At 43.1% G+C, this 288,358-nt stretch overlaps 1 protein-coding gene across 2 annotated transcripts; it reads right to left on the bottom strand.

Annotated features, from left to right (window-relative positions):
- Window positions 1-46,163: 46,163 nt before the first annotated feature.
- Window positions 46,164-271,508, bottom strand: CAP2 (cyclase associated actin cytoskeleton regulatory protein 2). 2 transcript variants are annotated; one of them, XM_077492238.1, is made up of 13 exons: window positions 271,168-271,508; window positions 223,743-223,875; window positions 206,581-206,681; window positions 180,050-180,127; window positions 99,754-99,897; window positions 98,199-98,284; window positions 82,348-82,453; window positions 62,415-62,604; window positions 59,178-59,344; window positions 56,316-56,439; window positions 55,848-55,930; window positions 53,796-53,936; window positions 46,164-46,823 (listed from the first exon to the last, which is right to left on the bottom strand). In XM_077492238.1, exons 2-13 carry the CDS (start codon window positions 223,864-223,866, stop codon window positions 46,740-46,742), a joined length of 1,428 nt encoding a protein of 475 aa, XP_077348364.1. In that variant the 5' UTR covers window positions 223,867-223,875; window positions 271,168-271,508; the 3' UTR covers window positions 46,164-46,739. The 2 variants fall into 2 exon arrangements, with proteins under 2 accessions (XP_077348364.1, XP_077348365.1); XM_077492239.1 differs by lacking the exons at window positions 180,050-180,127; window positions 206,581-206,681; window positions 223,743-223,875; window positions 271,168-271,508 and adding an exon at window positions 140,354-140,421.
- Window positions 271,509-288,358: the final 16,850 nt, after the last annotated feature.

Below are 288,358 nucleotides of genomic sequence, written 5' to 3'. Positions count from 1 at the left end.
TTCTCTCGGATTTATATTTACGTTTAAGATTTCTGACTTGCTTGGGTTGATTTTAAAGTTAGATAATTCTCCGTATTCCTGTAAAGCCTTTAACAAGTTTGGCATGGAGATTCGTGGGCTGGATACATAAAACAGAATATCATCCGCGAATGCGGCTGTCTTATGTATTTCCCCCTCTATCTCAACCCCCTTTATATCTGGGTTTCTCCTTATCGTCTCCGGGAGTGGCTCCAATGCCAGAACGAACAACAGGGGGGACAGCGGACACCCCTGTCTAGTCCCATTGTTCATTCTGAAGGCTGTTGATAGTACCCCATTAACTCTTACCACTGCCTTGGGGCTGTTATATAGTGCCTTTATCCACTTCAAAATTTTGGGACCAAACCCCATTCCCCTTAGGGTACCCATCATGAATCCCCAGTCTACTCGGTCAAAAGCTTTCTCAGCATCTATTGATAGGAGTAGACTGGGGATTCTACTCTCCTTCATCCTCTGAAGCAGTAATAATGACCTTACTCCATTATCTTTTCCTTCTCGCCCCTCAATGAATCCCACCTGATCTGCATGGACTAAGCTAGGCATTAACTTCTTTATTCTAGCGGACAATATTTTTGCGAACAATTTAATGTCCGTATTGAGTAGTGAGATCGGTCTATAGTTTGAGCATATTGTATTCTCTTTTCCCTCTTTCAATATCGTGGAGATTGTCGCAGTGGAGGCCTCCTCGCTCAGTCCATATTTTGTACCTAGTCCATTATAATATGCACATAAAATTGGGGCTAGTATGTCTCCAAACTTTTTTAGATATTCTATTGTATAGCCATCAGGCCCTGGACTCTTTCCTCCTTTGGTCTCTTTTATTGCCTGTATTACTTCTTGGACTGAGATTGGATTCTCCAATTCCTGCGCCAATTCCCCCGGTATTTTAGGGATATTTGCTTGAAATATATAGTCTTTGATTTTTCCCCTTCTCTTCATCTCTTGCTTTTCTGTCTCTTTTTTTCTCACGGAATATAACTGCCCATAATATTCTCTAAAAACTTCTGCTATTTCCTTAGTTTTATAGACCGACTCTCCCTCTTTATTTAATATTTTCTCTATATAATTCTTCGATCTTTTTTTCCTCAATATCTTTGCTAAGATCTTACTATTTTTAATGCCGCTATAATATCTCTCTTTATTAATCCTATTATATATCGTCCTCATTTCCTGTTCCATTAATTCCCCGAGTTCCTCTCTTTTCATAGCCAGTTTATGTAATAGGTCCACTACCTGTCCACTTTCCCTGCCATTTGCCTTTTTATGTTCTTGCTCTAATCCATGGATTTCCTCCCTCAACTCTCTACTCTTTTTAATACCTTCTCTCTTCCTATTTGTACCTAGTGAAATATATATCCCTCTTATATAAGCTTTATGTGTCTCCCAAATAATATTTTCCATATTCTCTTCATTTAAATTAGTGGTAAAAAAAAACTCCAATTCCTTTCTAATTATTTCCTCTCCCTTCTCGTCCAACAGTTCCCTATTCAATTTCCAGGAAAAAGGAGATTTCTGAAATCCTGGGATTTTGATCTTCAGGCATATTGGAGAATGATCAGACAATGTTCTAATTCCTATATCTGTGGATATCACCTCGTCCAGAACCCTATGTTCCACTAACCAGTAGTCGATCCTTGTGTACGTCCCGTGTACCGGGGAATAGAACGAGTAGTCTCGTATCCTTGGGTGCATAGTTCTCCACACATCCATAAGCTGGTACTGATATAGCCTGTGTTTTATTAATCTCCTCTGCTCCTTCCCAATCCCCTGCACACGGGACGAACTATCCATTTGCGGATTCATACAAAAGTTCATATCTCCAGCTATAATTACTCTTCCTCTTTTAAAATCCCATAATTTCTCCAATATTCCTTTCAGAAAAACCGTTGGACTTCTATTTGGGCAGTATATGTTAGCGAGGGTATAGTCTACTCCCCATAGTTTCCCCTTCAGAAAGAGGAATCTACCCTCCGGGTCGACTAATCTTTCTTCTATTTTATAGTATACCTCCCGTCCTATACCGATAGCTACCCCTTTTGAGTTCCTTGAGTAAGAATCTCCATAAAACCACACCGGGAACCTAGGGGAGTATATTCTAATCTTGCTTTCGTATGATTGATGGGTTTCCTGTAAGAACACTATACCCGCTTCATATTGTTCTATTTCTTTCAGAATTTTAAACCGCTTTGCTGATTCATTTAGCCCCCTAACGTTATATGACAAACAATTAACTATAGACATAGCTTTTAGTCAGGCTGGTTTCTCCTCTTTTCTCACTTAACGAGGTTCTCTGCTGTCGGGTCTTCTTTCTCCCCCCACCCCTCCCACCCCCCCTCCCAACCTCCTCCCAACCCTCCCAGACCCCTCTTTGGTCCTTGTACCTATATCCAGAATATATCCCCATCCTGGAATATGTACCTCACCCCTTGGGGTGAAGCTCCAAGCCCGGCATTCCGTGTCCCTCCACTCCCCCCCGGCCTTGAAGGCCCGGTAGACATAGGGGGGGAGAGGAGGGAGCAGATAGTCCAGGGAGGCTCTTCCCGTTTTCACCCATACCCACATTAACTTTTATTTACTTTACCTCTCCCATCTCGTTTCTTTTGTAATAAATTACACCAGCCCCCCCTCCCCCCCTCTCCCCCTACCCCCCCCCCCCCCCCTTACATTAAGCTCTCTGCCCTATTCCCTCTTCAATTAGTCTTTCTTCTCTTTCCGATCGCTTAGGTATACTAATGGTTGGAATCTGTAACTCTGTACAAAAGTCCTGTACTTCTTCCGGAAATTTCAATCTAACCGTCTTTCCGTCCCTATGTACTATCAATGCTGCAGGAAACCCCCAACTATATTTAATATTAGCTTGTCTTAAATGTTCTAGTAATGGTTTTAATTGTCTTCTTCTGGATAATGTTTCACTTGACAAATCCGCAAATACTTGCAAAGTTGTTTGCTCGTATTGCAACGGGTGTCTCTCTCTGAGGTTCCTCCATATTTTCTCCTTATCTGTATACCGATGGAATTTAACAATGACATCTCGTGGGGTCTCCTCCTTCATTCCTAGAGGCTTTCTAATTCTATGTACTCTATCGATCTTTAACTCCTCGTCCTCTTCTCGTCCTAGTAGGGGGTTAAATATTTTCCTTATTTTTTCTTCCAGTTTCTCTCCATTTTGCTCTGGGAGGGCTCTTATCCTTAGATTTTGGCGTCTATTTTGATTTTCCTGTGCTTCCATTTTATAGAAGGTATTTCTTTGGTTTATTTGCAGTGCTTTCACTTGCGATTTTAATTCTGCGATTTCTTGTGTTTGTTTCTCAGTTCTCTCCTCAGCCTCTTCTACTCTCCGCAGCAAATGGCCCAGATCCATCCGGACATTTGTAATCTCACTCTTAATTAAACTTTCCATCCTTTCAAACATTGCCATCATCTCGATCTTCGTGGGCATTTGAGCTATACTTCGCTGTTCTTCCCCGTCCCCCTCGTAAGTTTCCATCTCTCTCTCTGTTTGTGTTTCTTCTCTTGTTTTATCTCCTTGGGCTCCTTTTAACTTAGCCATTTCCTTTTTTGCGTTTTTGGTTGGCAAGGATGTTTTTTTTTCTACATCTGGGCTTTTTTGGTTACCCTCTTTAGTTGTCAAGTATTTTTGTATTGAACTAGCGGTTACACTAGTATTTAAACTCTCCCTCGGGGTTTTAGATTCTGTTGTTTTATGTGATCTTCCCCTCATCATGTATCTTGTTCACTTGTCTTGTTTGACAAAATAGTTGTCCTGTATAGAGGGGAGTACCTCTCGGTTCCAATCTTTGCTTTTATTGGATTTGAATGGAGGGGCAAGGGGAGAGAAGAATATCCTGCCGTTTCACCTCTCAGGCACCCTAGTTTAGATGGAATACTTCTCTTCACTTTTGCTTTAAGAATGGAGAATTCTGCGACTTGATGGATTTTTTTTTTTACTTTTTTTTTTTTTTTTTATTAGGGCACCTGTAAAGATCCTGTAAAGGAACAATAAAAAAAAAAAAACGTACCCTTCGTCCCTTTTTTCCGATCTCTATATAGCGTAAGAGGGGCGGGAGCACACGTAGAGAGAGAGGAAAAAAAAAAGAAAACGCATAAGGAACAAAAAAAAAGGGGGAATGTCCTTATACTTTTGCAGCTCTATTTCTACTTGATCCAATTGTCTAATCAGCTGCTATCCACCACATAATGGAAAGTTACTCTCCAGAAAATATCGCTCCAAGCTTATCGCATAGTTAAATCGCAGAGTTCATCATTTAATTTGCAGCTTAGTTCATAACATAGTTCATAACCTTTTCAGTCAGTACTAAGCTGTATCAATACTTAGTCCTTAAGTGAGCTTAAAACTCAGTACTAGTTTCAACTATCAGTTTAGTAGTTTCCAGTACTTCCAGCATTTAATCAGTTGAGCCACTCCTAGGGTTATTAGGCAATCATTGACATTTAAACAAGTCCTCTCATTGGTACGTTCTTACAAACATTTCAATTCCGTAGCTCTCATAGATTCATAGGTTTCAAAAAGAATCATTGCTCCATCAAGACCTCTCTTATGTCTCCAGTCAGTTAAATTTTAGCCAGTCCCAGCTGCTGCATCTCTCCCTCAGTTAGTCATCAAATCTCTTTAGCTTCCACAGCAAACACAGTTCAAACACAGTTCACGATGCAACAGCGCTGGATAACCTAGGGGCTCTGGAGGGTAGTATGCAGAGCATAATATACAGAGGACACAAAGGCAGAGATAAGAGGGGGGGCGTATGGAGGAGACAGAGGGGAGGCCAGCAACCAACAGTCACTCGTGGGGTCTCAGGATCAGGTGTTTTCTCTTGCAGCCATTTTTTTGATTGAACCAGGGATATCTCTCACTTACCCCTGTTCAGTTTCCTGCATCCTTTACTGCTGTCCACCCCGATCTATCAGTCGCTCCTCCTTGGTCTCCTGATCCAATATCATGGGGAATAGGCATCTGCGGGGTCACCATGTGCTGTCCTCTAACACGGTGTTCTATCCCACTTCACCAGCATCTGCATCAGACTTGCTGCCATGGATCTCCTGCCTCCCCTTCCGTCCTCACAGACACCGCCTCGGGCTCCTCCCCCAGCTTTCCCACATCACATCCTCCCCCCTGATCAGTGTGTATCAGAGAACTTCTTATCCCTCTATAACCACTTTCAGACCGGACCATTTTGCTGGTAAATGACCAGAGGTCTTTTTACACTTTGGCACTGCGCTGCTTTAACTGGTAATTGCGCGGTCATGCAATGTTGTACCCAAACAAAATTTGCGTCCTTTTCTTCCCACAAATAGAGCTTTCTTTTGATGGTATTTGATTGCCTCTGCGATTTTTATTTTTTGCGATATAAACGTAAAAAGACCGCAAATTTTGAAAAAAAATGATATTTTCTACTTTTTGTTATTAGAAAAATCCAATAAACTCAATTTTAGTCATACATTTAGGCCAAAATGTATTCAGCCACATGTCTTTGGTAAAAAAAAAGTCAATAATTGTATATTTATTGGTTTGCGCAAAAGTTGTCACATCTACAAACTAAGGTACGTTTTCTGGAATTTACGCAGCTTTTAGTTTACGACTGCCTATCTCATTTCTTGAGGTGCTAAAATGGCAGGGCAGTACAAAACCCCCCCAAATGACCCCATTTTGGAAAGTAGACCCCCTAAGGAAATTGATAAGAGGCATGTTGAGCCCATTGAATATTTTATTTTTTTGCCTCAAGCGATTGAATAATGACAAAAAAAAATTTTTTTTTTTTTTTTACACAAAGTTGTCACTAAATGATATATTGCTCACACATGCTATGGGCATATGTGAAATGACACCGCAAAATAAATTCTGCTGCTTCTCCTGAGTACGGGGATACCACATATGTGGGACTTTTTGGGAGCCTAGCCGCGTACGGGGCCCCGAAAACCAAGCACCGCCTTCAGGCTTTCTAAGGGCGTAAATTTTTGAGTTCACTTCTCACTACCTATTACAGTTTTGAAGGCCATAAAATGCCAAGATGGCACAAAACCCCCACAAATGACCCCATTTTAGAAAGTAGACACCCCAAGCTATTTGCTGAGAGGCATGTTGAGTTCATGGAATATTTTATATTTTGCCACAAGTTGCGGGAAAATTACAAACTTTTTTTTTTTTTTTTTTTTTTTAACAAAGTTGTCACTAAATGATATATTGCTCATGCATGCCATGGGCATATGTGAAATGACACCCCAAAATAAATTCTGCTGCTTCTCCTGAGTACGGGAATACCACATATGTGGGACTTTTTGGGAGCCTAGCCGCGTACGGGGCCCCGAAAACCAAGCACCGCCTTCAGGCTTTCTAAGGGCGTAAATTTTTGAGTTCACTTCTCACTACCTATTACAGTTTTGAAGGCCATAAAATGCCAAGATGGCACAAAACCCCCACAAATGACCCCATTTTAGAAAGTAGACACCCCAAGCTATTTGCTGAGAGGCATGTTGAGTCCATGGAATATTTTATATTTTGCCACAAGTTGCGGGAAAATTACAAACTTTTTTTTTTTTTTTTTTTTTTTTCCACAAAGTTGTCACTAAATGATATATTGCTCACGCATGCCATGGGCATATGTGAAATGACACCCCAAAATAAATTCTGCTGCTTCTCCTGAGTACGGGGATACCACATATGTGGGACTTTTTGGGAGCCTAGCCGCGTACGGGGCCCCGAAAACCAAGCACCGCCTTCAGGCTTTCTAAGGGCGTTACAGTTTTGAAGGCCATAAAATGCCAAGATGGCACAAACCCCCCCCAAATGACCCCATTTTGGAAAGTAGACACCCCTAAATTTAGGGGTACACTAGTGAGACTAGGTAATAAATGGCGGGTGCCCTGAAACTATAAAAAAATAACTAACCAACCAGCGTCACCTGTAACAGTTATATGGTGATCACTGGTGAAAGGGTTAACTAGGGGGCAATCAGGGGGCTTTATGCGGTAGTATATGGGGGTCCCTGGCGCTATAAAAAGCTGCAGCGAACCTAAATACCTACCTGCCTAACTAGCATCACCTGTGACACTAATACAGCGATCAGAAAAACGATCGCTTATTAGGCTGGGTTCACACTGGAGCGATGCGGGAACGCCACGAATGCGCGGCGGGTTCCCGCATCGCATGCCTCCCAGCGGCAGTTCACACTGCCCTATGCGAACTGCTGGGAGTGTCAGTGAAATGTTACTGACACCCCCAGATCAGTTCGCATATCGCAGTGCGATCTGCAAACTCGGATCGCATGGTGTGAACACCCATGCGATCCGATTCTGCTGCGGGCCAAAAAAAGGGTCCCGTGCGAATTTGCGGCGGGTGCGGCGGGTGCGGCGAATGGCTGAACTCGAATCGCACAGAGATCGGATGTGATTTGCACTGCAGTGCGGTGCGAATCACATCCGTTCTCATAAACCGCTGCAATGTGAACCCAGCCTTAGTGACACTGGCGACGGGGGGTGATCACGGGGTTAAACCTTTATTGGGGGGGTTAGGGGGGTACCTTAGAACTAAAGGGGGCTAACCCTAACTGCCCTAACAGTTATTAGTCACAAATGACACCCGCCGGGTGATCAGGGGGTTAAACCTTTATTAGGTAATAAATGGCGGGTGCCCTGAAACTATAAAAAAATAACTAACCAACCAGCGTCACCTGTAACAGTTATATGGTGATCACTGGTGAAAGGGTTAACTAGGGGGCAATCAGGGGGCTTTATGCGGTAGTATATGGGGGTCCCTGGCGCTATAAAAAGCTGCGGCGAACCTAAATACCTACCTGCCTAACTAGCGTCACCTGTGACACTAATACGGCGATCAGAAAAATGATCGCTTATTAGGCTGGGTTCACACTGGAGCGATGCGGAAACGCCGCGAATCCGCGGCGGGTTCCCGCATCGCATGCCTCCCGGCGGCAGTTCACACTGCCCTATGCGAACTGCTGGGAGTGTCAGTGAAATGTTACTGACACCCCCAGATCAGTTCGCATATCGCAGTGCGATCTGCAAACTCGGATCGCATGGTGTGAACACCCATGCGATCCGATTCTGCTGCGGGCCAAAAAAAGGGTCCCGTGCGAATTTGCGGCGGGTGCGGCGGGTGTGGCGGGTGCGGCGGGTGCGGCGAATGGCTGAACTCGAATCGCACAGAGATCGGATGTGATTTGCACTGCAGTGCGGTGCGAATCACATTCGTTCTCATAAACCGCTGCAATGTGAACCCAGCCTTAGTGACACTGGCGACGGGGGGTGATCACGGGGTTAAACCTTTATTGGGGGGGTTAGGGGGGTACATTAGAACTAAAGGGGGCTAACCCTAACTGCCCTAACAGTTATTACAGTCACAAATGACACCAATGCAAAAAAAAAAAAAAAAAAAAAATGACATTGGTGTCACTGTGACTGGGGGGCAGGGGTAATTGGGGGGGTGATCGGGGGGTAAAGGGGGGGTGTGAGTGTGCCTGGCATGTTCTACTGTGTGTGTAGAGTGTTGGTGCAACTCACCGATCCGCTCTCCTCCGTGTCGGAACGAAAAATACCGACACGGAGGAGAGAATACATCACTTCCTCTCCTGTGTTTACATTACAGGAGAGGAAGTGATGTCACCGGGGATTTCTATTCGTCGGGAGCGATCGCGAGGGGGTGGCCATGAATGAATGGCCGCCCCCTCGTCCCGGATCGCTCCCGGACGAAAACCGACCGCCGCAGGCACCGGGCGGGGGCCCGATCGGGCCCCGACCCGCGGGAGGCAAGGGACGTACATGTATGTCCTTATGCCTGCCCGTGCCATTCTACCGACGTACATCGGCGTGCGGCGGTCGGCAACTGGATAAAAGGTGTTATGAAGGGCCTCATAAGATCCCAAATGTGCCACCTCCAGGACTACTGACGCACTCGTATCGTTCGAGAACAGCCAATTGTAGGCATGAGTAAGAATTGCTGCCAAGTAGTAGACATGTGCAGAGTAAAATATTTCGTTTCGGAATTTCGTTTTCGTCCGAAAACTTAATTTATTTAGTTACTCCCGAAATTCGTTTTTATTTATTTCGTTTTTCGTTCAAAAATTGCATTTGTCCGAAAATCCACATGAATTACGGTCGAATCTGTCTTTAAGTTAGATGGGGAGTACTATGAATAGATCTGGCGCTATACCTATATATGAAAATATATGTTGCCAAAAACTTAATAGTGTGCTAAAAAGTGTTATATCAAACTGGTGTGTAAGTGCCAATGTGCAATAAATAATTCTAGTATTGAAATAAAAATATAAATATATGAACTATAAACGAAAAAGTATGTGTATAGAATATTTGTCGCGTTGGTAAGTATTTGCCAGCGTGCTGGCTATAAAATGTAAGATTAGCTTGGGTGCAATGGAAAACCTGAAATAGTGATCACTTCTTAAACTCTAGAACATGTAAATACCTTAAACTTGTGAACTGCTTAATATATTAGTGATCAATTGGATAAGAATTATACAAATAAAATATGAACCGCAAAAAAATATAACCCAGTAATTGGATTTAGAGTGCACAGATGTGACAATAAGGTCTATGCATGCAGTAATAAAATGTACAAAAAATATATGATAAATATCAGTACATCAAGTGAAACATGCCAAATATTGGGACTGAAAAAATAAAAATAAAAATTGTTTTTCAAAAATAAAAATGAAAATAAAAATAAATATAAATAAAAAAAAAAAAAAATAAAAAAAAAATAAAAATAAAAATAAAAATAAATATAAAATAAAAAATAAATAAAAAAAATTAAATATTTGTCCCGGAAAAAATCTAAAAGATAAAAGATAAAAAGTAGACAAGCAAGAAGTCTCTAGTGCAGTGCAATTAGTGGGGGATTTCCCGTGGGTGAAGGAAGGGATGTGATGGATCCAAACTATTCTTCATGCATTGTGGACACTTCTAGGTTGTACTCTCACCAGAAAAATAACCCCGTCCGGGGTGGATCAGCCTCCACAGTATGAGCTACTGTGTCGCTCTCTGGCTTGCTTCAAAATGGGCTGCTGAGGATCCCTCGTTATTTCCAGGTGGAGTGTGCCACAGTATATATATATTAAAAGAGAGGACCATCCATAGTGTGATACCGTATAAATCAATTTATTTAAGAAGATACTTAAAACTACTCACACTTTTGGTAGGAGTAATAGCATGAATGGATACAGTATAAAGGATGCAATGTGAAAGGTATGGAAGCTGCTGGGAGCGTTCCGTTCGGCTTCCCCGCCGTCTGTAATGGAGCTGGGAGCGTTCCGTTCGGCTTCCCCGCCGTCTGTAATGGAAGTGTGTATTCGATAGGCCACGCCCTACGCGTTTCGTCACTGGGACGTCATCCGGAGCCGAATCTGTCTTTAAGGCTTATGGTGTCTGTCAAATGTATAAAGAAGATTCGACGGAGCTAGTATATAGCATACTTTAGAACCCCTGTTAAAGTCTATGGGACTCCAACATTCAAAATCTAAAGTGCTAATTTTAAAGACTAATTTGAAAGTTACTGTCCTAAAAAGTGTTTGGGGACCCGGGTCCTGCCCCAGGGAACATGTATCAATGCAAAAAAAAGTTTTAAAAACGGCCGTTTTTTCAGGAGCAGTGATTTTAACCACTTGCCGACCGCCGCACGCCGATGTACGTCGGCAGAATGGCACGGGCAGGCATAAGGGCTTACATGTACGTCCCTTGCCTCCCGCGGGTCGGGGGCCCGATCGGGCCCCCACCCGGTGCCTGCGGCGGTCGGTATTCGTTCGGGAGCGATCCCGGACGAGGGGACGGCCATTCATTCATGGCCACCCCCTCGCGATCGCTCCCGGCGAATGAAATTGTCCGGTGACATCACTTCCTCTCCTGTAATGTAAACACAGGAGAGGAAGTGATGTATTCTCTCCTCCGTGTCGGTAGTTTTCGTTCCGGCACCGAGCAGAGAGCATCGGTGAGTTGCACAAGCACTACACTACACAGTAGAACATGCCAGGCACACTCACACCCCCCCTTTACCCCCCGATCACCCCCCAATTACCCCTGCCCCCCCAGTCACAGTGACACCAATTGCTTTTTTTTTTTTTTTTTTGCATTGGTGTCATTTGTGACTGTAATAACTGTTAGGGCAGTTAGGGTTAGCCCCCTTTAGTTCTAATGTGCCCCCTAACCCCCCCAATAAAGGTTTAACCCCGTGATCACCCCCCGTCGCCAGTGTCACTAAGGCAGGGTTCACATTGCAGCGGTTTATGAGAACGAATTTGATTCGCACTGCACTGCAGTGCAAATCACATCCGATCTCTGTGCGATTCGAGTTCAGCCATTCGCCGCACCTGCCACACCCGCCACACCCGCCGCAAATTCGCACGGGACCCTTTTTTTGGCCCGCAGCAGAATCGGATCGCATGGGTGTTCACACCATGCGATCCGAGATTGCAGATCGCACTGCGATATGCGAACTGATCTGGGGGTGTCAGTAACATTTCACTGACACTCCCAGCAGTTCGCATAGGGCAGTGTGAACTGCCGCCGGGAGGCATGCGATGCGGGAACCCGCCGCGGATTCGTGGCGTTTCCGCATCGCTCCAGTGTGAACCCAGCCTAATAAGCGATCGTTTTTCTGATCGCTGTATTAGTGTCACAGGTGACGCTAGTTAGGCAGGTAGGTATTTAGGTTCGCCGCAGCTTTTTATAGCGCCAGGGACCCCCATATACTACCGCATAAAGCCCCCTGATTGCCCCCTAGTTAACCCTTTCACCAGTGATCACCATATAACTGTTACAGGTGACGCTGATTGGTTAGTTATTTTTTTTATAGTTTCAGGGCACCCGCCATTTATTACCTAGTCTCACTAGTGTACCCCTAAATTTAGGGGTGTCTACTTTCCAAAATGGGGTCATTTGGGGGGGGTTTGTGCCATCTTGGCATTTTATGGCCTTCAAAACTGTAACGCCCTTAGAAAGCCTGAAGGCGGTGCTTGGTTTTCGGGGCCCCGTACGCGGCTAGGCTCCCAAAAAGTCCCACATATGTGGTATCCCCGTACTCAGGAGAAGCAGCAGAATTTATTTTGGGGTGTCATTTCACATATGCCCATGGCATGCGTGAGCAATATATCATTTAGTGACAACTTTGTGAAAAAAAAAAAAAAAAAAAAAGTTTGTAATTTTCCCGCAACTTGTGGCAAAATATAAAATATTCCATGGACTCAACATGCCTCTCAGCAAATAGCTTGGGGTGTCTACTTTCTAAAATGGGGTCATTTGTGGGGGTTTTGTGCCATCTTGGCATTTTATGGCCTTCAAAACTGTAATAGGTAGTGAGGAGTGAAGTCAAATATTTACGCCCTTAGAAAACCTGAAGGCGGTTCTTGGCTTTCGGGGCCCCGTACGCGGCTAGGCTCCCAAAAAGTCCCACATATGTGGTATCCCCGTACTCAGGAGAAGCAGCAGAATTTATTTTGGGGTGTCATTTCACATATGCCCATAGCATGTGTGAGCAATATATCATTTAGTGACAACTTTGTGAAAAAAAAATAAAAAAAAATTAAAGTTTGTAATTTTCCCGCAACTTGTGGCAAAATATAAAATATTCCATGGACTCAAAATGCCTCTCAGCAAATAGCTTGGGGTGTCTACTTTCTAAAATGGGGTCATTTGTGGGGGTTTTGTGCCATCTTGGCATTTTATGGCCTTCAAAACTGTAATAGGTAGTGAGGCGTGAAATCAAAAATTTACGCCCTTAGAAAGCCTGAAGGCGGTGCTTGGTTTTCGGGGCCCCGTACGCGGCTAGGCTCCCAAAAAGTCCCACATATGTGGTATCCCCATACTCAGGAGAAGCAGCAGAATTTATTTTGGGGTGTCATTTCACATATGCCCATAGCATGTGTGAGCAATATATAATTTAGTGACAACTTTGTGTAAAAAAAAAAAAAAAATTTTTTTTTGTCATTATTCAATCGCTTGAGGCAAAAAAATAAAATATTCAATGGGCTCAACATGCCACTTATCAATTTCCTCAGGGTGTCTACTTTCCAAAATGGGGTCATTTGGGGGGGTTTTGTACTGCCCTGCCATTTTAGCACCTCAAGAAATGAGATAGGCAGTCGTAAACTAAAAGCTGCGTAAATTCCAGAAAACGTACCTTAGTTTGTAGATGTGACAACTTTTGCGCAAACCAATAAATATACAATTATTGACTTTTTTTTTACCAAAGACATGTGGCTGAATACATTTTGGCCTAAATGTATGACTAAAATTGAGTTTATTGGATTTTTCTAATAACAAAAAGTAGAAAATATCATTTTTTTTCAAAATTTGCGGTCTTTTTACGTTTATATCGCAAAAAATAAAAATCGCAGAGGCAATCAAATACCATCAAAAGAAAGCTCTATTTGTGGGAAGAAAAGGACGCAAATTTTGTTTGGGTACAACATTGCATGACCGCGCAATTACCAGTTAAAGCAGCGCAGTCCCAAATTGTAAAAAGACCTCTGGTCATTTACCAGCAAAATGGTCCGGTCTGAAGGTGGTTAATAATGATTAAAGTGAAACAATAAAAGTGTAATATTCCTTTAAATTTCGTAGGGGGGGGGGGGGGTGTCTATAGTATGCCAATGAAGGGGCTCCTGTTTCTGGTGCTTAGAACTGTCCCTGCACAAAGTGTCATTTATGCAGGAAAAAAAGTCCTTTAAAATCACTCGCAGCTATTATGAATTGTCGGCTCCCGTAATACAGAGAACACTCATTGAAAGTCATTGATAAAAAAATAAATAAATAAATAAATAAAAAAGCGTGGGGGTCCCCCAAATTCAATTACCAGGCCCTTCAGGTCTGGTATGGATATTAAGGGGAACCCTGCCTCAAATTTAAGAAAAAATTTGACGTGGGGTTCCCCCTAAATATCCATAACCAGACCCTTCAGGTCTGGTATGGATATTAAGGGGAACCCCGCATCAAATAAAAAAAAAATTGACGTGGGGGTCCCCCTAAAAATCCATACCAGACCCTTTATCCGAGCACGCAACCTGGCAGGCCGCAGGAAAAGAGGGGGGGACGAGAGAGCGCCCCCCCTCCCTCCTGAACCGTACCAGGCCACATGCCCTCAACATTGGGAGGATGCTTTGGGGGTCTGTGACCCCTCAAAGCACCTTGTCCCCATGTTGATGAGGACAAGGGCCTCATCCCCACAACCGTGGCCGGTGGTTGTGGAGGTCTGCGGGCGGGGGGCTTATCAGAATCTGGAAGCCCCCTTTAACAAGGGAACCCCCAGATCCTGCCCCCCCCGTTTGAAATGGTAAGGGGGTACAAAAGTACCCCTACCATTTCACAAACAAAGTGTAAAAAATAGTTAAATAAGACACACACACTTTTGAAAAATATCTTTATTAAAAATAAAAAAAAGATTCCAGCGGTGGTAATCCACTCTTGCTATCAAGCGACGGACGGTCATCTCTCCAGCGATGGCTCATCTCATCCAGCGCAGCGAATACATCCTTCTTCTGTCTCCGCTGTGGAGACACTGCAAGGATTCCGGCGGCCTGACGTTTCTTATATACGGAGGGCGGGGCCACCCGTCACCTGACCCCGCCCCCTCTGACGCAAGGGGAAACCCGGGGTTTCCCGTGACGTATGGGTGACCCCGCCCCCACTGATGTAAGGGAAACCTGCCTGTGTTACATCAGAGGGGTGCGGGGTCACCAATACATCACAGGGAACCCCGGGTTTCCCCTTGCGTCAGAGGGGGGCGGGGTCAGGTGACGGGTGGCCCCGCCCTCCGTATATAAGAAACGTCAGGCCGCCGGAATCCTTGCAGTGTCTCCTCTGCGGAGACAGAAGAAGGATGTATTCGCTGCGCTGGATGAGATGAGCCATCGCTGGAGAGATGACCGTCCGTCGCTGGATAGCAAGAGTGGATTACCACCGCTGGAATCTTTTTTTTATTTTTTTTATTTTTAATAAAGATATTTTTCAAAAGTGTGTTTGTCTTATTTAACTATTTTTTACACTTTCTTTGTGAAATGGTAGGGGTACTTTTGTACCCCCTTACCATTTCAAACAGGGGGGGCCGGGATCTGGGGGTCCCCTTGTTAAAGGGGGCTTCCAGATTCTGATAAGCCCCCCGCCCGCAGACCTCCACAACCACCGGCCACGGTTGTGGGGATGAGGCCCTTGTCCTCATCAACATGGGGACAAGGTGCTTTGAGGGGTCACAGACCCCCAAAGCATCCTCCCAATGTTGAGGGCATGTGGCCTGGTACGGTTCAGGAGGGAGGGGAGGGCCGCTCTCTCGTCCCCCCCTCTTTTCCTGCGGCCTGCCAGGTTGCGTGCTCGGATAAAGGGTCTGGTATGGATTTTTAGGGGGACCCCCACGTCAATTTTTTTAAAAATTTGACGTGGGGTTCCCCTTAATATCCATACCAGACCTGAAGGGTCTGGTTATGGATATTTAGGGGGAACCCCACGTCAAATTTTTTCTTAAATTTGAGGCAGGGTTCCCCTTAATATCCATACCAGGCCTGAAGGGCCTGGTAATTGAATTTGGGGGACCCCCACGCTTTTTTATTTATTTATTTATTTATTTTTTTATCAATGACTTTCAATGGGTGTTCTCTGTATTACGGGAGCCGACAATTCATAATAGCTGCGAGTGATTTTAAAGGACTTTTTTTCCTGCATAAATGACACTTTGTGCAGGGACAGTTCTAAGCACCAGAAACATGAGCCCCTTCACAGGCATACTATAGACAACCCCCCCCCCCCTACGAAATTTAAAGGAATATTACACTTTTATTGTTTCACTTTAATCATTATTAAAATCACTGCTCCCGAAAAAACGTCCGTTTTTAAAACTTTTTTTTGCATTGATCCATGTCCCCTGGGGCAGGACCCAGGTCCCCAAACACTTTTTAGGACAGTAACTTGCAGAATCTTTTCTCTCTGTCAAATCTTTTTTCTCTGTCGAATATTTTCTCTATATAATCTTGGACTAATAGAGGTAAGGTTAGGCACATTCGACCACAGGTTCTATAGACAGATTGTTATTGTCAGAGTCATGTCGAATCTCCTATTCTATATCGAACTGTTGTAACAATGAAAACGAAAATAAAGCATTTATTTATGTCGGATCTTTCGTTTTTCGGATTTTGTGCTTCGTTATCGTTTGTCAAAACGAAAACGAAAATAGCTGAAATTCCGACGAAAATGCATTCGGACGAAAATGAATGCACATGTCTACCAAGTAGTACGTGTGGAGGTCAGGGCAGGCAAGTCCCCCCTGTGTCCAAGGCCTGTGTAGGATTTTATTGCTAAATATGGCTGGATATGATTGTCACAGGAAGGAAGCTAATTGTTGTAAAAGGGTTTTAGGCATCCAGACTGGGGAGTGCCTTAAAATATACAATAGAACTGGAAGTACTGTAGTTTCATCTTAATTAAAAATAACTTTTCATATAAGGGTTAGTGGGAGATTTGACCAGGCCTTTAACTTAGATTTACACCACTGTAGCACTGGGGACAAATTAAGTTTACTGAAATCCTGAGTGTTGGGAGAGATATTGATCCCTAAGTATTTAATGCTACTTGGCCATTGCAGAGGTAAATTAGGATTACTCAGCTGCTTCACCCCTGGATCTATGGGACAAATGAGTGACTTGCTCCAGTTGGCATGGGTTTTATGCCATTCCCTGGGTAGTCCATCCGGACCTGGGGATTTGTTGTTAGGTAAGAAGTAGATTGCATTGTCTATCTCCTGGCACGTTAAAGGCTTATCTAGTGTGTCCACCTCAGAAAGAGAGGGCAAGGCAATCCCCCCCCAATTCCTCAAGTGTGGCTGCAACCGGGGTAGGGTTCGGAACATCATATAATTTGCTATAGAAAAGATGAAATTCCCTTAGTATACCCTCAGGGTCTGTAGTTTGACCACCCATGGAAGTCTGGATCCTAGGGATTACTGTTTGGAGTGAGGGTTCTGCCACCAGGTTGGCCAGTAGTTTACCATTCTTGTGCCCTGAAAGGGTTCACACCATTGCGAATTGGATACGGGATCCTCCCATCCATTTTACAATAGGAGGAGGTTTTGACCGGCTCTCTATGGAGCCGGTTCACATATCTCTGCAGCAGGTCGGGTGCGTTGTGCGTCTTTTGGTTCATTTTAGGTCCGAATTCTGCTCAAAATTCTAGCTGAAATCGGACCTGAAACCGTGAACCAGCACGCACCAGACCCCTGCTCTTAGCCGCATGAGGCTCATATGTGAACCGAGCCTTAAGGGAAACCCTGCAATAAAAAAAGTTTGCAATGGAGGGAACAGCTTACATCAAATCAACCTCGAAATAAACATGATTGCTTAGTGGAACCAGGCAAATTTACCTTCAGTCAATTATTCAATTATTATTATTAAATATAATGGCGTGCTGTGCAAAAAGTAAGTATATCTTTGCATAAAAATTTGGTATTACCCCCCTTAGCAGAAATCATTAAATTAGGCATTTTGTACAACTGCCCAACGGTGAAAATCTTGAACACTTCTCTGTGCAAAATTTCTTTGAAAACCCCAATTATGACATTTCCAATGGGAATCAAATAAGAGTTTTGGCTGGGGCAGACCATAGTATTTTTTATTCCCAGGTGAATTTGCTGGTGTGTTTTAAATCATTATCATGGTATTATCATTATTAATATTATTATTATTATAATTATAATAATACAGAACTTATATAGCGCCCACAGTTTGCACAGCATTTTACAATATTAAGGCAGATAGTACAGTTACAATACAATTCAATACATGAGGAATCACAGGGCCCTGTTAAAGACTCTGAAGAGATGACCTCACATTCTCATCGAGCACACTTTGATTGGAGTTTCCGACGCACAATGTTTGAGAGCTGGATCTAAAATTTTCCGACAACAAAATCCGATAGCATAAATTCTGATCGTGTGTAGACAATTCCGACGGACAAAGTGCCATGCATGCTCAAAATAAATCAAGAGACGAAAGCTATTGGCTACTGGCCCATTTATAGTCCTGACGTACGTGTTTGACGTCACCTCGTTCAGAACAATCGGATTTTCCGACAACTTTATGCGACCGTGTGTATGCAACACAAGTTTCGGACAAAATCCATCGGAAAAAATCTGATGCATTTTGTAGTCGGAATGTACGACCGTGTGTACAGGGCATTACTGTGACCACACAACTTTATATTTGGCTGATCAGTACATTATTCCAGAAGGTCAGGTATTTGTCTATTTGTCCAATGACAAATGTCATCTTGTTCTGATGTTCTTTTTGTGCAGCAAAGGCTTTTCCTTAATACACCTCTTAGCCCCTGTACACACGGTCAGACATTCTGCCAAATCCCTTGGATTTTGTCCGACGGATTTTGTCCGACGGATTTTGTCTGACGGATTGTGTCCGAAACTGTTGCATACACACGGTCGGACCAAGTTATCGGATTTTGCGGTTGCCAAGAACGCGGTGATGTAAGCCGTGTATGGCGGGACTAGAAAAGGGAAGTTCAGCACTACGTCCGGCACCCTTTGGGCTCCTTCTGCTGATCTCGTGTTAGTAGAAGTTTTGGGAGAGACGATTCGCGCTTTTAAGATTTGTGATTCAGATCGCTACTGCTCTTTGGTTTGTGCTTGTCTTTGCGTATCTGATAATCAGTGCGTGCAGTCATTAAGTATTTGTTGATCATTGTGGACTATATCTTGGTATAGTACGCTTTGAAAGGCATTTTTTATTGTCTGCTTGCTTCTGCTATTCAGGTCGTTCTTTCAGGCCTTGCTGTTTATCGGTGCTTTCTGGTGTCCGTTCTGACGAGCCGACTGTTTTCAAACCATGTTTCGTCTACGTACTCGTCGTAGAGTTTGTGCTGTGCAGGGGCTTCGTGTTGGGGTTCTTACTTTGACACAAGCCCGGTCCATGAACAGGGAGGGGAGGCGTTTGTGGACCAAGAATTGGTTGCGCCAGCTTGACCAGTTCTCGCACATGCCTTTGCTCCGTGAGATCCGCGAGAATAATCCTGATGACCGATCCCGTTGTTCACCGTCTGCTGGCTTTGCTGACCCCTTATATCAGCAGGCAGAATACCTGCATGCGGCAAGCCATCACTCCGGAGCAGAGGCTCATCGCCACGTTGCGCTACTTGGCGACTGGGAGAAGCCTTCAGGACCTCAAGTTCTCTACAGGCATCTCCCCCCAGGCTCTGGGGATCATTATTCCAGAGACCTGTTCTGCCATCATTCAGGTCCTGCAGAAGGACTATATGAAGCTAAGTTTTATCCTTAAACATCACATTCTATGTATTTCATGATTGCTAATGTCTTGCATTTCTTTCCTCATTCCCTAATTATCATCATTGCAATATGCTCTAATTCATATGCTCTGCCCCTTTGTCCTCATGCAGATTTGCCTCACTAACTTCCCCACCATGCTCTTCTTGGCCCATAAAACTATAGTCTAGTCACTTACCAATGTTTTTTGTCAGCTCCATAGTATTGCTTTCCCCTAAACACCCCCTAAAATGTCTACAAATGTGATGTGTGTGCTTCAATTCATGCAGAGTGAAATTTTTGAAATTTTTGGGGTTGTGCCAAACTCATTAGTAACCCCCCTCCCCCCAACTGCTAGCTCAGCTGATAGCAATCCTCTATCTGATGACTTTACCAAACCCAATACACACTATACCTACTTTTTTGATGATCACATTTATGGACGAGTTCACCTAAGCATGTAGTGCAAGGGCCTGCCTCAATACTTTCAAATGCTATTTTTTATTTATTTTTAACATATTAGTTATCTTGATATGTAATAGCAGAATGTCAAAATGTGCTTCCATTTTGTTTTCATTTTGTTATTATGACACTTCTTACCTGTCCCGTGGGCTGCCAATAGTGTAAGTAAGGAGGGGCTTCACAAAGTATCACAGATTATTTAGGCATTCAGCTCTCAATCAAGTGGAGAGGGTTACCTGTCCTAAACATCCCGCCTCATTTTTTAGCAAGGGCCCATCAGATGGGGGGGGGGATGGGGAGGTGATGACTCTCATAAGGGGACCTTATACTTTAGGCTTTAAATACTCAGTTCCCAAAATGTTATACTAATTTTGACCAAAAATGTGGGTGTCTAATCTGCTTGCAATGTTGATTTGTCAAATTACTAATTTTTGTTCTTGTTTGACTACACAGTGTCCTTCAACGCCACAGGAATGGCAGACTGTGGCCTCCCACTTTGCCAGTTTTTTTAAAGTTGTGCCTTTTTCACCAACAGTGCAAACCCAAGTTCAGAGCGAGATGAGGGGATAGTCTCTTCTTAAAATAATCTTGTTATGTTGTGGGTCTGCTACACACACACCTTGTTTTTGTAACTGATGTATGTAGTGCATTACTGACCAAAATCGTGCTCATTTTCAGCACCATGGCAGGAAAATGGCATGATTGTCCAAATTTACACCTCACTGTGTGTGCTTTTTACTAAAGGCACATCCACTATGCACTACAAGTGCACTGCAAAAGTACACCTGAAACTGCACTTGGAGAGCAAAATTGAGTTACCTTTATTAAATCACACTCCTTCTCAGCACAAACTAAAATTTTACTACAGATACATTTTTGACGCAATGAAAAAGGAAGCCACACATTGTTGATAATTCAACTTTTTAATACAAGCACATTCACATGTGCGTTTCAAAAAGGTTTTTACAACAAACCAAGAAATTGCGTGTATCCAAAACAGAGTTTAATCAGAATTTTGTTTACTTGTTGTTTTTGTGTAAACAGGCATGTATCAAACCGTAAAATACAGAACACAGGAACTTGCAAAGTTCAAGTTTGAAAAGTGAAGACAATATCAGACATGAGTATGTACAAACTGGGCTGATATTGCCTTCATCACATGGGGTGTGACCCCTGAAAAATCCAAATTTGGAAGATGCACACAGTGTGTCAACATGTGCTATCTCCCATCATGGGAGATCAATGTACATGCTTTGGGACTGCAACCCCTTCATCTCAGACACTTTCCACAAAACACGTACATTGATCCCCCATGATGGGAGATAGCGCATGTTGACACACTCTGTGCATCTTCCAAATTTGTAATTTCGATAAATACAACATTTTGTTTTTAAAATAGCAAAAATAAAACCCTATCTAGTTTTTGGTGTTTCACACTCTCCCCAAAACATCAATGATGTTCTTCATTTTATTTTTAACATCATTGATGTTTTGCTGTATATTTTCCAAATCCCGATTGCACCCCATTATCTCCCCAATCAGGATCTGGGCACTTTCACTGGTAAAACGGGAATCTTCTTCCACATCACCTACAAAACAAAGCAAGAAAACACACCATGTAATAAAAATATGGTGACATACATTGCTGAGCTTACCGGAAGCTGTGTTCTCCAACACTCACCTGTTGTGGTGACAATTTGCCCAACCTCCACGATCTCTTCTTCCTCCTCCTCCTCCTCCTGCTCCTGCTCCTCTGTTTGTGCTTTTGGAAGTTGGCCTTCTTTGGGAGGGGTATGGTCCCTGGTGTCCTCATACTTGCCGAGTCTTCTCTCCCCTATGAGAATGTAAACAAAGAATAATTAGCACACAGAGGGCAGAAATAGGAATCTGAAACATTGCTTGGAAGTGTTGTACAATTGTGTTTTTTGGCCGAGTTCCAAGGTGAGAACATTATTGGGGACACTTTGTTAAGCTGGAATACTTCCCTGCAGAACGATGTTTCTTACGAACGAATGAAACCATGAACTTGAACTTGAAAGTGGCCATTTTAAAATGCACAACATGAAATCAAAGCACATGGAGCAGTATGCAAGCAAAAATAATCATATGAACACACGACAACTACTTACTTTTTTTAAGAACACGCTTGATCCTTAGGTACTGCTCGTGCTCCCTCAGTTTCAGGTCTGACCAGCGTTTTCTCAGTTGATCCTTGGATCGGCGTACCCCAAAATTCTTATGAAGACTCTTTACAACTTTAGACATGATCTTGGCCTTTCTGATATTTGGGTTTGGGTAAGGTCCATACTTCCCATCATAGTCGGTCCTGTTCAATATGTCGACCATCTCCAACATCTCTCCAAATACATAATTGAGGCCTTAAATCTTGTCTTCCTGGATCGGGACGTTTCAGGCTCCGGGCTTTCCTCACCCTCCTCCTCGTTAGTGGAACTATTATTAGTGCGCACCTGCGTTCTCTCCGCCATGTGCTCTCCCCACTGCGCCGGAAGCGAAGGGGCGGGGAATAGTATAGAAAGAACGTCAGGGGCGGGTGTAGTTTCACGCATGCGCACTGTATATAGAACGCAACACGCGTGTATCATCCGTACGATCTGGGAAGAGAGTGAGGCACGGACGCGACGAACGTGCAAACGAAGGTAAAATTTTTAACGTGGTGCTTCACTAGACTAGACTGCTTCTATATAGGCTGATGTTGGGACAAGATTAGGAGGGTTTTTAATGGCATTATTAGTATTTGAGGGTTTGTCTTGTGTTGTGTCTTGCAGACAATATGGATCCATTCCAAAATCAAAATTTTATGGGGCTATTCCTAGAACTCTACAAGGAGATCCCTTGCCTGTGGCAGTTCCACAACGAGTTTTATGCCGTCATAACAAAGGGGAACGCAGCACTGGAGAAACTGCTTTCTTTGGTGCGGATCATGGTCCCCACGGCAGACATGGCCTATCTGAATAGGAAAATTGGGGCCATGAGGATTACATATTTCAGGGAGAGAAAGAAGCACCTGGAGTCCTTGACAGCAGGAGATACAGATGCTGTTTATTACCCCAGGATGGTTTACTTTGAGAGGCTGCATTTTCTGGTAGACCAGGGGGTACCCAGGCCACCACTCAGGCCACCACTCTCCAGTCTTCCTTCAAGGCATCCTTCACCCCCAGCTGAGGCTTCCAACGTCCAACCTGGGCCTTCCAGGCAGCAACATGTGGTGGGGCCCAGCTTGAGACAGGTATTGCATTGTTGAACATATTTCTTGTGTTACATTGAATGATGTTAAATAGATGTTCTTATTGATCAGTAAGTTGTGATTTATCAAAGTGGTTTACATCTCAAGAGACAGTAGTGACCAAAAATGATTGGGACGGGAAAGAAAAATGATGGGCTCAGAATGATAGTCTGTTCTATTTGGTAACATTCAATTATCAAAAGCCAGGAGCACAAAATGGTGTGATTGATGATCAAAAAACTAAAACTATGTCCCCTTTTCATACACAGGAAGACCTCAGTCGGGGGGAGGCTGTGGCAAGTGGCAGCCAGGAGGTCGACCAATGCCCTCCTTCTCCTCCTCCTGCCCCAACTACAGGAGCACAGCCACAGCCTCGAAGGATGCCTGGTGGGAAGTGCCCAAGGAAGATGAGTGAGTGATGGCCTGGGTTCAGTCTGGTCTGCCAGAAGATGCAGCCTCTTGAAGATCCACATCCTGGGGACATAAATGGCATCTGAATTTCCTGTTCTCTAGGACTTCGGGACCAGACTTCTCTCCCTGAGATATGTACTCCTCAGGCCACCAATTTTTGATATTCTAATTTGTTCATGTCTGCCCTGGGGGCCAAAGGCTGCACCAAAGTAACAAGTTTCTCTAGCGCTGCGTTCCTCTTTTTTAGTTTATTGCGACCAAAATAAATTTTTTTTTGATTGATAAAATACTTGTGTGTGTGTTTTCCTTCCAAAAGGCCAGTTTATTTGTGAGCAGGCAGGTACATTTCCAAAAAAATAAGTGAAATGAATAACAAGGGGTACCAACACTAAACAACCTCCTGTAGATTAAAAAATAAAAAATAAATATCAAAAATACAATAATGTTGTGGTAAGTTTACACACACAAAACATCCCAAAAAAAGGAGAAATGAGCAAACTGTCTTTAACCACTTCAGATCCGCGCTATTGCCAAATGACGGCATTAGCGCGGACCTACATTTCCTGGACGACGTCTATTGACGTCGTCCCGGTTACGAGCGGCCTGCGCGCCCTGTGATCGGCGAGTCCGTGAGACTCGCCTGATCACCGATCCGTGTAAGGGGTCGATCCCGACCCCTTATCACGTGATCAGCTGTCAGCCAATGACAGCTGATCATGTGATAGAACGGAGCCGGTAATCGGCTATTATTCCTCCTCGCGCTGACAGCGCGAGGAGAGAAAAAAAAAGCCGATCACCGGCGGCCGTGGTCGGGACATCAGTCCCGATCACGGCCATCAATACAAGGGACCACCTGCCACCTGCCTGTGCCCACCTGTCTCCCGCAGTGCCATCCTGAAGTAAAATAAAAGCAAAAGTAAGTGCCCCCCGTCAGTGCCCCCCGTCAGTGCCCATAGTGCCCACAGTGCCACCCACAGTGCCACCCACAGTGCCACCCCACAGTGCCACCCACAGTGCCACCCACAGTGCCACCCAATCTGCCTCAAAGGTGCTGCACCCCAGTGCCGCCCATCAGTGCCCAGCAGTGCCGCCCATCAGTGCCCAGCAGTGCCGCCCATCAGTGCCCAGCAGTGCCACCTATCAGAGCCACCTATCAGTGCCACCTATCAGTGCCCATCAGTCCCATCTATCTGTGGTACCTATCAGTGCCCATCCGTGCCACTTATCCGTGCCACCCATCCGTGCCATCTTATCTGTGCCCATCTTTGCCCATCAGTGCCGCCTTATCTGTGCCCATCGGTGCCGCCTTATCTGTGCCTATTAGTGCCGCCTTAACTATGCCTATCAGTGCCCACCGGTGCAGCCTATCAGTGCCCACCAATGCAGCCCATCAGTGCCCACCAATGCAGCCCATCAGTGCCCACCAATGCAGCCTATCAGTGCCGCCTAATCAGCGCACTTCAATGAAGGAGAAAAATGACCCGTTTGCAAAATTTTATAACAAACTATTAAAACATGATTTTTTTTTTTTTTTTTTTGCATCTTTTTTTGTTTGTTTAGCAAAAAATAAAACTCCGAGCTGTAACTAAATACCACCAAAAGAAAGCTCTATTTGTGGGAAAAAAATGATAAAAATTTCATTTGGGTACAGTGTTGTATGACCGCGTAATTGTCACTCAAAGTGCATCAGCGCTGAAAGCTGAAAATTGGTCTGGGACTGAGGGGGGTTTAAGTGCCCACTAAGCAAGTGGTTAAAGGAGATTTTTAGGGAATCCAAAAAAAAAAAGAATCCAAAAAAGAATAAACAAAATCTAAAATTGTGTAGATGTGACGCAAACTAAAATTGTATTGCTGAAATGGTTAAAAAAGAGTAATGAAATACGTTCGTGAGAAGTGTGTGTGACTATGAGCATCAAAAGAAGTTCGACCTTGCAGCATTGTAAAGAACAAGAGAATGCGCTTCATGAAAGAATTTTTAACATTGCAGCGTGACGAATGTGCTATATCGCTTACGAGCAGTAGTTTTACCTGAACGAGCGCTTCCGTGTCGGAATTTGAATGTGAGCATGCATGGCACTTTGTCCGTCGGAGTAGGCTACACATGATGTCCGATCGGACCAGTTTGTCGGAAAATATTTCCAGCAAGTTGGAAAACTTGGTCCGACGGATATTCCGACGGAAACAGTCCGATGCATACCACACACAGTCGGAATATCCGACAAAACGGTCCGATAGGACACATTCCGACGGATTCTCCGACCGTGTGTACAAGGGCTTATACAGGTTGAGTTGGTGCAACCACTTTCAGATTATAGATACATTCACTTTGACTCCCAACTAAGCAAGGGTTACCAAAAACATCCCACAATGAAATTTTTGGGCTCTTGCCGACTTGTTTTAGCATCAAACTGTCAGCTGTTTTGATTTGATTTTGCTGGGCTTGCCAGACCTATACAAATTAGCAGTCATTTGAAATTTATGACATTTGTAGTTTATTTTCTGTTCAGTGGAATGATTGATTTCAAATCATTTGGCAGTCATTTTATATCTCTTGCCAGACTAAGCAAAATCCACAGATTTCTTTCTGAGAGCCTTAAGCCGCGTACACACGGGCGGATTGTATGGCCTACTTAGTCCGTCATACAATCCGACGGACAGTCCGTCCTACTTTCGAATGAATGGACTTGACCACACACGGATGCACAAACAGTCCTTCGAAAGCTTGCGCGATGACGTGTACAGCACGTACGACGGGACTAGAAATAGGAAGTCGAATACACAGCAATGCAACCTTTCGCCGTGTAAATCCTTTCTGAGCATGCGCCATTCTTAGTCCGTCGAACTAGCCTACTGACGAGCGGATTGTCCGCTGAAACCAAAGTATGACGGACAGTATTTCGAAAAATCCGAAATACTTAGTACGCCAGACTGCACGCTGAAAAAGTCCGCTGAAGCCCACACACGAGCGGACTGTCCGCTGAAATGTGTTTCGACGGACTAAGTAGGCCATACAGTCCGCCCGTGTGTACGCAGCTTTACAGAGCTCTAGTGATCTTGTAGGAAGACCACACATATGTCAATAGCAATGGAAACACCAGACCCTAGATGTCAGAGGTTTAAGTAGGACAAGTTCCACCTGCATACTTTCTAAGAAGGTTCTAAACATTCGCACCTAATCTGGAACACGAGATTCTAACTTCATACATGTGAAGTCTTGGTACTTATTAGCTTGTACTTTTATGTGTCATTTATTTAGATATATTACCTTCATCTATAGACACTGTTTGCCTATTAAAGTGGTTGTAAACCTTTACAACACACTTTGACCTACAGGTAAGCCTAGATTAAGGCTTACCTGTAGGTCCAAGAAATATCTCCTAAACCTACACCGTTTTGGAGATATTTGCCGAAAGACAGGCAGCCAGGCAGACAGGTAGACAGCGGCGCGCAGGCGCACTGAGCGCGCCGCGGTCAACGGCGATATGCCGTGAGTGGCGGCTCCTGTGCGCATGAGTGACGTCATTGCGGCTTCACCGATTGACAGCGGCGGAGCAGCGAGACCCCCCGAGAAGATGGATGCGCCGGACTACAGGGGACAGCGGTGACTTCGCTGGCTCCTGTGTCAGGTAAGTGACACATAATGGACTACTTTGAGATGCATAGCAGTCCATTATGCTTTACCTTTGCAGGGAATGAAAGAAGAAGTAAACTCATCAGGGTTTACTTCCTCTTTAAAGCGAAGCTCCAGCCCCCCCATGGAAAAATTCAAAGTCAGCAGCTACACATACTGTAGCTGCTGGCTTTTAATATTAGGACACTTACCTGTCCTGGAATCCAGCGATATTGGCACCCCAACTGATGTTTCCATTGGGTCTCGGATGCTGCCGCCGCCGCCCTGGTTTGTAAGGGAAACAGGCTTCACTGCCGATTCCCTACTGCGCATGTGTGAAGCGCTCTGCGCTTTCTGAATGGCCTGGCGGCAGGGAAGGAGGAGGGGGGCCGAACTTCTGACGCACCTTGCCGCCTCGAGGTCTGACGGAAGTGGTCGAAGAGTACCTGTCAAAAACAGGTACCCGCCCCCCCCCTTAAATGGGCCAAATGTTGCACCGGAGCGGAGGAGGCGACGGACTGTTATGCCCTGTACACACAGTCGGAAATTCAGACGGAAAAGTTCCGATCGGATTATATTGTCGGAAAATCCGATTGTGTGTGGGCTCTTTCTGACTTTTTCCATCCGAAATTCCGACGGAAAAAATTGGAGAGCAAGATCTCAAATTTTCGGACAAAAAAATACGATCTGACTTTTTCTAATCGTTTGTAGAGAATTCTGATCGGACAAAGTGCCACGCATGCTCAGATCAAATTATGAGACCAAAGCTATTGGCTACCAGTCCTGTCGTAACGAACGAACGTCATCATGTTCTGAACGATCGGATTTTCCGACAACTTTGTCCGACCGTGTGTATGCAACACCAGTTTAGGACAAAATCCGTCGGAAAAAATCTGATGGATTTTGTGGTTGGAATGTCCGACCGTGTGTACAAGGCATTACTGTACTAATGACATCAGGGGCAATCAAAGGGTTAAATGTGTTCCCTAGGAGTGATTGCCAACTGTGGGGGAGGTTCTTCGACTGGGGAATGTAAAGATCCATGCTTAGCAGGAACACAGGATCAGCACATTCCCCTCTCACAGAACAGCAGTCTGCCTTATTTACATTCTGCCTTTCTCATGAATGATCGGTGGGTACTGGCAGGCATCTCGTCCGCTGGACTCGCTAACCTGGAAGTGTCAGATTACGTAGTACGATATACTGCGGCCGCCCTGCCACAGTATACCTAAGGTGTGCGGTCGCTAACCCGTTAAGGCAGTTATAAACCCAAAGCCAAAAATGGAATATATTGCAGCTAACCAATCCTTACAAACTGTGTCTGCGTTCAGTTTATTTTCTAGGCTCTTTTTTCCTTTATTTCACCTGTTGATCCTGCCAGTAACACACTTCCTGTATTAAGGTGTCTGCATTCTGGATGAAGTAGTGAAGCAGACGCCTTTAGACAAATCACAGCTGAACTCCAGCTAACACTTTATAAGCATTTATAGTTCTTCTCCTTTTGGAATAAAGGCTTTGCTTTTATTTCCCCTCCACTCTCACATAAATAGAATTTTGATTGGTGGGGGTATAATACTAGAACATTTTAATAATATCCCAGCATTTGAGTATGAAAGGGCTATTTGAGGGCCACTTGAAGCCTATGGGCTCTCAGCTGCCTTTGAACACGTTTAAAAACTTGATGACGAACTTGCATGGGGGGCTCTGTTTAGCGCGGGTCTCGCAGCCAGGCGGTGGACTCGTTCAACCACAAATGTGGCTAAGAATGCCTCTCTCCAATAAGTGGTGATCAGCAAGGTCTCCAGGAAAGTTGGTGGGTCTGAGCCCTCGACTCTTTCCTGTAAACCCACAAAGTGGAGGTTACATCTTCTGAGCCTGTTGTCCATGTTATCTTGTTTGTGTAAGAGGGAGTTAAGCTGATGTTGTAGCCTTTCGGTAGTCCTCTACATGGCCAAGGTGGCACTCGGTCTCTGAGACCTGCTCCCGCAACTTCTGGAAGTCCTGTTGTATAAGGAAGATATCTATATGCCCCTGTTGAAGACCTATGCTGTCGAAATGCGTCGGGATTGCATTTGGCACCCCACATTGCTTTTTTAATATTTTTTGTGATCACATGTCATAATTTTGTTACAGTTTTTATGACTTTTTAAAAAATAAACCCAATGGTTATCATCTGATCTGCACCATTTGGAGCCTTTTTCTTTTCCTTTTTTTCCCATTTGCGGACCATCCTCTGCATTTGGGGTTGGCACCCCAACGCGACTAATTGGAGCCTGTCGCCTTGCAGCTCCAGGCCCTACCCCACTGCCTTTGAATAAGGATGTGCAACCCATGGGCAATAACTGCAAGTAGAAACACAGAAACATTTGGTGGGGTCTATAGTAATATGCAGTAGTGAGAAAGACTCCGTCCCTCCCTCTGCATATCACTACTTATTAATGGGCTTGGGGGTGAAAAATACAGAATTTACTGGGTACATGAACATCGGGGTAAAAAATACAGAATTTACTGGGTACATGGACATCTGCATGCTCATGTAAACCCCCAACACAAACATCCCAATAATATTAATAGTGATTTCTCCATGCTCTAGTACATTTCCTTTTATTAAATTATAGAGAAACAAGGTGCACCCTCATATAACTAGTTATTTGTAAAGAATATAAATCAGCATGCATGCTTGACCATTAACTCTTAATATTAGCAATAGAAACAAAGCACCTTATCCACTTATGCCCCGGACCATTTGGCTGGCCAAAGAGCAGAGCACTTTTTGCAATTTGGCACTGTGTCGTTTAACTGACAATTGCGCGGTCGTGCGCCATGGCTCCCAAACAAAATTGACATCCTTTTCTCCCACAAATAGAGCTTTCTTTTGGTGGTATTTGATCACCTCTGTGGTTTTTATTTTTTGTGCGATAAACAAAAAAATAGCGACAATTTTGAAAAAAAATCATTATTTTTTACTTTTATATCGAAAAAAAAAAGTAATCCTTAGTTTTGGCCAATACGTATTCTTCTATATATTTTTGGTAAATTCCAATACGCGTTTATTGATTGGTTTGCGCAAAAGGTATAGCATTTACAAAATAGGGGATAGATTTATGGCATTTTTATTAATTTTTGTTAGTAATGGCAGCGATCAGCAATTTTTATCAGGACTACGACATTATGGCGGACAGATCGGACACTTTTGATGCGATTTTGGGACCATTCACATTTATACAGCGATCAGTGCAATTAAAAATGCATTGATTACTGTGTAAATGTGACTGGCAGTGAAGGGGTTAACCACTAGGTGGCGCTGTAGGGGTTAAGTGTGTCCTAGGGAGTGATTCTAACTGTGGGGGGGGGGGGGAACGGGGAGATGCTTGTTTACATTAGCATCTCTCCATTCCTCCTCACCTCGAGACGATCACGGGTATCCCTGCGGACATCGAATCCACGGGACCTGCGATCAAGTTCACGAAGCTCCCGGCGGGCGCGCAAGCCGCCTCTTGAGGGGGCAACATACAGATACGTGATTCTGCCTGTACATGCCCTTCTGTCGACGTATATCGTCATGAGGTGGTCGGGAAGCGGTTAAATGTAGATAGGACAGAGAAAAAACTATTTATCAATAGTACAACATAAGAGTAAAAAAAAAAAAAAAAAAAAAGATATATTTTATTTAAACAAAGTGAAACATTATCGACAGTCCAGCTGTGGTAAAACTACAAATCCCATCATGCTTCTGCCTCTAGGAGTCATGCCTGTAATTGTCAGGGTCTTGCAATGTCTCCTGGGACTTATAGTTTCAAAACAGCTGGAGGGCCGAGGTTGCCTACCCCTGTTGTAAAGGAAAGGTGTGTATAATTATCTAATCTAAGGGCGCTAGAGTCGGGTCATGTGATCTCTCCAGCAGCTGGCTGCAGGGAAGAGGAAAGAGCAGGGACATCGGCTGCAGATCCTGGTAGGTGACATCACCCATAGACTTAAAATGGGGCATTGGTTGTCTGCTGTTCCTTCTCTAACGCTGAAAGCAGTGCTGGGAGCCAATCACGTGACAGGATGAGTTTGAGCTGCTGACTTGGCCCTCAAATTCACCAGATCTAAATTCATCATGCATCTGTGGGATGTGCTGGAAAAACAAGTCCGATTCATAAAAGCCCCACTTTGCAACTTACAGGACTTAAAGAATCTGTTGCTGACAGTGTGGTGCCAAATACCACAGCATACCTGCAGAGGTTTATTGGCATCCATACTGTGACAGGTCAGGGCTTCTTGGCAGCAAAAGGGATTATTTTAGCGCCAAAAGGGGCACCTACTCAATATTAGGTGGGTCATCATACAGATATGGCTGATCAATGTATGTACAGATCAAGTTCACACTCACACTGGTCTGAACGATAGGCACTGTGGATTGGATACAGATCTGCTAACTATCATAAACTCTCCAATTTGTACAGCAATTTTCAAGAAGTTTCCATTATGCTTTTTATCTATATTGCATACACTTGCACACTTGGTTGCTGCACAACTCAATGCTACGGTGTTTAAATTGACCTTTGTTCACCTTGTATGTGGATTTTTGGATAGAATAAGGAACTCTCTTGATTACAGTTATATGGGCCTGCCTAGTCATTGGGACATATTTTAAAATATTTTAAAACATGTGTTATCTTTTATTTGCTGCTATAATGTGTCAAACTGTAACTTTTTTCTTTCTATATTGTAGTATAAGGGCTCTAGCACACTATTGCCCTGGCCTCATGCACATGGACGTATGAAAACATGCTCCAAATATGCTGCCAGTAGTTGGCAGAAAAATGTCTCTTATGCTGTGTTTTTATGTGTACATCCCCGCATACGCACATTTTTCTATGCGCATTGCGTTTAGATGTGTACGAGTTTAAACAGATTTTATTGGCTAGAAAACTCCCCTCTGAGCATAGATTTGGGGCATTTTTTATCCCATTAAATTCTGCTCTTAAATACACCTATAAGAGCCCTTTCACACTGGGGCATTGGGGGCATCGGCGGGAAAAAAGCTGCTATTTTTAGCTTTAATCAACTTCTAACTTCAGCTTGTTCAATTAAGCTTTAGCCATAAAAGTTGGAAGCTGATTGGTTTCTATGCACAGCTGCACAAGATTGCACGCTTCAGTTTTAGTAAATAACCCCCAACGTGCACATTAGATAACCTAGAGCAGTGGTTCTCAACCTATGGGTCGAATGATGATTTGCCAGGGGTCACCGAATCCTGGGCTGTTCCCGAAGCCTCCACCACTCTCGGATGCCCAGCTGGGCTTTTCCTGGAGCCCGCAGCTGCCCACTCAGCCTCTTCGCAGACATCCATTCAGTTCACGCCATGGCTGGGGGGGCAGAAACTAGAGGTCAGCTGACTGGTGAGGAATGTGAAGTGGGAGGGACTGGAGGAGACCCTGATTTCAGCATAGGTGTCACTGCTGCAAGATACCACAGAGCTGGAGACACAGTGAACCCAGAGACACATTGGGTAACACTACCTGTGATTATAGTTGCCATTAAAAGTCCCCACTACAGTTTTCAGATCAGTGGATGACCTTGATCAAAGTTGGCTGATCAGAACTCCACCCAGCACTGCCACTCATCCCACCCACCACTAGCACTTATTCCATTCCCCCCACCCCCACCCCCCACCAAGGAGTAAGAAAAGGAATAAAAATAGAGAATACATGGAAGGGAGAGTTTAAAAAACTGATAATTTGTTATCCTACAAATCTCATTTTCCCATTAAGGGGACTATGTTTTTATTATTTTTATTCTGCAGTCCTGACTACCGTATTTTTCAATGTATAACACTCACTTTTTTCCCCTTAAAATCAGGGGAAATTTGTGGGTGCATGTTATACGCCAACCCCCCGCCGATTGCAAGCTCTTTTGCCTTTTCTGCCGGTCTCGGCAGCTTGCGGCTATTTTCGGCCGTTCTCGGCGGCTTTTGGAAGCCGCTGAGAACGGCCGAAAGCTACCTAGAACAGCCAAAAATAGCCGAGAATGGCCGAGTGCGGCCGAAAATAGCCGAGAGCTACCGAGCGCCGCCGTGATACACAGGACATCCACTCTGTATCTCCACTGTGCCATTTTTAAATGGAAAGCCTGCAAAAGAAACTGACAAGGCTGCAAATGACTGACAAGGCTGCAATGGAAGGCTGCAAATGACATGGAAGGCTGCAAATGACATGCAAGTTCAATAGCCAATAGCTGCCCTTGCGTCGTATTTGGTCCATCGGACTAGCACACAGATGAACAGTTTTCCCTATTTTAGTCCATCGGAATTGAGTCTGTCGGGATAGATTTGAAACATGTTCTATTTATAGGTCCGTCAAATTTTTTTTTTGAAAAAAGATCGGACTAGCCTACACAAAATCACACACGACCGGATTGTCCGACGGACTGATTCCATCGGACCTAGTCTGCCGGAAAGTCCAGTCATGTGTACACGCATGACAGGTTACTGCAGCAGGAACAGCACAGGACACCCACTGATTATTATTAAGTACTTAAAAGAGAAGTTCAGGATTTAAAAAACAAACAATACTCACCCAGGTGGATACAGCATTGATCTGATGCTGCATCTGTCCCCCCGTAGGCTCTGCAGTGATATTCAATTGATCATACACTGCTGATCGCTCAGTTCTCCCCCTCCGCTCTGAGCAGAGAGCTTTGACTGTCAGTCAGTGGCTCTCTGCTCTCCCCTCCATTGCTCACTGGAGCACTGGGCTGTTGAGGGGGCAAGAAGGGCAGTCTCAGAAGCTTAGCAGATCACTGAGGGGCTGAGCCAGATGCCGGTCCAGGCATTTGGGTGGTTCCTGACCACATGGTCGGGATCTTTTTAGAGCCTGGACTGGCTGAGTGACTCAGCCACCAGCGGGCTTTAGCCCACTGTCGGCTGAATACAGGTGCAGAACAAACGGCTCTCCTGTGATCCATAGGCTATGTATGGCCAAAAAAGACTCTGGCCATATTTCTACTTTATGTTTAACGGTAAAAAATTATCAGTGTGTACCCAGCTTAACATGTTCATATGGCAGTGTAACAATGGTTTTTAGACAAAGGACCCAAAAAGCAAGAGGCCAAACATGGGGGCCTAGTGTAAATTTTGTAGTGTACCCGGTGGTCTGGTAGGGGTCGGGGGGGGGGGGGCAGTCCCCCCTCTTCATCTTGAACCACTGAGTGTTTCAGAGAACATCTGCACTTTTCATACAAAATGCATGTTAGCAACAGACAGTAAATGCTCTTCCATATTGTAAATATAAATGTGAATGAAATGTAGATATTATGCTCAGCTCTGCTCCAGTGAACAATGAATAATAAAGTGCCTACGTTAATATAGTCAATATCATAGAATTGATTAACCATATAAAGTGCTTAGTGCAAATATAGTGCAAACATATAACGTGCAATCATTTAAAGTCCATCCATATAACCATATGATGTGCTGAACTTGTGCAACTAAACACACCTTGTATTAGGGATGGAATTTCGCCTTCCACCAATGACTAGGACTGCTAGATGTATTCTGTGTATAGGTGAGGATGTCCCCTTTCTTCCTCTGATGAGTTGTCAGGTATCTCTTATATCCAGATGGAAATATCACTTTCCAAACTCTCCCGGTGAGCGGATTTTCATATAATAGACATGTGGCAATGAACAGAAAAGGATATATAGTATAATACTGTTAAATGTATTTGTTAAAAGCCAAAATCATTACACTTACATCAAACATTTAAAACCATGCAAAAAAACGGCTCCTTGGCATGCAAACAACAGTCACTAAGTCTCCTCCATTTTATGCGTTTTATGCGTTTCGCCCCTCCAACTGGACACTTTATTATTCATTGTTCATTGGAGCAGTGCTGAGTATAATATCCACATTTCATTCACTTTGTTTTTTTTTTTACCTTGCACTACATCAGCAGCATAAAATACACATTTGTTTTTGTTTCATTTTATTTAATTTATTTTTGTAATTGTCTCCATAGCGCAGGTATTTCTATAGTAAATATAAATGTGCATTTTAACAGCAGAAAACTTTCCAGAATGGCAAATGAAGTGTTTATATTCTTAGGTTCTTACACTGGCCACTTATTTCTGCCCCTTCATGCAACTTGCTTAACCTGTTGCCAATGGGGTAATCAATAACAAGATTATGTCTATGAACAGACATAAAATGGACAACTGTGATTGATACACTCTAGGTGGTTTCTGAATGGCCAGGGCAGACTTTGACTAGGTGGCATCAAAGCAAGCTTTCTTAGCGCACAAGGGCCTTCTTCTGTCGGCCATTGGCTGTGCTATATGCATGCCATCCTTTACAGAGTCGTTTTTAATAGCTTCCGCTCGGCCAAAGAGTTGAATTCAAAATACAGGCATACCCCACTTTTAAGCACACAATGGGGTTTATTTACTAAAGCTAGAAAGTGCAAAATTAGACTCACTTCTGCATAGAAACCAATGAGCTTCCAGGTTTTATTACCAAAGCTTAATTGAACAAGCTGCGGTTAGAAGCTTGTTGGTTTCTATGCAGAAATTAGCCTGTTTTTGCACTTTCCATCTTTAGTAAATAAACCCCATTGTGTACTTAAAAGTGGGGTATGCCTGTACTAACAACTACTATATAAGTCCTGTATAATAATAATAATATTATTAATAGTAGCCGCACACATTTTCTAAAGGATTGTTTGATATTCTGATCCCTTCTATATTCTGAACACAGCTAAAAAAATAAAAAAAAAAAATAAAATAAAAACAGTATGGTCGTTTGCTTAGTTCCAAATTAGTTGAGAACAATAGGAAAAGAAACATATGGACGAAATCAAAAATGTTTAATGGAACTGCAGCATGTATTCTATATTTTTTTCTATTTAGTTTTTGATGATATGCATTAAATTAAAATTCTGACTAAATACTGCAATTTCAATAATAATGATCACAAATCAAATGTGAAAAATAAATCAAAACTCAACAGTTCCAAGCATTAAATCTAATAAAAAAATCAATCCATAACTGATGTGCGTGACCAACAAATGCCCATTGTTTCACCATAAACCAGCAAATGAAAAACAGATGAGCCTGGTATAATAGTTCCATATCTGATCACATGTGTATAGGACTAGTATTTTACTGGCTTGGCTGGTAAAAATTGGACTGATTGCCAATATTATTGATAGGAAAAAAGACCATGATGCTTGTATTTTTCCACAGAAAATATGGCATCCCTACTGGTATTATGCCATATTAATTTTGTTGGCATGTATTCTTTTTTTATAAAAATCAAGTAATTAATACAACTACAAGTATAAAAATAACACGCCAACATACCCCTGTTGATAAAAAGTCAGCTTTTTATTTTAATGGTAACAAACATATTTATTTTGAAAGAAACCATTTTAACAATTTATGAAAAGATTGTTAAAAGTCAAAAAAGATGACTATTGCATCACATCACTAACAAGGCCAAGTTTGCTTTCATATAAAGCAGAAGTGACATAACTATCATTTACAAACCCTTTTTCCCCCCAGAGTGCTTTACATGTGCGTCTTTATTCAGCATTAGATGGAATGGTTTACATTACTTGTACATGAGCACAACACATAATCTAGATTCCGGGCAAAACTCAATTTTTATTAGCATGCCAAATGATTCTATATCCCTAAAATTGAAATCAGTATCTTAACCATAACAGAAAATATGTAGAATTGATCTATTATTCTTTGTAACCACATACAGTTCTTGGGAGCTGCCCCACTGCACTGTAGGTGCCTACAGACATTAAAGATGGTTCCCCAATGTGCCTAAAGCAAATATCTGCAGAAAGGTCTTTCATTAGAAATACCACAGGTGGCCAAGACGTGCATATACATTTAGCTGCTGTCTAATGTCTGTAGGCAGCTTAAAGGGTCAGTTCACTCAAAACTGAAGTGTGATTTCGGGCCGAAACACACCTTTGTGATCTATTCTGATGCAGTAATGCACATATCAATGTTTGTGCCATTGTAATGCACACTACGTGTGCTAGCGCATGCTGTGCCATTCATAGTGAATATGTTCAATGGCACGCCAACCCATTAAGACAACACAGCTCCAATACATGTGTTGCAGCCACAAACCATTGTAATGCGCTACCTTGTGTTGTGGTGCATTGCATCAAAATAAAATGCTGAATTATGTTTTTTGGTCCATTCCTGTACATTGGCAGCCCATTTAAAATAAAGGGGCTGTTATAACACAAGGCATATCAATGTGTGGCACAATGTGTGTTAACATCATGCACAGAAATAGAATTGTGAATAGGCCCTTATCGATGGAACCTGCCATGCTTAGTCACCCACAAATGTCTTGTACGGTCTCTAACCCCAATTCAGTTTCCCAACTCTGCTCCCAACTACTATGGAATTTCAGATGTTTCCACTCTCATATTTGTGTTTTCCCACTCCATGCTGTAAAATAAAGAATCCAGGAATGAGAGTGGAATAATTACATAAGTGCGACCAAACGTGGCAATGCAAGAACTTATGCCGCGTACACACGACCGGACTTTTCGAGGGACTAGGCCTGATGGTCTTTCCAACAGACTTTCGGCGGAGTTCCGACAGACTTTCCGAATGAACGGACTTGGCCACACACAATCACACCAAAGTCTGACAGATTTGAACGTGATGACGTATGACCGGACTAGAATAAGGAAGTTCATAGCCAATAGCTGCTTTAGCGTCGGTTTTTGTCCGTCGGACAAGCATACATATGAACGGATTTCTCTGAGTTCCGGTGGGAAAATTTAAAACATGTTCTATTTCTAAAGTCTGCCGGATTTTTGGCAAGCAAAGGTCCGATGGAGCCCACACACAATCAAATTGTCCGACAGATTCGTTCCGTCGGACCTTTGCTGTCAAAAAGTCCGGATGTGTGTACGTGGCATTAGATTTCACAAGCAGAGAATCTGAAATAAAATGTTAGCTTAACATTCCATCACCTATCATACCTATCAGTCTTATGTGCACAGACCCTTTGGGCCCATATACACTTGTATGCTGCACCAACACTCACTACAATGTATGTTACCACACATTTATGCAATGCACCTGCTCTATGTGTGGTGCCATTCATTAAGAATGGCACCCCAACACACAATATAGTATGTACAATGCACCACGCAGCACATCACAACACAACACACATACCGTGCATTGTGATGCCCTGTGTTGCAAAAAAGAGGTCATGTTTTTGATCCACGGTGGCGTGCAATGTGCGTTAATGCCCCTGTAACTTGGCCCTTTAACATATTTTTAAAGTTCTTCAGATGTCTAGCTATATGTTTGTGATTAGCATGGTACTAATTTTACTCTAATGATACTAACTTTACTGATTTATGTGTATCAATCCCTAACTTCAGATTTTGCCATTCAAGATATGAGGCCAGAAAGAGGCATCACAGAGCCAGAATACACAAGTAACACAAGGGAAATTTAACATTTTCTACCATGTAACTGTTTACACCAATGATATCACAGCACATATTACTTCACACACTTTTTCACTTACTTTGTCAAATTCACATTGCTGTTCACACAAAAATAATTGCTATATACCAGTATTTACTGACTGGTGAAAATTGCACTTAAAGTGGAGTTCCAGTCATAAAAAAAAAATTACATTATTCAGCTTTCAGCTGCATTTAATACAAATAACAACCTTTGGAATTATTTTTTTTTTTTTACTCACCTTTTCAGGTCTGTTGCTAGGGGGTCCCTTGTAATATTCTTCTTCCTCTCCAAGGCGCCTGACGTCATTTCCTTTGGTGCCCGTGCTCGCTAGTGCTCCTGGGAGATGTCTGTCATCATTCCTCAGGAGTCACTGGGCAGCGCCAAGCGCCACAATGGGGGTGGGCACTTCTGACGACGCCGACCATTGTGATGGCAATGTCAAAAGTGTACGGCGCTGCGCCATACATACTGCGCATGCGTGAGAACGGGAAGTGCATGCTGGTCACTCAGCTGCACCCGAGTCCAGAAGATAGTGCTTGTGGGCATGTGAAGCCAAGATGGTAATATACAAGAACAAGGAATAAAAGAGATCTTTCTAAATTTAATCAGCAATCGAGCACTGTTTAAACAGAGACACGTGAGTGCTATTAACAACTTTTTAAATATTAACATATTCATCCTAAAAAAATTTTTTTTTCACAGTTGGAACTCCGCTTTAAGATACAAATTTAGCCTGGACATGCCAGCTAGTCTGTAAAGGTATTATCTCATGTAACGATAAGTTTAATGTGAAATGTGTTTTCTGTACACTGAAAGCACTAGAGCTGCATTAAAGAATGCACCCCTGTACTTTTACATATGGACCTCACAATGTATAAACATTCATGAAGCTCTGAAAGCTGAAGATAGGTCTAGATGCTTCCAGAGTGAGTGCTGTGTCCATGAATGTATATAATGGGTGTCACGTCATTTTGTGTTCTGTAGATTTTCACCACTTAGTAAATCTCACTTACATAAGCTAGCCATATGTGGGAAAAATTTTTTTGCTGATTTTTATGACTATCCGAAACGTCTACTGTTTATCTTCTCAACTTTTTTTTTTATACAAGCACGTAGTAAGGATTGTTTCTGAGAAAAAAAGGAACAAAATACTGAACATTTGGGGCCTGGTTTACTATAGTGTGAAGTGAGAGGAGCAATAAACTAAACCTGTATAGATAACTTTAGACAGATATAAAAGACACAAAATTGAATTGTTAATTTAACAGTGTAAGTATCTGAATGTGACTTGCTCAGCCTTTTGCAATTGCCTATTCAGCAAAGTTCTGAGTGGGAAAAAAAAAGCTGCACTAGTAGAAAGTAATAATTTCATGTGAAGACAAGAATCAAGTTGATAAAAATAAAAGGGTGAAATACTCTCTTTCACTGTCTTATCACAGGCTGAGATGTGTCCATGGTGTCCTGGGCTCATATGAAGTAGGTTAAATGATGCTGGCCATCAATAAATCCTTTGAGCAGATGTATTTATTGTTTTCAATTAACCAATACATCATTGATATTGAAAAAGGAATTTCCTTGACGTTTGAGGGTACAGAGAGGTTTAGAGCAACAGTTAAGCTCAAGTGAGAAATACCCTTTGGTTAGCCTGAAGTTGGTGACAGTAATTAGTTGTACCATTTTATCATATTACCAATAGGGAACTTGAGAAAAGGGGTTTACTGGAATTCTTACATCCCAGCTTCTGAAAAAACATTTTTAGCCTGGGAGTTCAATAGTGTATAGGGGTCAGACCTTTTGTCACGTTTTAATTGCTGTTTGTTCACCCTTGTGGTGGTTTGCCCTCACTTTCTATTTGACAAGATTCAGAACAGCAAATAAGGAAAAATCTTTGCAGTTGGGACACAGTCAGCAATAAAACATTACTGTGTCCCCACTGAGAAAAATATTCCCATTTCCCATCCAATTGACAAGTTCAAACAGAAAAAAAAGTGAGGGGTGACACAAATGGCATCAAAACCTTGTATGGAGTTCTAACCCTTCCCTGTTCTACCAAACATGTTTTATAGCTGTCTTTGTCTTTATTGGGGAGCTTTCTCCTCACTTTCTGTTCTGTCTGACACCAATCAAATAGACAGGAAGTGAGAGGACAGGCTTCTTACAGCCAATCATATGCCAAAGAAGCTCTATTTTTTGTTGTTCCTACATATGACTGGGTGTTTGTGCTCACTACACTTCACACTATAGTAGATCAAGCTTTTCGTCTTAGAATGCTGGAGAAGACCTATGGCTGCAGGTCTATATTTATTTAAATAGAAAATGAGGATTATTTAACAAAGTAGAATAAAGCAATTTCTAGTAAAACAGGAATAAAAAAGATGATTGTGATGGATGACTACACTTTGTTTGCTATATTAAAAAACAAAACAAAAAACATTGTGATGTGAGATAGGATCCCTAAAGGGCTTATTTAAAAAAAAAAAAAGTAGCAAAAGTGATAACATATAGGAACCAGAGTAAAGCATACATTAGTCTGATTGTACTAAAAATCTAATTCCTTAATAGTAGCTATGGTTTACAGTTTATCAATGCTTTTTCAACATTTTATTAACTAAGCTGCAATGCCTTACAAGCAAATAAAAAATGAGCATTTTAGTGCCCCACCACTGCTGAAAGGTCCAGATACAATCTTATCCCAGTAAGGGTCAGGGAGACAATAAAAAGGATAGACAGCATGTTTCAGGAGTCCACAAACACCCCCTCATCTGGGCTTGAGACAGAAAACAATGTATATGGACTAGATGTTAACGGTACTGGAATAATGTTATGTCTGGACCTTTTAGCAGTGGTGTAAGGCTTCAGTTAACATTTTGGTCACCTTAAACTACAAGCCAAGAGCATGGTGGAGATCCTTTGAGGTGTAGAAGCCACCTGCCCAGAAACTAGATAACTTCCTTCAACATTATTACATTAGGATTGTATAGAAATACCAATAAGATAACCTTACAGTTCCAGCACTACAAAAGAAGACACATATGTATTTACTTTGGTCTGTTTGGTGTTGACAGTGTCAAACTTATGTTTATGCTGCAGAAATCTATTGATCTCAACAGCAAGCATGGGTCGAGGTTAACATACTGAAAACTTCTGTGAATCTGTTCTGGTTACATCTGTAGTACTGAGCATATTTATGGTGGTATGCCCCTAAACATAATCAGACTATTTATAAGGCTAGGTTTACACCTGTGTGGCCATGCTGGCCGTGGTTTGTGGGGGTACGAGAGCCCATTCATTTAAATGGGCTTCTGTGCTCCGCAACACTCAGTAAAGAAGTCCCTGCACTATTTATGTAACTGCAGCCCACACGGGAACCGCTGTTCCCAGTACGGGTGCGATTTCCAGTGTGGGTGGTATGCCATTAGGATTAAGGGCACTTTCCCACAGGTCCCGCATTTCTCTGTGTGGGTGGTTGTGACTGCCGGTATTTGTGCGGGTCCCTCAATGGCACCACCCGCACAGATGTGAACCTAGTGTAATGCATGTAATATACAGGTTTCATTGGGAGGAACTGGCATCAGCTCTACCAGATGAAATGTAAAAAGATAGCTTTTATATGTGGTAGTAGTCCTACACTAGGACTACAATGAGATTCCACTATTAGTTTTACTAGAATATCTGACTTGATGACTATCTGACACAGTAAAGGAATTTTTAATGTTCAACTATTCAAAGCATATCTAAACACTTATTTTTATCACAAAATTTGAAGTTCATAGTCTTTAATTCACAAATCCAAAATTATAACTCTATTATTTTTATTGGACTATTGAAAGCACTGGTTGACCTCCACCTTACATTCCTACAAAGTATTAAGCAACTGCTGGAGATGTACATTTTATACAGTACAGGAATAACAGCCAAAGAACAAAATCTGTAATGCAGATAATCTGCATTTGAATACTTCTTATGGTTGCTATAATGCATAGAACGTATAGGATGCAAGTAAGGAGGCCTGATATGAGAATTTGCTGTAATTCCTTAGCAAACATTATGATTTTATATTGTCTTTTGGCTTGATGAAGGGCTTTTGCTCCAAACTGTTCGTAATATATGTATAGCATGTCTATAGTGTCACCCAGGATTTCCACCCATGCAGGTTGAGGGTGTCTGGGTTGTGTGTCTCATTAGGTGAAACCTGGTCTTTCAATTTTCTCCAGGATTGGTACCAGAACATATAGAGATAAACAGAACATGTCTGAACCTGTATCTAGTGTTCCTCTGCTCCCCAGTTTAAACATAACTATATTCTACATACAAAGGAAAGAGAGGTTTATACTCATATACTCGTTATACTGGTATATAATAACATAATATAAGCTCATTTAGTTAGAAATGTTAATAGCGTGCATCCAACAATTACCGGTATATTTTCCCAAACGGGTGTGCTTTATTTCAGAATGGTGTCTTTTTATTGCATATTGAGGCAGGAAACAATACATAAAAGCCACAGTGTATGATGGCAACTGTGACATGTATTTACTGCACACAAACTAATTACCCTGTACAGAACCTCATTAGATTGTCAATAATAAAAAGAACAACAGGATTTACATAGCTGTTATAACCAGCATTAAAGTATGATTTAAATCCACAATATGGGAACAGCACTACAAAGGTCTAAATGTGGCACAATTATGTAGATGTATGGTGAGATGGAGGCCCTGATATGAGCTTCAAGTCAGATCATGCACTAATCTCCATGCCTGCAACTCTGCATTGAGAATGAATGACCCACAAAATGTTTGAGTACACTTAGCAAAAGTTAACCGATTAGCACCATGTTCACCACAGGAATTAATTCTTGAATTATTACACCAGTATACCACTACCTACCTGCTTGTGAATTCAGCTGCAAAGTAGCACATAAGGAAATCCCAAGTCCTAACCCTAGTGTGTTTCTACTCTATCACCAGAATGCTCATTAAAATGAAAAAAATCTTCCCATAATATTATATGTGCATTTACCATATGTATGTTTTTTACCTGTAAAAGCCTTCCTTGTGTAGACTTCCAAAAGCCCTGTGGCAGCTGCTGGGCATTGCTATCTTAGATGGGATGCCAGCAGCCCCAGTAGATTCAGAGCTGTCATTAACGTTACACTCCATAGTATTCCCCTTTGTTCCTTACCCCTGTAGCTAAATAAAGGGAACTTGAGAGAGTAGCAGAGATTAATTAAACACCTCCAGTAGAGGAGAGGACTATGCCATGCAAGAAGAGAGAGGAGGGCTGTGCCAGGGTACTGACTCGACTGGAGTGGTCAACTTTTCTAGCAAGTTCAAAGGTACATTGAAAGTAAATGAAAAAAATAATTAATGGAAATAAAAATAAAACGGAAAATATACATTTAAAAGACTTGATTTTTCTGTGCTCCTACTGGCATTTTTTTACACTGGTGACAGGGTCTATTTAAACTTCTCTCTAATGAATGCTTCTTTCCATTCTTCATATATGTTCTTCCCAGTTTCTGCTAAATTGGTCATACTGATTTGGCTAATTGAGCCAAACTTGCAAAAAACACAATATATAAGTGTTTCTATAACTGCATTCACAGGCTGCCATTGTATAACTGTATTATCCAACTATGGACACCCCATGGTTAAAATAATTATGCAAAGAATAAGCCATTCCAGACCTCAAGTGAATTGTATATGGACACCTTTAAATATAGAGGTCATTGTTCTACAAGTAGAGTGACTTAACTTTCCAATACATAGTGCAAAGACAACATGAAGTGAAGTGAGCAAGCTGTCTATAACTGTTCTGTAGTGACTTATGTGCATTCTAAAATATAACTTCCTAACGCAGTGTAATTAACAATAAACTATAAAATAGCTGGAAGCAAACCAATAATATTTTCATTATTTTTATAATGCTATATTTTTTTCTTAGTCGTAAAATATCTGGGAAAAATGTGTATATTCAATTAACTGCTTCGGAATATATTCCACACTTTATTTCCTTTTTATGGTGTGATAAATGTGAAAGTATGCATACAATAGAATATATAAGATATACTGTATGTGGCACAGTTATGATTGTTACGGTACACTTTGCACCAATATAAATGGCTAGTGCTTGTTGTTTGCAACAGGAAAACTATCAAGTACGCTCAAGAATTTAGTTGGTTTGATTTGATTTACTTCTAGAACGTCAAGCCTTTAATATAATATATTCAGAGGACAAAGAAAATGTTCCAAAAATGTTACTTGTGACTACTGATACATAAGTGTTAGAACTGTAGCGCTGTGTTACAAACAGCAGGGGATATTTCAAATTTTAAGATAAATAAGTGTATATGCACGAAGTCCTAGTAATATTCTGACTTCGAAAAATCAGACTACTGAACCAACTTTACAAGCAGTATGCAGTCTGTACATGTTATTCAAAGGAGAGGTGTGTAAAATGTTATCCTCCTCCCAGGGAAAGAAAAATGTAATTCAAATTTCCCTTTGATGGGCACAACTATATGCAATTTCATATGCATGATCATGAAATATTGCAGTCCTACACAATTAGGACTTGTTCCCACCAGAGGTACTAGAAAAGCATGTTAACATGAGTGCTCTGCCGTGTTGTTTCAAATGGGTTCGTTTTTTTTAAGGAACCCATACAAATAAAGGTAATTTGAACAATAAAGGTCAATGCACAAAATTTCCGGATACAGGATATTTTTAAGTGCACTGAACTGTACTTTTGAAGGCCACTACTGATGAAAAACATTTTTTTCTTTAATGTCAATGCATTTTTGATGAGCTGGAAACGATAGCAAAATGTATGACGACACATCTTGTGATAATTAGGTTCTTGTCATGCATGTAATACCATATAGTGCCCGTCGCCATTTTCATTCTTAACTGTAGCTGTGCTCTGAAAGTCTGAAGAAAGCATTGGTTTGCTGCCTGACAATCCTCAACTCCACATATTTGATTGTATTTATGTACTTATGAATGTTCTTATTTGTTTAGTATGTAGATGAATAGGTAATTGCTGCTTGTGCAGTGTTTAAAGTGTCTGTAAACTTCAGTCATGGAATCTGAGCAAAGCACATATATCTGTAGTGTTTACTTATCTCTCTCCAAAGTTCAAAGTGTTATTTCTCTCTGGTACTCCATTCCTCTGTTATCAGCATTAATCACTTCTCAGAGGTTTTCCTGACACATGAGATACATTTGTGTTGGGCGGAGGGGGGAAAACGCAAAACAGAGCTTGTCTATTCACAACACTGCTCTTCTGCTGTGTGGAGGAGGGTGTTCGCCTTTCCTCCAATCAGCTCTCACACACTGTATCTGCAACCTTTCCACCCCCTCCTCTGTGCTCCTGACCGATGGAGAACGATTTTAACACTTTTATGCCCTTTTGAAGGGACGTAGGGAAGAGAAGACTGCAGATAAAAAAGTAAAACCTATGTAGGATGATTTGTTTTATCTGTGTATCATCTGAGGCTGTTCACTTCACTGGGTATATGTGAGGGTTTACAACCGCTTTAAGTCCATATTCACAAATTAAATCAAACACATTTTTTTTTAAATGTAAAAAATATTACCTTGTAAAAGCAAAATCATTTTAATGCCAGGCACACACAAAAGAAGTGTTTTTTGTGATATTATCCAATACTCCAATGGTGATAGTGCATTTTAAAGAGACGGTTGATTATTTAGGCAGACTATTATACAAGTACCTATCTATGGTAGTCTGATCAGCATACATACACAATTTTGGGATACATTAAATCTCGGTCATAATAGAAATGCATTTCTATCTATTTTCAACAAAAATAGGAAACTAGAACTGCAAATGAAACAAATTTGATAATGAAAGAATTAATTAAACAGCTGATTGCAGCTTGCTCTGGAAGAATGTCTTTACATATTAAGGATGACATTTAAACTGCTAGTGCTAATCAGCCTGCTCAGTATTATTAATACATTTATTTACTTTCTCGGCAAGTTCACTATAAATTGCTTCCAGGAAGATTAGATGGAAATGCTCATTAGATTAATATATGATTTTTTTTTTTTATGTATACTGCACACTAAGGCTGCATGCAGCATGCCCCGATTTAAATGCAGCTTTAAAAACATCTACTGGGTTGGATGCATTTACAAAATGAGAGTATTAAATTAGCCCATCATCTCTGCAGGTTCAGTGACCAACTTTGAGCCATCCCATGATGTCTTGAACTGTTCAGGAACAGGAAATTCTCTCTGCAGGGAGACAAAACCAACAGAAAAGATTATGTAAACTTTGGGATACAATACATAAACCAGAGAGAATGAGATTCAAATTGCATGAATGACTAGGCCTTTAGAAATCAGACAAGCCTGGATTATAAACTTCTGCCCATTGAAACTCCCAGGAAGTTGTTGTTACAGAACAGAGATAAAAATCATGGTGAGTTCACACACAGTAAAGCTGCCTCTGGCTTTTTTAGTGGGAGCTTTCTTGTTGAAATTGCTACATATAAAGCATACTAAACTTTTTAAAATTATATTTTTAATTTATAATACATGCACCAAAGAATTTCTGAAAAAGTTTGGCTTAGGTACATTTAATATTAACATTTTAGTTTACATGCTAACATTTCCTGAATATGACAATTTGAGAAAGGGAGAAACCCAAACATCCATTGAAGTCTATGAGGGCTGAACCTTGATGCCAGGTTATGCCCATTTTCAAGGCTAATAGGTAATCAATAGGCTATTGTCAAATAAAGGGCATGAAGGGCTGGGCACTGCCATAAATTGAAAATTAAATTGTCAAAAATACTGAGCAGCAGGGAGAGGGTCCTTTTAATTTGACTTTGAGGGTGATATTATATCACATTACAGAATAGTACTATCTTCACTGATACCATCAGCGACACTGTGTTCTGGTATCACATATTTTGGATGTGTAATTGATTGTTTTAACTGTTACAGTGCATTTAGCTTTTCTTAAAAGCAGCAGCAGCACCCCAATCTGATTAATTTAACTTACTATTTCTTAATTTAAGTATTAAGCCTGAATTAACTGGTCGAGGTAGCAGCCACAACAGATTCTAAAGCTATAGGAAAGCTTACTCTTAAAGAAAATAAAGCTAAAGCTCTTAAAATGGAGCTCCACCCAAAAGGGGAAGCTCCGCTTGTTCTCACCCCCCCACTGCCACATTTTTCTTGGGGGTGGGGGGGGGGAGCGGGTAGCTGGTTTTGACAGGTACCTGCTCCCACTTCCCGGTAAGATCGGTGATCTGTGATCTACGTGCATTTCCTACCCCTCGTAGAGGTCTACAATTAAGCCCAATATGAGTGAAACATTTCAGAGGGGCGTGACCGATGGGCTGGGATCTGAGCTGAAGCTTGTCTTTAATTTACCTTACACTGGAGTTAAATACAGTACCTGCATGCAGGATTTACCCTGAGGCAATTATGAGAAGTTTGGCATCTGAGGTATTGCTGCAGAAACCTTTTGTGACATCTTTACAGTGCTGAAGCTCTCGAAATGGCCACAAATGTTGAGGTTCAACACAGGACTTACCCTACAGCAAACATTAGAAATTTTTCAGCTGAGTTCCAGCTGTGGAAACAATATATGGCACCTTTGCAGCACCAAGGTGCCAGAAGAGGCTGCAAATTTTGGAGCAATGAAGGGCTTTTGGCTTACTACAGCAAACAATAGAAATTTGGCTGCTGAAGGGCAGCGGCAGAAACAATGTGTGGCATCTTTACAGTTCCAGAGCAGAGAGTTTAAGTAAAAAGTTACTTGGCAAAACTTGATTAACAGTTGACTTGCGACATATGTAGATTTGAGAGAGATGCCGACATGTTTCGGACCATTCGTCCTTTTTCCTAGGCATACAATATATCTTGTACATACATAGTCTAGGATATAACTATAGTCACATTAGTACAATTGTGTCAAAGACAATAAGTGCATAGCTCGACAACAGCCATAGTAATAATATTGAGAGATACTGTATATCTCTCAATATTGTTACTATGGCTGTTGTTGAGCTATGCACTTATTGTCTTTGACACAATTGTACTAATGTGACTTTACTTATATCCTAGACTATGTATGTACGAGATATATTGTATGCCTAGGATTAAGGACGGATAGTCCGAAACATGCCGGCATCACTCTCAATTCTACATATGTCGCAAGTGAACTGTTAATCAAGTTTTGCCAAGTAACTTTTTATTTGCACATGTTTAAAAACGTACTATTAATAAATTACTTTGTTACACTCCATTTACGGACTGGTCTGTCTCATTCAAACATCCCCAGGGGTATCGGCTGTGCTGCTAGCACTAGGCCATTCTGTTTTTAGCATTGTCACATTGGGATGTGATTGACCAGCCCTATGCTGACCGTCACTCTGCACGATATTTATTTGTCGTGTGAGAGTAACTGCATCAGCCCTGAACCCGTCGTAGTCAGAAATAATGTGATTCAGGTGCTGCATGTAAGTGTTGCCTGCAGCCAAGCCTGACAGCTGTGGTTTAAAAAAAACAACAACACTGAGTTAGCCACCAACATCACTGTCCTTCCTTTCAGAGATTATAGGATCTAAGGTATGTTCATCGTCAGAGGGGTTCTGCCACCATCATAGGTGTAGGAATCTTATGCTGCATCTCCTGAAAGTGGCACATTTTTTACCTCCCTCTAGGATAGTGGCAGTAGACTGGCCATTTTATTCTTCTATCATGAATCTAGTAGAGTGGTCATCCAATAGTGTTCCCCTCTTTGATGACTGAGGCCTTTGCACAGGCATTTTGAGCAAAAAGATCCCTGCAAAAAAAGACTGCTTGCAGCAGAGGTCCCAAATCCTTGGGGTCACTGAGGACAACACTGTCTTAAACAATCTCAACCAACCCATGTGCAACTCCATGGGTTTGGAAAAGGTGAAACTTCTCTTTATTTGTGCCCTATTGCCTCCTCTTCACTGCCAGCACCCCAACCTTCCTCCTTGTATTCTTCCTCTTCCTCCTGTTGTCTTTGCCTCACAGGAATGTAGGCAAAGGATCTCCTACTCCTGCTGCTGTGCCTCCAGTTCCCATTCTGTTAGGCCAAAGAATGTGTGCTCCAGGAAGAACATGAGAGAGAATGAATCACTAATCTTTGCCTTGTTGTGGCTCACCATTTTGGTTGCCTCTTCAAAAGATGCCAAAACGCTGCATGTGTCCTGAATGATGAGTCGTTCAAGTTGTGACAACCCAAGCTCCTCAAAGCCTGTCCTCCTACCTTAATCATACAGGTATTCATTGCCTCTGCATCATGGGCAATGTCAGGGCCGCTGTTAGAAATCATGGGGCCCCGTACAGCCTACCCGACGGGGCCCCCTTTAACCCCACCCTCGACCCCACCCCAGGCTCCTCACCTGACCCAACCTCTGCAGATTTGTCACCGTTTACATATGCACACGTGTTCATTATTGTGCATGAGTACAGGGGGACAGAGGCAGTTTAATAATGTTTTCAATTTTATTTTATTACAAAAAAATGTACACTGCATCTTTAATTTCCTTTTGTATCTCTTTAATTGCTATCAGAAGGGATGAACAACATACCTTCTGATAGCATAGGGCAGTGACAGGTCATCTTTCTGGAGAGATCTGGGGTCTATTAGACCCCAAATCTCTCCTCTGGCCTCCAAAGTAGTTGATCAAACAAAGATCGATTTGATCAGATGTTTGTTTAAGCCAGTAATGGCTTGCTTATGAGACCATGTAAGTAGGAAGCACATCATCATCTCCTCTCACTGTGTCCCAGGAACTGGATGTTGCTGCCCACATCCTTAATGGGACCCCTGATTGCACAGGAGAGCAACGGTGGTGAAAACCCCTTCCACTGCCTGCAAAAGTAATCCAGGGGCTTCTTAGCCACTAGGATTACTTTTACTTTGTGCAGATTTGTTGGGGCTAAAAAATAATATCTTGATCATTGCTGCAGCCATGACCAAGATATCACCCTTCCAATCCAGCAATGTATCAGTACATTGCTGGACAGGAAGTGGTTAAAGGGGGGTGATTGGGAGGCACATGCTTACTGCCCCCCCCCCCCCCAAGGAAAGTGTAAAGTAGCATCTCACAGCTCTTATGATTATCAGAATTACAGAGGTAGCACAGTCAGCATGTGCTCTGTCATGGATCTGTCAGTGTCACATGGCTTTTGGGTGCTGACTTTGTTAACTGATGGCTGTACTGTGTGTTACAAACTTTAACCCTGCAATAGCATACAGCAATAACAAAGTAAGCACCAAACAGCAATATGACACATGGACAGATCCATGACAGAGCACATGCTGACTGTGCTGCCTGCGTGAGGATCATAATGCTGATAATCATGACCTGCTATGCTGTGTGACAGTGTGTAAGCCTACGTGAGACAGTGAGGATTCTATCTGCTGTTCTCCACTCACTCTGCAGTGCAGGTTCAGCCACGCTTTCCTCCAGGTTCTTGCTCCCTCTCATCCACTGAGCCGCCTGTCGCCTCACCTCAGTCTCGGCAGTCGGCATGGGAGGCGGAGCTAAGTGGAGCCTCGTATCATCACTCCGCCAGGGAAGGCAGTGGGCAGTGGCAGCCGGGTCTATTTAACTAAAAATGGCTTGGAGGTCAGCTACCTCTCAGCCTGGACTGTTTTAGTGTCTTATAGGACGTGTTCATGGGTCCATGACTAAGCTGTATTGCTTAACTGCAGCAAAAGAGATATAATGTCACAGATCTGGCTGTGCTGTCTGGTAGGGTGCCAGGTCACAATACTAGATGAACAGAACCTAGAAATCCTTTGATAGTTAACCAATTGAAGACCAAACTTTTTCTGGCACTTTTTGTGTACAAGTTTAAATCAGTATTTTTTGCTACAATATATATATATTTTAGCAGAGACAGTGATACCTCACATGTGTGGTACAAACACAGTTTACATATGCGTTCATGAGGGGGGCCGTCCCCTACCACCACTTCAGAAAACGATCCATGAGAAAGCCAGTTGCAAAAAAAAGATACCTGGGTTATGGCTGATTGCTTCAGCCACAACCCTGGTAAACCACTTGCAAACCGCAATGTACATATACATATCCACAAGTGCACAAGTCATTTTAAAATAGTTCAAATTTTTTTTTAAATGTGTATTTACTGTAGCTCTTCATCTGAAGTATATCCTTTGTGTTTATAGGCTAAAATTATGTTGCCTGCCATTATACAATTTATGTGTCACAAATGCATATATGAAGTGAAGGTTAATGGTTTTATATTTCATAGCAAAGGCTATAGTCCATAGTAAATGTGTTCTATTTGATGGTTCTGTCAACTGGTATCTTATAGATAAACAATGAAAACTACAAGCTCACACCTGGGTTTCATTATTCAGTTTTGATATCTGATTGTTTGGTATGGGATAATGTACTTAGCACATCAGCATTCCTCTTTGCTGTATAGAGGAATCTGTAAAATACAGTGGTGTGAAAAAGTGTTTGCCCCCTTCCTCATTTCCTGTTCCTTTGCATGTTTGTCACACTTAAGTGTTTCGGAACATCAAACCAATTTAAACAATAGTCAAGGACAACACAAGTAAACACAAAATGCAATTTGTAAATGAAGGTGTTTATTATTAAAGGTGAAAAAAAATCCAAACCATCATGGCCCTGTGTGAAAAAGTGATTGCCCCCCTTGTTAAAACATACTATAACTGTGGTTGTCCACACCTGAGTTCAATTTCTCTAGCCACACCCAGGCCTGATTATTGCCACACCTGTTCACAATCAAGGCATCACTTAAATAGGAGCTGCTTGACACAGTAAGGTCCACCAGAAGATCCTTAAAAGCTACACATCATGCCGAGACCCAAAGAAATTCAGGAACAATTGAGAAAGAAAGTAATTGAGATCTATCAGTCTGGAAAGGGTTATAAAGCCATTTCCAAAGCTTTGGGAATCCAGCGAACCACAGTGAGAGCCATTATCCACAAATGGCGAAGACATGGAACAGTGGTGAACCTTCCCAGGAGTGGCCGGCCGCCCAAAATTACCCCAAGAGCACAGCGACGACTCATCCAAGAGGTCACAAAAGACCCCACAACAACGTCCAAGGAACTGAAGGCCTCACTTGCCTCAGTTAAGGTCAGCGTTCATGCCTCCACCATCAGGAAAAGACTGGGCAAAAATGGCCTGCATGGCAGAGTTCCAAGGAGAAAACCACTGCTGAGCAAAAAGAACATGAAAGCTCGTCTCAATTTCTCCACAACACATCTTGATGATCCCCAAGACTTTTGGGACAACATTCTGTGGACCGATGAGACAAAAGTGGAACTCTTTGGAAGGTGTGTGTCCAAGTATATCTGGCGTAGAAGGAACACTGCATTTCATAAAAAGAACATTATACCAACAGTAAAATATGGTGGTGGTAGTGTGATGGTCTGGGGCTGTTTTGCTGCTTCAGGACCTGGAAGACTTGCCGTGATAAAAGGAACTATGAATTCTGCTGTCTACCAAGAGATCCTGAAGGAGAATGTCCGACCATCTGTTCGTGTACTCAAGCTGAAACGAACTTGGGTTCTGCAGCAGGACAATGATCCTAAACACACCAGCAAGTCCACCACCGAATGGCTGAAGAAAAACAAAATGAAGACTTTGGAGTGGCCTAGCCAAAGTCCTGACCTGAATCCTATTGAGATGTTGTGGTATGACCTTAAAAAGGCCGTTCATGCTCGAAAACCCTCTAATGTAACTGAATTAGGACAATTCTGCAAAGATGAGTGGGCCAAAATTCCTCCAGGACGCTGTAAAAGCCTCATTGCACGTTATCGCAAACGCTTGGTTGCAGTTGTTGCTGCTAAGGGTGGCCCAACCAGTTATTAGGTTTAGAGGGCAATCACTTTTTCACACAGGGCCATGATGGTTTGGATTTTTTTTCACCTTTAATAATAAACACCTTCATTTACAAATTGCATTTTGTGTTTACTTGTGTTGTCCTTGACTATTGTTTAAATTGGTTTGATGTTCCGAAACACTTAAGTGTGACAAACATGCAAAGGAACAGGAAATGAGGAAGGGGGCAAACACTTTTTCACACCACTGTACATGGCTCTGGTATCAAATTAAAGACTATACAACAATATTTCATTTCTGATGGGATATTGGTAGTGATACAACACAAACAGACAAAATTAGTGATATTAGTAAAAATAGAGTTTTCTCTTACATAATCTCCATGGTCCGGGACAAGAATGTTCATTTCCGATGATTTGGCACTTACAATCTCACAATTTATTGAACTTTCACTCAGGTAAACATGACAGCCATCTGTCTTGTTAATTGAAATTGTTGGCACTTTCCCTATGACCTGTGCAAAAGAGAAAGGTTAGCCATATATACTATGATTTGCCTCGCAAGAGCCACCAAAACACATTCCATTTTAGAAAATGTAGCTATATATTAAAAACAGAACTATCTGTGGTGATGAGCCCAGTCCTACGCAGATTTTATTACACCATGGTAGCCTTATACAGCCTTGATAAATGCAAAATAGATTATGAACAGTGTACATACAGTTAGGACGGCCATGCACAGAGCTTGATTACCCCATCAACATAGACAGTGTTGATGCAGGAATCCCTCCTGCCGGGCTAATGTCCTCTCCCGGAGGTGGGGTGAGGGAAGTTGTTCCCTTCGGGAGAAGACAGTGCTTTAGCAGCTGCTAGCGATAATTACAAGAGAGTCCGCCAGGCTAGTTGTACCCAAGTTGATCGATCGATCAACTTAATATATTCAGCCTATCCATTAACGGAATCTGCTGAACCTACCGAGATTGGAACCATGTATGTCCGGCCTAAGTAAAGTTTCAGTATAGTTACAATGCACAATTCAGACATACTGTATACTTGTTCCCTGTCTCCTTTGATTGAGTAAACAATAAGGTACTACACAGGCATCCCTGCACCCAAGTGTTCACCTCGATATAAAAGTCAATTTACAATTATAGTACAGGCTTTTTCATGTATCCTGTCTCCCATGCTGGCAGACAATTAAAGGCATCCTCTGTATTGCCCTACCTTGTAGGAATACGGAAGAGAAGCTAAATAATTACTTTTGGTCTTATTGCACTTGTGTGGCAGTTTCTGTTCTTTTTTTTTTTTACTGTAAACTTGATTTAAAGTGGAAAGTTAGCACACAGAACTCAACTTTAGACAATTTGATTATATTCCTTGGAAAACAATATTTTCAATTACGACAATATTCTAACTGAATAGCATCTGCAAAACCCAGAATGCAATCATAGTGTAAACTAAGAAACCCCTATAGTATACATGATTCCACTATACAGCCTTATTTAAAAAAATAAAATAAAATAGCAAATTGTGTAAGATATAGTGGTTGCATTCATTTTCTTTTTTTCACACTTTTCCCCTTTATTTTTACCATGCAATAACGTACTCCCTGTACTTTTTGTTTACATTCACTTCTCCGCTGTATCTATGTCCGGATCTGTTTTTGCTCAGCAGGGGAACCGTCCGCTGATCCCCTGCTGAGCTAAGTGGAGTGGGCAGATCACAGATCTTTGCCTGCTCTGCTTATGCATAGCGGACACGGACACAGCCTGCTCTGCTCTATGGGCATCTGGGTGTAAACGGACCAGCTGTCCGTTTAAACCTGGCTGCTCTCAATACCGTCTAGCTGGAGGGGAACGGATCCCCTTTTGTTTTTTTGTTTTTGTTGGATCGACTCGGACCTGGAGGTATCTGGGTGTAAATGGACACAAGTCTGTTTATATCCAACACTCCATAGAGGAGAATATAGGGTCCAATCAAGTCCAGCTGAAAAACGGACAGGCAGAGCCAATCGGATCTTACGTGTGAAAGGGGCCTATGGATCTATGGAAGGAATCATGGCTGCCACACAGGCTGAACAAACATGTCTGCCTTTATTAATTTCCATTTTAAAGTGGACTGATTGAATACGTCGTTTTGAAAAGAGAGATACCATTGTTTAAATAGTATTTTTAGCTCTCTGGAAGTGACGAAGGACATAGCATTTTTGGAAAGATCACCAGATAACTTTTGTACTTACTAAAAATGTTCTTTGCCTGAAAATAGGAAATGAATGCAACCACATTTTTGTTTTTAGTTTTAGATACACTTTAAAATGACACGACAAACAATGCATTTTTGTACTTAGCTGTATTTTTTTTTCTTAAATTTGATTCTGTGCCACTTGCCTACAGCTACGTCTAATTTGGTTAGTTAAAATTCCTTACCTGTATCTGCACATCTTTAGAGTTAATGACTTCTACAATGCCGACAACATCATCAAACACTAGGCCAAGTTTTGTGCAATTATCTGTAAATAGTACAGAAAGTAAAACTAAAATGTTCACTTGACACTAAATAGGAAATCATTGTATTTAAAATGTATTTATGAACAATGTAAAACAAATAAAAGTGTAGAAACATCATTAAAGCAGGATTAATCCCACTGATTTAACTGTTTAATAACAGAAAACTAAAGTTGGAAAGGTTCAATAAAAGTTATTATTATAACTTTTTGAAAACTTTAACTTTTACTTTAGTAAAACCTAGTAAGTATACAAAAAAAGAAGGAGATACGAACATCTGGAGTAGTATGTTAAGAACTGGTCAATTGTAATTTCAGAGCACTAATATGAAGTATCAAAATAACGGATTAACAAACGTAACTTATTTTCACTATGATTGCGTTCTCTTACCTATTATTATGGAATTGATTTTTCCTTTTATTTGTAATGTTGCTTTCTTGCACTTGTAAATGTAAACCACTTGTTTCAACTCGGTGTCAGAAATAACTAAGTTGTTCACTCCTTCTTGGTACTCCTAAAATTAGAATGAAATCATGGATAAGATCACAGCTAAACAGAAATGGTTGTAAGTAGTCTCTAATCTAAGACAAAAAAAAAAAAATAGAAAAAAACTTTACCAAATAAGGACTCGCATCATCTGCACCTGTAGCACTTAATGCTAAGAGATTAGGGTCATTACCTAATAACCCCATACTGCATCACACACTAAGCAATCAGACACATGCTTGACTTGTCTCAGAAACAATATGATAGCACTAATGCTTACTCTAATGCAGGCTTTCAGTGAGTTATCTTTTCCCTTAGCCTTTGTACACACGGTCGGAGAATCCGTCGGAATGTGTCCTATCGGACCGTGTCGTCGGATAATCCGACTGTGTGTGGTATGCATCGGACTGATCCTGTCGGAATATCCGTCGGACCCAATTTTCCAACATGTTGGAAATATTTCCCGACCAACTGGTTCGATCGGACATACTCCGATCATGTGTAAAGAATTTTGATCGGATCAAGTGTCACGCATGCTCAGATCAAATTCCTACATCAAAGCTATTGGCTACTAGCCTGAACGTAGTCCCATCGTAATGAAATTACGTCATCACGTTCTGAATGATCGGATTTTTCGACAACTTAGTCCGACCGTGTGTATGCAACAGTTTCGGACAAGATCCGACAGACAAAATCCGACGGATTTGGTTGTCAAAATCTCCAACCGTGTGTACAGGGGCTTAATCAGTTAACTCCAACATGTCATTCATTCCTTGGGAGGATGCTTTGTTTAAAATTATTACTTTTAATACTTTTCAATTTTAGTTGTAAATTTCTAATAGGAGCTGGTTATCATTTTATGCTGAATTGTAACAAACCAAATTAGTTTAAAAAAAATGCTTTACTATCTACCACACACCGAATACCAGATACCCAGAGATCCCCCATGGACTAATAGGTCTAAGGACTCTTTCAGACTGGTGGCAATACTTATTGCCTTTTGAGAAGCAATCCATGGTGGACTGCATTACAGAGGGCAGTATAGCATCAGCTGGCAGGAGTTCAGAAGGCACTGCGAGGCTGTTCCACATTGCAATCCAAAGCATTTGGCTCGTGGTTGCAGAGCTGTCCCATTTATCTCAATGGGCAAGTCTGAAAGGCAGTGCCATCTGTCAAATTCTTTAGCCTAAGTTAAAATAGCCAAATTGCCATGGTCACGGAAAGTGTACATCCCTGTTAGCAGGGCCATCTTTAATATTGATTAGACCCTGGGAAAAAAATTTCTTGGGCCCCCCCCCCATGCAATAACTAGCAAGTAGACTTAAAATCAGTTTACTGTATCAGATCAGGCAGAAATTATGATTGGTTGCCAGCAGTTACAGCATATCATTACTGCTTACTGACTGGTTGCTAGAGATTACAGACCAGATTACGGCTCACTGATTAGTTGCTAGAGATTATAGCACATCATCTCCTCACTGCAGGGGAGCATGATATACATATGAATGCTGCCTTTATTTGCATATCAATGCTGCCGGCGCAACTATTTACTTAGTAATGCCGCCGCTATTTATATATGAATGCTGGTTATTTACATGTAAACACAGGGTCTGCAGGTGAGTCATATGTACACAACAATAGGGCAGAGCTGAGCAGCATTAGTACCAGCACTTCACACTGAGATATCGGGACACAGCACAGGACTAAAACTTCAAGGGACAAGGGAGTTTAAACCAGGATAGTTAGCAAGTATGAAGCAGCTGCTTTGGGCCCCACCACAATGACAGGGCTCAAGGCAGCTGCCCCTTTTGATCTGCCTTAAAGATGGCCCTGCGTGTTAGGCTGTAAGGTTAGCATTCTGGTGGGTGACTAGGGGGAGATAAAACCTCAGTTCAGCCACCTTTTTTTAACATCCCCTAGCCACCAGTGTCAAAGAGCCCTCTCTGAGAATGTCTGACGTGTTTAGGGATCCTGTAAACTTCCCACTCATAGGGGTTGATTTACTGAAGGCATATAGACTGTTTACTTTGCAATGCAAGTTGTATTTTGCAAGGAAATTGGTCTCAGAGCTTAGTGAATGTTTGCAATGAATACCCAATCACATACAAGGAAAATAACAGCACAGCACTTTTGCTTAAACATGATTGGATGCAGGAAGTCAGCAGAGCTTCACCTCATTCACTAAGCTCTGGGGCAAATTGTCTTACAAAGTGTAGCTTTCCTTGCAAAGTGAATGTCCTGTTTGCATTTAGTAAATCAACTCCATAGCGTTTTGCAGTGTAGGTCCAACCTGGGATGTAACTCTTCCCTAAGTACAATCTATTTGCATCTGTCTTACACACCTCATACTGCATCAAAGACCCCAATCTGAGCTTTGCTGACTGCAGAGCTATAGGTCTGATTCAGTACCTCTACAATGAAATCCCACAAGGAACAAGGGTTACACTGTGCAGGGGCTTGCAGGGGACAGGTTTTTCAACTCTGGTTGCTTTAGAAAAAAATGTAACCGCAACACATTGAACACCTTTTGTTTTGATGAACCTGGAATGATTTCACTGATTTAATTTAAGAGTTCAGTTTGACTTTTCTAATAATTCTAATAGGACTAAATATGCTAGGCCACTAAATTTGCTTTTCATCTTCTTCTGTTTACTTTCTGTCCTATTCTTGGTATTGCATATCACCCTTTATTTATAAATGTTCAATAAATGCTTACATCTAGATGAAATAGTATTCAGGTTTTTGGAAACAGAAATAGTGACTTACCACTCTCCATTTCTTTCCCTCCAGCTCTAGCAAAGGAGGATAAGACTGGGGTGGTGCCTTCGGAGAGCCAGGGTTGGTACGATTTGTGGGGGATAGGGCCGGTACCCCTTGCCCACGTAGTTTAGGGTTCTTGTGGGTCTTCTTGTCATCAGAAACATGTTTAAGCCCTGAAAAATTTTACCAGAGTGCATAACTGATATGTACTGCATATGCTTTTACATGCATGTTTTGTGTTAGTAAGATTACATAGATAAAAATGAATCTAGCACAGTGACTGGACCTGTAACCCCTAGAGCAGGCATGTCCAATGTCCAGTCCGCGTTCCGGTTTAGTACGGACCCCCCTGGTAGTTTGAATATATATATCGGCGCTGCCTCTGGGGGGACGGGGAGGGGGTGGGACGAGTGCCGTCAGATTACATACAGGAGAAACTCCTGTTTACTCAGCAGCCTCTGTAATAGGAAGTCCCATCTCCTGGGCGGACATTGGACGACTGTTCTGTCAATCATAGGAGGAAGGACTTTCTATTAAAGAGGCCATCAAGTAAACAGCAGATTCTCCTGTATGTAATCTGCCAGCGCTCGTCTCGCCCCCCACCCCCCCGTCCCCTCCGAGGCTGCAGATGGGCATTGATCAGTCTGCATTCATGGCAATGGTAAGGCTGCATTCATTGCAATGGTGAGGCTGCATTAATGGCAATGGTGAGGTTGCAATCATGGCAATGGTGGGGATGCATTCATGGCACTTGTGAGGCTGCATTGAGGGCACTTGTGAGGCTGCATTGAGGGCACTTGTGAGGCTGCATTCATGGCAATGGTGAGGCTGCATTCATGGCAATGGTGAGGCTGCATTGAGGGCACTTGTGAGGCTGCATTCACAGCTCTTATGAGGCTGCATTCATGGCAATGGTGAAGCTGCATTAATGCCAATGGTGAGGCAGCTTTGATTGCAATGGTAAGGCGGCAATGATTGCAATGGTAAGGCTGCATTCATTGCAATGATGAGGCTGAATTGATTGCAATGGTAAGGCTGCATTCATGGCAATGGTGAGGCTTCATTCATGGCAGTGGTGAGGCTGAAGATGGACACTGATTAGGCTGCATTGATGGGCACTGACCCTTAATTTGCTTCACAGTTCCTTATTTAAAATTTTATTTTTTTCCTGAAACTTCCCTCTTAAAGTGAAGGTGCGTGTTATACTCTGATAAATACGGTATATCCAAATAAAATGCCAAAGCTCATCCTTAGTCCTGAGCGGTGCTCAGGGATTAGTTGAGGGCCACCAAACATATATATTTTTCAAAATAACAAGCTCATCTCTTCACCACACACAGCCACAAAGGCAAGATAATTCTTGGTGGGCAGTGTATTAGTGCTTGCACGAACACACTTGGACAGAACTTTAATGGTTCAAAGAATGTCAGGCAAAATGGTCGGCGCTCATGCATGTTCACTTTATCAAATCCGGGCCTCTTTGAAAAAAGTTTGGACACCCCTGCCCTAGAGGTATCATGGAAAACTAGCCTTTGCAAATGTTAGTTATTAAAATATAATGTAAGTGTACCTGAAGTTTTTTTCATGAATGACACATTTACTTGCATGTTGTCCCATAATATCACAATCAAATTTACATGTAGAGACAGCAACACTATGCAAATAGTGTTTTTTTGTATGCCAAACAGTGAATACAGTATGCTTTTTAAACACATTTTAAGATAAACCACTCCATGAACTTATTACCTGAAGAGAAGGGGGACAGGGGGAGGCAAGGTGTAAAACCCCAGCCTCTGAGCAGCTGTTATTTCATGTGTCATACTTCTTGGTCTAAGATCAAATGTAGTATCTGTTCTTATCAGTGTCCAGTAGGCACGCTATGCCGTCATTCTGGCTTGATCGGGAGCTGAAGTGGCTGGTTATGTAGTAGTAGTCCCCGCTGAAGTGATGGGGGCTCTGAAGGCTAGTACGCTGGAAAAGAGACAGGGTCACCCACAGGCTGTTGGGTCATGGGAGTAATTCCCCCAGGAAAACTGGATGGGCTCATCCCTCCTGATTTGAATGGTTCTACCTTGTCTGGCCATGGGCTGGGAAGGCAGAGAGTCTGTGGTGTCTGTGCCCCCTGATAGGGGTGCTCTTAGTAACACTTGAGTGTGGGACCCCACAGTGTAAAAAGGCACATGGTCAAGGTCACCAAAACTTTTTCTGCACTGCGCCTTTTAGGGCTAGGCCTTTTGGCTGAAGTCCAGGGCAATTTTTGTTAGCAGGCTTCAGGGCCTAGTCAGTGCACTATTGCACAGCCACCTATTTATTTATTTATTTTTTTCCCCCACTGTTTGTCACTCTTTCACTTTTGTGTGTGTTTTTTTCTCACTAAGATGGAGGGTATGAGTTCTCTGGCTTGCCCTGACATCTAGGGGAGGATGTGCTTTAGTGCTTAGTCCACCCTTTTTAGGGTGTGTTTCATTTGTACGTTTTTTTTTTCACTTTTCTGTTTTAGTTTTTTGTCACCACTGCAGATTTTAAAAAAAATGTGTACAATAATGTTATGCCTTTTTCTATTGATTTTAGTTGTTGTGAATTGTATAGGACCTATATCTTTTTTTTTTATGCAGGATTATATGTTTGTTCTGGTTTTGTTTCAGAACTACCCCCACAAAGCAAGGTGTGAAGCACTGTGATGGGGCACACAAGATCTATATAAAAATAATATATATATATATATATATATATATATAAAAAAATATATATATATATATATATATATATATATATAATTATATAATTATATTATTATAATATTAATTTTTTAATTAAAAACCTTACCTTAAATTCTTTGGACTGGTTTTTGGAGGCCCAGAAAGTTGTCTGCCCAGGGGTCAGTGCTGGCTTTCAGTGCCCCTATTCATAATATGTTATAGGATACTTCAAGCGGGAAAACACAAAACTTCTAAATTACTTGACACAATATTTAGAAATTTAGGAAGTTTGCTTAAAAATCAACCCAGAGTTGTGATTCAGCAACATAAATAATGATTTCTCTTTGTTGCCTACATAATAGACTTCTTCCAGTCGGCATATTTAAATATAGTCTCAGGTAGCGAAAAGATCTATATCCTAAAAATTGATATTCCTATGCACTAATTTTCCTGCTTAGTTTAGCACAAAACAACATGTTATTTATGTCTTAAGAAGCCAATATTTGTCTGCCACCTACACACATGCTCTTATCTCTTTGTTTACCTTTTGTAATGGCTTCTCCTTGGTTGAGTTGGTCAAAGAGTGCAGATCGATCCTGGGACATGTCATCTTTGGGTTTATTAAAAATATCAATACTCGGAGGAGGCCCTGGAGGTGGTGGTGGAGGTGGTGGTGGAGGGTGACTTGATCCTGATGTTGCATTATTGTTCTGAGGTTCTCCTTTTAAGGATAGCTGTAAAAAAAATTATATTACTAAACATATGTTAAATTATGCCTTATTGTACAGTATATATCACATTTTGCAACCAGTCACGTGGTGTTCTCATTAGAATAAAAATTAAATCCATGTGAAATGTGAACATGCTACATTATATGCTTTAATTTTACTTTTAGGTTTATCTGAAAGTGGCCACCACTACTTATGATAAATACAGCTTTGCCTAAATATATATATATATATATATATATGTATATAAATTTAAAATATGCACCCATTCTAGGCACAGGAATCAGCATGATAAAAAAATGGTATAGGGTTGCTTGGGGGTGGGGAATAGACAAGGAACAGCAAAGAAGGTACAGAACAGAGAGGAACTGAGATACAGCACAGTGTATAATATACAGTGCATATAAAAGGGTAGAGAATATGATGACAAAGTCTAAAGCAGTGGTAGTAAATGTAGAGGGACTAGGGTTGGCTATATGACAGGGCAGGTTTTAATTTAGGAGAGCTTTTTTTCCCTTATGCATTGTTACATTGCAATGCACCCAGGAGACATTATTAAAGTGGAGGTCCACCCAAAAGGGGAAGCTCCGCTTGTCATCGCCCCCCCCCCCCCTCCGCTGACACATTTGGCACCTTTTCAGGGGAGGGGGGAGCAGGTACCTGTTTTTGACAGGTACCTGTCCTCACTTCCGGGAAACCTCCCCACGACAAAGTCTCTCAGAAGTTCAGGCCCCCTCCTCCTTCCTCCACTGCCGGGCCATTCACACAGCGCAGAGCACTTTGCGCATGTGTAGTAGGCAACCGGCTGTAAAGCCGCAAGGCTTCACTGCTGGTTTCCCTTACAAGGAATAGTGGCGGCAGCACCCGAGGCTGGGGTGCCAAAATCGCAGGATCACTGGACAGGTAAGTGTCCTAATATTAAAAGTCAGCAGCTACAGTATTTGTAGCTGCTAACTTTTATTTTTTTGGTTGGGGAGGGAGCTGGACCTCCTCTTCAGGTTCAACTCACAGGAAAGAGACAAGGACAACAAGTATTTTCTGTACCTGCTGAAACATTTTTTGCCCTTGAAAAGAAATCTGATGCGGCCACCACATCTACAGACTGGCAAACTGCAATATACTGTATTAGATGTTAACTCTTTGGTTTAGATATGCCTTTATTGGGATTTGCACACTAATGCCCTGTACACACGGTCGGACTTTCCGACGGTGCAATTGGACTGTGTTGTCAGAAATTCCGATCGTGTGTGAGCTCCTTCAGACTTTTCCGTCGGAATTTCCGACAAAGTTTGAGATCTGGTTTTAAAATTTTCCCTCAACAAAATCCGATCGTTTAAATTCCGATTGTGTGTAGACAATTCCGACGCACATTTTTTCCTTCAGTGGGGTGCTGGGGTGTTCTGGATCAAGCCAGTGGACAGCTGATCCAGCCTCCCATGCACCCCTGTGCCAACATTACTTCTAATACTGATCTATTTCTTGCTTTTATTGGAAAGCAATTGATCACTACTGTAGTGATCTGTAGCTGCAGGAAGTGGTAGGGCAGTGCTGGTTCTGTCCTGTCACAGAAGCTGAAGCTGATTGATTCCCCTCCTGTGCTTAGTGCTGGACTGAATTAGGAAGTGTCAACTGACAGTTTTAGCATTAAGTGTGCTAGAGCTGCTGGTACTCAGCATGCTGCCCATTATGCACTCAACCGGAATTGAGGTCTGGGGCACGGTGGACCTCATGTTGAGCACTGGTGAGTTGCATGTGGCCTGTGGACCACGTATCGGGCACCAAGGGTCTAAAGAGTATAGTGTACAGCAGTTTTTCTCAAGTTATTGTAGGCAATCCATAATGAAAACTAGTGCTTACTGAGTATGACCTGGTATGAGTTAACTTACATTAAAAGGATTATTATACAGTGCATGGTAATGACACAGCAAAGGGTTAATAAGCAATGACTCCAATCCCTTGTACACACGATCGGAGATTCCGACGACCAAATCCGTCGGATTTTGTCCGACGGATTTTGTCCGAAACTGTTGTATACACACGGTCGGACAAAGTTGTCGGAAAATCCAACGTGATGACGTTATTTTGTTACAACGGGACTATGTTCACGCTAGTAGCCAATAGCTTTGGTGTAGGAATTTGATCTGAGCATGCGTGGCACTTTGTCCGATCGGAATTCTCTACAAATGATCGGAGTATGTCCGATCGGAGCATTTTGTCGGAAAATATTTCCGGCAAGTTGGAAAAGTTGGTCCGGCGGATATTCCGACGGAAACAGTCCGATGCAGACCACACACAGTCGGAATATCCGACAAAATGCTCCGATCGGACACATTCCGACGGAATCTCCGACCATGTGTACAAGGGCTAAGTTGTGTAATAGAGGGTTAATGTAAAATCAATGGGTATTGCATAGTTAAGGATTAATTGTATATTAAATGGAAGGGCCAAATAAATGGTCAATGGTACAGTTCAGTTTGAGAGTGTGCATCAAAAAGGTAATGTGCAATGGGGGTTGAACAGGAAAGCCTCATACACACGATTGGATTTTCCGACGGGAAATGTGTGATAACAGGCTGTCGGTGGAAAATCCGACTGTTTGTATGCTCCATTGGACAACTATTGTCGGATTTTCCATGGACAAATGTTGGAAAGCAGGTTTTAAAATTTTCCACGGGCAACTCTGGATTTTCCGAGTGTGTGTACACAAATCTGTCGGACAAAAGTCGAAAGTACAAACACGCATGCTCAGAAGCAAGGATGATCCAGAAGCGGTCGGTCTTGTAAACTAGCGTATGTAATGGAGAATTAACATTCGTGATGTGGCAAATTATGAGATATTGAAATGCAGCGCACATTCTCTCCTTTAATGGGATAATAATGAAGCTGCTTTGCTGGTGATACTGATGGATTTCTTGCAAACAAATTTTCAAAGGCTTTTTTTTCTAGTGATAATCAAGAAAAATATTTAAATTTTTTTTTATTTTTGGGCAAGTTACTACAACACCGTTATCCCGTAATTTTTAAGATCAAAGATACAACTATGTTGGTGTCCCTTGTCAATTTTACTTGGTATTTTTTTAAATGTAACTGCCTACTCCCAAACTGTCATTTGAAGTAAAACACATAGCTAAGTATTAGTCTCCATGATTCTTTTTATTGTGCATTAAAAAAAGAAAACAAATAAAATTAGACATGGTATCTGCCAATAGAACTTAACAAAAAAGTGCATTCTATGCATCCAAAAACCTAAAAAAAATACCAAATCAAATCATTATTCAACCAAAAAAATAATGTCAAAGCAATAACTCCAAGGCCAATAATAGAGAACGCATTATCTCCTCCGATTCCACAACATGTCTGGTCGACGAACGGCCGTTCAGAAACGAAATGAAAAGCACGAAATGAAAAGCGCAAAATGAAAAGCGCGAATTAACACTCACCAAACTTCTATCAACACGAAATTAGCAGAAGGAGCCCAAAAGGTGGTGCTAAAGAGCTGAAAATACATGTAATACATCACTACATTTGTGATTGTTGGCCAACAATTGTGTGCCGTGTGTATGCAAGCCAAGTTTGGGCCAACGCCCTTCGGACAAAAGTCCACGGTTTTGTTGGCCAACAATCCGATCGTGTGTATGAGGCTTAAAGGTTTATTGTTTACTGGATGTAAAGTGCACAGTAAAGGGTTAATGTATGGAAAGTGTTAATCAAAAACTGCATTGCACAGTAATATGAAAATGCACAGTAACAGGTTAATTACAATGAAGTACTGCAGGTCTGAATATGGTGTGAGAGCTAATCTGTGCTGTTGTATGGTGTGTGAGCTAGACAAGAGACATGCTGTTGTGTGGTTTATGTACTGGTTTTAGTGTGTGGTTTTAGGGTGCACTTCTCCACATATCACAGGTGTAAAGTGACACTACGATTGTAAAATAATTGGCTCTGGGTATCAAATACAAGGTATGCCATATTCTTATTTTTTTTTAATAAGTAGAAAGTTTTATTAAGAAATACTTAGGTACAAGCACAAAAGCAGCATACATATCTCATCAAGTTCCAGTATGTTTCAAACAAGGTACAATCCAATCATTGTCTCAGCAAATCATGGCAGTTGTTACAATAACAAAATAATTTGACACTATGGTAGTAAACAGAATTTAGATAGAAGCTGAAGACATAGAAATAAAATCAGCATCACAACTATTAATCGAATAAGATGGACCATTAAAGAGCTTTCTACTGATAGGGCCAGCGTATTTAATTAAAGTGGGAAGGAGCAAGGGGAAAAGGGGGGGGGGGGAGAAGGAAAGGAGCAAAAATCTTGCTCACCTAGTTATTCGACTACAAATTATATTTTAGTGTGGAAAGGGAGGATTATTATCCAAGCCCCGGGAGTCTATCTAAAGACTGTATTTTGTCAAACTTTTTAGGACAAGAGGTAAGACAGAGTTAATAGTATCCCAGGAGGATATAATAGGTGGGATAAAGACAGAGAAGTCTCTCCCTGCGTGCATACAAAGTATAACACATAAACAATTTAACAACTTGTCCCAAGGTGGAATTGTCAAAAACATTTTATATTGTTAAGACATTTTTAAGAAAGAAACTTTTTAGCAGGGGTTCCCTGAGACCTCCAATTGATTTTTAGGGTTTCTCCAGGATAAGGTTGAGAAAAGTTGTTCTACATGTAAGTATCTTCAGATTACTTTTGTACACATTTACTAATAGAATATAATAGATACACCAATCAGCCAAAATGGTATGACCTCTGACAGGTTAAGTGGATGTAGCATCCTGAAGTTTAGGCAGGGTTGCTACTCACAAAAAACTTATCCTGGTTGATTGCTAGAGGTCTATTGATTTCTCCCTAAGTTTGGCCTTGTTGCACTTTTCTCTTCTACCACTAGGTGGCCGGATACTTAGTGGTACTAACTACAAGAAGGGCAATGCAGGGTCAGGTTATGGGTATATGGAGTATCTCAGCCAATGGGCAGGCGTTTTCTTAGAATCCCTTGGCCTGCTGGGAAAGCCTATATATTCGGGTGGAGTCAGGTGATCTGTGTTCTGTGCCACCTGGACTGCTATCTGGGTGGATGTGTGTCGTATTGTCTGGGCTGCTAGGCCAGAGATTGGGCCTATCCCAGGCACATCTGGCTGCTAGGCTGTCTGAGGGCCTATTCAAAAGCAAGAGAGCAGTGCAGGGTTGGGATTGCGGCTTGCAGTCCAACCAAAAGTGAAGGTTCTGTCGGCCGGAGAACCTGTCATGGTCGGAGGTAGAGGGGAAGCTGTCAGCAGTAGGGGACTATCCGCCTTATTACCAAGGACCACAGTGAGTAACTGAAGCAAGTACCGGAGCAGTATTCCCATCAACCAGGGACGGTGAAGAATCGGGAGACTTCAGTGGGAATCAAGCCAGGGGAGGTGACGCTTGCAGAACAGCCTTGTGTATCAAGGTAGGGACCGAGTAGGCCAGTGTGGGTGAAGCTTGAGAGGTATCTAGAGTGCCAAGCTTGGGACCCAGCAAAGAAGCGGGGATGATGCTTGAGGAAGATGCCACCATGAAGATTGAAGGAGCTCAAGGGTTCAGTGACAGTGATTCATTGGGTCTAGTGAGAGACCAGGAGTGGCGTTTTGCCGTGTTCACGTTTTTTTTCTTTAAATAGCCAAAAATGAAAAAGCCCTGTAAACGAAACACGGCTAAACCTGAGTTACCACGTTTAGCGCTTGAAATGATTCTAAACTCAGCGTCTGAACTAATTTTTTTGCTTTCCAAAAAAGGCCTCTAAACTCAACTGCCTAGAAACAATTATAAACAACCCTGTGTACATGTACTGATAAGATAACATAGAGGAGAGTTCAGGAGCATTTGAAAAAAAATGCCCAACTGCTCCTCAACATCCGTTTAGCAGCAGCAGTGTACATGAGGCCTTAAGCCTTGTGTTTGGAACTGTTAACGACTGTTGCCCTAGGAGACAGCATTCCTGGACATGCAGATGTGGTGTCTTGCTGGGGCCTTTCCCTGCATGGCTGTCCTCCTACTGAAGTCTCGGCATCTCCCAATCAATCTTGCAACTACCTAAGGGTGTCCTGACCCTAACTCTCCCCCAAAAAAAGAATGTTAAGAGAAATAAACTTTCTTTTGCATTTTGTGTCTGGCACCCAATAACTTTATCCACCTTGCACCCACCATGCCTCACAACTCACCATATACAGAAGGATGTTAACTATCTCTGGCCCTTCCTTTTGTTAAAAAAATTAATAAAATCTATCTCTGGCCCTGTAGGTTCTCATCAGACCAAAGGAGGCCTGGGACCTTGCTACATGAATAACATTGATTATTTCATTACAGTGGCATCTGAAAGTTGGTGGGATATATTAGGCAGCAAATAAATAGATTGCGGTTTATTTACTAAAACTGGAGCGTGCAAAATCTGTGGCAGCTCTGCATAGAAATCAATCAGCTTCTAGTTTTTTTTTGCCAAAGCTTAATTGAACAAGCTGAAGATATAAGCTGATTGTCTTCCAAGTACAGCTATACCAGATTCTGATTGAAACAGTTTTAATAAATCTCCCCCATTGTCCCTGAAGTTGTTGTGTTGAAAGCAGTTTTAATAAATCTCCCCCAGTGTCCCTGAAGTTGTTGTGTTGAAAGCAGTTTTAATAAATCTCCCCCATTGTCCCTGAAGTTGTTGTGTTGAAAGCAGTTTTAATAAATCTCCCCCATTGTCCCTGAAGTTGTTGTGTTGAAAGCAGTTTTAATAAATCTCCCCCATTGTCCCTGAAGTTGTTGTGTTGAAAGCAGTTTTAATAAATCTCCCCCATTGTCCCTGAAGTTGTGTTGAAAGCAGTTTTAATAAATCTCCCCCATTGTCCCTGAAGTTGCTGTTTTGAAAAGCAGAAAAATTGGACATCGCAGTTTGTTATGTATGGGACTGCACCCTGCCACTCTACAAAAACAGTTCAAGAATGGTTTAAGGAACACAACAAGTTTGAGGTGTTGACCTCCCAATTCTCCAGATTTCACTCCAAACGAGCATCTGTGGGATGTGCCTGAAAAAGCAAGTCCAAGCCCAGGAGACCCCACCTCACAGTTTACAGGACTTAAAAGATGTGCCACTGATGGATTTGTGCCAGATACCACAGCAAACCTTCAGAGATCTAGTGGCATCCATGCCTCAATGGGTTAGAGCTGTCTTGGTGGCAAAAGGGGAACCCTACTCAATATTAGTATAGCTGTATAGTGTGTATTACACATGTGCTAATGATATGTGTTACAGGGAGGTTGTCACTGTCAGAATACATTTGACACAAATACTATAGAGCCCGGCATATGTGCTTAGGTAACAAATGCTTTGCTAATCTCTGCAAGGACACATGGCGAGGGGTAGACATCCCTACATATCAGATGTCATCTCTGGAGAACAGGTGGATTGTCACACAGAGACTGATCTTTTGTGAAGGTGTTCCTTGTGTAAATGTAGATGCTTCTTCTATTCAGGGCACTCTTATAGCCACCTGTCCCATGTGCTTTCATGTATAGAATTTACAAGACGAAGCAGCTGATGTTCAGGCACTTTGGATGTCACTGAAAGGGGAGAGCTGCTTCTTATGTATCTCAGCAAACACGTCTGTTTATTTGGGTCTCAGGCTGTGTGGCTTTGTTTAAATGCATATTAACAGGATACCTGCTCACCCCTACATGTATATCTGCCAGAGCCAGCCATGTGATCTCATAATTCCACAGCAGAAGTACTGTACATTTTTGGACAGTGTGACTTGTGCCTAATGCCGATGCATGGTGCCAACATCCCAGTATGTAATACAATAGAAAGAAAATCAGTGGGATGTAGGGGCCTTTAATGGCACCACAGAATACAAAGAACAAAATAGATAAAATGAACCAAGCTTTATTGAGTGATGAATCAACACCCTCTGTTAATCTCTTTAACCACTTCAGCCCTGGAAGATTTGGCTGCTCAATGACCGGGCCATTTTTTGCGATACGGCACTGCGTCACGTTAACTGACAATTGCGTGGTCGTGCAACGCTGTACCCAAACAAAATTGTCTTTTTTTCCCCACAAATAGAGCTTACTTTTGGTGCTATTTGTTCACCTATGTGGCTTTTATTTTTTGCGCTATAAACAAAAGAAGAGCGAAAATTTTGAAAAAACAAACACACTATCTTTTACTTTTTGCTATAATATATATCCCACATTTTTTTTATGTATTCTTCTAGATATTTTTGGTTAAAAAAAAAATCTCAATAAGCTTATATTGATTGGTTTGCACATAAGTTATAGATTCTACAAAATGGGGGATAGATTTATGGCATTTTAATTATTTTTTTACTAGTAATGGCGGCGATCTTGCGACTTTTATCAGGACTGCGATATGACGGCAGACAAATTGGACACTTTTGACACATTTTTGGGACCATTGACAATTATACAGCGATCAGTGCTATAAAAATGCACCGATTACTGTATAAATGTCACTGGCAAGGAAGGGGTTAACACTAGGGTACGATCAAGGGGTTAACGGAGTTCCCTAGGTGTGTTCTAACTGTAGGGGGATGGGACTGTCTAGTAGGAGAGAGAGAGATCGGTGTTCATACTTGGGTGTTCATACTTTTTATGTACACATGATCTATCTCTACTCCCCTGAAAGAACCGTGATCTGTGTGTTTACTTGCTCTATCACGAGTGATCACAGGTGCCCGGCGGTCATCACGCCCGCCGGGCACTCGGCAGATACGGCAGGCCCCTAGTGGCCAAAAGGCGAAGCGACGTAAGGTAACATCATTTCACCTAGTCAGGCCATTCTGCAGCAGTTAAACTGCAACAGCTGGTCGGCAAGCGGTTAAAGCCACTGTGTTTACATACTATTACTTGTATTGTTGCTGTATTGTCTCCCTTTATATTGTAAAACACTGTGCAAACTGTTGGCGCTATACAAAATCATGTATTGTAATAATAATAACATACAAACAATTTAATGTCAAAACACATTTGTCAAGATATCCTTAACATACCATATACGTAGTGTGCCCAAATGCCTGACATGTTTTGAGAGGGCCCTCGAGGAAGATCAAGACCTGAAATGCATCACTGCATGGACTAGCACTTTGCTGTACTGTGCTGAGCTATGCTGTACATTTTATACTCTCTGCTGTATATTAGATAATTACATACTAAGGACCGCTATACACTGTATGCTTATTCTTTACATGACACTATCTGAACTACATTCTGAATGCTGTGCTTTACATTACATTCTCCAGAGCACTTTACTTTGTATACTGTGCTGCATTTTACGTAGTAGGAAGGGACCACTTCATTCAGCACTTTGTGACACATTGGGGTTGATTCATTGCCCTCTGATTCCTCCTGTATTGAATTGTATTGTAACTGTACTGTCTGCCCTCACGTTGTAAAGCGCCACGCAAGCTGTTGGTGCTACATACTGGCATACCCCACTTTTAAGTACACAGTGGGGTTTATTTACTAAAGCTGGAAAGTGCAAAATCAGGCTCACTTCTGCATAGAAACCAATACACACACAGGTGGACTCAATTTACCAGTTAGGTGACCTTTGAAAGCAATTGGTTCCACTAGATTTTAGTTAGGGTTATCAGAGTTAGGCTGGGTTCACATTGCAGCGATGCGGGAATGCCGTGAATCCGCTGCGGGTTCCCGCATCGCATACCTCCCGGCGGCAGTTCACACTGCCCTATGCGAACTGCTGGGAGTGTCAGTGAAACATTAATGACACCCCCAGATCAGTTTGCATATCGCAGTGCGATCTGCAAACTCGGACAGGAATCGGATCACATGGTGTGAACACCCATGCGATCCGATTCTGCTGCAGACCAAAAAAAGGGTCCTGTGCGAGTTTGGGGAAGGGTGCGATGCGAATTCAGCCATACTATCTGTATGGCTGAACTCGCATCGCACAGAGATCGGATGTGATTTGCACTGCAGTGCGGTGCGAATCACATCCGATCTCGTCACCGCAGCAGTGTGAACCCAGCCTAAAAGGGGCTGAATACAAATACATGCCACACTTTTCAGATATTTATTTGTCAAAAAAATTGAAAACCATTTATTATTTTTCTTCCACTTCACAATTATGTGCTACTTTGTGTTGGTCTATCACATAAAATTCCAATAAAATACATTTGCATTTTTGGTTATAACATGACAAAATTTGCAAAATATAACGGGTGTGAATATTTTTTTAAGGCACTGTAAATCCTGTATAATAATAATAATTTACTAAAAGAAAAGTAAGAGTGCAAAATCTGGTGCAGCTATGCAGCCAATTAGCTTCTAAATTCAGCTTGTTCAAATAAGCTTTGACAATAAAACCTGGAAGCTGGTTTCTATGCACAGCTGCACCAGATTTTGTACTCTCCAGTTTTAGTAAATCAACCCCATAATATGGACCACATTCGTTTAAAAACGTGTAAACTTTAAATGAAATAAAACTGGCCCATGACAATCATAGTTTTATTTTATAAAGAACAAAGAGCAGCACCAATCTGAGTGTAGCAATTTAACCACTTGCCGCCCGCCATTTGTCAAATGACAGCTGCAAAGTGGTTTCAAAATCCTGACTGGGCGTCATAGGACATCCTCAGGATTTTGAGCCGCTGTGTACCCCCAGGGGCACGCATCACGCGATCGTTGTTGCGGGGTGCCAGTCTGACAACCCGCAACTACGATCTCGGAGACTCTTTGGCGCTGCTCTTTGTTCTTTATGTTTGTATACCCAGAGTGACTTCGGCTCTTCAGTGTGCTGCCTCTCCAGTGTTACCTCCAGATCTTCATGAATTCCTGAGGTTACCACTCAGGAAACATGGACTTTGTCTTGGACTACCTCCAATTAAATAAATTTTATTAATTTTCCAAATTGTTTCTGACCACAACCAGTAATACCATTCCCAATCCATTTCCTCCTTTCCCCACCAATAATTTGAATATTGTTTTTTATTGTCGTTAACGCTGACACAATTCCAAAACAATTTCACTATTGTGTATGGCTATATGTTGTCCCTTCTCTAGAGATGTCCCTGCTCACGCTTTGGAGTAGTTGTTCATAGTTTTATTTTAATATCTGCTAAAATTGGGCTTCTTTCTTAGCCCCTGTACACACGGTCGGAGATTTTGCCAACCAAATCCGTCAGATTTTGCCCGTCGGATTTAGTCTGACGGATTGTGTCCGAAACTGTTGCATACACACGGTCGGGCCAAGTTGGCGAAAAATCCAATCTTTCAGAATGTGATGACGTAATTTCGTTACGATGGGACTACATTCAGGCTAGTAGCCAATAGCTTTGATGTAGGAATTTGATCTGAGCATGCGTGGCACTTGGTCCGATGAAAATGCTCTACACATGATCAGATTAGGTCCGTCCGGCCCAGTTGGTCGGGAAATATTTCCAACATGTTGGAAAATTGGGTCGGACGGAGATTCGGACGGAATCAGTCCGATGCATACCACACACAGTCGGATTATCTGACGACACGATCCGATAAGACTCATTCCGACAGATTCTCCGACCGTGTGTACAAGGGCTTAGGCTAAATTCAAACAGGTGTTTGCCTTTAATGCACCAATAGTATTAATGCGTATTTCAGATACGTTGCACACATGTTCATCCTAATTATTCTGTAAACTTTGAAACTGTATCCTAAACACGTGATGGGTGCGGTTACAGCGTGTATAAATTGCACTACAATAGAAGCCAGTGGAGGTGGTTGCAAAGCTTCGATGCCTGCCAAACTCTACAGGCAATGTAATTGTTGCCTCACAGTGGCGTGAAACAATTCGAACGCATGCATGTTTACAGCTCTATCTGCTCCCCATATGAGGAGTGTTTCCAGATAGGCAGGGTTGGGGAGCAGGCAAAATGCGGTCAAACCGCGGCTTTTTGCTACCTGCGTGGACAAGGCCTTACTCCGATTCCTAAGGCTTGGATAGGAAAAGGGAAAGAGAGGTAGCAGTTGTTACTACTAACTTGGTACATACAGGTCTGGCTTTTACACTTTCAAGATTTGTTTTCTCTTCCCTTTTGATTGCACCAATATGAACATCATAATGATTTTTTTTTTTTTACCAAATACCTATGAACATTGGGTGCAATTACCAATAAGGGAAGTGGTGATGCCATGGTTCACCCTTGACCCAGATGAACCTATGATGTGTATTCTTTTTTTTTTTACAGGGGTTTTAACAGTTCAGAAAAAAACAAAAAACTTATGTATTCTGTTACCAAGCCCTATATCGCTTGATAAGTCTTCAACATTTGCCTTTTATGTGGCACGTGCTTAGAGGCATTCAATGGCAGCAGTTGTTCAGTGGATTATGAAGGCACTGTAAGTGTTTTCAGATTACTAGTTTGATGGGCAATGCATCCAGCATTAAAAAGTCCTTCTTGTTAGGCTGTGAAACAGCTGTTGTTGGGTCTCTTCCTCTATGTACACAGCAGCCCCCCTAGTGCCACAAGCCACAATTCAAAAACACCGCTGCCAATTGCCTTTTGACAGGTGCTACTGCAATGAAAGGAACAGTTGCTTTATACAGCTGCTGGTGTCTTAGAAAGGTCAGCTATGGTAACAAATTGTAACTGTTCATCCAGAGTAGATTTTCCATCATTGCTTTGTAAATCTTTCCAGGTTGGGGATGAGCACACACTGAAACCTTAAATAACTCTCATGCAGCATATTTTTCTTGAAGCATTTGAAAAATCAGTGTATAACTAAACTGTCTAAAAATATAACTCAGTAACAGACCTCATTGGAATGTTCTAAAGAGGCTCTGTCATCAGGAGAAACTTCTTTTGAACCCTTTTGTAAATTAAGCAACACTAGTGCATAATAGTGTTCCTACATTCTCCGAAATCTGCTTACAAGCAAAGTACATTTCTTAAAGCTCAAATGGAACTTTCGATTTATGGGCCTGTCCACCCCAAAACGCGGTGCGGAAAATCCGAGTTCTGTGTGCATCCCCAGCACCATGTTCACAATGCACTGCACTTGTGATCTGCAGCGGGTGTCCATGCAATGCTAATAACACCCCAAACGCAGATCGCAAACGCAGTGCATTTGGCTACACTGGATCGCATGGTACAGAAGTACCTTTTGATCTGACTGTTGAGCATTTTGTAGTGCAGTGCACTGCAGTATGATTTCAGCCAATTCAAATTAATCGGGTGAAAACTCAATGCACTCAACTTGCACAGGAATCACACAGGAACATGAGCGTGTTCATTTGCGATTCCTGGTGTGAACCAGCCCTACATCAGCTAAATACATTTCAGGTGCATCAAACCAAAAGGTACGCAAAGTGGTACAGTTTTTTCTTTAGAAAGCAGCAAAACCTGTTTAGAAAAGTCTGTCTCCTGCCAGCATGCTGTAGAGAAGGACCCTTGCTCTCTGTGTCTAAGCAGTGGTCTCTCTGCTGAGGTCTGACACATCCTCTGCTGAGTCAGAGCTGGAGCTTTCCATACAACAGGGAGCCTGTACCTTGTTGATCGGTGCGTTCCATTTACGACCCAGCAGGGGGCGCCAGCCCTCTACTGAAAGATCACAGCTTCCACACAAGAAACAAAATCTTTTTCTACAGTATGCTGGGAGGGAACAGGCATTTTTAATCAGGCTTTAGCTGCTTTCTAAAGGATACAAACTGTAAGGCCCCTTTCACATGGACCACCCGATTGTGTCCACCTGTCTGTTTTTCAGGCGGACCCCATCGGACCCTACATTCTCCTTTATGGACATTTGGCTATAAATGGACTTGTGTCTATTTACACCCAGCTACCTCTGATCCAAACTGGAAAAAATAAATGAAAGGGGAATTATTTTCCCTCTATCTGGCCGGATTTGATCAGAGGGCAGTTGGGTGTAAAGAGACAGCCGGTCCATTTAAATCCGACTGCCTATAGAGCAAAGCAGGCTATATCCGTGTCTGCTCTACATAAGCATCGTGGACACGGACCTGTCATCTGACAGCTCCTTTCAGCTCAGCAGGGGATAAGCAGATAGATCCCCTGCAGAGCAGAACCAGATCTGGGCGGTGTGTGAAAGGGACCTAAGGCTTTGCATACATTTTGATGCAACTACAATGTATTTAGCCGATTTAAAGTGGAGTTCCACCCAAAAGTGGAACCTCCACTTAACTGCTTCCTCTCCCACTCCGGTGCCACATTTGGCACCTTTTAGGGAGAGGGGGGAATGGGTAACTGTTTTTGACAGGTACCCTTTCCCCACCCTTGGGAGTTTGGCCCCCTCCTTCTTCCTCCGCTGCTGTACTGGTTAGAAAATGCAGCACAGTGCTTAAAAGCATGCACAAAAAGCTGAAAATTTCACAGCCGGTTTCCCTTGTAAAGAATGGCTGCGGCAGCACCCGACAGCCGATCCTGAAAATCTGTTTCGGGTGCCGACATCGTGGGCTCCCTGGGCAGGTAAGTGTCCATATATTAAAAGTCAGCAGCTACAGTATTTGTAGCTGCTGACTTTAATTTTTTTTTCCCCAGGCAGAACACCACTTTAAATTAAAAGTTAATTTGGGTTTTTAGAATCTAACACTTTCATGGAGTATGTTGGATACTTCTATCTTTTAGGCTTTGCTTCTGCCCCCCCAAACCCTCCCTTCTTTCATCTGATATGTCGTCAGCCTTGCGAAGAACCCTTCAATGAAGATGCCAGCAGGAGTGCAAGTGCAAGTTATATACATGCTCTTTCACATGGTAGGGCTTCAAAAGCGAGCCATTATTTTCAGTTTGTAAACAAATCCTGTCTTGTGACCTTCAGTGATCACATCTTGTCAGCATTACAATGGGAAACCACAGAGTGCCGGCTCCTGACAGCTAGTAATATGCAATGTTAAACCGCAGACTGACAGCTCCAAGGGCGCTACAGATCTGCTGCCGCCAGAAACAAGATGGAAGCAGCGAGGAGCAGACAGTGTTATTTTCCCACCCAAAGCATAGGACACTTTTTGGGGTCAATCTAAGACTAAAAACAACAAGTATGTTGAGGCAGCCATTTGTTTACCTCTTTCTCAAAATGCTGGTTGTCGTGCTTATCCAGTGGTTTTAATATCAATCACTGGGATGCAATAAGTATGCAGATTAGGAGTCCTGACTTTCTAATGAATTAGCTTACCGCATGCTTGTTCCAGGGCTGCGAGGCACAGTATGGAAGCCAGAGAGAGTCAACAAACATTTTTTAGAAGGAGGTTGGTAATGGCAATTTTCATATTTCTTACAAGTTTCCTTTAATTTAGGTATGTTAGTGAAGTGTATTTTGCTGTCTTTGCACATTTCCAGAACTATTAAACTACTTTTAAAGTATTGTTTTATTATTTTAATGTGGATCCTTTGGACTTTGTGCACAATGTGTTTCTGAGGACAAGTTATTTCTGCTTGGCGGCTTTCCCTGTTGAATCAATGCTTTTTAAAAAGCTGACATAAAAATAGCACACTGATGTTCTGAAGCTTACACAGAGAGCTGTATTAAGAAAGTAGACACGTAGGACCATTACTAAGCATTAGCACATGTGATAGTCAAAGGCGTACTTGCGCAAGAGCTGTTTTCCCAGCCAAAGTGAAGAGAACATGACCCATACTGTTTTCAATGCCACCACACATTACCTGTTTACATGTAAATTTTGTTTGCCCATTTCTTAAATGGATAAGTGTAATTACAATTTATTAAGATTGTTTTATGCAGCTCTATATGACTCTTTATACACTTTAGTACCAGTCCATACATCTTCATTATCAGACCATTTTTGGCTTATGCCCCTTACACACGGATTTTCCGATGGAAAATGTTAGATGGGAACTTGTGTGTAGGCTCCATCGCACATTTTCCATCAGAATTTCCGTCACACAAAATTTGAGATCTGGATCTCAAATTTTCCGACAACAAAATCCGTTGTCGGAAATTCCGATCGTGTATACACAATTCCGACGCACAAAGTTCCACGCACTCATCAAGCAGAAGACGTTCTCAATTTCCAACCAACTTTGTGTGATCATATGTATGCAATACAAGTTTGAGCCAACATCCGTCGGAAAAAATCCATGAATTTTGTTGTGGGACTGTCCGATCAATGTCTGATCGTTTGTACGGGGTATAACAGTTATTCCAATCATGCAACACTACTCAAAAGGGGTGGACAGATAAAACTGTGGAGGTAGTTAATAGCCATTGTTTTTTTTTACTATAAAACAACAGGGAAAAAAAATAGTTTAATTTACTTTATGGTAAAAGTTACAAATGAACATACCAGGAGAATACAAACACTCCTAAAAGCTCCTTTTTGGAAAGTATACTCTACAGCCAAGGTGATCTTACTTGTTACCACAATTTTTTGGAAATGAAAAAACATTGGTATTGAGGTGGTTAAAACATGGTGCTTGGTTGCACTAGATACAGTACATCATTACAATGAACAGGTAACACACAGACAAAGAAAGAGGTGAAGACTAGTTTAAAGTGATTCTATAGGTAAAACTAAAAAAAAATAAAAAAATAACAAACATGTCATACTTACCTGCTCTGTGCAATAGTCGGCGCTCCTGGTTGCTTCCCCCCCACCAAGTGCCCCATAACATGTTTTTTTTTCTTATTTTGAATATGTTGTTGCTACTGTGAAATGATTTTGCATGTTGTGTGGAGTTTGATCCGAGTTCAATTGGTGAATCAGATTTTTTCTGGCAGTGGATCTGGATCAAACTCTTCACATAAGGTTGGAGTGTATGTACCGTGTACTGCAGCTGGGTTTTCCTGTGATACCAGCTGAGTACTTTAGAGCAGTATATAGGTGATTGTGGTGACTAGTTTCAATAGGTAATGAATAAGCACTAACATTTGCACGAAACGCATCTACCTCTTTGTCCCCTGCACCATCTGTTAACCACCTGTCATATGAAGTTTCAATAAAGAGGATCTTTGGGAGTGTCCCTATAGCAGGCCGCTTGCTATGGTGACAATAGTGCATGCTTGCTCCCGAGCCCTGCTCTGTGTGTTCATAAGACACACAGAGTGTGACTCGGCCCCACCACCCCCTCCCTCATCCCTGACTGTGATTGACAGCAGCAGAAGCCAATGACTCCCAATGCTGTGTCTGAGCCAATGAGGAGAGAGAGAGCCTCTGCTCTCATTCACTTAGCTTGATTGAGATCGGGCTCAGGGAAGTATAAGGAAGGGAGGGCTGGGGGGAATCTGCTTGCTGAAGGTTTTTACCTTAATGAGTAAAAAACCTTCTGCCTTTAGAAGCACTTTAATGTGCAGGTCAGAGGCCACCTACAGTGTGAAGATGAAGGGAGGTTAATGTGCAGATATATGCAGGATAAGGGAGGTGATGGTATTAATATACATGTCAGAGAAAGGATGCAGATGAGATGTACTGCTCACACTCAGAGGAGCAGGGGTTGTGTTGACAAAACAATCCCACAATCAGTTAAATCCTTCTCCTTTAATCTGCTGTTGCCTCTGTTTTTTTCTGATAATTAATGATTTATTTAAATAATATTTCCTCCATCCTTCACTGTGATAGAATGGGACGGGCTCTCAAATGTAAAAAGTACAGTGTTTACGTTTGTGATCGATGTGATTGGTCATCACAGCGATAACAGGGTCATTTGAATTGGCTCAGTACTCTATGATCTGAGCGGGCTGATAAGGACTCGGATCACAGTTATTCACAGGCGCACTGGCCACGTATGTCTCATTTCTGCAGTGCTGTTTATAAACATCAGAAATACATGTCCACCCCTCCTCCATTCTAAAATGTATGGTGGTGGTGAAGTGATTGAAATCAGAGTCCAAATAAATGCAGCTAGATATTCATTAATAAGTCATCAAATGTATTTTTTAGTGCAACTATTATCACCTTTCTTGTAACCTCCTATGCAGTAGCCAGGGAAGCAGAGAAGAGGAATACTAAAAGATGTCACCTAAGTGGTAGGTCTTAGTATTCTGGGGCTGCAGACATCCCAAACAAGAATTTAGCATCCAGCGTTAGTCTCAGGACTTTTGAACATCTACACAAAATAGGCTTTTACGGGCAAACAAGTGCGAAAAAATATTTTAAATACATATATAACATTATGGGAAGCTTTTTGCTAAAAGAAATGGCCTGGCAACATGGTCTGTTTAACAATCCCCTAAAATCAAGACTTGTAATGAAAGAAATCTAAGGTTGCCTTTGCTGTCCTCTCATTTTGAAAATGCTGGATGTTGTTCCAATGGCTTTTGTGCTTTCAAAAGCCCAGAAAAAAAGTGAATTGATAAAAGCAATAAAAATGTTTACAAATGGGAAACGTAATCATTGATATATCAACAGGTAGAAGCAGCATGTGATTTATTCTAATGAAGGGGCTATGTTGCCCTGAAATGAATAGGTGTAGACATTTACTGTACATCTTCAAGCTGTCAGTGTTGACCTTTTTTGGTAAATCCAACTGGATGTTTTCTTACTGTTAGTGCATCCCCCTTAGAGTTATCCAACTTCCCTTGGTCGATAACTTAGTGGTGAAGGGTTGCTTTTCCGTTAAGGGTTGGAGGAATTATGTGGTACATCTGACTGTTCCTGACCTATAATTTTGCCATTTGTAAGTGCAATTTATTGATTTGTATTGTTTATTAAAAAGCTGAATTCTGTTCAATTCAACATTCTTTTCCCTTTCCTCTGATGTGTTTTATTGGTTACATATTCATAAGTAATATGTAACCAATAAAACACATCAGAGGAAAGGGAAAAGAGTCTGCAGGCATGAGCAGCATAATGAAATAAGTAAATAAATAAATAAATACAATTCTGCATGTTATTTGACATAACAAGCAATTCCTTTGTGTAATTATGAAGCCACAATCACATTTAAAATGAAAAACAGGGCATACACAAAAATTTAATTCTGATTTTCCTTTCTCTCTGTTAACCTTCTAAAATTGGTATGCTTGCCTTGGACCTTAGTTGGACACCTTGCATCAGACTTCCCCTCATATACCGGTAATGCCGCATACACACGACTGGACTTTTCAACGGACTAGGTTTCAGATTAATTCTGTCAGATATTACGAATGTGTATGTGCTCCAGCGGATTTTTTTTCCCAAAAGCCCGATGGACCTAGAAATAAAACATGTTTCAAATCTTTCCGAAGGACTCAAGTCTGGTCGAAAACTCAGTTCGTGTGTATGCTAGTCCGACGGATGAAAACCGGCGCTAGGGCAGCTATTGGCTACTGGCTATAAACTTCCTTATTCTAGTCCGGTCGTACATCATCACATTCGAAACCCCCGGACTTTGGTGTGCTTGTGTGTGGCCAAGTCAATTCGTTCAGAAAGTCAGTCGGAACTCCGACGAAAGTCCGTCGGGAAGACCGTTGGACCTAGTCCGTCGAAAAGTCCGGTTATGTGTATGTGGCATAGCTGCTTCCAGAAGCTTGAGGGTCTCCAACCCAAAGCAAGGTTGGCGTTCACACAACCCATCCAGGGAGGCCCCTAAACCTTTGTGCACTGATGGCATAGTTGAACTTGCTACCTGTTAACAAGTAGCTTTAACAACTGCTCTAAATTTTGAATGTATTTTGAATGTGTGAAGGCTATTTCATATGAATTATATGTTCTGTTAAGCTGACATTTTATTGTGTATGTCACATACCACTAACTAAAAAATTGAAAAAAAGAAAAGTTAATTCTGTGTAGTTTACAAATAAATTGGGTATGTACTTACTGCATGGCCCCATGAAGTCCCTGTTGTATGATGTTCCTTAATGTATGCTTGCAGCTGATTCCAAATATTCAGGTAAGATTTTACCCAATCAACATGGCGCACGTCACTTAAACAAAGCAAAAGATCAAATGTTACTCTCCAGGAGCAAATCAAGAGAAAACATTAAACAAAGATATGAAAAATAACCAGGGTGTGCGAGAATTGGACAAACCAACACACTTCATTGTCGTGTTGTACACTTCTAATATACAGCTCTGGGGAAGTTATTTACAATACAGGGGAGGAATAGTTCACACTCAGAAACGTTCTCAACAATTCTCTTTGCCAGCAGGCTAAGTTTTCTTCTGCCAGAAGATTAATTACTCACGATATTTTTCTGAGCTGTGTGCGGTCTCCCAGGATTAACATTAAAGTGGTTGTTAATAACTGCATTAGATAAAGTGTTTGTTTGTTTTCTGAAAATGAAATGCTTGTCAATGTTTCTTTTCTATCAAAAAATATTACTAAGAATACCCTAAAATTTGTACTGAACTTCCATGTTGGCTTCTTAAAATGTCCTTGTACCATTTAAAAAAAGTTTACCTAATGTTGAACCAAGTCTATTTCAAATGTCTATTCAAATCGTATAAACAGATAGGATCCTCCCAATGGATGACTGAAAGCTGTGGCAGATTATATTTTTGGTGGTTTGTGTGGTCACCCGGGGCCCAAATATTCCAGGCAGCACATGCCTGACTGCCCATGGTTTATTGACACAAGCAAGCAAAGATTCTTGCAGAGCTTTGGAAAAGTCCTCAGGGTTTAAAAAGATGCTGGAATACCTGTAGACCATGTAGACCCTCTCCCCTGCTTATTCCGCATAGATTCTAGAGTGGACGACCCTACGTATCCTACCTAAATGGCAAAATAATTAAAATATCTGATCTGATGCACCAAGTGGTGTGTTTCATCCCTACATAAACATATGTTATGTGCTCAATTGTAAGTATTGGGACCTTCAGGTGGCCCTTGAGGTTTAATAATACCATTACTTAACAATGGTGATATACCTTAAACCGGCTGATGTCTCCTGACATTTGGCCAGTGTGTGCCAGGCATTAGGATTCATTTTTCAATTTAATTATGTATTGATACTTGGAATATTTTAATAATGTACTAAATTGTATGTTATGAAACTACTATAAATCAGCTTTATATTATCTGGTCTGTTTTTTATGTAATGAGAATTGTACTTATATATTAATAAATTGGTAATCATGTATATGAGTGTATTGAGTGGCTGTCTGTGTGTTGCGCCACATATAAAGTCCCAGAGCAAACCAATGTTTTTATACCTAAATGGCAGGAACAGGTGCTCTAGCTCATTCACAATCTGCACATGCACAGTGCACTCTCTCCCCTTCTACTGCAGTAGTGACTGAGCTCAGTGTTACGCAACAGATGAATTCCTACAGTTACACCTTGGAAACTGAAGATCTTTTTAATAACGTTTGGACTGCTTTTTAACATACTGGAGCAGTTGGAGTGCATAGGTATTGTTTTTGTTTTAAAAGTGATATAAAGTTGAACCAACCATTTAAAGTATAGAAAAATATCTGTTGATCTACCAATATTGCACTGAAAGTGTTACTAAACCTACATCATAAACGACTATCAATAAATGCTGTATTACATGCTTTTCCTACTCAGTCACTATGAGATTCATTTTCTGCAAAAAACCTGGTTGATCCCTATCTCCACCTTCTATTCATGTTCCCAATTCAGCTAGGGCTTTTGCAGCTTTTAGTGAGTTTCTATGCTGAACAGTTCACATCCCTATTACATCTCAGCAGCCCATGTGACTATAGAGTCACACATGCGGGTATATACAGGGTGGAAATCACAGCCCACTCCCTCCCTCCTACTCCATGCCCACTAACCAGGTAAAGACAACAGGGTGGGATATCACATGTAGATAGATGGAGGCTTCACCTCCCTGTTATTCTAAGACACAGGCTGGAGGGGTGTGAAATCCACCCACACCATGTTATTGCCAAAAAGCTCCTCCTGCTTATGCTTCCCTGCAGACAGGCTGGGAAAGATGTGGGTCATCATGTGGCAGCTGTTTATTGATTAGGAAAAAGGTACTTAGATGTTTTTTTTAACTAAAATAATCACAGTACCATTGTCCATATATAGAAATAGAAGGGGCAATGTAAATTAAAGAGTGTGTGTTTAGTAACACTTTAAGCCCTGCTGTGAGCTGTTAACCCACAGCACTTATGTGGATTGAGTAGTGTCAGCCCTGCCCATGGTCTGTTGCTAAACTGCTCAACTATTCCCACTCTCATTTCTCTATATCATAAAAAAATAGCCCTTCTATAATCCAAGATAATAACTAGAAGGGATCTTTAGGATAACACAAGAAGTGTGCAGAGGACACATGACAGCTCCACATTTCTGGTCAACATTTTTTTTTGCACTTTTCAAACAGGTTTGGCAAAATGCTGTATATTAAATTTGAACTCCAGGAAACCTAAAAGTCCTCTCTTGCAGTGGGGCTGCACCTACACTGCAAGGGATAACTGTTCATTTATGTGTTGAGTAAAGGTTAACCACTTCAGCCCCGGAATATTTTCCCCCCTTCCTGTCCAGAGCACTTTTTGCGATTCGTCACTGCGTTGCTATAACTGACAATTGTGCAGTCATGCCACGTGGCTTCCAAACAAAATTGACGTACTTTTTTCCCACACATAGAGCTTTCTTTTGGTGGTATTTGATCACCCCTGCAGTTTTTATTTTTTGCGCTATAAACAAAAAAATTTTGAAAAAAACACATTATTTTTTACATTTTGCTATAATAAATATCCCCCAAATATATATAAAAAAATGTCTTTCCTTAGTTTAGGCTGATACGTATTCTTCTACATATTTTTGGTAAAAAAAAAATCGCAATAAGCGTGTATTGATTGGTTTGTGCAAAAGTTATAGCGTTAACAAAATAGGGGATAGTTTTATGGCATTTTTATTAATAATTTTTTTTTACTAGTAATGGCAGCGATCTGCGATTTTTAACATGACTGCGACATTATGGTGGACACATCGGACATTTTTAACACATTTTTGGGACCACTATAATTTATACAGCAATCAGTGCTATACAAATGCACTGATTCCTGTGTAAATGACACTAGCCGTGAAGGGGTTAACCACTAGGGGGCAGGGTAAGGGTTAAGTGTGTCCTGGGGCATGTTTCTAACTGTGGCGGGGCGTGGCTACATGTGACATGCCACTGATCTCTGCTCCCAATCACAGGGAGCAGAGATCAGTGACACTGTTGCTAGGCAGAATGGGGAGATGCTTGTTTACATTAGCATCTTCCCGTTCTTCCTCCCTGTGAGATGATCGCGGGTATCCCCACGGCGATCGAGTCCACAGGACCCGACCCACGGTAATCCCGGCCGGCACGCACGCAATGGTACGATGGCAAATTTAAAGGGAAGTACCTGTACGCCCATTTGGCTGTCTGTGCCATTCTGCCAAAGTACATTGGCGTGCGCCGGTCGGGAACCAGTTAAGACGGCCAAACATGAATCAAAATTTGTCAGATTCAGAAGGAACCTGTCAAATTTGCGATCCATGTTTGGGTACCCTCGTTGTACAGAAGTTAATGTATCAATCAATTTTTTTGTCCCAAACGATCAGTACCCCAGTATAGCTGGCAACACTGATCATTGTGTTCCTCGCCATCAGAAATGGCCCTTTTTTTTTAACCTTCTCATTCAACCCGCTGGTTGAATGAAAAAAAAAAATGTACATCTTTGTACTGCTAGACTGGTCCCTGCATCCTATTCTCCCCTAGACTCTGGTGGTCTAAGGTTCCCTGACACCATTAACCCCCCTCGCGGTATTCCCGAGTCTGGCTCGGGGTGGAGATTTTGTACCAAATGCGGTAACCCGAGCCAGACTCGGGACCACATCGCTGATGCAGGGAGATGTTACTTACCTTCTCCCCTGGATCCAGCGATGTCCCCCTGCTGTGTGAGCGAGCCGTGCTCCGCTCGATCTATCACTGAACCGATCTCCGTTCCCTGCGAGCGTTGCGACGCACGGGGACGGAGAACGGCGCCAAATTCAAAAAGTAAAACGCACACATTACATACAGTATAATGTAATCTTATAGATTACATTGCTGTATGTAATTATTTCACATATCCTTTGTCCCTAGTGTTCTGCCCAGTGTCCTGCATGCAGTTTTATCTTATAAAAACTGTTCTTTATGCCTGGAAACTGGAGATTGTCCATAGCAACCAAAACTGTCCCTTTACATCAAAAATGGTTTTAGACCAGCTAGAAAACAGAGATAATAAATTATAATCACTTGCAGAATTGAGTGACAGATTTAAGTGAGTTATTCCTAAGAATTACAGGACTACAATATAAAACACCAAATTTTCATGCAAAATAATTGTACCGCTTTCAGCACCTAAAATCTGAAGTAATCGTACCGCCAGGGAGGTTAAGACTAATGCAGGGGATGTGAGGGCACTGAGAAACAGTCCACTGCTGGGACATAGGGAAGCTTTGTCTGCCGGAGAAGCAGAGGATCTGGTAAGTAAAAATGCTTTTTTCTGACGCCTTCATGGCAGCACACACACTGGGTTGTGACTCCGGCCCCACAACCTGACAGGATTGGATTAACTATAAATTTGAAGGGTAGACCCCCTGCTGCATTCTCTTTTTTATCCTCACCTGACAGGTTGGACGGATGGAGTTTTCCTGTTACAGATGAATAAGCCTCTACCACATTCGCCCCAGCAGGTTCAAGCCTCTCCTGTTTGGAAGTCCCTCCCGTACAGTCTCTAAAGGAGCTTCTATGGAGGGAACCCCCATTCTGGTGGTCTCAGGGGGCTACTGGATTTCTGGCATTACCAAAGCTTTAAAGAAGCTTTTTTACCTTTGCAGTGGACTCCCTTTCTTCTTTTGCCTATTAATTCCTCTTATTTAAATATTAATATCCATCTTTTATGTCCATAGTAAGTGGTGGTTTATATTCCCTTTTTTTCTCTACCTTTGGGATTGCTGTCTCTTGTAGTCCCCCGTCATGGCTGCCGTTTGTTGCTCCTTCAGTGGTGTTTTCTCTATGCTGTAATTCCAGCCTAGATGGCGCCGTTTGGCCGCACTGAGCACGTGCAGTGCCAGTTTCTTCCTCTATGTTTTTTAATGTGTGTTCCCTTATCCAAAATGGCGCCGGAACACTCAGGACGCTTCTGCGCATGCGCGGAGCATCAATTAGCCGCCGCAATGGCGCTATTTTCAAATACAGAGCTGTATTTCTCTGTGATTCTGCTGTGCACTCTGCAAGGTTGCTGCCTCTGCATGTAGATCACTCTGCAGTCTCAAGGTAAGTCCCTGTGGGACTCCTATATTATTATTATTATATTGTTTCTTGCAGATAAACTTTGTTATGAATAATAAAAAATTTAATAATTAATAAATAAATAAGTAATGTATAAATAAATAAATAATATATATATATATATATGTATATATATGTACACATTATTTCTCTCTATTTCTCAGACTGTCCTTCCCCCCTTTTTTTCTATGGAGTCCACTGCCCACGCAGACCACCATCAGCAAGTTAGGTAAGAGGCTTTACCGGACAAGGTGAGTATTGAAGGGGAGAAAAAAAGAGTGTCAGACGTTAAATGCTGCATTTTCTTGGCAGCCTGTCTAGATCAAGAGCCGCAAGTTCCAGGCATGGGAGAAGATCTAGCCATACGTCAAGCAGGAGGTCCCGCAGGAGCCGCTCAGGATCTCCTTCACGGCACCGAAGGCACAGCCACTCATGACATAGCTACTCACGCCACAGTCGATCAAGTCGCAGGAGATCTCCTTCCTCAAACTGTCAAAGCCGCCACAACCGACCTGCAGCAAAACGCTTGCTGGGTATGCGCGCTCCGGCACTGCCAGATAAACTTGCCTGTCGCTCTTGCTTCAATGATGCTACTAAAGAGAAAGAGGCAGATGCAAGAATTGCTACAGACCTCATAAGAGAATCAGTGCGGGAGTCCATACTGGAAACAACAACACCAGCATTCGATAGAGCTGCTCCCAGTACGTCTTCAGCAGACCCCCATCTCACTTAGGCATCAGAATCTTCCTCTGAAGATGAGGGTCAGGAGATGTCAGTGGGCTTTGATTTTTCCCTGGTGGAACCCTTTGAAAAGGCCGTTAAAGAAGCAATCGGCTGGCAAGATGATGCGGCGGAACCTCAGAAAATACGGAAATATTTTCCAAACCTAAAAAGAGATCCGGTATCCTTCCCATTTATAGAGGAGCTGGAGGATCTCATTAAAGACGAGTGGGAGAGGTCTGACAAAAGATCTAGTCTTACAAACAGATTAGCCAAGATGTACCCTTTTAAAGAGTCAAAAGTGAAGCCTTTGATTAATGCTCCCATCGTCGATTCCTTATTAATGCATCTCGCCCGCAACGTCACACTACCAATCGAAGATGCAGTTTCCTTTCGGGATGTACTTGACCGAAAGATGGACCTAGAATTGAAGAAGGCATATTCCATGGCTGGGGGAGCCTGTAGACCAGCAATTACCACAGCAGCAGTGGCCAGAGCCATCTCAGGATGGGCATCTAAAATAGAAAAAGACCTACAGGATGACATTGAAATGGGAAAGATTATTTCCTCTCTGCAAGAAGTCAATCTAACAGGGGACTTTGTAGCAGAGGCATCAGTAGATTATAAGATCTTCAGCCAAGCTATGCTGGCCTCTGTAACAGCGAGAAGAGCGCTATGGCTCAAACCGTGGATGGCCGATACAGCATCCAAAATAAATTGGTGCAGAATTTCATATAATGGCGCAAATCTGTTCGGTGCCAAGTTAGACTCTGCTATATCCATGGTAACAGGAGGGAAGTCAGGCCTGATCCCCTCCGATAGGAGACCGAAGACGCAGAAGGGAACGGTTTACAGACTTAATCTTCTGGACAAATAGAGAGAGTCCAGGTCCTACTGTCCTGGTAGGGAATTTAGAAGGGACTGGAAAAATACAAAACCTTATTTTCTAAGGATACAGAAATCTAAGGCCACCCCGGCAGGGAAACAGAAGGAACTTCACCAAGATCTGGTCAGACCATATAAAGGATTTATGGACACAATCCGATTTGGACACAGGTGGGAATTCAAAAACAGACTCCCACCAAATCATTTCCAGACAACCAGAGTACCATCCTCAGTACCCCAAAGGATTCTGCTAGTAAAGTAGGTAGCAGAATTGAAACAAAAGGGAGAGATCCTGGAGGTCCCATCATGCCAAAAGGGAAGAAGGTTCTACTCTCCCTTGTTTCTGGTAGAAAAGACAGGGGATTTGTGTCCTGTATTAGACCTCAAGATGCTCAACAAGGATATCAAAGTTGAGGCTTTCAAAATGGAAAACCTTCAATCCATACTTCTAGCAATAAATCTGGGTGATTGGATGCTTTCAATAGATTTATCCGACGCTTATCTGCATATAACAATTCATCCGGCCTTTCAAAAGTTTCTCCGATTCGCCATAAACCAACATCATTTCCAATTCCAGTGCCTCCTGTTCAGCATCACTTCGGCACCCAGGACGTTTACGATAGTATTGTTACCGTTGGTGGCTTTCCTCAGAGAAAAGGGATCACGCGTCCACCATTATCTGGACGACATCCTACTTTTAGCAAAGGCTCAAGAGACGTTGATTCATCACCGGGAGATCCTCCTTACGACCCTCCAGAAGTTTGGGTGGATAATCAATTGGGAAAAGAGCTGTCTGCGACCCACACTAAATATGATATTTTTAGGGGCAGATCTGAACACCAAAACAAACAAGATACAGCTCCCACAAGAGAAGATCCGGCCTCTGATACAGAAAATGCAGAAGCTGCTATCAACGAATCACTTACCAGCCAGAGCCTGTCTGAGTGTACTAGGGTCCATGTCCGCAACCATACCCATGGTATGAAAACCTTACAGAACTCATTCCTCAGGCAGTGGGATGGAGTCTCAATGCGTCAGACCATCTTCATCTCCAGATCGGTGAGGCAATCGATATGGTGGTGGACGCGCCCAAGCAATCTCGGGAAATACAAACCGATAGTCCCTCCAGACCCGGAAGAAGTCCCTTCGGATGCCTACCAGAGCGGTTGGGGGGCCCACTATCAAGACCAGGCAACCCAGGGCCAGTGGTATTTTCAGGCTCAAGGTTTGGTCTCGAACATTTTAGAGCTCAGGGAAGCCTTTTATGTCTTAAGGGCATTCGCACCATTTCTGACGGACAAGAATGTGCTCATTCGAATGGACAACCAAGTAGCAGTATCTTATGTTCGGAAGCAAGGGGGTACCAGGAGTGCCACCTTGATGGAAGAAGTTCGGCCCATCTTGGAATGGGCTCAGATACATCTAACAAGTTTAAAAGCAGTGTATGTCCCAGCGGCACAGAACATATTAGCCGACTGCCTGAGTCGAGAAACGCTATCCAACAACGAGTGGTCGTTGAACCCTCGGACTTTCTCCCTCCTTACGGAAATCTGGGGAACGCCGGAAGTAGATTTAGCAGCCACTCCGACGAATACCAAGTGCCACAGATTCCTGTCAAGAGGTTAATTCCCATCGGAGAAGGGAGTGGACTGTCTAGTTCACCCATGGAACTTCAAGTTGGGGTATATATTCCCTCCAACTCCATTAATTGCAAGGTTCCTATCCAAGCTTCGGAGATCGTCGGTGACGGTAATTACGATTATTCCACTGTGGCCGAGGAGGCCGTGGTTCACGACACTCTTACAGCTCAGCCTTCAACCTCCAGTTCCTCTCCCAATAACTCCGGATCTTCTGTCTCAAGGTCAATTTTTACATCCTGCACCAGAGAAATTGCACCTGATGGCCTGAAAAGGGCTAGACTAAGAGCGCAAGGCTGTTCTCATGAAGTCATATCAACCCTGATGCAAGCCAAGAAAGCTACTACCAATACCATCTATTCAAAGGTTTGGGGAAGATTCTGCTTCATGGCACAACGGAAAGGATGGAATTCCCTTTCTCCGGAACCCTCTCAAGTCCTGGAATTCCTCCAGTTGGGGGTCAACAAGAGTCTAAGCTTAAGTACCCTAAAGGTTCAGGTATCAGCTCTGTCAGCTAAAACAGATACTAAGTGGGCATTCCACCCATTGGTAATCCAATTTTAAATTTAATTTTTTTAAAGATTAAACCCTCCAGGAGGCCAGTCTTTCCATCATGGGATCTTTCAATAGTTCTCCATGCTCTCTCTTCTCCTCCGTTTGTTCCATTTGAAACTATCTCTTTATGGGACTTGGCTTTAAAACTGTCTTTTCTCATTGTGATTACATCAGCTAGAAGAGTGTCGGAGATTCAAGCATTAATGGCTTCGGAGCCTCACTTAGTTCTCTTTCCCGACAACATAGTCCTAAGACCTTCCGAACACTTCATACCCAAAGTGGCAACTTCCTTCCATTACAACCAAGACATCATCCTTCCATCCTTCATGGACGATCAGGGTAATCCTCATCCACTAGATGTCAAAACAACCATCATGAACTACTTAACTGCTACCACCTCTTTTAGGAAAACAGACTCTCTTTTGATCATTCCCCATGGAACCAGGCGCGGGCAAGCCGTCTCCTCACGCACTATTGCATCCTGGTTAGTCAGAACCATTAAAAAAGCTTACTCCACCCAGAATATGGCGATTCCTGAAGACATCGGGGCTCATTCAACTAGGGCAGTGGCTACCTCTTTGTCAGCGTATTGTAGGGTCTCACCAGAGACAATATGCAGGGCAGCAACATGGTCCTCCAGGAATACCTTTATTTCCCACTACAAGTTGGATTCCGCTCATTTATCCATGCAAGACTTCGGCAGATCCATCATTAGAGCCAATTCTTCAGCATTATAAGGAATAAATATTATTTTACTGGTGAGTTATTTCCCAGTGTGTGCTGCCATGAAGGCGTCAGGAAAATGGAAAATTGTATACTCACCTTTCCATAATTTTCCTTTTCCTGATGCATCTTCATGGCAGCACACAGTGCCCTCCCTGTTTCTTTTGTGATGATATTTACAGAGAATGCAGCAGGGGGTCTCCCCTTCAAATTTATAGTTAATCCAATCCTGTCAGGTTGTGGGGGCGGAGTCACAACCCAGTGTGTGCTGCCATGAAGATACGTCAGCAAAGGAATATTACGGAAAGGTGAGTATACAATTTTTCATTTTCTCCCCCCTAGACATAAGAGAGCAGTTAACCCTTGCAGTTGGGCTTCAAACAGATTATAAGGAAGCAAATGAGCGAAGTTTATTGTTTACATATACTGTAATTAAGGCCAGTATATCCAACAGATTTTTTCATTATATCCCCATGTTAAAATAAACTTTATAACAGGATTCTCAGAATCAGAAAGTCCATATTATATAACACTTCAGAAGGTTCTTTCTACTCGCTACTACAGACAGTATTGTTTAGGTATATTGTTAAGCCTAAATTGACTTATTATTGCATGCATATTTTAATAATAGTAAAATTTCCTACAGCACTGTTGCATTTATCTGTATAGGATGAAGGTTAGTTAAACAATGTTAATATATTTCATGGAGATGAAAGGAAAAACACAATAAGTAATTCCTGACTTTACGTCACATGCAATGCAAGAGACTACTAAGTAACACCATACAGAAGTCTAGCATTGTAACATACAACAGAGATGAACCAGGACCATAAACCAAAGTGAATAATGAACATTAGTAGACCAGTCCATGTTAAATTATGTGAAGCTGTAGGTGTGAATCTTAACATGATATTTATATTACTAGTTATATTTGTCCTATTTTAATAACTGTATGCAGACAACAAATCATTTCCAAACATGCAGTGGTAAAATAGCCACTTCAGCTCTGGAAGGTTTATCCTCCTTCATGACCAGGTCATTTTTTTTTTTTGCGATACAGCACTGTGTTACTTTAACCACTTAAGCCCCGGACCATTTTCCAGCTAAAGGACCAAGCCCCTTTTTGCGATTCAGCACTGCGTCGCTTTAACTGACAATTGCGCGCTCGTGTCCCGTGGCTCCAAAACAAAATTGGCGTCCTTTTTTCCCACAAATAGAGCTTTCTTTTGGTGGTATTTTTTGCACTATAAACAAAAAAAGAGCGCCAATTTTGAAAAAAAACACACATTATTTTTTACATTTTGCTATAATAAATATCCCCCAAAAATATATATAAAAAAAAACATTTTTTTTCCCTCAGTTTAGGCCGATACGTATTCTTCTATATATTTTTGGTAAAAAAATCATAATAAGTGTTTATTGATTGGTTTGCGCAAAAGTTATAGCGTCTACAAAATAGGGGATAGTTTTATGGCATTTTTATTAATATTTTTTTTTACTAGTAATGGCGGCGATCAGCAAATTTTATTGTGGCTGCGTCATTATGGCGGACACGTAGGACAATTTGACACATTTTTGGGACCATTGGCATTAATACAGCAATCAATGTAATTAAAAATGCACTGATTACTGTAAAAATGTCACTGGCAGTGAAGGGGTTAACCACTAGGGGGCAGTGTAGGGGTTAAGTGTGTGTGTGTGTTTTTTTAACTGTAGGGGGCGTGGCTTGGCGTCTGACGTCACTGATCGTCTTTCCCTATAACAGGGAACAGACGATCAGTGACAGGCTCAGTAGGAAGCACGAGGAGAGGTTTGTTCACACTTTCCTCTTCTCGTTCTTCAGCTCTGTGACTCGATCGTGGGAAACCGCCAGCGATCGGGTCTGCGGGTCCCGCGGCCACGGTCACGGAGTGACCCGCGGCTGGGCACTTAAAGAGCAATGTACAGGTACGTGATTGTGCCCAGCCGTGCCATTCTGCCGACGTATATCGTCGTGAGGTGGTCCTTAATCGGTTAACTGACAATTGTGTGGTCGTGTGACACTATACTCAAATAAATATTTTTGTAATTTTTTCCCACAAATAGAGCTTTCTTTTGGTGGTATTTGATCACCTCTGCGGTTTTTATTTTTGCCTCTATAAACAAAAAAAATTAAAATTTTGAATTTTTTTTTTTTTACTTTTACTTTACTGCTATAAAACATACCCAATAAAACATTTTTAAAATCAAACGTGTTCATCAATTTAGGCTGATATATATTCTGCTACATATTTTAGGTAAAATAAAAGCCCAATTAATTAATTATATTGACTGGTTTTCTCAAAATTGATAGCGTCTACAAACTATGGGATATTTTTCTTTTTAACTAGTAATGGCGGTGATCAGCAACTTATAGCGGGACTGTGATATTGCAGTGGACAAATTGGACACCTGACACTTTTGACACTTTTTGGGGACACGAATACAATGATCAGTGCTAAAAAATATGCACTGTCACTGTACTAATGACACTGGCTGGCAAGGAGTTAACATCAAGGGAGATCAAAGGGTTAAATGTATGTTTAAGTTGTGCCCAGTTATGTGGAGGAGGTGCTTTGACTAGTAGAAGGCAAAGATCCGTGTTCCTGCTAGCAAAAACACAGGATCAGTACATTCCCCTCTGACAGAATGACAATTAGCCTTATTTGCCATTCTGCTTATGTCCTGAACGATCAGTGGGTCCCAGCGCACATCGAGTCACCTGGACTCGCTGATTGACTCTCACTGTGTTCAATCACAGCGGGAGCGAGTCTCCAGAGGAGCACGCCCCAGACCCGGAGCTGTAAGATAACGTACCAGTACCTGTTAAAAAAGAACGAAAGGTTTTTTTTTTTCTTTATTATTGATGGTGTTTTATTTTTTGCCATCTGCGTCCCATTGTAGAGATTTCCTATCAATTCCTGTCCCATAACCAAACAGGAAGTGAGCGGAAATCCCTCCAAATTGAGGGAATCCCTGATTGTCAGGATCACTGGAACTAATGTCTGCATTGGACGGTTTCCTCTCTATTCCTGTTCTAGGGACAACTTACAATTTGGGATTTTCTATTACTTTCACTCTTGATGATACTAGTTAACAGGACAAAAAGGAGGGTGAATCTCCCTTCAGTGGCTGTTTATAAACATGTCTGAAAATTGCTTAACGTTTCACTAAGAGCAAGAGGGATTAGAACACTTTTCAGGTTTTATTGCTGTGCTACCCTTTAGGGAGACTCACCCTCTCTATTTGTCCTGTTTACCATTGTCACTGAAACTGAAAGTAAAGGAATATACCAAAATTTTGAGTTGCTCCCAAAACAGGAAAATAGGAGAAATCTTCCAATGGGGACACTAGTTCTGGTGATCCTGACGACAATCAGGGATTCTCTCACTGTGGAGGAATTTCCCCTCGCTACCTGTTTTGGATATGGGACAAGAAGTGAGAGGAAATCTCACTCCTCAATGGGAAACAGAGGGCAAAAATACCTGACAGGGGTTATAACACTCCCTTTATCAAAAATGAACAATAAAAAAGTTTCAACTACAGTTCTTCCTTAAAGGGAAGCTCCAGTTACGGACTGCCCGCCGCTTTTTTACGGCTGCTGTTTGAAGGAGTATATCCTTGTTATGGCAGCAGCTAGCTGCCATAACCCCAGTATCCCCTTCTTCAGCGGGTGGTCCGCTACAAGATAAAAGTGGTCCCTGCGGCGGATTCGGTGCAAGATCAGTTTTATCGGTGGCGGGAGAGGGCCCCCCGTCGCGATCCGGTGCCTTCTACCGCTTACCGGAGGCGATCGCGTCCTGCTGCTGGCTCAGTATGGAGACGAGTGAGGGGAAGATGGCCTCCACCCGTCTCCATACAATTGCTTGGTGGAAGTGACGTAAAAACATCACTTCCTCCCATAGCTCCTAAAGGGTCAATTTTTTTAAATTATTTTTTTCAATTACAATTTTTTTATTTTTTTATTACATTTATGAGATCTAAGGACTTTTTGACCTCAGATCTCATATTTAAGAGGACCTGTCATGTTTTTTTCCTTTTAATAGGAATAAAAGTGACCTTTTTTTTTAAACAGTGTAAATAAAATAAAAAATAAAAGGTAAAATAAATAATAATAATAAAAAAAAATTTTTAAACGCGCCCCGTCCCGCCGAGCTCGCATGCAGAAGCTAACGCATACGTGAGTAGCGCTTGCATATGAAAACCGTGTTCTAACCACACATGTGAGGTATCGCCGCAATCAGTAGAGCAAGAGCAATAATTCTAGCCCTAGACCTCCTCTGTAATGCAAAACATGCAACCTGTAGAATTTTTAAAGCTAAACGTTTGTCGCCATTCCACAAGCAATTTTGAAGCATGACATGTTGGGTATCAATTTACTTGACATTATCTTTCACAATATAAAAAAAAATGGGCTAATTTTAGTGCTGTCTTATTTTTTTATTCAAAAAAGTGAATTTTTTTGCTAAAAAAGTGCGCTTGTAAGACCTTTGCACAAATACGGTGTGAGAAAAAGTATTGCAACGACTGCCATTTTATTCTCTAGTTAGAAAAAAAAAACAATATATAATGTTTGGGGGTTCTAAGTAATTTTCTAGCAAAAAAAACTACAAAAATCTCAAAATGAGGCTGGTCCTTAAGTGGATAAAGAAACAACAGTCCCTCAAATTAAGCTTAATACATTGCATGGATATTGGAAAATGTCATTGTTAAATTTTAACTTTTTACACCTTTTAGTGTTTTCATTAACATGTCTATTCGCAAAGAGTTCCCCTTTATTCTCAATGCCTTCAGTGTTATAATAAGGAAAAAGAAAGGGAGGATCAGCTGAACCCCCCATTCCCCAATGCAGTGTTTTAGAAAAGGTCCTATGGCAGAGGTCTCCTCTAATTTGATTTTCAGCTATTTTGCAGACTTCTGGAAAACATAGTAGGGAGGTATTCCCCATTCTCCTCTATGGGTAGCCAGATATAAATGGACTTGTGTCCATTTACACCTGGCTACCTCCTATTTGGCAAAAACAGGGAAGGCGATCCATTCCCTTCTGTCTGGCTTGATCAGAGGGCATCCAACTGCCCATGTTCCGTCAGATATGGCGCCCCGTAAAAATTGGTAACGGAAGTAACATTCCGTCGCTGCAAAACCCCGGTTGGTGTAACAAGATGTCCGCTTGCCCCCTTCTCAGTGTATCCTTACTGTGGAGGTGTCGGGGGTGAAGCAAGATGGCGGCAACGGAACGTCACTTCCATTACCAATTCTGACGGGTCGCCTAATCTGACAGAACACTCATAGAGCCAAGTGGACTGTCATCCGGCCGCACTGCTCAGCTCAGCTCAGCAGGGGATCAGCAGACAAATCACCTGCTGAGGAGAACCGGATACGGCCTGTGTGAAAGGGGCCTAGGACAATCATGCAAGCAACAAATTAGAATTCTGGAGACATGTTCTACACACACTGGAGTTGATTTACTAAAACTGGAGAGTTCAAAATCTGGTGCAACTGTGCAGAGAAACCAATCAGCTTCCAGGTTTTTTTTGGCCAAAGCTTAATTGAACAAGCTGAAGTTAGAAGCTGATTGCCTACCATGAACAGCTGCACCAGATTTTGCCCTCTGCAGTTTTAGTAAATCAACCGCATAGTATTAGAAGTGGCTCATTTAGCAATGATACATGCTCTATCAATATATTAGGTATTGGGGAGGAGTTCCTTTAAACTTTACTTCTTTGTTTTATAGGTTAGTAAGAGCTTTTAGTATGAGTATCCTAAAGCCTGCATTTTTAAGCAAGTCAATGCAGCCATTGTGCTTGTGCCCCTACACCTTGTCTTTAATGCAGCTACTGCATTAATAAGGGTTTGCAATGTTTTCTACAATGTACGAAATATACTATATACTGTATCATTCACATAATACGTACATATTTTTGTAGTCTTTTAACACCCGGTTTGTGTAAAATGCGGCAGCATCGGCCATCTCCTTTACATAGGGACCTGGAGCAGGGGTCTAAATATAAGACAAAATTAGAGAAAGGCACGTATTAGACTGACAATAAAACTTAAGTCACCTACACAAGTTTTTAAAGAAGCCGTTGAATAAAGTGCAACAGGACAGCAAAAGCTAATTTCCACTCAAGTTTCCATATCGTTCAATAATATTAAACAATTTTGGTAATCATTATTATAATAATTATTGCAACCTAAAATATTTTATACTACAGAAAGGGGCTACAAACCTTTCTGAACATTATTATTATTTAAGATTTATATAGCGCCAACAGTTTACGGATCGCTTTACAAAACATATTTAGTTATAAAAAGATATAGGGAAGTATAGCCCTTGGTCTTGCTCACATGGAGTGCACACCTGTGGAGGGTTATGTCTACCCACACAAGGATGCATTGGTGTTTCGTGCATCTCCCTGCAGTCAGCCCCATTGATGTCAAATGTGATGCGGCAGCTGCATAGAAACAGACTCTGCTCTTAATCTGACATCCGTGTGGGTGTAGGTGCATGGCCCTGAACACAGGCAGTGTGCTTTTGGGTCTGTGCATCCGCGCCCACATGGATGTCAGATCGAGAGCAGCGTCTGTGTCTGTGCAACTGCTACGTCACAAATGATAGCAATGGGACTGCCTGCACAGGGGTGAACCGAGCATCCTTGTGTGGGTAAACACAGCGCCCCCCACAGGCATGTGCTTTAGTACCATAGAAAGTACAGGCTGGCAACTCGACAGCTTCTCCATAGAAAATATTTATTGAGCATTACAGCAATAACATCATCCAAAAATGCTCACACGTTTCGGCCTTGGGCCTTCATCAAAATCGTGCTTTTGATGAAGGCCTAAGGCTGAAACGCGTCTGATTTTTTTGGATGATGTTATTGCTATAATGCTGAAATAAATATTTTCTATGGAGAAGCTGTCGAGTTGCCGGCCTGTACTTTCTATGGATCTTTTGTGAGCTTAATTAGCCAGAGCACCGACTACTCTACACACCAACTATACTATATAGTGATAGAGCTTGGGTGAGTTTTTCTCGATGTGCTTCACATGGGGCGCACTGCCCCATGTGAACAAGACCTTTATCAACTAATAAATACCTGAAACTTCCTTCAATTTAAGAGGACTATGTTTGGACCAAAAAACACTAGTTTGACATTGCTGTACCAGAGCATAATTATAAATATATTTACTGCAAAGTTATTCGGTTTGGGTTAAAATATTAAATCAGTTGGAATATATATATATATATATAAATATAAATATATATATATATATATATATATATATATATTTCTAGATTGTAAGCTCTAATGAGCAGGGCCATCTGATTCCTCTTGTATCGAATTGTATTGTAATTGTATTGTCTGTCCTCATGTTGTAAAGCGCTGCGCAAACTGTATTATACTACTAATAATAATAAATAGGTGCGTTTGTTTGTGTCTTAAAGTGTTAAAAAGGGGGTGATCTTACCACAGCAATCCAGCCAAGTGCCAGGATACTTTCACTCACTGCAGAAAGATGGTTGAACATTTGGCTTCCTCGGTTTTTCTCTCGGAATGTCTGGATCTCAAGTATTTTTTCTGATACAGGTTTTAAGATCAACACCGTCTCATCCTGTAAGTCAGTACGCAGTATGAGAAATGGATGCATGACACAATGTATTTCGTTTTGAATTAAAATCTCAATACTATGCAGCAGAATATATTCATTTATACCTTTTCTAATACTACTCTAGGCATAGTAGTTGCTGTATTAGAGCACCCTTAGATTGTGTTTTTTTTTCTTCCTTTGGAACCCCATATATGATTCAGTATTTTCTGTTCAACCAGTGAGTTTTATTTAATAATGGAGACTAGCCTTTGCAAGTGCAGTTGCTCCAGAGCTTAGTAAAAGGGGGGAAGCTCTGTTGACTTCCATCATCCAATCATGTGCAAGCAAAAATTCTGTCTTTTGTATTTCCCTTGGATATGATTGGGTATTCTTTGTAAAGTGAAGCTTTACCTTCATTTACTAAGCTCTGGAGCAACTGCATTTGAAAAGTCTAATTTGCTTTTAGTAAATCAATCCCACTGAGCAGGGAGACTTCCAGAACGAGGACATCAAGATCATAGAAACAGGTTTCGATTTTTTTTGGCTGGTGCTGCCCAGCATCAGACATAAATTTATAAACAGTGAATCTTTTGCCCAAATGTAATAAAGCATTTCATGGCAAGTGTTCCTGTTCAATGGCAGCACACAAGCAACTGGACACACAACTAAATAATAAAGGTAACAGTAGTACCCTCACAACTTTAAAATGCATAAAATTAAAAAATTGGCAGTGTAACAACGATCTTTGCTCTTAAATATATACAGAGAACCGTGCTACACAAACATTTTTCCCTTCTGTGTTAATGCCACTGTTACAGTTGTTTACATACTGGTAGCATTTCCAACTCAATACAGTATTGCAGGGTAAGTGATAAATGTGTACAAGCTACTGTGCTTTCTTATTAAGACAAAGCTGATACAGGCAGAACAGCCAACAGAAGATCATGCCAGCCTTTCAATTATTCTCAGGCATTCAAACTTGTCTGGCAAATTCAAAATTATCAATCTGGGCTGTGCTGTTTAATCTCATGAATTTCAGTTCACAAAATCACAATTCTGTATTCAGTTTTGTGTCAGAAATTCCTATTTATTAAAGGATTTCACATCTCAATCTCAAACCCACTCACTGAGTCTAGGATTGCAGATTTGGTGAATTTGTTTTTGCCACAAACCACCAACTTGGCGCAAACTACCAACTTTGGCTTGGACCACAGTGGGAACTCTCAATTTTGCACATTCAAGCTAGACTAAACTGTATCTGAGCACCACAGACTGAAAACACAATTTTATTCATTCATTCACTTATATTCAAAGCAAACTCACCCATCTATTTCTCCATGCTTTTTTTTTTTTTTTTTTTTTTTTTAAGAAATCACTTTGGAAAACACCCCCTAGCATTTCTGACCTTGGCCTTCTTAAGTAAAAATAAATGATTTATGTAGCATTTTCTTCCTGAAATCCATCTACGCTTAGCTCAGGTATGCAACAAGGAGGGTGTGCTTAGCTGAGAAATTCTCTCCTCCCTTCCTGATGACTCTTATGCAGCATACACATGATCGGACATTGATCGGAAATTCCGCCAACAAAATCCATGGGATTTTTTCCCACGGATGTTGGCTCAAACTTGTCTTGCATACACACGGTCGAACAATGTTTTCGGAAATTCCGAACGTCAAGAACGCGGTGACGTACGACGAGCCGAGAAAATTGAAGTTCAATAGCCAGTGTGGCTCTTCTGCTTGATTTTGAGCATGCGTAGTACTTTGCGTCGGATTTGTGTACACACGATCGGAATTTCCGACAATGGATTTTGTTGTCGGAAAATTTGAGATCCAGATCTCAAATTTTGTGTGTCGGAAATTCCGATGGAAAATGTCCGATGGAGTCTACACATGGTCAGAATTTCCGACAAAAAGTTCCCATCGAACATTTTCCGTCGGAAAATCAGACCGTGTGTATGCAGCATTAAAATGCATTACATAATTTTGCCTAGGCATACAAAGTAGGAAGTAACTGAATTTCCCAGGCCTATAATGTAGGAAGTAACTGAAGAATGTAAAAATAACAAAACTAAACAGTTAAAAAAAAAAAAATTATATATATATATATATATATATATATATATATATATATATATATATATATATATATATATACATACAATCTCCTACTTAAGGATTAAAAAATAGTCAATGTTGATTGAGAGAGTTTAGTTTTGCTTTAAAGAGGAAGTAAACCCTGATGAGTTTACTTCCTCTTTCATTCCCTGCAAAGGCAAAGCATAATGGACTACTATGCATCGCATAGTAGTCCATTATGTGTCACTTACCTGACACAGGAGTCAGCGAAGTCACCGCTATCCCCTGTAGTTCCGAGCGTCCATCTTCTTGGTGGGTCTCCGTGGGTCTCGCTGCTCCAGTGCTGTGATTCGCCGAGGCAACGATGACGTCACTCCCGCGCATGCGCACGGGAGCCGAGACGCGCGGCATCTTTGCCATCGATGATGCCCCACTCAGTGCGCCTGCGCGCCGCTGTCTAGATAGTGGTGCCCGTCTTCGGGCAAATATCTCCTAAACCATATAGGTTTGGGAGATATTTCTTGGACCTACAGGTAAGCCTTAATCTAGGCTTACCTGTAGGCCAAAGTGGTTTGTAAGGGTTTACAACCACTTTAAGGTGCTTGGGCAAATCCTGCTGGAAAAAAGATAAAATTGTTCTTCTTTATTTAGGGGGTATGTATTATTTGGTTGTATTTGAGTAGTTGAGCTTATTTCATTTATTTTCTTTGTACTTGTGTTTTTCATATGCTGCCTCTTAACTTTACTTTTAACTTACTTTTTTCATTGTTTGTTGTTAAATTTCTTGTAAAAAATTAAAAACGGGTTACCATGGGGTCTTTAGGCACAAAAATAGGTCCAGGATAGTTGAAAGGAACTTACCTAACCCCTAAAAACATGAATGTGTATTTGGGTAGTTTAGTTTATTTCATTTATGTTCTCTGTACTTGTTTTTTTTTTATATATATATCCAAACTAATAAAAGGGGGCTCACTTTACCCTCAGGGGGCATTTAGAGCCTGCTGCACCACTAAAAACCACCAAAATCCGTTCCCACCATAAAGGCAATATTTCATTCAAATCTCCAGATTTTCCCTGAAATGATAGGAAAAAGAAAACTCTACATTTCAGTGATCTCTAATTCACATTTGTGTACATTAAATAAAGCAACATCGTATTAAATAAAATGGGCTGCTGGATTGACTGGAGTAAACACTGTTAACTAGCTAAGTGATTTACTAAAGGAAAATAGACTGTGCACTCTGCAAGTGCCGTTGCACTAATTTTCCCCAAAGATTAGTGAATGTGAAGCATCACTTTTTAAAGAACACCCAATCACATGCAAGGAAAAAAAACAGCATTTTTGCTTCAACATGATTGGAAGATAAAATGTAACTGAGCTTCACTGCATTCACTAAGTGTTGGAATACATTGTTCATGTGTTTTGTGCCACAACTACATTAGCCAGGTAGATGGCAGTGTTTTTTAAGTTTGTAGCTGCATCTATGGTACTGTATACTCTATTGTCTTTTCCTGAATAAAGTTCCTGTTTCCTGTCTGCAGTTAAGCAGTGGAAAATTAGTGCAATTTCACTTGCAAAGTGCACAGCCTATTTGCATTTAGTAAATCAGTCCCTTTGAATAACTAATCATAGAATAGCTAACAAGGACTTTGTCCAGCTCAATCTTGAACCTGTTCTGATAGAAATCAAGTCCAAATTAAAGGCGTGAGGCAATCTCCCCCTCTCTCTTATTGGCCGCATAAACCTTCTTAAAATGAAGGTCCTTCCCAAACTTACATACATATTTAGGAACTCCCCACAATGGCTGACTAAAACCTTCTTTAACTCTCTGAAACAACTTTTTCTCTCCTTCATCTGGGGACCCAAGTCCCCTAGATTCAAATACACCACGCTCACCAGGCCTGTGGGTAGTGGAGGGTTAGCTCTTCCTGACTGTCACAAATATTTCCTAGCCACTCAGCTTGTAACTGTCCACTGGTGGCTGCAGCCGGACTTGACCAATGCTGCTACGGTCCTGGAGGCAGCTATAGTGGGGTCTCTGGAGGCCTTAAGGGGGTTGGTTTTCAGGGGGCCAAAAACACCTCACTGCCTCACCCCTTCTATGCGCACCACTTTAAGGGCATGGACGGTGGGAGAGGCACTGAGGACGTCCCTGCCGAACTCCTGGTCTCCTCACACTCCCCTGTGGCTGAATCCTAGCCTTCCACAGTTTAATACCATCCCGGACCCTCAGGCCTGGGCCAAGTGTAAAATACTGAAGCTCGAGCATGTTTTTACCAACGGGGAACTCACTCCCTTTCATATCCTGTGTGATAAATTTAGTGTGCCTACATGGGCCCACTTCCGTTATCTTCAAATCACGCATGCTTATCGCTGTCAATTTTTGCGACAACCGGTCGTACTGGAATACTCTGAGCTTGAATCCGTCCTTCGGGTAAGAGACTTGGAGAAACCCATGTCTCAGATTTACGGGTCCCTACTGGTTGCGGCCGTCCCCGAGCTGTCCTCCCTCCGCAGGAAATGGGTGGAGGACATACCGGGGCTGGATGATGATGACTGGAGGGAGATCTGGGATTTTCCGTTCTCCCCTTTGGTTTCGGCCAGGGACAAATTGGTCCAATACAAAATTCTACACAGAGCCCACTACACGCCCCACAGACTGCACCAGATGTCGCCGACGCACTCCCCGGCGTGCTGGCGCTGCTCCTATCAGCCGGGAGACTTCATTCACATTTTCTGGGCTTGCCCAGCGATTGTATGCTTTTGGAAAGAGGTTCTCCTGGTGATAGTTAAGACCACTGAGGTTAATATTCCTTACGATCCTAAATATTGTCTGCTGGGGCTAGTGGAACAAATGTCGATCCTCAGGGCAAGGAAAACACTCATATCCCTGTTACTCTACTATGCACGCAAGGCCATCACCATGACCTGGAAACAATCGTCTCCCCCCTCTATCAAATTCTGGAAAAACCTGGTGAACGCTAGCTTACCCCTCTATAGGGCCACCTACTTGAGCAGGGGTTGCTCACAGAAATTTGAGAAGGTGTGGAATTGCTGGTTGGATGATAACACTACGGCAACGGATGTAGTGAATAACCCATAGTTCATCGTTATAGGTGTAGTACGGTTGTAGGCTGACCCACCTGCTCTTATGACACCCTATCCGGTCATTTTAACACTTAGCACCAATTATCCTACAATATCCTCTCCCCACAGTGGGGTATAGATAGATAAGGTTATGTTTGTGTTGATTTGCCCTGTTGCGGTCGGTTGCTGCATCAGAGGCAGAATATATGTTATGTAATGTGCCTTTTTGTGGCCTGTTGCCACATTTGGAAGTTTGCCCCTGTGTGGGCAATGTTTGGCACCTGCGTGGGCAATTTTCTATGTAACCAAAAAATTCAATAAAAAAGACTTTACAAAAAAAAAAAACATAGAACAGCTGAAAAAAAAACAGGATTTTTTTTCTAGCAAATTGGTTATTTAAAATGAACATTGCTTTACATTATTCACTAACATTTACTTTACAATGTGAACAAACACGACTTTAGTAAATCAACCCTTGTTTTTATTTGTTCATAAAAAACACTGCTTTGGCTTATCTCTGCTTGATATAGGTCTACGTTACAGACTCGAATGATGATGCATCAGGTAAGATTTGTCATGCTGCAAGAAGATACTCTTATTTTTGTGCTTTTGACAGAATTTAGCAGCATTTTTTCTGCTACTGGTCAGAAACTCCAAGGGTCTGAATAGGCATGCAATTTGTCTGTACTGATTTTAAAACTATACAGTAAAACCTTGGATTGCGTGCATAATTAGTTCTGTAAACATGCTTGTAATCCAAAGCACTCTTATATCAAAGCAAATTTCCCCATAAGAAATAATGGAAACTCAGGTGATTCATTCCACAACCATTTATTCATAGGTCTGAAGTTTATAGTCTATATTAAAAGATTATAATAATGTGATTTTGTGTAATCATAAAATTTCCATTCACAAATGGAAGCCTCCACAAGGGGATTAGAAGCAAAATCCAGCAGGATTTACAGAGTATAAAAGAAAAGAGAGACGCCTCTAAGTGTAGCAATATGGTTACATTTAATGAAGGTACAACATTTATCAAATGACATGGTTGATGATTAAAACAGGCACATCTAATGCCGCGTACACACGACCGGACTTTCCGGCAGACTAGGTATCATTCCATCAGATAATCCGATCATGTGTGGGATAGTCAGATCGTTTTAAAAAAAAAAAAAATCAGACAGACCTAGGAATAGAACACGTTTCAAATCTGTCCGATGGACTCAGTCCCTATCGGGAAAACCATTTGTCTGTTTGCTGGCCCCACAGACCAAATATGATGCAAGGGCAGCTATTGGCTACTGGCTATTGAACTTCCTTTTCTAGTCCCATCGTACGCTATCACGTTCAAAAGTGAGGGACTTTCAAATGGACTTTAGTCCATTCGTGAGTGGGCAAGTCCATTTGTTTGGAAGTCAATCATAACTCTGTCGAAAGTCCGTCGGGAAGATCGTCGGACCTTTTCCACCGGAAAGTCCGGTCGTGTATATGCGACATAAGTATGCAGGCATCCGGGGTAAAGCTGTCCACATAGACCATCCTCTTCACCGCTGGCTCTCAACGATGTCAGTCTGCAATCATGACCGGGCAGACTACCCTGCAGGAGAGCGAACAGAATGCGAGGCTTGAAGCGCTCGTGGAGCGCAGTGTGGAAGGGATGACATTGATGGTGGTGTGGAAGATGGTCTATATAGACAGCTTTACCCCGGATGCCTGCATACTTAAATGTGCCTGTTTTAATCATCAATCATGTGAGTTGGTAAATGTTGTACCTTCATTAAATGTAACCATATTGCTACACTTAGAGGACCCTATCTTCTCTTTTATACTCAGTTGTGACATGACGCTACTTGTATATCAAGACATTGCTTGTATATCAAGTAAAAATTTATTTAACAATTTTGCTTGTCTTGCAAAATGCTCTCAAACCAAGTTACTCTTACTGTACAGACATAAGCATGCTTTAAAGCAGATGATATAGTAGTACATGCCACTCTTGTTTTCAGTACATTTATCATACAGAATGGGCTTACCTAAGTACAAATTCACTGTCATGCGTTTTCAGACAAAGTAAAGATTTAAATCCTATAACGATGACAACGTCATGACCAGGAATTTATTTTACTGGAGCTTTTTCATTCTTTCTGTGTGTTCACTGTGCTGGGCAAAGATTGATTCACTTAACTTTTTAGTAGAAATTGTGTACAATATAACTCAGGCTAATTTTTAAAGAGTTTATTTGCAGCCTTAACTATATTCAGGTGCCCCACTTTTAAACAGCCAAAAAACCATAATATTTTGGAATGGTTGTCATTTTGATGAAGACCACAGCCGGGAAAATGATGGCCATGAAGGACACCGCCATAAACAATGGGGAAAAAATCTGTATTTACAGTTTCAAATTACATTAGGCTCAACATTGCATCCCTCATTTTCCATGTCCAAAAATGATGGCTACTATATTCTAGAAACAAACTTTCTATACACCATAGTTATGGTTACAGTGTTTTTCTGCTTGGTCAAAAATGTATTTTTCTAGTTTTGGATATAATAAAAAAAAGAGGCATTAGAATCCCTGTTGGGTTTTTATTGCTATCTGAGTCCCCGTTGGGGAAATTTCCCTTTACTTCCTGTCCCAGTGATAATAATGTCACTGAAACAGTAAGTGAAATTAAAGGGATACTAAAGGCTTTTTTTTAAAATAAGTTATACTTACCTGCTTACTTGATATATATTGTAAAGAAAGGTCTTTTACCTCCTATTTTGTCAGTCCCCTGCTGGTGGTGTCCACTCCTCCCACCTCTGGGTGCCTCCTTAGCAAGCCTGGTCTGCTTCCTCCTCAGAGGAGTTTGACTGACAGCGGCAGGAGCCTATGGCTTCTGTGAAAGGAGGAAGGGAGGATGTGGGCAGGTGCATCTTGTGGTGGCAGTGGTGGCATGGCGTGGTGGCAGTATTTGCACATTACCTTTTTGATGCACACTCTCAAACTGAACTGTACCATTGACCATTTATTTGACCCTTCCATTTAATATACAATTAATCCTTAACTATGCAATACCCATTGATTTTACATTAACCCTCTATTACACAACTTAGCCCTTGTACACACGGTCAGAGATTCCGATGGAATGTGTCCGATCAGACCGTTTTGTCGGATATTCCGACTGTGTGTGGTCTCCATCGGACTGTTTCCGTCTGAGTATCCGATGGACCAAGTTTTCCAACTTGTTGGTAAAATTTTCTGACAAAATGCTCCGATCGGACATACTCCGATCATGTGTAGAGAATTCCGATCGGACAAAGTGCCACGCATGCTCAGATCAAATTCCTACACCAAAGCTGTTGGCTACTAGCGTGAATGTAGTCCCGTCGTAACAAAATAACGTCATCACGTCGGGTTTTCCGCCAACTTTGTCCGACTGTGTGTATGCAACAGTTTCGGACAAAATCCGATGGATTTGGTTGTCGGAATGTCCGACCGTGTGTACAAGGGCTTAGAGTCTGATTGTAGTTAACAGAACTTGTATTAATGCAGATTCTAATCATACCCGGCAGGAGGGCACCCATTCGGAAACACTAAGACCCCTTTCACCCTGGGGTGCTTTTCAGACATTTTAGCGCTAAAAATATTGCCTGTAAAGCTCCTAAAAAGCGCCTCTCCTGCTTCCCTGGTGCACTTGCAGAATGGGAAAAAAAGTTCATCAAGCAGCATCTTTGGGGTGGTGCAGAAGTGGTGCATACACTGCTCCCAAAACGCCCTGTCCATTGAAATTAATGGGCAGCGCTGCCAAGGCGCCTGCAAAGTGCTTCTGCTGCGCTGCAGCATGGTCGCTTTTAACCCTTTCTTTGGCCACTAGTGGGGTGTTAAAAGTGCCCCGCTGGCGGCCGAAAAGCACAGTGTGAAAGTACCCTTACGGTATTTAACAGCAGTTTGTGGTAGAGAAGGTCTCAGATGTGCCAGCAGCATCTGTCTTAAGGGGCCTGGCTGGTCCGTACCAAAAAGGAGAAATTCCCAGGAAGGATGACATGTTCCTATCCTTTCCGTACTCATCCAGAACCTCTCCCTGCTGCTAATCACTGTCCCTGCCAGAGGGGTCACACAGTTTAGGATTTCAATGCAGCAGAGGAAGTGTTGTAAAACAACATGAAATTTGTTCACTGAATTTCTGGAAGATTTACCAGGTATTTTTCTGTACTTGCAGCAATTTAAGAGGATAAGCATGAAAAACAGTACGTATATTAACCACTTTCAGACCGGACCATTTTGCTGGTCAATGACCAGAGGTCTTTTTACAATTTGGCACTGCGCTGCTTTAACTGGTAATTGCGCGGTCATGCAATGTTGTACCCAAACAAAATTTGCGTCCTTTTTTTCCCACAAATAGAGCTTTATTTTAAAGGTATTTTACTGACTCTGCGATTTTTATTTTTTGCGATATAAACGTAAAAAGACCGCAAATTTTGAAAAAAAATGATATTTTCTACTTTTTGTTATTAGAAAAATCCAATAAACTCAATTTTAGTCATACATTTAGGCCACAATGTATTCAGCCACATGTCTTTGGTAAAAAAAAAGTCAATAACTGTATATTTATTGGTTTGCGCAAAAGTTGTCACATCTACAAACTAAGGTACGTTTTCTGGAATTTACGCAGCTTTTAGTTTATGACTGCCTATCTCATTTCTTGAGGTGCTAAAATGGCAGGGCAGTACAAAATCCCCCCAAATGACCCCATTTTGGAAAGTAGACACCCTAAGGAAATTGATAAGAGGCATGTTGAGCCCATTGAATATTTTATTTTTTTGCCTCAAGCGATTGAATAATGACAAAAAAAAAATTTTTTTTTTTTTTTACACAAAGTTGTCACTAAATGATATATTGCTCACACATACCATGGTTATATGTGGAATTGTACCCCAAAATACATTCTGCTGCTTCTCCTGAGTACGGGGATACCACATGTGGTCGACTTTTTGGAAGCCTAGCCGCATACGGGGCCCCGAAAACCAAGCACCGCCTTCAGGATTTCTAAGGGCATACATTTGTAATTTCACTCCTCACTACCTATCACAGTTTTGAAGGCCATAAAATGCCAAGATGGCACAAAACACCCACAAATGACCCCATTTTAGAAAGTAGACACCCCAAGCTATTTGCTGAGAGGCATGTTGAGTCCATGGAATATTTTATATTTTGCCACAAGTTGCGGGAAAATTACAAACTTTTATTTTTTTTTTATTTTTTTTCACAAAGTTGTCACTAAATGATATATTGCTCACACATGCTATGGGCATATGTGAAATGACACCCCAAAATAAATTCTGCTGCTTCTCCTGAGTACGGGGATACCACATATGTGGGACTTTTTGGGAGCCTAGCCGCGTACGGGGCCCCGAAAACCAAGCACCGCCTTCAGGCTTTCTAAGGGCGTAAATTTTTGATTTCACTCCTCACTACTTATTACAGTTTTGAAGGCCATAAAATGCCAAGATGGCACAAACCCCCCCAAATGACCCCATTTTAGAAAGTAGACACCCCAAGCTATTTACTGAGAGGCATGTTGAGTCCATGGAATATTTTATATTTTGCCACAAGTTGCGGGAAAATTACAAACTTTTATTTTATTTTTTATTTTTTTTCACAAAGTTGTCACTAAATGATATATTGCTCACACATGCCATGGGCATATGTGAAATGACACCCCAAAATAAATTCTGCTGCTTCTCCTGAGTACAGGGATACCACATGTGTGGGATTTTTTGGGAGCCTAGCCGCGTACGGGGCCCCGAAAACCAAGCACTGCCTTCAGGATTTCTAAGGGTGTAAATTTTTGATTTCACTCCTCACTACCTATCGCAGTTTTGAAGGCCATAAAATGCCAAGATGGCACAAACCCCCCCCCCCAAATGACCCCATTTTGGAAAGTAGACACCCCTAAATTTAGGGGTACACTAGTGAGACTCACAGGTAAAAAAGCACCTAGGCTGTCAGCGACTGTATCAAAACGCTACAAAAAAAACTGTTAGCGATCGCAGGGATCAGGCCTGACTCTGCGAACGCTGCAGTTATGTGTGTTGTGTTTTGTAAGTGACAGTGATCGATCGATACTGCACTTGGGTGGGCTGAGCTGGACTTGGCGGAGGGGCTAAACGCAGGTGCTAGCAGGTATCTGGGCTGATCCCGCTAACAATGCGTTTTGGGAAACCTAAACTGCTGGCGACGCTAATATAGATCTGATCAGATACTATATTACTAAGGGAGGTGTATGCTTTGCGCGTGGGTGTTAGCGGTACTGGCACTAACCTGACGCTGCCTGGGGCGACGCAGACCCTATCTGACCCTCAAACTTATATCACCCGCCGGGTGATCAGGGGGTTAAACCTTTATTAGGTAATAAATGGCGGGTGCCCTGAAACTATAAAAAAATAACTAACCAACCAGCGTCACCTGTAACAGTTATATGGTGATCACTGGTGAAAGGGTTAACTAGGGGGCAATCAGGGGGCTTTATGCGGTAGTATATGGGGGTCCCTGGCGCTATAAAATGCTACGGCGAACCTAAATACCTACCTGCCTAACTAGCGTCACCTGTGACACTAATACAGCGATCAGAAAAACGATTGCTTATTAGGCTGGGTTCACACTGGAGTGATGCGGGAACGCCACAAATCCGCAGCGGGTTCCCGCATCACCTTGTCCTATTCGAACTGCTGGGAGTGTCAGTGAAATGCTAATGACACCCCCAGATCAGTTCGCTTATCGCAGTGCGATCTGCAAACTCGGACAGGAATCGGATCGCATGGTGTGAACACCCATGCGATCCGATTCTGCTGCAGACCAAAAAAAGGGTCCCGTGCGAGTTTGCGGCGGGTGCGGCGGGTGCAATGCGAATTCAGCCATACTATCAGAGATCGGATGTGATTTGCACTGCAGTGCGGTGCGAATCACATCCGTTCTCATAAACCGCTGCAATGTGAAACGACGGGGGGTGATCACGGGGTTAAACCTTTATTGGGGGGTTAGGGGGGTACCCTAGAACTAAAGGGGGCTAACCCTAACTGCCCTAACAGTTATTACAGTCACAAATGACACCAATGCAATAAAAAAAAAAAATGCAATTGGTGTCACTGTGACTGGGGGTGCAGGGGTGATTGGGGGGGTGATCGGGGGGTGAAGGGGGGGTGAGAGTGTGCCTGGCATGTTCTACTGTGTAGTGTAGTGTTGGTGCAACTCACCGATCCTCTCTCCTCGGTGCCGGAACGAAAAATACCGACACGGAGGAGAGATTACATCACTTCCTCTGCCTGTGTTTACATTACAGGAGAGGAAGTGATGTCACGCTGCACTTCCATTCGTCAGGAGCGATCGCGAGGGGGTGGCCATGAATGAATGGCCGCCCCCTCATCCCGGATCGCTCCTGAACGGATTCCGACCGCCGCTGGCACCGGGGGGGGGGGGGACGATCGGGCCCCCCACCCGCTGGAAGGCAGGGACGTACAGGTACGCCCATATGCCTGCCCGTGCCATTCTGTCGACGTACATCGTCGTGCGGCGGTCGGCAACTGGTTAAAGAAATGTACTGCATATGTATTTTTCTGCCAGCACATACACTATACAGTAAGTTACACTATTATCAATTGTAGTAGAGCCAAATTTTGTTGAATTGCTGTAATATGTTTTAAAGCGGTAGTAAACCCGCTAATGTTTTTTTTTTTTTACCACCTGCAAAGCAAAAGGCATAATGAGCTAGTATGCACCGCATACTAGCTCATTATGAAATACTTACCTTAGAACGAGGCCCCGACATCTGGCCCGATCCACGCCGAGGGAGCTGACATGCTCCCTCTGCATTTCTTCTGGGTATCGCGGCTCCGGCGCTGTGAGTGGCCAGAGCCGCGATATCGTCACTCCCGCCCATGCGCGTGGGAGGTTTCTTTCCGGCTGGTCGGCCACTGCCGGATTTTCAGCCGAGAATTCCCCTCGTACGCATGCACCACTGCAGTCAGCGGCGCATACCGAGAGGAATATCTCCTAAACTGTACAGGTTTTCCTGTAGGTTAAAGTAAAAAAAAAAAAAGAGTATACAACCACTTTAACTTCTGCAAGGTTATTAAAAAGGATGGGCTCTTTATCTTGATACTAATTGAAAAGGTCTTCCTCACAGCAGAAATAGCCCCTCGTTTTCCACTTCCCGATAACCTATTTTATAGTTCACTTGATAAGTAACTCATTGAGATAAACCAGTAAGATACCAATTCAGCTAATGTATTGTGGTAACACTATCACCAAGGAATGAGTGTGCAATGACAACTCACAAGTCATTCACTGTGCAAGTCACCAGAAGCACAGCATAACTAAGAACCCAACAGCTGGTACTCCAGAATGAGCATGCCTATCAGCGACTGATAATAAAGAGGTACTCAGTTCAAAATGTTTCAGTTGAAAATGAGAAAACCCAGCTGCTGGTCTTTTTATCACCATCGTCTATGTCTTCTGCATTCCTTGCACCTGTTTCACTGTGCAAGTTTTATGGCTTTCAGAACCGCAGCCCTAGATTACTTGCTTAAAATAGCATGACTACAAATGACATGGCCTCCGAATGTACATACTCTGGACGAAAACATATATTTATTCCAAAGAGTACTGACTGCTCTGAAAAAATATCATGTGGTTTGTATGGCTTTACCCATCACATAAATGAAAGCTTGTAACAGTTTCTTGTTTAAAGGCCGCTGATTTCACCAAAGAGTTGCATATCATGGTCTTGAAACTATTACTAAAAATACTTATACACTGATTATAGAACATGGTTTGGTTTAGGATCTTGTAAGAGAAGGGACTCAAAGGAGTCTGGATCTCTATTAAGAGATTGCCAATATTCCATCCATTGCACAAATGAAGGCTGTTGTGTAAAAATTAAGTTCAATAGGAGCGAAAGTGTTCCTTGACAAAGAATTTGTGTCTGGGCCATCACAGGTAGAAATTGTGGGCTACAAAATAAAGGTGTCATTGGTCGTGATTGTGAGGAAAGCCCTAGTTGGGAAACCATTTTATCCCAAATACTCAGTAAGTGAGATGAGAGAAAAGGTAAAGAGGAGGGTGGGACCCGGTAGGAATCATAAAGAGGTGGGTCTATCCAAGGAAGGGCCTGGAGATCATATTGATTCATCGACTGTTCTATAGAAACTCATTGTTTATAGTGAGAATGATGCAAAAAGAGGGGGGGGGGGACTTTAGATGAGGTACGTGGGGTAGAGCCAGACAAAACCATATACATTTGTAAAAGAATTATATTCTTTATTAGACCAAAGATAGGGCATGGATCAACCCATATAAATGCATAATAGCACATTGGCATATAAAATACAAAGTATCAACATACATATTGAGAATAATCACCAACATGACAAAGAAAGTAAATATTATACATCACAGTCCCCCAAATAGAGTAGACATAACATTATATCAGGGTGGTAAAGAAATAAAACCATCTAGAATCATAAATATGAAATGGATGCATCAAAATAAGCTTGATGACGTTTCATGGACTTCTATCTACTCATCAGGAGCAAGTGCATCCATATACTAAAAGGGGGATAAAAATCGCCATCATAGTTTGATATAACCACAGACTGGGGGGTGGAGGGATTAAGGATGATGATGAACAGATAAACGGCCATAACTGAAAGTACTCACATAAGAACTGATACTGAGACCATGCAATACCACCTGCCGGAGGTCAGCCAGATAAATATGTCCAGCACGGGAACTGAGGAAAAGACCCAAGCATGAACCAGGACCACACACACAGTCCCCCAAAAAGTGTGTATGGAAAAATCTTGATGTAGCTGTGGATGGGGTTTCTATATTGTATACAATAAAGTAAGTGGTTTGTTACCATATTGGTATAAATAGAGTAGGCCCATCACCACAGTATAGAAGTATATTGTCGAGCATATTATCAAGGTGAACAGAATGAAAAAAAATGTCCATATAGTAAAAATAGGGAAGAAGAGATGAGATTCCTGAAATCAGGAGAAAATAATGAAAGCTAGAGTAAAGAAATAGTAATAATGCTTGTTATAGAGGAATTAAAAATAAAACAAGAGCTTGCTATGTATTTACCCATGTAGGTCCTGATGGGATATGAACCAAAAATGGAGTGCAGCGTGGGGCTGCTGAGAAACAGTCACTGAAGGGGAACTGCAGGGTGAGCCCAGTGGCCAGGGTCCCATCCTGCTTCACACTGGGATGACAACAAAGGAGAGACAGCATGGAAGCAGCCGGACCTACTCACCCTGTGTCAGACAAACTGTTTGTTTAGAGTGAGAATGGTGGAACCAGTTCACCAACCTGGTCAGAACTGCCGCAGGATGATAGTAGTATAAGTCCGGTGCACCTACACCTCACTTAGTTTTGGGTAGGGATAGGATTGTTCTGTGTAGTCTACTACATCCCCAAATAAATCTTGTAAAAGCAGATTGTAGTGTGTTAAAGAAATTTCTGGGAACCGCAATAGAAATAGTTTGAAAAAGGTACAAGAAACAAGGTATTATGTCCATTTTCACTATGTTAATCCTCCTGAACCATGAGTAGAAGTTAGAGTCAATATTTTTGAGATCTTGTAATGTATGTTGCATAAGAGGAAGATAATTAGTTGAATATAGATGAGCTGGATCATGGGGAATTCTAATGCCTGTACATTACATGTGATTTTTTCAGTTTTTCATTTTTAATAAATTTGCAAAGATTTCAAAAAAACTTCTTTCACATTGATTGTCATTATGGGGTATTGTTTGTAGAATTTTGAGAAAAATAAATAAATTAAATCTATTTAGGAAAAAGGCTGTAATATAACAAAACGTGGAAAAGGTGAAGCACTGTGAATACTTTCTGGATGCATTGTACATTGGACCTGCAGACCACATACTACTGATCTACATTTGACCTGCTTCAACTGGTATTAGTATTTGCATTGACTTGTATAGGGATGCAAAACCGATTGGTCATAGCAAGTAATTTCAAGTTTATTGTGATACTACCCCTATCTGCTCTGGTATACTGGAGGAGCACAGAGAATGCACAATATAGATATTGCTATCACAAACGTATTTATTTCCTATAGTTATCATTTATATTTATATGATGTAGGAGCTTGCAAAGAAAACGGTAAACTCTAAGCAAAATGTGGTTGATTTACTATATTAGTAGAGACTGTTCACTTTGCAAAACAAAGGATCACTTTACAAAATGAATGTGTATGCTTAGTAAAAAGGTGAAGCTGTGCTCAATGCAGTTATCTAATCATGTCCATGAAAATATCCATTTTTTTTTTCCTTGTACATTATTGGGTGACTGAGGTCAGCACAGCCTCACCTTTAATAAATCAACTCAGAGTGTCCCTGGGCTGTAAGGCAACATTACCAACTGTATAGGTAACATACTGCCAATGTAAAAGGCAAATGTGTATACAAAAATACAGAATAGATATTGTGGAATGAGACACCACATAGAGTTGCCTTTGCAGCAAAATGTAACAAACATTTTATTGAAAAATTATAAGTCAATTAGTATCCAACCCCCTTGATAAAAAGAACAATGTTGTTCATAAGGAAAATGTCTTCATGATCAGAAAAGTCTTATATTATAATACTGTAGAAAACTGAACAACAAAAATGAAGAAATGAATTAATAGATATTTACAATAGTTTTACAGTGGATAAAAGATAATAATATTAATAGCCTTTAAAAGGATTTTAAAGCTTCAGACTTTGCTTTATTTTTATTTTTTAATAATAAATATATTTACCTGCAATAGTTTTACACAGAGCTTTTACACAGAGCAGCCCTGATCCTCCTCTTCTGTAGTCTGCCCACTGGGGCTCCTGGCTTCTCCTTGATGGAGAATGCCCACATAGGAAGTCGCTTCCTATGTGGGCACTTGTACAGGCTTGCTCACTCCCACCCCTGCTACCTCATCACAGGATTTGATTGACAGCAGCCAACCTTAAGCCTTTAGAACCACATCAAGAGGAGTCATCTTGGAAGGTCATAATCTACCTTGTTGACCAACACTGGCATGAGTCTAAAGCTGGCCATAGATGGATCTAAATTTGGCCTGTTCAGCAAGGGCTAGCCAAATTTCAACCCATGTGTGGCCACGCCACTCCCGCTTACCAGAAATATTTTTTCAGCCGCTGATCTGTGTATTTTGACAGTGAATAAGTCCCGTAGTCAGTATACAATGACTAGAGGACAGTGGGAGGATTAGATTTTTTTTAGCCATTTATGGCTAGTCTAACAGAATTAAGAATAGTGTAAACCATATTGGGTGGTCAAAGTATAAAACATCATATATTTCAGACTGGGCAAAGTAGAAAAAATTGTAATCGTTTTTTGTATTGTAGTATATGTATTGGACCTAGTCTAGTTCTAGTCTTGTCCATTGAACCTAATCATAAGTTATTGTACTATATCTGAAAAGGTGGCCAGTAGGATTGCATTGCAAGTCCTTCTTTTACAAATAAATATATTAAAACGACATTTTAATGCAGCAACTTTTCAATAAACAGTTAAACAACTATCAACTGCATGGAACAGAGTTGTTTACTTTATATTAATGGCTTCAACCTAACCCTTATCTATGATAAGTTGAGAAAGCCTTGCATAACTATTTATGGAATGGTGCTGCAGCTATATATATTTCAACACGTCACAGTAACTATCCATTTAATTTCTTCTTAAGGTTGCAGAACAATATTGAAGGGTTTGTTATTTGTTACAATGATGAGTTTTATAAAATCAAAGTTTTTGGACAAGAGACTGGCCCATGGGGAATGGAGGATAAGAATAAGCGTTCTATTAGTAGCAAGCAAGCAAAAACAGAGAGTACAATCCTGAACAGGAGAAAGAAAAAAATAAAATAAAATAAGCAGAGAAGACACAGAAGTGATCTGGATAAACCTCCAGCATGACTGAGGCATGTGCTCTATGAAATGTCTTGTCATTTTAGACAGGGTACAGTTGCTTCAGATTACGTTAGGATCTTTTACATAAACACTTCTGTTTTATTACAGAGTATCTTAAGATATGTTTAGAAGAAGAGGTAAGTGCTACAATACCCAATGAGTCATCTTGACTCATCCATCGATTTCTGGTTAATTAACTCCTTCAGAGGGTTATGATCTCAGTATGTCATTTGAAAATCATCAGTAGGCATATTTAACAAATTAAAACCAGCAAATTGAAGCCAATCTCCGACTAATACCTTATAAGCAGTTACAGCAAACAGTTTTCTTCTTCTTGGGATAAAAGGTTTTTACATGCATAAATAAAAGTTGATCATTGAGAGCAACACTGTCAGTAGTAAATGGCTTGTCTCATCCCTGTAACTGATACATCTGGGAACTTGTAAAAGACTTACTGTCTGAATCACAAGATGAAAATAGAAGAAAGAAAGCCTGAAAAAGAAAATGAATGCAGCCAACACATCTACAAATTGGTAAGCTGCAATATAATAAGTGTGTGCTTCTGGGTTTAATACTACGTTAAAACATAATGTCCTTAGTTCTAAGACCTATACACAACTGCAAGTTTTAGGTGTGTTCTCTAGCTCCCTCGTCAGCTCCTCCCATGCTCGCCTCCAGGACTTTTCCAAAGCCTCTCCAATCTTATGGAATGCCTTACCCAAATCTGTCTGATTATCTGCTAATCTATTAGCTTTTAGACAATCCCTGAAAATTTCTTTAGAGAAGCCTACCCTACCGACACCTAACAACTGTATTTTCATTTTCTACATCAGCTCACCCCCCACAGTTAATACCTTTTGTTTCCACTTGACCCTGCCTTCTAGATTGTAAGTTCTAACGAGCAGGGCTCTCTGATCCCTACTGTATTGATTTGTAATGTAACTGTAATGTCTGCCCTCATGTTGCAAACTGCTGCGCAAATCCTGTATTATAATAATAATAATAATAATAATAATAATAATAATAATAATAATGTTGCAGGGTGGTGCTTTGAAAAGTGACCTGTTTGCTACATTTTTTTATATAATTTCCAATAAAATGCTTGAAATGAATGGTAATAGATGTAAACCTAAAACTGCACATTCGCATACAATGCAAATTTCCATGTGAACAGGCCCATAGAGGAAGATACTGGGGCCAGCCGGGCTAGAAGACAGTCAATCTTTCAGTTGGTATTTCCATTGTGGGAGGAACTGAGGTAAACAAAGGAAAATATATGGACTCATTCAGAGTGCTATGTAGAGAATAAAACCCATAACTCCAGTATTGCAAGGAGTGCTAACCACAAAAGCTACAGCTGGAGACAAGGACTTCTGTTCCTGCTCAGTGACTCTGAAAGTATTTAAGTCAGTGGGTCAGCATAATACAAGGCACTCAGCAATGCCGCCCCCGTAGTTCTTCCATGACAGGTTTACTCAAAATAGATGAACTCAGAAATAGAATTTTTACTGCCGTATCACAGAATTATAAAGCACAATCCTAATATATTACAGTATTTATAATGAGAAATATGATTTTGTGTTAAGGTTTTGGAACAAATAGCAAACCCTTACAATTGTACTTACTGGATGACCCAATATTCTACAGTCTTATTTTAATTATTCAGCTGATTAAAGCAAGCATGTGGAATTATGCTTACCCTATATTATAGACCTCTAATAGGTGGTCAAATGCGGCTTTTTCTTTTTTTATATCCCAACGATTATCTTCCACTAACTCAAAATGTTTTTACTTTTAATATATTCCACAATCGAAGAAAATCTCAGCAGGTAAGAAGAAAGGACAGCATAGTGCTCACTATTTCCAAAATGGTATTTAAAAAAGGAATTCCAATATACTCACATGAGAACATAATTTCAATATATACTGAAAAACCCCCATGATATTGTTCACAAAAGGCTTTTCAGCACGTCACCTTGTGCCTTCCCCCAAACATATGAAAACATGGTCACCCTGCAGCATGGACCTCTTGAGAAACAGGCTGTCTAACGCTGGCATACATTTTTTCAGGGATGGACTCCTTAGGCTCCCAGCATCTCCATATCTGGTGTATCCAAAGATCACCAAGAAGCTCAGCAATCAAGCAGAAGAAATCCTCATAGTGCTCACCGTTTCTCAAATTTTAATAAAATGTAAAGTGTTAAAAATGTACAACTACACACAAAAAACAAATATTCCAGTGCATATAAAACATCTTTCAATCCTGCCTTTCGTTCACCCTCATCTGTACAGCGTTTATCTCCTCCCTGCTGTCAGTGTGAACCGACTCCCAAAAGAAAGCGTGATTATGTCACTGGGGCTAAGCTCCACCTTACACGTTATGTCCAATTACAGACTTCATCAGAGGATAATTGACTGTCTAGATGTTTGTGTTTGTGATTCACAATTAGTACAAGCTGCTTGGATAGGGTGTAATTGAATCATAGCTGCGTGGTAAAACTGATAGTTTCAATTCTATTTACAATGTCAGTAAAAAAAAATTCTCATTTGTCACAAATATTGTGAACTGGATTGCTGCAGTATTACCACAGTGATCTGTCACTTAATTAAGAAGTGATGTGGACCACTTTTTATAATGTTAGAAAATAATTTAAAAAAATGTTTTTTCTGAGGGCTAAATTTTAGGAAGATTGCAACAAGTAGGCTAATATAATTTGCCACACTTTGGCATAATCTGACAAAACAACTGGCACAAAAAGTTATATGACACATTTATTACATGGAATGCAAATTTGTTGCATCCCTACGACAGATTAGCAAACCATGGCCCATTTAGGAATGCATCGGCTGTGACTAAACATCCTACAATGATTTTTATACCATGATTAGTTAATATACCACTGTATACATTGCATCGGTGGCAACAAATTGATTTGTTAGTTTATTCTGCACATTATATGCTCTATAGTTTTATTGGTTAATTGTAGCCTTTTATTAATCCAGTATCACAGTTTGGTACTTTTCAGACATAGCACACATTACACTCTTATGAATACTGTTGTTGTCCACTAACAGATTGAGCTGGTACATTGGTATTTTGGTAGCCAAAGTGTTTAAAACCTATTCTATGTTATTATAGTGGATTTTACATTTCAAAGGGCCAGACGCCTACACACATTACTGCCAAAGCATATCACCCAGCTGTCCTGATTTTGTCTGGCCCTTGAATTGGTAAGGCTTACTGCATGTGGCTGTGGTCTCAATTGAATATAGGCATATTAGGTGGCTAAATCGGTTCTTCAGTCAAGTTTAAAAAAATGAAAAGTCAGCAGCTACAAATACTGTAGCTACAGACTATTAATAAAAAGACAGTTACCTGTCCAGGGATCCCATGCTGTCCTCAACCAGGCTGGCTCTTCACCGGTCTTCGGGTACCCGATGCTGGCATTTTTAAAGTGGGAAGCCGACTGTCACTCCTTGTGTTGTGTATTTACAACCGACTTCCCACTGTGCATGCATAATCCACACTGCATTATGTGAATGGTCTCGCAGTCTTCTGGGACCTATGACATGTTGAGAACTTCTGCTGGGATTGCCTAGGCAATTCCAGTGAAAGTGGGAGCGAGTACCTGAGAAAACTAAGCACTGCTCTCCCTCCCCCCAAAAAGAAAGTTCCAAAAGAAGACAAGGAGGGGGAAGAGTCCTTCCCCTTTAGAGTGCAGTTTTGCTTTAACCTCCCTGGCGGTATTCCCTAGTGTGGCTCGGGGTGAATTTTCATTACTAAAAGTGGTAACCCCGAGCCACACTCAGGATTGCATTGCAGGATCCAGGCAAAGTTACTTACCTTGTCCCCAGGATCCTGTGATGCCTGCCCAATGTATGTGCGAGCTGTGTCCTTCGCTTGATCTATCACAGTGCCAGGCTCCGTTCCCTGAGAGCATTACAACGTACGGGGATGGAGCCCGCCGCCAAATTCAAAAAGTAAAAAACACATAATACATACAGTACACTGTAATCTTACCTCACCTCCCTTTTGCCCCTAGTGCTTTGTCCAGTGCCCTGCATTCAGTTTTATATTATATATACTGTTCTTTCTGCCTGTAAACTTGAGAACATCCATAGCAACCATAGCAACCAAAAAGTGTCCTTTTACTTCAAAAGCAGTTTCAGACCAGCTAGAAAACAGCGATAATAAATTAGAATTACTTGCAGAATCGAGCAATAGTGATTCGTGGGGAAATTCGTCATCAAATTTTGAAAGTAACTACAGCGACAACAAAGATATTTGCTTGAACATGATTGGATATTGGAAATCAGCAGACCTTCACCTCATTCACTAAGCACTGGGGAAAATCCACTTGCAAAGTGCAGCTTTGCTTTCAAAGTGAACAGTTTGAAATAGTGTGAATAGTTTGAAATATGTTTATAGTGTGTCCTATAAACATACATGGCCTTGATGATCCAAAAGCCAGGCAGGCACAGGCAGCAAACTAGTCTGGGTATCTGGAATATTAAATCAGTTAATTCATGGTAGTATTTGAAGTACAGCATAAACATTCCTTGTTAAAGAAGCAACAATGAATTCTAAATGGACGTTTACCTCGAAAAAGATAAAATCAGCTTACTAAACATGCTACCTAAAGCGGAGTTCCAGCCTGTGGGGAAAAAATTAAAAGACTCCAGCTACAAATACTGTAGCTGCTGACTTTTTAATATAACACTTACCTGTCCAGGGAGCCAATGATGTCGGCACCCAAAGTCGATTTGTGCATCGGCCCTGGGTGCAGGCACCAACATCCTTACTAAGGGAAACAGGAAGTTAAGCCTGTTTCCTACTGAGCATGCGCGAGTCATGTTGCGCTTTCTGAATGGTCCCACTATATCTGGAACCTGTGTGTCTCCCAGAAGGCAGCAGGGATTGAGCAGGGGGAGGGGCTGGAAGTTTGGTAGATTGCAGCACAACAATGCGGCGATCTTACACAGAAGTGGGAGCGGATACCTGGTTTTGTGACAGGCATCCACTCCCCCGAAAGATGCCAAATGTTGCAGTGGAGGGGGGAAGGAAACAACAAGCAGAGCTTCCCCTTTTGGGTGGGGCCCTGATTCGACGTTAGTTCAGCGATCTCCCCATGCTGAGCTGTTGTGTTCTGAAAGGGGGAGGGCCCCCCGCCAAAACACTTCGATCATCTCTCTCAGCCATTGGCTGAGAGCGCTGATCAGGAGCCAATCAGCTGCTGGTTTTTACAGAATGCTCATCCAACAGAAGCAAGCCAAACAGTTGGCTTCTGTCAGACCGGGTGCCATACACACTGGCTGTATGTTTGGTAGATATAAGCATATAAAAATCACAAATGTTTTGATGTTTGAGGAAAAAAATTAAGAAATTAACCAGATATACTCCTGACAAAAAAAAGTGGCAGTAGTAAGAGTTTCAACATTGGTCTTAGAGGTGGGATAATATTGTAATGGGGAGATTGTGATAACTCGCTACTTTTAAAGAATAATTGTACTATTAGAGGAGTTATCTTTTAAACAATCACTTCCTTTTTTGTATAGTATACTTTCCTGTGCCCATTCCTACGAGGTCTTTGCTATGTGGCCCATCTTTTGTCTTGTTTGCTGTATTTGGTATGTTCACTGTTCCCCCTTCCTGTTTTTGTGCTAGATGGTACAGACCCTCTACACTGTCTACTTTTCTCTGTTGCTAAGTTTTTAGCTTCCCTTTCCAAACAAAGCAGGGCCTAGAAAAGTCATTGGCTTCTTACACTTCAAAAGACTAGAAAAAAATTCTTTGTACTCCACTTATCTTAAGTAAAATTACATTGGATTTGAGTTCTGTGTCTCACTGAAGTTAAAAGAGAAGTGCAGGAATATAAAATAATAAACTAATAATACTCACCTAGATGCAGCATGAAACCAATCCTGCAGCTTTACCCTGCTGGTTCTAAACTGAGAACTGAGCGATCAAAGACCACTGATCACTTAGTTCTCATGTCCACTCTGAGCACAAAGCAGCGACGGTCATGCTTCTCTCTATATTCTGCCCCTCCAGTGCTCTGTGGCACACTGGACTGTGGTGGTGGTGGTCTTAGGCTCTCAGAGGGACGCTGAGAGGTTGAGCCAGCTTCCGGTCAGACATCTGGGTGGATCCTGACATTATTGGATCCTGAACAAGCTCTGTGACATCAGACATCAGTGAACTTTAGCCTGCTGTCAGCAGAATCTGGGTCATAGGAGTGCAGAACTAAGTGCCCTCCTATGACCCACAAGAGAAGAATGGCCAAAAGAGCTTTGAACAACTTGCAAGACCGACGTAATGCGTAGGGCAGAGCTTTCTGTCAGTTGTGTGCTTTGAGTAGAGTCCATTCTCCTGTTCCATTGCAGCCGCAGTACGATCCATTGACTCCCTGAGCTGTCAGCCCGAGGCTCTCACTTAGTGGTGAGCCGTGGGTATAGATCGCTCTTTTAATTCAGCACACATAGTACTCTGTGAAGTGTTTTCATTGTTTTTAATAAAGAGACCTGAACAGTATTTAAATAGAGAGCACTTTTCATGAGCTGCTTCAGTGGTAAATCTGACTTGAAAAAGGAGGGGAATCCACACTGAATGTCTGTCGCTTACAGCTGATCCCAACTATTTAAAGAGAAAAATGCATGTTTTGACCTTTCAACCTAAAGATACATATCTTAAGGTGAGCGGCCAATGTGTGTGATGGCTTGTTCCTAACATTTTGAGATGATTGATTACACTTTGCCATGGCCCTGTCAGGTTTCATTTGCCATGTGCGTTCCATTGGGAGATTCCTTTCACTTCCTGTCCCATAGCCAAAACAGGAAGTGCTAAGAAATCCCTCAAAACTGGGGAAATCCCTGGTTGTCATCAGGGTCACCAGAGCTAGTGTCTCAGTTGAAAGATTTCTCATTACTGTTCTGTGGACAACCCATAATTTGAGAATTTCTTTTACTTTCAGTGATAACAGTAAATATGAAAAATGCAGAGGGTGAATCCCCCTAACGGGGGCACCAACAGCAATAAAAACTGACAGGTGTTCTAATCCTTCTCCACTCGATCCAAAACTAGAAAAAAGTTTTGCCTTTAGGTATACTTTATTTGTTCATTGGCCATGTGATCTGGGGCGTCAGACAGGTGTACCTTATGCTAAGACCCCTTTCACACTGAAAGCGCTTTTCAGGCGTTTTAGTGCTAAAAATAGCACATGTAAAGCACCTGAAAAACGCCTCTCCAGCCACCCCAATGTGAAAGCCCGAGTGCTTTCATACTGGGGCGGTGCGCTTGCAGGATAAAAAAAAAAAGTCCTGCGAGCAGCGCCTTTGGGGCAGTACGGGAGTGGTGTACTGAACCTAAACCGCCCCTGCCTTTGAAATCAATGGGCAGCACTGCCGAAGTACCTGCAAAGAGATGCGGCAGCAGCGCTTTGCGGGCGGTCTTAACCTTTCCCCGGACGATAGCAGGGTTAAAAGCGGTGCGCTAGCAGTGTGAAAGGGGTCTAAAAGATATCCTTCCAACTGTCCAAAGCTAGGAAATGTACATATACTGTATATTGTAACATGCACTCATGTGTTACTAGTGATGAGAAAGTAGTACCATATACATAGGAAAATTCTCTTGCCTTTTTTGTCTTTGTTCTGGCAAGCTGTTAGTCTCTATGGCAACAATAACTGTTTCACTCAACTCATTTAAAACCCTTCATAACTGAGCTTATTCATTCTGTTATGCTCTTTTCTTACACTAATGACAAGCAAACTGTACTTACTTTCTATTAAATGTTCTTGTTTTTTTTGTTTTTTTATATTTAACATTAAGCCAATTTGGGGTCAAAATACATCAGCTTCAAGTTTGGCAATGGCATTCTATTTCCACAACCTAAATTGGCATTAACCCTGCAAATGCAAAAAAGATAAACATGGAGAAACTCTGAAGCAACCGAGGTCATTGCAAGGACGAGTACAAGATGTTTGTTCACAAAGCAGGACGTACTCGGCCCAGGCGACACCTTATACCAAAGGACCTACTTGACATACAATAGACCTGATTTCCTAAGGGAATTCTGATAGAAACGTTTCTGGGTGGTCTAAAATCTAAAAACAGACTTTTCCAGACTGTTGTGATCACAATCAGTGAGATTTTTCCATAATGATATACTTCAAATAAAGTTATTCTTGATACAACTACTTTTAGCATACTGGGCTGTTATGACATCTAGAAACGAGCAAGTTTATTTAAATTAAACTTGTCATGAGAGAAATAAGGGGGTGACCTCCATCTGAAATCTCCTGCTGAAATTGCTAGCTGACTGGCTGTTATTACATGTCTGATTTTTGGTCAATGAATGCAGATCAAGAAAGTCAAAGAAAAAAAAGTCTTTCACTGCATGCTTGTTCTAGGTCAGAGAATCAAGGAATTGAAGCAAGAGGGTCAGTATTATTGGCAGCAATAATATGCAATGAAACCCCAATAAAGTATATAGGTAAAACAGTGGCTTAGGCAGGCCATAGACATGTGAATATCTTTCCTGCAACCACGAGTTGCAGGAAAGAAATTCACACGTTTTCCCCATCAGACAGTGCTGACAGGGAAATCCCTCCTGCCGAGCAATTGTCTGCTCCCAGTGGGATGGCGGGGGAAGCCGTCCCTGCTGAGAGAAGACAGTGATTGTTATTCCACTAGTGATAATCGTAAGCAGGGCCAGACTTACCAATGGGGCTTGACTGGGCTCAAGCCCATGGGCCCCACCCAATAGGGGGCCTCGTGGGCCCCGCCGAGATACATAGCTGAGTGTACTCAGCTTCGCTCACAGTCACGCCCAGTCCCGCCCTATGACGGACATAACACAGGGACTGGGGGTGACTGTTAGCCAAGCCGAGTACACACGGCCCGAGAGCCTCCGAGAAGACCAGAGAGCCGCTGAGATACACAGGACTCTGTATCTTGGCGGCGCCATTTTTAAACTTCAAGACTGCAATGACAAGGCTGCAAATGACACTGGGGCGAAGCAGCAAATAACAAGGCTGCAATGATACTGGACAAGGCTGCAGATGGATGGGCAAGGATGCAGATGGACACTGATAAGGCTGCATTGACGGGCATTTAAATGTAATTTTTTTCCTTAAAATTCCCTCCTAAACTTGGGGTGTGTGTCATATGCCGGCGCGTGTTATACGCCGATAAATATGGTAATGTATAGAAGGTAGGGCTCGAAAGTGACTCAAGCCCAGGGGCCTCCACCACCCTAAGTCCTGCCCTGATCGTAAGTGAATCTGGCAGGCTGGTTGTACCCAAGTTGATAGATCAACTTGGTACATTCAGCCTGCCCACACATGGTTTGAATCTCGACTGGTTCCTGCTGAACCAGCTGATATTCAAACCATCTATTGCCGGCCTTAGTGGTTTGCATGTTCTCCCTACACTTGTGTGGGTGTACTCTGGTTTTCTCCCACACTCCAATGGCATGCTGGTAGGTTAATTGGCTTCTGTCTAAATTGACCCTAGTATGACTAATATGCATGCTCATTGTTTTGCATTTTGGCACCCTAAGAATTTATTTTGCACAGAATGCATGCACTGCTACTCACTCCCAATTAGTAGGATGTAGGCCTTCAGACTGAAAGTCTTGGGGGGAGAGTACATGGCACTATGGTCAGGGTCTCCGCCTCCCATAGGGTCTCTCTTTGGGGGAGTCCCATATAGTACTTGTGTGACCTTGCCTCAGCAGGTTCGCTGAAATATGGGGTCCGGTGGATCACAAGTGCCCCAGTCCCGATCAGGAGTCTAGCACCTGGGGGCTCATGGGCAGGGTCCTTTCTCTTCAGAGGTGGACCATGTGTTACAGCCTGTGCACTTTTGATCAGTGTGTGGCTATCCCTGTTCACCAGAAGTCGATCATTTGATTGACTTCTGTTGGATGGACAAGTTGGAAAAATTTAGTTGTTCAGCGTATTATGACAACGCCAGGTATTGCTGTGAGAATAAAATGTACCGGGGGGTGGGAAATTCTTCCATCTACCTCATTTGTATGAGCACCATCTATGGCCAGCTTTAGTCAGTTGTCCTAATTTACCCTCAGCTCCTATTGTAGTGACAATTGTAACATTTTTGATTTTTCATCACATTCTGTCACAGTGACAGTGGTCACTAGAACAAATGGAGGAGAGTGAATCTCCCCACCAGGAACGCAGATAGCAGTAAAAAATGTACAGGGGGTTCTAACCTTTCTACAATCTATTCAAAACTAAATACACTATATACACTTTAATGCTGTATTTATTACGTGTCACAACACTGAAGAAATAACACTTTGCTACAATGTAAAGTAGTGAGTGTACAGCTTGTATAACAGTGTAAATTTACTGTCCCCTCAAAATAACTCAACACACAGTCATTAATGTCTAAACCGCTGGCAACAAAAGTGAGTACACTTCTAAATTAAAATGTCCAAATTGGGCCAAATTAGCCATTTTCCCTCCCTGTGACTCGTTATTGTTACAATGTCTCAGGTGTGAATGGGGAGCAGGTGTGTTAAATTTGGTGTCATCGCTTTCACTCTCTCATACTGGTCACTGCAGCACGGTGGCCAAGACCATACAGAACTTTAATAGGGCAGGTTCCACTCAGAACAAGCCTTGTCATGGTTGACCAAAGTAGTTGAGTGAACGTGCTCAGTGTCATATCCAGAGTTTGTCTTTGGGAAATAGACGTTTGAGTGCTCCCAGCATTGCTGCAGAGGTTGAAGGGGTGGGGGGTCCACCTGTCAGTGCTCAAACCATATGCTGCACACTGCATCAAATTGGTCTGCATGGCTGTCATCCCCGAAAGAAAACCTCTTCTAAACATGATGCACAAGAAAGCCTGCAGTTTGCTGGAGACAAGCAGACTAAGGACATGATTTCTGGAACCATGTCCTGTGGTCTGATGAGACCAAGATAAACTTATCTGATTCAGATGGTGTCAAGTGTGTGTAGCGGCAACCAGGTGAGGAGTACAAAGACAAGCGTGTCTTGCCTACATTCAAGCATGGTGGTGGGAGTGTCTTATGGTCTGGGGCTGCTTGAGTGTTCCTGGCATTGCGGATCTACAGTTCATTGAGGGAACCATGAATGCCAACATGTACTGTGACATACTGAAGTAGAGCATGATCCCCTCCCTTCGGAAACTGGGTCGCAGGGCAGGATTCCAACATGATAACAACCCCACAGACGACCACTCAACCACTGCCTTGCTAAAGAAGCTGAGGGTAAAGGTGATGGGCTGGCCAAGCATGTCTCCAGACCTAAACCCTATTGAGCATCTGTGGGGCATCCTCAAATGGAAGGTGGAGTAGAGCAAGTTCTCTAACATCCGCCAGCTCCGTGATGTCATCATCAAGGAGTGGAAGAGGACTCCAGTGGCAACCTGTGAAGCTCTGGTGAACTCCATGCCCATGAGGGTTAAGGCAGTGCTTGAAAATAATGGTGGCCACACAAAATATTGACACTTTGGGCCCAATTTGGACATTTTCACTTAGGGGTGTACTCACTTTTGTTGCCAGCGGTTTAGACATTAATTGCTGTGTGTTAAGTTATTTTGAGAGGACAGCAAATTTACACTGTTTAGGCCCCTTTCACACTGTCGGACCGTTCAGGTCCGCCTGTCAGTTTTGACAGCGGACCTGAACGGGCGCTCTATGCTGGTCTATGGAGCGACGGATGTCCGCGGTGACATGTCCGCTGACATCCGACCCGGTCCGATCCGCCAAAAGCAGACGGATGGCCCTACGTCCTGATCCGTTGCTGGCGGATCGGATCGGGTGAGATCTGATGAAAACGGACAAGCTGTCTGTTTCCATCTGATCTCTCCATAGAAACCAGTGGCACTCGACAAGCCCCTCCCCGCTCAGTGAGCAGAGAGAGACCTGTCATCTGCCAGCTCAGTGGAGATCAACGGAGAGATCTCCCACTGAGCTGGCGGACAGAGGCGGACTCCATGGAAGCGCATCTGCCTCATGGGAATGAGGCCTTATACAAGCTGTGCACCCACTACTTTACATCGTAGCAAAGTGTCATTTCTTCAGTGTTGTCACATGAAAAGAGATAAGAAAATATTTACAAAAATGTGAGGGGTGTACTCACTTTTGTGAGATACTGTAAGTGCATGTTAAGGCTCAGTTTCTTGTGGGTTGGTGATCATTTTGGACTGATCCTTAACTAGCCTAAATGCATGAAAAACCACACCTGATTATTGTTGCACTCAATACTGCACAGGGCATTTACTTCTGTTTGTCATTTGTTTTGGGTACCATCTCCTTTAGATCTAACATCAACTATGTAGTGCAAGGGCCTACTTGATTTAATACAAATTGAATGGATTGTTTAAGTTTGTAATCGTTTTACCTAGTTTTGGTATAGATTGTCTAATCAGATTGTATAGTGTATGGCTAACTTCACATTGGTCCAAGCTGGACCAGTGTAATTATGCAATAAAATTCATACATAAACTTCAACTTTAAGCTAATAACATAGGTAGTTCATCTCAATATGTTCCTCCTTTGCTCTCTGTACTGTGTAGCAAACATAATAATTCAGTTTTTTTGGTGGCTTTAATAATAAATAACCCTATGTGGACATGGAATTCCACTTCTTAGATCCCTTTTATGTGGGCTTTCCTATCAGGTCCACCTATTAGTTTCTCAGGTGAACCTGATCAGAAGCTCCATGCAGGTCTACGGCAATTGTGTCTGTTTACATCTGCCTACCTCTGCGTCTGCCCAGGTCCCCCCTCCAAAAATAAAAATAAAAAAACACAGACAAGAGCTTTGTCCTTTTCCATTTTTCTGGACCTAAACGTGATGGCTCAAAGGTTGACTGATGTAAATGGACACTAGTTCATTTACATTCAGCAGCCCATAGATTCACATGGGTCCATCACAGTTTTCTGTAAAAAAATAATTAAAAGTGACAAACAAAAAATGACAATTTTCATATTCTGCTCAGATTCTGCAGAGCATCCCCTCATGGACCCCCTGCTTACCGAAGCAGGGCGCTCCATGTGAAAAGACACTAACAAGTATTGTTTATTAAATCCACCTCATTGTGTTAATACATCTACAATGATTCAGTACTGCAAATTACTATCAATCTAAGAAAACTAAAGCAAAATGTGTTAACAATAATAAATAAATATTAAATAAAGTTCAATAAATGAGTGGGAGTCCAATGAATTCAAATGAAGTGTTCTATGCTTATTATTAGCATAAATCCAAATTCTTCAAATCTGTGCTTCATGTTTATCTTCCGTGAAAACAAACACTCTGTGATGCACACACCACCACTAGCAGCTCACCTTATGTTTTGACCTATGTAAAATTGCACCTGTCCCTTTAAAAGGAAAGCCATGCCTTGATGTACCATCCCATCATGGTTCCATTGGACAATGTATATAATCCCAAAATTCCAGAGGTAGTGCTCAGAAAAAAATAAAAAAATAAACTATCATAGTACTTTCTTTGTTAAACCACAAAGAAAAAATGCACTCACATAACTATGTGCACAATAACTGGTGCACTGCAGATATAGGGCTCCTTTGACTGATCAGGTCCACCTGTCCGTTTTTCACACGGACCCAATGAGACCATCCATTGCTCTCTATGGAGTGGCAGATGTCAACGGACACGTGTCTGTTGACACCTGCCAACATCCGATCTGATCCTGTCTGCTAAAAACAGACAAATGGGGGACCTGTTCCCTATCCATCTGACGCATCAGAAGACAGTTTGAAATGGACAGGTGGTCAGTTTCCATCCCACAGCCCATAGAGGACAGTGAACTGTGTCCATGCCTGTTCTGCATCAGTGGAGCGGACATGGACCTGTCATCCACCTCCTCAGTGGGGATCAGCAGAGGGACCCCCTGCTAAGCAGAAGGATTCACTGGCAGACACCACCAGTGTGAACTGGGGCATAAAGCATTCACTATTCCTTAGACTACCACAGGAGCTTGTGGATAAACACCCTTCAGCATGCACATATTCTTATTATTGTCCCCTTTACAATTGAAGCCTGCTCTGTGTGGCTGACAGTATTCCACGGCATTACCTTCCGCCCACTCTGAGATTACATCTGTTACGTCACCAGCTCCATCCTTCACAAGGGTTACGCAGGGGTGTTTTGTTTTATTATTGTTTGAGGTTTCCACCCCGTTGTGTTATAAGTTTAACAATACAAAACTATTACAGTATCTCACAAAAGTGAGTACACCCTCACATTTTTGTAAATATTTTATTATCTCTTTTCATGTGAGAACAAAAGTGAATACACCCCTAAGTGAAAATGTCCAAACTGGGCCCAAATTGTCAATATTTTGTGTGGCCACCATTATTTTCAAGCACTGCCTTAACCTTCTTGGACATGGAGTTCACCAGAGCTTCACAGGTTGCCACTGGAGTCCTCTTCCCCTCCTCCATGATGACATCATGGAGCTGGTGGATGCGCTACTCCACCTTCCATTTGTGGATGCCCCACAGGTGCACAATAGGGTTTAGCTCTGGTGACATGCTTGGCCAGTCCATTATCTTTACCCTCAGCTTCTTTAGCAAGGCAGTGGTCATCTTGGAGGTGTGTTTGGGGTCGTTATCATGTTGGAATACTGCCCTGCAACCCAGCTTCTGAAGGAAGGGGATCATGCTCTGCTTCATGTATGTCACAGTACATCTTGGCATTCATGGTTCCTTCAATGAACTGTAGCTCCCCAGTGCCAGCAGCACTCAAGCAGCCCCAGACCACGACACTCCTACCACCATGCTCGAATGTAGGCAAGACACGCTTGTCTTTATACTCCTCCCCTGGTTTCCGCTACACACACTTGACATCATCTGAATCAGATAAGTTTGTCTTGGTATACCAGACCACAGGACATGGTTCCAGAAATCATGTCCTTAGTCTGCTTGTCTCCAGCAAACTGTTTGCAGGCTTTCTTGTGCATCATGTTTAGAAGAGGCTTCCTTCTGGGACGACAGCCATGCAGACCAATTTGATGCAGTGTGCAGCATATGGCTTGAGCACTGACAGGCGGACCCCCCACCCCTTCAACCTCTGCATCAATGCTGGCAGCACTTATATAACTGTTTCCCAAAGACAACCTCTGGATATGATGCTGAGCACGTTCACTCAACTTCTTTGTTTGACCATGGCAAGGCCTGTTCTGAGTTGAACCTGCCCTGTTAAAGTGCTGTATGGTCTTGGCCACTGTGCTGCAGCTCAGTTTCAGGGTCTTTGCAAACTTCGTATAGCCTAGGTCATCTTTTTGTAGAGAAACAATTATTTTTTTCAGATCCTAAGAGAGTTCTTTGCCATGAGGTGCCATGTTGAACTTCCAGTGACCAGTATGAGAGAGTGAGAGCAATAACACCAAATTTAACTCACCTGCTCCCTATTCACACCTGAGACCTTGTAACACTAACAAGTCACAAGACACCAGGGAGGGAAAATGGCTAATTTGGCCCAATTTGAACATTTTTATTTAGGAGTGTACTCACTTTTGTGGCCAGCGGTTTAGACATTAATGGCTGTGCATTGAGTTACTTTGAAGGAACAGCAAATTTACACTGTTATACAAGCTGTACACTCACTACTCTACACTGTAGCAACGTGTTATTTCTTCAGTGTTGTCACATGAAAAGATATAATGGCATTTTCCCAAAAATGGGTGTACTCACTTTTGTGAGATACTGGGGGTTATGTACGAAAGGCAAATCCACTTTGCACTGCAAGTGCACTTGGAAATGCAGTCACTGTAAATCTAAGAGGTAGATCTGAACGAGTGGAAGCTCTGCTGATTTTATCATCCAATCACATACAAGCTAAAATGCTGTTTTTTATTTTCCTTGCATGTCCCCCTCGGATCTACAGCGACTTTACTTTCAAGTGCACTTTCAGTGCAAAATGGATTTTCCTTTAGTAAATAACCCCCACTGTATGTGTAACCTGAATCAATTAAATGAATTGTGTTCAGAAAAACTCTAAGTAATCGTATTAGTTATATAACTAGAGGCTAGATTCTTTCTAAAATAATCATTTACTAGTCATGATACCTTGTTTGCTATTAGCAGAGCCTAAAAAACAAACCCACAGGCACAAAATGGGTCACTTTAGGATATAACAAATGTGTTTTTGCAAAGACCCTTCAATGTCTATTTATATAACTGTTGCTTTAGAATGGAGCAAGCTAATAATGACAGAAGATTATTTGATATTAAAATGTGCTCGATAGGAATGTCAGCCCTCAACAGTGCTTAATTGTCCTATCCTGGAGTATCTGAGCTCTGTGCTTCCAGCGGCCACTAGTTAGTACACATAAACATTTATATCAGGTAGGAAGCCATCTGACTGTTCCCATCACACATACAAATATAGAACATGACCATAAAAAGTCACAGAGCAGGGTCCTCTGCACAGTAAGTTATTGCAGTTGCTGCAGGATTGGTATGCCAGCTGGAATTATATTCCCAGCCCAGGCTTATTTCACAATGAGTGCACAAAGGAGGGGGCCGTTTTATAACAAGTCGGCGCACTGAGAGATGTTAATGTACACTTTATGCTCGTCCCCATAAAAAAGGCATTCACACATTTGTGTTTTATATATGCCAGTGGTGTAGTTTGGAAGATTTGCACACTGATTCCAGAAGATGAGCTATGTTATACACAAAACAAACATATACAATATCTACCAAAACTGAATAATGTCACTTTGAGAGACAGTAATTGCTGTACAAATAAGGGAGTACAAAGAGTACTATGGAGGTGAAAAGTGAGGTAGTCCCAAAGAAGACACATTTTATTTTGATTAGAGCAGCCAGAGCTGCTACTAAAGCTGTAGAAGACGGAATGTGCTTCATAGTAACCAATCAGCTTCTAGCCTTAGCTTGCTCAGTTAGGCTAAGTTTACACTTTCGTATGTAGGCAGTAAAATCAACCAGTTGAGTCGCTTTTTTTTTTCCATCCCTTTCCCCGAGCTGCAAAGACAGCCATACAGGGGTGTACACATGCTGTAGCCATGGTGCTTTGCGCTGCAAGATTGATCCCCTCCACCATGTTCGTCAGGCAGTACAGCATGCTAAATGCGACCCATTCAAATGAATAGGGCAGCGCCACTGGGGTGTGGGCTTTTAGGTGTTAAAACAGATGGTGCAGAAGCAACATAACCCCTTACTGCCTGATCACCCTTTAGAGCAGGGGTGGCCAACCAGACAAAGACCAAGAGCCACATTTTTTACCAAGTTACCGCAAATAGCCACATCATACGCATGGGCACACATGAACATCACCCCATCCCTTCCTCATACACACATACTTTTGCTCAGCTGGATTTATTGTAAATGTCACACACTGTTTTAACACTACAAAGACCACAGGCCAGTCATTTTCAACAATGAACACTGTGTGCACTCTCACACAGACAAACTCTGTTTAACCAAATCCATAAACAATAATAGAACAATTTACAATACATATATGAAAAACTGCCCACATGCGCATTCGACGAAAATACTGTAGCGACCCTGCAGTAATGTTGAGTGTTACAATGTTTATGTTAGAGTTCTGTGATTTCCCATGGTCTGTGACTGCGTCTGCCTGGATGTGAGAGCGAGGGGGCGGGGGAGTGAGGGGTGAGTGGAGGTGTGTGTGAGAGCGGATGGCGAACGACTGGAAAAGAGTAAGGAAGAGAAACGAAGATTGTTTTTTGTTTGTGTTGTTTTGGCGTGGTTACGGCCAACAGTAATGGAGTTCTGCTGTTGTCAATAAATGACAGTTCATTCGACTAATTCTCGTCATTCTTGCACGTCTGGCAGAATGCTGCAATATGAACGTAAGAGCTGCATGGAACCGGGGAAAGAGCCGCATGCGGCTCGGGAGCCGCGGGTTGGCCACCCCTGCTTTAGAGGGTGACACATGTATAAATGATCCCCTAAGCTTTTAAGATAAACAATGGAAGCTGATTGTCATGTACAGCTACTCCAGATTGAGGTTGCTTAATTTTTATTTCCAATAATTTTTATTAACTTATTTATTTCTAACACCTCCCCTACATGGTGATGCAATGCGCACACCAGGGATTGGTTGAGCCGTTACGTTCGTGCTATACGTCGGGACGTAATTCCGCCATGCGACCGGAATCTCATCAAAATAGATAGCACGTACTAACAGTTGCTATGGTAACGTACATACAATTTTCAGCTGTATACTGTCAGCAAGTTATCAAGATCCATCTAAACCCACACAACGATAGACCATCATCAGACATTGCCACCTTGACACGCACAGACCTACCTCGATACAATACAATTGTGAGTAAACTTTCCCAGGTGACGGATTTGTAATACAGTATATATGGCGGCAATATTACATGTTTGACAACTATGTTTAGGTGCTTGATTCAATTTCGCACGTGCACCACTTTAGCACTGGTCCCCCCTTGACTTGTTTGGGGAGGCTCCGACCAATGCATGAGATTTGTTTATTATTATCGCTATTTTTTGATTCATTTTTTGCTGTTATCAAATCCAACTTGAGTATTTGTATGAGAAGGTACTGTCACATATGGATGACAGATTGATATCTGCATTTGTTTATCGTGTTTGAATATGTTTATCTTGGTTTGACATGATTGTTTATTTTACCTGTAAGGGGTTGTCCCAGACTGAAGTCTCCGCCCCTTTTGTAGGCGGAACTGTCTCAGACACTCCATAAATTTGCTAGCAATGTGGTGGGCTCCAACATGCCCCTGTCGAAGACATATGTGTCGAAACGCGTCGGGCTAGCTGTTGGCACCCTACATTGCTTTTATTTTCATTTTTATTTAATCTTTTTGTGATCACTAAGTCATAAAATATTTTATATAATTTTTTTGACTTTTAAATAAATTTGCCGTTTTATACCGTCTGACCCGCACCATGTGGAGCTCTCTTTTTCCTTTCTCTTTTTTGGCCTAAAAACCCTTAACATCTTTCACCCTATTTTGGGGTGATCGGAGTATCGGCGTTGATCGTGCTACGTCCGAGTTGGATAAGAAACCATCCTGATGTTCCATCCATGAAACACATCGCTTGGCACACAGTCGGTTGGAGTTCTCTCACCAGTTTGACGGACCCTCATCGATCCACCCCCTGGCCCTAGATTGGGACCCCAAGCTTTACAGACTCAACTGTCATATGACCGTGTGAGTCCAACACAGCTGGTAAGAATATTTATCTACTTCCCTAATGTCTACAGACAAGCTGTTTTACATGGGCATATCTGTTTAGCAAGATCCCTCTCTCTCCTTGAAATGGCCTAACCATCTTTGCACCAGTTACATCACGGAAGTTCAGACCCATTCTATTGGATTTTGTTTTATGTATATGGACTTTCTCATGTGACCATTTATTTAGAACATTTTTTGTGTATGTGTTGATCACATTCACTATTACAGAAGCGCTACACTATTTTTTACCTTTTTATTAATTTTAAAAAAAAAGATTTACATACAAAACACAGCATATATATAGTCTTACATACTGAGTAATGTAACAATTTGCAAACCGTAAGACACAAAGGGGTTGATTTACTAAAGGCAAATCCAATTTGCACTACAAGTGCACTGAAAGTGCACTTGAAAGTGCAGTCGCTGTAGATCTGAGCGAAAGATCTGAAATGAGAGGAAGCTCTGCTGATTTTATCATCCAATCATATACAAGCTAAAATGCTGTTTTTTATTTTCCTTGCATGTCCCCCTCAGATCTAAAGCGACTGCACTTCCAAGTGCATTTGCAGTGCACTGGTAGTGCAAAGTGGATTTGCCTTTTGTAAATCAACCCCATAGTTTCTTAAATAATTGCATACATTGGAGTTTATTTACGAAAGGCAAATCCACTTTGAACTGCAAGTGCACTTGGAAGTAAAGTCACTGTAGATCCCAAGGGGAAATGCAAGGAAAATAAAAAACAGCATTTTAGCTTGCACATGATTGGATGATAAAATCAGCAGAGCTTCCACTCATTTCAGATCTACCCCTTAGATTTAGAGCAACTGCACTTTCAAGTGCACTAGAAGTGCAAAGTGGATTTTCCTTTCATAAATAACCCCCATTCTGTCCTGGATTCGGTACACGAAAGGAAGACTAATGCCGCGTACACACGACCAGACTTTTCAACATCAAAAGTCTGACAGAATGATTCTGGCAGATTATTCGATCGTGTGTGGGCTGCAGCGGACTTTTGATTTGCAAAAGTCTGACAGACTTTAGAAATGGAAATTTTTCTGCCAGAACTCCGCCGGACCCAGTTCCTACCGAGAAATCCGCTCGTGTGTGTGCTAGTCTGACGGACAAAAACCGATGCAAGGGCAGCTATTGGCTACTGGCTATGAACTTCCTTATTCTAGTCTGGTCGTACGTCATCACGTTCGAATCCGTCGGACATTGGTGTGATTGTGTGTGGCCAAGTCCGTTCATTCGGAAAGTCCGTCGGAAAGTCCGTCAGAACTCTGTCAGAACTCTGTCAGAACTCCGTCGAAAGTCTGACGGACCTAAGTCTGGTCGTGTGTACGCGGCATTATACTCACAGTGATATCATCTAAAAATCTCTCTATCAAATGGACATGTATAAAATTTTAACCAAGACTGAAAAAACTTTAGTATAGATGGATGAATACACACAACTCAAGAAGAAAAGACAAAAGAGAAAACAATAGGAAGAAAGAAGAAAAGACAAGATATAGAATGCGGAGAGGTGTGTCTCACCGCTTCATCCATCCTGAGAGTCCATCTCATAACACTATTCATTGTTCCCTGAGCTATAACGTAACCACGAGTCTCATATTTTTTTTAAATAAAGGCATTTTGTCACTCAGTGGCTAATAATTTTTTTATTTATCATTATCCACAATAGATTTGCATGTGTCAGTGTGAATGGGATAGATGAGGATCGCCATTATTGCGATTAGCCATTGCTATTCTAGCTGCTAGAAATATAAAAGATGTTGATTTTTTGGTACGTCTTCGTGTCTCCTCATTCGGTCAGCCGAATTAGGCCTGCAGGGGTTTTTTTTTGATTTTTTCGATTGGTCTGAGTATCAGAGTATATAAAGTTATAGACTCTCGAGCATGTCCACCAAATATGATAGTACATACCCTACTGACTACAGCCCCTGAAGCCCATAGAGGAGGCACTGGGGACATATGAAGCTATTTTCTTAGGTACCATGTACCATCTCAAAAGTGCTTTGTAGTTGGCTTTGATAAAGGAGGTGTTAATATATGACTTATAGGCCAGAAGGGCCAACTTATTCTACTCAGTAAGAGCTAAAGCCTGGAACGCACTATTAGATTCTTTCTGTTCAACCCAGCAGGTTGAATGAAAAAAACTGTCAGCTCCGGTCTGAGCCGCCGTACTAACGATCCAACGTTATCTCCCCACTGAGCTGTTGTGTTCTCCCCCCACCCCCGCCAGAACACACTCAGTGCTCTCAGCCATTGGCTGAGAGCGCTGATCGGGAGCCAGTTGGCTCCTGGTATTCGAGCATGCATATCCAACAGAAGCCAGCTGAACGGCCAGCTTCTGTCGGACTGGCTGGCATACCCACGGGCCAAATGGCGATAAAAACCGGCCATTGTTGACCGGCATTTGCCCATGTATATGGGCCTTATGTCCCCATCCAAACACCTTTTCCACTTTGTCATGTATGGCAACTTATCATAATTTGAGTTAACAACTAAATAAATTGCAGAAATGTGGCCAGGTATCGTCTTGCTATTTTTGCATAGGTAGTCCGTGGGTGATGCACCATTTTAGTAATAGGTTATAGGTTACTGCATTCTGCACATTTTGTTCTATTAAAGCTTACCTGTTTGTGCAGTTGAAGATACCGGCACTTGGAGTAGTCCCTGTGGCTCATAAAAAAAAAAAAAAATCATCTATAGTCAGCCTAAGTTGTCACAAGAACGTGTCACCATTGGAAGATTTCCTCTCAACTCTTGTGCAGGTGACAACTGTAAATATGTGGACATCCCATCACTTTCATTCCAAGAGACAATGACACCAAGACAGGTACAGAGTATACATTCTCTCCCCCCCCCCCCCCCCCAATCAGGGATACAGACAGCAATATAAACCTAAAAGTTTTATAACACTTTTCCAATTTCAAAAAGTAAAAAAATGGTTTTGGCTAGATATATAATTTTAGGCACAGTAGACCTATGCCTGTAGACACCAGAGACAAAGCAGCAGGTCTTCCCTGTATTGTTTTTTGCCACATAACTTTTCTCCATTAATGATAGAAATATAGACATCTCACATACATTCATTTACTCCTCAACTCACCCCCTCAATCTCCTCACAGATCTCCAACTTACTGAATGACATATCAGTGTGGATGTCACACCACTTCCTTAAACTCAATCTTTCTAAAACAGCTTGTTATATTTACTCCTTCATGATCCCCCCCGTGACTTCACCATTAATAACAACAACACAACCATTGGTCCCTCCACTCATGCCAGAGTCCTGGGTGTAATCCTTGACTCTGACCTCTCCTTCAGCCCCCATATCCAATCACTGGATAAATCCTGCCGCCTTAACCTCCACAACATCTCCAGAATTCGACCCTTCCTGACTATTGACACCACAAAGCAACTTATTCACTTCTTGATTATTTCCCGCCTTGACTACTGCAACTCTCTCCTTAATGGCCTACCCTTAAGCAGGCTATCCCCCCTTCAGTCTATTATGAATGCTTCTGCTAGACTAATACACCTCACTAATCGTTCTGTGACTGCTGCCCCTCTCTGCCAATCCCTTCACTGGCTTCCCCTACCCCACCGTGTAAAATTCAAAATGCTAACCATAACATACAAAGCAATCCACAACCTCGCCCCATCTACATCACCAACCTCATCTGCAGATATCGCTCAAATCGTCCCCTCCGCTCCTCCAACGACGTCCTGCTTTCTATCGCCCTTGTTACCTCCTCTCATGCTCGCCTTCAAGACTTCTCCAGAGCCTCTCCCATCCTCTGGAACTCCCTGCCCCAGTCTGTCCGCTCAGCCCCTACCCTGTCCACCTTTAAGAGTTCCCTGAAAACTCATTTATTCAGGGAAGCCTATCCCACACCCACCTAACTGTCCCCAAGCCGCCCCCATCAAATCATTCTTTGCAGCTATTACCTTTTGTACCACCACCCCCTCCCTTTAGAATGTAAGCTCTATGAGCAGGGCCCTCCTGTACCTTTTGTATTGTACTGTAATTGTGTTGTCTCCCCTATACATTGTAAAGTGCTGCGTAAACTGTTGGCGCTATATAAATCGTTATTAACCACTTGCTTACTGGGCACTTAAACCCCCCTCAGTCCCAGACCAATTTTCAGCTTTCAGCGCTGATGCACTTTGAATGACAATTGCGCGGGCATACAACACTGTACCCAAATGAAATTTTTATCATTTTTTTCCCACAAATAGAGCTTTCTTTTGGTGGTATTTAGTTACAGCTCGGAGTTTTATTTTTTGCTAAACAAACAAAAAAAGATGCAAAAAAAAAAAAAAAAAAAAATCATGTTTTAATAGTTTGTTATAAAATTTTGCAAACAGGTCATTTTTCTCCTTCATTGAAGTGCGCTGATTAGGCGGCACTGATGGCTGCATTGGTGGGCACTGATGGGCTGCATTGATGGGCACTGATGGGCTGCATTGGTGGGCACTGATAGGCTGCACTGGTGGGCACTGATAGGCATAGTTAAGGCGGCACTAATAGGCACAGATAAGGCGGCACCGATGGGCACAGATAAGGCGGCACTGATGGGCAAAGATGGGCACAGATAAGATGGCACGGATGGGTGGCACGGATAAGTGGCACGGATGGGTGGCACGGATGGGCACTGATAGGTACCACAGATAGATGGGACTGATGGGCACTGATAGGTGGCACTGATAGGTGGCTCTGATAGGTGGCACTGCTGGGCACTGATGGGCGGCACTGCTGGGCACTGATGGGCGGCACTGCTGGGCACTGATGGGCGGCACTGGGGTGCAGCACCTTTGAGGCAGATTTTGGGTGGCACTGTGGGTGGCACTGTGGGCACTGCTGGGTGGCACTGTGGGCACTGCTGGGTGGCACTGTGGGCACTATGGGCACTGCTGGGTGGCACTGACAGGGGGGCACTTACTTTATTTCAGGATGGCACTGCGGGTGGCAGGTGGGCACTGGCAGGGGGCAGGTGTCCGCTTGAATTGTTGGCCGTGATCGGGACTGATGTCCCGAACACGGCCGCCGGCGATCGGCTTTTTTTTTTTCTCCTCGCGCTGTCAGCGCGAGGAGGAATACTAGCCGATTACCGGCTCCGTTTTATCACATGATCAGCTGTCATTGGCTGACAGCTGATCACGTGATAAGGGGTCGGGATCGACCCCTTACACGGATCGGTGATCAGGCGAGTCTCACGGACTCGGCGATCACAGAGCGCGCCGCGCGCGCCCCTCAGGGGGCGCGCAGGCCGCTCGTAACCGGGACGACGTCAATAGACGTAGTCCCGGCAATCTAGGTCCGCGCTAATGCCGTCATTCGGCAATAGCGCGGTACCCAAGTGGTTAATAATAATAATTTACACATTCTAACAATATTCTAAGACAGGTTAGGACCAGTTGAACAGAAAATGTGAAAGTGCTGATGCTAGCAGAAGGATGGTGCTTTGGGTGCCTAAAGAATCCAGAAATGGAATTCTAGCTTTGACTATAGAATAATATACATACAGTATATATATCAGTTTCTGTAGTATATACCAGTAGGGTCTAGTTTCTGCAGAAAAAAAATTGCCTAATTAGGAAATAAACCAAATGCATACATTCTGTGGAAACTTGGGAGGACAGCCAGGACACTGAGTGCTGAAACTATGATGGGTGTAGATTGTTACCTAAATCCCTTTACCATTTGCTCAGGTTAATACATATAATTGTGATAAGCCTTGATTTCTCACTGAGATCTTCCTTCCTGCCCAGGGAGTTGGGAAAAGACCACCCCTGCAAGGCCATGGTGATGAATGAGGTTGCTGTTGTCACCAGCCAAAACTTCCCTAATATACAGTATATCTCCAGGGAGCATAGAGTAGTTGATAAGCATTTCTAAATGTGCCAAATAAATTAGGTGGTGTCAAATATTTTCCATTCTCTAACATCAACTGGGGTTACAACATGCCATATTAATGTTATAAGGAATCTCTTCTTCAGGCTCCAGCACAATGAGAACACTCCACTGGAGAGCTTGGCTCTCTCTCATCCCAACCGAAATAGAGAAATATATTAGTTATGCTGGTATCCTGTGAACAGGCCTGACCTTAGATGTGTGCACTTTAACAAAGAACACTAGGTGCAAGTATAGTATTATTATTCACGATATATATAGTGCCAACAGTTTACGCAGCGCTTTACAATGTATAGGGGGGACAACACAATTACAGTACAATACAAAAGGTACAGGAGGGCCCTGCTCTTAGAGCTTACATTCTAAAGGGAGGGGGTGGTGGTACAAAAGGTAATAGCTGCAGAGAATGATTTGATGGGGGTAGTATAAAATAATGTGATTTATTGAGATACAATGAATAGGCAATAAAGTAAACACACCAGCAATATACCAAAACCCCATAAACCAAAGCCAGAAAATATAATAAGGGAAAGGGCAAACAATGAACAAACTACCTAAACCAACTAAATAACTATATACAGACAGTAGGGTATGACTGAAAAGGGTAGTCAGTATCACAGCCATGGTCATACACAGGAGATCACGCAGAGGGAGCAGGGTAGAACACCAAAGCAAGGGGGAGTAGCACAGGATGGACTAAATATGCTCCTAGCAAGCAGCCTCAGGTAAGAACTAATTACTAAGAGCTGCTGACTGCTGGGAGACACCCGCTGGATGACACGAGAACTACAACTGATCTAGGAGCCACAGTGCCACCAGAAGGTGAACCCATTCCTGACACCACTGATTTTTATCTGGTTGCTGTCATCCTCCATGATCATCACTCTATCCTTTTATTTTGATTGGATTGAGGGATTTTTGTAATGTCCATGACTGAAACAGAACGCAACAGACACCCCTGTGTCAAAAGGGAAAAGTCCAGAAAGGCTTTCCTGGGGTGAACAGTTTTAAAGTACTGTATAACTAAAGGCAGAACTTTTTTATTTTTGGACAGAGTGGCGATGCATTAGAACATCTATTAAGTTTTTATTGATGTCGGTATCCCCATTAGGAAGATTTGGCATGTTTACCATTATCACTGAAAGTGAAAGTAAAAAGAAATTCCAAATTTTGGGTGGTCCCCAGAAAAGTAATAGAGGGGAAACCTTCCAATGGGGGCACTAGTTAAGGAAACCTGGGGTGCCCCAAGGAATTTCCTTAGTTTGCAGGGATTTCCTCTCACTTCCTGTTTTTGCCTATGGGACAAGAAATTAAGGTAAATCTCCCCAATTGTAGAAAAAATATATATATCTGACAGGGGTTATAACCTTCCTTTGTTCTATCCAAAATAAAAAATAAAAGATTTTGCCTATATTTAACTGTTAAGTTAAAGTGTTGTCAAAGTTTAAGTGTTAAAGTGTTTTAACACTGGAGCTGGTTTTATCTTCCAAGAAAACACAGATATGCAGTCTAGTATGATCAGGGCCATCTCTAATGTTGATTAGACCCTGGGCATTTTCTTGGGCCCCCCCCTCCATGCAATTTTGCTCTCCACCTGTCTGCACACTATGGACTAGGCGTCAATAGACAGGAAACCCCTAGGGATCGTAGAACTCCTGGGATCAGTGGCAGTGCTGGGGGGAGGGGAGGGTGTGATCAATGGCAATGCAGATTTTTTATCGACTACCAATATAAAGAGGAGTTTTAACACTAGACACCAATGTTATAGGGCTTTACACTGACCACTAATGTAATAAAAGCATTCACAGCAACCACCAATGTGAGGAGAGGGATTTACAGTGACCACTAATATAAGGGGGGCCTTCACACTAGTGTGAATAAAAGGATTGTACCCGAAGCCCCAATGTAATGAGAAGATTTACAATGACCACCAATGTAAAGGGGATTTACACTGACCACTAATGTAATAGAAGCTATTCACAGTAACCACCAATGTAAAGCGGAGTTTCACCCAAAAGTGGAACTTCTGCTTTAAGCACACCTTGCCTCCTGACATGCCAAAATTCGCATGTTATTTTTTTTTGGGGGGGGAGTGGGTACCTTGTTTTGAGTGGAACTTCCTGTCCCAATTCCTGCTTCCTCTTCTTGGCCGCCTAGGAGACTACTCCTCTTGCCCTAGGCAACCCCTCCCTGCCAGCGATCTTCTGGGACACAGGTTCCAGAAGATTGCCTGGCCAATAGCGGAGCGCAGCGTGAGGGAGAGGAGTGAGGCTCTGGGCGCCCGCATCGCTGGACCATGGGACAGGTAAGTGTCTGTTTATTAACCACTTCAATACAGGGCACTTAAACACCTTCCTGCCCAGACCAATTTTGAGCTTTCAGCGCTGTCGCACTTTGAATGACAATTGCGCGGTCATGCTACACTGTACCCAAATGAAATTTTTATAATTTTTTTCCCACAAATAGAGCTTTCTTTTGGTGGTATTTGATCACCTCTACGGTTTTTATTTTTTGCGCTACAAATAAAAAAATACCGAAAATTTTGAAAAAAAAAATGTTTTTTTTTGTTTCAGTTTCAAAACTTTGTAAATAAGTACGTTTTCTCCTTCACTGATGGGCACTGATGGGGCTACACTGATGGGCACTGATAAGGTGGCACTGATGGGCACCAATGTGGCACCAATGAAGTGGCACTGATAGGCGGCACTGATGGGCGACACGGATGGGCGACACGGATGGGCGACACGGATGGGCGACACGGACGGACACTGATAGGTGGCACAAATTGGCACTGATAGCTGGCACGGATGGGCGGCACGGATGGGCATGGATAGGCGGCACAGGTGGGCATGGATAGGCGGCACAGGTGGGCATAGATAGGCGGCACAGGTGGGCATAGATAGGCGGCACAGGTGGGCATGGATAGGCGGCACAGGTGGGCACTCATAGGCGGCACAGGTGGGCACTCAGGCGGCACAGGTGGGCACTCAGGCGGCACAGGTGGGCACTCATAGGCGGCACAGGTGGGCACTCATAGGCGGCATCTGTGTTATAGTAATGGATGCCAATCAGTGCCAAACAATAATGCATGCCAATCAGTGATGCCCATTGTGGCCACTGATTGGCATCCATTATGGGCACTGATTGGCACCCATTGTGCTGACTGGCACCCTGGTGGTCTAGGGAGGATTATGGATTTTTATTACCTTTTCCCTGGTGGTCTAGTGGTGTCCCTGGTGGTCCAGTGTGGGCATCCTCGGGGGGGCTGTGCTGATAATCGATCAGCACAGACCCCCCCTGTCAGAGGAGCAGCCGATCGGCTCTCCTCTACTCGCGTCTGACAGACGCGAGTGAGGGAAAGCCGATCACCGGCTCTTCCCATTTACACTGTGATCAGCCGTGATTGGACACGGCTGATCACATGGTAAAGAGTCTCCGTCGGAGACTCTTTACCGAGATCGTAGTTGCCGGGTGTCAGACTGACACCCCGCAACAACGATCGCCGCGATGCGCGCCCCCGGGGGCGCGCAGCGGCTCATTATCCTAATCACGTCATATGACGTCTGGTTAGGATAATGAAACCACTTTGCCGCCGTCAATTTGTAATAGGGCGGGCGGCAAGTGGTTAAATGTCAGCAGCTACACTTTTTGTAGCTGCTGACTTTTACTAAATGAAAAAAACGGGTGGAACTCCGCTGTAAGGAGGGATTTACAGTGACCACTAATGTAAGGCGGACATCCACACTGGCCACTAGTGTGAATAAAAGGATTCTACCTCAAACCCCAATGTAATGAGAAGATTTACAATGACCACCAATGTAAAGGGGATTTACACTGACCACTAATGTAATAGGAGCATTCACAGTGACCACCAATGTAAGGCGGGATTTACACTAACCACCAATGTAAGAGGGATATTCACACTGGCCACAAGTGTGAATGAAAGGATTCTACACCAAGCCCCAATGTAATGAGAAGATTTTCACTGACCACCAATGTAACTGAGACATTTAGCCTGCGTTCACATTTGTGTGTGTTGGGAACACATGCAAAACAAAATCTCTTTCCTGACACCACAGAAACGTGCTCCCCTTCAGCAGATACACAGCAGTGTCATTAATTGTTGACACCCTCAAGCATCTGCTGACGTGCTGTGCAACCGTTTGGTTTTGAAAAAGCGTTAGGGACTTTCTTCCGCATTTCTAGCGCATTGAAATCATTGGGCTGCCCTACACTCCCTACATGCTAATTACATCTTTATCCACCCTGTCAGTACATCTTTGCATCCTAAAACCCCTGCTAACCTCTGCAGCCCAAACCTCCCCCATTCTATCCACTCTAACCCTCCACCCCTTTAACTTTACCTGCCTCCTCTGTTCATCTTTGCACCCACCTTCCTTACCTTTAGACATCCCCTCCTTGCTTACCTATGCACCCCAAACTGTAATTCCTTAGGGGGTCATGATATACATATGAATGCAGCCTCTATTTACATATGAATGCTTCTATTTACATATCAATGCTGGTTATTTACATGTAAACACAGGGTCTGTAAGTGAGTCATCGGTACACAGCGATAGGCAGAGCTTGGCATCATTAGTAACAGCACTTCACACTGAGATATCGGGACACAACACGGGACTAAAACTTCAAGGGACCAGGGAATTTAAACTGGGATAGTTGGCACGTATGAGGTAGCTGTCCACAACAAAGACAGGGCCCAGGGCAGCTGCTCCTTTTGCCCTGCCTTAAAGATGGCCCTGAGTATGATCTAATATGGCATGATGTGAATGTAATTGTATGTGTGTCACAGGTCCTCCAGTAGTTTGACTGTTTTCTAATGTCCAACCACCAACTCAATCTTTCCAACTTTGGAGTCAGTCAGTGTAGCATTATTCTACAAAACCTGTAAACTGACATATTTATGGATATTTTAATATATTAATTGATGCTGGCCAAAGCTTTGTCCTTGTGATGTACTGTATTGCTATTTTTTTCATTTAATTAGAATTTTTTTCATTTTCAGAATGTTCAAATCAACATGAAAGTGTAAGTTCATTTTCCAAAATGCCCCTATGCTATTCTATACCACATGAATAGAACATACCAGAGCTCTTTCTTTTTCAAATGCTACTGAAGGTAAGCTTACACTTTAATTTTCGATTGTAGTGATGATAAAATTTGAAGGAACAGAATGGAATTTTTGTTTTCTAACAAATGAAATTCTAATTATGAATGTGGTTTATATTTGGGAATTAAAATGTATTAATATGTTTGTGATTCCATTCAAATAGTTCTTGAATAAAATTTTACCAGAATTATTTGACGCAATGAGAGTGCACTGATGAAAGATTTTTCTACAAACGTTCGAGCGAAAATCTAACCATGTATGGCCAGCTTTAAACAGTACTGCAATACCAGATAAGATAATGTATCTAATAAGTTTCCTTCAGTGAAACACGGACACATAAATATACAAACAACTTCGATAAAAATGGCGACTGTAAATAGTATTTTATACACTAGGCTCTGCAGTTGGCTGTTGGTCTAAAATGAGAGATACCGAGATAAATATTGTATTTTAGAAGTCACATTGTCTGACATTGAAAGACAACAGCAAAGCAAATCCTCTCAGTCTCCACATCGCTGTCTATGAATCTCTGCAAAGCTTCTGTGCCTCAGTTGTGACTCAATGGCTCATTCACAGCTTTACATTACTAAAACAAACAGTCTAGACAGCTGAATGACAGAATTACCCCTTCTCTCTGGTATTAGCAGATATGCTGTTATCTTCATTTGCTTTTCTCATCCCCATGCATTTTGATAAACGAATAGTTAGCTTTCCTGTTTAGGTTCAACAAAGTCTGTGTAGATTTAGCCATTAAGAATAAACAGAACTCAATGACACCATCATATTATTATTATTATTTTCTTCTCTTTAGACTGATCATGGAGCAACACCACCCTCGGTAAACTTGAGGAGCTCTTTAGGCCATTACAACAATTTTTTTTATGTTTTTCTTTTCCATTCCCAATCATTCCTCCAAGTAGAAAAGGACCATATTTAGACACCAACCACTTTAGCCCACTTATACGGCATTCCAGACAGATGGTGTTCCCCAAAATTTTGGCTGTATATGAGACCATTTTTGAGAAAGATTTGACAAAGCCTTTTTGGATTTTCAATAATTATTTTCTTTTTGCAGAAAGTAGCTTTTTATGTATGTATAGCAAAACATTATATTTTTATTTTGGATACAATAGGGAATTTTTAAACAAATGTGCACACACATACTGTATATATCATTGACAGTAATAATTTGCAATATTCAACCAAATAAATGAAAACTATCCCTTTAAGTATATTGACCCCACACACAGATAAAAATACAGATGCATCTCATAAAAATAGAATATCATCAAAAAGTTAATTTATTTCACTAATTCAATTCTATTATATAGATTCATTACACACAAAGTGATATATTTCAAGCATTTCTTTCCTTTAAAAATTTGAATATTGTAAAAAAGTTCAATATTGTAGACTCATAGTGTCACACTTGAATCAGCTAATTAACTCAAACTCTAAAGGTTTCCTGATGGTTTAAATGGTCTCTCAGTCTGGTTCAGTAGGTTACACAATCATGGGGAAGACTGCTGACTTGACAGTTGTCCAGAAGACAGTCACTGACACTCTCCACAATGAGGGTAAGTCACAAAAGGTCATTGCTAAAGAAGCTGGCTCTTCACAGAGTGCTGTATCCAAGCATATTAAGTTGAGTGGAAGTGTAGTAGAAAAAGGTGCACAAGCAACAGGGATAACCACAGTATAGCTTTATGGAGATGCTGATTTCATTTTCTAGAAGGACTTGGCGCCTGCCCACACTACCAAAAGTGCCAATACCTGGTTTAATGATCATGGTATCATTGTGCTTGATTGGCCAGCAAACTCGCCTGACCTAAACCCCATAGAGAATCTGTGGGGTATTGTCAAGGGGAAGATGAGAGACACCAAACCCACGCCGCATTGATGCAGTAATTCATGCAAAATGAGCCCCCAAGTATTGAGTAAATACCATACTGTACATGGACATACTTTTCAGTAAGTTAACATTTCTGTATTAAAAATAATTTTTTTCACTAGCTGTAAGCCATAATCATCACAATTAAAAGAAAAAAAAATGCTTGAAATATATCACTGGGTGTGTAATGAATCTATATAATATATGAGTTCACTTTTTGAATTGCATTACTGAAATAAAATTACTTTTTGATGATATTCAGTTTTTTTTAGATGCACCTGTATACAGTATATATATATATATATATATATATATATATATATATATATATATATATATATATATATAAAAGTCTCTCTCAGTGTGTTCATAGAACAAACACATCCCTCTGCGCCGTGTGCTCCAAAATTCAAATATTGGTTCACTACATTCCGTCATCACTGGTGCTCCCCACTGGATGTACGCTCAACTTAGAACCACGACCAATATATTGTAATAGCTCAAAATTGCAAATTTCCCCTCTTAGCCCTTGTATACATGGTCGGTAGTGATGGACGAACTTCCGACGGGACGTTTCGCGAACGCGAAACGCGAACGGGCACAAACGTTCGCGAAAACGACCGTTCGCCGCGGGCTCCATTGACTTCAATGGGAGGCGAATTTCGCAAACCTTTAGGTCGAATTTGCGGCCACGGGGTAATTATTAGGGGGTAGCACGTAGTCCCACCACCTGGACAATAGCATAATACATGTATGAGGTGAATTTGGGATCGATAACTACAAGCATTTTTTTTTTATTTGGGAAATTGTTCTGACAATTCAGGACTATGGAGCTAATGAAGGCAATGGAGGAGAGGGAAGGTCAGGGACCAGGGTAGGCAAACAAGAGGGTGCAGGAGATACAGAGCACTGACAGCAGCACCGTAATACAGAGCACTGACATCAGCACCGTGACATACAGCGCTGACAGCAGCTCCGTGACATACAGCGCTGACAGCAGCTCCGTGACATACAGCGCTGACAGCAGCTCCGTGACATACAGCGCTGACAGCAGCTCCGTGACATACAGCGCTGACAGCAGCTCCGTGACATACAGCGCTGACAGCAGCACCGTGACATACAGCGCTGACAGCAGCTCCGTGACATACAGCGCTGACAGCAGCTCCGTGACATACAGCGCTGACAGCAGCTCCGTGACATACAGCACTGACAGCAGCTCCGTGACATACAGCGCTGACAGCAGCTCCGTGACATACAGCGCTGACAGCAGCACCGTGACATACAGCGCTGACAGCAGCTCCGTGACATACAGCGCTGACAGCAGCTCCGTGACATACAGCGCTGACAGCAGCTCCGTGACATACAGCACTGACAGCAGCTCCGTGACATACAGCGCTGACAGCAGCTCCGTGACATACAGCGCTGACAGCAGCACCGTGACATACAGCGCTGACAGCAGCTCCGTGACATACAGCGCTGACAGCAGCACCGTGACATACAGCGCTGACAGCAGCTCCGTGACATACAGCGCTGACAGCAGCTCCGTGACATACAGCGCTGACAGCAGCACCGTGACATACAGCGCTGACAGCAGCTCCGTGACATACAGCGCTGACAGCAGCTCCGTGACATACAGCGCTGACAGCAGCTCCGTGACATACAGCGCTGACAGCAGCTCCGTGACATACAGCGCTGACAGCAGCTCCGTGACATACAGCGCTGACAGCAGCACCGTGACATACAGCGCTGACAGCAGCTCCGTGACATACAGCGCTGACAGCAGCTCCGTGACATACAGCGCTGACAGCAGCTCCGTGACATACAGCGCTGACAGCAGCTCCGTGACATACAGCGCTGACAGCAGCTCCGTGACATACAGCGCTGACAGCAGCTCCGTGACATACAGCGCTGACAGCAGCTCCGTGACATACAGCGCTGACAGCAGCACCGTAAGCAGCCCCAGGAGGAAGTCAGCACAGCACAGGGATGGTGTGATCCCCTCATAATAAGAACCCCCAGGAGGAAGTCAGCACAGCACAGGGATGGTGTGATCCCCTCATAATAAGAACCCCCAGGAGGAAGTCAGCACAGCACAGGGATGGTGTGATCCCCTCATAATAAGAACCCCCAGGAGGAAGTCAGCACAGCACAGGGATGGTGGGAGCCCCTCATAATAAGAACACCCAGGAGGAAGTCAGCACAGCACAGGGATGGTGGGAACCCCTCATAATAAGCAGCCCCAGTAGAAATATGACACCGCTCAACCTCTTCAAAGAGGAGGGTAGGGGCATATAGTACGGTGTGCTTTTTTGGGTCAGGGAAGTGAGCCAAATGAATTAAGAAGGTCTGTGTGCTTGATTCCAAAAATTGTTTATAGACATATACATGGTCTACTGATCACATGTGTTGAATTCCTCCGAGATCCATGCCTCATTCATTTTTAGAAATGTGAGGTAGTTAACACTGTGGTGAGCTAGGCGAGTACGCTTATCGGTCACAATCCCCCCTGCTGCGCTGAACGTCCTTTCGGACAGGACACTGGATGAGGGGCAAGCCAACAGTTCGATTGCAAATTGGGCAAGCTCTGGCCAGAGGTCAAGCCTGCCCACCCAGTAGTCTAGGGGTTCATCACTCCTCAGAGCGTCCACATCGGCCGTTAACCCAATGTAGTCGGACACCTGACGGTCTAGGCGTTCCCTGATGCTGGATCCGGATGACACCTGTCGATGGGTCGGCTGAAAGAATGACCTCATATCCGAAGTCACCAACACATCTTCAAACCGGCCTCTTCTTGCAGGCGCTGTTGGATTGGTACCCGCAAATCCTTCTCTGGGAGTGGGAATTGCTCCTCTGCCAGCGCACGCAAAAGCAGAATGCAGCATTTCTCGAAGCAAGGCCTGGAAGTGCTGCATTCTGACAGCCCTCTGCGACGGCGGTAACATTTCCGCCATTTTGTGTTTGTACCGGGGGTCTAAGTACGTTGCCACCCAGTACTGGTCCTTGACCCTCATGCTTTTTATACGGGGGTCCCTATTAAAACACTGGAGCATGAAGGCCCCCATTTGCACTAAAGTGGAAGCGGTGTGGTGGCCTGGCTCCTGCTCATCATCCAGGATAATGTCGTCCTCTTCATTCTCCTCTCCCCATCCTCGCACAACAGGGATCCCAGAAAGGTTTAAAGCATGCTCTTCTTGCTCCTGCTCATCCGCCCCGGCACCATCCTCCTCTGACTCCTCATCAGACTCCTGTTGTTGACTTGTCTCAGATAGAGTAGCCCCCCCTGGGAATTCATCCAGCATTGCGACTTCCTCATCTTCCCGCTCCTGCTCCTCCACAGCCTGATCAATGACACGACGCAATGCACGCTCCAGAAAGAAGGCATAAGGTACCATGTCACTGATGGCGCCATGGCTGCGACTGACCAGTTTGGTGATCTCCTCAAATGGCCGCAGAAGTCTGCATGTGTCGCGCATGAGCAGCCACTGGCGCGGTGAAAAAAAACCCAGCTCCCCAGAACCGTTTCTTTCGCAGAGTTCATACAGGTAGACGTTAACTGCACGTTTCTGCTGGAGCAGCCTATCAAGCATATAGAAGGTTGAGTTCCATCGCGTCGGGCAATCGCAAATAAGACGTCTGACCGGCAGATGGTGTCGCCGCTGAATGTCAGCAAGGCGAGCCATGGCCGTGTAAGATCTTCTGAAATGGGCCGAGATTTTCCTTGCCTGCCGCAAGATGTCCTGGACCCCAGGGTATTTGACAAGGAATCGCTGCACGACCAAGTTTAAGACGTGTGCCATGCACGGCACGTGCGTGATTTTGCCCTGTTTCAATGCGCTAAGCAGATTGGCACCGTTGTCACACACCACTTTACCAACTGTCAAATTGAGCGGTGTTAGCCACTCATCTGCCTGTGAACGCAAAGCTGAAAGGAGTGCCGGGCCAGTGTGGCTCTTTGCTTCCAGGCACAACAGACGCAGCACGGCATGGCAACGTCTCACCTGGCATGTGGAATAGGTTCTGGGGAGCTTGGGCGGTGCAGTGGAAGAGACGCTAGCAGCGGAAAAGGAGGAGGCAGCTGAGGAGGAGAGGGAGGAGGATGGAGTAGGAGGAGGAGAAGAAGAGTCAGGCCTGCATGCAATCCGTGGCGGTAAAACCAAATCTACACGGGTGCCACGGGTTACATGCTTGACGGCCGTCAGAAGGTTCACCCAGTGGGCAGTAAAACTGATATACCTTCCCTGCCCGTGTTTGCTAGACCACGTGTCTGTGGTCAGATGTATCTTGGCACCGACACTGTGTGCCAGAGATACATTCACTTGCCGCTGAACATGGCCATATAGCTCTGGGATGCCCTTCTCTGAGAAATACTTCCTTCCTGGGACCTTCCATTGTGGTGTTCCAATGGCCACAAATTTGCGAAAGGCCTCCGAGTCCACCAGTTTATATGGCAGTAGTTGGCGGGCTATGAGTTCTGACAAGCCAGCCGCCAACCGTTGGGCAAGAGGGTTATCCGGCGTCATCATTTTTTTACGCTCAAACATTAGGCCCACGGAAGCCTGCCTTTTTGCAGAAAAATGTGAGCTTGGCGTGATGGAAGGTGGAGTGGAGGACAATTGTGAGGAGAGAGGAGAAGGAGAAGTAGAAGACGAGGCTGGACGGTGAGAGCCTGCAGTGTGGCTTTGTGTGTTCCGTTGCTCCCACTGGGCTCGGTGATGGCTGCTCATGTGCCTTCTTAAGGCGGTCGTCCCTAGGTGAGTATTGGGCTTACCGCGACTAACGCGTTGACTGCAAAGATTGCAGATGGCAACGCTATTGTCAGCAGCGGACACGTTAAAAAAAGCCCACACTGCGGAGCCATGTGCCGGTGTCCTGGGAGCGCCAGATGTGACCGTACATGGTCGATGACTCGCTCCTGATACATTTGCAGTCTGCTTTGTCCCTGCTGTGCAATGTAAGTCATTGCTGCTTCTCCTCCCTATCTGCTGGTCCATATCTCCCTCTGAACTCCCCTCCTCTTCCTCTCTTGTGGGCACCCACGTGACATCACTAGACACGTCATCATCAACGTCACCTTCCCCACCGCTATAAGTAGAGTAGGCAGCAACACCGGGGACCAACCTCCTCCTTGGGCTGATCTGGGTACTGGCGTCAGACTGCTGAGTAGCGCTTGTTGCTACCTCCTCTTCCTGATCCAATACCAAGAGTGGCTGCGCATCAGAAATGTCCTCTTGATATGGATCGGAAAATAATTCCAGTGACTCAAGCGGAAGGTATGTGGTGGTGGTGGTGGTGGTCGTGTTGTTGGTGGTAGTGTCTTTGGGGGTGCACATAGCAGAGAGTGAAGAAGAGGGTGCAGATCGAGAGGATGAGGAGGGTGCAGAAGAATAAGGCTGAGTGAGCCACTCAACCAAGTCTGGTGCGTCCTTTAAAGTAATTGAACGCACCTTCTGCAACTTCCCACTTTGGCTCAAGGCTGTTGCTCCTGCCCTACCCCTACCACCCCTGCGGAAGGGCCTGCCTCTTCCTCTGCCTGTCATTTTTTATTTTTTTTTTTTTTTTTTTTTTTTTTAATCTTTATTTAAATTTTTTCCATACAAAAAGTATAAAACATAGTATACATATACATATGCATCCTACTACCCCCCCCCCCCCCCCCTATAGCCCTACTACCTCTTCATATTTCTTCGTTGATTTAAACAGTTTCCATTGCTTCCATTTCTTTCGAAATTTCTTTTCCCCGCTCTCCTCATCCTCTTCCCATCCCTCCATTCTATACATGTCCTCTACTTTACCTATCCATTCCCTCAATTTTGGGGCTTCCGCCTGTCTCCAGTTTTTTGGTATCAAGCTCTTTGTTACGTTTATTAGGTTTCCTATGAGGCCTTCTTTGTACTTTTGAGTTGGGGTGTCTGTACCATGGAAAAGACATGTCCATGGGTTTTCTAGTACCTGAGTTCCTGTTATTATTTTTATTAAAGTTAATGTTTCTCTCCAGTAGTTTCTAATTTTTGGGCATTCCCACCAGATATGTGCCGCAGTCCCTTGCTGTCCACACCCTCTCCAGCACATCCCGAGTTGCTCTTCCTGATATCTCCTCATCTTGTCTGGTGTCCTGTACCATCTAGCAAGGCTTTTATAATTCATTTCTATTGTATTAAGATTTTTCGATGTCCCGTGTGTTAAGTGTAAGATTTTTTCTAAATTCTGTTTCTCCCCTCGTGGCCCTATTTCTTCTTCCCACTTTTTTATATATATAGGTACCTCCGTCTCGTCCACTTCTCCCAGCATCTTGTATATCTGTGAGATATTTACTCTTATTATTTTCCCCTCACATATCCGCTCTAAGGCGTTAAGGTCTGTTCCACTTCTCAGTGGTTGTGGCAATGATGAGACAAAATGTCTGAGCTGGAGGTACCTCCATCCATCTATATCCATGTACTCCTGTAGTGTTTCTAACGTGTTTATTTTACCCGCATTTATTATGTGTCTCAATTGAATATCTTCTCTTCTAATCCAGTGTCCTCCCATAGTGCTCTTCCCCGGTGGAAATAAATTATTTTCTTTTAATGCCATTAGTGGAGAGTTGTATTTCCACTTATTATGCTTGTGAATTCCATCCCATATTCTAAAAACGTTTTTTGTGAGTGCAAGTGTTGTTGGTCCGAGTGATCTGTGTTTTGGGGGTATCCAAATTTCCTTTCCTAATCGTGTCTCTGCAGCGCTGTGTTCTATTGCCACCCATCTTTTTTCATTATCTAATTTTGTCCACTCCACCACCCGTGTTAATACTATAGATTCGTAATATTTCTTAAAATCCGGTACTTTTAGACCTCCCCTCTCTTTTCCCAGTTGTAATACCTTTAAGGCTATTCTAGGCTTCTTATTTTTCCAGATGAGCTTGGTTATTAGACGTTTAATAGTATTAAAGTAGACTGGGGGAATATATATCGGTAACATCTGTAACTTATATAATATTTTTGGTTGTATGATCATCTTAAGGGCATTTATCCGGCCAAACCAGGACAATGGTTTCATCATTATTTTTTTTGTGTCTTCTCTTACTTCGTCCAGTAGGGGGATATAGTTTATCTCATAGATTTCCTTTAATGAGGCTGCCAGCTTTATACCTAAATATTTAATTTCCTTTTTCCATAGGAAGGGAAATTTGCCCTTGATATCCTGTTCTTCCCCACTGCTCGTGCTGACACTTAAAACCTCTGTTTTTTTTAAATTTATTTTAAAATTTGATATATCTCCATATTGCTCGATACTCTTTACCAAATTTGGCATGGAGATTCTAGGTTTTGTCACATAAAATAGGACATCGTCCGCAAATGCGGCTACTTTATGAACCTCTTCCCCCAGCTCAATTCCTCCTATATCGGGATTTTTCCTCACTGTCTCCAGCAGTGGTTCCAAAGTCAACACGAACAGTATGGGTGACAGTGGGCAACCCTGTCTAGTCCCATTGTACATTCTAAAGGGGTCAGACAAGTTGCCGTTTACCCTTACCACTGCCATTGGGCACTCATAGAGTGTCTTTATCCAACTCAGGATTCGGATACCAAATCCCATTTCTTTCAACGTGCCCAGCATAAATCCCCAGTCTACTCGGTCAAATGCTTTTTCTGCATCTATTGACAAGAGAAGACTGGGGATTTTGCTCTCCTGGGCTTTCTGGAGAAGCAATAGTGTCCTCACTCCATTATCCCTTCCCTCTCGGCCCCCCACGAACCCCACTTGATCTGGGTGGACCAAGTTCGGAACTATTTTTTTCATTCTAGTAGCTAGTATTTTTGCGAATAATTTTATGTCGGTATTTAATAATGAGATTGGTCTATAGTTTGAACATATCATACCTTCCTTCCCTTCTTTCAATATTGTGGAGATAATTGCTAGAGAGGCTTCCTTACCCAGTCCGTATTTTATATCTAGGCCGTTAAAATATGCACATAACCTTGGTGACAAAATTTCCCCAAATTTTTTATAATATTCTATTATATAGCCGTCCGGGCCCGGGCTTTTCCCTCCTGTTGTTTCTTTTATTGCTTGGTTTACTTCGGATGTTGTTATAGGAGAATCCAATTCCTGTACTATTTCCTGTGATAGTGTAGGGACCTTAGCGTTTATTATATATTCTTTGATTTTCCTCTTTCTAATATTCTCTTGCTGCTCTGTCTCCTTTTTTCTCACCCAATATAATTGCTCGTAGTATTCTCTAAATACCTCCGCTATATCTTCAGTCTTATATTTAATCTCGTTTTTTTTATCTATTATTTTCTCGATATAATTTTTTGCTTTCTTTTTCCTCAATATCCTAGCTAAACTCTTGCCATTCTTGTTTCCCAAGAAATATCGCTCTTTCGTTATTTTATGATATTCTCTCCTTACTTCTTGCTCTATTATTTCCTCCAGCTCTAGTTTTTTTATAGCTAGATTCCGTTGTAGCCCCTGTATCTGTCCCTTTCCATTTTGTTTCTCTATTTTGTGTTTTAATTCTAATCTCCTAATTTCTTCTCTCAATTCCTTTACCTTTTTATTCCTTTCTTTTTTTCTTTTTGCCCCAAGTGAGATATATATTCCTCTTATGTAAGCCTTATGGGCCTCCCATAGTATGTTCTCCGCCATCTCGTCCTTCCCATTTGAGGCAAAAAAAAATTGCAGCTCCTTTCTTATTGTTTCCTCTCCTTCTACGTCTAATAGATCTTTATTTAGTTTCCAGGTAAACGGGGGTTTCTTTACCTCTGGGATTTTAATTCTCATGGTTACAGGCGCGTGGTCCGACAGAGTCCTAGTTCCGATGTCCGTATCTACCACTTCCTCCAATAGCTGATGTTCCACCAGCCAATAATCTATCCTGGTGTACGTCCCATGCACGGGGGAGTAGAACGAATAATCTCGTTTCTTCGGATGTTGTATTCTCCACACATCTATCAGCTGTAATTCGGTCATCCATTGTTTAATTACATTTCGCTGCATGTTCGCCGTCTCCCGTGCATGGGACGAACTATCCAGTCTCGGATTTATCGGAAAATTCAGGTCTCCTGCCACAATCACCCTCCCCTCCTTAAATTCCCAAAGTTTTCCCAGTATCTTTCTCAGATAAGTTATTGGATTCTTATTCGGGCTATATATATTTGCCAAGGTATATTTTATTCCCCATAGTTTTCCTTTTAGAAACAGGAACCTCCCTTCCGGGTCTCCCATCCTGCCCTCTACTATAAATTGGATATCCCGGCCTATCCCCACTGCTACCCCCCTTGTTCTACTTGAGACTGAGTCTCCATAGAACCAGGTCGGGTATCTTGGGGAGTACAGTCTAATTTTACTTTCATGGGTTAAGTGCGTTTCCTGTAAGAACACGATCTCTGCATTAAGTTGCTCCAATTCTCTTAGTATCTTAAACCGTTTGTTAGCTACATTTAGACCTCTCACATTATACGACACACAGTTTACCATTGTCATGTTAGAACCCAAATAGTGCCCTTTACTCGAAATCTTGAGCTATAGGTTATTCTCCTCTCTCCCTCCCCCCCCTCCTCCCCCGCCCCCCCCACCCTCCTCTCCCACCCCCCCACCCTCATCCCCCCCATGGCCCATCTCCGGGCCTCTTGCATCCAACCTGGATATATCCCCGTCCTGGTGTCTGCACCTCTTCCCTTGAGGTGGAGACCCCAACCCGGCGCCCCGTGTGCACCTCCCCGGGTCCTGGGATCCCGGGGTGGGCCCTAAAGAGAGAGACCCTTCCCCAGCCCCCCCCACCCCCCCCCCCAGTAAACAGCTTCCACCACCTCAATGTACTTCCATAACTTTAGAGCAGCCTTTTTACTACTTCTTCCCTCCCCCCCCTCCCTATACCCCCCGCCACCCCCCCTCTCCCCCCGGTAGCTCCTCTCTTATTAACCCTTCATACTCTTTTGGAATTGGTATCTGTAGGTTTTTACAAAAGTCCTGCATATCTTCCAAAAATCTCAACCTTACTGTCTTCCCATCTCTGTGTACTATTAATGCTGCGGGAAATCCCCAGCTATATCTAATGTTTAGTTCTCTTAGTTGATCCAGCAGTGGTTTGAGCTTTCTTCTTCTTATTAGGGTCTCCGCTGATAAGTCCGCAAACACTTGTAAAGTCTTTTGTTCGTACTGTAGAGGAGGTCCCTTCCTAAGATTATTCCATATTTTTTCTTTGTCTGAGTACTTATGGAACTTAATAAGCACATCCCGTGGCATGTCCTCTTTTAGCCCAGGTGGTTTCCTCACTCTGTGTACTCTATCAATTTTTATCTTTTCTGCCTCTCCTCTCTCCAGTAGGGGGTTAAATATCCTCTTCATTTTTTCCTCCAGATCTTCTCCATTTTGCTCTGGTATAGCCCTTATCTTCAAATTTTGGCGCCTATTTTGGTTTTCTTGCGCCTCCATTTTATAACAACATTCTTTCTGTTGTCTTTGCAGCTCTTTCATTTGTGTTTTTAGCCCAGCTATCTCCAGTGTTTGTCTCTCCGCTTTCTCTTCTACCTCTTCTACCCTTTTTAACAGATGTCCCAAATCCATACGTACGTTGGAGACCTCACTTTTTATCAGGTTTTCCATTCTCTCGAACATTGCTAACATATCCAACTTAGTAGGCATTAGGGATTCACTCCTCAGATCTTCCTCCTCTGTAATCTCCGTCTCTATTCCCATGTTCTCCTGTATCTTTTCTCCTTGGGCCCCCTTTAATTTAGCTGCCTCTTTTCTTGCGCCTTTGTTTACCTGAGCTGTTTTTTTTTCCATACTGGGACTTCTGGTGTTCCCTTCTTTAGTTGTTAAATATTTCTGGATTGAGCTTGCGTTTGCACTTGAATTTAAACTTTCTCTGGGGGTTTTGGGTTCTGTTACTTTTTGGGATCGGCCTTTCATTATTTCTTTTGGGCTCACACCCCCTCCGGCTTACCCCTCTCCCGTGTGCTTATCCCTCTGGGATTTATAATATATTCCTCCTTCCCCTCCTCCTTTCCTTGTGTATGTTTCCAGACAAAAAAAGAAGGGAGAGACCTCTCTTTGATAGTCGATAACTCTGTTCTATGCGAGTGCAATAGATGTATATACGTGCTCATGGGTTACCCACAGATGTGTTCAAGCTCAGTATGTCTCTCATGCAGATTACTTCTTTAAACCGTCTCCCCCCTATTTTTTTTTTTTTTGAGCTATTGAGCTATTGCTTAATATCCATTAATATATATTCCATAGATAATATGCCAGGGGAGACTTACTTCAAGCTGGTATTTTTAGGAAAGCAGCACAGGGAGAAAAAAAACAAAAAACAAAAAAAACTTCATTTATCTTCACATATCCTAGAGAAGATTTAATGACAGTCCTTTTTTCTCCCACAGGTTCTTAACTTTGCTCATTTATTCATATCAATACAGTTGCTATATGAACATTGTCTCTGCATGTATTAGTGCGTGTATTAGTGTCACCAATAAGCATTTTTAACCTTCGCTGTATATCTCACAAGCACTTGTTCTGTCTTGCTCTTGAACATCTCAAGGGTTAATTATCAGGCATGCAAACAGCTTTAGCGTCCAAGAAGGGGGAGGTAGAGAGGGCAGAGGAATGGATACACAACACAACAGGTCTCACAGCCGACAGATAAGGGACGGGATCACCTATTATCCTGTCAGCTTCAGTCCTCCTTATCAGGGGGGAGAGCTGCCCTCTCCAGCTGCCGCTGACTTTTTCACTGTGTCCAAGTCACTTTGTGCAAGTTGTCTCGTCCCGGAGGGAGAGGGAGGGAGGGAAGGGAGGGGGGGTTACTCTCACCAGCTGCAGTTGAATCTCCTGCTTACATCTCCCGTCCGGAGGTTGTACGGCCGCTCTCACCTGCCACTACCGCTCTCCACAACGGTCTCAACCTGCTCTGGGGGGGAGACAGATCGTCCTAATGAGGGGCCTCCACGCTGTGTCCCCGGTCTTCCATCTGGTTCCTTCTGGTTCCTCCACCACCGTGGATAGCAGTCTCTCTCAGCCCTCACGGCCGCCGCGTCAGGCTCCTCCCCCAACGCTCTGGCGTCACATCACTGCCTTCCCTGATCTTACAGGTACATGAATCCTGCCTGTCATTTTTTAAATCACCCTGTGACAAAACTCTTAGTCCCTATACCGCTGAAGGACTGCTGCAGTATAGGGCAGCGGTCAGCAGTAGTGCACGTCAACCCTATGTATTGTGGACCGATAGCGGTCCTTACAGAACAGCAGACTGTACTGCACTCAGGCCTATGTACCGTAGCACCCTATACCAAGTTACCAGTCCTTATAAAAACTTTTGTGGACCAAGCAGGTTGTGTGTTAGTGATTAGCAGACTGTACGTCAGTCCCTATACCAATGAAGGACTGCTGCAGTATAGGGCAGCGGTCAGCAGTAGTGCACGGCAACCCTATGTATTGTGGACCGATAGCGGTCCTTACAGAACAGCAGACTGTACTGCACTCAGGCCTATGTACCGTAGCACCCTATACCAAGTTACCAGTCCTTATAAAAACTTTTGTGGACCAAGCAGGTTGTGTGTTAGTGATTAGCAGACTGTACGTCAGTCCCTATACCAATGAAGGACTGCTGCAGTATAGGGCAGCGGTCAGCAGTAGTGCACGGCAACCCTATGTATTGTGGACCGATAGCGGTCCTTACAGAACAGCAGACTGTACTGCACTCAGGCCTATGTACCGTAGCACCCTATACCAAGTTACCAGTCCTTATAAAAACTTTTGTGGACCAAGCAGGTTGTGTGTTAGTGATTAGCAGACTGTACGTCAGTCCCTATACCAATGAAGGACTGCTGCAGTATAGGGCAGCGGTCAGCAGTAGTGCACGGCAACCCTATGTATTGTGGACCGATAGCGGTCCTTACAGAACAGCAGACTGTACTGCACTCAGGCCTATGTACCGTAGCACCCTATACCAAGTTACCAGTCCTTATAAAAACTTTTGTGGACCAAGCAGGTTGTGTGTTAGTGATTAGCAGACTGTACGTCAGTCCCTATACCAATGAAGGACTGCTGCAGTATAGGGCAGCGGTCAGCAGTAGTGCACGGCAACCCTATGTATTGTGGACCGATAGCGGTCCTTACAGAACAGCAGACTGTAACGCACTCAGGCCTATGTACCGTAGCACCCTATACCAAGTTACCAGTCCTTATAAGAACTTTTGTGGACCAAGCAGGTTGTGTGTTAGTGATTAGCAGACTGTACGTCAGTCCCTATACCAATGAAGGACTGCTGCAGTATAGGGCAGCGGTCAGCAGTAGTGCACGGCAACCCTATGTATTGTGGACCGATAGCGGTCCTTACAGAACAGCAGACTGTACTGCACTCAGGCCTATGTACCGTAGCACCCTATACCAAGTTACCAGTCCTTATAAGAACTTTTGTGGACCAAGCAGGTTGTGTGTTAGTGTTTAGCAGACTGTGCGTCAGTCCCTATACCGCTGAAGGACTGCTGCAGTATAGGGCAGCGGTCAGCAGTAGTGCACGGCAACCCTATGTATTGTGGACCGATAGCGGTCCTTACAGAACAGCAGACTGTACTGCACTCAGGCCTATGTACCGTAGCACCCTATACCAAGTTACCAGTCCTTATAAGAACTTTTGTGGACCAAGCAGGTTGTGTGTTAGTGTTTAGCAGACTGTGCGTCAGTCCCTATACCGCTGAAGGACTGCTGCAGTATAGGGCAGCGGTCAGCAGTAGTGCACGTCAACCCTATGTATTGTGGACCGATAGCGGTCCTTACAGAACAGCAGACTGTACTGCACTCAGGCCTATGTACCGTAGCACCCTATACCAAGTTACCAGTCCTTATAAGAACTTTTGTGGACCAAGCAGGTTGTGTGTTAGTGATTAGCAGACTGTACGTCAGTCCCTATACCAATGAAGGACTGCTGCAGTATAGGGCAGCGGTCAGCAGTAGTGCACGGCAACCCTATGTATTGTGGACCGATAGCGGTCCTTACAGAACAGCAGACTGTAACGCACTCAGGCCTATGTACCGTAGCACCCTATACCAAGTTACCAGTCCTTATAAGAACTTTTGTGGACCAAGCAGGTTGTGTGTTAGTGATTAGCAGACTGTACGTCAGTCCCTATACCAATGAAGGACTGCTGCAGTATAGGGCAGCGGTCAGCAGTAGTGCACGGCAACCCTATGTATTGTGGACCGATAGCGGTCCTTACAGAACAGCAGACTGTACTGCACTCAGGCCTATGTACCGTAGCACCCTATACCAAGTTACCAGTCCTTATAAGAACTTTTGTGGACCAAGCAGGTTGTGTGTTAGTGTTTAGCAGACTGTGCGTCAGTCCCTATACCGCTGAAGGACTGCTGCAGTATAGGGCAGCGGTCAGCAGTAGTGCACGGCAACCCTATGTATTGTGGACCGATAGCGGTCCTTACAGAACAGCAGACTGTACTGCACTCAGGCCTATGTACCGTAGCACCCTATACCAAGTTACCAGTCCTTATAAGAACTTTTGTGGACCAAGCAGGTTGTGTGTTAGTGATTAGCAGACTGTACGTCAGTCCCTATACCAATGAAGGACTGCTGCAGTATAGGGCAGCGGTCAGCAGTAGTGCACGGCAACCCTATGTATTGTGGACCGATAGCGGTCCTTACAGAACAGCAGACTGTACTGCACTCAGGCCTATGTACCGTAGCACCCTATACCAAGTTACCAGTCCTTATAAGAACTTTTGTGGACCAAGCAGGTTGTGTGTTAGTGTTTAGCAGACTGTGCGTCAGTCCCTATACCGCTGAAGGACTGCTGCAGTATAGGGCAGCGGTCAGCAGTAGTGCACGGCAACCCTATGTATTGTGGACCGATAGCGGTCCTTACAGAACAGCAGACTGTACTGCACTCAGGCCTATGTACCGTAGCACCCTATACCAAGTTACCAGTCCTTATAAGAACTTTTGTGGACCAAGCAGGTTGTGTGTTAGTGTTTAGCAGACTGTGCGTCAGTCCCTATACCGCTGAAGGACTGCTGCAGTATAGGGCAGCGGTCAGCAGTAGTGCACGGCAACCCTATGTATTGTGGACCGATAGCGGTCCTTACAGAACAGCAGACTGTACTGCACTCAGGCCTATGTACCGTAGCACCCTATACCAAGTTACCAGTCCTTATAAGAACTTTTGTGGACCAAGCAGGTTGTGTGTTAGTGATTAGCAGACTGTACGTCAGTCCCTATACCAATGAAGGACTGCTGCAGTATAGGGCAGCGGTCAGCAGTAGTGCACGGCAACCCTATGTATTGTGGACCGATAGCGGTCCTTACAGAACAGCAGACTGTAACGCACTCAGGCCTATGTACCGTAGCACCCTATACCAAGTTACCAGTCCTTATAAGAACTTTTGTGGACCAAGCAGGTTGTGTGTTAGTGATTAGCAGACTGTACGTCAGTCCCTATACCAATGAAGGACTGCTGCAGTATAGGGCAGCGGTCAGCAGTAGTGCACGGCAACCCTATGTATTGTGGACCGATAGCGGTCCTTACAGAACAGCAGACTGTAACGCACTCAGGCCTATGTACCGTAGCACCCTATACCAAGTTACCAGTCCTTATAAGAACTTTTGTGGACCAAGCAGGTTGTGTGTTAGTGATTAGCAGACTGTACGTCAGTCCCTATACCAATGAAGGACTGCTGCAGTATAGGGCAGCGGTCAGCAGTAGTGCACGGCAACCCTATGTATTGTGGACCGATAGCGGTCCTTACAGAACAGCAGACTGTACTGCACTCAGGCCTATGTACCGTAGCACCCTATACCAAGTTACCAGTCCTTATAAGAACTTTTGTGGACCAAGCAGGTTGTGTGTTAGTGTTTAGCAGACTGTGCGTCAGTCCCTATACCGCTGAAGGACTGCTGCAGTATAGGGCAGCGGTCAGCAGTAGTGCACGTCAACCCTATGTATTGTGGACCGATAGCGGTCCTTACAGAACAGCAGACTGTACTGCACTCAGGCCTATGTACCGTAGCACCCTATACCAAGTTACCAGTCCTTATAAGAACTTTTGTGGACCAAGCAGGTTGTGTGTTAGTGTTTAGCAGACTGTGCGTCAGTCCCTATACCGCTGAAGGACTGCTGCAGTATAGGGCAGCGGTCAGCAGTAGTGCACGGCAACCCTATGTATTGTGGACCGATAGCGGTCCTTACAGAACAGCAGACTGTACTGCACTCAGGCCTATGTACCGTAGCACCCTATACCAAGTTACCAGTCCTTATAAGAACTTTTGTGGACCAAGCAGGTTGTGTGTTAGTGATTAGCAGACTGTACGTCAGTCCCTATACCAATGAAGGACTGCTGCAGTATAGGGCAGCGGTCAGCAGTAGTGCACGGCAACCCTATGTATTGTGGACCGATAGCGGTCCTTACAGAACAGCAGACTGTAACGCACTCAGGCCTATGTACCGTAGCACCCTATACCAAGTTACCAGTCCTTATAAGAACTTTTGTGGACCAAGCAGGTTGTGTGTTAGTGATTAGCAGACTGTACGTCAGTCCCTATACCAATGAAGGACTGCTGCAGTATAGGGCAGCGGTCAGCAGTAGTGCACGGCAACCCTATGTATTGTGGACCGATAGCGGTCCTTACAGAACAGCAGACTGTAACGCACTCAGGCCTATGTACCGTAGCACCCTATACCAAGTTACCAGTCCTTATAAGAACTTTTGTGGACCAAGCAGGTTGTGTGTTAGTGATTAGCAGACTGTACGTCAGTCCCTATACCAATGAAGGACTGCTGCAGTATAGGGCAGCGGTCAGCAGTAGTGCACGGCAACCCTATGTATTGTGGACCGATAGCGGTCCTTACAGAACAGCAGACTGTACTGCACTCAGGCCTATGTACCGTAGCACCCTATACCAAGTTACCAGTCCTTATAAGAACTTTTGTGGACCAAGCAGGTTGTGTGTTAGTGTTTAGCAGACTGTGCGTCAGTCCCTATACCGCTGAAGGACTGCTGCAGTATAGGGCAGCGGTCAGCAGTAGTGCACGTCAACCCTATGTATTGTGGACCGATAGCGGTCCTTACAGAACAGCAGACTGTACTGCACTCAGGCCTATGTACCGTAGCACCCTATACCAAGTTACCAGTCCTTATAAGAACTTTTGTGGACCAAGCAGGTTGTGTGTTAGTGTTTAGCAGACTGTGCGTCAGTCCCTATACCGCTGAAGGACTGCTGCAGTATAGGGCAGCGGTCAGCAGTAGTGCACGGCAACCCTATGTATTGTGGACCGATAGCGGTCCTTACAGAACAGCAGACTGTACTGCACTCAGGCCTATGTACCGTAGCACCCTATACCAAGTTACCAGTCCTTATAAGAACTTTTGTGGACCAAGCAGGTTGTGTGTTAGTGATTAGCAGACTGTACGTCAGTCCCTATACCAATGAAGGACTGCTGCAGTATAGGGCAGCGGTCAGCAGTAGTGCACGGCAACCCTATGTATTGTGGACCGATAGCGGTCCTTACAGAACAGCAGACTGTACCGCACCCAAGCCTATGTACCGTAGCACCCTAGACAGACCAAGTTACCAGTCCTGATAAAGAGCTTTGTGGAACAAGTGAGTTGTGAATGATTAGCAGACTGCAGCAGAAGGGCAGCAGTCAAGTATAATATTCTTTCTATATTTGGAAGAAAGAATATTATACGTGTACAAGCCTATTACCGTACCACTGATACCAGTCCTGAAAAGAACCTTTGTGGAACTAATAGTAACAGCAAGTCTTTAAAATTATCCTCACTGCCTGACAACACTGCTTCCTGCCTGTCCCTATACAAATTGGCAAAAAAGAGTAGGCTGGAACGATTAGCTGGAACAGCTCTTTTGTGGACCTGATAGTAACAGCTAATGATGATGATGATGATGATGATGAAGAAAGACTAATCTGGCTGAGCTGTCCCTAAAATAGCAGCATACAGCGCTCTGTCCCTTTATCTAAACTGACAAAAGAAACTCAGGCTGCTGACCTAACACCTATACCAGTCCTGAAAAGAACTTTTGTGTACCAAATAGCTAGCGTTTTCTCTGTCCCTACTCCACACAGGATCCTTTCCCTACAGTGACAGAAGAAAGAATGTAAAATGGCCACCGGATCGGGTGTATTTATAGGTTAGGGGGAATGTCCAAGTGTCCATGAGCTGTCATGTCTCAATTGGTTGTCCTGTAACACATGATAAACGTGTCACGAAAGGTTAAAGTTCTTGTATACATTAAACACGTAAGTCCGCCGGGGCGAACGACGGAAAAAGGCGTTCGAACCCGCGGACGGCGAAAGTCGGAAATTCGCCGCGAAACGACCGCCGGGCGAACCGTTCGGCCATCACTAATGGTCGGATATTCCGACAACCAAATCTGTCGGATTTTGTCCGAAACTGTTGCATACACACAGTCGGACAAAGGTGTCGGAAAATCCGACGTGATGACGTTATTTCGTTATGACGGGACTACGTTCACGCTAGTAGCCAATAGCTTTGGTGTAGGAATTTGATCTGAGCATGCGTGGCACTTTGTCCGATCGGAATTCTCTACACATGATTTCCGATCAGAGCATTTTGTTGGAAAATTTTACCAACAAGTTGCAATTGTAGACCACACACAGTCGGAATATCCGACAAAACGGTCCGATCGGAATCTCCGACCGTGTGTACAAGGGCTTAGAGGTTGTCCAGGCTCAAATCCTAGACAGCCTCTTGTTTGAAACGCTCCAGTTCAAATGGCATAAACAAGTAAGAACTACATAGTGCTTTATCCTTTTAAACCTTTTATTAAAAACAATTCATAGAATTTACACGCCAACATTACTCAGTGCACTTCAGCCTAGTGCACACAAGGATTCATGTGCCTCAATAGAGTGTTCAGTAAAATCATTGGTCTCCAGCATACATACAGACAGAATGATTACTTCCTGGTCTGCAGGTAGGCAGTGACGTGACCCAAGCTCTGCCCCAATGTGTTTCTCCACGCCCACATGACTTCCTCTTGGGGATAATGATCGGGTGATACTGCTTTTATATAGCTCCCACCTATCTCATCTTATCATCATCAGAGAATTGCTACATACAAGAATACTTGTACCGCTACCTATAAATCCAAATAACAAATCCCGCTTTATATAGAATCTCAAACAATATTATTTTGTCCAAATAACCTATGCCGTACCAGTATAATAAATTAAATTAAAAACACATTGGGAGTCATATTTCTGTAGATCCCTTAAATCTTTAAGTAATTAAGGGCACTTTAATAATTAGTAAAACGTAAAATACCATATAAAAACATACCTTAAATAAAATAAATATGCTTCTCTTTAAAAAAATTTATTATAATATTAGACTTATCAGCAGGACACTACTCCCAGTGTACACTTACGAAAATACACTATCAAAAGATCCAAGGGCAGAGCAAAAAAAATCACTTTTAAAACAATTTAGATCAAATGTTATATTCAGTCCTTTAGCTCAAAATTAAACCTTGATGCTTTAAAAAAAAAAAAAAATTAAATTGGAGGCCACTTGCATCCTTATTATGGTACAGTAAAAAATGTTTCTTGAACCCTAGACTGATATTATAGACAAGTTCTTTTATCCATTTCTAAAGGGATCTTTTCATATGCCCCATTTTCCACAGGGGCATTATGAGTCATACACAACCCCTTCAGTGGAACATGAGATATAATCTCAAATTTTATACTACTTATTTGTGACCTGTGAAGTGCAACATAACTTTCTCTTTATATATTTTTTACCTTGCAACAACCATATCATCTGTCTCAAGTAAAAAAAAAATAGGGTAGAGAAAAATAAGTCGATGAATAGAGTGACTTATTTTCAACTGCAGTGGCCCCAAATGGATCAAAATTCAGCCGGTTCAGCAGGGAATTTTGATTCATCTATGGTCACCTTTACAGTAAATACTATAGTAATCTTTTATTTTATTTGTATTTAATTGATTTTCATTCAATATTTCAAAAGAAAAAAAATCCCATATATGACCAGTCAAAGGCTAAGCATTCTCAAAAGTAATTAATTATTCGGTTTTGGATAGACTTTAGCAAGGTTCATTACCAGTTAACTTGTTAAAGCAGACCTTCCACCATTCATTGCACTTTGTCACTCTTTCTCTCTATTATACAGTCGCAACAAATTTTGATTCTTTGTGACCTGTAAATAGTTTAATTTAGTTTCTCCTCAGATCTGCCATTTGATATGCCACCTACATAGATTCTGGTTCTGCTTGTAAGCAAGTGCAGTTTAGCCTCCTCTCTGCAGATGGCATTATTTCTGGCAGTCGCTGTGCAGAGGGAATAGAGGTTGAGAGGAACTTTTGTTACTCTGAGGCTTCAGTAGGTGTCATCAGGGGAGCAGCCATTAATTTGGATGCTGCTGCACTGTATGACCTCCGTAGCCATCTTAAGTGAGGGCAATACTAATGTAGCACTACCTCCGAAGGAGCTGCTGATAGATTTGGGTCCGCTGCTCTTCTTTTTGGCCCTAAACAGAGTCTCAATCCTGCTCAAACCACCATGATACCAAGACTGCGGAGTCTCATGGTCATTAAACAAGAAAGACACACACCAACTGTGATAGGAGAGATGACCAGGTTATATTAATAGCAGGAAAAGGTTAAGGCAATGCAACAGTTTAGAGATTATGCGAAAGACACAGTGAATCAACACAATAGCTATATATGCAGTCAGATACTCTTTAAGTGTGGTCATCTATGCCCTGCAGGACCAAAGGCATAAACGATATCCCTCTGACTGGGAGATCACTCCCAAAGTTAGACACATATAGATAACAAGAGGCTATCTCACTTGTAGGCCCTCAATCAGGAGAGTCTAGGTTTAAGCCTGCAAAGATCTATTAGACCTGCTGCAAACCAGTATTTCAAAGAAAGGTTGACCCTGAGTATAAAACACTGGTTCTGCTGGTTTAATTGAGGCCCTTATATTGGTGCGCATTGTGAAGTGCTGTCCTTTCAAGATGTGGAAAGAACAAGCTAGTTCTCTTTAAGAAAGTGTTCTCTTTTAATAAAGTGACCTGAAGGTTTTTAAACAGAGAACACTATTAGGTTATTTTTATATTTTTTATGATCTTTACTGAAGGTGAATCAGACTAGTAGGAAAGGAGAGAGACCCACACTGGATGTTTGCCTCTTACAGCTGATGCCGGCTATTTAAAGGGGAACATGCGTGATTAGACCTTTTTACCCAAAGGTCCACATCTTAATTTGAGCAACAAATTCGTATGGTGGTGGCAGTTTGTCCTCACGGTTGAAGAGGAAAGATTACATCTTCCCAGGAGATTTTCTAAAGGCTATTCCTGAACTTATCATTCCATGTGATAAGATTGAATATCCTTTGCATTTAGGTGGTGGAATTCTTTATAAACTTTTTGGAACTTTTTTGGTTTAACACATTTGAAGTGTGGCACAAGTGATGTGTTATTGTCATGAACTGGTGTGACCAGAACTGTGTGGACTGCAACAGAGTGAACCAAACACGTGTAAAGTGAAAAGTAATATAATTTATTATAAGAAAAGTAAATAAACAAAAGTAAACGCACCTCCAGTATGACAAACAGTGACTAACCAGCAACCAACCCCAGTGACACACAATAAATAACTGGCAAAACCAAAAACATATACAGGAGTGAGAGGCAATCATAATCATAAATAAGCAAGGGTCATACACGGGAGATCAAGCAGATTGGGCTGGGAATAAGACAGGACAGGAAGAGGGTAAGCGGAGACAGGGGGAACAGGCAGAAGGGATCAGGCTGCAGGCCAGGGGTCCAGGAATGGATACAGGGTCACAGGATAACAAGATAGCAGGATAACAGGATACAGGGTCAGGATCAGGATACAGGATCACAGGCTAGCAAACACAGGCCAGGGCTCAAGGAACAATACCAAAGCAAATGTGTGCAGCATCTGCTGGGTATATATACACCTCCTACAATCAGTCTCAGGTGACGCCCGATTGCAGGAGATGATGTTGGCTCCAGACTGCTGGGAGACACCTGCTGGTGGACACCAGTACTGTGGCCCATAGATCTGAGAGTGCCTCTAGCAGGTGAAAACTTTCCAGAGAGTACCCCCCCTCGAAGGAGTGACCTCTGGATGCTCCAACTAGTCGTAGCTGCAAGAAGTCCATGACATCAAGCCGATCTTTGGTTATCAGAGGTGGAATGGAATGCAGGTATTTAATTATCAGGCTTGGCAGTGGGCAGAGGCACATCAAGCTGGGCAGCGGGCAGAGGCACATTGACCTGGGCAGAGGCACATCGAGCTGGGCAGCGAGCAGAGGCTAATCAAGCTGAGCAGCTGGCAGAGGTGCATCAACCTGAGCAGCAGGCAGAGGCACATCAAGCTGGGCAGCAGGCAGAGGCACATCAAGCTGGGCAGCAGGCAGAGGCACATCAAGCTGGGCAGCGGGCAGAGATGCATCAAGCTGAGCAGTGGGCAGAGGCACATCAAGCTGAGCAGCAAGCAGAGGCACATCAAGCTGGGCAGAGGCCCTTCAAGCTGGGCAGCAGGCAGAGGTACATCAAGCTGGGCAGTGGGTAAGGGCACATCAAGCTGGGCAGCGGGCAGAGGCACATCAAGCTGGGAAGCGGGCAGAGGCACATCAAGCTGGGCAGCGGGCAGAGGCACATCAAGCTGGGCAGCAGGCAGAGATACATTAAGCTGGGCAGCGGGCAGAGGCACATCAAGCTGGGCATCGGACCATCAGACTGGAGAGCAGGCACTGGAACATCAGGCCAAACAGTGGGCACTGGAACATCAGACCAAGCATCAGGAACTGGATCATCAAGCTGGACATCGGGCATTGAATCATCAGACTGGATATCAGGCCAAGCAGCGGGCACTGTAACAGCAGACCGGACAATGGGCAATGGAATATCAGGCCAGACAGCGAGCATTGGAACATCAGGCCAACCAGTGGGCACTGGGACATCAGGCCGGGCATCAGGAACTGGATCGTCGAGCTGGATATTGGGCATAGGGTCATCAGACTGGACAGCAGACACTGGAACATCAGGCCAGACAACGGGGCACTGGAACATCAGGCCAGACAGAGGACACTGGAACAACAGGCCAGACAACGGGGCACTGGAACATCAGGCCAGACAGAGGACACTGGAACATCAGGCCAGACAGAAGGCACTGGAACATCAGACCGGACATCAGGAACTGGATCATCAAGCTGGATATCGGGCTTTGGATCATCAGATTGGACAACAGGCACTGGAACATCAGGCTGGACAGCGAGCACTGGAGCGACAGGCTGAACAGCGGGCATTGGAAGAACTGGTTGGGAGGTGGCAGCAGTGAGTTGGGCATCAGGAACAGATTTAGCAAGCACTGTATCAGCAGGCTGGGTAGCGGGCAACGGCTCAACAGGCTGGGTAATGGGCACTGAACCGGGAGGCTGGGTAACGGGCACCAGCTCAGCAAGCTGGGTGACAGGCACCGCCTCAGCAGGCTGGGTAATGGGCACCGCCTAAGCAGGCTGGAAAACATGCACCGGAACATCAGGCTGGGCTGTGGGCAATGGAACTTCAGGCTGGACCGTGAGCACTGGAACTTCAGACTGGACCATGGGTCCTGGAACATCAGGCTGGACCATGAGCATCAGAACATCATGCTGGACCATGAGGATCAGAACATCAGGCTGGACCGTGGGCCCCTGAACATCAGGCTGGACCATGGGCACCGGAACATCAGGCTGGACCATGGGCACGGAACATCAGGCCGGACCGTGGGTACCGGAACACCAAGCTGGACCGTGGGCACCAGAACATCAGGCTGGACCGTGGCCACTGGAACACCAGGCTGGACCATGGGCACTGGAACATCAGGCTGGACAATGGGCACTGGGACATCATGCTATAACGTGGGCACTGGAGCATCAGGCCGGACAGCAGACAGGAGAATGGCAGGGTTAGGTGGGTCATCAAGTTCAGGACTATAAGAAGTTAGCCTAACCCCTTTGGGAATCATGGAGACAGGTTGTAGTGGATCGGCTGTCGTGGAGGCAGACTGGAGCAGATCGGCTGGCGTGAAGGCAGACTGAAGCAGATCGTCTGGTGTGGAGGCAGGCTGGAGCAGAGCGGCTTTCGTGGAGGCAGGCTGGGGCACATTGGCTGGCGTGGAAGCATGCTGGAGCAGATCGACTGGCGTGGAGGCAGGCTGGAGCAGATTGGCTGGTGTGGAAGCAGGCTGGAACAGATTGACTGGTGTGGAAGCAGGCTGGAGCTGACTGGCTGGTATGGAAGCAGGCTGGAGCAGATGGGCTGGCGCGAGGCAGGCTGGAGCATATCGGCTAGCGTAGAACAGGCGGTTGTGGGTCGGCTGATGTGGAGGCAGACTGGAGCAGATCGGCTGGCGTGAAGGCAGACTGGAGCAGATCGGCTGGCGGGGAGGCAAACTGGAGCTGATCTGCTGGTGTGGAGGCAGGCTGGAGCAGAGCGGCTTTCGTGGACGTAGGGTGGAGCACATTGGCTGGCGTGGAAGCAGGCTGGAGCAGATCGACTGATGTGGAGGCAGGCTAGAGCAGATCGGCTGATGTGGAAGCAGGCTGGAACAGATCGACTGGTGTGGAAGCAGGCTGGAGCTGATTGGCTGGTATGGAAGCAGGCTGGAGCGGATCGGCTGGTGTGGAGGTAGGCCGGAGCAGATCGACTGGTGTAAAAGCAGGCTGGAGCTGATTGGCTGGCGTAGAGGCAGACTGGGATAATGGCAAGATTGTATGGGTTGGAAAAAAACTTCCATTTCTTCTTTGGTTTAGCCACTGAAGTTCTGTAAGTGACTGCAGGGCTGTAAGTAGGGGGTGGAGCTGATTGAAGGGAAGGGCTGAAGTATGGTAAAGAGGAGGGAGCAGTTACTAAGGGGGATCTTTGTGGAATTGTTGTAGGCAGCAGAGAGGAGGCAGATGGGTTAAAGGCAGGATAGGTGCAGAAAGTGGAAACAGGATACTAATATTTAGTTGGTGGCAGTGTATATTGGGCTGTGACTATGGTTGCTGTGGGTGATGGAGAAAGAGACCACTGAGCAGGCAGGTCTCTGGCAGATAGAACGGGCTGTTGCAATCTGACTGAGGCTGCATGTAATAGATCTGACCATGCCTGTAGTAAAGGTTGAACAAAATTTGTCTCACATACTGCCTGTCTAACCAGGGACTGCACTGAGTTAATACACTCTGACAACACCTGCTGAGAACATGAGGAATAATGCTCAAAGAAAGAAACTGGGTCATCCACCAATAACCACACCAGAGACTCAACCTGATCAAGACTGAAGGGGGGAGAAAAATCAACACTGCCTCTTGGAGTACTGGACAAGGCTAGCTCTGCACACACCTGAATCAGAGGCTGAACATCCCCAAACAGCATATGGCCTGATCAACCAGGGAATGAGCCAGTCGGATACATTCTAGTAGCTGGTCACTGGTCCACTCTTTCAATACCTGGTGGCAGTATTCACCATCCTCTGTCACCAGCAGAGAATAATAAACAACTTTCTCTGGATGCATCTTAGCAAAAACAACAGGACCAAGATAGTTCCTCTCGTGCAGCCACTTCTGGTCAGGGATGGCCTTGTTATGTCATAAACTGGTACAACCAGAACTGTGTGGACTGCAACAGAGTGAACCAAACACGTGTAAAGTCAAAAGTAATATAATTTATTATAAGAAAAGTAAATAAACAAAAGTAAACACACCTCCAGTATGACAAACAGTGACTAACCAGCAACCAACCCCAGTGACACACGATAAATAACTCATGAGTATTCATCAATAAAATAATTAAAAGTTCTTAGTAATATATAAAGTGTCCATATAGCTTGAACTAAAATAGTGACTGCTATGCTGAATAGCAGTTGGTGCGGATCCAAAGAAGGTTATTAGTGACTTGGTGACTTGGTGATAAAATTCTTCAGTGTAAATTACACCTCTGTGCAAGGTATGCCCTTACCTTACTACTGTAAGGCAACGGCGTGAAAAAATACAGAGATTACAAAGGTAATCTGGATTCCCGCCACAAACCAATTGGGGTTTTCCTTTGGATACCTCAGCGGTAAATATGAACAAAGGAGGGAAGGAAAATGGAGGTCCAAATCGTGAAGTATGTTAGAAATAGGTACGTTTTGTGGCGTCTCTTGACGCAGAAAAGGCGTTTGACTCTGTGGAGTGGGGATACCTCTGGGAGGTACTCCGTTGTTTTGGGTTTGGCCCTGGGTTTCTGCGTTGGTTGCAACTGCTTTATCAGGCACCCAGTGCTAGGGTGCGCACCAACGATAGAATATCGGATCTGTTCCCGCTCCACAGAGGCACACGCCAGGGTTGTCCCTTGTCCCCTGGGCTGTTTGCCTTGGCAATAGAGCCCTTAGCGATTTTGATCAGGGAGTCCCCGGGTGTTCAGGGACTGGTGGTGGGTGGAGTGGAAGAGAAGATTTCGCTTTATGCGGATGATGCTCTACTCTATTTGAGTGATGCTGGACCCTCCTTAGCAGCTGCTCTGCAAATATTTGATCAATTTGGAGCCCACTCGAGTATTCGCATCAACTGGTCTAAATCTATTCTACTCCCTTTGGATGGTAGGGACTGTGGTGGCCCGACCTTAGGACCGTTGGAATGGGTGTCCTCCTTTAAGTATTTGGGAGTGATGGTGTCCAGGGACCCTGCCCACTACTATCGCCTCAATGTAAGCCCCCTGCTCCGCTTCGTTAGGGACCGGTTTCGTTCATGGTCTGAGCTGCCACTGAATCTGTTGGGACGCGTCAGCATCTTTAAGATGATGGTGCTGCCCAAACTCAACTACATTTTTAGGAATAGTCCGGTGTGGGTTCCGGCCTCTTTTTTTAGGGAGTTGGATGGTTACCTTACCTCCTTTTTGTGGAATGGCGTGACCACACGCTTGGCCAAGGCCACAATGCGCCTCCCTACACATTTGGGGGGACTTGCCCTTCCTGACGTGCGGGTTTATTACTGGGCAGCAATGATAGTTACAGCTTATTGGTGGCTGGAAGGGAGTCCCTCTAATGCCGCGGTGTGTCTGGAGACGGCACGGGTGGGCGGGAGATGGGACCTTCAGGAATTGGTGTATCGGGGAGTGAGGGCCTATTCGGATCTCCCGACCCCGACGAAGGCTACATTAAAGGCGTGGGTTGTGGCTAGGCATAGGTTTTCGGGCGACGAACGGTGGTCCCCTGCTCAGCCACTTTGGGATAACCCTACCCTACATCATTTTCGTACGATTCCGGACTGTCGGGTGTGGGATAGCTACGGGATAAGGACCCTTTGGGACTTTATGCCTACTGGTACACTGCTGACATACGCACAACTAGCTGGGAGGCGTGGTCTCCCTGGGTGGATGTACTTTCGTTACATACAACTGCGTCATGCGGCTAGGGCCCAATTCCCGGTTCCCCCCATGATCCAACTGGACCCAGTAGAGGACCTCCTGTCTGACAGGGCCTTGCGGAAGCCCCTCTCGGCATTGTATAATACCCTATTGCCGAAAGACATTCCCAGAATGGATAGGTTATGGGAAGAGTGGCGAAGTGACATCCCGACACTAACTAGGGAGGATTGGGAGGAATGTTTAAATCATGGTCCCAGGGTAATGATAGCAGCGGGAGATAAGCTGATTCAGATTAAATTTCTTCATAGAGTATATTTTACCCCGGTCAGACTGTCAAAAATGTACGCTGGCAGAGACCCACACTGCCCCCGCTGTAGAATGCATCTCGGCACATTTCTTCATATGTTCTGGGAATGCCATGCACTGTCCATCTTCTGGGAGTGGATCTTTGAGCATATGAATGTCCGTATGGATCTGCCAGTCTCCAGAACGCCAGAACTTGCTCTTCTGGGAATACAGGAGGATGCCCAGAGACCGCACCACAGTAGGGTACTCATTTCTATACTTTTTTTCTATGCTAAAAGGGAGATCCTATTGAGATGGACATCCCCAGTTCCGCCTAGGGTGTCTGCATGGGAGGATAGAGTAAATACTGTGTTACCCATTTACAAGTTAACATATATGAGTAGGGGGTGCCCTTGGAAGTTTGACAAGGTGTGGTCCCCCTGGACTGGGTTTGCCCCTGGATAGTAGACTGGGAGAGATTTTTTGTCCTGCTTCCTCCCCTTCCCCTTCCCCATACTTTTTCGTTTCCTTCACTGTTTTTCCTTGCTTCACCCTTTTCGTCTCTCCCCCCCCCTTTTTTTTTTGTTCTTTCCCCCCCTCCCCCCCTACTCCCCTTCTTGTTCCCCCCTCTCCCCCCTTCCCTTCCCTCCCCCTTCCTTTCCCCCCCTGGTGGGCTGTATCACTGCGATTGGTATCCTAAAGCTTACTCGTTTCCATGTTTCACTATGGTTACTATAATGACCTTGTACTTTGTCATCTGTATACCTTGTATGTAGATTCTGTATTTTGCTACGGTTCAATAAAGCACTCCTGATTATTAAAAAAAAAAAGAAATAGGTACGTTTTATTAATACAAAGAGCCGAACGTACTCACATAAAAAATAAACAAGCAAAACACAGCACCACGAGCGGCGAGCTCACAACCTGACGTCACTTCCGGTGCCTATCTTTTCCGACGCATAGCGTCACAATCATGTGACTTCATCAGTTTAGATCAAAGGATATTCATGTGTTAAAATAGCCCAAAGTTCAGACCTAAATCCAATTGATAATCTATGGCACGACTGTTTTGCAAGAAAATTGTTGTTCACAGACGCTCTCCATCCAATCTGACAGAGTTTGAGCTATTGTGCAAAGAGGAATGAACAAAAATTTCACTCTCTAGATGTGCAAAGCTGGTAGAGACATACCCCAAAAAGACTTGCAGCTGTAATTGCAGCGAAAGGTGGTTCTACTAAGTATTGACTCAAGGGGGCTGAATACAAATGCACGTGCCACTTTTCACATATTTATTTGTAAAAAATATAAAAAATTATTTGTCATTTTCCTTCCACTTCATAATCATGTGACACTTTGTGTTGATCTATCACATAAAATCCCAATAAAATACATTTTTACGTTTTGGGTTGTAACATGACAAAATGTGGAAAATTTTAAGGGGTATGAATATTTTTTCAAGGCACCGTACACCTCCTGCACTCAGTCACAGGTGACACCTAATTGCAGGAGATTATGCCAGCTCCAGACTGCTGGGAGACACCTGCTGGTGGACACTAGTACTGTGGTCCATAGATCTGACAGTGCCACCAGCAGTTGAAAACTTTTCTGACAGTTATACTTTTGCCATAGTGTTTGGAACTGTAACTAAATTCCTTAATGCTGTCTTGTTACTTCTACCAAATAATAATTGTGACACCTTCCTTGCTCTCTGAGTACTTTTATTTCCATCTCAGGTACCAATTAACTGGCCCTGCCTACATGCTCCTTATTGCAGTCAATCCTTAGATTCATCTCAGATGGTGTCATCCCCATTCCCCAAGACAGACATGCTGTACACACACACCTAGATGCACACACACACTTCTGTGGGTATCCAAGGTCAGACATCTGTCCCTAGCAGGTAACCACTGGCGCACAGATACATGTGGACAGCTGTGGCTCCTGTCAGCCTGTTATTGTTTTGTACAGGTTGAGAGGCTGCAATGATCCAAAACCACCTCTCATCCCAGCTACATCGATACTCTGTCTCTTGCCACTGTCTGCGTCTGTCCATCCCTGTTTGCCCGTGTGTACACAAAGATGTCATAAATTATATTTTGCCACTAAGCAGCCTGTAACAGACATAAAGTCTCTGGACACTGAAAACTCTCCCACATTTTAGCATATCACTTTTGCTTACCTCTGAGGGCTGCTGGTGCTGGGATGCGTAAACCAAAAATCCTCTTTCTGCTTTAAAGGCATTTTCCACAAGACTTGCCTGAAAAAGACAGGAAAAACACACAGTCAATGTCACGTGAAGTATAATAAATGCAAATTAAAATTAACACTATATACAGTATATTTTTAACTCACATTAATACACAAGTACCCATATAGCAAGCAATTGAGCTGCTAAGCTATTAGCTAGACTTGCCAAGCTTCGCAATTTGTTGCATAATTGCAGCAAGTCCGCATTGCATGACTCCAGATCATAGGCGTGCACACAGGGTTTGCCGGGTGTGCCTGGACACACCCTAATCACCTAGTACGCATTAGCATTATCAGTTTGTGTGACAGCTGGGAGATCAATGTGCCAGGACCATATATGTAGACACACACACCCATGTGCGTTTGAGCTTTAGAGTGCACACCTTAATGCAATAGGCTGCCCACACTTATGCTCCAGATCAACTTTCTTTGCAAACATTCTGCAAGTCTGCTGCAAGTTCTTATTCAGTTATGTTGTGCAGTAGTGATCCCACCACAGGGGTCACTGTGTGTAAGAGACCAGGGCTTACTACGCATGCACCAATGGCACGTTGCCGCAAGAGGAAATCTGTGCCAACTGAGCATGCGCCAAAGACACCTTACTGCACGAACTCGCAGCTGCGCAGAAGACCTGATGGAAAAAGCCAGAAAAATGCCCAGGAGACGCACAGAAAGTGACCTCAACCCGATTGAAAAAGTCTGGGAAATGCCCAGAAGGTGCACAGGAAATGACCTCAAACTTCACTATATAAGCCCAGCCCAGACACTGCCAAATTTCTGGATTATCTTCAGTCCCCCCTTGTTCCTGTGCTAGTGTGTAATCTGTCTGAACTTGTTGTGATCTGGAAACTATTAAATCTATTTAACTACTCTTGTTTGCTGCTTGCCATGGACCTCGGATTTGTACCTTGACCATTCTACTTCTTTGCCCCTTTTGTACTCAGCTGCCAGATTGGAACCAACCTCGGCTTGGATCTCGACCATTCTTCTTCTAATTAACCTGTTTATACTTTGTTGCCTAACTGGACTGGACCTCAACTCGGATCTCGGACTAAGGCTTGCACGGTGCTCCGCACCCCTGGCACCAATGCCACTAGGTGTCCACCAAGTCTGTCTCCATCTTCAGAGGCTTCAAGGACTTGAGGCGCAAGGGAGGCCTCCCCACTACTTAGGTCTCACCTCAGGCATATGGCCCTCGTGACATTGTGACTTGCATAGCTTTTGCTGTAGACTCACCTTGGAAACTTTGCTCATGCTAGAGACTCTCAACACAAATTTGCTACAAATTCCAAAAGTATCCACTAGAACATGTGCTTTAAGTGCTCTTTAAGTGTACAACTTGCCAGTGAAAATGTGCAGCAAGTTAAAGAAAAACCTTTTGAGAAAAACAAACCCTGCATCGCATACTAGCTCATTATGAAATACTTACCTCAGAACGATGCCCTGAATCGGCGTCGGCACTCCGAGTACATAGCAGATATCTTCCAATGGAGTTACTTCGGGGTTTGCGGCTCTGGCACTGTGATTGGCTGAAGCCACAATTATGTCACTCCCACGCATGAGCCGCTGGTCACATCACGAGTCCGGAATAAACGGCACCATCGGCCTGTTTCTTTAGTGTGCATGAGTCAAAGACGTCAGCAGCAGCGCATATACTGAATATCTCCTCAACTGTGCAAGTTTAGGAGATATTTAAGGTACCTATAGGTAAGCCTTGTTATAGGCTTACCTGTAGGTAAATCTGGTGTAACAGAATTTACAACCACTTTAACAGACTTACAATTCAACACTGCCAGAAATGCATGGCAAGTTATTCTTGCTATCTGCTTAAGTGGCAAAATACTTTCTTTTGGTTTTAAAACATATTGGAAAAGTGAGGATAAATCTCCCCAATAGGAACATCAGTCTGCAATTAAAACCTGACAGAGGTTCTAGCCCTTACAAATTTTACTATAAAAACATTTTAGGTATTACATATGACCACAGTGAAAAAATTGCCCTTTATTTTATGTCCTGATGATGAAGAAAATCTACCTCAACTGGACAAAAAACAGCAGTAGAAAAAGAGACATGGACTGTAGACTGTACAAAACAAAGAAAAAGGTTGCCTTAAGTTCCATTAAAAAATATATATATATATATATTTATTACAAAGCTTGTGCATAGAAATCACTTTGCACTTAATCTGTGTATCTACTTTAATGTATATGTAGTCAAAACTTTAGGAATAAATATCACCAAAAAGACATGGATCTGCAGATGATGATGCTCCTCACTTGCATTCTGGGTTGGCTGAGGCTTTTCATACAGTTATCTCACTTGGTCCTCCCAATGGAGCAGATCTTGTTTAATACAATAGTTCAGCAAGCTGTATTTCAGACCTCATTGTTTACATTTCTGCTGACAGCATGCTATGAACTTATTCCAGTTCACTAGATCCTAAGCCCTAAATGACACATCTACTGGGTAATGGATGTACCAGAACGTACAGCCTTATGACAATAAATGAATGACATAACCCCTCAGCCTCTCTATTTGATGCGCTTTTTCAAATGTTTGATATTTCTGAAGTGACATCAACATATAAGAGATACAGTGCCTTGCAAAAGTATTCACCCCCTTGGCATTTTTCGCGTTTTGTTGCCTCACAACCTGGAATTAACATGGATTGTTTGAGGATTTGCATAATTTCATTTACAGAACATGACCACAACTTTGAAGATGTTTTTTTTTTTTTTATTATGAAGCAAACAACAAATAGGACAAATAGCTGAAAAAGTCAATGTGCATAACTATTCACCCTCCTATAGTCAATACTTTCTAGTGCCACCTTTTGTGGCCATCACAGCTCTAAGTTGCTTTGGATAAGTCTCTATGAGCTTGCCACATTTTACCACTGGGATTTTTGCCCATTCCTCCTTGCAAAACTGCTCCAGCTCCTTCAGGTTGGATGGTTTGCGCTCATGAACAGCAATCTTTATGTCTGACCACAGATGTTCTATTGGATTGAGGTCTGGGCTTTGACTAGGCCATTCCAACACATTTACATGTTTTCCCTTAAACCACTCAAGTGTTGCTTTAGCAGTGTGTTTGGGGTCATTATCCTGCTGAAAGGTGAACAGGTTTTGCTCAAAAATATCCCTGTATTTAGCACCATCCATCTTTCCCTCAACTCTGACCAGTTTCCCAGCCCTGACTGCTGAAAACATCCCCACAGCATGATGCTGCCAACACCATGTTTCACTGTGGGGATGATGTCCTTTGGGTGATGTGTTGGGTTTGCGCCAGACATAGCGTTTTCTTTGATGGCTAAAAAGTTCAATTTTAGTCTCATTAGACCAGAGCACCTTCGTCCATACATTTTGGGAGTCTCCCACATGCCTTTTTTGCAAACTCAAAACATGACATTTAGTTTTTTGCTGAAAGTAATGGCTTTCTTCTGGCCACTCTGCCATAAAGTCCAACTCTATGGAACGTACGGCTTATTGTCATCCTATGTACAGATACTCCAGTCTCTGGAGCATCCTCTGGGACTGTGACATCATAATGGGTGGGGACATCATCCTGTGATGTCCCTATATATGTCGCCGCGCGCCGCGTCCTTGCCACTGTGAGCGGAGGCAGCAACGAGGCAACATCTGAAGAGAAGAAGAGAAGAACAGAAGATGGCGACAGCGGCGACAGAAGACCAGGCCACCGCCTGTAAAAGAGCTAGAAGAAGGCGCGGTGGCCCGGCAAGAAGAACCGAAGAGGGGGACAAGACCCCCGAAGTCGGAAGAAGAGGGCGGCGGCGAAGAAGAAAGCCGGGCTCCTCCACTAGCAAAAGAGCTAGCAGAAGATAGCGGAGGAGTCCGGTGAGAAGACCCCCGAAGGCACCCCCCCAAGGCACCCCCCCAAGGCACCCCCCCATGTTGAAGGCACGCGGGCCCACACCCTTTCCTGGCCAGCCGGATAGCGTGCTCGGATAGGGGTCTGGTATGGATCTGGGGGGGACCCCCACGCCGTTTTTTCGGCGTAGGGGTTCCCCTTAGAATCCATACCAGACCTAAGGGCCTGGTATGCTCTCGGAGGGGGAACCCACGCCAATTTTCTTTTCAATTTGGCGTGGAGTTCCCCCTTCAGAGCTCATTCTCTGATTGGCCATGGCAAAAGTCGCCTGGCCTGGGGCGACTTAAAGTTGTGTTGTAAGTCGCCCCAGGTCGTGTCTAAGTCGTGTTCAAGTCGTCTCCAAGTTGCCTTACAAAGTCGTCCTGGAAGTCGTGTCGCCCCTGTGTGAACCGGCTCTTAGTAAAGCTATATTTTTGGTAGATATAGACACATTTATTCAGTTAAATAATCATGAAAAAAAAAATCACTTAAATGTTTTTTTTTTTTTTTTACATTTTTATTTAAGGACTACAGAACATACAGGAATACAAAGTTATCAACATAAAATCCTGCTTTTTCTAGTACCGAACAGAAATGATTGTTTACAAGGCAAATATTTGCAATACCAATACAGCGTTTCAAAAATTACCTTTCATTGTAATTATTGTAATTATACTACACGTTGCCTTTGAGGCCCTACACAATGTCTCTGGTCGACGCCACTCCTGTGAGGGCAGTGCTCCCTGAAGAGCTGGCTTAAATCCCTAGACCACGTGTAGATCGCATTTATCAGTAAAGGAACAGCGTGAACAGTTCTATGCTAGTTCTGGCAGTCCGTAGTTTTTTATTTATTTATACTATATGTGGATAGATTAAGCAATCAGAGGGGGAAAGAGTAAAGCCGTGTACACACGTAGCCGTCTGTCCGACGTACTTAGTCTGGCGGACTTTCCGCCAGACTGTCCGTCGGACTTTCCGAACGGGCTACTCGCCCACACACGGCACTTTTTCAGCGGGCTAATACGGCGTACTAAGTCCGCCGTACTACCCGCCCTACTTTTGAAATGAACGGACTCGCCCACACACGCGGAGGAAAGTCCGCTCATTTCGAGCGTGTCTACAGGTAGGTGGGGCCCGCGAAGGAGACGTCGCTGGCCCCGCCGCCTGGTATGGACTTAAAGGGGAACCCCAACGCCGAGAAAAATCGGCCTGGGGTCCCCCCAAAGTCCACAACAGACCCTTGTCCGAGCACGCTACCCGGCCGGCCAGGAAAGGAGGGGCGAGCGAGCACACCCCCCCTCCTGAGCCGTACCAGGCCGCGTGCCCTCAACATGGGGGGGTGCCTTGGGGAAGGGGGGGCCGCGAGGACAAGGGCCTCTTCCCGACAACCCTGGCCGTTGGTTGTCGGGGTCTGCGGGCGGGGGGCTTATCGGAATCCGGGAGCCCCCTTTAATAAGGGGGCCCCCAGATCCCGGCCCCCCACCCTATGTGAATGTGAATGCGAATGTGAATCGCTCGCTCCTCCTTTCCTGGCAGGCCGGGTAGCGGGCTCGGACAAGGGTCTGTTGTGGACTTTGGGGGGACCCCCACGCTGATTTTTTTTGGCGTTGGGGTTCCCCTTTAAGTCCATACCAGGCGGCGGGGCCAGCGACGTCTCCTTCGCGGGCCCCGCCTACCTGGAGACCCGCTCGAAATGAGCGGACTTTTCTCCGGGCGGGAAAAGTCCGTTCATTTCAAAAGTACGGCGGACTGGAATACACACGGCCGGATTGTCTGCCGAAATGCGAGTCCGGCGGGAAGATTGGAGTGTAAAACTACATTCTAAGTCCGCCGTACTTTCGGGTCAAAAAAGTATGCCGGAGGCTACACACGGGGGGATTGTTTGGCGGACTTGAGTTTGCCGGACTTTTCCACCCGCTTGTTTGATCGTGTGTACGCGGCATAAGAGACAGAAGTGATCAATAGGAGGGGGGAAGAGACAATAGGATAGATAGGAGAGGAAAAGGGGAGAGGGTATGGGGCTCCAGCGGTGCCCGCGGCCCTACACCTTAATTTTCGTCGTGACGGGGGGCTCAGGAATAAGTCTTGTATTCCTCTGAGAATTGGAAGAGACTCACTTAAATGTGTTTTAACTATTTCACTGCCAGAGCCGTTTTTGCATTTAAAAAAAATAAATAAATTTGCACACATGTTTAATTTTAGGCCTGAAGATTACATAACCCCCCAAAACATTTTTCTGAAAGTAGACACCCTAGAGCAGCAATAGCGAACCTGGGCACCCCAGATAATTTGGAACTACATTTCCCATGATGCTCATGCACACTGCAGTGTAGTTGAGCATCATGAGAAATGTAGTTCCAAAACATCTGGGGTGCCAAGGTTTGCCATCACTGAATAAAATAGTGGAAGTGCCAAATATTTATGTCACATGATATTAACACAAAGGTAAAATTTCATTAGAAAATGCACTAAAGTTAATTTTAGGGCATACAAAAGTAGTAAATTACCCATTATTTTTTTTTTGTAAAACCCAAAACAGATATTTCAATGTTATTGTAAGTCACCTTTGCATACCAGTATTACAGGAGTGATATATTGAAGGGTTTATTTCTGCTTTAAGATGCTTTCTGTGTTACTGCAGCTTGATGAATCATTACCTTCTATTATATTAGTTTTATCATATGAAATATAATTTCTGACAACTTTATCTATTTATAGAGTAGAGTAGCCAATTTCTTCACTGGTTTTCACTAGGCCCCATTCACACCTGAGTGTTTTGTAAGACTTGGTTCACACTGGGGCAACTTGTCAGGCTACTTAGCCGCCTGACAGGTCAAGTTCCGTTCTGTACTATGGAACCGTTCTAATAGGAACGACTCAAGTCACTCTGACTTAGGAAAAGCTTCCTGTATTACTTTTGGGGCGACTTCGGGCGACATGCATTGACTTCTATACAGAAGTCATTTTGCAAGCCGCCGCTGAAGTCGTGTGCAGGTCGCCTAAAGCAGTCGTGCTGCAAGTCATGCTGCCCCTGTGTGAACCGGCTCTAACTCGAGCTGGAAGCTCCAAGATGCTCACCAAGCCAAATCTCATGGGATTGCAGGCTGCACGCTTACAGATATTAATCTACCCTTAAATGAAATAACAGACCAAAATATGGCAAAGAAGTCACCCGATATTCTTCCTGATTGGCTGAGACACAGTAGTGGCGCCATTGGCTCCGGCTGCTGTCAAAGTCAGCTAGCCAATCAGGGGAAAGAGGGGGCTAGGCTGGGTCAGGACTCCGTGTCTGAATGGGTACTGGGAGCTGTGATTTAACTTGGGTGTCCTCATAGCAAGCTGCTTGCTGTGGAGGCACTGAACAGGAAGGAGGGGCCAGGATCACAGAAGAGGGACCCGACAAGAGGAGGATTTGGGCTGCTCTGTGCAAATCCACTGCAACAGAGCAGGTAAGTATGACATATTTGTTATTTTTATAGGAAAAAAAACAAGACTTTACAATCACTTTAACAAGTCCCCCCTTGAATTCAAGGGTGACAAACCATATAACAGTACCTATGACAAGGGAAGGTGTGTGGGTGGGTGATAGCCGCCCTGTGGCTGCCAAACTGCACAAATCCCACAGGAAGGCTGCTTTATATACCCTTCATCCAGGCTGGGGAAAATTCCTGGAAAGGCATGTCATGGGCAACCCACCAATAAAAATACCTGTACAGGTAAGCTACTTCCAATTAAAGGGGCAATAGCCCCAACACACCTATACTAATTAACTAATATACTAATTAATTAGATAGGCATATACAACTGAGAGCTGCAGCCGCTAGCCCATGATGGCAGGCCCACATTGTGCCCACATTAGGTTCATTCATTTTAATGTCCCCTATTCTCATGTGTGCATTTTATCACCTGTAGCAAAAAGCTTGTTGCCCAAAAAAGTACACAAGTTTCTTTTCGGGCAGATTGGAATGTTTTTTGCCCCTCATGTTGCGTACACACGATCGGATTATCTGGTGAACTTGGTCCGGCGGACAATCCGCCCGTGTGTGGGCTCCGGCGGATTTTTTGTTCCCAAAAGTCTGGCGGACTTAGAAAGAAGTCTTGACTCAAAATTGTCCACCCGTCTGTGTGCTAGTCCACCGGACTTTTGAAATGAACGGACTTGCCCACACATGGAGCCTGGTAAGGCTCAGGACGCTCGCTCGTCCCCACCCTCTTTCCTGACTGGCCGGGCCGCGTGCTCAGATAAGGGTCTGCTATGGACCTTGGGGTTCTCCTTTAAATCCATACTAGGTGACGGGGCTCGCAGGGTGTCAATCTCGCCAATGGAGGCGGCGACATTGACTTCCTTCGCTAGTTCCGTCTACCTGGAGCCACGTTCAAAATGACCGGACTTTACTCCGTGTGTGGGCAAGTCCATTCATTTCAAAAGTCCGGCGGACTCCCGCCATAGTCCGGCGGACAATCCGGAAAAGTCCGGTGGTGTGTGGGCATGTGTGGGCAGGTCTGCTCGTTCAGAAAGTCTGGCAGACCTCCGCTGCAAAGTCCGGCGGGATAGTCTGATCGCAGGCACGCGGCATTAGACATCAATTGGAATGACTGATAATGTGAGGCATGAGCGTTTTATTGAGCATTTTCTGGCTGGATGACAGCTCTCCAGCCACAATGCCCTCTATAAGCTAAAAAACAAAGGCCAAATCATCTAGCTAAAAAATATTTTGTAAATAGAGTTAAAAAATTTAAGATTTTCCTCTTATTCTTTTTCAGAACACCAGACACTTTTCTTGTGGTTTTTTTTTCATACTCTAATTCTTATGGCAATTTTTGGGACAAAAAAACATGCAAAAGTGCAAAATATGGAATATTGTTGACTTACCGTATGTGTAAAGATGTGTAAAAGACATAAGATGCTGATTTACTGTTTCACTTATATTCATATAAGGTAGTGATAGTTTAGTACACTTATTGTTGACTTTAGACTAATCTAAGTACGTAGATAAAATACATAATGGGGGTTATTTACTAAAGGAAAATCCACTTTGCACTGAAAGTGCATTTGAAAGTAAAGTCGCTGTAGATCCGAGGGGGACATGCAAGGAAAATAAAAAACAGCATTTTAGCTTGCACATGATTGGATGATAAAATCAGCAGAGCTTCCACTCATTTCAGATCTACCCCTTAGATTTAGAGCGAATGCACTTCAAAGTGCACTTGCAGTGCAAAGTAGATTTGCCTTTCGTAAATAAACCCCATTGTGTTGTTCTTCAAAAAAATAAGTACAAATGAAATACATAGAAGATTTGCATTTCTATTCAACAAGTTCTGAGGTTTACAGTCTTCTGTCATACAGGATGACCCTGTCTGGCAGAGAAAGAAACCTGTTTACTTTCTGTGCTGCATTTAAGTCACCCTTACAGGTCTTGTCCTTTCCCCCAGACTGTGACTAGACAGTGGAAGGAGAAGCAGCACAATAATGAGCTCATCTCTCTGCTCTCTCCATCTTCTGCATGTCCCGGGTTAGCACATGAGCACCGCAGCACAACTAATTGGCTCCTCGTGCTGCTTCTCTTTCTCCCAGTATATGCTTTGCTGCACAGGAAATGCAGGAAGCTTTTACCAAGACAAATTAGGAACATACAAAGGTTGCACTCAAAAATACATGTGATTGTATTTATTTATAATTACAGAGTTGCATTATTGTGTGTTTTTATATCTCTCCAGAATTCAGCTTTTAAACGGTCTGAAGAATTGTGAGATTTACATGATTACAGCGTGTTTTAGGCCCGGTTCACACTAGTGCGATGTCAGACATTGCATTGCTGTGCAGATCACATGCGATGTCTGTGCAATGTGATTTCAGCAATACAAATTGTATGACTGAAATCACATTCGCATCAAAATGGTGCAGGACCCTTTTTTTTTTGATCCGCACTGGAATTGGATCGTATGGGTGTTTACACCTATGAGATCGGAATCCTGCACTATCTCACAGTTCACACTGCGATCCGATCTGGTGGTGTCGTTAATTTTACATTGACACCGGCAGCAGTTCGCAGATCTCAGTGTGAATCACTGTGCGATTCAGGTGCGATGCGGGAACCTGCACTGCATTCCCAGGGTTCTCGCATAGCACTAGTGTGAACCAGGCTTTACAGTCCCTCAATTGAGGAGTTGTTTAGCAGGTATTAGCTGAATGTACAACTATCAGAGCTGACACTGCTTATCGGACATAAAAGATAAGATAAAATGCCTGTCTGATTCCTCCACTTACCCACATGAATGACAGCAAATAAAGGCCAACAAATCAACATGCTTATCAGTTAGACACAAAGGAAAGCATACATGTTTATCCTTATGAAGGAGGTAGAGTAGTTAGACACTTCTGACACCAGCTCTTGGTGAATCAAAAATATCCATGGCTGTGTTCTAGTTACATTAGAATGGTTGGTATCTTTAGGCCGCATAGATAATTAGAATTTTGGCCACTTCAGCAGAAAAAGACCGAGATTCGAACCATGTATGGGTAGGCTGAACGTAGCAAGTTGATTGGTCAATTTGGGTACGACCTGCCTGCCAGATTTACTTAGCGATTATCAGTAGCGGTTGCTATAGCCACTAGTGATAACTACGGTCTTCTCTCGGTGGGGACGGCTTCCCTGCTCCCCCCGCAAGAGAATACAATGTCTCAGCAGGAGGGATTCCCCTGTCAGCACTATCTGTGTTAATGGGGAAATTGCGCAACCACAGGTTGCAGGAAAGAAATTTGCACCATCTATGACCCGCCTTGGTGGTCTGTTGCTACACACTGGTCTGCTAATCCATCTGAAATTGGCCATATTGGGTGACAATAATCTCAAACTTTAGACCAGGGTTCAGTGGAACCCTAGGGTTCCTCCAGAGGTTGCTAGGGGTTCCTTCAGCATTGGGCCATTTCTGCCTCTTGATAAGTTCCCACTGACACCATTGATCTTTTTAGCTATCTGTAAGGCGCTAATTCTTCCCACTGACCATCACACTACTGTACCATGAGTTGTAGATTTTTTAGCAGGGGTTCCCCCGAGACTGGTGAACTATTTCAAGGGTTCCTCTGTGTTGAAAGGGTTGAGAAAGGCTGCTTTAGACACATACCAAATTCAAATAGGAACTAAAACATGTTATCTGTAAGGTCACTTACAATCCTATATAATATAAATGGGGGACGGAAAAGCAAAGTTTCAAAACCAATGCTTTTAAGGGGACATTAAAGTAAAATTTTACAAAACTGCTTACAAGTAGGGTTTTTATGACCTAACCTTTAAGTTGAACTTAACTGTATCTGAGCACCACAAACTAAAAACACTATTTAATTTATTTTTAATATTCAGAACAAACTCTCCCTCCCACCATGCTTTATTTTGCTGAGAAATAACTTTTAAAAACACCCCCTAGCATTTTAGGTCGTGAACATCTTGCATAAGGACAGATGATTCATGCAGCATTTACTTTGTGGAATCCATCTGCCTGTAACTCAAGCATGCAGGCAAGAGGATGTGCTTAGCAGAGAAATCCCCTCTCCCCAATGAATGAAAAAAATGCCAATGGGATGTATGGCATCATTTTGGCTTAAAGCGGAGGTCCACCCTAAAGTGGACCTTCCGCTCATTGGAACCCTCCCCCCCTCCGGCGCCACAATTGGCACCTTTCAGAGGGGAGGGGGGTGCAGGTACCTGTACAGTACAGGTATCTGCACCCACTTCCGGCGTAGATTCTGCAGAAGCTACGCCCCTTTCCGCAGAATCCATGCCCCTTTCCGAAGGTCCCCCGCTGCCTGCTGGGAAACACACGGATCCCAGAGACAGCGGGGACCATCCTTATTGCGCAGCGCGACTTGCGCATGCGCAGTAGGGAACCAGGAAATGAAGCCGAAAGGCTCCACTTCCTGATTCCCATACCCAAGATGGCGGCGGCAGCACCGGAGAGACGATCGAGAGATCGGCTTCGGGTGCCGACATCGCGGGCGCGCTGGGCGGGTAAGTGTCATTATTTTAAAAGTCAGCAGCTGCAGTATTTGTAGCTGCTGGCTTTTAAAAAAAAAAAACGGCGGACTCCCGCTTTAAGCCAAAAATCAAGAAGTAACTGTGAAAAAAAGTTTAAAACAAGTAAAAAATAATATACCTTCCTATCTATTTATCAATGGTAAGAACAAAAAAAAAGTAAAATGTTGATTTAGAGAGTAAAGTTCCACTTCAAAGTGAATTTCAATTTTTTGAAGATAAATTGGAATAGAACTTGCTTTATATTTGTCATGTGCCCCCATTCACATAGCATAACTTGAAAATAAATTGCAGATTTCCATTGTTAGATGCCCTGTTCTGGAAACCCCAGCAAGCAAAAATCTGTTAGTTCTCTTTATTTATGAGGGGGCTGGGGAGCTTTGTTTGCCATAAATAACTCTGTCTGTACTGTGCTAACCAATCTCATTATCAGCTGCAAACTAGATTTGAACACTGCTCAAACACATGGTTAAAGAAATAGAAGCTCTGCTTTGTCATTTTATGTTAATAACTGGAAGCTAGTCATGTCCTAAGACTTTCTATTGAAATAGAATGGAAGGTGTTCTGTAAATGTCAGTCGTGCTGAATGAGTGTCCCTCTGTAGTTACTATGGAGCAAGGCAGTCACTCAGCACAGGACACAGTAGCAATTTCCTACTTCCATAGAAGTCTCATATGTATAATATATGTTTACTTACATTGGTCCAAGATGGCATATTTGTGCCCATTTATGTTGTATGCTTCATTTAAAGTCCCGCTGTTTTCCCCCCTAGTTTAACTATGCAATAAAATCGACCTGCAATTCATCTTAAAGTGGCTGTAAACCTCAGACATGAAATATGAACAAAGCATATTCCTCTATAGTGTGCACTTGTCTCAATTAAGAGAACTAACGTATTTATCAGCATATAACACGTGCCAGCGTATAACACGCACCCCAAGTTTAGGGGGGAATTTTAAGGAAAAAAACTTTTAGGAGGGAAGTTTAAGGAAAAAAACCTTACATTTAAATGCCCATCAATGCAGCTTCATCAGTGTCTGTCTGCAGGCTTGTCCATCATTGCACCCTTGTCAGTGTCATTTGCAGCCTTATCAGTGTCATTTGCAGCCTTGTCATGCAGTCTTGTCATTGTCATTTTCAGCCTTGTCAGTGTCATATGCAGCCTTGTCAGTGTTTTGCAGCCTTGTCATGCAGCCTTGTCAGTGTCATTTGCAGCCTTGTCATGCAGCCTTGTCAGTGTCATTTGCAGCCTTGTCAGTGTCATTTGCAGCCTTGTTAGTGTCATCTCGGCCTTTCTCTGTGGCTTTCGGCCACTCTCGGCTGTTCTCTGCGGCCATTGTCCACTATCAGCTGACAGGACCAAGCCATGCCAGGATCAAAAAGGATCCACATACAATTGTCAATATGCACTCAGCTGCCTGATTGCCGGATGGCGCTGCCTTTCAAAGAATGGCTAAGATTCGGAGCTGGCCAAGTACGTCCCCTTCCCAGGGGTGAGCTCAAATTTTCTCAGTTTTACAGCCAATGTGGGAGAGCTGCAGCATCCATACTGGTATCCTGGATCTTGAAACAACCCCAATAAATTCTAAGCCTAGCCTTACAGTGGCTGTAAAGGCACAAGTTTTTTTACCTTCATGCATTATATGAAGGTAAAAAACCTCTGTGTGCAGCAGCACCCCTAGCCTCCCTTAATGCTAACCTGAGCCCCCTCTCGATCCAGTGATGTCCACGACAGCCTTGCCTCTCCCAGGGCTCGCACTCCCTATTGGCTTTTGGCAGCAGTGGGAGTCACTGGCTCCCGTTGCTGTCAATCACATCCTGTGAGCCAATCAGGGGACAGGGGGGTGGGGGCCACGCAATGGCTCCGTGAGTGAATTGGACACATGGAGCCGCTTATTGGGAACACACCTGCTCAGGTGCCCCCATTGCAAGCAGCTTGCTGTGGAGGCACCCGGCAGGAGGGAGGAGGGAGGAGTGCCAGCGAGGGACTCGAGAAGAGGAGGATCTGGGCTGCTCTGTGCAAAACCACTGCACAAAGCAGGTAAGTATAACATGTTTGTTATTTAAAAAACAAAACAAAAAAAAACAGACTTTACATTCACTTGAAAGCATATACAAACTCAAAAGCAGTTGTTTACACAGCAGCTTACCACTCCTTTTTGTGAGTGACTTGTATAGCACTACCTATGCAAACTGAATTGCCTCAGGGTGTTTTTTTGCCACCATCTGCAGCTTTTTGTGTGGTCCTTTTACCCTGTAGGGTCCTGACATGCTGACAAACACATACAACATTGACATACACATACACATATTAAGGCCAACTTTTTTTAGACAAGGTCTAATTAACCTACCAGCATGTCTTTGGAGTGTGGGAGGAAACCGGAGTACCTGGAGGAAACCCACGCAGGCACAGGGAGAACATGCAAACTCCAGGCAGATAGTGTCGTGGTCAGGATTTGAACCAGCAACCCTATTGCTGCTAGGTGAAAGTGCTAACCACTACACCACTGTGCTGCCCACTCCTTGGGTTTGGTGCCAAGCTATCTTTTTTTTTTCTTTTTTTTTTTACCTGGTAGCAAACTTCCTGTTTCTGTATGGCTATACTCATTTGTTCTCTGTATCTATGGAAGGAGCTATTGTTCTGTACTATTGCTCTACTCTTATGTATTGCTCTACTCTGTACGCTGTTTTCAATATTTCATGCTATGGACCACTTCACTCTGAATAATGAGCTACTGTATATGTTACATATTATAAAATACTTTATTTGGTATGGAATGCTCTAAATGACACACAACAGACCTGAACTTTGTATGGCATACATTATATACTCCTGGTCACTGCCCTCAGTACATGGTGCTGTCGGTTGGATACTATAGACTACTTCGCTCTCTTCCAAGTGCTTTATGCAAATGTTGGCAAACACATTGACCATCTGCTATCATTGACATTTGATTTCCAGCTTGCAATTTATTTATTAAAACTGTGAAGGAAATTGATGGAAACCACTGCAGTGCCAGTCAGACAGACATTTAGCAGAGTCACCAACACCTGTTATCAACTTGCCAAGAAAGTTACCCAGACAAATGTGTAAGCATGCAACGCAGAGGATCTCCCTTATCTGACAACTGGGGGAAGCACTTACACTGGCTGCCCCATCAGGTTGGCAGTCTCGTCAGCTGTCAATATCTTCCTGGTACCTCTCACTCTATCTCAAGACCCTGGATACTCCATACACTCTGGCATCTGTGTTTTTTTTTCTGCCTGTTTTTCGACAAGCACCTCTTGAATCTCAATCTGTTTCTGCTGGAAATCAAGGAGAACCCCATACTGGCATGAGATGATTTAATTTCTTTGAAAATATTTAAAATACAATCATATATTAAGATGTTATTACGTCCGTTTTTGGGAATTTGGGCATTTTTTTTGCAGTGGAGTTTATGGGCTGTTGTGTGATTGCCCTAAAATTCGCGTTCAGGAGCTGTTTTTCTGACCACAAAAAACGCTTAAAAATGTTAAATGCGCATAAACGCTGATAAATGTTGATAAATGCTCAAAAACATGGCTCGCCAGCATTTTTTAACGTTTTTGATCCATTGAAAAAAAATAAAACAATTTTCTTTAAAAAAATAAAAACGCTAAAAAAAGCTAATGCAGAAAAACGCTAAAAAATGCTAATAAACACTATTGCAAAAATGTTAAAAAATGTTGAAAGACTCCCTGCAAAGCTACTGCCGTTTTTATAATGTTATTTTAAAGTCCAGTGTGTATGGAGCCTTAAAAGAACTTGCAAGTCAATAAAGAACATATGCCTAATTAAAAGAGAAGAGAAATAGAAATATATATATATATATATATATATATATATATATATATATATATATAAATATATATATATTTTTTTTTTTTATTGCTTTCATTTTTTTTTTTTAAGTGTATTAGTTAAATTTAAAGCTGAGTTCCACCCACTTTTGAGAGGTGGTCTTAAATGAAAGACCACCTCTCCACCCCTCGTTTTAGGCTAGTTAAAAAAAAAATCGTTTTCTTCCAATGTACCCTTTTATGAAGTACAGCCTGTACTTCCAATCCATCTGGTCCGTGGCGCAGGGCGTCATATCCTCTTCTTTGGCGAGCCCCCCCAATGTCTTCTGGGACATGTGTCTGTCCCAGAAGACAGCTGACCATTCACAAAGCATTACGCGACTCTCGCATGCGCAGTAGGAAAGAGGCAGTGAAGCCGTAAGGCCCCACTTGCCAGTTTCCCTTAATTTAAATGGCAGCACCTGCACCCGATCCAATGGACGGATCGGCCTTGGGAGGGCCGACATCGCGGGCTCCATCGACAGGTAAATGTCCTTATTAAAAGTCAGCAGCTACAGTGTTTGTAGCTGCGGATTTAAAAAAAATAAAATTTGCTGGTGGCACACCACTTTAAAGCCGACCTTTACTCAAAAGTGAAAGTGCAACTTATTCAACTCACTACCTCCCATCCCTAGTACCATTTAAAAAAAAATTTCCATGGGGAGTGGGTATCTTTTTGACAGATACCCACTTCAACTTTCTTTATTCTTGCCTAGACAAGAATGACGTGCACTGGAACCTCCTGGACATGTTACACAGCTGGATGATTAATTAGCCCCCTACGCATGAAGGATTTTCTAAAAGCAGAGACCCTAGAGAATAAAATGGCAGTAGATTACAACAGTTAATTCAACCCATATTTAAAAAAAAATGCACAAAAATGAAAAATATTACACAATTTTTTGGTAAACTATTAGACTTCATTTAGACGTGCATTTGGTGGGGCTTCAAAAATGCACGGTTGAGCCACAATTTTTCTGCCGCCAACCTTCCCCATTAAAGTGTTACTAAACCTACAACAGTAAAATCAGTCTGTATATGCAGTAAAGCATGCTTGTTATACTCACTGTGGAACCTAAGGGTTTAAGGGTTTGTTAACCCACATGTCTTACTTTATATAATCCGCCAGGTCTTCTAAGTATATGTCCCCCTGTGTGTGTGTTGTATAAAAATAAAAAAAGCTGTATATACCTTATTTGTGAGTGCTGATCGGTGGTCACGTGGCCCGCTGCCTCTCTCCTCTCCCCATCTGACAGATGCAGCAGGAGGGGCCGAGATTCCCCCACTAACGTCAGTCTGGAGGGGAGGAGGAGAGAGACGGCACATCACGTGACCGCTGATCAGGGCTCACTAATAAGATATGTACAGCTAATTTTTTTTATACAACACACATACAGGGTGACATATCCTTAGAAGAAAGAACAGATTATTTAAAGTAAGACATGTTATTACAGCAGCGGCAGGAGGAGGGGGGCAGGGGCGGGCCCTGACACAGGAGCCGACAGGCAGGGAAGGAGGGGGGAGGACAGTGAAGAGACAGCAGGGCTGCGGGTGACAGAGGCACATAAACTGGCCATGATGTCAGGGCTTAGCAGCCATGATATACCATGGTCAGTTTACAAAGGGGAGGGCAGAAACTGGCAGGATCACCCAGGTATCTCAGGTGTTAGAAGGGGCCAAATTACATAGCACAAGCACTGTGCTGTATAAAATGCTTTAAAGGCACAGGATCTTTTTTTTTCTTTTTTTTCTTGGGTTAACAAACGCTTTAATCCTCTGTCTAAAAAGGCTGTTTGCTTCTGTCGCCTCTGATTCTCCCTTTTTTTACTATCCCCAATCCATCTGCTGATAGTACAGAGCCTTGGAGGCACTTTGCACATGCTCAGTTTGGTTTGTATTGCTGGGGATTTTTTTTTGGGGGGGGGGGGGTGGGGTGCATGTGATCAGCACAGGGCCAATCAGCATTGTCCATATAGAGGATCAAGAGTCATAAAGCCTCATAGGACAGTCTGAGGAGAATGAAAACTCCTCCTACAAGCTTTAACTAGTGCTTGGCAGGACACTGACAGAAGTCACAAGACTGCTATATCCTGCTGATGAGAAAAGGTATTTAGCAGTTAATATTTACTAAAATAATTGCCTGTCCATGTTCTGTGTACTGTCGGAGACCAGATAAAGTGATTGCAGGGTCCTAGGTTTAGGAACACTTTAAGTTGTAATAGGCAGTGGATTAGGGGTTTTTACATGCCGTGATGCTTCATTTTGCACCTGCAGCAAAGTTTACTTGGCATGCAGTGATCAATGGGTGGCAGTGTGGTGTGCGATGCAGCGCATCACACCATTCATTTTTTTTTGTACAAACTTTATGCAAAGTGTATGTGAGGGTTTTTACCTCAATGCAGGGAATGCAATAAGTTAAAAACCATTTCGATTTTAGAACCACTTTAAGGGTCCTTTCACACGGGGCGGATCAGTTCTGATCCGCCCCGTGGATATCCGTTTGCTCAGCGGGGATCACTCCGCCGATCCCCGCTGAGCAGGAAGATGACAGGTCTGTCTCTGCACACTGCGCAGGGACAGACCTGTCACAGCGCCGCTCTCCCCTATGGGAGATCGGATGACGACGGACCGCAGTGCCCGTCGTCACCCGATCCGATCCGCAGACGGAAGGAAAAATAGCTTTTTCCTCCGTCACACTTTTTCGGATCGGAGCGGGTCGGATGTCAGCGGACATGTCACCGCTGACATCCGACGCTCCATAGAGCTCTATGGAGCACCCGTTCAGGTCCGCCTGAAAAACTGACAGGCCGGCCTGAACGGGACGTCAGTGTGAAAGGGGCCTAAGAATGCTAGATGCGAAGCACTACTTTCAGCTACTTTCCTTGCAGGGAAACAGTTTATTGGCAACCCAATAGCTGCCATTTTTTTTAAAGGGGCACTATTACTGCTCCAAATCCAAAAAGAATTACCTCCAGTTTGTAGATAACGAAACTAGAGGTAATGCAGTAAGTAAAGTAAGACATTTTGTACCTAAATGCATTCCCTGCATTAAAGAGGAACTGCAGTCTGCTCACATAATTTGTAATAATTTCCCCTTTCTTTTCTGCTCATGATGAATGACGAGAAATCCCCCCAAAAGAGACATTTTTAGTAGAGTAGGAAGAATTAGGGCTTATGTAAGTTTGTGTTGTTGATTGTATACTCTTTTCAGTGTATTCCCTCACTTCTTGTTTAAAGAGGAACTGTAGTCTGCTCACATAATTTGTAATAAAAACATCTTTGCCATTCTGAAGCTTCCCTCCAACCCCTTTGTATATTATTTTATATATACTGTGATCTGTACTTGCCAAATATTCTGCAGAAATCTCCCTCCACTGAGTCTGGCTGCAACCATTTTAACTGTGGGCAGCTGAAGCTGCTGCCTGTTCACTTCCTGGATTTACACAGACACACCTCCAGCTCTGCAGCTCTCATTAGCCGTCTTATGACTCACCCCCCCCCCCCCCCACCCCCTTCCTGGTAAGCCTAGACTTTTTACCAGACAAGAAACAGGAAGTGGGCTGTATAATGTATTTACTGGCAGAAAAAAAATGATTTGCCATCCAAAGTTAAAACAACAAGGGCAGAAGATTTAATAGATGGAAAGTTGAAAAAATTACTGAAGTTCCGCTTTAAGGTAAACAAATGTCCCAGTAATTGTATCCCCCCTTCAGCCCCCTTATACTTACCTATTTTGATTCAGAGCTGTGCTGTGATGGTCTCTTTCTTTCCTCTCTGGACACAAAAGCAGCGGGAGCTGCTGTCATACAAATCCAGTGAAGAGGGAATGGGGGGCAGGTATGAGCTATGCTATATGTGGCTTGAGAGCGAGCCCACTTGTGTGCCCCATAGCAAGTGGCTTGCATCTCCAGCCTTTAAGGGCGGCGGTTACTGCTTTTTGTGCACACTGCACACTATTTGAAATTCACTTTTCTACATCAGTAACAGGTAATTACATGGTTTTTCTTTTCCTGTTCATGTTCACAGAGGCTCACTCTTATTTTTGTCATCCATACCTATTTCATGGTCTTCTTTTTTTCTCTTTTATCTCTGATCTGTTCTTTCCTTCTCACACACTATTTCCCTTTACACTCACTTGTACACTGCACCTTGGTGTTGGGCTCTAGCAACTTCCTACACTATAGAGTATTTACAGTATACCCAATATATATTTTTATATATGAAGCCCACTCACACCATTATCTGGATCTTTGTTCTTTGTTTTCTTGGGGCTCATGTTTATGCACCCGATCACTCTTCTGAGGGTACCTTCCACAGCTCCCGGTACAGACAATTTGGACAGCCTCTGACTCCTTGTCCTCCATTTTTCAAACTGGAGGCTTGCCAGAATTCTAAAGAGTTTCCTGGACACTCTTTGTAGATTCCCCAGTCCCTGTTTGTCCTCATCCACTCTACTATGCTTATTTACCGTTTTTAAACATTAAAACCTAAATTCCCAGGGAAATGTCTTTTTATCCTGACTTAAATCTAACCAGGATAAGAGAAATACCACATGAGCAGAATTCAAATCCATCTATTCTTTCCGGACAATTAAAAGCAATGGAACTCTTTACTGCCCAATGGGTAGTCTTTTTTTCTGGGGGATATAGTATATATTTTGTCCCTTTTTTATTTATTTTTTATTTTTGCCTGGTTCTTATCATTTTGTCACATCACTTGAAAAGTTTTTGTACATTTAAAGAATATTAATAAATATATTATGAAATAAAAAATAAATAAAAAAACAGGATAGGAAACCATACAATGTAAGATTATTTTAAGGCCCGGGTACATATTTTCTAACATTATAAGGGGGTGGCCATTTTACATACACTCTTACTCAGGGGCGGACTGACCATTCAGCCACTCGGGCACTGCCCGAGGGCCCCGGGCCACTAGGGGGCCCCATCAGGGTTGCCCGCCTCAGTAAAACCAGGGACAGTATGTAAAAATCCTCTCCAGTACCTTCTCAGCCAATAGAAACATGTCTGTGTATACTGTGTGGTTGTTTACTGTGTGTGTTTTTATATACTGCCTGGCCCCATAATCTCCGATTGCCTGGGGGCCCCATAATCTCCTATTGCCCGGGGGCCCCATAATCTCCTATTGCCCGGGGACCCCATGAGTTGTCAGTCCGCCCTTGCTCTTACTTTAGCCTCAAATATTCTGGAAGTGGTAATTCCCTTAAATACAGTATATTTTTATATTTTAAACACATTTTATTTGAAAAAGTCATTTTTCTTTTCCAATTTACAATTCAAATGCCTTTTGATTTATTTTGGCATGGAAGTTTTACCAATACAGCACACACATATTTGTAATACGTGACACAGCTATTTGGGTAGAAGCAGATGGAGAGGATTTTGAGACTGTGGCGTTATATAGCAGATGGTAATTACATCTGTAGTATGTTGGAATATGAACGGAATTCTACCGGGGAGAGCTGCGTTTAGAATATTTCTGCTCCTAAACATTATTATTCGTAAAAATGCAAGCTTTGTAGAGAAAGGAAGAATCTACAACAGTACCGCTCTTTGTTTAGGGAAATCCTTTGTACTTTGTCCAATGTTTAAAAAGTTGGTCTGATATTCTACGAATAAAAGAACCTGGAAGGATAGAAATGTGGCAGTTGACACTGTTGACTTTTTTTAAGCGGCAGGCTATAAGTTTGTCATCTTGAACCCAGCTTCCTTATCCAGTCCATGAAGTTGTCGGACTTCACAGGGGCTTGTCATTGATCACTAAAATACAATGGGGTTGGTTTACTAAAGGCAAATAGACTGTGCACTTTGTACTGTGCAAGTGCGGTTGCTCAAGAGCTTAGTAAATGAGGTAAAGCTTCGCTTTGCAAAGCAAACCCAATCACATGCAAGAAAAATGTAAAAACTGCATTTTTGCTTGTATGTGATTGGATGATGGAAGTCAGCAGAGCTTCTGCTCATTTACTAAGCTCTGGAGCAACTGCAGTCTATTTGCTTTTTGTAAATCAACCCCACAGAGTCTGATTTATTTAAAGCAGTTGTAAACAGGGGATGTTTAAAAAAAAAAAAAAACACCTGTTAGGCAACTGCATAATGTGCTAGCATGCATCGCATTCTAGCACATTATGAAACACTGACCTTGGAACGAAGACCTGTGCTGTCACCGCTGAGAGGGCTGACATGCTCCCCCGGTCTTCCGGGTTCGCGCACTCTGGCTATGCAATTGGCCAGAGCCGCAATGAAGTCACTCCCGTGCATGTGCGCAGTAGCCCTCGGTTCCGGCACGCAGCTCTGAAGGTCTGGCAAGGTATGCCGGACCTTCAGAGTGCATGTGCCAGTGATGTAACTGGTTGTATTCAGGGTGAATATCTCCTAAACAGTGCATGTTTAGGAGATATTCATTTTACCCACAGGTAAGCTTTATTATAGGCTTACCGGTACGTAAAAATGACCAAGCGGGGTTTTCTACCACTTTAAATGTGCTGCAAGGGATTAGCACTAAGTGAACCGACCCAGGTTTTCTGAAAATGACCACTGAATGTAGCCCCCAATCATGGATATAGATTAGACTGTGCATATCTTCCAACTGTCCCTGATTTTAAGGGACTATCCCTCATTCGGGACAAAGTCCCTCTATCCCTCTTTCCTCAGAATCCATTCACACAGGGGCAACACTAATTCCAGTGTGACTTTTGGAGGCAACTTGGAAACGTCTTGAGTATGAATAACATCGCGACTTGGAGCGACTTCAACACGACTTGGAGCGACTTACAACAGGACTTTAAGTCGCCCCAGACCAGGCGACTTTGGCCGTGGCCAATCAGAGAATAATCAGCTCTCGAGGGGGAACGCCAAATTTTAAATAAAAAAATGGTATGGGTTCCCCCTCCAGGAGCATACTAGGCCCTTAGGTCTGGTATGGATTTTAAGGGGAACCCCCCTACGCCAAAAAAAGGATGTCAATTTTGTTTGGGTGCAACGTCGCACGACCGCGCAATTGTCAGTTAAAGCAACACTATGCCGAATTGCAAAAAGTGCTCTGGTCAGGAAGGGGGTAAATCCTTCCGGGGCTGAAGTGGTTAAATAAGGCATTAGAATTCATTCAATCACTATCACATTAATGTGATCATTACACACCAAGAATGTATACAGCTTTTTTGTAAGTTATACAGCGATGCGGCATGCTCAGCTTTCACACAACTCCTCAGTGGATCTCAGCTATCAGAGTTCACCTCCAGGTTTCCGTATCCACTTACACAAGTGCGCACATTCTGAGGTAGTTTCTTATTTAAAGGGAACCTCTTTTGTTTCGTCTAACAAAAATAGGAGTACTCTTAGACCCCTTTCACACTAAGGCGTTTTTAAGGCGTGTTAGAGCCAAAAATAGCCCCTCAAAAACGCCTCTCAAGCCTCCCCGGTGTGAAAGCCTGGGTGCTTTCACACTGGGGCGGCGAATTTGCAGGACAAAAAAAAAGTCCTGCAAGCAGCGTAATTGGGTATACGCCGTGCCTTGAAATCAATGGGCAGCGCTGCCGAAGCGCCTACAAAGTGGCTGAAAGCACAGCTAAAACTACGGTAAAGCGCCGCTAAAACTATCGGCGCTTTACAGCTAACGTGGCTGGGCTAGCAGCATGAAAGAGGTCTTAGGGGTTATTTTATTAAAGACAAGTAGACTGGAGCAACTGCATTTGCAGAGTGCACAGAGCTCAGTAAACAAGGTAAAGCTTAATTTTCCAAAGAATACCCAATCACAAGCATGGAAGATAAAAAAAAATGCATTTTTTGCTTGCATATGATTGGATGATGGAAGTCGGCAGAGCTTCTGCTCATTTACTAAGCTCTGGAGCAGCACAGTGCACAGTTTATTTGCATTTAGTGAATCAAACCCTAAGTATCTGGGTAATGTTGCATACTTCTTCTTGCTCCACTTTATTCTCAGAAATGTGCACAACTGACTACTTCAAAAAAAGACAGTTCCTAACAGTGAAGCTGGGAGGATGATGTTTTTCTAAGCATAAACCTTCCTGGGACAATTGTGCTGCTAACTCTCACTGAAACTGATTGCATTTTTGGAAAACTAACCTTCCAGCACTGTTTTCTTTTTGTGCAGGAAGAGTTCCAATAATTGTAAACTCTTACATATACCCAGTGAATTGAATGGCCTCAGAGATTAAACAAGTTGTACCAGTTTATCTGCAGTCTTCTATTCTCTACAGCTGTTCAAAGTGCTGAGTTTATACAGCTTTTCTGAGATTTCAGAAAACAGGGGGTGGGGAGCTCTGCAGAGCTCAGTGAGAGATTATTGGAGGGAGGGGACACACCCCCTTCACACAGCAAACAAGAACAGAGCTGAGGCTGTCGATCACAGGCTGTGTGCTGGAGCTCTATATCCTGTCGTCATTTTACCTCTTATGCCGCTTATATAATAATAATAATAATAATGTTCGATGTGAGTTTGTTGTCGGAAATTCCGACTGTGTGTAGGCTCCATCGGACATTTGCTGTCGGAATTTCCAACAACAAAAATTTGAGAGCTGGATCTCAAATTTTCCGACAACAAAATCCATTGTCGTAAATTCCAAGCGTGCGTACACAATTCCGATGCACAAAATTCCAGGCATGCTCTGAATCAAGCAGAAGAGCTGCACTGGCCATTGAACTTCATTTTTCTCAGCTCGCCCTACATGTTGTATGTCACTGTGTTCTTGCTGATCGGACTTTCCGACAAAATTTGTGTGACCGTGTATATGCAAGACAAGTTTGAGCCAACATCCGTCGAAAAAACCCACGGTTTTTGTTGTCAGAAAAACTTGTCCTTCTGCAGAGCTTAGCACTGTGTTCCTGGCTGTTGCCTACCATTGCAAGCTGCCGACAACTCCATGCAAGGCAGCAGTCAAGGCTGCACAAACTGATGCCTAGCAGAGTACACAGCTCTACACAGTCATCTATTAGGCTGCTGCAGTGACGACAGGGAAGTTCTCTGCTCTCCTGTAACCTGCCCATCATTGGTTCTGTAATTCCTAAAACTCCACCCACAGCATGTGTGCCAGTCAAACTCCACTCACTGGCTGCTGCTGATAATTTGTGAATTAGAATTCCTGTGATGTTGTTAAAGGGCAGAAAACTTTGAATATCTATAGTAGCCTCCCTGGCGGTATTCCCGAGTGTGGCCCGGGGTGAGATTTCAGTACCAAAAGCGGTATTCCCGAGCCAGACTCGGGATCGCATAGCAGGGTTCATGTAGAAGTTTACTTACCTTATCCCCTGGATCCTGCGATGTCTCCCCGCTGTGATCTGCGAGCTGCCGTGTCTCGCTCGATCTGTCACAGTGCCGAGTTCCGTTCCCTGCGAGCGTTGCGATGCACAGGGATGGAGTTCGGCGCCAAATTCAAAAAGTAAAAAACACAGTATAGATACAGTATACCTTAATCTTACAGATTACAGTACTGTATCAAATAATTACACATGCACTTTGTCCCTAGTGGTTTGTCCAGTGTCCAGTGTCCAGTTTTATATTATAAATACTATTCTTTATGCCAGGAAACTGGAGATTGTCCATAGCAACCAAAAAATGTCAGTTTACATCAAAAGTACTTTTAGACCAGCTAGAAAACGGTGATAATAAATTAGAATCACTTGCAGAATTGAGCGATAGTGATTCGTGGGAAAATTCATCATCAAACACTAAAAGTAATGACAGCGACAAATCTGCAACTCAGCACATTTCAGTGTTTTTGATTTGATTACATTATTGAATAATCTTTATTATAATTTTATTATTATTTGTTATAATTATTTATAGTTATTTAATATCTATCTATCTATCTATCTATCTATATATATATCTATATATATCTATATATATATATATATATATCTATATATATATATATATATATATAGATATATATATATATATATATATATATATATATATATAAATAATATATATAATTATATTATATTATAATTTATGATTTCGTATTTCAAATTTTATCATACCCGGAATGTCTATTAGACTCTTGTTTGGACGGATTTAAGTGAATTATTTCTAACAATTCCAAGCCTACAATATAAAACGCCAAATTTCCATGCAAAATAATTGTACCGCTTTCAGCACCTAAAATCTGAAATAGTCATACCGCCAGGGAGGTTAAAGAATACAATTCGCTTTAAAATATTCATAGGGATTTGGGAGGGATAATATTAAGTATTGTTTAGGTTGCCTAAAGTTCAGCTTCAAATAAAAGACATTTTTGGCTAACACTAATGCACCACTCTAATACGCCAGACTGTTGGCCAGCAATAAAGGATATTACTTAGGTACAAGGAAATGAGGCAGGAGCCTCCAGAACTCTGGGGTTGATTTACTAAACCTGGAGAGCGCAAAATCTGGTGCAGCTCTGCATAGAAACCAATCAGCTTCCAGGCTTTATTGTCAAAGCTTAATTGAACAAGCTGAAGTTAGAAGCTGATTGGCTACCATGAACAGCTGCACCAGATTTTACACTCTCTTGTTTTAGTAAATCAATCCATCTGTGTAGAGATTAGGTTAAATAAACACTTCAGACAAAAACAATGATTTTATAGCAGTTTATAACATTTCCACTAGTTAAATTAATCTTTGAAAAGATTTGGCTGTCCTACTTTCTTGTGCAAAAAACAAACCCAATGAAAAGACTTACATGTGTCTCTACATCTCCACCAATGATCTTGCTGTTCGTAAGATACTGCTCCAAGGCCCCAGCCAGCAGGGCATCAAAGGCTTCCACATATGGAACAACACCTGCAAAGCGCAGAAAAACTGATTAAGAGCCATGGAAAAAAATAATTATTTTTCAAAGTCATAAGGCTGGACATGGACAGTTCAAATCTCGGCTGGTTCAGCAGGAATCGGCTGAGATTTGAACAGTGTGTGGGCAGGCTGAATGTACTAAGTTTGATCAATCAATTTGGGTACAACCAGCCTGTCAGATTCACTTGTGATTATCGCTAGTGGCTGCTACAGCTGCTAGCAATATTCACTGTCTTCTCCCAACGGGGGTGGCTTCCCCCGCCTGCAACTACTTCCTCTCCCCCACAAGGAGCAGACAATTGCTCAGCAGATTCCCCTGTCAGCACTGTGTTGATGGGGGAATAATGCAAATTTCTTTTCTGGTTGCAGGAAGGAAATTCACACCATTTATGGGCAGCCTAACTATTCCACATGTTATGTATAGGTGTTGCTTTTTAATAGCCATTCTTCTGTATACACGTTGTGATCTCCAACATGGTCCCTTCCATTAGGAACCATCTGCTCCAGATTATAACATTACCTTTCTGATTAGACTCATCTGAACTTAGTAAATAAACTTTGGGAAGGTTATGCTTTAATGGCAAGTAAGTGTAACCAGAAAATTAGAAGGATAATCAGGAGCGTTTTGTAGCTATCGGTGATGGTTAGGTTGGATGCTTTGTGGATGTTGGATGGTTTCTCCCATGTTGCATCAGTTCTGTTCAACAATTCTTTTGGGAAGCAGCTTGACCCTGCTGCTCACAACTATTGTACATCGTAGTGACAATGAGGATATGGTCTTGGTGAGCAGTTAGCCTGGACCAGGAGACATCTGCATGGTTACTTTGGGACTCATTGACCAGTTTAAAGCTACCTGACCATCATCATGGGACTCAGATACTGAAAAGCTCATTTTCTTTTTAGACGTTAACTGAAGTTTTTTTCCAAAGCAGAAAGTGTCCTGTTGTGTATCACAGGTCCTAAGAGTATTCTCTCCTTTTTTTCTCCTAATAAATCAAGTGAACGATCATATAAGGAATATATGGCAAAATGCTTTTTACCTTACCCTTGTGTCTCTGTAAGGTGTTTCCATTCTAACAGCATGAATACACATCCAGATCAAAGGCTCAAATTGTCTGTGGACTGTAATCCTGGCACTAGTTTAGATTCTTTATTAAGGGACTGGTTTTTGTAGTAAGCAATAGATAAAATCCAACACAAGAGCAATATAGAATTTTTCTTTTGGCATGGCTCATCAACATGTAAGAAAAAAATGTATACAAAACCTCTCCATTTTCGTTACATACCTTATTTTAAACTGAGTGACCTCATCACTAAGTCTCTGTGCTTGACTATGCAATGCAGACAGGTCATAGTTAGTGGGAGTGGCTCATTACCCTGCCTCAATACTCTTCTCAAGAGCCCTCAGCCCTGATGCAAGCAGTGGGCTGGCTATTGGGAGGAGTTCTGCAAACACCAAGTGGATGCCAGTCTGGAGGATTTATCTTTTCTAGGCCAAACGCATTTTCAGACCACCTTAGGTAGTGTCCACATTTGATGATTACTGAGATTGAGCTGTTTATTCCATCCTCCAGATCAATAATTAATAAATTAAATAGGATTGGTCCCAGCACAGAACCCTGGAAGACCCCGCTTTCCACACCAGACCATTCAGAGTACTCCCTATTTATCACCACCCTCAGGACTCGCCCTCATAGCCAGTTTTCAATCCATGTACTCACCCTTTGGTCCATGCTGACAGACCTTTGTTTGTAAACGTTTATGGGGAACTGTATCGAATTCCTTTGCAAAATCCAGATACACCACATCTACAGGCCTTCCTTTATCTAGAGCAGCTCACCTCCTCATAGAATGTTAATAGATTGGCCTGGCAAGAACAATTCTTCATGAATTCATGCTGATTACTGCTAATAATACTGTTTTTATTACTAAAATCTGATATATAGTCCCTTATCATCCCCTCAAAGAGCTTGCGAACAATGTATTTTTTTCAATCTCTTTATTAATTTTCTTTATAGCAAAGATATATCAAATGATAAAAAACTATTTTCAATCACCATTGCAATTTGCAGTTATTATTGCCCCCAAGAGCTGCCCCCCCCCCATCCCCCCCCCTCTCCTTCCTCTCTCTTCACACCTTTTATTGCTTAACTTCAGCCTTGTCTCCCAATCTCTCCCCCTCATCTGCTCCATCATTTCTATGTACCTCCTTGTCTGCCTAAACTCTCTCCAGACCTTCCACTTGTTATCAAATCCTTACATTCCCTTCTCTCCACATAACTTAAGATATTGCATATTATAAGTTTAAGAAATTTTTTACACCAAATCCCCATCTTGGGGCTTTCTGTCTCCGTCCACTGTTGTGGTATTAAACTTTTGGCTGCATTCATTGGATGGGGCACCAATGTTTTCAGGTATTGTTTAGTTGGCATATTGACCCCATGAAACAAACACCTCCAAGGTTCTTCTGGTATCTCAATATTGGTGATCTCCTTAATTAACTGCAGCACTTCTCTCAATATCTTTAGATTTCTGGACACATCCACCATATGTGGGCCATAGTTCCCACTGCACCGCATCCCCGCCAGCATAGCCGTGAAACCTCCTTCTGACATTTATGTGCCTTATCAGGTGCTAAATATCAGCATGCTAGACATTTGTAATTAATTTCTGTAGTGTTACTATATATTGCCGTGGTATGTGTCATTTTAAGTATTTTGCCCACGTCTTGATCTTTTTCTCTCTTTCCCAGTACCTCTCCCCATTTAACTATGAATGGCCCCTCCAGTCCCACAAGCACTTTATAGAATTTAGAGATCCCTCTCTTTGTGCCTACTGCTGTACATAGCCACTCAAACGGCCATAGGTTCTCCTCAGATCTTACTGGTTGAGGCAGTGATGTAACAAAATGCTTCAGCTGGGAGTTCCGCCATTTATCAATTACCATTAAATCTTTTTTGTGTTTTAAGTCCTGTAACGTGTATATTTTACCTTTCACCATGATATCTTTTAATTATCCATTTTATTTTTTTATTCATTCCCCGAATACCTTCCCCGGTGGAAAAGAATGTGTTTCTCTTAATGGTATCAGGGGTGCGTTGTATTCCCATTTTTCCTTTATGTGCATCAGATCCCATGTTGCCAAATCTTTCTATGTTATATTGTGTGTATTTTCACTCAATTCTCTATACTCTGGTGGTATCCATATAATTTTCCCAGTGTTATGTTACTAACCGTGTTTTCCTTATTCTTCTTTACCCATTCTAACACCCGTGAAAGTAATATTGCATTATAGTAATTTTTGATATCTGGCACCCCCAGCCCCCCTTGCTATTTATCTCCAATCAATACCGGGAGGCTTATTGTAGGCTTCTTTTTCTGCCATATGAACCTTAATAATAGTGTTTTGAATGTCTTAAAGTATACTTTTGGGAGGGGAATTGGCAACATTTGCATTTTATACATGATCTTTGTCAAAATTACAATTTTAAGGATATTTATTCTCCCTAACCAAGAGAGGTATCTTGTTGCTGTTTTATTAATTTCAGTTTTTATTTTATTCAGAAGCAGGATAAAATTTGTTTAATATATAAATGGGAACTCTTGTTGAAATATCTGAACGTCCTTTTCCTCACATTGATATTAAGAAAGTCTGATTTAGAGGGGTTCATCTTAAAATGTAATATTTCCCCATAGGATTTTAATAACTTCATTAACCACTTCAGCCCTGGAAGAATTTACCCCCTTCCTGACCAGAGCCCTTTTTGCAATTCGGCACAGTGTCGCTTTAACTGACAATTGCGGGGTCATGCGACATTGCACCCGAACAAAATTGACATTCTTTTTTTCCCACAAATAGAGCATTCTTTTGGTGGTGTTTGATCACCTCTGCGGTTCTTATTTTTTGCGCTATAATCAAAAAAGGAGCGACAATTTTGAAAAAAACACATTATTTTTTTTTTACATATTTGCTATAATAAATATCCCCCAAAAATATATATAAAAAGTTTTTTTTCCTCAGTTTAGGCCGATACATATTCTTCTACATATTTTTGGTAAAAAAAAACAAAGTGCAATAAGCGTTTATTGATTGGTTTGCGCAATAGTTATAGCGTTTAACAGGATAGTTTTATGGCATTTTTTATTCATTTTATAAATTTTTTTTCTTTTACTAGTAACATCGGTGATCAGCGAATTTTATCATGACTGTGACATTATGGCGGACACATCAGACATTTTTGACACATTTTTGGAACCATTGTCATTTATACAGCAATCAGTGTTATACAAATGCACTGATTCCTGTGTAAATGACACTGGCAGTGAAGGGGTTAACCACTAGGGGGCAGTGTATGGGTTAAGTGTGCCCTGGGAGTGTTTCTAACTGTGGGGGGCATAGCTACATGTGACATGTCACTTATCTCTGCTCCTGATCACAGGGAGCAGAGATCAGTGACACTGTCACTAGGCAGAAAGGGGAGATGCTTGTTTACATTAGCATCTCCCCGTTCTTCCTCCCCGTGAGGCGATCGCAGGTATCCCCAAGCCGATCGAGTCCACAGGACCTCGCGACCCAACTCACGGAGCTTGCCGCGGGCACGCGCCCACTGGCCGCCTCTTAAAGGGCCAAGTACAGGTACGTTAGTTTACCTGTAGGAGCCCTTCTACAGAAGTATACCGGTGTGGGGCGGTCGGCAAGCGGTTAAGTTGGGCAGAGTTACCCTAGGCTTAGAAACGTAAAACAGCATGTCATTGGCATAAGTCACTAGTTTAAGATCCTCATCCCCTATCTTAATCCCCCCTTAATAATATCTGAGTTCTGTCTGATCCCTGCGAAAAAGAGTTCCAACGACAGAAAAAACAGCAAGGGGGACAGAAGGCAGTCCTGTCTGGTTCCGTTACATCTCAAAGGGCAGAGATACTGTTCCGTTAACCTTTACCCTAGCTGTGGGGTGATTATGCAGTGCTTTAATCCAGTGGGTCATCTTTGGAACCACTCCCATTACCTCCAGTCTCTTCTACATAAATCCCCAGTCTACTCTGTAAAATGCTTTTTCAGCATTTATTGAGAGTAGTAGCCCTAGGGATTGACCTTTTTTTATTTCCTGCATTAGTAGCAGCGTTCTGAGCCCGTTACCATGCCCTTCCCTTCCTGGGATGAATCAGACTTGGTCTGCGTGTACCAAGTCATTCATTACCACTTTCATCCTACTGGCTAGTACCTTGGCAAATAGTTTTGCATCTGCGTTTAGCAGTGAAATAGGTCTATAGCTTGAACATAGGGTAGTGTCTTTTCCTTCCTTTGGAATAATGGTAATGGCTGCCACTAGAGCCTCCCTTCTTATATCCCAGCTTGCTCCTATCTTGGTCATGTAGGTACATAATCTGGGGATTAATATTTCCCTGAACCTCTTATAGTAAAATGTTGTCAGCCCGTCTGGGCCTGGGCTTTTCCCTGAGGCTGTATCTTTTAAGGTCTGACTGATCTCTTCCTCTGTTATGGGTTCCTCTAAAACACTTATGCCGCATACACACGACCGGACTTTGCGGCAGACTAGGTCCGACGGTCTTCCCGACGGACTTTCGGCGGAGTTCCGACGGACTTTCCGAACGAATGAACTTGACCAATCACAAGCACATCAACGTCCAACGGATTCGAACGTGATGACGTATGACCGGACTAGAATAAGGAAGTTCATAGCCAGTAGCCAATAGCTGCCCTAGCGTCAGTTTTCGTCCGTCGGACTAGCATACAGACGAACGGATTTTTCGACCGGCCTCGAGTCCGTTGGAAAGATTTAAAACATATTTTAAATCTAAAGTCCGCCTGATTTTTAGACAGCAAAGGTCTGATCAAGCCTGCACACGATCAAATTGTCAGGCGCATTCGTTCCGTTGGACCTTTGCTGTCAAAAAGTCCGGTCGTGTGTAGGCGGCATTAGTGTATCTCCTGAGATTGTGTTTAGGCTTACTTCCCTCAGAAAGGCTTTTATTTTTCTGTCCTCTCCTTTTCACCCTCTGGTGTCTCTTTCTGTTTTACTGAGTACAGTTCTCCGAAGTATTTTTGGAATGATCCTGCTTTTTTTTTGTTGTATATACCATTTCCCCAGTGATATTTTGAATTTTCTCTATATACCGTAGTGTGCAGTTTTTTTATTTTTTAACATTTTTTGCCAGGTATTTTCCTGTCTAATTCCCTCCAAGATACCTCTCTTTCTTAATTCTATTAAAGGTCTTATGGGTTTCCTGTTCTATTAGTTCTTTTAATTCAACGCTTTTTAGGGTGAGCGCATGATATACTTCTTGCTTGCCTTTTTTTGTGCTGTTGTTCTAGCTCGTGACTGTCTTTCATTAGTACTTCACTTTTTCTTACTCTGTCCTTTTTTTTCTGCTCCTACAGCTATCAGAATTCCTCTTATTTAGGCCTTTTTGGCCTCTCACAGCATTGCCTTTGATATTTCTCTGGTATCATTAATTTTGAAGTAGTACTCTAACTCTTTTTTTATTCTATCTTCTTCTTTTCCCTGGATTAGTGCTTCATATATTTGCCCTATTTTGGACTCCAGCTATCTTACTTTTCATAGTCACTGGGGCATGATCTGAGAAGGACGTGACCTCTATATTTGTACTAATCACTGATTCCAGTAACCTATGGTCAATCAAAAAATAATCAATTCTTGAGCATGTCCAGTGTACAGGGGAGTGGAATGTAAAGTCTCGTATTTTAGCATGCTGTATTCTCCATGCATCCATCAACTGGTTCTGGTATAACTTATTTTTTACTATCTTTAATTGAGCATTCCCAGTCCTCTGTACCTGTGACGTACTATCTATCCCAGGGTCCATACAAAAATAAAAATCTCCTGCCATAATTACTCCTCCTTTCTTAAACTCCATTAGTTTCTCCACAACTGATTTTCTTGGGCTCTTATTTGGGCAGTAAATATTTGCCAGAGTGCAGACTTTTCCCCTCCAATTTTATCAGTCCAGTCCAATCAAGCTTACATTGCCTCCTCTGATCATCTTCTATGCCTTATTAGCCTTTTTCACATTCTCTTTTACAGTCTATTTATTATGTATATTGGCTAGCCATTTAATTTGGGGCATTACTACCTGCCATACATATCAAATAGAAAATGCAGCTTGACTCACCCTTCTATAGTTGGGTCCTTGCTGACGGATGAACAGAGAGCTGGTAGGTTCAAGCTGTTATTTTTTTTCAGTGATATTTCTCCTTTGCTTTTCCCAAAGATAGTCCTCTCCCCCTCGTCTGTCCAGAGTGCTCGAGGGGATGGGGAGGGGTGGAGGGCGGAGGTTACGGACCGGTAGCTGGAGGCTAGGGGTTGAGGATCAGCCAGCCAGATTTCTGCCTTGACTCTCGAGTGCTCCCCAGGTTACGCCAGCAGTTGTCAGTCCTTTCTGCCGTCTGGGAGCTGTTCAGACTTCCCCTCTCACCAAAATTCTCGGTGTCTCTACTCTGGCTCTCTTGGTGCACTCTGCCTCACTTCTGTCTTCAGCACCAGAAGCTCCCTCAATCCCCCCGTTCTATTCCCAGCCCAAGGCCAGCGTCACTTCAGTGGGTCCCGAGGACCGAAGGCGAGTGTAGTGGGACATCTTATGGGGGGTGGGGGTGAAGGGGGAGACGAGAGGGACTTTGGCTAGCCTTGCAGCAGCATGTGGGTGAGAGTTTCACAAGCTCAGCAACAGCTCTCCACCAGTGCTATCTTCAAGCTCCTCCCTCCAGCTTGCAAACTATTGATGTTAGGCTAACTGGCCTGTAGTTCCCAGGGATGTATCTTGGACCTTTTCTAAATATTGGTGCTACATTGGCTTTTCTCCAATCAGTTGGTACCATTCCAGTCAGTAGACTCTCTATAAAAATTAGGAACAGTGGTCTGCCAATCACTTGACTGAGTTCCTTAAGGACCCTCGGGTGCCAGCTATCTTTTTTTTTCAAGCCTATTTAGCCATGAGGGTGCTTCCTGTGATGTGTTATGAGGATAAACATTGCAGTCTTGGTTACTGAATCCCCCCATTTCCCTCAAGAAGAATAAATTCAAAACCTCTGCTATCTCTCCGTCTTTTGTAACCAGATTCCCTTCATCATCCTTTATGAGGCCAATGTGTTCTGACTATTTATATGCTTAAAGAATTTATTGGAGTTTTTTTTTTTACTCTCCTTCGCTATGTGCCTTTCATGTTCTTAGCCGCCCTGATTGCACCTTTACATTTCTTATTACATTCTTTGTAAAGTTTGAATGCTGATGATGATTCCTGAGCCTTGTCTTTTTTGAAGGCCTCCTCCTTTGCTTTTATATGCATTTTTACATTGGAGTTAAGCCACCCAGGACTTTTGTTAGCTCTTTTAATTAAATTTCCCATTGAGATGCACTGGCCAATTTCTTTATTTAATATGCTCTTAAAGCACTCCCATTTTCCCTCCATGTTCTTTGTTCCTAGGATTTTATCCCATTTAATATCTCCTAGCAAGGAGTGCAGTTTAGGGAAGTTGGCTCTTGAAATTTAGTGTCTTTGTATTACCCTTGTGTTTCCTATTTGTGTGATTTATGCTAAAGCTAATTGACCTGTGGTCAGTGTTTCCTACATTGGCCGTATTTCCACATTCGTGATCAGGTATGTATTGTTAGTAATCAGTAGCTCTAGTAAACTTTGTTTCTTGTTGGTGCATTTACCATCTGACCCATGAAATTGTCCTGCAAGACATTTAGGGAATGGCGAGCCTTAGATGAATGCGCAGTTCCTTCTGCCCAGTCTTTGTCTGGATAATTAAAATCATCCATTATAAGGACACTTCCCATCCTTGCTGCCATTCCAAACTGCGATAGGAGGTCCGCTTCCCCCTTCTCCCTCTGGTTAGGGGGCCTATAGCATACTCCCAGTATTACTTTCCCTTTGGTTTCCTCCCTTTAAAGCTCTACCCATAAGGATTCCACCTCCTCCCTTGCTCCATTAGTGATGTCGTCCCCCACATTCACTTGTGCATAATTCTTCATTTACAGGCATATCAAACTTTTTTGCTATTCACCCATTTTCTTTTGTCTGTGTTGCTTTTTGCTCACTACCTCTCCCTGGGACAACATTTCTACTAGACAATACATGAAGAAAACTATCAAGCAGAGCCTCTGACTACAGTAAAACCTGATAGAAATTCCCTACCCTATTAAAACTAAAAATATATTTTGCGTATCAATACACTTTTTTGGATATTCATGGAAGACATCAAATGCTATTCATGTGAAATCACTTGCATAATGATATGTATAGTGGCTTAAAGTGAATAAGGGGATTGAAAATAGCTAAAGAATCATGTTTCAAACGAATCCACACCCATTCATTGCGATTTAGCAAAGGTTGTAGTCCACACTAGGAAATCACAAGAAAACAATTATCCTTTCTAGGGACTTTGTTGTGGTTTCATTCTCACAATGGTTGGAAGCAGCCCATGTAAACTCATATGACATTTACTTCCATACAATTATTTAGAGGACTTTTTGTCACCTACAAACTACTGGATAGAAGGATTTTATCTGTTGGTGGTACAATGGTAATTTTTACTAAATTGGTGTTTATATGTAGTAACCTTATTTGCCTCTTTACAACAGCATCATTCACATCTTAAATGGATGCACAAAATTCATGCTCCAAACCACAAAACATGCATTAAAGTAAATGTTGATGAAGACTAGAACAAGAGACTGATGAAACTCTTGCCTTTAGCATTGAGCAAGAGACTTAAAACCTGTTTGGATCAACTTTACTTTGTAAAGTGGGGATGTTTAAAATTGGTTCAAACATTGATACCATATACTATGGTACTGGATAGAAATGGATACATAAACAAAACATACTGATCTTGTGACTGTATCACCTGTACGTACTGTTAAAAAGTTAAAATAAATAATTAAAAAATAAATAACATGCTGATCAGCTAAGAATGGAATAATGAAGATCCTGATCATTCAAATTACTCTTGTCTAATGGACATTCCAAAAGACTTAATTTAGACACCTACTTAAGAGGCTGGAAATAGCCCCTTCTAAGTGGAACCGCCTCATAAATTATTGACAAGTGGTGAGAATGATGCTGGTGAAGTACCATTTACCAATGCACATGGTCAACATAAAAGGGATAATTATCTTCTAAGATATTTGCGTTATCTAGTGGTGAATGTATATACCATATCTCCCAATTAGCAGATAGTGCTAACACTTGCTCTTTAAATGTTTTAAATGTTTCTGGAAGCAGTCTTCCACTGCTATTGTCAGCTATAGTCTTGGTACATAAAACTAAAGTCCTGCAGGACAGAGTCAGTATAAATACAATGATTGATCATTGTTACTATACTTTATGTAGTGTAGCTATTTCAGTAACCCAATTTTAGAATTCTAGTAGCACTAAAATTTTTACAAAAACATGTAGTCTTAGAACCTAAATAGTAGGTTACATTTAAAAAAAATCAACACAAGGAACATTATTTATATATAATGCACATTGTCCCTTGTGCTGGCTGACATAGTGGAAATCAATATTCCTCAGCCCTGTCTAATTCATACCCGGCAGCCATAATCTCTCTGTTCATTCATGGAAGCTATAGTATGTCACATCAGGTGCAGCACTTTGTGTCCATTGCAGTGCTTTGGTGGCCCAATCATAATAAATAGGCTGCCCGAATTAAATGCATGTGAACATACAGTATCTCACAAAAGTGAGTACACAGGGGTCAAGTCCTAGGGAAAAAAGCGTGGGAACTCCCACCCAAGATCCACTCCCCCACCAAAAAAAAGAAAAAAAATAGGACATCGGGGCACATCAAGGCACAGGGCACATCAGGGCACGGGGCATATCAGGGCATGGGACACATCAGGCCACATGGCACATCAGGGCACATTATGGGGCACAGGGAACGGGGCACATCAGGGCACGGGGCACATAGCACATCAGGGCATGGGGCACATTATGGCGCATTATGGGGCACATTGGGGCACATAGCACACCAGGGCACATTATGGGGCACATAGCACATCAGGGCACATAGCACATAAGGGCATGGGGCACATCAGGGCATGGGACACATCAGGCCTAATGGCACATCAGGGTATGGGAGAAACGTTGGCACATTATGGCACATCAGGGCACATTATGGCACATCATGGCACATTATGGGGCACATAGCACATCAGGGCAAATAGCACATAAGGGTACGGGGCACATCAGGCCACATTGCACATCAGGGCAAGGGCACATCAGGGAACATTATGGCACATTATGGGGCACATAGCACATCAGGGCATATTATGGGGCACATAGCACATCAGGGCACATAGCACATAAGAGCACGGGGCACATCGGGGCATGGGGCACATCAGGCCACATGGCACATCAGGGCATGGGAAATGTTGGCACATGGGGGCACATCAGGGCACATTATGGGTCACATGGCACATCAGGGCACATTATGGCACATCATGGCACATTATGGGGCACATAGCACATCAGGGCACATTATGGCACATCAGGGCACATTATGGGGCACATAGCACATCAAGGCACATAGCACATAAGGGCACAGGGTACATCAGGCCACATGGCACATCAGGGGATGGGGCACATCAGGGCACATTATGGGGCACAGTGGGGCACATAGGTCATCAGGGCGGGGGGCACATTATGGCATGGGGCACATCAGGGCACATAATGGGGCACAGTGGGGCACATAGGACATCAGGGCAGAGGGCACATTACAGCATGGGGCACATCAGTGCACATAATGGGGCACATAGCACACCAGGGCACATAGCACATAAGGGCATGGGGCACATCAGGCCACATGGCACATCAGGGTATGGGGGAAACGTTGGCACATCAGGGCACATTATGGCACATTATGGGGCACATAGCACATCAGGGCACATAGCACATAAGGGTGCGGGGCACATCAGGCCACATGGCACATCAGGGCACATCAGGGCATGGGGCACATCAGGGAACATTATGGCACATTATGGGGCACATAGCACATCAGGGCATATTATGGGGCACATTGCACATCAGGGCACATAGCACATAAGGGCACAGGGCACATCGGGGCATGGGGCACATCGGGCCACATGGCACATCAGGGCATGGGGAAACGTTGGCACATGGGGGCACATTATGGCACATCAGGGCATATTATGGGTCACATAGCACATCAGGGCACATTATGGCACATCAGGGCACATTATGGGGCACATAGCACATCAGGGCACATAGCACATAAGGGCACGGGGCACATCAGGGCACATGGCACATCAGGGCATGGGGCACATCAGGGCACATTATGGGGCACAGTGGGGCACATAGGACATCAGGGCAGGGGGCACATTACGGCATGGGGCACATAATGGGGCACAGTGGGGCACATAGGACATCAGGGCAGGGGGCACATTACGGCATGGGGCACATAATGGGGCACATAGGACATCAGGGCAGGGGCCATATTACGGCATGGGGCACATAATGGGGCACAGTGGGGCACATAGGACATCAGGGCAGGGGGCACATTACGGCATAGGGCACATCAGGGCACATAATGGGGCACAGTGGGGCACATAGGACATCAGGGCAGGGGGCACATTACGGCATGGGGCACATAGGAAATAAGGGCAGGGGGGCACATAGCACACCAGGGGGCACATTATAGGGCACATCGTCATCTTACTAGGCAGTATGCAGAGTAGCACAGGAAGCGTTTGGCTGTAGTAAGTTCTCCCTCACTTCACACAGTGCTGTTCACTCCCCGGCGGCCCCTCCTCTCTTCTCGTCTATCCCCATTGGCTAGTGACATCATCTGGGATAGACCATAGACGAGAAGAGAGGGGGGGCGCCGGGGAGCGAACAGCGCTGTGAGAAGTGAGGGAGAGCTTAGAGCCAAACGCTTCCTGCGCTACTCTGCATACATCTCATTCAGGCGGCTCTAGTCCTGCAAAGGGAACGGCGTTCCCGCTGTGAAAATAGTGCAGGGACGCCGTTCCCACGCGTTCCCGCAGGATTCGAGCCCTGTGAGTACACCACTCACATTTTTGTAAATATTTTATTATATCTTTTCATGTGACAACACTGAAGAAATTACACTTTGCTACAATGTAAAGTAGTGAGTGTAGAGCTTGTATAACAGTGAAAATGTACTGCCCCTTCAAAATAACTCAAAACACAGCCATCAATGACTAAAGAGCTGCCAACAAAATTGAGTACATACCTAAGTGAAAATGTCCAAATTGGGCCCAAAGTGTCAATATTTTGTGTGCCCACCATTATTTTCCAGCACTGCCTTAACATTCTTGGGCATGGAGTTCACAAAAGCTTCACAAGTTGTCCTCTTCCACTCCTCCATGATGAGACCTTACGCTCCTCCACCTTCCATTTGAGGATGCCCCACAGATGCTCAATAGGGTTTAGGTCTGGAGACATGCTTGGCCAGTCCATTACCTTTACCCACAGCTTCTTTAGCAAGGCAGTGGTCATCTTGGAGGTGTGTTTGAGGGTTGTTATCATCTTGGAATACTGCCCTGTGGCCCAGTCTCCGTAGGGAGGGGATCATGCTCTGCTTCATTATGTCACAGTACATGTTGGCATCCAATGAACTGTAGCTCCTCAGTGCAGGCAGCACTCATGCAGCCCCAGACCATGACACTCCCACCACCATGCTTGACTGTAGTCAAGACACACTTGTCTTTGTACTCCTCACCTGTTTGCCACCACACATGCTTGACACCATCTGCAACAAATAAGTTTATCTTGGTCTCATAAGACCATAGGGCATGGTTACAGTAATCCATGCCCTTAGTCTGCTTGTCTTCAGCAAAACTGTTTGCAGGTTTTCTTGTGCATCATCTTTAGAAGAGGCTTCCTTTTGGGACAACAGCCATGCAGACCAATTTGATGTAGTGTGCGGTGTATGGTCTGAGCACTGACAGGCTGATCCTCCGCCCTTTCAACCTCTGCAGCAATGCTGGTAGCACTCATACGTCTATTTCCCAAAGACAACTTCTGGATATGGCGCTAAGCACATGCACTCATCTTCTTTGGTTGACCATGGCGAAGCCTGTTCTGAGGGGAACCTGTCCTGTTAAACCGCTGTATGGTCTTGGCCACCATGCTGCAGCTCAATTTCAGGGTCTTGGCAATATTCTTATAGCCTAAGCCATTTTTATGTAGAGAAACAATATTTTTTTCAGATCCTCAGAGAGTTCTTTGCCATGAGGTGCCATGTTGAACTTCCAGTGACAAGTATGAGAGAGATAACACCAAATTTAACACACCTGCTCCCCATTCATACCTGAGACCTTGAACCACTAACGAGTCACATAACACTGGGGAGGGAAAATGGCTAATTGAGCCCAATTTGGATATTTTCACTTAGGGGTGTACTCAATTTTGTTGCCAGCATTTTAGACATTAATGGCTGTGTGCTGAGCTATTTTGAGGGGACAGCATATTTACATTGTTATACAAGCTTTACACTCACTACTTTACGTTGTAGCAAAGTGTAATTTCTTCAGTGTTTTCACATAAAAATAATAAAATATTTACAAAAATCTGAGGGGTGAGATACATTTGTGAGATACTATAACCATGCCTTTCCCTGTGATATTTGCAGACAGTGCTTATTCTTTATCAGAAGGCTCACTACAAGGTTGTCATGTAAGATAGCTGTGTCTAAATGTGGCTACTTCTGCTGTGCTGTCTCTTTGGCTAATCCCTAGTGTTCTGGGGATCCTTCTTCATGTAGTAAACATTTAATATAAAAAAACTGATATAAAAACAGCTGATATAAATCAATTGACATGGTAGCAAAGTGTAATTTCTTCAGTGTTTTGAATATATAATAAAATAATTACAAAAATGTGAGGGGTGTACTCACTTTTGTGATATACTGTATTAACACATCACAGTAGAATGGTTAAAGCGGAACTTCACTCTCTCAATCAACATTAAAGTGGAGTTCCACCCAAAAGTGGAACCTCCATGTATTAGCTTCCTTCCCCCCTCAAGTGCTAGCACCTTTCAGGGGGGAGGGTGGAACGGGTACCTGTTTTTGACAGGCCCCTGTCCCTATTTCGGTGAGATGGAGCTGAGGCGATGTACCTCGGAAGTTCAGCCTCCCTCCTCCTTCCATCACAGCCGGGCCAATAAAAAAGTGCAGTGCACTTTGTGCATGCACAGTAGGGAAACAGCTGTGAAGCCAAAAGGCTTTACTGCCGGTTTCCCTTAGTGAAGAAAGATAGAGCATGGACATGGATGGATGGATACAGTTGCTTTAAATATAAAGAATTAGTTAAATAGCATTTTTGGTTGGTGGTGCTCAAATGCAGTGTAATTCCACTTTAAAGTATGAGGTGTGTCTACTAAATGAGATCGATTAAATAACTCACCTTTATTTATATGTATTACAAATTTAATGCTTGTCCCCTTATTCCCCATTTGCACTAATACATTGCTGCAGTCTTGTTTTCCACTGGTCGAAGGCATGGAGAACATCAATACCTGTCAGCTTTCAACACATCCACCGTTTCCTTCTTTAGAGCATCAACTGACTCAAAACGTGTCCCTTTAAGCATTGACTTAACTTTTTGGAATTCATTCTCACATCCCTCACTGAATCTTTTGTGCCACTCAAAAACACATGCACCAGACAGGCCGTCATTCCCATAGGTTGTAGTAAGCATTTGAACTTTTTTCGGCACACTACAGAAAACACAACCAAACTAACTGGCGACTCACAATCAACTGTACATGATAGAGTGTTGCTGCTTTTCATGCAGGTTCAAACATGTTTAAAGTCACCAGGCATGCAGTTATAACTGCTTTATTTATTAGGTGGGATCACAATCTATTTTTTTAATAGACACACCTCATATATGTGAACCCTTACCTTGTAAAACAACCCCTTCATTTCAAAGTAGAAATGAAAGGCAAAACATGTATTATACATATACTGTATATATATATATATATATATATATATATATATATATATATATATATATATATATATATATATATATATATATATACTGTATGTATACACACACTTTAAATACCTTCTTTCACTTTTTATAAGTGATCACATAATCTTTGTTCTGAGCTGCATAATGAATTTAGAGAGCTGGGGGTGGAGAAACATCAGTACACTGATGTTTTTAGTGAATGGCTGTGGGCTGTGTCAGCACAAGGCTTGGCCCTTGGAGGACAGGCAGGATGCTCTCCCTGCACAGCCAGAAAACTGTCCAGGCTGGAAATTATCTGCTTCTATGTCAAGTGTGGTCAGTTTGAAATAGGAAAGCAGGGGGACTGGCAGGATCACCATGTATTTCATACAAAGAAAACATTAAGAAGAAAACTGGATACTTTTTAACACAAGTACATGGTACAACAGGAACATATCACAAATATGGAATGTAGGGGTAACATATTGTTTAAGTATGAATCTACCCTTGATTCCTCTGTGATTAACCTTCACCTTTAGTCAGGTCCAAGGGTACAGGATCTGTTGATGAAATTGTTATTGTATGTAGAAAGCAGCTTTATTGGAGAATGCTTGATGCTAATCAACTAGAACTGCCAGTGGAAACAACAAAACATTGTACATATCATAGCCACATCAAAACCATTAGATAAAAATGGCTGAACAGCTAGAGGCAGGGGTAGGCAGCCTTGGCAGCCTTGGCCCTCCAGCTGTGGTGAGACTACAAGTCCCATGAGACATTGCAAGAACCTGACAATCACAGTCATGACTCCTAGAGGCAGAAGCATGATGGGAGTTTCAAAACAGCTGGAGTGCCAAGGCTGCCCACATCTGAGCTACAGAGATAAGATATGGGTTATTGCACATCATTACCCTTTGTATGGTATTAATAAAAAGTTTATTTTTACAAATCTTCACTTTCAAATTTCTCCCCTGAAAATCTAGTTTTAGTTTACTCACTACTACTTTCCAGTACCCTGTATTCAAGACATGTATAACCACTCATCTGCATCTTTATACTTTACCTCCATCAATTCCATTCACAACATCATTTGCAGCAGACTTGGAAAAAGTGGACGAAGCGAGGGCTGTCTCTAGACGAATTACAGCTTTCTCCAGCCTGTCCATTAACCCTTGCACATCTGCCATCTTGCAAACCTAGAGTAAAAAACACAGAAGTTATATTTTTCTCATGTGGGCAACAACCTGAACAGCAAGGCCTAATACTGCTGTCTTGCCATCGCAAGATCCTGTGCAAGGTTTCAAAATTCTGCCCTGCCTGCCAGTGCCAGCTAACTGGTACCTTTTTGGAGCTGCCCCAGCACAGCCTGTGGAATGAAATTGGTAGAATACTGTATTGTGTATTTCAGTATGCCTTTTCTGGGGCCGCACACTTAGTACTTAAAGTATATCCAAATCTAAGATCAAAAATGTTATAGTTCGCAGATTATCAGTCGTTTGATGTATTGGCTGCATTCCTGCCTTTTTTTCATGCTGTGTACATTTTATACAAGTACAGATAATACCTATTGATCCTGCCAGAAACCCAGTACCTTTGTAACCCCCTATGCACTTAAGTGAAACCTCAAACAATATTATAAGACTTCTCAGTTCTTTTCTGTGGACTGCAGAACCCCTCCCCCTATGTTATGGCTATAATTTGTAGCCCAAATCAGGAGGACAGCTTTAAATGAAAATATTGCTGCTCCATAGATACAGTACAGTAAGTATTGTTGGCCTTGGACTGGCCTGGCAGGATTGCCAGGTGACAAGAATGCAAAAAACCCCCGAAAAATGGAAAAAGTTAACTACTGCAGTCACGTATCCAACAATTTACACAGCGCTTTCTATATACTGTATATATATTTTAAAAATGTACATATTACTGTCTGTTTTGTTAACCTCCCTGGCGGTATGATTATTTCAGATTTTTGGTGCTGAAAGCGGTACAATTATTTTGCATGGAAATTTGGCGTTTTATATTGTAGGTCTGTAATTCTTAAGAATAACTCTCTTAAATCTGTCCAAACCAGAGTCTAGTAGACATCCCGGGTATGATAAAATTTGAAAAACAAAATCATAAATTAAAATATAATAAATAACTATAAAGAATTATACCAAATAATAATATAATAATAATAAAAATAATTGAATAATGTAATCAAATCAAAAACACTGAAATTTGCTCAGTTGCAGAATTGTCACTGTCATTATTTTTCAGCATTTGATGACGGATCTCACCACAAATCGCTATCGCTCAATTCTGCGAGTGATTCTAATTTATTATCGCTGTTTTCTAGCTGGTCTAAAACCACTTTTGATGTAAAGGGACAGTTTTGGTTGCTATGGACAATCTCCAGTTTCCATGCATAAAGAACAGTTTTTATAATATAAAACTGCATGCAGGACACTGGGCAGACCACTAGGGACAAAGGGGATGTGAAATAATTACATACAGCAATGTAATTTGTAAGATTACATTATACTGTATGTAATGTGTGTGTTTCACTTTTTGAATTTGGCGCTGTTCTCCGCCCCCGTGCGTTGCAACGCTCGCAGGGAATGGAGCTCGGCTCGGTGATAAATCGAGCGTAGGACGAGCCGCTCGCACAGCGGGGGGACATCGCTGGATCCAGGGGATAAGGTAAGAATACTCATCCTGGATTCAGCAATGCAATCCCGAGTCTGGCTCGGGGTTACTGCTAATGGTACTGAATTTTCACCCCGATCCAGACTCGGGAATACCGCCAGGGGGGTTAATAGTCTGCTAAAAATAAATATTTTATTTATGGATACACGCTGATTTGAAAAAAATCACCCAGTCGCATCTTATTTCTATTCAGTAATCAATACATTTCTATTTCTAAAAATTCTAGTAGGGTGAAAAATAAAGTAGAACTAATGGCAAAACTTTTTTTATTATTTGTGTAAGGGAGGGTTATAATCCCTATCAGGTTTTTTGCCATTTGTTTCCCACTGGGGAGATTTCCCTTCATGTCCTGTCGCACAGCCAAAACAGGAAGTGGGAGGAAATCCCTCCAAAGTGAGGTAGTACTGGATTGTCACCAGAACTAGTCTCCGCCAAATGGAAGATTTACCCCTTTTTCCTGTTCTGCTGACAACTATAAATTTGGAATTTTCTCTCACTTTTACTTTTGATAATAACAGTAATGAAAGGAGAGGGCAAATCTCTATAACAGGAGCTCAAACAACAAGAAATGCCTGACAGATGTTCTAATCCCTAAAGCTAAAGAAATAGTTTTCCCTTAAGTTTATTTTAATAATGCTCTTGGGCAAACCCAGTAAATCAAGTGAAGATGTTTGGCTTCTGTAGCCTGGAAAACTGCTAGTATGCAGTTTAGTGGGGTAAACATCTGAAATGCAAATATCAGATTTGGCTGGGCTGACTCACTGGGGATCTGAGCTTTGTATTATATGTGTGAGGTAGCACTTAGCCCTTGTACACACGGTCGGACATTCCTACAACAAAATCCGTCTGATTTTTTCTGACGGATTTTGTCGGAAACTGGTGTTGCAAACACACGGTCGGACAAAGTTGTTGGAAAATCCGATCGTTTGGAAAGTGATGACGTTCGTTAATTACAGCGGGTCTACGTTCAGGCTAGTAGCCAATAGCTTTGGTCTTGTAATTTGATCTGAGCATGCGTGGCACATGTCCGATCGGAATTCTCTACAAACGATTGGACAAAGTCCGATCGGATCATGTTGTCGGAAAATTTTATATCCAGCTCTCAAACTTTGTTGGTCGGCATTCCGACGGAAAAAGTCCGATGGAGCCCACACACGGTCAGATTATCCGACAACACAGCCCGATCAGACATTTTCCGTCTGAATTTCAGACTGTGTGTACAAGGGCTTAGACCTTGTTGATGATGGTCTGTGGTGGTATGACCCGAGTCCTCAGAGTGGAAAGATGGTGGAGGTAGTTGAGGACTGTCTGTGTGAACAGAAAGTCTTAAAAACTTCAATAAGTTGGAGAACAATAATCAATAATCCTTTCCTCCGAGCTTTGGTAGTGTTCGATCTGTTGTCAGTTTGTGTCATAATATAACAGTGTCGCACCTGCAGTGGCATAATATTTTCATCATTATCATAGTAGAACACAGATGGCATTGTCAATGACCAACACTATCAAAATCTGAAGAAGAGGAAGTCCATATTGCCTTTGGCTATGGATTACATCATATACCAAGTGATCACTGTTCTCCCAAGACTTTCCAAGACTTTTTACAAGACTTTCAGTACATGCACTATGCTCCTCACCTAAATAAACAACTCCCTATTAGCGATGTTAAAGCATATTTCCTGTCTTTCAAATGCAGGGGTGGTGCCACCAGGAGAAGCAATGACAGCAAAAGTACCAAGTTCAGCCCTTGCAACATTTTGGAGAAGTCAAAATATGCAATCACTTTGTTGTTCAGGCCTGGTATTTGAAGTGTGATCAGCAGGCACATCCAAAAAAAGTCTACCAGCTCCTACTAAGAATATAGGAAGGGACTCTGCAATAACTACTGTACTTCAGTGTGTGTGTGGAGGGATACTATAGGCACACTCTTAAACAGAGCATATAGCACAGTGGGGGGGGGGGGGGGGGTATTATAGGTACACACTTAAACAGAGCATATAGCACAGGGGTCTAGGGGTCTCCAGGCTTTCTAAAAAAAGGGGCCATTGGGAGTAGAAATTGTCCTTGCATCAGTGGGAGTAAACAATGCATCTTTGGTATTAGGGGGAAGAATAGAGCCCCATCGTTGATATCAGTGGAAGGAATAGTGCCCCATTGTTTATGTCAATGGGAGAAATTATGCCCCATTGTTGGTGTCAGTGGTAGGAATAGTGTCTTGTATCAGTGGGATGAAAAGTGCCTCAAAAGCCAGATAAAGGAAAGCTAAGGGCCGCATCCGGCCCCCAGGCAGCAGTTTAAAGACCACGGATATAGCATTTAGTCTGTTTGTCATAATAACACTTTGTTTCTATTGCATGATTATCTGAAAGATGTTCTCTTTCTACACATTTAAAAAAAAGAAATCTGCAACTTCCTGAGCTGTAAATTACAGAATTAATGTGTGTACTTCATGTTCTCTTTATTGATACAAATGACGTCCTGATACATTTGCCAGGAAGGAAAAAAAAAAACATTCTTTGATACTTCATGTCCTCATTTGTGTAAATAGCTTTATTGTACTTTACTGTATCAAATAAAGACTGAATTTACTCAACATTGGTGACAAGCAAATAGTTATCTTAGAAACATCAACTGTAAAGTGCAGTGCAATAAATCTATCACACATGTATATCAAAGTCCATATAACAAGACAGGTGAAACACAAGTCTCAGGTAAGGTGAGCAGAAGGTATCCACGTGTTTGGAAAAAAATCCAGGAGCACAAATCTGAAGTGATAATCCCTCCACCTCCAAAATATTTGCTTCGCACACCTCATGTAGGAGACCCCTGAACTACAAGTGCAGGTCCCTCATGGGGCAGTACTGCAGAGTACTGGTATTCCAAATCTCCAATACGATACACCAGGACTCCAGGCCCCGCTGAGGAAGTTCTGATGAACGTAACGCGTATGGGGGGGAGGAGCTACCTTGGGATGACGTCACTCACTGCCATCCTATGCTCATACACAGTACACTGTCCTCTGTTATATGCCTGATTTTAAGTGATACCATGTGAGTAGCAAATCTTTGTTTTATTAAAGCATTGGATTATTCTAATGGAGAGCACTTAGATCTCTTTTTTATTTGTATGATCCTGGTGTTGGGTCCTGGTGTATCGTATTGGAGATTTGGAACATTAGTACTCTGCTGTACTTTTCCCCGTGAGGGACCTGTGCTTGTGACCGCCTGTTAGTTAAGGGTTCCACTACATGTGGTCAGCGAAGCAAATACTTTGGAGATGGAGGGATTGTCACTTCAGATTTGTGCTCTCGGATTCTTTTCCAAACACGTGGTTCACCTGCTTTGTTATATGGACTTGGATATACATGTGTGATAGATTTATTGCATTTTTATATTGTTATAAACCGTAAAGTAAAAGGTACAAGGGAGGGTAAAAGAAAACACTACTGCCACTATATGCATTTTTAAAGCTCGAAAGCAGATCTGTTGTATTCTATTGAACTTTATTGGATTGAGAATGCAATTGGAGGAGCTCAATTGGCAACACGACTGCGTAATGGTTAGCACTTCTGCCTTGCAGCACTCGGGTCATTAAATCCCAACCATACATAGAATTTGCATGTTCTGCCTGTGCCTGCATCATAGGTGAAAGCAATACTCATTGCCACATCATTATTGCTTAAAGAAAAGCACAGAAGCATTTTACATAACTGAAGATATGGTATCTGAGCTCTAGTGAACTTCAATACAAAAGACACATACAAAAATGGTTCCTGGGATACATTAAAACGCATTATCAAGCCTAATCACCATCAATTATCTAGCATCCAATGAGTACACCCATCACATTTGACACTTTGCTACAATGTAATGTAGTGAGTGTACAGCTTGTATAACAGTGTAAATTTGCTGTCCACTCAAAATAACTCGACACAGCCATTAATGTCTAAAGCACTGGCAACAAAAGTGACTACACACCTAAGTGAAAATGTCCAAATTGGGCCCAATTAGCCATATTCCTTCCCCGGTGTCATGTGACTTGTTAGTGTTACAAGATATCAGGTGTGAATGGGGAGCAGGTGTGATAAATGTGGTGTTATCGCTCTCATTTTCACATACTGGTTACTGGAAGTTGAACATGGCACTTCATGGCAAAGAACTTTCTGAGGATCTGAAAAAAAGAATTGTTGCTCTACATGAAGATGGCCTATCCTATAAGAAGATTGCCAAGACTGAGCTGCAGCACGGTGGCCAAGACCATACAGCAGTTTAACAGGACGGGTTCCACTCAAAACAGGCTTTACCATGGTCGACCAAAGAAGTTGAGTGCATGTGCTCAGCGTCATATCCATATCCATATAGACGTATGAGTGCTGCCAGCATTGCGGCAGAGGTTGAAAGGGTGGAGGGCCAGCCTGTCAGTGCGCAGACCATACACCGCACACTGCATTATATTGGTCTGCATGGCTGTCATCCCAGAAGAAAGCCTCTTCTAAAGATGATGCACTAGAAAGCCTGCAAACAGTTTGCTGAAGACAAGCAGACTAATGACATTGATTACTGTAACCATGTCCATGTCCAGTGGCAACATGTGAAGCTCTGGTGGACTTCATGCCCAAGAGGCTTAAAGGGGTTGTAAACCTTCATGTTTTTTCACCTTAATGCATCCTATGCATTAAGATGAAAAAACACCTGGCAGTGACTGCCCCCCAGCCCCTCCGTTTTACTTACCTGAGCTCTGGAACTTGACCCGGCTGGGATGCGCTGTCTTTCTGCCTGTTCTTGGTTCTTGGCTGTTGATTGGATAGATTGATAGCAGTGCAGCCATTGGCTCCAGCTGCTGTCAATCAAATCCAAGATTAACTGATGTTATCTGATGTGGGGAGGAGCCACGAGAGCCATCGGGGACCCCAGAAGACGAGGATCGGGGCCACTCTGTGCAAAACGAGCTGCACAGTGGAGGTAAGTATGATGTGTTTAAAAAAACAAAAAACCCTTACAATCACTTTAAGGCAGTGCTAGAAAATAATGGTGGCCACACAAAATATTGACACTTTGGGCCCAATTTGGACATTTTCACTTAGGGGTGTACTCACTTTTGTTGCCAACAGTTTAATGGCTGTGTGTTGAGTTATTTTGAGGGGACAGCAAATTTACACTGTTACACAAGCTGTATACTCACGACTTTACATTGTAGAAAAGTGTCATTTCTTCAGTGTTTTCACATGAAAAGACAATAAAATATTTACAAAAATCTGAGGGATAAGATACTTTTGTGAGATACTGTAATTATGCCTTTCCCTGTGATATTTGCAGACAGTGCTTATTCTTTATCAGAAGGCTCACTACAAGGTTGTCATTTAAGATAGCTGTGTCTAAAAGGTGACTACTTCTGCTGTGCTGTCTCTTTAGCAAACCTCTAGTGTTCTGGGGATCCTTCTTCATGTAGTAAACATTTCATATGAAAACAAAAAAAAACTGATATAAAACTAGCTGATATAAATCAATTTAAAATTGTATAAATCATAAAACCATTTTAGTTTCTCTTAAAAAGTGCTGTATTTTTAAGAATAAGTGGTGCATACAAAAATAACAGGATAAAATGAGTAGAGCAAAAAAAGATAAAATAAAAACTGCTTTTGCAGCAATATTCAGCTTCAATCCATATATTTTCTCTACAGTACTTTTTTTTTCTGTTGCTAGATTGTTCTTATGCCGCGTACACACGGTCGGACTTTCCGACAGCAAATGTATGATCGGAGCTTGTTGTCGGAATTCCGACCATGTGTAGGCTCCATCAAACAGTTTCCATCTGCATTTCTGTCACACAAAATTTGAGATCTGGTTCTCAAATTTTCCAACAACAAAATCCGTTCTCCTAAATTCCGATTCTGTGTATACAATTCCGATGCACAAAGTTCCACGCATGCTCGGAATCAAGCAGAAGAGCCGCACTGGCTATTGAACTTCATTTTTCTCGGCTCATTGTACGTGTTGCACATCACTGTGTTCTTGACATTCGGAAATTCCAACAACTTTGTGCGACCGTATGTATGCAAGACAAGTTTGTGCCAACATCCGTTAGAAAAAATCCCATGGATTTTGTTGTCGGAATGTGCGATCGTGTGTAGGCGGCATAAGTCTGATGGCCAGCATCATTCAATCCTTTTCCTTGAACCTTGAACAGCTTGGACCCATCCCATCCTGTAACTGGACAGTGAAAGGAGAAGCAGCACAGCAATGTGCTCATCTCTCTGCCACTCTGCCCTCCCCTTCTATCAGCATGCTTGTGTCAGCACATGACCTGATTGGCTCCTTGTGCTGCTTCTTTCTATCACACTTCAGTGATGATATATAGAGACTGCAAGAGGTTGACACCAGGTCTGGTACTTACACTACTAGTATTTAAAAGATACATTTAATGATGTACAAATGATTACAGAGCTGCATTAATTTATGTATTTTACAGCTTATATCAGTGTATAGTTTTAGCTTGTAGTTTACCTTTACAGTAATATTTTACATTACATTTGTCATTTGATAGGCAACAATCTCTATATCCTCAAATGAGAAATCGATTTCTAATATATACTTGCATATGCATTTATTGTAGAAAAAGTTCACAGTTGTGAAAAAAGGATTATACAAAAATTTTTTACACATTTTATTTATGGCAAATAACCCTGTCTGGACATTTATTTGGAAGTCCTCAGTTAAATGTGTTTGCATATCTCAGCTGCAGCGCCTAATCTTGAATAAGTTAATTGGTGCACATGCTGGAGGTTTTTCTTATTTAGTCACGCGTGGCAGATGGCCCTGCTTGGACAATACTTGTATTATTTGGAGATCTACAGCTATACGGTGTTACATGCTAGTAGTGTGTTATCTGATTGAGGCTTTTTGGTGCACCCTTTGTGGAAAAAGGTCCCTCATGCTGGAGTCAGTCTCTATTTATCTATAGAGATATTTGAGAACTTTGCTGCATGCTATGTATGTAGTCAATGAATTATACCAAGAAATTTAGGATCATTATGGGGAATGAATCTAATGATGCTATGGAATTGGTTGTGATCATGTTTGATTTATTATTTGCACAATATCTTTTCTATCTACATCCATCTATCCATCCATCAATCTATCCATCCATCCATCCATCCACCCATCTATACATCCATCCATCTATCTTAGTATGGCCTTTATCTATCATGACATGCTACAGAAGACTGTCAGACAGCCAGGGGACATGTTAGAAGAGAACTTCAGGGGTCATTGCCATTACAACCCCCTTAAAAAACTACAGGTACCATATTTAATATTTTGTGTTCATAAAATGTTGGAGCAAAAAATACACAAAAGAAAAAAAAATGACAGCATAGCAAAGTAAGTAAAAGAATTGTGAAAAATTAACCAAAGTGTTTAACATGTAGAATCAAGTAAACTATATTATTATGCTCCAAAGGTGATTCATACATATAGGTTAGGCATCAGGGATCCATGAGTTTATGGTGAAAAATAATTTGTAAATGCCATTTGTTTAGTGTCTATTTGGTTAATAGCTGTAAACAGCCCCTCTACATTTAGCCTTGGTTCACAAGTGAAATTCGTCATGCGATTTGACAGTTCAAAATTGCATGACAAGCCGCACCCCATTGCCAAGGATGCCACTTTGTCCGTCGGAATTGTCTACACACGATCGGAATTTATGCGATCGGATTTTGTTGTTGGAAAATTTTAGATCATGCTCTCAAACTTTGTGAGTCGGAAAATCCCACGGAAAAAGTCAGATGGAGCCCACACATGGTCGGATTTTGCGACAACATTATCCGATCATACATTTTCTGTCGGAAAATACGACCATGTGTATGGGGCATAAGAGGGGAAATCTTCCAACGGGGGCACTAGTTCTGGTGACCTGTGGGTCTCCAAGAGATTCCCTTAACCATGTCGTGCACATAGGATGTCATATGAACTATAGGCATCATCCAAATATCTGTGTTTTCAGCCGATGATTCCGCCTCATGTAAAAACCACCCTAGCAGCTATTCAGTCGCTGGGTAGCTTTCACAGGCAGCAGGAGGGGACGTCTCCAGCCATCTCTATGACACTATGCAGCCTATTGCATTAGGGTTTGCATCCCAAAGCTCAAACACACATGACTTTCTGTAAAGCCTCAGCTGCATGGGGCAGTGAATGAATGGGAAATGCTGTGTGCTGAGCAGCTTCCTGTGCATTTACAAACGAAAGCATAGCAAGCACAGCTTACTATGCTTCAGTTATGATTGAACACAGTGAGTGTGTTAACTTAGAAAGGAAAGGGTCGCTCAATGACATATGGATTATCCCCTTACCCCACTCTCCATCCTGAAACATCCCCGCAGCAACCAGGGTAGGGGGGGAAAGAGAGCCAGCAGCACTGCAGTGGTGGGGCACAACACGGGGAGAAGCCTGGGCAGTAGGGGGAATCAGCACCGCAAAGAGTGATTAGGGTGGGCCCAGGCACATTTGGCACACCCCCTGTGCACACCTATGTCTATGACACTGGGAGAGCAGAAGTGACCTCACTTACAGCACTAGCAGATGTAAACACTGTTAGTTTTTTTTTACCTGAAAACCAGAGATCAGGTTTTTTTTTTATCTCATGCTTTCCAGGGTAGAAGGAAATATCTGGGGTCTCATTGGCCCCAGATGTCTGCATATAGAGGTCCTGTCATGCCTTATTCATATTACAGGTGATGTTTACATTTCTTGTAATAGGAATAAAAGTGATAAAAAATAAATGAAAGGGACAGTGTGAAAAATAAAAAAAGATTAAATAATTTTTTTTAAAGCGCTCCCGTCCCCTTGTGCTCACACGCAGAAGCGTAGGTTGCACTAGCATATGTAAACGGCATTCGAACCACACATGTGAGATATTGCCGTGAATGTTAGAGCAAGAGCAATAATTCTAGCACAAGACCTCTTCTGTAACTCTAAACTGGTAACCTGTAAAAAATTTAAAGCAGAGCTCTATGGAGATTTTAACCGGTTCCGGAGCAGCCACCGCAGTTTTGCTATACGTTTTACTATACGTGATGAGACCCTGATTAAGTTTTCTGTCTGCTTGTCTATCAAACAGTATCTTCCCAGCAAGCGTGCCAGATACGGGGTCAAGATGTATAAGCTCTGTGATAGGGCTACAGGCTATACATATAGTTTTATGGTTTATAAAGGAAGAGATAGTCACGTAGGGCTGGAGAACTGCCCAGATTACATAGGGAGCGCTGGTAAGATTGTGTGGGACTTGGTGTCACCCTTATTCAGAAAGGGGTACCACTTGTATGTGGACAATTATTACACAAGCGTGCCACTTTTTAGTCACCTTTTTAATTATGGAATTGGCGCATGTAGCACCGTGAGATCTATTCGTCGGGGCTTCCCCCAACGGCTTGTAGAATCCCGACTTAGACAGGGTAGAGAGCCTGCTGGAGGTGTAATAATTTGTTAGCAGTGAAGTGGAGGGATTCACTGAATGTTTTCATTCTGTCCTCGCTTCAAGCAAACACGGCAGTCCAAATTCCTGCGGAGGTTTTGTGGAGAAACCCCTCTGTGTCCAGGAATACAACCTTAAAGTGGTTGTAAACCCTTACAACCAACTTTGACCTACAGGTAAGCCTAGATTAAGGCTTACCTGTAGGTCCAAGAAATATCTCCTATACGGTTTAGGAGATATTTACCCGAAGACAGCCACCGCTGTCTACGGTGCATGCATCGTAGACAGCGGCGTGCAGGCGCACTGGGGCAGGCCGCAGATTGCGGCGATATGCCGCGAGTGTTGGCTCCCGTGTGCATGCGCGGGAGTGACGTCATCGTGCCTCCGGCGAATCACAGCGCCGGAGCAGCGAGACCCGGATACATGGCACCGGCGAAAAGGAAGACGGAGGACCGATTCGGGGGCTTCGTTCTCAGGTAAGTTATTCATAATGAGCTAGTATGCTATGCATACTAGCTCATTATGCCTTTGCCTTACAGGGTGTGCATTTTTTTTTTTAAATGTTTGCCTTTACTTCCTGTTTAACATGGGAGGGGTGGACCTCAACGACCAGTTGTTGGCTCCATACCTAGTTGCCCGTAAGGCCAGACGCTGGTACAAAAAAAGTGTCTGTATACTTATTTCAATTGGCTTTGCTGAACACTCATGTGCTATACAGAGCTTCAGGATGGACTGGATCCTTCCTTAAATTCCAGGAAGAGATCATCAGAGCCCTTCTGTTTCCAGACAGTGCTCTGGCCCAACTTCCCAATCCAAATGCAGTGAGCCGGCTGCATGAGAAGCATTTTCCTTTTGTCCTCCCTGATACCCCTACCCAAAGAAACCCCCAAAAAAGATGTTATGTCTGCAGCAAACGCGGATTTAGGCATGACACCCGCTTTTATTGTCCCTCCTGTCCTGACCAACCTGGTCTCTGCATTGGTGAATGTTTCAAACGCTACCACACACTAGTGGAGTTTTAGCATAGGGTACAGCACCAAACAGTCCTAGGCACACTAAAACAGGGTCTTGGAGTCTCGAAAGATGTGATGACCATCAAATTTTGAGAGACCCCAATCTGCAACGTTCAGTTTACAGTTTTTATAAAAGTGAAAAAAACCTGCACAAAAACAAAAAAAAAACAAAAAATCCAAAAATAGTTGTGGTTGTATTTTACTCCTCTCTCTCTATTGTTCTCTCTCTTATGTTCTCTCTCTACTGTCTACTCTACTGTTTGCTTACTATTGTTTTATAGCTATCGTTCTCTCTATTTTTACTATGTTTTAATGTATTTGCTTTGCAGGTATGGTATGTTATAATGTAATGTTTGTTTTATTGTTAACCATCATTTTCTTATCAGGTACACCATTCAGCTGCAGCACGGGTTTATTTATCTTGACAGCAACAGCGTTTGCTCCCATGATACATAAAACTGCGACTCCAGCGCTGTCGGAGGTGATTTGACCACCACAGTTAAAAAAAAAGAGTATATTCCCGAATCATGGGGGCAGCAGGGGTTGAGGAGTGATTTGCTCCTAACATTAGGGGCGGATTGCCCCCATGCTTCGGCGTATATTTTTGGCACAGATTGCAATGTTTTACTTTTACTATGTTTTATTGTATTTCCTTTGCAGGTATGGTAAGTCTTACTGTTATACTGTAATGCTACTTTGTTTTATTGTTAACCATCATTTGCTTAGCAGGTACGCCATTCAGCTGCAGCATGGGTTTATTTATCTTGACAGTAACAGCGTTTTCTCCCATAATATGTAAAGCCGTGACTCCAGTGCTGTTGGAGGTGATTTCACCACCACAGTTAATAAAAAATGGTGCATGTATGCCCATCATCAGAAGTGGGTGGATGAAGGGCAATATTCTAATGGTGGGCATACCCACAGATCAATTACTTTTTTTCGTTCAGCCCACAGACTGTGTGAAAAAAATTTTACAATATATGCCCAACAAGGACCAGCAACGTACTGGTATGTTACTAGACTTTGAGCGTTTATACCAGAATGATGTCTGCAGGTTTAGGTATCATCTTGGTATCATTCTTTTTAGCCAGCGGTCAGCATTCATATAAAAGCAATCCTAGTGGCTAATTAGCCTCTAGACTGCTTTTATAAGCAGTGGGAGGGAACGCCCCCCACCCCCCCCCCCCCCACCATCTTCCATGGTTTCTAGGGCTCTCCTGTCCCAACAGGGAACCCAAGAATGCAGCTGGTGGTTCAGCCAGCTGACCATAGAGCTGATCAGAGACCAGAACAGCTCCAATCATCTCTATGGCCTAAGAAACCGGAAGCTTCGAGCATTTTATGACTTAGGTTTCGCTGGATATAAACAGCGCCATTGGGAAATTGGCAAAGCATTTTATCACACCAATCTTGGTGTGGTCAGATGCTTTGAGGGCAGAGGAGAGAACTAGGGTCTAATAGACCCCCGTCTTTTCAAAAAAAGAGTACCTCTCACTACCTATTGCTATCATAGGGAATATTTATATTCCCTGAGATAACAATAAAAATTATAAAAAAAATAAAAATTAAAGAAACAGTTTAAAAATAAAATAAAAAATAAAATAAAATAAGCACCCCTGTCCCCACACATACAACACATGCAAAGGCAAACTCAAGCATTGGTCTGGTGTCATGTAAACACCAAGGACCATGCATGTGAGGTATCACCGCAAAGGTCAGATCGAGGGCAGTAATTTTAGCAGACCTCCTCTGTAGATCTAAAATGATAACCTGAAAAGGCTTTTAAAGGCTTTTAAAAATGTATGTAGTCTGTCGCTGCTGCATGTATGTGCGCAATTTTAAATCATGTTGTGTTTGGTATCCAATCATTTGGGCAATATAGTGTGTTTTAGTGCATTAAAATTAAAAAAAGTGTGTTTTTTCCCATAAAAAAAGCGTTTGAAAAATCGCTGCACAAACACTGTGTGAAAAAAAAATTGCAACACCCACCATTTTAATCTGTAGTGCCTTTGCTTTAAAAAATATATATAATGTTTGGGGGTTCAAAGTAATTTTCTTGCAAAAAAATTATTTTTTCTCATGTAAACAAAAAGTGTCAGAAAGGCTTTTGTCTTCAAGTGTGACATAAGCTTCTAAATGTTGTGCATAAAATGCCAGGACAGTTCAAACCGCCCCCCCCCCCCCCAATGACCCTTTTTGGAAAGTAGACACCCCAAGCTATTTGCTGATAGGCATGTTGAGCTCATGGAATATTTTATATTTTGTCACAAGTTTCTGGAAAAGCACATTTTTTTTTGCACAAAGTTGCCACTAAATGATATATTGTTCAAACATAGCATGGCTATATGTAGAATTACACCCCAAAATGCATTCTGCTGCTTCTCCTGAGTACGGGATAGCCGCGTATAGGACACCAAAAACCAATCACCGCCTTCAGGATTTCAAAGGGTGTACATTTTAGATTTTACTCCTCGCTACCAATCACAGTTTTGCCAAGATAGCCCAATCCCCCCCGCCCATGACCCCTTTTTGGAAAGTAGACACCCCAAGCTATTTGAGGAGATGCACGTTGAGTGGAATATTTTATATTTTGCCACAAGTAGTTGCGGGAGAATTATTTATTTATTTTTGCACAAAGTTGTCACTAAATGATCTATTGCTCAAACATGCCATGGGCATATGTGAAATTACATCCCAAAATACATTCTGCTGCTTCTCCTGAGTACAGGGATACCTCATGTCTGAGACTTTTTTGGAGCCTAGCTGTGTACAGGACCCTGAAAACCAATCACCGCCTTCAGGCTTTCTAAAGGCATAAAATTGTGATTTTACTCCTCACTACCTATCACAGTTATGGGGGCCCTGAAATGTCCAGATAGCACAAAACCCTCCAAAATGACCCTATTTTGGAAAGTAGACACCCCAAGGTATTTGCTAAGAGGCATGGTGAGTATTTTGCAGATCTCATTTATTTTTGAAAATGAAGAAAGAGAAGAAAAATGTATATTTTTTTATTTTTTCAATTTTCATAACTTTGTGACAAAAAGTGAAATACTCAACATGCCTCTCAGCAGATAGCTTGGGGTGTCTACTTTCCTAAATTGGGTCATTTGGGGGGGGGGGGGGGTTGTGCTAACTGGGCATTTCATGGCCTCCAAAACTGTGATAGGCAGTAAGGAGTGAAATAAAAAATTTACGCCCTTAGAAAGCCTGAAGGCAGTGATTGGTTTTCGGGGTCCTGCACGTGGTTAGACTGCCAAAAAGTTCCTCACATGTGGTATCCCTGTACTCAGGAGAAGCAGCAGAATGTATTTTGGGGTGTAATTCCACATATATAAATGCCATGTTTGAACAATATATCATTTAGTGACAACGTTGTGTAAAAAAAAAAAATGTAATTTTCCCGAAACTTGTGGCAAAATATAAAATATTTCATGGACTCAACATACCTCTCAGCAAATAGCTTGAAGTGTCTTCTTTCCAAAATAGGGTCATTTGGGGGGGGGGGGGGGGGGGGGTTGTGCTATCTTGTCATTTTATGGCCTCCGAAACTGTGATAGGTAGTGAGGAGTAAAATCAAAAATGTACACCCTTAGAAATCCTGAAAGTGGTGATTGGTTTCCGGGGCTCCCAAAAAGTCTCACACATGAGGTATCCCCATACTCAGGAGCAATATATAATTTAGTGACAACTTTGTGTAATTTTATTTTTTTGTAATATTTCAATCACTTGTGACAAAAAAAAATATTCAATGGGCTCAACATGACTCTCAGCAACTTCCTTGGGGTGTCTACTTTCCAAAATGGGGTCATGGAAGGGGGGTGGGGGTATGTATTGCCCTGCCATTTTAGCACCTCAAGAAATGAGTCATAAACTAAAAGCTGCGTAAATTCCAGAAAATATACCCTAGCGCAGGGATATGCAATTAGTGGACCTCTGGCTGTTGCAGAACTACAAGTCCCATGAGGCATAGCAAGACCATGACAGCCACAAGCATGACACCCAGAGACAGAGGCATGATGGGATTTGTAGTTTTCAACAGCTGGAGGTCCACTAATTGCATATCTCTGCCCTAGTGTGCACACGCTATAACTTTTGCAATTTTAAAGCGTGACATGTTAGGTATCTACAGTGCCTGGAAAAAGTATTCATACCCCTTGAAATTTTCCAAATTTTGTCATGTTACAACCAAAAATGTAAATGTATTTTATTGGGATTTTATGTAATAGACCAACACAAAGTGGCACATAATTGTGAAGTGGAAGGAAAATGATAAATGGTTTTCAAAATGTTGTACAAATATATACGTGAAAAGTGTGGCATGCCTTTGTATTCAGCCCCCCTGAGTCAATACTTTGTAGAATCACCTTTCGCTGCAATTACAGCTGCAAGTATTTTTGGGGATGTCTGTACCAGCTTTGTACATCTAGAGAGTGACATTTTGCCCATTCTTCTTTGCAAAATAGCTCAAGCTCTGTCAGATTGGATAGAGAGCATCGGTGAACAGCAATTTTCATTTTGCCACAGATGCTCAATTGGATTTAGGTCTGGACTTTGACTGGGCCATTCTAACATATGAATATGCTTTGATATAATCCATTCAATTGTAGCTCTGGCTGTATGTTTCGGGTTGTTGTCCTGCTGGAAGGTGAACCTTCTGCACCAGTCTCAAGTCTTTTGCAAACTCTAATGCCCCGTACACACGAGAGGACTTATGTCCGACAGACTTCCAAAGGAGTTCCGCCGGAGTTCCGACGGAGTTCTGACAGACTTTTCGGCCGAACGGACTTGGCCACACACGATCACACTAAACTCCGACGGATTCGAACGTGATGACGTACGACCCGACTCGAATAAGGAAGTTCATAGCCAGTAGCCAATAGCTGCCCTAGCGTCGGTTTTAGTCCGTCGGAGTAGCATACACACGAGCGGATTTTTCGAAGGGGACCGGGTCCGGCGGAGTTCCGTCGGGAAAATTTGAAGCATGCTTCATTTCTAAAGTCCGTCAGACTTTTGCGAAGCTAAAGTCCGTTGCAGCCCACACACGATCGGATAGTCTGACGGACTCGGTCTGACGGACTTTGGATGTTGAAAAGTCCGCTCGTGTGTACGGGGCATAACAGATTTTCTTCTAAGATTGCCCTATATTTGGCCCCATCCATCTTCCCATAAACTCTGACCAACTTCCCTGTCTCTGCTGAAGAAAAGCATCCCCACAACATGATGCAGCCACCACCATGTTTCACTGAGAGCATGGTGTGTTCAGGGTGATTTCCGCCACACATAGAGTTTTGCTTTTAGGCCAAAAATAAAAATTTTGCTTTCATATGACCAGGGAACCTTCTTCCACATGTTTGCTGTGTCCCCCACGTCTTGAAAACTGCAAAATTGACTTCTTATGGCCTTCTTTCATCAATGGCTGTCTTCTTGCCACTCTTCCGTAAAGGCCTGTCAGTTTAGGTGGACAGCTATGCCTTGGTAGGCTTGTAGTTGTGCCATACTCTTTCCATTTTCGGATAATGGATTGAACAGTGCTCCGTGAGATGGAACCTAACCCTGCTTTAAACTTCTCCACAACTTTATCCCTGACCTGTCTGGTGTGTTCCTTGGCTTTCATGATGCTGTTTGTTCACTAAAGTTCTCTAACAAACCTCTGAGGGCTTCACAAAACAGCTGTATTTATACTGAGATTAAATTACACACAGGTGGACTCTACCAATTAGGTTACTTCTGAAGGCAATTGGTTCCACTAGATTTTAGTTAGGGGTATCAGAGTAAAGACTGAATACAAATGCAAACCACACTGTTCAGATATTTATTTGTAAAAACAATTGAAAACCATTTATCATTTTCCTTCCACTTCACAATTATGTGCCATTTTGTATTGGTCTATCTCATAAAATCCCAATAAAATACATTTAAAGTTTTTGGTGCAACATGACAAAATGTGGAAAATTTCAAGGGGTATGAATACCTTTTCAAGGCACTGTACTTACTTGGCCTAACATGATCTTTCACATTATACAAAAAAATTAAGGTAAATAATGCGTTTTTTTTTAATTCATCAAAAAAAATTTTTTTTTACATTTTATTCACTAGGGTCTCTGCTAAAAATATATATATATATAATGTTTTGGGGTTCTGTGCAATTTTCGAGCAAAAAAATTATTTTTACATGTAGGGGAGGAATACCAGAATTAGCCCAGTCTGGAAGTGCTTAATTTTAAGGGGTTTGCTTTCACTTCCTGTTTGGATATAGGACAGGACCTTAAAGTGATGGTAAAGGTAAATAAAAAATATTATCATAAATATCATAAATAAAAAGGTAAATACATATTATCATTTTATATATGATATCATAAATATCATAAATAAAAAAGGTAAATAAATATTATCATAAATAAAAAGGTAAATAAAAAACATATCATACTTACCTCCACTGTGCAGCTCGTTTTGCACAGAGTGGCCCCAAACCTCGTCTTCTGAGATCCCCCCGACGGCTCTCGTGGCTCCTCCCCACATTTGATAACCCCTCAGAGAAGCGTTTCCCTGAGGGGGTTACCTTGCGGGCGCGTTCACGAGTCCAGCATTCGGCGTCCGTAGAGGCCGAATGCACAACTCAGCCCCGCCCCCCGGTGCTCGCATCATTGGATTTGATTGACAGCGGGAGCCAATGGCTGCACTGCTATCAATCTATCCAATCAAGAGCTGAGAACCCTGGGCAGAGACACTGCGCGTGCCCGCCGGGTCAAGTTCCAGGGTTCAGGTAAGTAAAACGGGGCGCTGGGGGACCAGTCACTGAACCTTTACAACCCCTTTAACCACTTGCTTACTGGGCACTTAAACCCCCCTCCTGCTCAGACCAATTTTCAGCTTTCAGCGCTTTGAATGACAATTGCACGGCCATACAACACTGTACCCCAATGAATTTTTTATCATTTTTTTTCCCACAAATAGAGCTTTCTTTTGGTGGTATTTAATTACAGCTGGGAGTTTTATTTTTTGCTAAACAAACAAAAAAAGATGCAAAATAAAAAAAAAAAAAAAAAATCATGTTTAATAGTTTGTTATAAAATTTTGCAAACAGGTCATTTTTCTCCTTCATTGAAATGCACTGATGAGGCAGCACTGGTGGGCACTGATAGGCTGCACTGGTGGGCACTGATAGGCACAGTTAAGGTGGAACCGATAGGCACAGATAAGGCAGTACTGATGGGAACAGAAAAGGTGGCACTGATGGGCAAAGATGGGCACAGATAAGATGGCACGGATGGGTGGCACGGATGGGCACTGATAGGTACCACTGATAGATGGGACTGATGGGCACTGATAGGTGGCACTGATAGGTGGCTCTGATAGGTGGCACTGATGGGCACTGGTAGATGACACTGATGGGCATGGATATGTGGCACTGAGGTGCAGCACTGTTGTTGAGGCAGATTGTGGGCACTGATAGGTGGCACTGGCAGGCACTGATAGGTGGCACTATGGGCACTGATGGGTGGCACTATGGGCACTAATGGGTGGCACTGATGGGTGCCACTTTTTCCTATACTTAGGTGGCACTGACAGGGGGCAGGTGGGCACTGATGAGCTGGCCCCAGCTCGCTGTGATCGGGACTGAAGTCCGTCTCATGGCCGCCGGTGATCGGCTTTTTTTTTTCTCCTCGCCGCTCTGTTGTGATCACATGATCAGCTGTCATTGGCTGACAGCTGATCATGGGGTAAGGGGTGGAGATCGATCCCTTGCTCCAATCTGTGATCAGGCGAGTCTCATAGACTCGCTGATCACAGAGCACGCTGCGCGCGCCCCTCAGTAGACGTAGTCCCGGCAAAGCAGGTCCGCACTGTAGCCGTCATTCGACTTTAGCGCGGATCTCAAGCAGTTAATAAAAATCTCAGCAATGGGACACAGATGGCGAGAAAAAATATCAGACAGGAGATATAGCCCTCCCTTACTCTATCCAAAATGAAAAAAAAAAGTTTTGCCCATAGTTCTACTTTAACCACTTGCTGCCCGCCCTATTACAAATTGACGGCGGCAAAGTGGTTTCATAATCCTGACCGGACGTCATATGACGTCCTCAGGATTATGAGCCGCTGCGCGCCCCCGGGGGCGCGCATCGCGGCGATCGTTGTTGCGGGGTGTCAGTCTGACATCCGGCAACTACGATCTTGGTAAAGAGTCTCAGACGGAGATTCTTTACCACGTGATCAGCCGTGTCCAATCACGGCTGATCACAGTGTGAATGGGAAGAGCCGGTGATCGGCTTTTCCTCACTCGCGTCTGTCAGACGCGAGTAGAGGAGAGCCGATCGGCTGCTCCTCTGACAGGGGGGGTCTGTGCTGATCGATTATCAGCACAGCCCCCCCAAGGATGCCAACACTGGACCACCAGGGACGCCACCAGACCACCAGGGAAAAGGTAATCCTCCCTAGACCACCAGGGATGCCAGTCAGCACAATGGATGCCAATCAGTGCCCATAATGGATGCCAATCAGTGCCCACAATGGGCATCACTGATTGGCATGCATTATTGTTTGGCACTGATTGGCATCCATTAGTACAGTATAACACCAATGCCGCCTATGAGTGCCCACCTGTGCTGCCTATGAGTGCCCACCTGTGCCGCCTATGAGTGCCCACCTGTGCCGCCTATGAGTGCCCACCTGTGCCGCCTATCAGTGCCCACCCATGCCCATCTGTGCCGCCTATCCATGCCCATCTGTGCCGCCCATCCATGCCAATCCGTGCCAGCTATCAGTGCCAATTTGTGCCACCTATCAGTGTCCATCCGTGTCGCCCATCCGTGTCGCCTATCAGTGCCGCCTATCAGTGCCGCCTATCAGTGTCCATCAATGCCACCTCATCAGTGCCACTTCATTGGTACCCATCAGTGCCGCCTTATCAGTGCCCATCAGTGTAGCCCCATCAGTGCCCATCAGTGAAGGAGAAAACATACTTATTTACAAAGTTTTGAAACTGAAACAAAAAAAATTTTTTTTTTCCAAATTTTCGGTATTTTTTTATTTGTAGCGCAAAAAATAAAAACCGTAGAGGTGATCAAATACCACCAAAAGAAAGCTCTATTTGTGGGAAAAAATGATAAAAATTTCATTTGGGTACAGTGTAGCATGACCGCGCAATTGTCATTCAAAGTGCAACAGCGCTGAAAGCTCAAAATTGGTCTGGGCAGGAAGGTGTTTAAGTGCCTGGTATTGAAGTGGTTAAAGCAAATATATCAGGAGAGGCATAATTGGCTTCCACTGCTGAAGGTGCTTGATGTCTAGCTATTTTGCGGTCTATGGCTCAGTGGCTGCAGTACTTTGAGTCACTGAGCTTGGAATAAATATGCAGATCAGTTAAGTCAGTGTAAATTCAGAAGTCCTCTAATCCCTATTTGCATGTTTCCAAGGTGAGTAACTCAAAGGCTAGAATGACAGCAAGGCAGCTAGCATCTTCAGATGGCGAGCTCAGCATTGTTTTCATCATGAAATCTAACTAGAGTCCAGGGAATACCACCTTCAACCATTAGAACCTCATTATAAAACTTTTCTACTTTTGTTGAAAGTTAGGTTACCTAAAGTACCCATTGTGGATTCACCAAGGAAAGCCTCTGATCGGAACATCCCTACTAGGCCAAGAAAAGCAATGGTGTCTTCCTAAAAAAAAGAAAAATCTGGTTTATTTTCTCTAGAAAACACCCACTAAGGCTTTCAGTGAATATCCTGTATCTGAGGAACGGCCAAGCATACATGGCCTTACACCATTAAAGTAAAGGCAGCACACCGCTGAGTAAATGACAGATGGCTAGAGGTATAGAATGCCCTAGTTCCATAAAACGCATTTGTCAGTCTAGATTTTTTTCCCTCTAGAGCTATTTTTAAAATGAGTAAAAATGTCAGGCCATTATATGCATATAAATGAGCCCACCTCTAATTTCTGTTAATTAAAGCCTCAGAAATGTGCCAGTCTAGTGAAAGGAAGCAGATATCCTAGCATCCCTTCTCTGCATCCTTATGTCTCCAGGCTGTCATTTTTCCTGTACAACATGAACTTGTGCCACAGGGAAACTGCTATAATCATTTGTGTGTCAATCAAGGCCTTTTTTTTTTCTGACGGAACAGTATTCTACTGCACCACACTTAGCATTTATGCCTATACACCATTAGAGGTAATCACCTTTTCTAAAGTACTGTGCATGCCATGTAATTATATGTTTGTAACAAATAAACTCATTATGTAGTATATAGCGCAGAACGCAGAACGTTTTAGGAAGCATTATAATCAGGCAAATCTAAATTTTCTAAAAAAAACATAAAAGAAATGACTAATTCAGAAATATAGACACCATGCTGCTTGTGGTTAGGGATTATTGTATGGGAGACTGAACCTGATCACCTACACAAGTGTATAAAAATAATTTTCGAAAATCTTTTGTTCATATTCACAAGGGCTTTCTACAGACTCCTGCATGTCTTCAATTGGGCAAGATAATTGGGAGTTCTCCTGCAGTCACTATTTATTAGTACTGCACTGTTAAACCGTTTAAAAGGACATAAAATATAGCCACAAGGGGTACATACATACAGCTGTCTGTAGGAAGAACGGTTCTTGTTTTTCTTGCCAGCCAATCAGACCCTTGCTTTTATTCTTATGCCGCATACACACAACCAGTTTTTCCGTCAGAATAAACTCTGATGGTTTTTATGACATATTGCCTACACTTGATCACACCAAAGTCCGATCGTTTAGAACGTGGTGACATACAACACGTATGACGGGACTAGAAAATGGAAGTTCAATAGCCAGTAGCCAATAGCTGCCCTTGCATCGTTTTTGGTCCGTCGGAACAGCATACAGGCGAACGGTTTTCCTGATAGGAATTGATTCCGTAGGAAAGATTTAAAACATGTTCTATTTCTAGGTCGGTCAGAATTTTCGAAAAACAAAAGTCCGCTAAAGCCAACACATGATCTGAATATCCGATGAAATGATTCCGTCTTTTTCTGCCGGAAAGTCCGACCCTGTGTACATGGCATTACATTCCGAGCTGGAAACATAAAACTATAAACTGACTGGCTGCTATGAGCAATAAGAGCTCTGTTTATGACACTTGAATGCATGAAATCTAAAAGAGCTTTTAGAAAGATGACATGCAGACAGGGGCAGACTGAAAACTCATGGGGCCCCGGGCAATAGGAGATTATGGGGCCCCCAGGCAATCAGAGTTTATGGGGCCATACAGTATACACAAACACACACACAGTACTGGAGAGGTGGGGCAGCTATAATCTCAGGATTTTTAGACCAAAAGGATGTCGGTAAGGGACATTTCAGAGACAGATGTAAAAAAAAAACACAAATTTTTACATACTGTCCCTGGTTTTACTGAGGCTGGCAACCCTGATGGGGCCCCCAGTGGCATGGGCCTTTGGGCAGTGCCCGAGTGGCCCAATGGTCAGTCCACCTCTGCATGCAGAGAAGCTGGTTGCAGACAGTGAAATCAGCTCCGCAACCACATTCCAGCATGCTTAGAAACAATCTGATGAAAATACCAAACCTACATAGATACATGTCCTACCTGAACAGACAACAGTACTGGGAAAAAGACAAGTACAGTAGCTGTTCTTAAATAGTTTCAAAGGAAATGCTTATTAGTCTTAAAGTGGTTGTAAAGGCTAAAGGTTTTTACCTTAATGTACTCTCTGCATTAAGGTAAAAAACCTTCTGCTAGCATCCCCCCCTTAATACTTACCTGAGCTCCATCTACTGTAGGCTCCCATTGGCTGTATTGGAGCTCTTATGAGTAGACTTTTAGGTAGGGAGATTGTAGATGTCTATACAGGGGGGAAGAAGACATCTGTACTGAGGTGATTTGGGGGAGGGGAATAGTTGCATTGGGAGTGGGTAATTTTGATTGTGTTCTGTACACTGTATTTCATATTTCTGACCCCCTGCACTCTGCATTATGTACTCCTGATCCCTACAAGGGCACCGAACTATGGATTTGAATAAGTGTTTTTTTTTTTTACACACATGATTAGAGCCAGAGGCTCTAATAGGCTTCAAGAAGGGATGGGGGTGGAGCTCAGAGTGCACCAGTTGTGTGATAATAGTGAATAAATATTTGCTATTATAACACTAATTCTCTTCCTGGCCAATCAGGAAGCAGATCATGAGACCCGTTTCCCAATTGGCTGAAAGGAGAAGCCATCCTATTGGCCTATGAGGAGGAAGGAGGAGGAGATGTACGGCCAAGGAGACACATGGGAAGCCCGGGCGGGTGGGAGGAAGCCTGCCACCGCCGCTTCTAAGGTAAGCCTGGGACATATAGGAGTCTGAGCGAGGAAGCCACTGCCACCACAGTCTCCATGGGAAGCATGGGACACAGAGGAGTCTGAGGGGGGGAACCCGCCACCACTGTCTCCACCTGTAAGCACAGGGTGAGTGAGCTGACGACAGGGGGGTATGGTGTGGTGCAGGCTGGAAGGGTCCGTGGTCAGGTCCATCTCCCGCCCCCTTCAACCGATGGAGCACCAGCCACCACTGCTCCTGAGCCTGTGTTCTGTACATTACGCACTTGAGATCCTGTGTTCTGTGTAATATGCAGGCATGTACTGGCCATTGGGACTACCGGGAGTTTCCCGGTGGGCCGATGGCTCAGTGGGCCACTCTGATGTAAGGGGGCTGGTGATGGGCCACTCTGATGTAAGGGGGTGCTGATGGGACATTCTGATGTAAGGGGGCTGCTCATGGGACACTCTGATGTAAGGGGGCTGATGATGGGCCACTCTGATGTAAGGGGGTGCTGATGGGACATTCTGATGTAAGGGGGCTGCACATGGGACACTCTGACGTAAGGGGGTGCTGATGGGATACTCTGATGTAAGGGGGCTCGTAATGGGACACTCTGATGTAAGGGGGTGCTGATGGGACACTCTGTTGTAAGGGGGTTGGTGATGGGACACTCTGTTGTAAGGGAGTGCTGATGGGACACTCAAAATGTAAGTGGGCCGGTCTGGATGAAGTCCAGGGCCAAATTTCTGTCCCAGTCCAGCCCTGGTAATATGCACTGCTGTTCTTTGCGCTTTATGCTCCTGACTCCTGAACTCTGTGCCTTATGCACTCATGACTTCTGCACCTTGTCCATTATGCACTCCAAATCCGTGTACTCTAAGCATTAAAAAACCCTCTCCTAAAATGTGTGCTCTTTGCTTTAAACACTCTTGACTCCTGTACTATTACACTATATTGTATATTTCATATGCCTGACCATTGCACTCTAAGCATACTCTACTTAAAAGCATAGAAATAGAAAAATAACAAACACTAAATTGCTACAAGCATAATGAAATATGGGTCTGCTCATGTCCAAGTATAGATAGGAACTTATGCCGTGCAAAGTCTGAGCGTGTAGTTGCTTTCACTGTGACTGAGACGTTGTCATTTAGTGGAATCCATCTGTCGTGAGAGGAGTATGTAAGGTGTATGTAAGGTTGGAGGGTAGAACGTAGTGGAGAAAATTGGGATTGGCCACTCCATCATCAACTACTGGAGCTTAGAGGCCAATGACAGAAATGCAGGGTTGGGAGACACTACAAAAAAAGGAAGAAATAGTGGAGTCAATACAGTGGAACCATTGTTTACTAAGGACTATTGGTGAGTCTTTAGACTGCTAGAATTTTTTTGAGTTGATCAATCATTTTGCTAAGATTTATCTTGCTGATTCAGTGGTAGGGACCCCTAATTTACATCATAAATTTCATTTTTTGGATGACTGGGAGGAAGTTGATGAGTTAGATCAATCTGGATCTAGCTTGAAGTGTGGAATTTGTCAGAAAAGGAGTAGGATTTAGGGGGGCTCATAGGAAAGGATATAGACTTCTTACAGCTTACCCTCAAGCACGAAACCTCAGAGAAACAGTCAACAATATTTGTTAATGCACGGGTACCGCCCCCTCTCTCCAGTCACCCCCCTCTGTGTATAATGGATAGATTGCTGCATAACAGGAATCTATCCATGGCTGCCGCTGCCACCCCATATTAAGGCATCTGCCCCCTTTTCAGATGCCAGGCCCCTGAATTACAGTGGTGGGGGTGTTTTTTTTGAAGCACCTGATTAGAGCCATAGGCTTTAATAGGCTTCACAAAAGATGGACTTGGTGCACAGATCATTGCGCTGGCAGTCCACCCAGATATGTTAGAAAAGCAAATTAATATTTGCTTTTCTAACACTGAATCGCCTCTCCAATCAGGATGTGCTGGTATGTTAGGTGGTTCCCGATTGGCTGAAAGCTCAGGCGATCCTATTGGATGTCGAGGAGAAGGGGAGGAGAGGCTCAGTGGAAGCTGCCGTGATCTTAGAGGAAGACGCCCTCCTGCTGCAGCCTGTCTACCCCTGCCCAATGATCCCAGTTGATCGAGTAAGTTGACGGTGGACCGGCAAACAGCAGGGGATCAGTAAACAGCAATCCCCCCCAACAAAAAAACACCAGCCACCACTGTTGATGCATTAAAGAATTGAGAAGATCACACACATCAGTACACAAGTGCATCAGCAACATAAATGGTTATTCTCTCCTCCAGAGTTTCACATTAGAAAAAAGAAAACGAGGATGTCTGTCAGAGCAAAGGACTCCATTACAAACTGAATTTATGAACTCCAGTCTAAATAACAAGCCACACACAGACTGCTACAAAGTAGTCCTTGAAATCCCTACTTATGACCCTACATGGTCAGGGAAAAGGCGATACTATGAAAATTAACAACTTACTACATACATTTCTGATGTGAAGGCATGATTCAACCTTCCTTCTGTGGCGCAATCTATAAACTAGGGCCAGGTATAGCCTGTCTGATCTCAGGGTGCAGTGAAAAAAAAAAAGTCAGGGGAGCATACGGTCAACATATTCTCGTTTTATCCTCTTGCTAGCTCTTCCTATTTTTCTGTTTCTCCAGTTCTCCCTGTTGGTACTAGCTGTGTGTGTGAGTGTGACAGAGGTGCAGGGAACCAGTATTCCCTTTTCCCTCAGCATGCTTTTGTACCACAAGTCATGACCTGGAAGTAACGTGCTACCTGTGGGTAGTGCAGAGGTGGTAAAGGATTGAACAGGGAATGCTAGTTCTCTGAGTCTCTACGTGGCTGTGACAAAAAGTGCATGTATTAGGCCAGCGTTTCTCAACCTTTTTCACCCTTCACATCAGAGTTTCCCCATTACATCAGAGACTTCATATCACAATTCACCTATTACATCAGAGACAGTCCCCTTAACATCACTTCTGAGTTCCACCTGCCCACCAGTGTCCTCCACTTCACAGCAGAGTTCCCCCGGTTAGAAATTCTACATATAGCTACAGAACAGACAGATAGTACACAGTCTACATGGGCTTTGCTGCTTAACTGCAAACAGGAAATTTTATTCAGGAAAAAGACATACAGTTTACCATAGATGCAGCTACAAACTTATAAACACTGCCATCTTCTGGCTGATGAATATATCTGCATTGCATACTTATGTACAGTAGTTGTTGCACAAAATACAATTCTGTATTCCAACACCCCTTCATATCTGAATCCCCCATGACATCAGAGCCAGACCCAATCACATCAGAGTCCTCAGTCCCCTACAAATAGAGTTCTACCTTCAAATCCCCATTGTGGCTGCAGCTTCATGACAGGGGGAAGAAGGCAGAGCAGGTCTGGATGGGAGAAGGACTCCTGTCCTCTTCTGATCCCCAAGCCTGGATCAAGGTTATCCATTTCAATGCCGTGCCAGAGGCACCATGAAACCAAAGTCAGTGGTCGTGGGGGGCACAACTTAAATCTGGGGAGGAACATTTCCCAGATCCAGCCCTGCTATCAACTTGGATGTTCAGCTATTAATTGTGATATAATTTGCCAGCATTCTTTTTTAACCTATTTTATAAACTAGTATTATAATCTGTGCTGTAACTGGCCAGTATTTTCTGTAATGCTAATTTCTCAAATGAACTAAAGTAAAAGGAATAAGATGATACGATGATAAGATGGAAATATACAGTAATTTAATTTTTACCTAGAATAACAGCTTGCATATGTAGATCATCAAGTCAAAGCCAAAAAGTAAAATGAGTTTTGAAAAAGAACACTAAATGATAAACCTATCTGGGAAGCACACTTTATTGTGTCTGCACTGCAGAATTCATACTAAATCACCTTTAAAAGCACATAATAAACTGTTCTAAATCCAATCTGTTATTCAGTTATGTATCATCCGGCCTGTCATGTATGTCCTCTAAAGCAGAGCTGTGCCAAAACACTGGAGCAAACATAATTTTAATAGCCTAAAAAGTAGAACAAAGGTTTTGGCTTCACATTGAGAACCTTCTTCCAAAATGATTAAGTAAAAAGAGCAAGGTATTATAAAACAAGATTATATCAAGGTGCTTGTTATTATAGAAAATACATAAAATCTCACATTCAAGGATTTCAATTACTTTAAATGCTCATGTTTAAATTTCCTACACAGGCTCTAAATTTGTCTTTTTCAAGATCAGTGTTCTCCCCTTCCGATGCGGAGTAGGCATGAATGGTAAATAAGGATTGCAAAGATACAGTATTAAACACTCAGTGTTTTTAACTTAACACATTCAACACAATAAAATAATAATTCTCCAGTAAACTATATTAAAATTCCTGCAATTTATACATTTTAATGCTGCTGGCTCTCCTAGTGTAGCATCCCTAAATTCCTGGTCTTCATAGCAAAAATGTAACAGTGGGCAGTGCCGTCTCCAGCCTTAGTCTCCAATCTTAGCTTGGAGAAGGGAGAATGAGGGAAGAGCCAGGTAGTGCCTTACCATCCTAGGCTTTGGTGCTGTGTGTTTATATTGATGCACACAGTGTAGGGAGACACAACTCTAGTCCCTGCATGCAAAAGTTGGCTCCATTGGAGGCTGCAAGGGAAAGGAGCCACCCTGAAACAGAAAACCTGGGGCAGTGGTCATAGAACCAGCTCAAACAGGAACATTAAGGTCAAGGATTAAAAGATAAAGAATCTGCACAAGTAAGTGATTAGATCAGTTGTTGAAAGTGCGTAAAAATCTGAAGGTTAAATATTGCTTTAATGCTGGTAGACACTACAGCCCTTGCTTATTATTTGGTAGCACTATACACAGTCAGGGGCAGACTGGGCTGGGAGGCAGTGGGGCAATTACCCCCCTACCCGGGCTGCTCGGATGCCCCATAAAAAGTCTGTATCCTGGCCGGCGCAGACAGGGCTTCCTGGTGAATAGAAGTAAAAAGTCCCCACTGCAGTTTATGCTTAGGGTAATATTACCATTTCAAGGCCCCCTGCTCCATATGGTGGGGTGCTCTTGATTCAAACTTCCTTACTAACTGTCCTCAAATGATTTGTACTTTCTACCCTTATGCGTTGTCATAGCTATTATAGATTATTGTGACATTTTTCTACTTGGTCCCCCTTCTGCTGTATGATCTTACTGTTGATCATGCCTAGATGTGGCTTGTTGGATACTTTGTCAAAATAAAGAATTTGCAAGAAAAAAAAGTCCCCACCAGTGTCCTACTGAGTGTGGGATGACGACGAGGACAGCGTGCAGGTCGCCCCCTCAGCATGGATGGTGTACACCATTTCAGCTCCATGGCCCACCAGAGGCTCTCCTCCACTGGCCAGCCCAACAGAGCGGCTCCAGCTCCCCATTGCAGCCCCTGGCCTCCCTCTGCCGGATAGTTCGGGGACACAGAGTCTGTGCAGAAGGCGGTGTCCAGTCTGTCCTGCCTGGTGAGCAGAGAGTACCTGGAGTGGAGCTTCAGCCTGGGATGGGTGTGGGGAGGAGGCAAGGAATGTTCAGCAGGTATCAGAAATACATGCATACCATCCAAATTTCTGAGATGGGAAAGGCTTATAACTTTTGGTGCAAATTATGTTGTCAAAAGACACACCCAAGCCATGCACCTGGAGGTCCATACATGAGACCAAAAAGAGGGACAACTCAGGAGGAAAGAGAGACAGGAGGATCTGGTTCCAAAAAAAGGACAGCTAAGAGAAGAGGCTTTAAGTCACATACATGTGCTTCTTCTTTTCAATTATTCACTTAAAGTGTATGTCCAGCTAAAACTTTTTCATGCTGTCTGAAAGCCGTTGTCACTGTCACAGTAAATGAGGGTGAATCGATCTAACAAAGCACCGAGGAGCACTGGAACATGAGAGAGCTTCTAATGCTTTGCCACACTATTCAAAACTACGATTTTTTTTAGCTGGAATTACACTTGACAGCCAAGCTGTAGCCATCATGTATGTCAAGTTTTTATTGTGATTAATTAAATACAGTAAGACACAAAAAATGAATTGGTCATTTTTCTTGTTGGGAACCTGGGCAGCTTGAAGACATTGAGTCACTATGAATTCAGAATCATACCAATGTATGTTTGGTATGAATATGAGGCCATCTGTCCGAAAGTTGAAGCTGGACCAGAAATTGATTTTTCAACAAAATAATGTTCCAAAACACACTAGAAATCCACCAAGAAGAAGAGCAATAGAAGATACGTTTCCGAAATAAGAATACATGCTTGAATAGATTTTTTTTTGCAACCAGAGCTTAGTGTCACTTTAATTGACTTCCATTGTAGAGCTGGAGGGCTATCTGTGTTCTATGCAGGTTTTACAAACCATGTAGTAGATGGCTTAGTAGCAGTTTTAGAGGAAACACAAGATGGTCACCCAGTCTTCATTTTACTTTAGAGATGTAGTCTGCGAACACATCACTGAATCTTGTATGAATCCTCTTTGTCTGAATTATTAATTAAGACACAAGCACTGTCTCTCCTATTCATCTACACTGTACTGTAAGGATAGAATTGTTCTCACACATACTGTATTCTAACAGACAAAGAAGTCTACTGAGTAGGTCATGGGCAAATTATAAGTGTATAGATGAAATACAAAATAACCCAGTACAAGCTAGGAAATAAACACCTTTTTATTAACAGCCCACTAATTTTGAAAAACAATGATCAATATTAAAAATACTCTCATTTCCAATATAAACACGCAAAAGCAACCAACTGCAAAAAAAAAAGAAAGAAAAAAAAAAAAAAAGGAAAGCACAGTGTCTTATATGTTTATAAATGATAAAAACAGTGTAATTTATTTTTCTCTATGCATTGGTGTTGATTTACTAAAGGCAAATAGACTGTTCATTGTGCAAGTGCAATTGCATTCATTTTCTGCTGAGCTTTGTGAATGTGGCAAAGCCTCACTTTGTAAAGAATATGCAGTCAGGAGCAAGTAAAAAAAATAAATAAATAAAAAAGCAGCATTTTGCTTCCACATGATAGGATGGTGGAAATCAGCAGAGCTTCACCACATCCACTAAGCTTGTAAAGTGCATAGACTATTTACCTTAAAATATTCAACCCTAGTATGTTCCTGATTCCCTGTAAGTGAAAACTTTTTTTTAAAAAACAGGCTTTATATTGAAATTCAAAAAGAAAGAGTTGGATGGACTTTATAGATTGCCACCTTTAACCCCACATATAAGAAATTCGTACTCAAGAATTGTATAAAAGTTCAAACGTTTATGAACAATGTAAATCAGTTAAAATTGTCATGACATAAAAAGCACAAAAATCTCAAATCCATCAAACATATTACACTGGCACTCCCTAAATAGCATGGGAAAAATGTTATATATGGCCCAATAAATTTAGCACTTAGGTATATGAAATTGATTTGGGTTTTCCATATATAGGGCCAAAATACAGGGTTCACTGATGTAGATCTCTACATGTTTCGCCAACAGGCTTCCTCTTGAGATCTTATATGCACAGCGTTAGAGTCAGAGCCTATAGAAATTTCCAGTCCCCCATAAAAGGGGAGGGGAGAAAAGGGGGACTCCCAGAGCAGCCTGCAGACGTGAAGGCGACACAATAGGGACTATATGGCTATAACGGAAGCCTCATAGAGCAATATGCAATTTCAAACAAAGAGTGAGTGGTAAATGGTGAGAGCAGATGACCAAAAACAGGGGAATAGCCAAAAGGGGATAACTGAAAGTCGATAATGACGTATCCCAATAGTTGGTGAAACCCAATTACATTACGCCTTGCAATTATTATAACTTCACCATCCAATCTGTCCAGTAGCAGTCTGTAATGAGCCACACCAACCCCCATTAAAGATGGATGTCCGTCCTTTTTTTTTTTTTTACCAAAATTCAAAAGAGCATGTAATGTTTTGCATACTCATAGTGGAAACCTAGCCAACACATTGGGGGTTATTTATGACAGGCAAATCCACTTTGCACTGCAAGTGCACTGCAGGTGCACTTGTAAGTGCACTGAAAGTGCACTTGGAAGTGCAGTCACTTTAGATCTGAGGGGAAGATCTACCGATTTTATCATCCAATCATGTGCAAGCTAAAATGCTGTTTTTTATTTTCCTTGCATGTCCCCCTCAGATCTACAGTGACTGCACGTCTAAGTCTACTTTCAGTGCACTTGTAGTGCAAAGTGTATTTGCCTTTAGTAAATGCTTTACTTTTTTGACGGTGTGAGTACGGGCTAGAGTCCCCCTCAGGTTTTTATTGCCATTTTCAGTAGAAGAAGAGATTACCTCCTAACATTGTCACTTTAACAGGTGTGGGCAAATAGACAAGAATAAGGACAAGCAGAAAAAAATAAAAGATTACAACCTTCTCCCAGTCTACTGCTGTTGTGCTATTGTTAAACAGATTTTTACCCCAAGTTCTTGTTCTAGAAAGCCAGATAGAGGTTCTACCCATCTTCTATGGATCTGAAGCTGAAAACATTTGCTGGAAATTCTGAATTGCTTGTTAAAGCGGTTGTATAGTCAAAATTGTCACTTCAGTTTCGAAGTTTCAGGTGTATTCCCGAGTGGAGACATGTACCGTTCATTCCGGCAAGCAGAGCCTCTGCCGGAAAAATTCTTTGTTTATGTCAGGGCTGCATCATTTCCTCATGTAGACATCAGCCCCGACATCCCGTGATGCCTCGTCAAGATCCTAAGAGCATCATGGTTAACATGTGACTTGCACGTCATAGACAGAAGGCGCGAGATACAAAGAAGGCTTACAGAGAGGCTTGAATATTTTGATCCTAGTGCGCACATGTGGGATTACGGAGACAAGGATGAACTGTGGGCGGAAATAGATTCAGACACGGAAGACCACAGTCAAGAAAAAATGTTTTACAAGATCAAGATTATATACAGTAAGAAAAATAATTTAGATACATATATAGCGATCAATCGATTTATAAATACCTTGTCTTTATGAATATGGTAATAATAATGTTAGTATCAGAGGGTTTAGTATCGCTTTAAAATGTATATCCTTATCTCTAACTACATTTATATGGTAAGGCATATATTAATTATTTTACTTGTTTATGGGCTCTTGCATTACTTTCAACCTCTCTACTTTCTGGCCAGTAAGGAAGACCATCATAGTGATGGATCAATAGGAACCTGCATCATGTGGAAGTGGGCAGGACCAGATCAAATCTTTCTAGATACAACAGCCTGGGATTTGGGCATCCTGGGTTGCAGATAAATTTATCTAAAAGCATTAGGCCGCGTACACACGGGCGGACTGTTCGCCTAACCTTGTCCGCTGAACAGTGTTTGGGCGGACAGTCCGCTCGTGTGTGGGCTTTCAGCGGACAGTTTCAGCGGACAGTTGGACGGACAAAGTCTTTCGGAAATTCCGAAAAACTGTCCGCTGAAACTGTGTTTGAGCGAACAGTCCGCCCGTGTGTGGGCCTGTCCGCTGTACTTTCGAAATGAGCGGACTGTTCCCGCTCGGAAAGTCCGCCCATTTCGAGCGCGTGTACAGGTAGGCCGGGCCCGCGAAGGAGACGTCGCGGGCTCCGCCGCCTGGAATGGGCTTAAAGGGAAACCCCAACGCCGAAAAAAATCGGCGTGGGGGTTCCCCCAAAGTCCACACCAGACCCTTGTCCGAGCACGCTACCCGGCCGGCCAGGAAAGGGGGGCGAGCGAGCGCGCCCCCCCTCCTGAGCCGTACCAGGCCGCGTGCCCTCAACATGGGGGGTGCCTTGGGGAAGGGGGGGCCGCGCGGCCCCCCCCACCCCAAAGCACCTTGTCCCCATGTTGATGAGGACAAGGGCCTCTTCCCGACAACCCTGGCCGTTGGTTGTCGGGGTCTGCGGGCGGGGGGCTTATCGGAATCCGGGAGCCCCCTTTAAGAAGGGGGCCCCCGGATACCGGCCCCCCACCCTATGTGAATGAGTATGGGGTACAATGTACCCCTACCCATTCACCTGTGAAATAAAGTACAAAAAAAAAACACAACACAGGGGAAAAAATATTTTATTGCACAGCTCCGGGGGTCTTCCGTCTTCGGGGGTCTTCTCGCTGGACTCCTCCGCTATCTGTGTGTAGCTCTTTTACTAGCGGAGGAGTCCGGCTTTCTTCCTCCCCGCCGCCGGCCTCTTCTCCCGACTTCGGGGGTCTTGTCCCCCTCTTCGGTTCTTCTGCCGGGCGACCGCGCCTTCTTGTAGCTCTTTTACAGGCGGTGGCCCGGTCTTCTGTCGCCGCTGCCTTCCGTTCTTCTGTCGCCGCCTTCGGTTCTTCTGCCGGGCCACCGCGCCTTCTTGTAGCTCTTTTACAGGCGGTGGCCCGGTCTTCTGTCGCCGCTGTCGCCGCCGACTTCCGTTCGTGTTCTTCTTCTTGTTCTTCTCCAGGAGATGTTGACACGTCGCTCCCTCCGGCCGGAATGCCAGAGCCTCGCTGTGCGGTCACTTATATAGTGACAATGGGGCGGGGTCACATGGTATATGTCACATGGGTTGGTCACATGGTGACCCCGCCCCCTTACGATGTCATAGTCCCCATGTGACATCAACCCAAGTGACCAACCCATGTGACATATACCATGTGACCCCGCCCCATTGTCACTATATAAGTGACCGCACAGCGAGGCTCTGGCATTCCGGCCGGAGGGAGCGACGTGTCAACATCTCCTGGAGAAGAACAAGAAGAACAAGAAGAAGAACACGAACGGAAGTCGGCGGCGACAGCGGCGACAGAAGACCGGGCCACCGCCTGTAAAAGAGCTACAAGAAGGCGCGGTGGCCCGGCAGAAGAACCGAAGGCGGCGACAGAAGAACGGAAGGCAGCGGCGACAGAAGACCGGGCCACCGCCTGTAAAAGAGCTACAAGAAGGCGCGGTGGCCCGGCAGAAGAACCGAAGAGGGGGACAAGACCCCCGAAGTCGGGAGAAGAGGCCGGCGGCGGGGAGGAAGAAAGCCGGACTCCTCCGCTAGTAAAAGAGCTACACACAGATAGCGGAGGAGTCCGGCGAGAAGACCCCCGAAGACGGAAGACCCCCGGAGCTGTGCAATAAAATATTTTTTCCCCTGTGTTGTGTTTTTTTTTTGTACTTTATTTCACAGGTGAATGGGTAGGGGTACATTGTACCCCATACTCATTCACATAGGGTGGGGGGCCGGTATCCGGGGGCCCCCTTCTTAAAGGGGGCTCCCGGATTCCGATAAGCCCCCCGCCCGCAGACCCCGACAACCAACGGCCAGGGTTGTCGGGAAGAGGCCCTTGTCCTCATCAACATGGGGACAAGGTGCTTTGGGGTGGGGGGGGCCGCGCGGCCCCCCCTTCCCCAAGGCACCCCCCATGTTGAGGGCACGCGGCCTGGTACGGCTCAGGAGGGGGGGCGCGCTCGCTCGCCCCCCTTTCCTGGCCGGCCGGGTAGCGTGCTCGGACAAGGGTCTGGTGTGGACTTTGGGGGAACCCCCACGCCGATTTTTTTCGGCGTTGGGGTTCCCCTTTAAGCCCATTCCAGGCGGCGGAGCCCGCGACGTCTCCTTCGCGGGCCCCGCCTACCTGTACACGTGCTCGAAATGGGCGGATTTGCCTCCTCCTTACGTGGGCGAGTCCGTTCATTTCAAAAGTTGAGCGAACTGTTTGGCAAACAGCTCGCTCAAACAGTCCGCTCGTGTGTGGGCAAGTCCGCTCATGCAAATTTTGAGCGGACTGTTTGATGAAACTGTTTGACGAACAAGGTTGGGCAAACAGTCCGCGCGTGTGTACGCGGCCTTAAGGTGTTGAGCCTGTCAGTACCATTTGAGAACTGTCATAAAGTAAATCCAGCTTTTACAGACACAGTAGGCTTTCACACACTGTTCTTAGAACTCAGTTTTATAATCTCACACACAAAAAATACCGCAGCTCATGAATTTCATTGTTTGGCTCCTATAAGCCTCTATGCTTTACAGGGTATATATGCTGTATAGGGTTTGCATGTGCTATTTAAAAGAGAAAGAATAGAATATACTAAAATAATTAATGGTTGTGTATTGCTTGGGTTATATAAAATGTTTTGTAACATCACTAGCCTCTAAGTGTACCTGTAATGCCTGGTACATATGGCCTGGTACACACAATGAGATTATTGGACAAATGATTGTCCGTTTTTTTTTTTTGCTAGTCTCATATGGAAAATTAAGAATTTACGAAGTTTTATAAGGAAGTTACGAAAATGCTTGTACAACAGAATAAAAATTTGGAAGTGATGTAATGTGTTGTAGTGTATTTGTATTACATTTTTGAATGACAACTGTACTGATTGAATGGAAATCGTACGAGAAACATTTTTGTGCTTGTCCCATTAGATAATTTTGCATGAATTGTCGTGATCAACTCTCGAAAGCTGTGTACTAACGATCAGATTATTTCTTCAAAAGCGGTATATTTTGTACGATTTTCTGATCATGTGTACAGGTCTTAAAGTGGTTGTAAACCCTTACAACACACTTTGACCTACAGGTAAGCCTATATTAAGGCTTACCTGTAGGTCTAAGAAATATCTCCTAAACCTACACGGTTTGGGAGATATTTGCCGAAAGGCAGGCACTGCTGTCACTGAGCGCGCCACAGTTAGCGGACGATATGCCACGAGTGGCGGCTCCCGTGCGCATGCGCGGGAGTGATGTCATCGCGGCTCCGACGAATGACAGCGCCGAAGCAGCAAGACCCACCAAGAAGATGGAGGCTCCGGACTACAGGGGACAGCGGTGACTTCGCTGGCTCCTGTGTCAGGTAAGTGACACATAATGGACTACTATGCGATGCATAGTAGTCCATTATGCTTTACCTTTGCAGGGAATCAATTAAATCTCCTTTCCTTCTTATGTTACTAACCAAATTGCTCATATCAATAATACTCCTCACTTACTAACACAGAGACAATAGCTTTATAGCTAACCAGCGAATAAACTCTTAGTAATAAAAACTACACAAACACATTTATTGCACCAACACATTCCAGGCTATATAGGGTTGTGAACAGCAAGTTCATATTTTCAACAGCCATCTCTAGTTCAAATGCAGATGAGCTACTACTCTTTCTAGAAGAAAAAAAAAAATTATGTACACTAAATTGAAAAGTTGCAACACCTTTTGCGAGATGACTTTTGCAAACAGTATTGTATGTGTTATAACAATGTTTAGTGTAATGTTTAGTTTCTTTTTATTTCTGATGCTTAATTTATATTGCTCTCCACACTTACATGCACTCTTCAGCTTCTTCTGGGTGTTGGGTCTTCAGCCATTTTGATTGGCTGGCGGGCAATGAGGTAACTTGCACACATGCATACGGGAGTTTATTCATTCTGGCACCAAGGTGTGCCAAGAATGTATCCTGAGTTGCTGGTGTGCAGTGCAGTACATTCCAAAGAAGATTGCAAGCAGGCAAGTTTATTTTTTTGCAGATTCTGTAATAAGGCCCACCTGCTTGGATCCTTTTTTTAATTTTTTTTATTTTGTTCAAGATTAAATCCTCTTAAAAAAAAAAAAGTTTGTTGCAGCTGCTCAAACACCCCTGACAGTTTTATGTGGCGTGTTCCAACTCCCATCACTGTCATGGATGCTGGACAGCTTGATCTGCATGTAAATATGGAGAAAAACATAAATAAAGGCATGCAAAATAAAGAAACCAAATATTATGTTGTATTCTATCAATAGTAGTTATCAGAAAGTATTTTTCTTTATAGTAACCCATACCCACCATAAAATGCCCAATACTACCTGTGTTGAAACAAAGTAAACCACCTCTCTATAATCCTCGCTCCTTTGAGCTCTGAGGATCAGGACTTCCTCTCTCTTATAGATGGCTGGGAATAAAAATTTCCCTTTTAACCTTGTAATTTGTAAAACGAATTTAAATATACTCTACACCGTGATAATATCGTAAATCATAGTCAGTTATATTTGACTGTCTACATTTATAGAAACCGACCACAGTATTTTTCTTTAGGATGACAAGATCTCCTTCGGACAATTCATTTCCAAATACAATAACCCTGAATGAATTACTGGATGTTCTGACATTTCAAATATCAGTTGATCATTTACGCATCAGTTTATTGGAAATATAAATAGCAAAAAAGGATTGACTCTTAACATCCAGCTCATTAAAGTGGTTCCAGGCAAAAGGACAACTCGGTCTCAAACAATTGACCACCCCACCCGCCCTCGTTTTTGGATATTTATTTTTATCTTTTTGACTTTTAGGTAAGTTTTTTGCTTTTATTCTTCGGGACTTCTGTCCTATTTCGACACGGCGAGGTACGTTACTTCAGTGATTGCATCCAGCTCTCCTCCTCCCCCCGCTACCTTCTGGAACCCGTGTGTGTCCTAAAAGATGACAGGATCATTCAGAAAGCTCTGCGTGACTCGCGCATGACCAGTAGGAAACCGGCTGTGAAGCCTGAAGGCATCACTGCCGGTTTCCCTTAGTTGCAATGCCGACACCTGCACCCAAAGCCAATGGGCAGATCGACTTCGGGGGCCGACATCGTAGTCTCCCTGTACAGGTAAGTGTTCTTATATTAAAAGACAGCAGCTAAAGTATTTGTAGCTGCTGACTTTTATTTATTTTTTCCCAGGCTGGAACTCGGCTATAAACTCTCCCAAACTTTTCACTTATTTATATTGCTATTGCTTCAAATCCACGATGAGTAGAGTGTCTATGTCCCCCATTAGCTATGAAATACTCTTGGTACAGTATAAAATAGGTGTGAAACCAAGAATGGGGCCGCCATCCGCCTAGTTAGTTGCATTAACATGGCAATGCTGCTTCAGGATTTCATTCAAAGTTCTTCAAAGTGTGAAGCAAACTGTGAGACCTCGATCACACCAACATGCTAATAATGTGATATCCATGTGTTAAGTATGAATAGAGACTACACTAATGGAGTCTCTTTCATTATGTAGGTTCAATAAATGTCTACAGCATAGTGCACATATAAGATACCCATAGAAATGAAAAAAAGATCTGTATGAGCAGCTGCCGATGTCTATACAGTAGTATTTGTTATTCCTTGCTAACAGCATATTCACACAGGTGTCCACAAGTGTCAAAAGGGAGCGTTCTTTGCAAGTCCCTCATCCACTGAACACTCCCCAGAAGTGGGGGCTGAACAGAAACGAATGAACACTTAAAGCATTTCCTTTGCTTTAAGCTCATAAGGCCGATGCAATCATGGTCTTTGAGTTCCTTCTGCCCTTCACATTAAGTCAATTATGACAAACCTTCTTACAGGCTTCATCTATTCCATTTCAGGGCACCTAAAGGATATGAAGAACTTTCATTGAACTAAGCTGAACCAATAAAGTGCCTGTAGAAGAGCAGATGATTGTGTTTATCCAGCTACAGAGAGTCTTGTCACTCCTGTCAGCAGCCCCTGTATCATATTCTCCTGCACCCCATTCCCCTACAGTAGGTCATAGTATATGAATGGGGACCTTGGATTGTGGGCTCTTTGAGGGTAGGGACCGATGTGAGTGTGCAATGTACAGGGACAATTGTAGACACTCAGGTTGAACTGGATGGACTGGTGTCTTTATTCAACCTTACTAACTATGAAACTATATCTTTTCATGTGACAACACTGAACGAATGACAATAGTGAGTGTGCAGATTGTATAACAGTGTAAATTTGCTGTCCCCTCAAAATAGCTCAACACACAGTCATTAATGTCTAAACTGCTGGCAACAAAGGTGAGTACACCCCTAAGTGAAAATGTCCAAATTGGTTCAAAAATGTCAATATTTTATGTGGCTACCATTATCTTTCAGCACTGCCTTAACGCTCTTGGGCATGGAGTTCACCATGGCTTCACAGGTTACTACTGGAGTCCTCTTCCACTCCTCCATGATGACATCAAGGAGCTGGTGGATGTTAGAGACCTTGTGCTCCTCCACCTTCCATTTGAGGATGTCCCACAGAAGCTAAATAGGGTTTATGTCTGGAGACATACTTGGCCAGTCCATTACCTTTACCCTCAGCTTCTTTAGCAAGGCAGTGGTCATCTTGGAGCTGTGTTTGGGGTTGTTATCATGTTAGAATACTGCCCTGTGGCTCAGTCTCTGAAGGGAGGGGATCATGCTCTGCTTCAGTATATTGGCATTCATGGTTCCCTCAATGAACTGTAGCTCTCCAGTGCCGACAGCCCCAGATCATGACACTCCCACCACCATGCTTGACTGTAGGCAAGACACACTTGTCTTTGTACTCCTCACCTGGTTGCCACCACACACGCTTGACACCATCTGAACCAAATACGTTTATTTTGGTCTCATCAGACCACAGGACATGGTTGCACTAATCCATGTCCCTAGTTTGCTTGTCTCCAGTAAACTATCTGCGGGCTTTCTTATGCATCATCTTTAGAAGAGGCTTACTTCTGGGATGACAACCATATAGACCAATTTGATGCAGCGTGCGCCGTATGGTCTGAGCACAGACAGGCTGACCCCCACCCCTTCAAACTCTGCAGCAATGCTGGCAACACTCATACACCTATTTCCCAAAGAAAACCTCTGGATATGATGCTGAGCATGTGCACTTAACTTCTTTAATCGACCATGATAAGGCCTGTTCTGAATGGAACCTGTCCTGTTAAACAGCTGTATGATCTTGGCCACCATGCTGCAACTTAGTTTAAGGGTCTTGGCAATCTTCTTATAGCATAGGCCATCTTTATGTAGAGCAACAATTCTTTTTTTCTGATCCTCAGAGAGTTCTTTGCCATGAGGTGCCATGTTGAACTTTCAGTGGCCAGTATGAGAGAGTGAGAGCAATAACACCAAATTTAACATACCTGCTCCCCATTCACACCTGAGACCTTGTAGCACTAACGAGTCACGTGACACTGGGGAGGGAAAATGGCTAATTTGCATATTTTCACTTAGGGGTGTACTCACTTTTCTTGCCAGAGGTTCAGACATTAATTGCTGTTTGTTGAGTTATTTTGAAGGGACAGCAAATTTACACTGTTATACAAGCGGTACACTCACCACTTTACATAGTAGCAAAGTGTCATTTCTTCTGTGTTGTCGCATGAAAAGATATAATAAAATATTTTAAAAAATGGGAGGGGCACACATTTTTCTGTTTTTCATATTAGTAATTTAGTAATCACACAATCTCAGATTTTAGCTGAATAAGGGAATTATGCTTTCCAGTCATTGGCTGTGCAGGGGGGCATGTCAGCACAAGTCTTCGTCATTGGAGGACAGGCAGGTTGTTCTCCGAGCACAGCCAGAAAACTGACCATGCTGAGATGGATGTGCTCTCATGGTCAGTTTGAAATATGAAATCAGGGGGACTGGCACGAACACTTGCTATATTTCACACATAGGAAGCAATACAAAAAGAAAAGGATACCTTTTAACACAAGTACATGATGCAACAGGCATATATCAGGAATATGAAATGCTGGGGTAACATATTCTTTAAGGGAAACAAATCTGCTGTCATGTATTAAGTGCAGGTACCTGAGGATGCAGCACACCTGAAGTAGCCTTGTATCTTTGTTGCTATGGCTACATTTCAAAGCTGGTCAATTCCATACTGTCTCACACATGGTCCTATGGGCCCTTAAAGAGGTTGTAAAGGTTTGTGTTTTTTCACCTCAATGCATCCTATGCATTAAGGTGAAAAAACACCTGGCAGTCACCGGCCCCCTAGCCCCCCTGTTTTACTTACCTGAACCCCTTTATTCAGTCAGCATGGACGTGCTATCTCTCTCTCCATGGGCTCCGAGCTCTTGATTGGATAGATTGATAGTAGCACAGCCATTGGCTCCAGCTGCTGTAAATCAAATTCAATGATGTGGGCACCGAGGGGTGGGGCCGAGTCCTGCATTCGGCCCCTATGGACTCATGAGCGTGCAGGCAAGGTAATCCCCTGGGAGAGCGCTTCTCCCAGGGGGTTATCTGATGCGGGGAGGAGCTGCGAGAGCCGCGGGGGACCCCAGAAGAGCAGGTTCAGGGGACACTCTCTCTCTGTTCCTCAACAGACACAGAGCATATAAGTTCTCAAAGATCACAAAGGAGACTTTGAAGTCAGATTTCAGCTTGTTGCTAACAGTTCAGAAACACATTCTATGTGGTTACATTAGAAGGTTGCCAGGCTGCCAAGATTCTGCTTCCAAAGAAAATTAGGCCCCAATCGCACTTGACAGTTTTGTAGCTTCAAGCTTCAAAATACTCAACAACCAAAATTCCATGTATGTTGTGATGATGTTCACGTATGAGCACTCTGATACCTGTATCAAGCCTGATGATTGAAAAGCTTCATGAGCTACTTTTTAGGCAGATGTGGATGTTTTTGGCCTCACAGACTTCAATAGAAACACCTAGAAGAGCACATACCTAGCGTTTTCAAGTGTATTTGAGCCTGTAAGAACTGGTCTCCTTCTCCTAGCAAAGGGGACTCCAAACTTTCTGAACAAAGGGGCCAGGACTGTGGTCCTTCGGAGTAGAAAATTCCCAGGCATCATTTGGGAGAAAAGAATGCCCCATCATTGGTATTAGTGGGAGGAATATTGCCCCATTGTTGGCATTTGGTAAAGAAATAGTACTACATTATTGGTGTCAATAGGAGGAATAGTGCTAGATTGTTGGTATCAGTAGGAGGAATAGTGCTCTATCATTGGTATCAGGGGAAGAAATAGTGTGCCATCATTGGTATCAGTGGGAGGAATAGTGTCCCATTGTTGGTAGCAGGGGAAGGAATAGTGCTCCATCATTGGTATCAGTGGGAAGTATAGGGCCTTGCAGTTGGTGTCAGTGGGAAGAATAATGCTCTATTGTTGGGGTCAGTGGTAGGAATAGTGCACTATTGTTGATATCCGTGACAGGAATTATGTCTCATTGTTGGTGTAGAATGAATAGTGCCTGGTATCAGTGGGAGGAATGGTATCCCAAGGGCCTGATAAAGGCAAGCTAAGGGCCACATTTGGCCCCCGGGCTGCAGTTTAGAGACCCTTGCCCTAGCACCTTAGATTGGCTAAAACAAATTGACTGAAGCTTGAATACGCAATTAAAACATTTGTAATAAGCTTCAAAAAGCATGTATACGCAAAAACGCTCAAATACGCTCATATAAAAAACCCTGAAAGCTGCTCTGCTTGTGTGCGAATGCACTAACAGCAGAATCACATTTAATTTTTGAAGAGTAAGCTATACAAACAAAAAGCCTGTGGACAAAAAAAAATTCAGATGACTGTATGTTCCCCAAAGCCAAATTCTGATTGGCGGGTTGGAAAAAAGCCTTTCTAGCTCCTACTAATCTGTTTACTTCCTTCTGGGGGTCCATTGTACTGCCTGAGTGACGTGGACAATTCCCATTGGTCGGCCCGCAGAGTAGTCCCCTTAGGTTCCAAAAGAGAGGAGGGGACCAGACGGTGAGGGTTAATGTACGGTGCTGGATTAGCGGGCCCTGCAGAAGGAACTTGCATCAGTGAGGAACCTGAATGGGGGGAAAAGGTGGGTATAACAAAACTTCAACAGAAAAAAAAATATTAACAGCTGGCATTATGGATTAGAGGGGGGTCTGGAGAGCAGGGATGGAGAAAGTAAAGATTTTGCCCAGGGTTGGCTTTAAGCTACTTGTTACTCCTCTCGGCAGCCCCTATGCTCCATTACTCCTTCAGTTTTTTAAGTGATATTGAAACTGAAAGCAATGAAGCAGCACAGATTGTTCAAAATTATTTGATAACTTTTTTTTATAGGCAGCATATTTGGAAATCATGAATATCATTCATATCTAAAAACACAAGGGCATGTTGTCCCTCACCAAGGTATTCCATTAAGAGAATAATACATATAAATAGACAAATGTCATTCTCTAAATTTTTTATGTAAAATGTCTGAATATAGACACTAATACAGAGGGAATGGCTGGGCTTCTCCTCGGGAAGATACTAGCCAGGTTTCATTTTCATTTTGTGACCTGTAGTAAGAAAATGAAACGTGGAATCTTATTGGTTGGTATGGACAACGCCTACACACATCTTTTCTCATACATAAGAAATTTTCTGAAGTAGCCTGGACAAAATAGGCTGGAGAGGTTTATCTTCTTTCCTATCCTACCTAATATATAGGTTGAGCTGGCCAATTTTAAGAGTCATAAGTATGGAGCTGAGATATGCCGGAACCAAGCAACCAACAAATAAGTCGTTAGGACAATAAGCATGAATGGATTTACTGGTGAGAGTGGACAAATTTGGTGGCTTTTTAGTGCTTATACCTGCAATATTCATAGACTTTGTATTTTCTATGTTGATTTTGAAGTCCAAAGGAAAGCCACTAAAATGAGGCACTGAGGTATGATCAGAGTACATAAAATGTTGGACCCAGTTAATCACTAACAAGTATGTATCATTTTAAGCACCTTTAGTACATTGTCAATTTGCCAATAGGTAAAGGTAAAAGTCAAAAATCATTGCCTATCTCTCTGCTTTTTTGGTTGCAAGCATCAGTGTACCAGCCAGGTAACTAGCATCCTCAGAAGACCTCACTACTGGTAGCCTATGTACGTCTCTTAAAACAGGTTTCTTAGACCTATGAATGTACGTAAAGGTGCAATTTCCTGGGCAGGTGCATTGTCATTGCTCTACATCAGGGGCCTAATGCAGCCCTTTATCCAGTCCTTGAGGCATTTTTCCTGCCACTGACACCAACAATGTGACACTACTCCTTCCACTGACACCAACAATGGGGCATTATTCCTTCCAATGACACCAACAATGGAGCCCTATTCCTCCAACTGATACCAACAATGGGGCACTAGTCCTTCCGCTGACACAAATGATGAAGCATAATTCCTTCCATTGACAACAAAAATGGGGCACTATTCCTCCTAACGCCACCAACTATTTTTCCCCTAATACCGAAGATCTGGCATTATTTACACCCACTGCACCATCTGGCCCCCCTAAAGTCCTTTAGAAAGTTTTGAGGGCCCTGCTCTACATGCATTGACATGTGCCTTTAGAGTGTTTTTGAATTTAGCATTTGGAGTAGGGTAAACAGCCATTGATCAAGGCTTGTTAGTACCTGTTACCAACGCATCAAACCACGTTATAGTCATTCATAGGTATGATTGTGTGCAGAGGTGCATTTTTTTGGGCAGGTGTATTTTCCCACCTCGGTGTGAATTGATGTTCATCGTCAATGCATTTTTTTAAATTTAGAGCGGATTATGATTACAACCATTAATCAAAGCTTGTTAATACCTGCTGCCAATGCATCAAAACACATATTATAGCTATTTAGATATATGCGTGAGCGTAGAGGTGCGTTTTCTTGGGCAGGTGCTTTTCCTAACCTCAGTGTGCATTGATGTGTATCTTCAATCCATTTTTAAATTTAAAGTGGATGGGGCTAACGACCATTGACCAAAGCTTGTTATTATCAGTTGCCAATGCATCAAAACACCTGTTATAGCCATTTAGACATATGAGTGTTTTTTGGGCAGGTGCAATGATGTGCATCTCCAATGCTATTGACCAAGGCTTGTTATTACCTGTTGCCAACACATCAAAACGTGTTATATGCGTTTGAATGCTCTGCCACTCACGTCTAATGGTTTCCCAAGGCAAAAAAAAAAGAAGTATTTTTATAAAACACACTGCACTAGGATGTGGGAACAGACTCAACTCAAATAATCAAGACTCATGCATTTTAGCACTTTAGATCATGTGACGCGACATTATAAATGGACCGTAAATCTGAATTCTTTATATTATCTATGACATGGCAAACCAGAGGATGTCATAAGAAAAGTATAATTTTAGCCCTAATGTTCAGATCCCTATGAGGATAGCCAAGGCCAATGATGGTGAACCTTGGCACCCCAGATGTTTTGGAACTACATTTCCCATGACGCTCATACACGCTGCAGTATACTTGAGCATCATGGGAAATGTAGTTCCAAAACATCTGGAGTGTCAAGGTTCGCCATCACCGGCCTAGGCCTTGACCTTTCTAAGAATTCTTTTCTCTTCCCTTTAGGCTTTCTCTAAATGTGCTCACTTTGTTTAGCTCATGAAAGCACCAATACTTACAAAGAAAACGTAAATTACATTAACTCCCCGCTATAGATATCATACAATTTGTACAGAATCCAAAAGTGGTACATGACTGCGTACTGTCTAAGAATAATGGGTGATGCTGGTCACATGCTCTTCTCAAGGCTAAAATATAAACACCAGTAAATAGTGCAAACTGCATGAAATAAAACAGGTTATAAAATTAAACCACTATGACGTACATTGCAAGTACACGCATTTTCGCACGTTGTCATGCTGCGCACTTAGGGAAGCCCAATAGACTGCCCTACATGTGGCACGTGGAAGGAAGCTCGTGCACCCTTTTTGAGCTGCCATTAACAATGAATAGGACCACAGGCGTGATGCGCATTTTTTTGCACGGGTCACGAATAAACGCGCAATCTCATGGTTTTGTGCATGTTCATCCCCTACTATAGCGTGAACGCAGGCTGGCATTTGTTATCCACAAACACAAAATAACAAAGAAAACATCAAAGTAAACAAATCCAACTTTTTCAAATGTATACGTAGTGCTATCAGCAAGAGAGGTTATCACAGATCCAGCAATCATTATCCTCAGGGCGTAAAAAAAACAATTCCCCTTTTACCCAGGCACCTACATAATTCCTCATAAACTACAAATCAAACTGCAATGTGGATTTCAAGAAGGCCTTGGCAGCAAGAAAAAAAAAAAAGGGAGGGGGCGGGAGGGGAGGGAGCCAGTGGTCACGCTTGATGACTTGAACCTTAATGCTGTCTATCAGAGGCGGTAATAGGAACTGTCACTTGTATTGACCCTAAACATTAAAATCACCCAGTGTGCCCACAAGATCAAAGTCCCCATACACCCCCCTATCCCTGATGATGCCAGGGATTGCACCAGATCCCCTCCACAGTCACACCACACATCATATTACCTGTTTTCTAAAGGCTGGGCTGATGCAGATCTGTTGTAAGCCAGTATTAGCAATGGCAAAGGAATAGCACAGATGCAGGAGAGATGGAGGAGGCACATAAACACAGGCTGCGGTTCAATCCCTGTGTGTGTCAGTCATGAAGCAGAGAGATGGCTGTGCTTTCCGGCATCTCCAAATAAAGACAAGTGTTGTGGGGGCTGCAGGCAGGGCAGAAGGGGTGGGGAGAAGGAGGACAGGGATGGAGAGATGGACACAGAGCAAGCTGCTGCCTCTCCACCATGTATGTGCAGTGCAGTCAGCACCAAGCAGATGGGGAGGAAAGGCTTGTTCACTGTGACAGCTCAGAGACAACTGCAAGAACTGCATTCTGCCTTCAAATCACTTGGCTTCCTGTGTGCGAAAAGCACGAGTGAGCATACACCAACCATTTCAGATCCCTTTTCTTTTTTTTGTTCTCTTATTCAGTGGAAAAATAAGATGGTTAAGCTGGCCAAACATTATAAAATTCCCTTTAGATTTACCTTCAACGATGCATTGCAAGGGCCTTCCTCATTGCATACAATTTGAAAGCGTTTAAGTTTGACCTCATATTATATGGTTTTGATAAATCTAAAAGAAAATTGTACAAGAAAATGGTATAATGTATGACCAGCCTTAAAGTAAAAAAAAAAAAAAACAATAGATAACTATGATACAGCACCAGAAGGATTTTGTGTGCATTCACCCCCTGCACATTTGTGTTATGACTAGGGCTGCGGATATTAATGATTAATTCCTCGATTAATCGTTAATTTTTTTGATCGATCAAGATTCTTTTGATCGGTACTCATCTGCCCCGGGGCTTCTGGGTCTTCAGGGAGTTCGGTCGGAGATCCGGTGACGTCACAGACATCAACGTCACCAGACTCCTCCCCTTTCCCCAAGTGCCCCCGTCTGCTAACGAAGGGAAGGGGGGAGGAGTCCGGTGACGTCGATGTCCGTGACGTCACCGGACAGCCTGGACAGTGATGGTAAATATGGATGTGGTTAACTGGGATCATTCAGTGAGCTAAGTGTAGGCAAATTTGATAACCTCTGTTTTTAACATTGTTGTCCTTAGAGGCTGATAAGCTGTGATATTTTTGCTATGTGAATCAGCCCTGGTGGAATAACTTGTGGATCTGGCTGTTTATCGTCTCTATGGACTGCTATCTCATCTCTCTAATTGCCTTCAGATTTATTATTATTTGTCATGTTGTTATTACAGGCGTACTCTACTTTTAAGTACACAATGGGGTTTATTTACTAAAACTGGAAAGTTACGTTTTATTACCAAAGCTTAATTGAACAAGCTGGGGTTAGAAGCTCATTGGTTTCTATGCAGAAGTGATCCTGATTTTGCACTTTCCAGCTTTAGTAAATTAACCCCATTGTGTACTTAAAAGTGGGGTATGCCTGTATTTATTTTATTAACTGTTTTTGCGCTGCACTTATAGCCATCTTTACCATTGCTATTTGAATTCTGTGAAAATTCTTTAGTGTCCAGCTTGCATAAGGGGGGTGTATTTTAGTTTAATAAAAAAAAAAAATTACTTACATCAGTGCTACAGTTTGAATATAAAATGTATTTGTGTGAACTGTGAAGTTAAGTCATGAATTGTGGAAACTAACTAGTGTCGAGTGATTGTATATAGTGTATACCACATTTACCTCTGACTAATGCAGAGTTGCAATGCAAGGAGATCAGCTAAAAGTAGTTTGATCTGTAGGTGCATTATAATTGATCGAAATTAGTCGATTAATCGATTAAAAAAAACGATTAATCGAACAAGAAAATTTTGATCAGTAACGGCCCTAGTTATGACAGGTGGAAAACATCAGCATTATCTTAAAGCCAATCTTCAGGAATGACCTGTTTTGCATGGTTACAGTAGTCTATCTTGGCACAATGTAAATATGCATATCTTATAGCTAAAGCAGTATTAAACCCAAAACCAAAAATGTATTATATTGCACCTTACCAATCATTAGATGTGGTGGTTGTGTTCATTTTCTTTATTTTTTTAGGCTTTTTTCCTCCTTTGTTTTCACCTGGCGATCTGGCCAGTAACAAACCACCTGTATTAGGCCCCATACACACTATTAGATTTTCTGCAGATTTTTGTCTTCAGATTTACCAAAACCATGTAGTGCAAGGGCCTGCCTTATTGCATACAAATTGAAACTCTTAAGCTTTGACCTCATAGTAGATAGTTTTGGTAAATTTGAAGACAAAAATCTGCAGAAAATCAAATAGTGTGTATGGGGTCTACGAGTCTACTCTGGAGCAATGAGCAGAGAATGCACAACAGTCACAGCAGCATTGTCATTCTGGGGGGAGGGGAGCGTTAAAGTGTTACTAAACCTGTTCGATTGTAAGCTCTGGTGAGCAGGGCCCTCTGATTCCTCTTGTACCAAATTGTATTGTAACTGTAATGTCTGCCTTCATTTTGTAAAGCGCTGCGCAAACTGATGATGCTATATAAATCCTGTATAATAATAATAATAACCCACAACTAAAAATCAGCCTGTACAGTATATTAGAAAAGTGAGTACACCCCTCACATTTTTTGGAAATATTTTATTATATCTTTTCATGTGAAAACACTGAAGAAATGACACTTTGCTACAATGTAAAGTAGTGAGTGTTAGTGATGGCCGAACGGTTCGCCCGGCGGTCGTTTCGCGGCGAATTTCCGACTTTCGCCGTCCGCGGGTTCGAACGCCTTTTTCCGTCGTTCGCCCCGGCGGACTTACGTGTTTAATGTATACAAGAACTTTAACCTTTCGTGACACGTTTATCATGTGTTACAGGACAACCAATTGAGACATGACAGCTCATGGACACTTGGACATTCCCCCTAACCTATAAATACACCCGATCCGGTGGCCATTTTACATTCTTTCTTCTGTCACTGTAGGGAAAGGATCCTGTGTGGAGTAGGGACAGAGAAAACGCTAGCTATTTGGTACACAAAAGTTCTTTTCAGGACTGGTATAGGTGTTAGGTCAGCAGCCTGAGTTTCTTTTGTCAGTTTAGATAAAGGGACAGAGCGCTGTATGCTGCTATTTTAGGGACAGCTCAGCCAGATTAGTCTTTCTTCATCATCATCATCATCATCATCATTAGCTGTTACTATCAGGTCCACAAAAGAGCTGTTCCAGCTAATCGTTCCAGCCTACTCTTTTTTGCCAATTTGTATAGGGACAGGCAGGAAGCAGTGTGTCAGGCAGTGAGGATAATTTTAAAGACTTGCTGTTACTATTAGTTCCACAAAGGTTCTTTTCAGGACTGGTATCAGTGGTACGGTAATAGGCTTGTACACGTATAATATTCTTTCTTCCAAATATAGAAAGAATATTATACTTGACTGCTGCCCTTCTGCTGCAGTCTGCTAATCATTCACAACTCACTTGTTCCACAAAGCTCTTTATCAGGACTGGTAACTTGGTCTGTCTAGGGTGCTACGGTACATAGGCTTGGGTGCGGTACAGTCTGCTGTTCTGTAAGGACCGCTATCGGTCCACAATACATAGGGTTGCCGTGCACTACTGCTGACCGCTGCCCTATACTGCAGCAGTCCTTCAGCGGTATAGGGACTGACGCACAGTCTGCTAAACACTAATACACAACCTGCTTGGTCCACAAAAGTTCTTATAAGGACTGGTAACTTGGTATAGGGTGCTACGGTACATAGGCCTGAGTGCAGTACAGTCTGCTGTTCTGTAAGGACCGCTATCGGTCCACAATACATAGGGTTGCCGTGCACTACTGCTGACCGCTGCCCTATACTGCAGCAGTCCTTCATTGGTATAGGGACTGACGTACAGTCTGCTAATCACTAACACACAACCTGCTTGGTCCACAAAAGTTCTTATAAGGACTGGTAACTTGGTATAGGGTGCTACGGTACATAGGCCTGAGTGCAGTACAGTCTGCTGTTCTGTAAGGACCGCTATCGGTCCACAATACATAGGGTTGCCGTGCACTACTGCTGACCGCTGCCCTATACTGCAGCAGTCCTTCATTGGTATAGGGACTGACGTACAGTCTGCTAATCACTAACACACAACCTGCTTGGTCCACAAAAGTTCTTATAAGGACTGGTAACTTGGTATAGGGTGCTACGGTACATAGGCCTGAGTGCGTTACAGTCTGCTGTTCTGTAAGGACCGCTATCGGTCCACAATACATAGGGTTGCCGTGCACTACTGCTGACCGCTGCCCTATACTGCAGCAGTCCTTCAGCGGTATAGGGACTGACGCACAGTCTGCTAAACACTAACACACAACCTGCTTGGTCCACAAAAGTTCTTATAAGGACTGGTAACTTGGTATAGGGTGCTACGGTACATAGGCCTGAGTGCGTTACAGTCTGCTGTTCTGTAAGGACCGCTATCGGTCCACAATACATAGGGTTGCCGTGCACTACTGCTGACCGCTGCCCTATACTGCAGCAGTCCTTCAGCGGTATAGGGACTGACGTACAGTCTGCTAAACACTAATACACAACCTGCTTGGTCCACAAAAGTTCTTATAAGGACTGGTAACTTGGTATAGGGTGCTACGGTACATAGGCTTGAGTGCGGTACAGTCTGCTGTTCTGTAAGGACCGCTATCGGTCCACAATAGATAGGGTTGACGTGCACCACTGCTGACCGCTCACCTATACTGCAGCAGTCCTTCAGCGGTATAGGGACTGACGTACAGTCTGCTAATCACTAACACACAACCTGCTTGTTCCACAAAAGTTCTTATAAGGACTGGTAACTTGGTATAGGGTGCTACGGTACATAGGCCTGAGTGCGTTACAGTCTGCTGTTCTGTAAGGACCGCTATCGGTCCACAATACATAGGGTTGCCGTGCACTACTGCTGACCGCTGCCCTATACTGCAGCAGTCCTTCATTGGTATAGGGACTGACGTACAGTCTGCTAATCACTAACACACAACCTGCTTGGTCCACAAAAGTTCTTATAAGGACTGGTAACTTGGTATAGGGTGCTACGGTACATAGGCCTGAGTGCGTTACAGTCTGCTGTTCTGTAAGGACCGCTATCGGTCCACAATACATAGGGTTGCCGTGCACTACTGCTGACCGCTGCCCTATACTGCAGCAGTCCTTCAGCGGTATAGGGACTGACGTACAGTCTGCTAAACACTAATACACAACCTGCTTGGTCCACAAAAGTTCTTATAAGGACTGGTAACTTGGTATAGGGTGCTACGGTACATAGGCTTGAGTGCGGTACAGTCTGCTGTTCTGTAAGGACCGCTATCGGTCCACAATAGATAGGGTTGACGTGCACCACTGCTGACCGCTCACCTATACTGCAGCAGTCCTTCAGCGGTATAGGGACTGACGTACAGTCTGCTAATCACTAACACACAACCTGCTTGTTCCACAAAAGTTCTTATAAGGACTGGTAACTTGGTATAGGGTGCTACGGTACATAGGCCTGAGTGCGTTACAGTCTGCTGTTCTGTAAGGACCGCTATCGGTCCACAATACATAGGGTTGCCGTGCACTACTGCTGACCGCTGCCCTATACTGCAGCAGTCCTTCATTGGTATAGGGACTGACGTACAGTCTGCTAATCACTAACACACAACCTGCTTGGTCCACAAAAGTTCTTATAAGGACTGGTAACTTGGTATAGGGTGCTACGGTACATAGGCCTGAGTGCGTTACAGTCTGCTGTTCTGTAAGGACCGCTATCGGTCCACAATACATAGGGTTGCCGTGCACTACTGCTGACCGCTGCCCTATACTGCAGCAGTCCTTCAGCGGTATAGGGACTGACGTACAGTCTGCTAAACACTAATACACAACCTGCTTGGTCCACAAAAGTTCTTATAAGGACTGGTAACTTGGTATAGGGTGCTACGGTACATAGGCTTGAGTGCGGTACAGTCTGCTGTTCTGTAAGGACCGCTATCGGTCCACAATAGATAGGGTTGACGTGCACCACTGCTGACCGCTCACCTATACTGCAGCAGTCCTTCAGCGGTATAGGGACTGACGTACAGTCTGCTAATCACTAACACACAACCTGCTTGTTCCACAAAAGTTCTTATAAGGACTGGTAACTTGGTATAGGGTGCTACGGTACATAGGCTTGAGTGCGGTACAGTCTGCTGTTCTGTAAGGACCGCTATCGGTCCACAATAGATAGGGTTGACGTGCACCACTGCTGACCGCTGCCCTATACTGCAGCAGTCCTTCAGCGGTATAGGGACTGACGTACAGTCTGCTAAACACTAATACACAACCTGCTTGGTCCACAAAAGTTCTTATAAGGACTGGTAACTTGGTATAGGGTGCTACGGTACATAGGCCTGAGTGCGTTACAGTCTGCTGTTCTGTAAGGACCGCTATCGGTCCACAATACATAGGGTTGCCGTGCACTACTGCTGACCGCTGCCCTATACTGCAGCAGTCCTTCAGCGGTATAGGGACTGACGTACAGTCTGCTAAACACTAATACACAACCTGCTTGGTCCACAAAAGTTCTTATAAGGACTGGTAACTTGGTATAGGGTGCTACGGTACATAGGCTTGAGTGCGGTACAGTCTGCTGTTCTGTAAGGACCGCTATCGGTCCACAATAGATAGGGTTGACGTGCACCACTGCTGACCGCTCACCTATACTGCAGCAGTCCTTCAGCGGTATAGGGACTGACGTACAGTCTGCTAATCACTAACACACAACCTGCTTGTTCCACAAAAGTTCTTATAAGGACTGGTAACTTGGTATAGGGTGCTACGGTACATAGGCTTGAGTGCGGTACAGTCTGCTGTTCTGTAAGGACCGCTATCGGTCCACAATAGATAGGGTTGACGTGCACCACTGCTGACCGCTGCCCTATACTGCAGCAGTCCTTCAGCGGTATAGGGACTGACGTACAGTCTGCTAAACACTAATACACAACCTGCTTGGTCCACAAAAGTTCTTATAAGGACTGGTAACTTGGTATAGGGTGCTACGGTACATAGGCTTGAGTGCGGTACAGTCTGCTGTTCTGTAAGGACCGCTATAGGTCCACAATAGATAGGGTTGACGTGCACCACTGCTGACCGCTCACCTATACTGCAGCAGTCCTTCAGCGGTATAGGGACTAAGAGTTTTGTCACAGGGTCATTTAAAAAATGACATGCAGAGGAAGAGGCAGGCCCTTCCGCAGGGGTGGTAGGGGTAGGGCAGGAGCAACAGGCTTGAGCCAAAGTGGGAAGTTGCAGAAGGTGCGTTCAATTACTTTAAAGGATGCACCAGACTTGGTTGAGTGGCTCGCTCAGCCTTACTCTTCTGCACCCTCCTCATCCTCTCGATCTGCACCCTCTTCTTCACTCTCTGCTATGTGCACCCCCAAAGACACTACCACCAACAACACGACCACCACCACCACCACCACATACCTTCCGCTTGAGTCACTGGAATTATTTTCCGATCCATATCAAGAGGACATTTCTGATGCGCAGCCACTCTTGGTATTGGATCAGGAAGAGGAGGTAGCAACAAGCGCTACTCAGCAGTCTGACGCCAGTACCCAGATCAGCCCAAGGAGGAGGTTGGTCCCCGGTGTTGCTGCCTACTCTACTTATAGCGGTGGGGAAGGTGACGTTGATGATGACGTGTCTAGTGATGTCACGTGGGTGCCCACAAGAGAGGAAGAGGAGGGGAGTTCAGAGGGAGATATGGACCAGCAGATAGGGAGGAGAAGCAGCAATGACTTACATTGCACAGCAGGGACAAAGCAGACTGCAAATGTATCAGGAGCGAGTCATCGACCATGTACGGTCACATCTGGCGCTCCCAGGACACCGGCACATGGCTCCGCAGTGTGGGCTTTTTTTAACGTGTCCGCTGCTGACAATAGCGTTGCCATCTGCAATCTTTGCAGTCAACGCGTTAGTCGCGGTAAGCCCAATACTCACCTAGGGACGACCGCCTTAAGAAGGCACATGAGCAGCCATCACCGAGCCCAGTGGGAGCAACGGAACACACAAAGCCACACTGCAGGCTCTCACCGTCCAGCCTCGTCTTCTACTTCTCCTTCTCCTCTCTCCTCACAATTGTCCTCCACTCCACCTTCCATCACGCCAAGCTCACATTTTTCTGCAAAAAGGCAGGCTTCCGTGGGCCTAATGTTTGAGCGTAAAAAAATGATGACGCCGGATAACCCTCTTGCCCAACGGTTGGCGGCTGGCTTGTCAGAACTCATAGCCCGCCAACTACTGCCATATAAACTGGTGGACTCGGAGGCCTTTCGCAAATTTGTGGCCATTGGAACACCACAATGGAAGGTCCCAGGAAGGAAGTATTTCTCAGAGAAGGGCATCCCAGAGCTATATGGCCATGTTCAGCGGCAAGTGAATGTATCTCTGGCACACAGTGTCGGTGCCAAGATACATCTGACCACAGACACGTGGTCTAGCAAACACGGGCAGGGAAGGTATATCAGTTTTACTGCCCACTGGGTGAACCTTCTGACGGCCGTCAAGCATGTAACCCGTGGCACCCGTGTAGATTTGGTTTTACCGCCACGGATTGCATGCAGGCCTGACTCTTCTTCTCCTCCTCCTACTCCATCCTCCTCCCTCTCCTCCTCAGCTGCCTCCTCCTTTTCCGCTGCTAGCGTCTCTTCCACTGCACCGCCCAAGCTCCCCAGAACCTATTCCACATGCCAGGTGAGACGTTGCCATGCCGTGCTGCGTCTGTTGTGCCTGGAAGCAAAGAGCCACACTGGCCCGGCACTCCTTTCAGCTTTGCGTTCACAGGCAGATGAGTGGCTAACACCGCTCAATTTGACAGTTGGTAAAGTGGTGTGTGACAACGGTGCCAATCTGCTTAGCGCATTGAAACAGGGCAAAATCACGCACGTGCCGTGCATGGCACACGTCTTAAACTTGGTCGTGCAGCGATTCCTTGTCAAATACCCTGGGGTCCAGGACATCTTGCGGCAGGCAAGGAAAATCTCGGCCCATTTCAGAAGATCTTACACGGCCATGGCTCGCCTTGCTGACATTCAGCGGCGACACCATCTGCCGGTCAGACGTCTTATTTGCGATTGCCCGACGCGATGGAACTCAACCTTCTATATGCTTGATAGGCTGCTCCAGCAGAAACGTGCAGTTAACGTCTACCTGTATGAACTCTGCGAAAGAAACGGTTCTGGGGAGCTGGGTTTTTTTTCACCGCGCCAGTGGCTGCTCATGCGCGACACATGCAGACTTCTGCGGCCATTTGAGGAGATCACCAAACTGGTCAGTCGCAGCCATGGCGCCATCAGTGACATGGTACCTTATGCCTTCTTTCTGGAGCGTGCATTGCGTCGTGTCATTGATCAGGCTGTGGAGGAGCAGGAGCGGGAAGATGAGGAAGTCGCAATGCTGGATGAATTCCCAGGGGGGGCTACTCTATCTGAGACAAGTCAACAACAGGAGTCTGATGAGGAGTCAGAGGAGGATGGTGCCGGGGCGGATGAGCAGGAGCAAGAAGAGCATGCTTTAAACCTTTCTGGGATCCCTGTTGTGCGAGGATGGGGAGAGGAGAATGAAGAGGACGACATTATCCTGGATGATGAGCAGGAGCCAGGCCACCACACCGCTTCCACTTTAGTGCAAATGGGGGCCTTCATGCTCCAGTGTTTTAATAGGGACCCCCGTATAAAAAGCATGAGGGTCAAGGACCAGTACTGGGTGGCAACGTACTTAGACCCCCGGTACAAACACAAAATGGCGGAAATGTTACCGCCGTCGCAGAGGGCTGTCAGAATGCAGCACTTCCAGGCCTTGCTTCGAGAAATGCTGCATTCTGCTTTTGCGTGCGCTGGCAGAGGAGCAATTCCCACTCCCAGAGAAGGATTTGCGGGTACCAATCCAACAGCGCCTGCAAGAAGAGGCCGGTTTGAAGATGTGTTGGTGACTTCGGATATGAGGTCATTCTTTCAGCCGACCCATCGACAGGTGTCATCCGGATCCAGCATCAGGGAACGCCTAGACCGTCAGGTGTCCGACTACATTGGGTTAACGGCCGATGTGGACGCTCTGAGGAGTGATGAACCCCTAGACTACTGGGTGGGCAGGCTTGACCTCTGGCCAGAGCTTGCCCAATTTGCAATCGAACTGTTGGCTTGCCCCTCATCCAGTGTCCTGTCCGAAAGGACGTTCAGCGCAGCAGGGGGGATTGTGACCGATAAGCGTACTCGCCTAGCTCACCACAGTGTTAACTACCTCACATTTCTAAAAATGAATGAGGCATGGATCTCGGAGGAATTCAACACATGTGATCAGTAGACCATGTATATGTCTATAAACAATTTTTGGAATCAAGCACACAGACCTTCTTAATTCATTTGGCTCACTTCCCTGACCCAAAAAAGCACACCGTACTATATGCCCCTACCCTCCTCTTTGAAGAGGTTGAGCGGTGTCATATTTCTACTGGGGCTGCTTATTATGAGGGGTTCCCACCATCCCTGTGCTGTGCTGACTTCCTCCTGGGTGTTCTTATTATGAGGGGCTCCCACCATCCCTGTGCTGTGCTGACTTCCTCCTGGGGGTTCTTATTATGAGGGGATCACACCATCCCTGTGCTGTGCTGACTTCCTCCTGGGGCTGCTTACGGTGCTGCTGTCAGCGCTGTATGTCACGGAGCTGCTGTCAGCGCTGTATGTCACGGAGCTGCTGTCAGCGCTGTATGTCACGGAGCTGCTGTCAGCGCTGTATGTCACGGAGCTGCTGTCAGCGCTGTATGTCACGGAGCTGCTGTCAGCGCTGTATGTCACGGAGCTGCTGTCAGCGCTGTATGTCACGGAGCTGCTGTCAGCGCTGTATGTCACGGAGCTGCTGTCAGCGCTGTATGTCACGGAGCTGCTGTCAGCGCTGTATGTCACGGAGCTGCTGTCAGCGCTGTATGTCACGGAGCTGCTGTCAGCGCTGTATGTCACGGAGCTGCTGTCAGCGCTGTATGTCACGGTGCTGCTGTCAGCGCTGTATGTCACGGAGCTGCTGTCAGCGCTGTATGTCACGGAGCTGCTGTCAGTGCTGTATGTCACGGAGCTGCTGTCAGCGCTGTATGTCACGGAGCTGCTGTCAGCGCTGTATGTCACGGAGCTGCTGTCAGCGCTGTATGTCACGGTGCTGCTGTCAGCGCTGTATGTCACGGAGCTGCTGTCAGCGCTGTATGTCACGGAGCTGCTGTCAGCGCTGTATGTCACGGAGCTGCTGTCAGCGCTGTATGTCACGGAGCTGCTGTCAGCGCTGTATGTCACGGAGCTGCTGTCAGCGCTGTATGTCACGGTGCTGATGTCAGTGCTCTGTATTACGGTGCTGCTGTCAGTGCTCTGTATCTCCTGCACCCTCTTGTTTGCCTACCCTGGTCCCTGACCTTCCCTCTCCTCCATTGCCTTCATTAGCTCCATAGTCCTGAATTGTCAGAACAATTTCCCAAATAAAAAAAAAATGCTTGTAGTTATCGATCCCAAATTCACCTCATACATGTATTATGCTATTGTCCAGGTGGTGGGACTACGTGCTACCCCCTAATAATTACCCCGTGGCCGCAAATTCGACCTAAAGGTTTGCGAAATTCGCCTCCCATTGAAGTCAATGGAGCCCGCGGCGAACGGTCGTTTTCGCGAACGTTTGTGTCCGTTCGCGTTTCGCGTTCGCGAAACGTCCCGTCGGAAGTTCGTCCATCACTAGTGAGTGTACAACTTGTATAACAGTGTAAATGTGCTGTCCCCTCAAAGTAACTCAACACACAGCCATTAATGTTTAAACCGCTGGCAACAAAAATGAGTACACCCCTAAGTGAAAATGTCCAAACTTGGCCCAAGTAGCCATCTTTCCTCCCTGGTGTGCCAGGTTCCACTCAGAAAATGCCTCGCTGTGGTCGACCAAAGAAGTTGAGTGCACGTGCTCAGCGTCATATCCAAAGATTGTCTTTGAGAAATAGACATACAAGTTCTGCCAGCATTGCTGCAGAGCTTGAAGGGGTGGGGGTCAGCCTGTCAGTACTCAGACCATACAGCGCACACTGCACCAAACTGGTCTGCATGACTGTCATCCCAGAAGGAATCCTCTTCTAAAGATGATGCACAAGAAAGCCCGCAAACAGTTTGCTGAAGACAAGCAGACTAAGGATATGGATCACTGGAACCATGTCCTGTGGTCTGATGAGACCAAGATAAACGTATTTGGTTCAGATGGTGGCAAGCATGTGTGGCGGAACCAGGTGAGGAGTATAAAGACAAGTGTGTCTTGCCTACAGTCAAGCATGGTGGTGGGAGTGTCATGGTCTGGGGCTGCATGAGTGCTGCTGGCACTGGGGAGCTACAGTTCATTGAGGGAACCATGGATGCTAACATGTACTATGATATACTGAAGCACAGCATGATCCTCTCCCTTTGGAGCCTGGGCCACAGGGCAGTATTCCAACATAACAACCCCAAACACCCCTGCAAGATGACCACTGCCTTGCTAAAGAAGCTGAGGGTAAAGGTAATGGACTGGTCAAGCATGTCTCCAGACATAAACCCTATTGAGCATCTGTGGGGCATCCTCGAACGGAAGGTGGAGAAGCGCAAAGTCTCATCATGGAAGAGTGGAAGAAGAGTTATATTGGTGCAAGTGTCCATATAAAGTGCCACATCAAAATTGGCTAGACAGAAGAAAGTTCCCCTTAGTGGACTTTTAAGGCACTGACATAATTTGTAGAAAAAAAAAACATATTTTGATAAACATAATAAACACAATAAAAACATAATATATTGGAATGGTTACAATAGCTGTATGCTATATACAAGATCACCACAATGATTGACTGAATGATTCTCATAATTCACCTAACACATTTCAGAGTATCTATGTCTCCTTCTTCAGGGATATTTATAAGAATATCAATCATATATCTAAAGTATAGTAATAGCATAGTCCAGATACAAGATATACAGTAAACAGTGTTTTTTATGCATATAACATATCTTGAAATAATAATGAATAGTGTATAATATATATATATATATATATATATATATATATATATATATATATTATATATATATATATATATATACATATATATATATATATACACACACACACACACTATATATATATTAAAATAAATATCCCTGAAGAAAGAGACATAAATACTCTGAAACGCGTTGGGAGAATTACGAGAATCTTTCAGTCAATCATTGTGGTGATCTTGTATCTAGCATACAGCTATTGTAACCATTCCAATATATTCGGTTTTTATTGTGTTTATTATGTTTCATAAAATATGTTTTTTCTACAAATTATGTCAGTGCCTTAAAAGTCCACTTAGGGGATCTTTCTTCTGTCTATGGAGGAGTGGAACAGGATTCCAGTGGCAACCTGTGAATCTTTGTGAACTCCATGCCCAAGAGGTTTAAAGAAGTGCTGGAAAATAATGGTGGCCACACAAAATATTGAAACTTTGGGCCCAATTTGGACATTTTCATTTAGGGGTGTACCCAGTTTTGCTGCCAGTGGTTTAAACATTAATGGATGTATGTTGAGTTATTTTGAGGGGACGGCAAATTGACACTGTTATACAAGCTGTACACTCACTATTGTAGCAAAGTGTCTTTTCTTCAGTGTTGTCACATGAAAAGATATAATAAAATAAAGGTTCAACATGTTGTGTGGCCACCATTCTTTTCCAGCACTACTTTAAACCTCTTGGCATGGAGTTCACAGAGCTTCACAGGTTGCCACTGGAGTCCTCTTCCACTCCTCCATGATGAGATCACAGAGCTGGTAGATGTTAGAGACTTTGCGCTCCCCACCCTCCGTTTGAGGATGCCCAACAGATGCTCAATATGGTTTAGGTCTGGAGACATGCTTGGCCAGTCCATTACCTTTACCTTCAGCTTCTTTCTTGGAGGTGTGTTTGGGGTCGTTATGTTGGAATAATGCCCTGTGGCCCAGTCTTCGATGGCAGGGGATCATGCTCTGCTTCAGTATGTCACAGTACATGTTGGCATTCATGGTTCCCTCAATGAACTGTAGCTCCCCAGTGCTGGCAGCACTCATACAGCACCAGACCATGACACTCCCACCACCATGCTTGATTGTAGGCAAGACACACTTGTCTTTGTACACACTTGTCTTTGTACAAGCTTGTGCATCATCTTTAGAAGAGGGCTCCTTCTAGGACGACAGCCATGCAAATCAATTTGATGCAGCGTGCGGCATATGGTCTGAGCATGGACAGGCTGACTCCGCACCCCTTCAAGCTCTGTAGCAATGCTGGCAGCACTCATGTGCCTATTTCTCAAAGACAATCTCTGGATATGACTCTGAGCACGTGCACTCAACTTCTTTGGTCAACCATGGCGAGGCCTTTTCTGAGTGGAACCTGGGACACCAGGGAGGGAAAATGGCTAACTGGGCCCAATTTGGACATTTTCACTTAAGGGTGTACTCACTTTTGTTGCCAGTGGTTTAGACATTAATGGCTGTGTGTTGGGTTATTTTGAGGGGGAAGCAAATTTACACTGTTATACAAGCTGTACACTCACTACTTTACATTGTAGCAAAGTGTAATTTCTTCAGTGTTGTCACATGAAAAGATATAATAAAATATTTACAAAAATGTGAGGGGTGTACTCACTTTTGTGAGATACTGTATATGTAGTAAAGCGTGCTTGTTATACTCACTATGGAACCTAAGGGGTTCATCCTCTGCATTGTGTAAAAAGGCTTGATCCTGTTTGATCCTGTCTTCTTTGACCCCCCCTTTCTTCCACTGTTCCCAAACCATTCCTGATTGAACAGAGGCTAGGGGACAAGCTGCACATGCTCAGTTTGGTGTGCATTTCTAGAGAGTTTTTATTTTCTTAGGAGAGTGCATGGGATCAGCAGAGGGCCCATCAGCATTGTCCAGACAGAGGGTTAGGCCGCGTACACACGCGGGGACTGTTCGCCCAACTTTGTCCGCTGAACAGTGTTTCGGCGGACAGTCCGCTCGTGTGTGGGCTTTCAGCGGACAGTTTCAGCGAACAGTCCGCTGAACAAGGTTTTTCGGAAATTCCGAAAAACTGTCCGCTGAAACTTTGTTTCAGCGAACAGTCCCCTCGTGTGTAGGCTTGTTCGTCAAACTAAGTTCCGCGCATGCTCAGAAAGGATTTACACGCCGAAAGTTATAATGCAGTGTATAGGACGTCGTATTTTTCGTCCCGTCGTACGTGCCGTTCACGTCATCGCGCACGGTTTCAGCAAACTGTTCGTTCGTCGTGTGTGGCCATGTCCGTCCATGCTAATTTTGAGCGGACTGTTTGCTGAAACTGTTTGACGGACAAAGTTGGGCGAACAGTCCCCACGTGTGTACGCGGCCTCAGGAGTCCTGCAGCCTGATTGGACAGTCAGTGCAGGATGAAAACTCCTTCCACAAGCTTTAACCAGACACTGATAAAAGTCACAAAACCGTTCTAACTGCTGAAGAAAAATTTATTCAGCCATTTATATTTACTAAAACTATTGCATTTCCTTGTTCTGTGTACTGTGGGAGACCAGATATAGTGAATGTAGGGACCTGTGTTTGGTAACGCTTTGAATACACTAGTAAATTTAGATACACTAATAAACTGAAGGCAAACTCCAGCTAACACTTTATAATCAGTTATGAGAAACTGTTTTCTTTTTCCTTTTGGGTTAAAGGTTTTACTTAAATAATTAAAAACTGATCATTCTAAGCACCCATATCCATGGAAAATAGTTTGTCTCATCCCTGTAAACTAATACATTCTGCTGGAGAGCTTTTTCTTTTGAAAACAACAGACTTGCTAGCCAGATCACCAGAAAGTGAAGAAAAAAATAGAAGAATGAAAGCTTAAAAAAGATACTTGATAGAGCCATCACATCTAAGAATTGGTAAGCTGAAATATAATAAAGGTTTGCTGTTGGGTTGGCCCTGATCCTCCTGTTCTGGGGTCCCTCGCTGCCACTCCTGCCCCCCCCCTCGGCGAATGCCCACCTAAGAAAATCGCTTTCTTGGGGGAACTGGATCCTAAGCTTGGTTTTCTGCGTCTTTAGACACAGATATTGGGGCTCAGACCCATTCCCAGCTCCCTCCCCATATGATTTGATTGACAGTATCAATTTGTCCAGTGAGGAAGGACAGAGCCGGGAGAACCGCTGCTCTTGCGCACATTTCTGGATCGAGATCAGGCACAGGCAAGTTTAAGAAGGAGTCCAAAGAAAAGGAAAGATGGATAGGATGCTGAATCTTAGTCCATTTTCGGTGACTCTCAAAAACCACCCTTTACACACGTAGCAGGTGCACCCAGAGTAGAAAGAGATTATCCACCACCAAATTAGAGGAGGCTTACCAGCTGTCAAGATCTCTTTTTAAGGAGATCATACGGGCTTGTAAAATGTTACGTTCCTGGTCCCCACACTGGGCTCTGTTGGTAACACCAATCTATCTGCTCCCTCTTTATAGTATATCTCGTTCCACCACAATCATTTAGTACGGCAAAGAGAGAAGAAAAAAAGCTCCCATAGCATAATTCCGTAAAGATTTATTAAAATATAAAAAGTAAAGTAACAACTCACGAATTCCCAGCAGAGTGTAAGCGTATAGCGTATAAAAAACGAGCCGGCCGGCTCTCTCTTGTTTGCACTACCCGCCCTTCCGGATTAACGTGGAAATGCGGTGACGTCAGCACGCCGCTCACCCTACGTCGTTTCGTCAAAAGTGACTTCTTCCCCCCAGGAAGAAGTCACTTTTGACGAAACGACGTAGGGTGAGCGGCGTGCTGACGTCACCGCATTTCCACGTTAATCCGGAAGGGCGGGCAGTGCAAAAAAGAGAGAGCCGGCCGGCTCGTTTTTTATACGCTATACGCTTACACTCTGCTGGGAATTCGTGAGTTGTTACTTTACTTTTTATATTTTAATAAATCTTTACGGAATTATGCTATAGGAGCTTTTTTTCTTCTCTCTTTGCCGTACTAAATGATTGTGGTGGAACGAGATATACTATAAAGAGGGAGCAGACAGATTGGTGTTACCAACAGAGCCCAGTGTGGGGACCAGGAACGTAACATTTTACAAGCCCGTATGATCTCCTTAAAAAGAGATCTTGACAGCTGGTAAGCCTCCTCTAATTTGGTGGTGGATAATCTCTTTCTACTCTG

The sequence above is a fragment of the Lithobates pipiens genome, unplaced genomic scaffold (genome assembly GCF_037356315.1).
Source record: "Lithobates pipiens isolate NorthernLeopardFrog02 unplaced genomic scaffold, aLitPip1_a1.2 Scaffold_19, whole genome shotgun sequence".
NCBI lineage: Eukaryota > Metazoa > Chordata > Amphibia > Anura > Ranidae > Lithobates > Lithobates pipiens.
This window is presented reverse-complemented; position numbering and strand designations above follow the sequence as displayed.

Coding starts and splice junctions, on each gene's coding strand:
- CAP2 (XM_077492238.1), bottom strand. CDS start 223,866: ATGGCAGATGTGCAAGGGTTAATGGACAGGCTGGAGAAAGCTGTAATT. Junction 99,898..180,049: donor AGCACCAGCAGCCCTCAGAG/GTAAGCAAAAGT, acceptor ACTGACTTACAG/GATGAGACGGTGTTGATCTT. Junction 56,440..59,177: donor AGGGAAAGAAATGGAGAGTG/GTAAGTCACTAT, acceptor TTCTAATTTTAG/GAGTACCAAGAAGGAGTGAA.